At 52.7% G+C, this 235,857-nt stretch overlaps 13 protein-coding genes across 55 annotated transcripts; 6 read left to right on the top strand and 7 right to left on the bottom strand.

Moving 5' to 3' along the window:
- Window positions 1-6,344: 6,344 nt before the first annotated feature.
- SEPTIN2 (septin 2) lies at window positions 6,345-29,687 on the bottom strand. 3 transcript variants are annotated; one of them, XR_012634014.1, is made up of 13 exons: window positions 27,142-27,174; window positions 25,913-26,033; window positions 22,600-22,686; window positions 20,887-21,010; window positions 18,173-18,307; window positions 17,778-17,895; window positions 16,363-16,464; window positions 16,018-16,163; window positions 15,339-15,422; window positions 12,919-12,976; window positions 11,012-11,124; window positions 10,451-10,581; window positions 6,345-6,725 (listed from the first exon to the last, which is right to left on the bottom strand). XR_012634014.1 is itself a non-coding variant. In XM_074911626.1 (13 exons), exons 2-12 carry the CDS (start codon window positions 27,148-27,150, stop codon window positions 11,020-11,022), a joined length of 1,089 nt encoding a protein of 362 aa, XP_074767727.1. In that variant the 5' UTR covers window positions 27,151-27,174; window positions 29,598-29,687; the 3' UTR covers window positions 9,477-10,581; window positions 11,012-11,019. The 3 variants fall into 3 exon arrangements, 2 of the variants coding, with proteins under 2 accessions (XP_074767727.1, XP_074767728.1); XM_074911626.1 differs by lacking the exon at window positions 6,345-6,725 and adding an exon at window positions 29,598-29,687 and having other exon boundaries at window positions 9,477-10,581; XM_074911627.1 differs by lacking the exon at window positions 6,345-6,725 and adding an exon at window positions 29,593-29,613 and having other exon boundaries at window positions 9,477-10,581.
- A 96-nt stretch (window positions 29,688-29,783) lies between these two features.
- Window positions 29,784-70,530, top strand: HDLBP (high density lipoprotein binding protein). Of its 5 annotated transcripts, none has more exons than XM_074912756.1 (28): window positions 29,784-29,900; window positions 48,756-48,823; window positions 49,365-49,477; window positions 50,417-50,571; window positions 51,113-51,328; window positions 52,958-53,164; window positions 53,620-53,835; window positions 54,673-54,879; window positions 55,086-55,193; window positions 55,743-55,847; window positions 56,323-56,401; window positions 57,090-57,229; window positions 57,534-57,638; window positions 57,891-58,004; window positions 58,336-58,422; window positions 58,584-58,715; window positions 59,035-59,253; window positions 60,080-60,301; window positions 60,544-60,762; window positions 61,476-61,614; window positions 62,326-62,480; window positions 63,114-63,218; window positions 63,916-64,050; window positions 64,631-64,774; window positions 64,964-65,149; window positions 66,708-66,824; window positions 67,274-67,402; window positions 68,112-70,530. In XM_074912756.1, exons 3-28 carry the CDS (start codon window positions 49,402-49,404, stop codon window positions 68,196-68,198), a joined length of 3,804 nt encoding a protein of 1,267 aa, XP_074768857.1. In that variant the 5' UTR covers window positions 29,784-29,900; window positions 48,756-48,823; window positions 49,365-49,401; the 3' UTR covers window positions 68,199-70,530. The 5 variants fall into 5 exon arrangements, with proteins under 5 accessions (XP_074768857.1, XP_074768858.1, XP_074768860.1 ...); XM_074912757.1 differs by lacking the exon at window positions 29,784-29,900 and adding an exon at window positions 44,513-44,561; XM_074912759.1 differs by lacking the exon at window positions 29,784-29,900 and adding an exon at window positions 45,643-45,812.
- Window positions 70,531-78,442: 7,912 nt separating this feature from the next.
- PPP1R7 (protein phosphatase 1 regulatory subunit 7) lies at window positions 78,443-95,237 on the bottom strand. Of its 4 annotated transcripts, none has more exons than XM_074912328.1 (11): window positions 95,156-95,237; window positions 94,382-94,459; window positions 94,092-94,214; window positions 89,823-89,878; window positions 88,796-88,861; window positions 88,014-88,144; window positions 86,991-87,153; window positions 83,482-83,598; window positions 82,421-82,525; window positions 81,398-81,484; window positions 78,443-78,844 (listed from the first exon to the last, which is right to left on the bottom strand). In XM_074912328.1, exons 2-11 carry the CDS (start codon window positions 94,422-94,424, stop codon window positions 78,668-78,670), a joined length of 1,068 nt encoding a protein of 355 aa, XP_074768429.1. In that variant the 5' UTR covers window positions 94,425-94,459; window positions 95,156-95,237; the 3' UTR covers window positions 78,443-78,667. The 4 variants fall into 4 exon arrangements, with proteins under 4 accessions (XP_074768429.1, XP_074768431.1, XP_074768432.1 ...); XM_074912330.1 differs by lacking the exon at window positions 94,382-94,459 and adding an exon at window positions 91,304-91,309 and having other exon boundaries at window positions 89,823-89,875; window positions 95,156-95,221; XM_074912331.1 differs by lacking the exon at window positions 94,382-94,459 and having other exon boundaries at window positions 95,156-95,219.
- A 1,118-nt stretch (window positions 95,238-96,355) lies between these two features.
- Window positions 96,356-116,103, top strand: PASK (PAS domain containing serine/threonine kinase). Its single transcript, XM_074912012.1, has 17 exons — window positions 96,356-96,535; window positions 97,585-97,820; window positions 98,788-98,958; window positions 100,252-100,392; window positions 100,951-101,085; window positions 101,779-102,072; window positions 102,418-102,565; window positions 103,999-104,173; window positions 105,340-106,655; window positions 107,361-107,542; window positions 109,341-109,508; window positions 110,290-110,415; window positions 110,953-111,087; window positions 112,588-112,787; window positions 114,201-114,334; window positions 115,337-115,483; window positions 115,683-116,103. The coding sequence occupies exons 1-17, from the start codon at window positions 96,364-96,366 to the stop codon at window positions 115,820-115,822; spliced, it is 4,020 nt and encodes a 1,339-aa protein (XP_074768113.1). The 5' UTR covers window positions 96,356-96,363; the 3' UTR covers window positions 115,823-116,103.
- Window positions 116,104-116,793: 690 nt separating this feature from the next.
- On the top strand, window positions 116,794-119,170 carry MTERF4 (mitochondrial transcription termination factor 4). Its single transcript, XM_074911812.1, has 3 exons — window positions 116,794-117,133; window positions 117,205-117,389; window positions 117,466-119,170. Exons 1-3 carry the CDS (start codon window positions 116,794-116,796, stop codon window positions 117,805-117,807), a joined length of 867 nt encoding a protein of 288 aa, XP_074767913.1. The 3' UTR covers window positions 117,808-119,170.
- On the bottom strand, window positions 118,812-140,367 carry SNED1 (sushi, nidogen and EGF like domains 1). 8 transcript variants are annotated; one of them, XM_074911804.1, is made up of 33 exons: window positions 140,032-140,367; window positions 136,582-136,869; window positions 135,828-135,968; window positions 134,963-135,125; window positions 133,924-134,049; window positions 133,675-133,788; window positions 132,846-132,959; window positions 132,484-132,597; window positions 132,232-132,348; window positions 131,821-131,946; window positions 131,474-131,578; window positions 130,907-131,020; window positions 130,642-130,758; window positions 130,040-130,156; window positions 129,837-129,953; window positions 129,457-129,570; window positions 129,189-129,362; window positions 128,939-129,052; window positions 127,964-128,077; window positions 127,452-127,565; window positions 127,251-127,364; window positions 126,334-126,630; window positions 124,988-125,171; window positions 124,783-124,895; window positions 123,979-124,257; window positions 123,428-123,572; window positions 123,020-123,102; window positions 122,153-122,239; window positions 121,780-121,896; window positions 121,246-121,336; window positions 120,584-120,667; window positions 120,287-120,324; window positions 118,812-119,938 (listed from the first exon to the last, which is right to left on the bottom strand). In XM_074911804.1, exons 1-32 carry the CDS (start codon window positions 140,233-140,235, stop codon window positions 120,288-120,290), a joined length of 4,338 nt encoding a protein of 1,445 aa, XP_074767905.1. In that variant the 5' UTR covers window positions 140,236-140,367; the 3' UTR covers window positions 118,812-119,938; window position 120,287. The 8 variants fall into 8 exon arrangements, with proteins under 8 accessions (XP_074767905.1, XP_074767906.1, XP_074767909.1 ...); XM_074911805.1 differs by having other exon boundaries at window positions 121,246-121,333; XM_074911808.1 differs by having other exon boundaries at window positions 126,334-126,396.
- An 11,804-nt stretch (window positions 140,368-152,171) lies between these two features.
- On the top strand, window positions 152,172-156,879 carry MAB21L4 (mab-21 like 4). Its single transcript, XM_074912458.1, is given in 6 exon segments — window positions 152,172-152,261; window positions 152,263-152,821; window positions 153,912-154,134; window positions 154,915-155,068; window positions 156,256-156,612; window positions 156,787-156,879. Coding segments are annotated over 6 exon segments (1,476 nt in total).
- Window positions 156,880-157,164: 285 nt separating this feature from the next.
- Window positions 157,165-163,561, bottom strand: AGXT (alanine--glyoxylate aminotransferase). The gene is given in 13 exon segments (XM_074912457.1): window positions 157,165-157,630; window positions 158,032-158,232; window positions 158,371-158,466; window positions 158,585-158,654; window positions 158,914-159,009; window positions 159,284-159,368; window positions 159,695-159,765; window positions 159,997-160,097; window positions 160,174-160,238; window positions 160,574-160,766; window positions 160,896-161,154; window positions 162,163-162,733; window positions 163,033-163,561. Coding segments are annotated over 13 exon segments (2,445 nt in total). The 3' UTR covers window positions 157,165-157,522.
- Window positions 162,906-204,757, top strand: KIF1A (kinesin family member 1A). 24 transcript variants are annotated; one of them, XM_074912407.1, is made up of 51 exons: window positions 162,906-163,077; window positions 168,663-168,814; window positions 172,914-172,990; window positions 173,095-173,274; window positions 173,763-173,828; window positions 174,025-174,203; window positions 174,572-174,683; window positions 175,063-175,140; window positions 175,455-175,520; window positions 175,777-175,794; window positions 176,167-176,242; window positions 176,361-176,439; window positions 176,697-176,839; window positions 177,255-177,281; window positions 178,702-178,835; window positions 179,345-179,424; window positions 179,753-179,828; window positions 182,025-182,104; window positions 182,357-182,463; window positions 183,113-183,196; window positions 183,321-183,501; window positions 183,584-183,656; window positions 183,904-183,997; window positions 184,135-184,283; window positions 184,435-184,613; window positions 184,703-184,840; window positions 185,760-186,032; window positions 189,501-189,619; window positions 189,702-189,787; window positions 190,085-190,223; window positions 190,377-190,545; window positions 190,902-190,992; window positions 191,363-191,481; window positions 191,613-191,668; window positions 192,358-192,466; window positions 192,588-192,654; window positions 192,746-192,830; window positions 193,199-193,304; window positions 195,238-195,264; window positions 196,970-196,993; window positions 198,406-198,520; window positions 198,766-198,899; window positions 199,046-199,107; window positions 199,221-199,366; window positions 199,640-199,852; window positions 200,011-200,088; window positions 200,351-200,475; window positions 200,617-200,760; window positions 200,877-201,069; window positions 201,146-201,264; window positions 201,812-204,757. In XM_074912407.1, the coding sequence occupies exons 2-51, from the start codon at window positions 168,709-168,711 to the stop codon at window positions 201,852-201,854; spliced, it is 5,424 nt and encodes a 1,807-aa protein (XP_074768508.1). In that variant the 5' UTR covers window positions 162,906-163,077; window positions 168,663-168,708; the 3' UTR covers window positions 201,855-204,757. The 24 variants fall into 24 exon arrangements, with proteins under 24 accessions (XP_074768508.1, XP_074768504.1, XP_074768501.1 ...); XM_074912403.1 differs by having other exon boundaries at window positions 178,627-178,835; window positions 185,784-186,032; XM_074912400.1 differs by having other exon boundaries at window positions 178,627-178,835.
- A 1,079-nt stretch (window positions 204,758-205,836) lies between these two features.
- On the top strand, window positions 205,837-218,565 carry ILKAP (ILK associated serine/threonine phosphatase). Of its 4 annotated transcripts, none has more exons than XM_074912392.1 (12): window positions 205,837-205,938; window positions 206,694-206,765; window positions 207,169-207,229; window positions 208,274-208,386; window positions 209,280-209,406; window positions 210,413-210,519; window positions 210,985-211,078; window positions 212,933-213,020; window positions 214,335-214,456; window positions 216,194-216,313; window positions 217,836-217,917; window positions 218,135-218,565. In XM_074912392.1, the coding sequence occupies exons 1-12, from the start codon at window positions 205,896-205,898 to the stop codon at window positions 218,273-218,275; spliced, it is 1,170 nt and encodes a 389-aa protein (XP_074768493.1). In that variant the 5' UTR covers window positions 205,837-205,895; the 3' UTR covers window positions 218,276-218,565. The 4 variants fall into 4 exon arrangements, with proteins under 4 accessions (XP_074768493.1, XP_074768492.1, XP_074768495.1 ...); XM_074912391.1 differs by having other exon boundaries at window positions 206,694-206,759; window positions 207,163-207,219; window positions 208,267-208,386; window positions 218,135-218,564; XM_074912394.1 differs by lacking the exon at window positions 207,169-207,229 and having other exon boundaries at window positions 206,694-206,759; window positions 208,267-208,386.
- Window positions 218,566-221,622: 3,057 nt separating this feature from the next.
- On the bottom strand, window positions 221,623-223,428 carry ERFE (erythroferrone). Its single transcript, XM_074912373.1, has 6 exons — window positions 223,054-223,428; window positions 222,697-222,893; window positions 222,498-222,606; window positions 222,338-222,428; window positions 222,164-222,242; window positions 221,623-221,921 (listed from the first exon to the last, which is right to left on the bottom strand). The coding sequence occupies exons 1-6, from the start codon at window positions 223,400-223,402 to the stop codon at window positions 221,823-221,825; spliced, it is 924 nt and encodes a 307-aa protein (XP_074768474.1). The 5' UTR covers window positions 223,403-223,428; the 3' UTR covers window positions 221,623-221,822.
- A 719-nt stretch (window positions 223,429-224,147) lies between these two features.
- KLHL30 (kelch like family member 30) lies at window positions 224,148-228,318 on the bottom strand. Its single transcript, XM_074912486.1, has 8 exons — window positions 228,057-228,318; window positions 226,959-227,799; window positions 226,699-226,867; window positions 226,420-226,506; window positions 226,069-226,224; window positions 225,786-225,974; window positions 225,070-225,215; window positions 224,148-224,594 (listed from the first exon to the last, which is right to left on the bottom strand). Exons 2-8 carry the CDS (start codon window positions 227,730-227,732, stop codon window positions 224,343-224,345), a joined length of 1,773 nt encoding a protein of 590 aa, XP_074768587.1. The 5' UTR covers window positions 227,733-227,799; window positions 228,057-228,318; the 3' UTR covers window positions 224,148-224,342.
- A 278-nt stretch (window positions 228,319-228,596) lies between these two features.
- On the bottom strand, window positions 228,597-231,053 carry ESPNL (espin like). Its single transcript, XM_074912487.1, has 4 exons — window positions 230,744-231,053; window positions 230,266-230,403; window positions 230,006-230,179; window positions 228,597-229,897 (listed from the first exon to the last, which is right to left on the bottom strand). The coding sequence occupies exons 2-4, from the start codon at window positions 230,353-230,355 to the stop codon at window positions 228,671-228,673; spliced, it is 1,491 nt and encodes a 496-aa protein (XP_074768588.1). The 5' UTR covers window positions 230,356-230,403; window positions 230,744-231,053; the 3' UTR covers window positions 228,597-228,670.
- Between the last annotated feature and the right edge of the window lie 4,804 nt (window positions 231,054-235,857).

Raw genomic sequence — 235,857 nt, 5'->3', positions numbered from 1 at the left:
CAATTACTACCTGGAGATATACAACCATTTGCTGTATACATCATTAACCTAAGCCTAGTGTCAGTTAGGACTAACTGCAAGGGCTGATAGCTTTCTCCACATGATGATCACTTTTTTCCTGTCACCTCTGAGGACCTGGTGTCACAGTACCAGCTGTAGAACACCTCAGAGGTCCACCAAGGGAAAAATTCTCATTTCCACAAATGCGTTCACATCTTAGATTGCCTGTCATGGCCATTAATGACTACCCTGGTCCTATTCCTGATCTGAAAGTGTTTCATCCCAGAAGGGCTCAGCCAAGTACTTTGCAGTTTGCAATGTTTGTCTGTGCAGCAGAAGCAGACAGCAGACTAGTTGCCCTGTCTCACCAACCCATCCTCTGGATTGCCTTCCACATTGACTCAGACATCTCAGTAGAGCCCGGGCTACACAGGTTGCCAAATCATTCCTCAAACTGTCTCACTGGTGATAAACAAGTTCTCTACCTAACAGCTCAGAACTGCATCAGACCACTTCTCAGATGGGAAAACCAAGCCTGTTTCAGCAATTACAGCCAGGTGTTCTGTACTCACAGACAACTTGTACCCCAGATGGTAGGAAAACACAAAAGAGAGTGAAATTATGGAATTTGATCAATACACTGACTGTCATAAGTAAAGGGCAAAAGACTCAAGCCAAGGTGAACAGGAATTCCTGGGTAACTGGAGATGCGATTAGCACAAAGAATGAGTAACACAGACATAGCTGTACATACCACTTTCTGGAATTAACTCTCTTACACCCTGTTCACGTACTGTTAACATCGACCTGGAGGCACAGAAGGAATACTGTTTTCAGCAGTAATGAACGAGGTACTTCAAAAACTGGCAGAATGCCCCTTGTTCTACTGGCAGTGATATAACATCAAAAGTACTCATCATTAGCAGCATCTGGTTAAAGCGACTAGAGAAACCAATTTCCATGCCACAGAAATTTGTAAGCTTTGTGGGAGGGTTTCCACTTCCAGTCTTAACTACTTCTGCCTCCCCTACCCCAAACACACTATAGCAGTTCTCACAGGTTTTCAGGTTGCTCCCTTTCGGGGCATTTTTCAGGAGCCCTTCTACACCCATACTACCTAGCAATTACATTGCCCTTTATAAAGCGCAAAGTCCACCAGCCTCAGACTATGACCTGGAGTTAAACCTGCAGTATTAACCAATTCTGTAGAACAAGCATGGGCACTTATGTACACGAAAAAATCCTGCTGTTCTGCTACCAAAAAATTTAGTGGATGCCATCCTTTTTTTGCAATCACCTACTTTGACTTGCATAATCCTATCTGTATTTTTAGTTAGCTCTTGTGGTGAAAGTGGCAATTACAACAAACCAATTAAGCGCAGCATACATTCACACCTGCGCGCACACAGGCACTTGCTCTGCAACTTCTTTCAGTCTGATTAGCGTACTTGTCTCAACACATCCTTCCTACCCAGAAGGTTCAGTCTATAGCCAGCAGCAGTTCTGAATCAACAGCACAAAATCAAGAGCATACTTAAGCTACAAGCTGCAAAGAAATACGGCTGCTGAGCCACAGCACTGGAACAAAAATCCAGGCAAAAACTGCCTCCTGTGCCACCGATTTTCTTAATCTATAGGTAGCCGTAAAAGAACACAGTCCAATCGCATATTGCCCCCATGTGGTAAATCCGTCAAACTGCAGAAGAGTATAAATACCTCTAGGACTCCCCTAAATTTTCTCTAAACTTAATCCTAAAATTTTTCAGTAGATGTTAGTTCTTTGACTGTAACAGCCTAAACATTAAGCAGATATGAAACAGTCTTCTCCACAGGTATGCAATTTATTTCTCTTTTTTACTCAACAAAACCTGCACGGTGGGGTTAACCAAGTATGTCTGAAGCAGCAAGACCTAAAAAAAACACCCATACAACTGGAAATGTCAGAAAGTTCACCCCCATTTTTTTTTTTCTATTTTAAAGTTTATTGAGGTTCATCTAATTTCCCTCTCCATAAAATCAGGCTAGTATCTGTTACCTCAGAGGAGCTGGACAAGGGTTCAATCCAGTCACAACTTGTTCGATACTTCAAAGATCTACATCAAAAACTTCTGTAAGTGTTGGGGGGGGTGGTGGTGGTGGTGGAGAACAAGACACCACCAGACAGAAGCCACCACTCCACCAAAATCTGAAATTCTAACAAGAGAAGATGTGATCTTTTTCACATGCCAATAAACTTCAGTCAATACAGCTACACAAAAGCTCAGTTAATAGGAATGTTTAAAAAAAACTGTATGTTAAATATAAAGGTTAGAAAGGCCTAGTCCTGTTTCATAGACAGGATACTTCAGAAGAAAAAAAGAAATTAAGAATCTATGAACACTAACCACAGATAAGCATGGCAATTATTTTACTATATTTTACTATTTACAGTAACTTAAAGTAGCAGAGTTAGTGTTACTGAAAACATCAGTTTACTTTACTTTCAAAAATTAGGCAACCAAATGGTAAACTGCTGGCAAGGGAGTAAACTGCTAGATTCCCCACTCTGCCCCCAAAACCAAGCAAATTGTTCCAGCTGTTTGTGCCAGGAAAGGGAGCGTGTAAGTCCGCACTGCTGCCGGAAGGCAGAAACAAGCCCAGCCTGGGGCTGCGTACAGCTGTTGGACATATGTACTGCCATTCCCGCAGTGCTGTTTTTCTGTGTTTCGAAGTAGATAAAGTAGGCAGCCTGAGACTATTTGCTGGGCACAAAAGAAAGACTAAAACCAGTTTTCTTGCTCTGGGTACAAACTTCCCAAGGAAAGTGCTAGTAAGCAAGATAACTGGTTCACTGAATACCACCGGAGAGCCAAACCGCGTGTTCTCTTCAGGGGAAAAGGCTCTGGATGTGGAACAAGTACCACTACAGGGACACCTTGACCTGGGTTTTAGACTCTCCCTTACGGAAAAGCTTCTTAAAAGTAGAAATGAATCAAAAACATTAAAACAACGGGAGAATTGCAAATTATGAGGCACAGGAGTGGGCATGTGCTGAACGAAACATTTTACTGTCAGTGCCTTTCCCTTTTTTTAATAAATATGCTGTGGAAGCAGCACAGTATCTGCTTTAATGAGTGTTTTGCATTAGCTCTCAGGGTGTGTTTATTTACTTTCTCCAGAATACACTGGGTTATCTTCACACAACTTGGGAGCTCCCCTGTTTCCTTCATGGGAAACTTTCCCATGAATATTTGGCTTCTGCTTATAAAAATGATGCGATTGCTTCTCTTTGCCCCACCAACTTCAATTTGTTTCTCAATAAAAAACAGGACAGACAGCCTGAGGCACTTTAAGCACAATACCTCAACACAGCAAAGTTGCTAATGGCTGGCATCTTATAACTCAAATATCTCTAACCTTTTGCCATACCTTCCTTTACGTGACTTCTGTGGTGGAGCAGAAATTTGTATCTGGCAAAGTGGACCCCCCCTTGGAATGCAGCCATGCCTTACATCTGATGCGCCAAGCACCGGTTCCATCACCACAGAAGATACACGCAAAGCTGAGGATCCAAGGAGGGCCGAGACTAGAGCATAAACAATTAGCCCCATCAGTCCTACAAAACCATTTATACTGGCTTTCAGAGTGAGCAGTAGCAAGCCCCAGGCTTGGCAGTTAGTAACTCTCCTCATTCTTTTCCTATTAAGGAGCTCAGCCTTTCCCACAGCAATCAAAGCACTGCACTTCTTGCTTTGTGGTACCTGTTTCTTACAACTGAACAGGGTGTCTGCAGGGCCGCCTCTGCTCTAGCCAGAGGTAGTTTCTGAAAAGCTTGTTGTTCTCTGTCTCAGATAGCTGGACACCTCCTCTGTCTCGCTGGATTTACAGGCTCTCATTCCTGTGGGTGGAAGTGAGCTTCATTTGTCTACTGCATTTCAAGCACCGAAACTAAACTTGCAAACATACAGCTACATCAGATCTTGCCTTACTAAATGCTGTAGAAACTCCCCAACACACCTGAAACTCCGACACACCCTTCCATGGCTATGAGCCAGACCCAGGCAATCCTGTCATGTCTGGGCTGCACTGTCAATAGAGCTGGCCATCAAACCACTCCTTAGACAAACCTCTTCCTCCTCACACTGCCTCCATCCCCAGTTTCTGGACTTGACCCAGAACTACACCGAATCTCACTTCACTGCACATGCTCTCACCTGGTTACTGTGACAACAGGCTGATTTCAGCATCACTCAACTCTTCCTATAAAAAAGGACACACGAGCAGGTAACAGCACCTCCCAGTTTTCGGATGATGAAGAGATTCGTTAGAGTACTGTGGTCTGGAACAGTCTGCCTGGGTGCCACACAGAAGCCAGCCCAGTAGGTCACAGCTCCAATAGCAATGGCTGCTCTAGCAGAGGGGAAACACCCCCCTCGCTGGTAAAGCAGACTGCGTCCCCAGCCCTTGGCCTCCAGGCTGTCCGAAAGCACAGGAGGTGCTGCAGCCCAGGGTCACGAAGCGGTGCCTGTGGGAAAAACTCTACAGCAAGTTGAATTATGAAGTGTTTTAATCACCCAAATGAAACCCTTTTCCCCACTGCAGGAATCCTTTAAGGGTTTCTCTCTGGCTTTCTCTCACTATCTGTCAGCAGGAGCCCAGTGTTAAACTCTTTGTGCAGTATCCCATACAGAACATCAGGAAAACAGCAAATACAGAAGATCATATAATTTTGTGGAGGTATTGGTACTGAATTCCAGGACGTCTTTCCGAGCAACAGTTTCAATTCTTCCCAAAGCCTTCGCAGATTTTATTCTTGCACTCCTCAGACTGTTAGTAACCAACAACCTTGTTTGCCCTCTATTTCAGATACTTCCCTACAGCATGCAGCCTTAAAGCATTTCAGGATCTACTACTAAGCATCCAGAAAAATGCAGAAAAAGTGACCCTTTTTGGTTTTCTTTACACAGAGGATCAAGAAACAGGAGTTAGCATATTTTGTTCACCTTTTTCTTTAACCATTAAATCTGTGAAACAAGCTAGCAAAATCCTGATGGAAATCCTCCTTCAGGGCACAGAAGCAAGATAAACCATCAAGAATGCCACGAACTAGTCACGTCCATGCTAGACTCTCAGGAAGAGCTATGCAATGTTTGTCTGGTCAACCACTTGATAAACAGGACTTTGTGTGGTGCAGGATAGTTATCTGAAAACAAGACACTTCCGTGCGCGCACACTGTCTATTCAGATACAAACAACAGAGGACTCAATTGACATTTGAATTTCATGTCTTTCAGAATCTTGTGAGGATATCCTACTCAGTTCTAGCTTTCGTAGAAGATAAACCAATAAAAATCTCCATCCCTTTTTGCACTAGACCTTTTGATACTGCTGCCTGGGATAGTGAGCTAACACTGCATTGTTAAGAGAAAGGCTGAATATAGTCCTCTTTGGCAGAATTTGTTAATGAAATGCCATTCTTTCCTTCTAGCGGCACAAGGCAGCTTTCTTCTCAGTCACTCCGAGGTCATCAGAGTGTTTCTAAAGAGAGACTTAGGTATGACTAATTCATCCACAGGTGCCAACTAAATGGAAAGCCTAGGAGGAAGTGGTGTAAATTTGATCTCCAGCCCAGCCATCCTAATATTCAGAATGATCCAAAACAGGTACACAAGAGGCTCTAAATAATCTCCTTCCTCATTCCTTGATGAAGAGCCAAAGTAGCCAGGGAGTAACCGCCAACTACTCTCTTCAGGAAAGGGAACTCTTCTGCAGATAACCCACTGTCTAACTAGGACAAGTGTTACCCCAAAGGTATGGATGAAATATGAGAAAAATGCTGGAAATTTGCAGGATACCAAATGGAAGAAGGAAATAAAGGGCAGTAGTCTAAAGACAGAAGAGAAAAATCTACTGAATAGCACAGAGACAATGAGAAGAAAATAAATCCTAAGTATTGAAGAATGGTATGGGTGGGTGAAAAGGACTGGAAAAGAAATATTCGTAGAAGTGCAGGCATAAATTGGATGAGAAATTAATTCAGAAAAAATAAAGGTTAAAAAAGATACACATACACAGTTATACAGAAAATCTGCATCCAAATATATTCAGCTGTATTATTCTACTGCATATAAAAACCATATGAGTTTATCTACATAATCATATACTAACAATGCACTGCCATTCCTCCAAAATAAAATGATAGCTTGGGTTTATTAAGCAGATTTAAAGTAAAATAAAACTTGTTCCAGCATGTAAGCACATAAATCAACATGTGGAAAAAATGCATTAGTGTAACATTCCTTCTAGCAGTCAAGGCAAAACAATGTACAAAAGACATGTTCAATTTCATTTAGGTTTATCATGATTTTAATAATATTTATATAAACCACAATAATATTTTTATTATTTATTTTCAAGCCCAATCTTCCTTTTTTTCTAAAGGAATGTATAATAAAAAGGTTTGAGACCACTGGCACTAATCCACGCATTCCTGAATAGAAAGCTTAATATGTTTACCCAGTTTTGTGACATGATTTACATGTCAGTTTTGACATGCTATTTCAGTCCCCATCCACAATTAACATTCTTTTTATGTGCACAGAACTAATAAATCTGGAAGTAAGAAGTTCTTCAGTAATTATTTCATTGTGTAACTCTTAGTTCAATTCATTTCCAGCACTCCTTTCCAGAATTGGATTAGAATTCCATGAAAGTAATCATCTACACCTGACAGAAAGGATGCCATTCTGAAAAAAAAATAAAATACCATCAGTACAAACAAAAAGTCTTGTTTCAAAAAGTAGGTTTGACATATTCAGGATGCTTCCTTACCTCTTCCCTCACTATAGCCTAAAGACGGATCTTCCTTTAATGTACCGGTTCCACACGAAACAGTTCAGATAAATGAAACATGAATATACTTTAAAACCATCTATGAAGGGTCACAACATGCACAAGTTCTACCTCTGTGGAGTGGTCTGACTGCACAATGTGTGCCCCCCAGCAATGCAAAGCAACCCAAAGGAGCAATCCAAAGCGAGCTGTCCACACCAGGGCACTCGTTCCAAATTTTACATACTGCTATAAAATCCTCTGCTATTAACAGTTGGCTCAAGAATCCAAAACCAAGGACACAGCCTGGTACTCTCAATCTGTAACAGCCATAGGGGTCATTGAAGTTATTTCACAGAGAAGATGAACCCTAAATTATTTTGGAATATCTAGAACAAAGATCAAACATCCTTTCGCTCTGTCCAGAGATGAAGTGCGATTCACTGGGGAAAACAACGACCCTTAACACTTAAAGCACCACCTAACAACAAGTAGCTTAATTCTTGGCTAACATAATAATTAAGGGACATGCAAGTTTAGTGAGAGCTGCTGCAAAAGCAAGATGCCATTAGGCAGGACTTTGGCAGCTCTGGGAACACCCACAGGGAAATGCACTGTACCAACGCACTCAAGCATACAATATCAACGACCGTATTTTATGCAGTTTCGTCAATGTCTTCTCTTTCAACCATACCTGCATTTCTCCTTTATATTTAAAACATATCACCACAGACAAATTAATATTGACAGGGTTGATTATAATAAAGAATCATTAAAAAAAAAAGAATGTATTTTAGCATTTTTATTAGTTTTGGCTAATGGCAGTACATAAAACGGAATATAACAGATTTGTGTACCAAAAGCAAGTAATTTTTGCTACTGACTATAAAACTCTGCAAATTCAAAAGTATTTTAACTCCTAAAATAAAAACTATTACAATGCTGTAACAGGATAAGAATTGTGGCCAGTTCAGCAAGCCACCAGACAACAGCTACCTTTTGCCTCCAAGTCTTTCTTCTACCCAAGTCTTTCTCTACCAGTAGCTAAATTTGTCTGAAACAGAATCTGAAAAAGGTAGTCTTTTCACGTCTTACCATAAACCATTAATTAGAAGACCATCACAAGAAAAGTGAAGGGGAAATAGACCTTCAGAGACATCAGGCACACTATGAATGATTGCCCCAAAGACTTGGAAGAAGCAGCAACTAGCTGTTTAAAGTAATTCAATTAAAATGGCAAGTGCCATAAACTTGTTTTTTCCTATTTAAAAAACCCCAACAAAAAACATATGAAAATATTTATCCTGCTAGAATTTGTAAATCAAAAATTATTTGCCTAAGAATCAAACAGAATACTTTATCCTGAACAAATATTTTAATAGATACATGATATTTCAAAGAATAAGACATTGCTTAAAATAATTCCACAGGTAATGACCAAACAGCACTAAATGCATGGACAATCTGCTTTTGTTCCCATGTTAGAAAATACAGGAAAAAAACTATCAAACCAACATACACAGAGAGAGTTACACATACAGCCAGTCCCCCCTCTGCATACATTTTAGATTTCACAGTTTTTCTTCAAGTACGGGTCATAGTACTACTGCAGCTTACCACACCCTACTGAGCTTATGGGTTAAACATGGATGTCCCAGAGTTGCTCTCCTTGGCAGAGCAGACAGCATCTGAAGCATGCTGTGTTATAAAAGTTTAACAGAGAGATACTAGACAAATAACTTAGAAGCAAACAAATGCTGCTTTACCAGAAAAAAAGAAACAGATTTGTGGCAACTGAAGAATAGCACAGGATTTCATGAAGTATTTGATGACTTAAGGTTATAGTGAGTTCTTTTGGTAACTTTATGACAACTGATTCACAAAAATATCAAAATATTTAGAAATAAATAAGATGTTGCGGAGTGTTTTCTGACAATACTGCCACATTGCTTTGTTTTTACACATTCTTTGCAAAAAGCAAGGCAAGAACTTAGAAGTGAATGGTTTTCCATCTAAATTTTATGTGGAAGTATTTGACAAAATGGGACTTACCACCCCTGTGCAACTCAACATACAAAAAGGTTCTCACTTTCACTTGTGTCAAGGTTAGGAAAGGTCAAATGAGTTGTGCAAAACTTTAACAGTAATTGCTTTTGAGAAGAAAACTAGAGCTCCCTAGCAAATGCTATCGTATTTTTAGAAAGATTCAAATACAAAGCAATTCATAAACAGTAATTTCAGGCAGGTAAAAATTTCAGTTGTTTAGCAGGTTTATATTTAATCTAGCCACCTAAATACCACTGGAATTACAAACTAGCTGTAGAAATCCTATTAATTTTTTCAAAGAAACGCTAAAAAAAATTATAAAAATCACAGCTGCACCTGAGCTCAAAGAAGAGAAAAAAGTTGCAATTATATCTATTTATTAGCTGTTCAGATAACAACATTTTGTAACAGATCAGATCGGGAAATCTGATTGCTGGCTTTATCAGAATTAGTAGAAAAACCAACTCCTTAACTTATCAGCTACGACCTATGTAGCTGTTATTACGTACTGCAAATACAATACCAGATGTGATATGCAGTAGAAGTCCAGCCAAGCTAAAAAAGTCTCCTTCACTACCAGTGTTAAGGAAAGTGACCTTGGCCTTAAAAAAAAAAAAAAAAAAAAAAAAAAAAAAAAAAAAAAAAAGTGTAACTTATCAGAGTCACTTTCAAAGTAATACTGCTAACTCCCTCTTGGAGCAAGACCCTAGAATAACATTTGCATTGATCCTGTCAGGCACGGACCACTTTTTTTTTTTTTTTTTTTTTTAAAGAGAAGTGTGCTAGTATATATTTTATACTACAATTAACAGTTTGCAATGCCCTAAAAATAGTATGAAAATACTCATTAGGAATTATAGAATTTCTTAAGCCTTTGGATATAGGAAACTCAGATACATAGAAAACTACTCTTTGGGGTTTACCTCATTTAACAATATCAGCATTATTCAAGTGTATTTGGCTACAGTAATGCTAGAAAATAGTAGGATTGATTTGTGCTGACCTACCAGAAACTCCTGCAATAGAGTAAGAGATTTTAGGCGAACAATAAAGAATGTATGTCCCTCAAAGTTAAATCTGAAGGAAATGATGCCTGTCATGTAAAATACAGTGTGCGTCTTAAAGAGGTATTTCCTCTTATTTCTTTTGCTAAGACACAAGGTGTGCTTGAATTTTAATTGATACTTGCAGAGGCCAAGGAAATCATCTGCACTGAGCAGACAGAAAAAGAGCTGATGGTCTCACAGACACACACCTGTAAACACTGAAAAAAACTAAAATTAACCTTGCAGGGATTCTTAGTGAGGTGACTATTACATGCCACTGAACAAGATATCACTGACAGCTGTTTATTTCTAAATGTAATATGAAGTTAAAAGCAAGGAGCTAATAAGCAAGAATAAAAAAAATATTATCTAACACCATATCAACCTAGAAAAGTTTCAATGTCTATTTTGTATCCCTAATACAATGGGAAACTGAAAATAAGCTCAATATAAGAATTACTAAATGAAAACAAAGTCAAATATATGTGTGTCTAATATATAAAGTACCAACTGACTACATGTTATGAAACACATATCACGAGAGTTACCACAATGCATTTCCATGATAAACTCTAAAGCAAACTCCAAGTCATGTGTTGAGCAAAAGGCATCTTTTCTGGTGTAACACCACCATAATTCAACTCCAGGAGGTCTCCTTTTAATCAGGGTATAAAGTAATCTAAAAACAAGGCAGAAAAATAGAATTTAGTATTAGTTATCTTCTTACAGCTAGAAACCCAAAAGAACTGCACACATTTTAAAAGTTACAATGAAACCATGACTTCATCATGAGTTTGAGAATCACAGTTTTACACAACTTCAAAGATTCCTTCCATGATTCTTCCCAGCATATGGAAGACTTGGAAAAAAAAAAAAAGTGTGTATATATATATATACATATATGTATACAGACATACACAACCACACTAATGTTTAGTTGGCTCCAAACCATTTTACTTCATGAACTGCAGTTAAACCTCAAAAATTAAAATTAAGATTGAAACCTATGCGAACCTATCTGGAAAACACTTTTCCAAAACTTCTTAATCCAACCACAATAATAAGTAGTTAAAAGAAAAACCCTTTAAGTGGCTATTTGAACATCTTACCAAAGACTTTACACATGGTGTCCATGAACTGCACTGCTATCTCCTTCTCCACTTTGCATCTGCATCTGCATCTGCGCCTGCATTCTTGCAATCATCTCCTGCATGCGACGAAGCTGGAAAAGTAGCACAGAAGAATCCTGTAGCCTAATCACACCTCAGAACATGATTCTTTGCTGCCACCACACTATTATTTATATTAAAGAGGGAATATATATCTGCATTATCTTTAACTGATAGGTTAACAGTCTCAAGGTCTTCTCTTACTGCTCTTCTTCATTCCTTAAGAGGTTGGAAATTTACTGACCGAAATAAGCAGGGTTTATTACTGTAATCTGGGATGAGATTTTTAAGCATCCCTAAATGGAAGTCTCTGCTTCCTCCAAAGTTAAACGCATAAATATGATGATGCTGAAGTGATGAACAAACACGTACAGTTACTAAAGCTTATCACCAGAAGAAAAGCAGCTTGTTCATGTCCCTCAAAAATATCTGTCACTAAAAAAACCTGTCAGGAATACTTCCCAAAGCCGTTGCTACTGATGACTAGGTGGAAGCAAGTATTATTACAGGCAAACCATCCAAAGAGACATTAGCATTATTAAAACTTTAGAGTACTGCAACATTTAAACACGGGGTAATCGGGTAACTCAGCTACTAAGATTAATTCGGCCATGTTGCATGCACAATACTTAAATTCTACTTTAAACTCAAACTAAACTGTTAAGCTTAACAATGAAAAGTTAAACCTGCAAAATGTTTACACTGTTCTTTCTTCATATTCCTTAAAATAAAGACTCTTTTCATTTTTACTGCAGTTATCTTTTGGGACTTGGGTAGCCATGAAGACCACCAGTAAGGCTGAGAATCTGCTTGTGCTAGGGCAGACCAAAAAGTCCACCTAACTCAGCCTTCTTCCCAACACTGGCTATTAGCAGATGCATCGAAGAGCCTAACAGCCAGGTACACACATCCAGTTATTTCCTGACATATGCTCAAACTCTAGAAATCTGTCAATCTGACAATCTGAATTTGCTAATCCATGAAATTCTACCTTTGTGTTTAGTGAGCACATTCGTGGAGAGAGTAAAATTCTCAAGTCTCTCAGCATTTTTTAGTTTATCTGCATTCCTGCTATGCACAAAATTCCATGCTAACAAGTTCCACAATTTATAGACTATCTTAAAATATCTTTTTTATTTGAAACCAGCCACCTATTAATCTCATTTAAGTGTGACCTGTTTCTTGTAGATTCCCATTCATCCTGCCATCTGTGATTATGTAAGCCCCTTACTATACCCTTCCCCTCTGTCATCTACTTCTGAAGAACATTAACCTCATCTTCCCTTCTACAGGACCTGTTTCAGATCTCTACTTCAGTCTTTCTGCCCACATTTTACTATTCAGTGTCCTTTTTCTAGTCCTGCCCATATCCTAGTTGGGTTAGGGGGACAATGAAAACAGCGTTAGAGCTATGCATTACGGATTTATCATAGTGGCAGAATGAGAATTTCTGGTTAGTTCTTTATTCCTGACAATTCCTACCACTGTTTCCCCCTTTGCTGCAGAGCTCAACAGACTTTCTCCCAGTCTGCAATTGCTAACTTTAGAACCTTTACTCATGAGAGGACGGCTCTCCTTCCCCACATGATGTGCATTACATCCATTGCTGATCAGTACAATGGAATCAGGCATTTACCAGATTCCATTCGTTCCAATAAATCAGTATACTGAGGCTTCCCTACACCTCTTCACATTATGTTTTGTTACTGAACCTTGAATAACTTTATATTAACAAATTCTGTCTTTTCCTTTACAAATTACCAAGATCATAAAAAAATCATTTGACCTAAAGTAGCAATACAAGAATAAAAATTCCCCCATCACAAGAGTAAGCTCTGTCATCTTACTTCAGCTTCTTTTTCCAGCAGAATCTGGTCTTTATTTACTTCTTCATCTTCTATTTTCCTAAAATAAGATGTATATTGTTTAAAAATGTGCGCACATTCCCGATTTTGAACTTCTACAGAATGCTTTGTTGTGAGAAAAATCAAGGCTCTTAAAACATGTCAGTTTTATAATACAAACAAAATTCATTGAAACACGTTCCCCACACAGCTGCATTTTATGCTTTTAAGTTATTGTAAAGACATCAATTTATCCTTTACTCCTTCATAAAGTTATCTCCAGAACAAATAAATTTCAAAAACCATTCTAGCTATGACTTTAAAACATGAGAGGTATTCGCATGTAGGTATCAATAAAAACTGTTTCTGAACAGTATTCAAGTGTAGCAGTTTACCTGAGCATAACATTATCTTAACTGATTGCAATTTGAGTACCACACAGATACATCAAATTCAGAAATACCGCAAAGACATACTCAATTCTACTTTTTCATTGGTGCAATAAATCAATACAATTAAATCAAAATATGAGTTCAAGGTAATGCTGGACAAGGAGTTAACAAAAATATGGAAACAACATGTAAAATAACTTATGCTCTAAGAAATTCTGTACCTGGAAACCTGGTTACCTCCAGGCAGAACCTTCCTTTGATGCAGCTCTACCCCATCTCTAACTTCATGAACCATGTTTGCTACCAAACATCTAAAAGGCTCATAACCAAAATTGTAAAAGTAACACAATTGCTGTACATGTCTGGAATCCTTCCAGTTGGAGGAATCCTTTATCTTCTGCTCCACTTAAAGACTCTGAAGTTTGCTTATTTTTCTAGTACAGTCACCTTTTTTTTTTTTTTTTTTTTTGGCACATCCAGAAGACTTCTTTTGTATAACACGTTATAGTACAAACATTGATTGCTCCTGTTAAAATTAAGCAAATGCTTTCAATCAGTATCTCGGCAAACTCTTGCTTAATTGGGACTCCCCAGTTTTACACTGAGAAAACAAATATAAGAATATTTTAATGTACTATGTTTTCAAGATTACTGACCACTTTGGTAATAGATTTCTCCTATCCCATGTTGCAACTGGGAAGATCTGCTAACAGATCTAATCACACAAGTGCCATCAAAAATGCAAAGTGAACAAACTGATGCTTGTTAAAAGGATAATGGAGAAACAGATTGTCAAACATTAGTGAATAGAGTCAACAGGCACTAATTGCCAGGCACTGGCAGAGGGGTAGGTGCAAGTTTGAAATAACTTCACACACAAACTACCCTCACTTACAGTAAATCTAGCACCACTTCAGAAATGTGAAAACAAAGATAGATGGGCCACTTAACTCGACAAGATACAAAAGCATGGTTTAGTTTCCGAGAAAGATATGTCAACTGAACAGCAACCTAACTGTCACAGGTCCTTGACAGAGGCAACTTTAAATCTTCTAAAAATTGGTAAACACTGTTTTGACTCTGGATGACATTAGGTTACATTACTTCTAAGACCTCTGTACGTAACTTTTGGGTAACAGGCACCAGAACTTGGCAAAAAATATTTTTGTTTAGCTTGAACTTCAGAAGACAGAACTTAAAAGTCAGGGGAGAAGAGCATGTCATCTTGCCTAAAGCAAAACTGGACTTGTAGGCCAATGCCACATGCAGAGACAAACTATCCTGAAAACTGACTAGGCATGTGACAAAACCTATGTCGACAGCATGATGGAAAAAGCTTTGAAAAATATATCAAACCCACCGAAATGGGCAGTTATTAAACTCCCTAGTAATTAAAATAAGAGACGCAACTGAAAAATCTAAACCATGAAACTCCCAGTTTTCAGCAAGAACTTAGAAACTCAACTTTACAAAATCCTGCTGTTTTAGTTAAAAACGAGGTGTACTGTCTGTCTCTTACTAGGAAAGTTGTGCCCTGCCTACCATAGCTCAAAATACGGTTGAAAGACATTAGCCTGTGACTGCTATGTCAATAAAATTATTTATTTATACCATGTTTAATAAAGCACTGCAGAAGGACTTGTTTCTCTTTTTAAAGACACAGTCCAAATATTCCAGTAGTTAATTCTGAAAATCTCCCTTTTTTAACATAACAGCACTGACCTCATTAGCAGATTTCTTAAGACAACATTTATCATAGACATCTGCCCTACTTATTTAACTCAAACATTCTAATCCACTGTGTTCAAGCCTTAAAACAAAGCAGAGATCTAACTATACCCTTTTAACGGCACAACTGTCTCTTCAGATTGACGTAATACTTTGTCTTACACTCAGTGTAAGCTGGTCAACTGAACTTGGTGCTGACTGGAGCTACAGTGCTGTCCATGATCTACCAAATCCTAGCAATGAAATGGTAAGAGAGAGACCAAAAAATAAATTCAGAAGAGGAAGAAACCCTAAGATGACAACCTGCCACCTCGTTTGAGCCTCTCAGAGCGGAAGTTCTCATAGTGAAGATCCTGGGTCACCTCCTGAAGATCTTGCATATGGGTGCTGGAGGAAGAAAAATAATTAAAAGATAAAATACACCTGTGTCACATCACACCGACCAATACACATTGTACACCCATTTAACATGCTAATTTAAAAGCAAATTTAAGTTAAGTAGGTGCAATAAAACCCTGAGGCAGCCCTGACATAAGCTGTTCTCCTGGGTGAGGTGTTTGATAAAGCGCTGCTGGGCAGAAGCAGAGCAGCAAAGCCTGAAAAAAAAAATCAACCGGTGGACCTTTGAGTCCTGTGCAGATGGATATCTACCTATAGATATATTTAAACAATCGCAAGGTGTGAAGCAACCCATTTATGTTCTTGAGGGATCAATAGTAATACAACAGTGTGTTCAGCAAAAGAATTGGATTATTTTCACAGAATCACCAAGTAACTCAGATTGGAAAGAACCTACTGGGCCTATGTGGTCCAATCCCCACCTAGGCTAGCTGGGTCAAGGTTGCTCATGGCTTTCTCCAGACAAATTCTGAATATCTCCAAGGATTCCACAACTGCTCCAAAGCCCCATTACAGTGTTTGAGTATCTTCCTATTGCTTTTTTTTTTTTAATCTACCATTTAATTGAAATTTTCTAACTTACATTAACATGGTCCTCAGCTTCAGGAAGTCATTATGTTCCGTATTCTCCACTTCGACTACACCCCACGGGTAGAGTCGACCTCTAACTTTTTTACCTTTGGCTTCAATGAGCTGATTGGATCCCACTACACAAAATGGAATGCTGGCCTGAAAGCCAGAAATGCAAAAATTACTAATAATGAACCAGAACAAACAACTCCAAGAACAACTCTTGTTCTGCTTAGCACTGCACATTATGGTAATGAGTTCATAATGCTTTTCATTTGCAGGTGTTAAAAAAAAAAAGTAATTGTTACCACCACCTTCCAGATAGGGAAGCCTGGGCAACCTATGAAGCCAGTCATACCTTCAGGAGTCTGGTCTGCTCCTTAAAATCTTCATCCTCATCTGATTCAGCATCAGGCAGATGATAAATCTTGATGCCATGCTCTTCTATTTCATCCAGAATCTGAGATTTATAATATAAGCAGTTGAGATAATACATACGTAAAGTTAACACTTTTACATCTTAAGGTAAAATTACTCAATCAGTTATACAGAGTCTCTTGAGAAATTTGGGCCTTACTGATTCAAATTACTTGGCAAGTATTTTTTTTTAAACACCATATTTCTTCATGATATTCAACAACTACTTGCCACAGACTTTGAGACAAACAGCAGTGTTCAAATAAACACTGTCCTTTGTGGATTACACTTAAGAAATTAAGCTTTTTTAAACCTCTGCAATTGTTTTTTTTTAAATTATAAAGCATTGACTCAGAAGTCATAATTGCTTTGAACAGCTTAAAACACCCTGCTCTTGCCTCTGAATTACTATTTGGGGGGTAGGGGTGGGAGTGTTTAAAAACCTAACTGAACTGCAGACACAACAAATACTTTTTTCTGTCTCCATGACTGCTAAGAATGGCATCTGCAGCTGGAATCCAATTTGCCATAAACCCAAATTTTACTCTTAAAAAAACCCAAACCCCACCCTTATTTAGGCAGAATTCTAGCACAATACCTATTTCAAACTAAAGTATACTTCTCTGTTTTTATCGCAAGCTAGGTAAGATAACTATAAGGATTTACAGAATAACAAGAAATCATAAAGTTTTAAATATAACAGCTAAGACTGGATCAAGTGTGCCTTCTGCCAAGTTAATTCTAACACTTCTTTCTAAATTTCATAGTTATTATTAACTCATGATGGTTTGTTGCATTTTCCCCCCACCCTCAGCAAATACAGCATCAAGTCCTGGAAGACAGAATGTGTTAAGGGGTCTTGCCAAAGGAAGAAAGTAGTGAAATGTATTAGAATAGGGTGACATAGGGGAAGTAAAACAACCCCAAAATCAGAAAAATCTCTGAAAATCCTATTTTTCAATCATCAGAATTCCGACTGGGTAAAAAAATATATGCACATTGTGGATGCTGATACAGATGTCACCACTTTGGGAGCGATTAAACAGGTAAGGGAGCAATTACCAGTAACGAGTGCATGTAAATGTTTTTCCAAAGTTTCAAAATTGACTCGTAATTGTAAATGCAGCCAATCTGTCATTTCACAGACAAAATTTTAAGGACAATTTCTCAGTTAAATACATAATAAAAGGATTTACAAGATATCAAACTACATATTAAATGGTGTTACATTGTGCACAAGACTACATTTTTCTTGACTAGGACAGAGTAAGGTTGAACGAGAATGTCCCTCTCTTCAGCAACCATGCTGCTATAATCAAAATGCAACATTTTTTGGCAAGCTAGAGGAATACTTACCCTTTTCTTTAGTCTTTCTCGCTCTTTCAGAGAAAGCGTATCAGCTTTTGCAATCACTGGTACAATATTTACTTTATTGTGTATGGCCTTCATAAACTCAACATCCAGAGGCTTAAGGCTAAAATTATAATATGAAAAATTTTAGATCCAAATTACCAAAAAGCTTAAGGCTAAGATTAAAAGATGCAAAACTTATTTTCAATCTAAGTTACCATTTTCACGCCAACAGACATCACTCTCTTTACACAGAGAAAAGAACGCACTCAATTAATTTCAGCTGTTCTAGTACTTCCTTAAGTAATGACAATCTGACTCTGAAAGTTTAAGACAACAGGCACAAACCAACTCCTCAAAGTAAAATCATTTAAAAAATAAAATGACAGAGAAACACCTACCCATGACCAAATGGTGAAATGAAATAGAAGCAGCAATGAACCCGGTTATCTATGATATGCCTTCTGTTCAAACCACTCTCATCATGCAGATATCGCTCAAACTGCTCATCAATGTAAGAGATTATGGTCTTAAAACTGTAAAACAAATACGGATCCAAGAAATCATGCTCATTCTCAAATGGTCAATAATTTTAGTGATGTTTCAAAGGTAATATTAAAATACCAAGACATCTTGCTGATGAACAAAAATTAATTTACTGATGCTGTAAGACTGTAAGAGTAGAAGACCACAGATCTTGAACTTTTAATCAAATTCTAGAATAACAAACTACTACGCATATTTATTTTATCTTTATGTATATATAAAAGCCCACATGTATAACACACAACTTCTACAGCAAATTCCTCTTGGGGTAGTATTTATATTTTGACTAGTATTGATCACACATGCTCAAGATAATCTAAGCTTTTTGTTCCAAATTGATTTAAAATCATAGAATGGTTTTGGTTGGAAGTGACCTTTAAAGTTCATCTAGTTCAACCCCCCTATCATAGGCAGGGACATCCTTCAGTAGGTCAGCCTGCTCAGAGCCCCATCCAACCCGACCACGAGCACTCACAGTGATGGGGCATCCACAACTTCTCTGGGAAACCTGTTCTCACCACCTGTAAAAAACTTCTTCCTTATGTCCAACCTCAATCTACCCTCTTTCAGTTTAAAACCATTGCCCCTTGCCCTGTCACTACAGGCCCTGGTAATAATTCTCTCAATCCATATAAGGAGCTTACGGAAAAGATGGAGAGAAAGGCCTTCGTAAGGTCTCCCTGGAACCTTCTCTGCTCTAGGCTGAACAACTCCAACTCTCTCAGCCTTTCTTCACTGTGGTTCCAGCCCTGGGATCATTTTTGTGGCCTTCCTCTGGACTCACTCTGACAGGTCCATGTCTGTCTTGTGCTGGGGCCCCAGAGTCGGATGAAGGTCTCACAAGAGCTGTGTAGAGGAGGAGAATCACCTCCCTCGACCTGCTGGCCACACTCCTTTTGATGCACCCAAGATACAAATGGCTTTTGGGGATGTAAGTGCACACTGACAGCTTATGTACAATTTTTCATCCACCAGTATCCTCACATTCTTCTCCACGGGGCTGCTCTCAACCCATTCATCTCCCAGTCTGTATCAATACTGATGAATTCCCTAACCCATGCACAGGACCCCGTGCTTGGCCTTGTTGAACTTCATGAGGTCTGGCACGGGCCCAACTCCTCCAGCCCATCCAGGTCCCTCTGGATGGCACATCCCTTCCCTCTAGTGAATCAGCTGCACCACACAGCTTGGTGTCATCTGCAAACTTGCTGGGAGGGCACTCAATCCCACTATGTCATTGATGAAGATAAATAGTATTGGTCCCACTACAGACCCTTTAAGGACACCCCTCATTACTGGTTTCCATTTGGACTTTGAGCCACTGACTGTAAGTCTTTGGACATGGCCATCCAGCCAATTCTTTATCCATCTGTCAGTCTGTCTGTCAAACCCCTCTCTCTCCAATTTCCAGAGAAGAATGTTATGGGGGACCATACGACAGGCCTTACAGAAGTCCAGGTAGATTACATCAGTAGCTCTTCCTTTATCCACGCCATCATAGACAGCCACCAGATTAGTCAGGCATGATTGATTTTTGCTTGATGAAGCCGTATTTGGCCATATCTCATCACTTCCAAGTCTTCTATATGTTTCATCATAACTTCCAGGAGGATCTGTTCCATGATCTTACCAGACAGTGAAGTGAGGCTGACTGGTCAGTAGTTCCTAGGTCCTCCTTTTTAAAAACGGGCACGATGTTTCCCTTTCTCCAGTCACTGGGGCCTTTGACTGCCATGACTTCTCAAATACGATGGGGAGTGGCTAGGCAACTACATCTGCCAGAGATAACCAGATGAGATGGGATGCATCTTATCGGGTCCCATGGACTTATGTATGTTCAAGTTTCTTAGGCGGTCTTGAGCCTGATCTTCAGTTATACCAGGAGGGACTTCCATTTCCCCAGTCCCTGCCTTGAGGTTCAGGGGCTTGAGAGATGTGGGAAGAGGGATTACCATTGAAAACTGTCAGCCACTCATCTCCAGATTATTTCTCAGTAATTAATGTAAATTTCTCAAAAAAAAACAACAAAAAAGATGATGAAAATGCACTTAAAAACAAAGCACAGAATCTGAGAATACTCAAATGTAGACAAGATCTAAAGGTAGATTTTTACTTGCATTAAAGATTAATTACTTCCTCAGAGTATTGTCGAATTTCTTGTGTCCCAGTGGTTCCATTGTTTTCTGACTCCAAAAAGTCAGGGTCACTGTTCACTTAAAGCTGTTCCCAACTTAAAAAGGTTAACTAAGAAAAAAAAAAATCAAAATATTTGTTGCCTCCAAACTTACTTCAAGTTGTGCGGAAGTTACTGATGCCTCTTTACATGTATCTGAATGAACTTATAACACTTAAAACATAACACACCAAAAAAAGGGAATGACTTAAGAGTATAATTGAAATGGAAGCGTTTAAAAGAGCTAGGGTTGCCACTTGGGCCATCCTATTTCGAACTGCATACTGTTATTAATATAACCCCACTTCAGTCACTTATTCCCCCACCACCCCCAGAACAAATATGAAATGGATGTCAGTCTTCATACATAGATCGATATATACTCTGTGTACATACCAGTCTCGACAGTTGATAGCATCCCCGTACCCTGGTGTATCTACAACCGTCAGACGTAGTTTCACACCCCTCTCTTCAATTTCAACCGTTGAGGCTTCGATCTGCACAGTGCGTTCAATCTTCTCTAAAAGACAGTAAACTTGATCTTTCAGAATAGAATTTGTAAGACTATGTCATTTTGAGATAAACTTAAAAGACTAATTGGCAGATGCAACAATACAAATATTATTCCATGGATTACAAATATTATTCCATGGATTTACCTTCTAAAGTCTGATAACTTAACAGCAATACTCGGTACTTAAATTCTTCAGATTTTGTTAGAAGAATGTATGAGATTTCATACTGTTCTTAAATATAATGTAGAAACTAAGGCAAAAAGGAGTGAGAAGAAACTGTAGGCAATAGGCAGTTTGGAGAACAATACTGAATTTAAGTACTGGATTTTTTCCCAAGGTTGAAAGTGGTAAGTAATCATCAGCTAATGTGATAAAGCAAGTAATTCAACAAGTAGCTAACTCTATCTTCTTACAATATTCTCTTTCACTGGATTATTGTATGCCTTGGTTAACAGAATAAAAAAGGGACAAGGGACTGAAGGGACTGGATTGAAAGAAGGCCTGTGGAGGAGGGCTTGAGGATATTAGTGGATGGAAAACTGACTGTGAGCCAGCAATGTGTGCTCACAGCCCAGAAAACCAACCGTGTCCTGGGCTGCATCCAGAGCAGTGTGGGCAGCAGGGCGAGGGGGGGGATTCTCCCCCTCTGCTCTGCTCTCATGAGACTCCCCTGCAGTGTCGTGTCCAGCTCTGGGGGCACCAACATCAGAAGGACACAGACCTGCTTGAGCGGGGCCAGAGGAGACGATGAAGATGATCAGGGGCTGGAGCCCCCCCTGTGAGGACAGGCTGAGAGAGTTGGGGGGTTCAGCTGGAGAAGAGAAGGCTCTGGGGAGACCTTAGAGCCACCTCCCAGGGCTGAAAGGGGCTGCAGGAAAGGGGGGAGGGACTCTTGATCAGGGGGTGCGCGGATAGGACAAGGGGTAACAGTTTTGAACTGAAAGAGGGGAGATTTAGACTAGATATAAGGAAGAAGTTCTCTACTGTGAGGGGGGTGAGGCCCTGGCAGAGGTTGCCCAGAGCAGCTGTGGCTGCCCCCTCCCTGGCAGGGTTCAAGGCCAGGTTGGACGGGGCTTTGGGCAGCCTGGGCTAGTGGAAGGTGTCCCTGCCCGGGGCAGGGGGGTGGGAACTAGATGAGCTTTAAGGCCCCTTCCAACCCAAACCATGCTATGAGTCTATGAAGAAAAGAAGGTGAAGTTCACATTCACTAAATATCAAATCAAAGGAATCAAGTTGCAAGTCCAAGCAGGCATAAACAATGCGTATGTTTAGAATTGCAACAGATTAAATATTAAAGAAAGTTGTTGACTGTTTTGATTATTTATCTTACTGTGACACAATGACATTTTTTTAAGCAAAAGTAGGGATCAACTTTCTAGTTGCCAATATAAATATACCTAAGGACTAAACAGAGAGCCTATAACATCCTGGGTACAGAGGGAACCAATTCTAGCAAATCATTCAAGTATAAGGATATACATTAGGAATCATTAAAGCTAGAAGTCACTACTGGCTGTTACTGAAATCCAAAGATAAAAGCATTCAGCTCCAAAAATCAATGAGAATAGAGAAACTAGAACAAAGGTGTGTTTACCAGCAGCTCCTGGGATTATCCTTTCTGGGTAGAGATCTGTCAAGAAGAGGCTGTTTATTAATGTAGACTTCCCCAATCCAGATTCACCTGTAATTCAATATAAATTCAACATATTTACAGAAAATTTCAACTGTACTGACAGTATCATCTGACTATGCTTTTTTCCACATATAATGTGAATCTTTTACTTTAAAAATTTCCATCTTATAATTTTATGTTAGAAAAGTCTGCACAAAAAGGTTGAGTAACAATTTTTACATCTCAGCTTTGTAATACACTTTCACAGAGTTTTTACTGATGATCTGTAATTAAATCTGCTACTCAGGTGGCGTTCTGATCAATTTAGACTTCAAATTTCCCATTTTGTGTCTCCTGATTTTTTAAGGCATACTTTTCTGCTATCACTCCAGAATGTGGAAGATCAAACACAGTGAGAAGCCAGTGAGAATCCTGCCTAGGCTGTATCACCAATTTAAACAACAAAAAAGGCATTGCTAAACTTCTGCGCAGACAACCATCATTAAGTGTGATTTATTTCTGCTTTTTATGCTAATATGGCAAACAAGAACTCAAGGGAAGAGTAATATGACACACCTACTGAACATACACACAGAGCATTTTTTTCACTGATGAAACTGGGGATTAACAAACTGTACCATAAATATGGGGCTTTTGTTCTAGTGTTACTGACTGAGCCATGAGGAAAGTTCAAAAGCCAACTAATTAGCTGAAGATTAAGATCTAAATTGGAATAAATGTTCACAGTATAAAAAAAGACCAGGAACTCAAAGTGCTCAGTACTTGAATTCACTGAACAAATCCTCTTCTCGAATTTTGGTTTTTATTTCAGGTGTTGATAGAACTAATTAAAAAAATTAGACATTAAAAACGATGGGCCACATGATCCCTCTGAGTAACACAGGCTATTCTGCAATAGGAGTCTGACAGAAATAGCTGAACAAAAAAAGAGATGGAATTAGTTTTTAAATAAAGATTTGACTAGGACCTGCCAGTTTTTAATGTCTTATAGAATGCAAATCTCGATCTTGAGTTTTATCAGTGCAAGCCTTCCCCAGTGAGAGACATGCAGCCAGAGAAACTCAACAGTCACATGGCATCACTCCAGCAAAACCAAAAAAAGTATGGTTTTAACCAGTGGCACGTTCCATACTTTCAGTCTGGATAAATATTACATGTAAAACAAATAAGTTTTCATAGTCACTATCAAGGATTAATGAAAAGAGTAATTATTCTAACTACTGGGCACAGCAGAGTTTAGTGACTCTCAAATGAAAGAACTATTTAGATGAAGTCATAGCTTAATAATGAGAATGAACGTGAAATTTGTTAATAAATACAAGTGGTTAGGCTTTCTTTGGAAGCAACACAGTCAAGCAGAGAAACTGTTATAAACTCTAGCTCATATTTTCACAAGCCGCAATAAAAAATAGCAGAAAAAAACAGTGCAAAGAAGAATAATTATTGATTAGGACTGTCAATGCAGATAGCTTTTAAAGAAACATTCTCCTGACCAGAAATTAAGAAGCATGGCAACTTAATGAAGAATAATAGTTCAATACAGGCATTGTGGTATAGCCCACAAGAAAACATACTTAAACCCCATGCATATTTCAAGAGAAAGAATTCACATTCCAAACTGATGAGATAATCAACAATTTAAAGCGCAGTTTATTTTATCTTACATAGACTGCCTCCCTCCTAGTGTATCTTAAAATATCACTCCAAATTTTCAATGAAATTACTTTTCTCCAAGTTCTCTTCCTGTAGTTTTAATTTATCTCTTAGAATACTGGCAGGTGACAACTGTAAATTTAAATTTTACTCTGAGACATGGGTGAGGTTAATTGCCTTTCTGTTACTCTGACACCATGCCATTTCCCCCCTATTTTCTATTTTACAAGAAGCTAGAAACAACTTAGTCTATATAATTTTACATAGCTTTCTGCCAGAACTGTTTCACATAGCACTATTTGCAATTAATCTCAAAGACATCTGGAAATTAAGTTTAGCTGCAGCAGAGAAAGCACATCTTTTGTTTCTCAGGACTGTTTGATTTTTAGGATCACCAAACAGTAAATTCTTAAGAGTTACAGTAGATAACATAATGTGAAACATCGGCTTTTGGTTTGCCTTTAATCCATTATGATGTTATCCTAAACAAATCCAGTGAAAGATACAGTAAACGACTATGATAAAATTCTCGGAAGACAAAAATAAGGGTCAACTCTGTCCAGCACTGAACTACAAGACAGAAACAGGATAAAAGCAATGCTAGGGCTGTCATTTGGCAAAACTAATGAAAGGTTTGAGGACAGACTCTGTAACTACTGGAATTCAAAACAATTAAGAACTTAAACACCTTCTATCACATACTGCCTCACCTCTCCTGCTCATTTCCACTGTGATCTCTCTTGGACAAATCTAAAACGCAAATGGGATTTACTTCTTGTGACGCCAGGTAATAAACATTCTATTAGGGTACTTCTTACAAAAGCCTATTTTAAAACTCTGAGTTACAGAGCTCAAACACCAAAACTCAGAAGTTAGAGCTCCCAAGCGGTATGACCAGGAGAGATATAGAAGACAGGCAAGCTTGATATTGGAGCCTACTTAATTTGCAAAAATAACACGGACTTCTCAGAAGATCAAGGTATTTCTGCAGACACAGCAGATTTTTCTTTCCATTCCAGATACCAACACAGATTTTCAATGAAATATCAAATAGAATTAAACTTTAAATTATAACTGCTAATAGAAAATCAAGATCAATTTAAAAAGTAACAACTCACATCAAAACCAACTAATCCAATCACCATTATTCTCTTACAGGAGTATTTAGAAGGAGTGGAAAGACCAGAGTTCAGATTCTTTTGAACTACAGAAGCATAAAGAACATTTAGTAGAATAGGCTCCTTAATACTATTCTCTTAATCAAGACATGAAAGCAAACAAAGATCGTATTCAAATGCAAAAAGAGCTTAAAACTGTATTTTAAATGGAATGATTGAATCCTCTAAGACAGAGGAGAAGGAAGGAAGTAATGAACACAGGAGTGCACAACAGAATTTCTTCACTTCACCCACAAACTTATTAACGTATTCAAACGTGATTTGTAGTGTGGAAAACAACTGCTACATGAATTAATAAAGTGTAAAAGAAAGTTAAATGCTACAGTGCAGAAGCGCTTTCTGATGCAAGCTGAAGCCTTACAATAGTGGAAGTAACAATTTTAATTCCAAATTCCCTGTGAGCTAGTACCAATTTTGAGAAAGACTACAAAACATTTCCTTACCAACCACCATCAGAGTAAATTCAAACCCCTTTTTCACAGACTTCCGGTGGACCTGATTGGGAAGGTTTGCAAATCCAACGTAGCCAGGGGTTTCTGGATTGGTAAACTGAGCAGGCTGTTGCTAAAAATAAAACCAAATAAGACAACGATAAGCAACCACTTGAGACATACTTGTTTGTAGAACTGCTTTCTTCGTTATTTCAAGTGGTTTGAAGCTACATGACATACAGAGAGAAAAGTACACTGGTGTTCCTACTACTCAACAGTTTCACAATGCAGAACAGAACTGCGTTCACCTAGAGTTAAAAAAAAAAAAAGTTTCATTTATTCAACTATCCAGCCAAGATCACCTTAAGTAAACCAGAAACAAACCCCTGAACATTTATTTATTGAATTATGAAGTGCATTCACTAATCCCATGCTTTTTCAACAGTATCTTCACAAACATTTAAAATAAAAAAGCTTGTGTCCCGTGTTTACGGATTTAAATAAAAAGGTGACCATTTCTAATCTGGTTTTAGTACATCCAGGTGAAAACCCTGAACCACTAGTGAAATGATAGCCATCTGCTGGATATCCTCTTTAGAGATCTCTTTTAAAGACAAATCACAGGAAGGATTTCCACAACAGTGTTTCAAGTGCTCACTACCATAAACATTGCAGAGAAATCTTTAGAACTATTCGTTTCCCTCTTCAAACACATTACTCAAGTACCCTTTATCACTTATTTCACTCCAATAAGTTAACATGGATGTTTTACCCATTATACCAAATGCAGGGGACCAAGAATTAGATGAATCCCAACATTTCAGTAATATCTTAAGTTTTGTTTATGAAGCATTTTACTGAAGATCAGTTGACTCTATTAGTAAATGAAGAAATTAGATCTAAGAACATCCTTTTCTTAAATGATTCCTGCTCAAAACACAGTAGCAGAAGTCTCAGTGAAAATGCACCAGGAAGCTTGTATGCAACTCCATAACCAAAATTAAGTCCTTCCAAAGAGTATTAGTTAACTGCAGAGGTTTGTGCTCATAAGAAACTAATATATCTTCTACATCACTCAGTCTTTCAATATGAATTCTCTCTTACTTATTACCCATAAATTTAGCACACACATCATCATCAAACACAATGAAAGTTACACATTCTACCCTTGCAGATTAATACTTAAAAACAAAATATCTGTTTCACATTGTTACACTGGAAGACAGAAATGCCATTCTTACCTTGGACATTTTTATGGAAGGTAAGGAACAAATCTGGAAAAATAATGTTCATCAGTTTATTAAAAAACATATGAGGAAAAAACCAAACACACCACCCCCCAACAATGTAATATCCACTGTTGCACATTAAATTAAAAAAGGCTCATTCTTGATTGAATGTTCAGAGTTTGAAACAGTGACAAGTGCTTCACAGAGTACAAGTATTTGACTCTTCAGAATTAACGAGGGCAGAATTTTCAGCAACCATTGTTCCTATTAACATCACAGGGCAGTACATTTAAGCAACATGAATGCAGGGTGCAAAGGCACCAGATGTATGACAAACCATTTTGATGTCTGAAAAAGTCCACATCCTTTCCGGAAGCTAACCAAAGCAAACACACTGCCTAGACATCTTATTAGGTACAGGAAACAGTTTTTTCAAAGCTAAAAAACCCCAACTTGTGTATTAGTTTTTCTTCCTACGCCTCCTTCCCCTCAACATTTCCTTTCATGCTCAAGTGTTCTGTAAAGAGCCAACAGCTTCAAAATGAAACATTTTCTCATTCTCTTTCGTCCGGATGCCTGCAAACTCAGTCATTTTAACTTCTGTTGCCAAGATAAGATTTTCACATGCACTACTTTGAGATAAAAAGTAGACAGCAAAAAGAAATTTTAAAATCTCTCATCTAACACCTCTATGAAAACAAAGTCTCTTGACAAACAAAGATCTGCCAACACAAGATAACTTCTATCACGCTAACTTGTGTGAGTTCAGGAGATCATATAATTTACTATGGCAATATAAAAGTGTCAGCATGTGCTGTATTTTCAAGTGCTGAGTGTTCCAAGTCCCCTTTCTAGTCCCTCCCCTGACTTGCCCTCTAACCAAAAAGGTATCTGTTCCCAGTCACAAAGCCCACATACCATAGTCACCTCTCATCTAGCTCACACTCACTTTACAGATTTGAAAATATGACAATCTGATTCTTTCTGTCTTCCAAGCAGATTTTTGCCAGGGAGTTCAGCTTCATGTGAAATGACACCAAATTCTTCAATGTACAGCACCCTCTATTCTGTTCCTCGGATGGACAGGAGCCCAACCCTTTTTTGTGCTAGGCAGAAGGCAAAGCTGTTTTCAAGTTGGTGATGATTTCCCGCAGCTATGGCATTTGCTTCTCAAAGCTACTGTATATGTGTATATAGACAAGTGCAAGCTCCTTTATGTTTATGAAAATGCAACTTTTTAGCTCACTGTGATTAGTTCACTGTTAACAATTACCAAGCTGCTTCCCCCCAGCCCAATAAGGAAGCGGTCAGTTCTGAGGAAGGCTTTTTGATGGGAGGGACAGATTAACCATTGAAGCAATTTGATGTCACTTCACATGAAGCTAAACTTGCTGACAAAAATCTGGCATCTTGATTACACACATGGAATAAAAACTGGGTAACACGCTTCTCAAGTGAAGTTTCATGCAAAAAATAAAATTCAGTATCTGCAATGTCTGTATTTCAGTCATTAAGGTCACTTACGACCTATTAAGTATTCAACTACTGAAGAGGTTATCTGTGAGGCTTCTATCATTACACAAAACTGCTCCGATGGCAACTCTTCCTTCCAAGACTGTTGCCTGCTGAGTGATATCACTGATCCCTGCTTAACCATCAAACCATCATCATCCGTGAGAGATTTTCAATGCCAAACAATACTAGATCCTGCTAGAACACAGAGGAACATTCTTTTAATTCACGAGGCTTGTCTGTCTCCCAACTATTTCTCAGAGGACAGATAAGAGTGGAGGAAAGTTTCTCACAGCTACCAAGAAACGAAGGAGAGCTGTTTATGCAGATAGATGCAGTTACATTACGTTTTAATATATGGACCAAGCAGAGAAATCTTTCACGTAAGATCTTTCCCACAGCATTCCCTTCGGGGCAGCGTCTGAGTGCTCCCACACAGGCAGGAGCATGCAGTCCCACAGCAGTCCAGATTTTCCTCTGGAGCTGGTCGATCACGTTCCTTAGCCTCTGGTCTCAACAACCCGGATAGAGTTTTCTACAAGAGCTTCTTCTCAAGTGCAAACGGCACTGGAGCGACTATTTCACTCTGGAAAGAGGGAACCGCATCTCCGAGGCCTTCCCGCCGCCGCGTACTTGCGGCGCTCAAGCGGCCACAAGGCCCCGGGCTCGGCGGAGGCAGGCAGGGCGCTGCCCGACCCCTCCGACACCCCCAAGCAGCCCCACAGCCGCCGCCTCCATCGGCCCGCTTCCTCCTCACCAGCGGCTCCCCGGCAGCCCTCCCGGCCGCCCCACCGCCTCCCCCAGCCCCAGCCCCAGCCCGCCGAGCGCGTCCCGCGGGAGCGCCGGCCAAGGGGCTGTCCTTCACCGCCCGTCCAGAGAGGAGCGGCGCAGACGGGCCCCCGGACCCCACCGAGGAAGGCGAAGGGACGGGAACACCCTCCGTGACCGCACCTCACCTCCGCTGCCGGGCCGCGCCTCCCGCGGGCAGCCACCCCAACCGCCGCTCCCGCGCGCGCGCTCCGTGAGGGGGGAAGGGGAGGAGCCGAGGCGCCCCGCCCGCCCCGCCCCCGGAGCGGGATCGGTGGGCGGGGCGGAGGAGCCGCCGCGCATGCGCCCGCCCCGTTCCCATAGCAACCCGCCGGGCAAGGGAGGGACCACCCGTATGTTGGTAGGTCACGCACATCCCTCTTCTTTACCAAGATGGCGGCCGGCCCCTCGGCTTCGTACCCAGCATAGGCTTCGCTGTAGGCCTACTAGAGGTAAAGCCGGTCCCGGCGGCCCATGGCGCCAGCCGCGCGGTAGGGCGGCGGGGGGTGGGGAGCGCCTCCGGTAAGTGGGAGGAGGGTGCGGGCCCGGCTCTGCGGGCGGGCGGGTTCCGCTGCCTCCGACAAGATGGCGGCAGCAGAGAGACGGGCTCCGCGGGCGGAATGTCTAGCGGGCGCCCGGCTCTGCTCTATGGTCTCGGCCCTTCCGATTGGCGCGGGGTGGGCCACGTGCCGCCCCCCTCGCGGCGGCGGGGTGCGGGGGCCGCGCGGAGGGGCGCGCCTCGGTGGGCTGCGCCGCTCCCTCCGCCAGCGGCCGCCCCGCGCTGCGGCGGCGGTGGAGAGCGCTCCGGTGCCAACCAAGGAGCGGACAAAACCCATGAGTCATGCCCCGCTTCCCCTCCCTGCGGCGGCCGCCCTCCGCCCCGCGGGTAACCGGGGGTGTTCCCGGGCCGCCCCCGAGGGCCGGCGGGGCATAGGAGGGCTCGCTCGCCTCCAGCCGTGATAGCACGAATGCGGTGGTCTCTCCTCCCCCCCCCCCCCCCCGCTTTCGGCAGGGCGGCAGATCCCGTCCTGTGTCCCGAGGCGTGGGCTGCTTCGGGCTCTTGAGTTGCACCGCTGGTGGGCCTGAAAACTGAGGCCCCAGTCATGGGCTGCTCTGGAGGCGGGTTTCTGCCACACCCGAGACTCTTCAGGTAGAACTAGCCGCCTCCATGTGAGAGAGGGGAAGTTCAGTCTCTTTACTGAACTGCTTTCTGGTCCTGTATGTGGTTTTATTGCGGGTTATTGATAGAACAGGGTGATCCAACAGTCAAACAGTACTGAAGAGGATTCAGCATAGGGAGTTTGTGATCCTTGGGCCCAGCTTGGCTCTAGCAAAGGTGGCTTGGCACATAAGTAGTGCTTCCCACGCTGGCCTTCCCCACATAGTAGAGAGGATTCCCAAAGGGCAGAAGTAATTTCTTCCCCCAAGATGACAAGCAAGAGAGCAGGTTGTGCTGGGAATGTTAGTAATAGCGACAGTAGCTCACTCATAACTGATGAGACAAGCCAAGGTCCTTGGATCTGAAGGTCTAGTTTAGAGTTTGAATGCAAATTCCCAAGGCTGGGAAGTGAAGATGAGAGGAAGTTAGATCCAAGGAGTTTGAAGGAGGCGCTTCTTTTCCTACACTTGTGTAATTACAGAGAAAATTCTGCACACTGATACGTGTTGTATTGCATTATTGCATGTTTTCTGTTTAGTAAGGCAGGCGAAGCTGCTGCCCAATGATTTAGTCTCCGTTTTTCCTACTGTTGCTATCTAAATGCTACACAATTGTTTTTGGTTAGAAAACAATTTAATAGATAGTATAACAGCTCCCCAATCCCCCCCCCCCCCCCCCCCCCCAACTGGAAAGTGGTGTTTCAGGTATCGTTTCATAGGTAGATTGGATATCCCTCCCTCTGGTACAGGAATATACATCAGAGGCAAGACTGGAAAGGAAGCAATGACGTAATTTGTAGCTGTGTATCTGCTAAAGCTCTGTATCTCCAATTCTGCCTGTTCAGATTTAAGATGTTGGAAAAAAACAGTCGTCTTGTGGATTTTCATGGAGCGGCCTAAATCATAGGCAGGGCCACCCACATACTCAAGCCACAAAGAAACCCCGACCTTTTCCTTCCGAAAACGTCCACAGTAGTATAGTTTTTCACAGATGGAATAACAGGCACAGGAAAAACTCTCACTAGGTGTGGAGGTAACAATATCTGGAGGCCTGTAAATGTAGGGTGGAAGAGACAGCGTAACCATCTAGTCTGAGCTTTGCCACTCTGGCAAGATACAGTAAGCCTAGATCATTCTCAAAAGACGGTTTTCTAGGTGGTTTCTAAGAAGTGGGTTCGACAGATTGCTCTGTGTTTGTCCTATATAAATTGTTTCAGTGTTTCACTCCTGATAGTGTGACACATGCTCCCGTCTCTTCCCTTGTTGCAAGCTGAGCTGGTTTCTTGTTTTCTTTCCCTCCACTCCCCCAGTTCTGCTGGCAAAAGTGGAAAAATTATGATGCTACTACTTGTGTATTAAAGGTTATTATGTTCCCCACTTTTCCTTTGGTCTCACTTCTCTAGACTGGGATGATCAGGGAAGAGATTTCCCCTTGATCTGGAACTGGATCACAATGTTATCATTATGTTATGTAGCATAATGGTAACACTAGTAACTAATTTTTGGTAGGGTAAGTTGTTTTTGGTGAAGTAGCTAGTATTTTTTCCAATTCATGTTAAGCTGCTTCTGAAGGCAGTATTGTCTGTTAGAAGAGAGATCTGTAACCTTGGATTTCATAGCTGTTATCAGAGTGGAGAGCCATCCCAGACAAGACAGCCTGTGCAGTTTACACCTTTTCAAAGGAAATTGGGATGTTGTATCGGTTACAATATCACAGCTGATAGCGCCTTTCCCAAAACAGACTCTTCCCCTTGAATGTAGAAGCATTTTAAGCTGGTATCAATGCGTTTAGGATTGTGCTGCTCTTAGAATTCAGGTAATTCTCACAGGTCACTACCAGTCTGAAGGTCAGAGAAGTCAGCAGTGGCATTGAGACCAGTACAGACTGTTCAAACTGAATGTGGGTGTGTGGTTTAAAACATTAATTCACCATGACTGGGAGGGTATCTAACAATTTGGGTTGTGGATGTCTGTAGAATATCAGATTTGTGTGAAAATGATGTTTCTCTTTAGAAAAAAAAAAAGTCATTCACCAATGGTTCTAACTTTGTTTTGTATTTAAGAATTCTGCATAAGGAAATCCTCAGGCCTATATTGTGCAGAGCTTATAAAATGAACCTTAAAGCAAAATAGCAAGACTGGCAAGTGTCCTCACAGGTGTTTTGAAACTGGCAAGCAGTGAAGACAGGGTCTGGAAACTGCTTTCACGCTTTCCCTGCTGCCAGAAAGAGACAAGTTGCAGATGGGTCAGTCTCATCCCTAGCCGGAGTAGGCACTCAAGCATAGCCTGGCAAGACACCGTAACAAGAAATAGAAGTCTTTTAGTGCCCTGTGGATCAAGCAGAATAATGGCCTCCTCTCTGTAGCGTTACACTTATGGAAATACTGTTGTAATCTTGACAAAGACATGCACCACTGAAGAAGTTGCAACAGGGTTTTTTTAAAGTGGGCTGAGAAATGCATCTTCACCCAGGATGTAACGAGTCTAACTTGTCCAAGGGCACGTTACTGAGAGGCCCAAAGCCTGTAAAACTTTTGCAACGTGGATCTGCGCAAGAATTAAGTAGGTGTTATTTATATTAAAATACAAAAACAGATAAAGAAGAGATAGGAAAGTAAAACTGAGATGCAGGATGAGGCCTCTGTTCCTCTTCATTCTTACCCTAACCTTGACAGAAGAGAGCATGAGGCTGTATTGTGTCGCATGGTGGGGTTTGATGGTGTCGTTTTTCTGGGGCTTTGGTGTAGAAGCTGTTCCAGCGGAGTCTGTGTTACCTGGAGGCTGTGGTATTTATGGTGGGCTGTGAGACTGCATTTGGAGTGGAAGGGAGGGCCCTGGTCAGTAGGGCGTATGGGAGGAGGCATTGTGGAAGAGCTTGGGACACCTAGAGCTGGTCTCCAGATGCCAGGTGATCATGCTAGCCTGGTAATTAAGGCAAGAGTAGTATCTGAGTTCAGGGCTTGTTTCAAGAGCTCTTTTCATTTTAGAAATTCCTAGTTTTAGAAGAACAATTTTGGGTTACAGGCTTATTCTGGATTTGGAATTATACCTGAGGGAATTCAGCATGTGGCTTTATATTTAGCTGTCCTTTAGCTTTAAAAGAAAGACTGTTTATTTTCCTGAAAATCTTCTACTAAAATCTTGTGATTTACATTACCATCTTAAATGGAAAAGTCCTGCATGCCTAATGATTCTAGTGACCTTTTTCCCCAATTTTCCTTTTGTGAACTCCTGTTGCCTCATAGCTGTCATGATGTGACTTCAGTGGAAGAGAATCGGGGAGTCAGGTTGGAAAAAGAGGTATTAATAAACAAGGAGGTAAAGTTCTACCCAAAGCAAGGGGGAAAAGCTTGTTTATTTAGAATATTTTACATGTATAGAGGACTTTGGGTTGCTCGAGGATTTATGTGTTTAATTCTAACAAGGAGAATTAGTCAGGCTGTGGTGAGTGTTCTGGGTTTGTTTTGTTTCATAAGAGATTTATGCATGTTAAAGCTGAAGTGGGGTGGTTTTTTTCCTTCATTTAGGTGTTCTTTGGTGGCTTTACCTACACAAGCTCTGCTTATTTTCCCAGCAGTCTCACAGAATTACAAGTGTCCTTTCAGGCAGCTGCCATATGATAGAGATACTTTTTTCTGAACAACACTTGTGTCTCACAACTGTTCAATTTTGTTGAGTCTTGCAACTGGTAGATCTTTCAAGCCTCGAAGATATCTACTAATATTTTGCAAATTATTACTGGATATATTAGCATGTAAATAACTTAAGTACATTTATACCTCTCTGTGCTGATTTCTTGACTTCAGCTGATTCAGAGAGCTGTTTGTTTTTTATCTAGGTGTACTGCAGCTTTGTTTTGTGTCTGTGTGTTTCTCTGTTTTGGGGAGGGCTGAATCAGTAGCTTCTGCGAAGAAGGCGGGGACGTGAATTTATGTACGTGCTTGCTTATAAGAAAGCCAGTTGGATTCCTGCTTACTTCTCTAAATAAAGCAAAATGGTAGCGGTATTTAGAGGGGGGGGGGGGGGGGGGAGAGAAAAACTTGACATTACGCTTATAGTCCTAGCAATGCTTTCGCCTCAGTGAAGTCCTTTGAATTGCACTTTTGGCAGTGGTTGGACTTGGGAAGAAACCCATGGCCCCGGCAGTCACAATCCTGCGTCCTGGTGCCAGGAGCAGGTTCCAGAGCACAGCCGAAGGGGCAGATGGATGCGTGGAGCAGGGCAGTCTCAGTCCTGCGGCTGCAAGAGGGCTGACCTTGGCAGGAGCTGTCTGTGTTGCTGAGGCAGCAAGGGAAGCATGTCATTCTTTTGTGAGGAGCAGAGGTTGAAGCAAGGAGCTATGTCCAGCTAGAGTCACAAAAGAAAAACAGGGAGAAACCTGAGAGAAAAGACCACAAAAGGCTCTGTTAGAGGAAATCATAATGAGTTTAACTTCAGTGGAAAAACAGCATTGGAAGAAGGGAAGGGATTGGTTCGGTAGCTGTAAGACACCAAGAAATTATGATTCACAGGAAGAGTTTTGCCTTTGAGAGGCTGCAGTAGCGCAGTAATATTCATTTACCAGAATCACCTCCCTTAAATGACACTGTTTAATTTAATTGTAATGCAAAATGGATTTACTTGTTGACAAAATGGAAGCAGTACCAGATTCTCTTACACTCAGCAGCAGTCTCTGGAACAGTTTTCCAGCAAGTTTTGTTGTCTTTAGTAAAGACTTTTCACCGATGAAAGAGAACGATTTGGGAATAGTTTGGGGATGCAACTGATAGAATTATTTAGCATTAACGGAAGAAAACAAGCATGCAAGCAAAAAAACCCCAAACCATCAAACAATTCCACAAGTGACTTGCATATAAACATATGTCATAAATCGGGGTGATTCTGGTAAAAGCATCTATGCGTATAACTTGTGTGTACCTTTTACTTGCACAAGAAATAGCTGTAAATTAAATTTTCTGGAAGCAAGCGCTGATATCGCAACAATTGATAGTCGTGTGCTGTAGGTATGTATTTAGTAGTCCCATATCTCAGCAACTGCTGGATTTTAAGGAGGAAAGACTTAGAGCCTGTCATGTTTTGACTATTACTATTCAGCTTAGAGGTGGCAGGACTCAGCCTTTTCCCTTTGTTGTTAAGCTGATCATTGCTTGTTGGAGTCTCTGTCAAAGCCCATAAAAATGCTGTCTGACCCCAGGCCGGGTGATAAGGTGCATATCTGGACTCTGGTTTTGAAGGAAGGTTACTGCTATCATATTTCACAGTAAATACCATGAGGCAGCTATGGCTAGCTTTCATAAAGCTAACCTCTGGCATATTTTTCATCAGGGGCTGGATAACTGGAATCATCAGGGGTTGGATAATCTTTCATCATTCAAATGCCAGGCTTGGTTTAGGATATTGGCACGTAGCATGGGCATTGCTCCCCTGTCCCTCTTCCCCCACCCCCACTAGTTTTGGTTGACTGGTATTTCAAAGGTTTTGCAGTGGGTTGTCTGAAAAAGCAGCAAAGGCCTTTTTTTAGAGGAATGCTGAAGACCTCGACAGCCGTTGCCCAATTCAGGTGGTACCACCTGCAGTAGTACCACTTGCTGGTTCTCTTCCTGTTGTTTCTGGTACTGTGTTTCTATCCATTCGTTTCTGACACTGAGTATTAAACTGTATATTTCATAAAATAAACCGGATATTTGCCAAAGATGAGTAACAAAGCCTAGGGCAGGCCGTGTGGCAAGAACATGGATGTTGGGCATGGGATGGATACATGGGTCAAATAAAGAAAAAAGAAGAGCATAAGGGTCAGAGTTGATGCAGAGAAGATTCCCCCACTGACAGGGACAGAGGCAAAGCCAGAGACAGCCCCAGTGGGGTGAGAGGGCAGGAGCGTGTGAAATGGACTTACTGCTTGCCCCAGCTGCAGCCTTGTGTGAGAAGTTGGGGGTGTTGTGTGTCTCCAGTGGGCACTGGAGAAAGTGTGGACTGTCTGACCTCCCCTGCCCTTCCCAGAGCAGGGAGCAGGGCTCTGCTCTTTCCATACCAGGCCCTGACTGTTTCCACTGCACAGCAGAAAGTAAGTTTTCTGTTATCTCTGTTGAAGTGATAAAGCTGAACATAAACCTGTGTTGGGACAGTTGAAAGGAAAGCTGAGAACAACTCACAGAGCAGGCAGGGTGAGAGCATGGATGGGAATATGTTATGCTTGGCCTGTTATTGCATATGCTTTTGTTTTCAAAATGAATACTTCAGCAGTTGGTGTAGCCTGCTGGGACTTAGGTCTTACAAGGACCCTTGAAATCTCTGGAGAATAGCAAATTGGAGATATGTCACTGTTGCTTAAAAGTATAGCTGGTTAAATAGCATTGAGGAAATTTAAAATTCTGTGCCTGCTCTTATAAATAGTTTCATGAAATTAAAATACTGAGTTGATGGCTCTGTTGACTGCCACAGAGTTTGGGGTAAAAATGAGAGAAAGCAGCAAGTATTTGGAGAAGTTCAGACATTCTTGGAAATTTAAGAAACATTAACCTCTCTGTTTTATTTGAAAACTCGTATTGCTCAGGGAACTATTTTGTTAATCCAAAAGATAATAACAGTGTGTGAGTGGAGCACTGTACAGTATGAGGTATCAAAGCAAAAAATTTGTACCTAAAATTTGTACCCTTCTACTTCAGCCCAAAAATGAGCAGGGTGGGACTGGAAATAATTCAGTTATGAAAAGAGGTTTTAAGTGTAAAATAATATTATTTGTAACAATTAGTGGAAATAGTTTTACTCTGAGTTCTTGCTATCTCTCTCTCTCTCCTTTCATAGCAGGCTTAGAGTGGCCTTGCAGATTTGGAAGAGAAGACTGTCTGGTTTTTTCACTGTCAGTTTAGATCACCGTGATGTAATTCTGTCTAACACATGAAGAGCCTTTTGCTTGGCCTAGTAGAGATTAGGAATTAGTGCTTGTCTGTGGATATGTTGAGCCCCTGTTGCGTGTGCTATGAATAGGACAAAGGGAAGGTTGTGCTTAAATAGTGAGGGTCCTATCGTTGCCTTTAAAAAGTGTCAGCTGGAATCAGATACTTACTTTAATGTCTTTTCAGAGGAATTGTTACCAAACTGAAGTTTATTTTTTTTTAATTTTAAATTGATCCTTTCCTCTCGAAACAAAGCATTAGCCTCCCTGCAAGTTTAATTATTTTATTATATTGAGTTTTTTGTTTGTCACAATAATGCAAACTTTTCTGGGCCGTATTTTAAAACTGCTTATTGTAACTGAAAGATGGAAATAAAAAAAAATATATATATAAAATTGGAGTCTTGTGAAGCCATGTGACTTGGGGAACTGGAACTCAGGGGAGAAAACATACCAGAGCACAAAAAGTTTATAAAAATGGAGCTCCGGCATTCTCTTAAGTCTTTGTTACCCAATAAACATTAGTAACTGAGGAATCTTTAAAATCTTTCAAGGAGCCATGAACAATCTTGCTTAGGTTTTTCTGTACAATACCTAGAATAAAAATAGCTAAGCAATATTTTTTTAAAAAAAGAAGAAAACCCAACAAAAAACCCCCAAACAAAAAAACAAAACACAAAAACCAAAATGAAACAAACCAGACAAAAATAAATGTCTGTTTACAGTTTCCATGCTTAAATTGTACATTGTCCCCCTGCCCCCCTGAAAAATGCAATTGGGGATGTCTCATTTAGCTTGCCACTTCTTTTTTTTTTTTTTAATTTTCTATATATATTTACCTAATTGAGTCTCTGTCTAAAGAAGTAGTTGTCATCTTTATAAACTGCTGTAAGCAGGTCCTTAAGTTCTGCCCTGCAAAACATCAGCCTAAGAGTACCTGTAGGAGGGTTTTAGGGAGCATGGTGACACGTTCAACCTAAGGGACATGGTCCGCTTTGAATTCTCTAAATATATGGCAGTTAATGTGAAAAAGGGTCGGTTTAGGGCTTGCAAGTCCCTTGCCCTTCCACACTAAGTGATGTGTAGTGCATGAGAGCTTCTGGCAACATCTCTTAAAGAAAAAAAAAAAAAAAATGCCACGTGTTCATCTTATATTGCAGTTGCCAAGGGAGAGGGAACAAGAGACACTGAAAAGGTAAACAAAAGAGCTTCAACCCAGCAGCCAAAGGAGGGCGAAGTGAAAGTTTCCTTCGGAGGAGCAGAAAGGAAATAGTGTGTGCTTTGTTCTGCAGTATCTCCGCAACCCTCGCTTCTTGGGTGACTGGGATATTAGCAGGCACTGGGAAGTAGCTCTCAGCTAATTATTTGTGGAAGATTTTTTTTCTTGAGCAGTGCTGCAGCACTGTTCTGAAAGCACCTGTGTATGATGAGCACACAGCATGGCGGTAATTTAAATTGAAAAGCAAGTTCAGAACAGCATAAAGAGCCAAAATTGAAATGAAAGGTTCTGGCTGCAAGTAAGAAACCTTTTTCACTGTTAGGGTAGTCAGCTATTGGAATAGGTTGCCCAGGAAGTATGTGCAGCTTTGAAAGTTTTAAAGATCTGACTGAAGAAAGCCCTGAAGGCCCTGGCGTGATGAGCAAGAGGTTGGACTAGAGACTCCAGAGACTCAGACCTTCAGCCTGTTGTTGGATGTTTTGAATTTCTGTGATCTCTTTCAGTTCTGCTACTCTGTGCTACTGCCACTTTCCAGACAATATATATCGGGAATCTTTGTTTTCTGAATCTCTTTTCCTCTTCTGGAGTCAAGTTACTGTTTTGCTTTACTGTGAAACTGTAAAGCAACATCGAAAGATACTTTATTTCACTGTCCCTCATGTTTAAAATGTATTCCTCTTCAAAGTGTTTATTGGCTCCCTAAGGCCAAGAACCTGAAATTTGCTTCTACTTTGACAACCTTTTCAATTCCTGAATTTGACTATAACCATTTCTGAAATACAGGTGGGAAATTCACCTCAGTCATTCTTGGTCTGAATGTACTCTGTTTTCATCTCATTCCATTTTATCTTGGTTATTTGAAATCCTAACTTCCTGAAAGCCAAGTTTGAGTTAAATAATCAGATTTCTCTCCTAGTGGAGGTGGAAGAATGGACTCTGACCTGTCCTTTGTGGCTTCCTTTTGCTTTGCTTTTGGATTGATTTTATTTAACTGTCAGTTGACTTTCTCATCTCTGAAATGGCATTTGTTTTGTCATAGCACCTGACATCCAAAGATCACAGCATACTGAACAATCTGAAATGAATGAGTCCACAGGTGTGCGCAGCCAGGGCAACCAAGAGAATTTCACCGGTCAATTCACCAAATCAGCAGTGAAACTAAGAGTAGATTTTGACTGATTTGTCTGCCTTAACCTCCAAATCTAGTTTTCTCATAGTGTCCCCATGTAAAACATGCATATCTACCCCTTAACTAGCAGCTTTTCCCCTCTCTGCAGTCAGAGGACTTGAAGCTACTTGTTCACACTAGGAGTCTGTCCATGCCAGTAAGTTGCTCCTGCTCTTCCTACCTATTTCACTTGCCCCTTTATAGAGAACACCCTGTGATAGTCTAGGAAGGGCAACGTATTTATTTTTTGGTAGCTGATGGTTGCAAAATTTTATTGTCAGGGTGCCCAGGAAATAAGTAAGTCTCCTAACTAACCACTTTGGCCTGAGGGGCCTGCTGAAGTTAGTCATCTTCCTTCAGTGTCTGGTCAGCTCTTCTGCTTGTGCAAGAGAACTGCCCTTGATAAACAATGTAGGTTTATCAGGAGAAAGGCAAGTGATGTTGCATTCCCCTGGGACGCCTTATTTATACCACCTAGGTCCCATGTGAGACAAACACATGCAGTCACTCATCTTACTTCCACCTCCCTTTCTTCTTCCCAACGTGACTAAATGATTGGAGTTGGGATTAGTGTTTATGTTTGGGTAGACTTTTCTGTTTCTATCAGCAGTTCTCTACTTGGATATTTACAGTGGGCCTCTGAAGATGGTGGGGTTGCACTAAGTACAGCAGAGGAGCAGAATTTAGCCTACAGAATAATTTCTTTCTAGTATTGATGTGTGAATGGGGAAGAGAGGTGCCTGACTTGCATGTCCCTGAAAGTTTCCTTCCTCATGGCAAATAAAAAAAAAAAAAAAAAAAAGAAAATCTGGTCTGAGTCACTGAGACATAGGCAATATGAACTCACGTTCAGTCACTTTTTATGATGAAACTTTTTTCATTCTCTTAGCAGAAAGATCTATATAATTTGACCCTTAACTTCTATTAGAGGTTTTCCTGTAGAAATAAAAACAGCCTATTGGAGGATCCCATGGCAAGCCATAGCGATAGCTGTAAAGCTGAGAGGCATATCTTGCTTGCTTTGGCTGAGAAACCCAGTACTCCTTGGCATACAAGTGCCCTGCATCCTGAATCCTCTTCCACTTCTCTTTCTAGCGCAATACAAAGTATTCCCCCAACCCTTTTCAAGCCACTCCTGAGGGATGTGCTGAAATGTATACTTTGAGAGGTAGTACTTGTGTAGTGGTCTCTGACTTCAGCATGTGGGATAAACACCCAGAGTACAAAAAGTGTGCTTATTTGTACAGTTTTAGGAATCTGGAGTTATATTTAACAGGAAATAGTCACAGCACACGCTCTTTGGAGCATACTTGGGTTGCTTTCCAAATAAGGCTTGCAGTTTCTGGCAGGAAAAATAGGGATCTCATAACAACAGAAAATAAGAACAGGCTAGAAGAAATCCTTTGTAAAATCCTAGCTCAGCTAATGGTGAATGTGCCAGGAAAGACCAACCTTTTTGTGGTCTTTGCTCCAGTGATTTAAGGAGCTGAAAGTTTCCTCTCCCTTCCTCAAGAGTCCTGGGGTGGTGTGATTATGAAAAGCTACTTAACTCCTCAACCTTTGCTTTCACACTGGTGAACACATGTCTGTTCAGCATTAGTTTTTCCCTCTGTGTGCGTTTCGTATTTTTGCTCATCCTATGTCTCTGTCTTCCCTTGGATCTGAACTGCCAGTTTGATAACCCATGGAAACTACATATTGCCCAATCCTTCACCCTTTCTGTCACACATTGATGCTCTTTTTGGGAGGCTTCCTTTTTAGTTGTTCTTGCATGTCATGAAACAAGGGTCTGTAGTAATGCTGCCACAATATGGGATGCTAGAAGGACAGTCTTTGTCAGGGGGTTGAGTACTTTCTGCCTCCTTTCCCCTCAGCTACTAAAAATTCCTATGCCTGGCTTATAGAGGAGCCATTTTACGCACATCTTCATGAGAAGCATCTCCATGGCGTGGGGGGGGTGGGGTATGTGATATTGCACTTGTGGGCAAGTAGACAGAACAGGCAGCAACCAGCCCCTGCAGGCCTCTCTCTCTGCCTGTACCTGTCTTACTGAAGGCGCATTACAGGCTGGGACACAGGGTTGGTCAGTGTTGTGTGTGCAGGAGGAGCAGCAGGTTGAAATTGGCCTCTTAGCACCCTCTAAATGTGCTTTTGTCCATGTGCAGGACACTTCAGTACTGACTGAATGTGGGAGGAGAGGTGAGCTCTTGCCCCACTTCTTCCTTCATGGAGGATCTTCCTCTAAGGAGAACAGCCCCTGACAGGTTTCCTTCAGCAGAAATCATTATTTGAGGGTGACATGTGGTGAGATGCTCCAGGCCTTCCAGTAATTTCTGGGCCTGGCAGGCTTCCCTCCCACCACTCGCAGCTGCAAATAAAGGAAGAGCTACAGAAATACACAGGGAAGATTTCCTCTTACAGAGTCCTGGAGAGGAAGCTGTGATAAAAGCCAGAAATCCATAATATCCTAGCAACCCCAGTGGCTGTAGCAACACGGCATAGATAGAGCAGGAGAGGGGCACAGGGTTGTCCCATAGGCACAAGGTGACATGTCCCCGCAGAGGGCCCCTGCTGAACCAGATAACGAGGTGGCGTTGAGGGAGAAGGATGTTGGTGTTTCAGTAAAACGCTCTAGTCTGGGGGTTATGATGCTCCTCTGGTTCCCCAGCACAGGGGATTGCAGTATTTACCCATGTCAGAGTTAATTGGATGCAGCAAAGTTGGAGTGTTGGAAGGAGGTTGCTTGCTTTGCTCTGGGGAGATAAACATGAGGGAGTAGAAGCACCAGAAGAGCATCACAGACCTCGAACTAGGTTCAGAGTGCTGTGCTCCAAGGCCCAGATTACAGCTGCCCCTCTGCTCCCAGCTGCTGCTTGGAAGCCAAAGTGTCCAAAGTCTAGAGGTGCAGCGCTTTGCCCAGGTACCCGAAGCTCCGCTTCTGCACGAGCCACCTCTGTCTCGGTAGGCATCAGCCTGCTCGCGTGTCTTACGGGGTGCTGCTGGCATCCGCAGCCTGGATGGTTTTGGTCAGAGGAGCCTGAGCCAGTTCTTTGAGTGTATATGACGTGGCAGCAGTGGTTGCTGCCTTTCTGTGCAGCAGCCTCGTGCTTGGAGCAGTATCCCTGCATCCTTGTAGAGACTGACAGACTGTTTGAGGAGAGGATGGGGCGGGGAGAGATGGATCATCATGGTGCCTGGGCAGAGTGTCAACTCTTGACGACCGTTCTCCTCCCTTTAACGTACTTCCAATTTCACCCACAAGTGTATTTTTATTTACAGCGATAAATTGTTTGTGTCAAAAAGTTCAAGTGCTCTAATGATGTCCTCCCAGCCTTAGGATTAAAAGAGGAAAACTGGAGAAATCTCCTACTCTTGTTTAATTATAATAAGTAATCATAATTTTACTTAAGGCTAAACCATCCATGTTTCCATAAATACAGCACATAAATATCTCTAAAAATTACTGCATGTAATCAAAAGCAGTTATTCCAAAGACCTCAAATTTGTGCAGTCAGAGCTCCACAAAGCAGGTTCTTGCGTTTAGTTTGCCAGGCTCTGGGAAGAAGCAAGGCGTGAATGAGAAAACCAGTCACTAAGTGCAAGTTATGAATGATGAGGAAAATCAATCCTGTGTAGGAAAATGGGCAGAGACTGAGCTAATGCAAAAGTCAGTTCAAATTGCATGTGTTTTTATACTGATGTGCCTTTTTTTTCCTCAGTTCCCCGAGGGTGCAGGGCTAATAATTAAAAACATCTATATTGCACAAACTTTTAATAAACATCCTCTCTGCAGGAAAGGAGGGTATTGTGCTTGCTGCCTTGCCATTCCCCTCCTTTGCTCTTCCCCATCTCCAAATTAGAGAACGGAATAAGGAGGGGGGGTGATTTTTTTATTTATTTTTTTTTTTTTTAATCTTGCTCTTACCTTGCCCCTTCTCCTGTCTGATACTTCACCATCGGGTGGCTGCTGCTTTGACACAGGTTGCGCAGGAGGAGGAACAACGGGCCCGGGGCTGGAGCCTCGGCGTCCCCCTCTGGTTGTGGGCCAGGGCCGAAGCCCCGGGTGTCCGCTGCTCGCCAGCCGTGGTATTTAAGAGCGGTCAGAGCCCCCGTGAGCCGCTCCAGCTCACTAACCCTGCCTGAAGCCGCCCTCGGGCAAACCAAGGGGGTAGCCCCCAGCTCCGGGGAGCTGGGCTCAGTCCCGGCACCGCCGAGGGGCCCGGGCTGGCGCTGGGGCCAGCCCCCCGTGCAGCAGCTCCCGGCCCGCGGGAGGGAGGCACTTTCTGCACCGGAGTCCGTTAAGGGGGGGCGGCCGGGGGCTCTCCGGCGGGTGTCCGCCCGGGGCGGGGGCAGGCGGCGCACAGCGCCGGTGTCAGCCAGCCGCGGCTCTCCCCCCTCGCCGTGAAGCCCGGCGGGACCGGGCTGGGCGGCGGGAGCCGGGCCGCTGCTGCGCTGCGCTGCGCTCCGCCGCGGCGGGCAGGCGGCGGGGCGCCCCCGGCGGCGCGGGGCACGCGTGGCGGGCCGGCCCCGCCGGGAAGGGGCATGTCCCGCTGACGTGCGGGCCGGGGATTGGCAGCGGCCCGGCCTATATAGGCGCCGGGGCGGGCGCCGCGCCGCTCTCCCAGGAGCGCTCCGGGTCTCCAGCAGGGCGGGCGAGCGGGCACCGGCCGGAGTGAGTCACGGGGGACGGGGGGGCGGCCCCTCCGCCGCGGCGCCGACGTGGAGGCTGGCGGGGGAGGGGGGCACGGCCCGGCCCGGCCTGGCCTGGCACGGCCCGACGGCGCCTCGCTTCTTCCTCCCGGGCACCGACGTGTCGGCGCCGCCGGGAAACTCTGAGCCAACTTCCCGCCGGCCGGGCCGGGCAAAGTCCGGCGGGGGCCGCTCGGGGCAGCCGGCGGCGCGGCCGTGGTCGTGCCGGCACGGGTGTGCCGGCCGGCAGCAGCTGCCGGGCAGCGCCGGCGTGCGGCGCCGTCCCGGGGCTGGGCTGACGGGGGGCCTGGGCCCCGCGAGTGCGTGGGGAGGGGGCGGCCCGGGGCGCGGCGGGGTCCCTCTGGCCGGGAGGGGAGGGGCAGCGGCGTGGGTCGGGGCGGCTCCACATCGTCCCCGGTGCTCGGAGGGTTCGGCGGCGGGCGTTCGTCCAGCGCCGGCTCGGCCCGCAGAGCGCCGACGGCGGGCAACCTTCCCCCGGGGCGCGGGGGCCCAGCGGCTCCGCTCCTGTCGTGACTAGAGGGGCGAGCGCCCGGGCCCCGCGCCACCGGCGGGGGCGAGCGGGTGTCGGAAAGGTGCCAACACCGGCTTCGGAGCAGGCCGTGCCCGCCCAGCGCCGCGTCCGCCTCGCCACCGGCAGCTTTTCGGCGGCCGCGGAGCCGTGTGCGGGGGCTGTCACCGGCCCCTTCCCCCGCCGCCCGCCGGAGCACCTTTCCCCCGCTTGCATGACGCGGCCGCCCCCAGCCGGCAGCCCCGGAGGACCACGCCGAGCTGGGGCTGCCCCCGCCCCGTGCGCCCGGCCCTGTTCCCGGCGGGGCGCGCGCCCCCGCCGCCGCCCTCCCGCCAGCCCCGCGCGGGGGGCGAGTGACAGCGGGGCCCGGCCGGGCCCTTTAAGGGCGCCGCCCCGCCCCGCCGCGCCGCCCCGCCCCGCCCCCGGTGCCGGCAGTGCTGAGGTGGCGCTGGCGGCGCCGCCCGCCCCGGCCCGGCCCGGGCCGCGGGGCCCGTCGGCTCCCCCCGGCTCCCCCGCCCCGCCCCACCTCGGCCCGGCCCCGCAGCGGGGGAAGCGGAGGGGGCGCCTCTCCGCCCGGGCCCGGCGGCGCTGCCCCTGCCGTTGTCTGGGGGAAGGCGGAGCGGTGGCGGTACAGGCCCGGGCGGGCTCCGGGCGCAGCCTGCCCCGGGCGGGAGGCCGCCCCCCGAGGCCCCGCTGCACTTCTCGGTGCGTGGCCGTGGAAGCCCGGTGCCGGTGAGAAGCCGCGCGGGGGCCTGCCCGGCTTGGGGCCGGCCGGGGGGAGGCGGGCGGGTGGCCGATCCCGGGGCCGGGCGCTGGCGAGCGGCCGGGCGGGCGCAGCCCAGCTCTTGGCCGAGGGCGGGACGTGACGGCGGGTCCTGGCCCCAGTGCGAGAGTAGGTCCGGGGCGTCGGTCAGTGTGGGCCGGTGCGGCCAGGGCGCAGGCGCGGTGCCCTCTCGGATGTCCCGCTTCGGGAACCCGTGTGCCGGGAAGGGCCCCTCCGTGCGGCACAGCAGCTGGCCGCCCGCGATCCCTCAGAAACCGGGCGGCCTGGGCCTTCAGTATCCGGGAGAGCCTGTCCGTTCTCGGAAAACGTGGATTTTCATGTAGAGCCACTCGCCTACCAAGAGGTCACCCTGCCCTGCATGGCCCTCAGACAGAGGACACTGGCTGCAACAACCAGCCCGGCCTTGTTGCTGTATGCAATCCCAGCTGCATCTGATCTCAGTTACCTCAATTAACAAAATGCTAATATTTTTATTAAATACAGTTTTAAATAACGCGTAACTGACGCTTCTGTCCACAATTACTGATTGTACTGGCAGCGTAACTTATGACTTCGCTTTTGTTTCTCTTCATACAAATGTTTCCCATGTGGTTAGGTCTGGCCCTTGCCGGAGGTTATTTTTAGGATGATTTTGTTCTCTTTAAGTGTGCTCTAGACTTCTGAAACTTCTTTTGGTGCACAAAGCCAGCGCTACAGACAGTGTATAAACTAGGCAGTTTAAAACCTGTTGACCCAGTCAGCCACACGCTAGCATGACGTAGCTGTAACCTTAGTTTCAAAACCTAAAGTGTGAAGTCAAGGAGGTGGAGGCTCCAAATGTGATGCCTGAGCTGCTGGTTTTGACATTACATTTAAAATACCATTCTGATGGCCGCCTCTGATTTTGGCCAGAGATGAATCCCTGAGGCCTACAATATACTAGGTGTTTGGGGTTACTGGAAATGAAGAGTGTTTGTTCTTAGCTTGCTGTATGGGTGACGAAGCAGAAATTCATATGGATAAGTGCTGCCCTTAGATTTCTCTTTGAATGTTCTCTGAGGTGGAGAACTGCAGGGAAGAGCTGTGCAGCTGGTGTGGACACAGTGAAACCTGCAGCTGTGCCCTGAGGTTGTGGCTCTCAGTCAGGCACTATTTTGGGTGCTGTTTGCTGGCTTCTTCTTCCTCTAAGGAGCAGAGCACGTATGAGAGGAGCCAGGTGGTAGTTTCCTGAGAAGTGAGAGTTACAAGCACATCCATGCTGTTAGCAGGGCTTTAGACCTTGGCAGCTGTTTGTGATGTCTCGGATGCTTCTCGCCCTCCTTCCTTGCTCGCAGCTTGCCCTGAGGTGGTGGCACCCTTGCTATGACTGTGGGCTGGAGAAGCCGGCAGCTGAGCCTGCAGGCCTTGCCAAAATAGTCTGGGAAAGTTGCTGTGCTGCTAGTGCGCTTTTGCACAGCCGTGTACCTTAGACATGTAACCACGTGTTACACCGTGGTGTAACTATGGATGGCAGGAGAACTCAGGTATTTCTCAGAGATCAGATTACTAGCCACCCTTTCACGTATACCAGCAAATGCCTTGCAGAGCTTCTGTCTGCTGCAACAGCTGTGCTTCAGACAGCATGGCTGGCTGGCTGGCCTGGGAGCTGCTGCCTCATAGCAGCAGATCGTCACAGGATTTATTGCTCCATTAGCTCTATTGCTTTGACAGTGCAGGTGGTATTGCCTCGTGCCTGGTAAGCAGCGTGTTGAAGTAGGGGAAAACACTCCGGCCCTCACTGAGGCGCAGATCAGGCCTGTGGGGCCCGGCTGCGTTACTGCACTCCTTGTTCTTCCTTCCTTTCCTTCTGCTGCTGTTGTTCCCTTACCGCGTCACAACGTAAACAGGCCATCAGCCACCACCTCAGCGACACTGTGGTTTTGGGAGCCTTTTCTGGCACGTTGGGAGGTCAGAAATGGCAACTCAGCTGAGTGAAAAGAGTTTGCTGTTCAGGAGGAGGTCTGAGCAGCACTGTGGGGTTTGTGTGGCAGAGAGGCCTCTTGTCTCACGAGCAGTCAAAGGCACTGGATTTTAGGAGAGTGCAAGACCCGCAAGAGCACACATAACTACTGGGGGGGGTGACTCCAGGTGTGGGGAACAATCTGGCAGTGTGTATGGTACCGGCTTTTACATTTTTACTTTTATTCCTAAATGCTTTTTCAGTAAATCTGCAGATCCAGAAGATGTAAAGCTCCCACTAACAGTGTCTTTTTTTTTTCCTGGTTCCATCTCATGTACACATTTAAAACAGTCCATGTAAACCGCCATGGGTTTTGTTCTTCTGACTTCCAGGTTTAGGCCTAGAGGCAGAGTTCAGTGACTGGTGCATGTTCTTACTACAATAAAAAATGAAGAGCTGGACTGACCAACAGCCTTAGTTTGTGAGGATGTCTATGTTGATTCACCCAAGCTCCACTAAAGTACATTCCTAACTTCTGACTGATGGCAGTGTTGTTGGCAGATTTTCAGGTTGTTAGTCTCCTTTGACTAGATGTTGATGCTCTTGCTTGCAACCCTGAAATTTCATGTCTATCTTGCACATCTGTTATTAATTGAATGTATTTTTGCCTGATACTGGCTCTTGTAGCCAGTGTGATGAAAGAGTAGCTACTCCAGGCTTCCTGCTGTGAGGTTTAAGTAGATAGTGGTGTTGCCTTAGCTCTAGTAAAATATGACAGGTAAAGCATAGTGAGATGTGACTCAGTGTGAGAACATTTTGAAGAGGGTGCAAGTTTGAAGCGCAGTACAGGTGGTGCTCTTTTGAAAGTTACAGTAACGGGGGTGTCATGTTTTCCTGTTATCTTGGAGCAGTCATGTAATTTTCATTTTTTATTTTTTCTATAAAGCAAAAGCTGGCAGGCTGACAGACGGGCAGCTTACAGGACGGACTCTCTGGCTACTGACCATTTAGCTGGTAAGTTCTTATTTTGGGAGAGCCACAGATCTTGCTGTTGCTGAACTTGCTTTTCAGAGCGGCTTTCAGAATGTATCCCTAAGTCAGCAGGAGTTCATGCACCTAAATAAGACTTTTTCAGGAAGAGGCAGCATTGTGGGCCCTTTCTGTTTTCTCTCCAGTGTTACACAATGGTCTTGGACTGTGTATCCAGACCTTCGGATACTCATTTAAAAATTGCACACCATTAATAATTGATAGATTAATTAGAGTATGCTTTAACAACTTCTGGTGTCCCCCTTTCCAGTGACCTTCTTAGGTTGCATATCCTCTGCCTTCTTAATGAGGAGCTCTGGTTTTGGTGAGCACTGTGCTGTGAGGAAGCATCCCCCCCTGGGTTCCTGTCTGGTTCAGGAGGAGAACTGGCAGCTAACTGGCACTGTAGGTGCTTTTCAAGAGCCTGACGGGAAAAATGCTCAGTAACACATACTTTGTCTTCCTGGAGTGACTTTTGTGCATCTTGAATGGTGTTAGTAATAGTGCTGCCACCCCTGTCTTCCAGTGGCATACCCGGATTGTGTGTGGGTGGGAAGTCGACAATGAGCTCCGTGGCAGTTTTGACCCAGGAGAGCTTCGCTGAACACCGCAGTGGCCTGGCTCAGCAGCAGGTGAAAGGTGAGAAAACACAGTTGAGTTCCCATGATGTGCCTCTAAATACAGGCTGCACAGACAAGGTTCCTCGCTGTTACCCCAGCTCATTCCACGTGTCTTTGTTCCCCACAAGTGTGCAGACGTTGCATTCTCCATTCCTAGGTCGGTGGCTGCCCAAACTCTGGCTTTCCACCAACAGTAGCGCAGCGGTGATGCTGCACAGTGCAGGTCAGGAGGAGTCAAGCCTCAGATCTTCACAGAGCTCTGTCTAGTGATGCCACCAGCCGTGGGACGGGGCACATGCAGCAGTGGGGCACTGGGTTACAAGAAGGCCCCTTGGAATTGGTGTGCGGGGCTGTTTTTTCCTTCTTTTGCTCAGCCAGGTGGTAGGGACAGGCAGTGTAACTGTATTAACCGACTCACTGACTGGTTTTGGCACCCACCCTCCAGCTGTGAGCTGGCCCACTTGGCACGGCCCATTGCACAACTGAGTCGAATGTAAGGTACAGGCTTTCCCTGGACTCTGCTGTAACTATAGTGCTTCTCTCTGCCTTCCTCCTGGGCATATGTTTGTCGTCTTACCCCTTCTGACCTGCAGCTTTGCTCTGTTCCTTTCACTTCTTTTTGCTCAGCCTGTTCTCCCTTAATTAAGCCCCTCCTGACAAAATTGGCAGTAATGTGCTGTTTGCTGCCACCGTTCACTTGCACGTTCACTTCCTGTGTTTGTAGTGCCAGCTCAGACAAGGCTGGTTGTTCATGGCATCCACTGCAGCCTGTGCTGTGCTGAGGTCAGTTGTGCTCCAGACTTGGCTGCTCCACAAGCATAACTGTAATAGGATTAATAGTAGTGCACAAGTCATTTGCTGTCCGTTGTTAGTGGTGCCTGAATACAGTTGCATTGACGACAAATAGGGGCATTTCTGCAGGGAGAGCATGACATTTACCCTGTTTGCTTCACTCCAGTTACAGCTTTAAACTCTGAAGAAGAGAATGATCCTCCAACCTACAAGGAAGCCTTCCCTCCTCTCCCTGAGAAAACACCATGTTTGGAAGCTGCCCAGGAACCTGCAGGGCCCTGGAGCAAAATCCGACCAATAAAGGCTTCTGTCATCACTCAGGTTGGTGGGAGTGGGTGTCTTATCTCCCTCCTTTTTCTGCCTCCAAAAAGTAGGTGAAGTGAAACTTTTCCTGGAGTATGAAATCCTTAGTGTGTCAAATTGACAGCCTCTTTGCTGTACTTTACCCTGGGGCATGAGGAGGACTGCAACTGAGAACTAGGACTGCTCTGGAGGGGAGGGATGCATTGGAAAACTGTCCAGAAAAAGCTCTGCATCCCTGTTCCACAAATAGCTGGAGCAGGCCTGAAGGGAGGATTACAGAATTCAAGAAGTGAGTGCTAATCCATTAAAAGTATTCCCCCCATAGCACGTGCTTCGGGAAGACACCCAGTCAGTGTAGGACAGGCTGCCTGCTGCAGTCCTCTCGCCCTTTCCCTGATCCCGGCTGGTGTCTCCACTGAAAAGGCTGATGGGTTGCACAAACCTGGGAGCTTAGTGTGCTAGTCGAGTCCTGTATGGCAATGACAGAGGGAGGACTGGCCACCAAAAGCATGCTGACTGCTTGCTGTGCCCTTCTTTTATCCGTCCTATGTCTGAGCAGGTGTTTCATGTGCCACTGGAGGAGAGGAAGTACAAGGACATGAATCAGTTTGGAGAAGGCGAGCAGGCCAAGATCTGCCTTGACATCATGCAGAAGACGGGAGCTCACCTGGAGCTGTCTCTCGCAAAAGACCAGGGCCTTTCAATCATGGTCTCTGGCAAGCTGGAAGCAGTCATGAAGGCTCGGAAGGAGATTGTCGCTCGTCTGCAGACTCAGGTGAGGGCATCTAACTGTTTCTTACTTCATCCTTGCTCTTCTCTTGGACTCTCAAATGCTTTGAGACCTTTGGGTGTGTGTGCTTATAAGGCAAAGAGGTGTTATTAGATGACTAATTCAGCTTTGCCATATATTTTCAAAGCACACAATTGGCAATTTGGAATGGAAATGAGTCTTAAAATAGGGTTCAAAGCTAATTACAGGCCATGGTGTTGCATGAAGGGTGGAGTCTGCAATCTCTGAACACTTGAATTGCAAACAGTGACTTTGTGTGGAGGTGCTGGTGCCAGGGGGGGTGCAGGCCCCTCACACAAAACTAGTAGTGTGTGAGAACAGGACTGTTCAGAGGAGAATGTGGAGGGATGGGAGAAGGAAAAGTAGAGAAGAGGAAGTCCTGCCAAAAACTGAAAGCTTCAGGTCAGGGTTCTTAATTATGTAACTTAAGCCACACTGGTAAGGAGCCATGGCCCCGCTGTTTCCCTTGCTTCTCCTTTCAGTCCTCTCAGTTTTGATATCTTCAGATTCTTGAGTTCATAATCAAGATGGTAGTTCTTGTTGGGATATATCACAGCCAGGTCTCATCGTATGTTTTAAAGTGTAATGTCAAAGGTAGTTAGTGCGGTGGTTATTACTATGTCTGCTTAGTGCTGTTCAACCCATGTGTCATACCCTGCCAGAGGGAAGAGAAAGAGACAAGCCCTGCATAATGTGCATCTGAAAAAATAGTTCAGGTCCTACTGCCACAGATCCATGACCCACTGTCCTCAAATATACCTCCCTACTGCCCTGGCCCCAGGTCTGAAAGGTGTGTCTATTGTTCTGAATTCTCCTATGCTTGGCTGGCTTCAGTACAGGGACATAGAGTTGAAGAGTCACATCAAGTGATCTTTTTTTGACGCTTTTTTTTCCGTTGTAGCTTGAATTTTAAGTGTTAGTAGTTACATATTCACAGGCATCAAGAGCATGGTAGCAATCATAAGCTACAAGGTCAGTAAAAACTTAGTGAGAAGGGAAGAAGTCAGGAATCCCTGTTACAAACCAGCCACTTAATGGTAGACTGAGAGAAGCTCTGGGTACCCTGTTTCCAAGAGGGACCTTCTAGAAGCAGTCCCAGGAGCAGCATGTGCTACATTGAAGGCACCTTTGTACTTAGCAGTAAGCATCTCCTAGCTGTCTGCCTGCTCAAATAGGTTTCTGGTGTTGAATTTCTGTTTCCTAGGAATCAGGCTGTATGTCTTATTCTCTTTAGCCTTGGCAGCAGATGTCAGAGTTCAGATAAACTCCCCCCATGAACCATCATCTGTCTGGTACTGCTGCAGTGTGTTACACTGGAGGATAGATACCTCCTCATCTGTGCCTAAAGGCCTTTGCTAATTTAGAGTACTACTCCTGGGCAAACAGAAGGGTTTTGAGGAAAAAGGTGGGTTTTAGACTTCTGGTATACAGGCACTGTAGGTGAACTGTTCTGGTACAGTATGTCCTCGGGACAGAATGTGCTGGGAAGAAGGCATTGTGTTTGCTCCTCAATGGGACCACTAAGCAGCATCTAACTTGTTTCCCTGGCTCTGTTCCTGTGGATCTGCCAGTGCACACAAGGGTTCTCACAGATGCTTGGTTCTTGTGTTGCAGGCTTCAGCGACAGTTGCCATCCCCAAGGAGCACCACCGTTTTGTCATTGGAAAGAATGGCGAGAAGCTGCAGGACCTGGAGCTCAAAACTGCAACCAAAATCCAGATCCCCCGCCCGGATGACCCCAGCAACCAGATCAAGATCACCGGCACTAAAGAAGGGATTGAGAAGGCCCGACACGAGATCCTGCTTATCTCTGCCGAGCAGGTACTTCAGTACTGTGACGTCTCTGAACAGCCATTTTGCTTCTCCATGGTATATTAGATGTTTGTAGCCACCATGGCCGCAATCAGTGGCTAATATGTTAGTCTGAACGAGACATATACTGTACCACTGGCTGTATGAGCACAGCTGCCAGGTTCTGCAACCTCTAGTTCTTCATTTCGTCCATCTCTGAAGTCAGATCTAAGTGCGTTTCATATTTGAAGTGAACTGTATTAGGTGCCAGCTGAGATAAAGCTGAGATTGCCGTAATACCGTGAATCAGTAACAGCAACAACAGTATCTGTAGATTGAAAGGGATGGAGATCTACAAGCCTGCAAGCTGAAAAGGGTGCTTGGGCCAGAGTGTCAACAAGACAGCACTGGGAACTTAGTGGTGTCTGGCAGAGACTGTAATATGGAGGGTTGTTCCCACTGAGGTCTGTTCTGGGCTCTTCCAGGATAAGCGTGCCGTGGAGAGGCTGGATGTGGAGAAAGTATACCACCCCTTCATTGCTGGCCCTTACAACAAGCTGGTGAGCGAGCTCATGCAGGACACAGGGACGCGCATCAACATTCCTCCACCCAGTGTCAACAAGACAGAGATAGTCTTCACAGGAGAAAAGGAGCAGCTAGCTCAGGCTGTGGCTCGTGTTAAGAAGATCTATGAGGAGAAGGTATGGATGGTCCATAACGCTTCATCTTCCCCACACCTGCTCATAGTTCTTCTCTTCTTTGTTCTACTTTTGTGCACCCCTCTCTTGCATCCTCCTCATGTCAGCTCTGTCTCGGCAGCCCTTGCAGTACATGGCCCTGGATCTTACCATTTCCTCACTCAGCAGAGTGGGACTTGGGGTGATACTACCAGGGAGGTGACAGATTGCTCATTTCTCTGTGTCATGGGAATTAGCAGACCACAAAGAGCTCCCCTGGCTCTTGTTCACACAGGTGCTACTAAGGAAGGAAGTATGAAGTCTGCAGTGGTGGCCAGCTGACAGTATCAAAGTTGCTACCTAAGTAGAAGGTGCTGAAGGGTGAATTTCACTCCAGTTTATTTTCCACAGCCAAGATCACTGTGAATATCCTTGTTGTAGGTTGTTGGGCTGCTTTTCCTTGTGGTTAGGTCTGTATTTGTACCAGTCTGGATTTCAACAGAGCTAATCAGCTTATAGCCTAGTAGCCCACATGGGGTTGCATTACAGTAGTGCCTGGGGGACAGCTGGACGCTGAGCCCTGTTGTGCAAAGGGAGGCGGGTGGTGGGTGTGTGGGTGTGGTCTCTTCTGTGTAGCGTCCCAGGGAGCTGGACACAGAATACTAGTTTTGTACTTCACCTCTGCATTTTTGTGCACAAGGCTTTCTGTAGGCAGGGGCCCAAAGGGTGCTAGGGTGCTGCAGAACTGTTTACCTTTGCTTTGCTCTTTCCTGGGTGCAGAGTTTCGCTGTGCTTTGTGCCTCTTCCTTTCACACTTGTCCTTCCCTTGTGATTGATGCCCAAGTGCCTCTGCCCCTACAGAAAAAGAAGACTACTACCATTGCAGTGGAGGTGAAGAAGTCCCAGCACAAATATGTCATCGGCCCCAAGGGGAATTCCCTGCAGGAGATCTTGGAGAAAACTGGAGTCTCTGTCGAGATCCCACCCACTGACAGTAGCTCGGAGACGGTGATACTGCGAGGCGAGCCCGAAAAGCTTGGGCAAGCATTGACTGAAGTCTATGCAAAGGTACTGAAGGGGTGGACTAGGCCTTCTTTGAAAGTCACATAAAGATGCATCTGTGAGCACTGACAAGTATAGGGGGGTGGTTTCTGTTGAGAGATGCAACTCAAAAGTCAGTATTGAAGATGCAGCATGGGAATTGGAACGGAATTTTTGTGAAGGCCTCTTCCAGTCTGTCCATAAAACAGCTGCTCTTTTTTTCTGTCTCTCAGGCCAACAGTTTTACCGTCTCCTCGGTCTCTGCCCCCTCTTGGCTTCATCGTTTCATTATTGGAAAGAAAGGACAAAACCTGGCCAAAATAACTCAGCAGATGCCAAAGGTATGGATGAGCTGGTTAGCTTAGCACCCTCTGATGCAGAATATGGTTTGGTCCAGAACACTCTTTGTAGAAGAGAGCAATGTATTCTAGTGTGGGTAAAACCAGGGAAGAAATGACACAAATCTTAATACTAAGGAGACCCTCTCTTTTACTGCTGCAAACACTACACATCCTATGTTATTCTCATGGGCTGAGCTCTTCAAAGGAAGCTTTATGTGGTACTACTATGTAGTAGGATACTTGTAAATGCCAACTTCAGCAAGGCTTCTCCCTGGTGAGTTAGATGATATCTAGAGAAAGACTACATGAGTAACTTCTCCAGAGCCCTTTCAGACTTCAGGACAGCACCAAAGCCTTGGGCTCTAGACACTGTGATATGATCAGAATTGCAGGTTCCCTATTTCTGAAACCATGGGAATGATGTTTGTACTTTGTGGGAAGGAAACCATCTCTTAGTCGCAGGGATTGATGGTGTAGGCCTGACTATAGGCATTGACCTGGCTTGTATCTTGGAAAATTCTTACTGGATTCATTGCCCTGTGTCTCAAGGTTCACATCGAATTCACTGAAGGAGAGGATAAAATCACTTTGGAAGGACCTACAGAAGATGTGAATGTGGCTCAGGAACAGATTGAAGTCATGGTGAAGGATCTGGTAAGTTGGCATTACTAGTTCCAGTACATAAGAAGGAAGTGGGGGAAGAAGGGGCAACAGAGCAGAGACGATGAGGTACGTATCGCATCCATATGATGTCTTGACATGCTTAACAGAGCTTGCAGAAGACAAGTTGTGTTGCAGATGGATGAAACCCTTGGTTATGAAGCTTGTGTATAGCATTGTTAAAAAATCAGCAGCAGGTCTTAAATCTTTTGATGAAGAGAAGAAAGGATTCTCTTTCAGTCATAGCTGAAGAGGCATTAAGCTCCCTTTGAAGAGGTCCCTTCAGAGGTTTCACAAGCATGGTGCTCTGAGCTCAGACCAGATGAGTGCTTCTGCTCTGCGTAATGGCAGGAGGAGCACTTGTAGCTGACCACTGAAGAGTCAGTGCCAGTACCAGCAGCAGGCACAAGGCACTTAGGGCAGGAGAAGGGGTGCCCTACCCTGCCTAGCCCTATACAATTCTTTATAGATCAACCGGATGGATTATGCAGAAATCAACGTTGACCACAAATTCCACCGACACCTCATTGGCAAGAATGGAGCTAACAGTAAGTGGGGGACCTTTCTAATCCTTCCTGTGCTCAAATTCTCTGTGTTTAGTAGATCCTATCAGGGGCTCTGCAGCTTGTCCAGTGTTCTGTCTCCATTACGTTTCCTCTGCTCCTCTGGAGTGGTGTTGGCACAAGGAGATAAATGGGCAGTGAGGCCTTAGGATGGCTTTAATGTGTGAAAGTGTCTTGGGAGGTTGAACAGTGGTGGGATTGCTTTGCCATGCCCTGGAGGAATTTTTTTTTTTTCAGTTGGAGAATTGTCTGTTGTTTTGGGGTTTTTTTGAAGTTGCTGGATGTGAATTACATTTTAACCATCAATTGGGGGTGGTGGAAATCTGCTTGGTGAATTTCTCCCCAGAAAATAATTTGGGATTAGAAATGAATTATCATCTTCTGATCTAAATGTGATGCTGTTTGGTGAAGAAATGGATGCCTTGCTTTGGCAAGCAAACAGCTGGCTCTGTAGAGGCCACAGTGTTTACTTGTTCTGGTTCTGTGTGGCACAGATCTGCTCTCACTGAACTCCAGGGTGAAGAGGCACTTTCCCCTGTTTCAACCCCACCTCACTAGCCCCTTCTCAGAGGCTGGTTTACTTCTTAAACAGCCTCTGAGCAGTGATAATTAAGGTGCCTTGCTTCCAAGTCTTGGCCTAGCAGAGTGTGTCACCACAGTCCTTGCCTTGAAGTTAACAGGATCAAGGACCTCTACAAGGTGTCTGTGCGCATTCCTCCGGACAATGAGAAGAGCAACCTGATCAGAATTGAAGGAGACCCACAGGGGGTCCAACAGGCCAAGAAAGAGCTGCTGGAACTCGCTTCCCGTATGGTGAGTAGGATGTGATGCTTGGGAGGGTGCAGGGTTTGGGCTTTTATGTTCCCTTGTAACCTTTTGGTGCAAGTGTGTGCCCGTTGCCCACCAAGCACTTGGATCTCATGACAAGTGCAAGTTCCTCTTCACAGATGTGTTCCTCTGTTCCCTTGGATACTCCTTCTCCGTCAACCTAGAGTGAATTTTGTCTAGAGGAGAAAAGAGGGACAGTGCTGAGAAGTAAACTGTTAGGCAGCAAACTGGTAAATAAAAGTATGTGGCTCTCCTGATGAACACTCAATGTAAACTCTATTCTCACCAGGAAAATGAACGCACCAAGGACCTAATCATTGAGCAGAAATTCCACCGGACCATCATTGGACAGAAGGGCGAGCGGATCCGGGAAATACGGGAGAAATTCCCAGAGGTAAGGCTTTCTAGGAGATGAGGAATCCAGAAGGGACGTTTCCTGCTTGAGTAGAGACACATTGTTGCTGAAGTCGTATCTCTAGTGGCTCTGTATCTAATATGTACGAGAAGATAGTTTTTTGGCCAGGGACTGCTAACGTGGTTACCCTTTCCTGAATGGGATGTGTTGGATCCTCCCCCCACCTTTGCATGTCTGACACAGCAATTCTTGCATTTGCGTGCACTGACTGTAAACGGCCACCTCCTGCAGGTTATCATCAACTTCCCAGACCCTGCGCACAAGAGTGACATCGTCCAACTTAGAGGTCCCAAAAATGAGGTGGAGAAGTGCACCAAGTACATGCAAAAGATGGTTGCAGACCTGGTAAGGGGGACTTCTGTCTGCTGTTCTCTCCTACATGCCTGGATAATCCTAGACTAAAGCAGAGCTGTACAGGCTTGTCTAGGGCTGAAACACCTCAAGGTGAAAGAGCTGTGAACACTGTCCTGGCTGGATGAGGGCAGGGGGGTAATACCTATTATTTAAGGGGCTATAGGGGAAGGTGCTTGACTTTTCTTATTCTTGCAAGTGTGTCATGCAGAGAACTTCCTTGGGTCTAAGCCTATTGTCAGAATCTTGTTTGTCACGTTCCTGGGACAGGGCCTTGCTTGCCATAACACTTTAATCTTCAGTTCTCCCTTCCTTTCCCTCTTAGGTTGAAAACAGCTTTTCTATTTCTGTCCCCATCTTCAAACAATTCCACAAGAACATCATAGGGAAAGGAGGTGCCAACATCAAGAAGGTGAGAGAGTTTGCCTATCTCCAGTGCTCAGTATGGTAATTGTCTGCAGCTAAATCTCTCTCACTGCGCTCTCCTTCTCATTGGTGATGTGAAATACAACTCCAGGGGGGTTTCTGTGACATGGGACACCTCTGAGGTGGTTTTTTTTTTCTTTGTGTCAGATCCGTGAAGAAAGCAACACCAAAATTGATCTCCCAGCAGAGAACAGCAACTCGGAGACAATTGTTATCACAGGCAAGAGAGCAAACTGTGAGGCTGCTCGCCACAGAATTCTTGCCATCCAGAAGGAGCTGGTAAGTGAAACAACTGACCTGTTGCAGATGAGGGACTTGGAAATGTTGCTAGAAGGCATAAATACAGAAGAAGTGCTTGTAGTGGGGGATGGCAGGGAGGAGACAAATGTGAGTGTCAGTCTGTTGTTGACTCGTAAACCTAAGTTTATGGCTGCTCATATGTCAGGAGTAGCCAATCTCAAGCCCCTCTAGTCAGGCATTTCTTGCACACACCTCTGTAAAGATCCTAGCCTAGGTGGGAGGGAGTCAGAGGGTAAGCAGAGTGGGCAAAAACACATTTCTGCAGTTTGACTAACAGCCTGTTACTGACCTCTCTTAGGCCAACATCACAGAGGTGGAGGTATCCATTCCTTCCAAACTGCACAATTCCCTCATTGGCACCAAAGGCCGCTTCATCCGCTCCATCATGGAGGAGTGTGGTGGAGTCCACATCCACTTCCCCACCGAGGGCTCTGGCAGTGACACTGTGACCATCAGGGGCCCAGCCCAGGATGTGGAGAAAGCCAAGAAACAGCTGCTGCACCTGGCAGAGGAGAAGGTGAGCCTTGTCTCACAGGTGAAGGAGCAGATTGTTTTGGCTAGCTGTTTCTTTTGGGGGGTTGAAGTGATCCCCTCTGCCTGCTGGGAAGCCTCTGGCATCAGCCTAATCCTCTTCTGAGAGATTTGAGTACAGTTTCGGATGATTGAAAGAAAACTGTGCTTCTGTCCTTGTGACAATGAGTTCTTTCCCCATGAGTAGAAGAACTAGCTGTAATGCTTCTGTCCCTAGGCTGGGGATGTACTCAAAGGGTTAAGGGTCCCTACTCCTGTGGTTTGAATGCTGTTGGATATCCGCACTTCTCTGAAACAGCTTACTCTGGATATCTCCTTTCCTTTTTTCTTGATCTCTGAATTCCAGTTCTTCATTTCATGGCATATATCCAGAACCTCAGGTTACAAGACCCCTTTCTCTGAGTTGTGACTGACTGGTCATTTTAATAGCAAGAAAAAAACCCTTTCTAATATCAGCATGTGAACATGTTCTCCTTATGGGTTGGTTGCCTCTGCTGCCTGGCTTGCAGCAGTCAGTTAGCAAATGGTTATGCTGCCTTGTGTGAGTGTCAGACCCTTCTCCCTGGGAAGTGTTTTCTGCTCATATTTTCACTGGTTGTGCTGAGTGTAGAGTTAGCTTTTCAGCCCTGAGAACATCTTTCAGGTAGTGTTTTTAATTTAAGACATTGTATACCTTTTTGACTTTGACAGCACACCTTGCTCTTGCAGCCCTGTGTATGTGAATGTAGGTAATGTCCCTACATGCTTAATGTTGATGCTGGTGGGTATTTTCTATGTGTTGACATGTTCCATGGATATCTGACTCCTTTCAGCAAACGAAGAGTTACACCGTGGACCTCCGTGCAAAGCCAGAGTACCACAAATTCCTTATTGGTAAGGGTGGTGGAAACATCCGTAAGGTGCGTGACAACACTGGGGCCCGCATCATCTTCCCAACATCTGAAGACAAAGACCAGGAGCTGATTACTATCATGGGAACTGAGGAGGCTGTCAAAGAGGCACAGAAGGAGTTGGAGGCCCTCATCAAGAACCTGGTAGGAGCTAGCTACTTTTTCAACTTTCTTGCCTATCACTGTAGGAAGGTGTAAGGTGTCAGTGTGGAGGACCTGCTTATCCTAAAGCCATATGCTGCCCTTCATGGGAGCTCAGAAAGATCCCCCTTGCTGTCACTTGTTGGGGTGAGGTTGTAAACTCATTGATGGTTGTAAATTGAGTGCAGCAAACTTGTTCTTATTAGCAGGAGCAGCAGGGTTGACTGGCTGTCATCTGTTGGCAGGATAACGTGGTTGAAGACTCCATGGTGGTTGACCCCAAGCACCACCGCCACTTTGTCATCCGGAGGGGGCAAGTTCTGCGTGAGATTGCAGATGAGTATGGTGGTGTCATGGTCAGCTTCCCGCGTTCTGGCACCCAGAGTGACAAAGTCACCCTCAAGGGAGCCAAGGACTGTGTGGAGGCAGCCAAGAAACGCATCCAGGAGATCATTGAGGACCTGGTATGTCACAGGAGAACTGTTTGCTTGCACTTTGTTGCTTCAGCAGTGCCCTCCTTGAACCTGCTGTACAGCCAAGCTTTATGTGAACAAGTTCCACAGTAGTTCTGGGATTTGAAGCTTTGCTGTCCAACATATAGGGTCTGCAGACTTTAGATCCTGGCCTGGGGAATGGCAACTGGCTCCAAAATGGTGATGCTGTATGAAGGAATTGCCTCCTCTGACTATCTTCTTGGGTTTTAGGGGTGGAAATAGGAGACCCTTTCTTGGTGTGCTTCTAGATATTAAAAGATTGGAACCTTCTTGTGCCTTTCCATGCCTGGCCTTGGGCAGTGGTTGCTCTCTGGGCTTTCCTGTGCTGTTAGTATTGGCTTTTGGAAACAGCCAGCTGTGAAATTTGTTCTTTTCCCTTCTTTCCTTCTTTGTCTTTTTTCTTTTTTCTAATGCTTCCTCCCCTTCAGGGTAATAGAGAGCTTGAGCTTTGGTCTCAGAAGCCTGTAGCATCATGGGTTGTGGAGGCAGCCTTCATTAAGGAATCCTCTGCTAACTTCTCTGAGAGAGGAAGAATTTTAGGAAGTTTTCAGTTCTTCCCCTGTCAGCAGCTGTTATCTTTTCTAACTCCTCTGTGTCCATTATGTATTTCACCATACACAAGCGTCCTGTTTTCTGGTGTGAAAGAAGCTGCATTGCAATAGAGCAACTCTGCTTTCTCACAGGAAGCTCAAGTGACAATCGAGTGCACCATCCCACAAAAGTTCCACCGCTCCATTATGGGCCCCAAAGGATCCCGGATCCAGCAGATCACCCGAGACTATGGTGTTCAGATCAAATTCCCTGATAGGGAGGAGAATCCAGGTACACCCATGGACGTTTGCATGGTGGTTGGGGTGACCGTGTAACTTAAGCTCCGTGTCAGTGGAGATGTTTTACTTAAAATCTATGGAGAACTGACCCCAGGTGTTCCCTGCAGTGTCCTTGGATCTGGGCTTAGCAGCCACCTTGCCCTCTTGGGTAAAACTGCAGACCTGAGTGTTGTGAATGTGTTCTCACTGCAGAGTGCAGGGAGTACAAGGACTTACCCTGGCAAAAAAGGCCCTACAGTCTTAACCAGGGTCTCTCTGGGCTCTGGTGCTGGCTGTGCTGAATTCAGGGGGTCTGTTGAATACTCTGGCCTAGCACCAGCCATCCTGTTGTAACATCCAGTGCTGTGCTGGTGAACTTCCCTGTTGGGGAAGAAACTCCCAGCTTTCCTTGTTGCCTCTGCTAATGTAGAAGTGCAGCCTCTGCTTCCGTAGTGCAACTTCAGGTCCCTTCTGTGCAGGCAAAGGCAGTATCAGTGCTTTGCAGAGAGGTGTGCAGCAGGCTGCTTCCGTGGATGTTCTTGTTCTGCTCCTTCCAGGCTAAGCCCTGGCAGGCTCCCTGTGCTAGGAGTGACCTCCTCCACAGCAGTCTGTAGTGTCTGACTTCTCGTGACAAAGCCCAGGCTGAGCCTGAGGATCTAGAGGGGGAGATAATGAGCAAGGAGGGGGCTCTGTGCATTTAACACCAGACTTTCCGTGTTTCCAGCCCCTGTTGCAGAACCAGCTGTGCAGGAGAATGGTGAGGACGGTGGGGAAGGCAAGGATGGGAAGGATGCAGATCCCAGCTCTCCAAAGAAGTGCGATATCATCATCATCTCTGGCCGCAGGGAGAAGTGTGAGGCAGCAAAGGAGGCGCTGCAGGTATGTGGCTTTCGAAGCCCCCTAGCCCTGTAATGTAGCGGTGCCCTGATGCACGCAGCTCACTGCAGGCTTTAGTGGTGGTAATAAAAAGCTACTCACCCAGTCAAGGTTGCAGTTGAGGTGGTCACTGATGTGAACTGTAGAGGTGGTCTGTACCACTCAGGGGAAGTCCTCTGCTCTGTGGTTTAGCCTGGCAGCTTGAATCGTAGTGCCTGACCTTGCAATTGCTAGAGCTTGTAGGCAGCCCTGAGTTCCTTGCCGTAAAAGCATGACATCCTTGTTTTATGAAGCACAGCTGGAAAGAGGAGTCTGACTGAGGCTGAATCATTCAAGCTTTAGCAGACCTTGCCATGCTCTTTTAGTGATGTTTTCCAAGTCTCTGCTAGATTGAAGCCAAGGATATGGAAACAGTCTCTTCCCAGAGCCAGGGTTTAAGATTGCTTGTTTGAAAAAAATGCTTTAACACCCAACAGGTCATCTTGGTGTTTGTAGTTGATCTCTCTTCCTGAAGAGTTTGTATCCTGACTACAAGGGAATGTACCTCAGTTCAGCAACACATTCTTTTGGGCGAGTCTATGGCAAGCTGAAAGACAGAAGTCTTTCAACCGGTAAACTGTGCTCCCTCCCCTGCAGGCTCTGGTTCCTGTCACCATTGAGGTGGAAGTTCCCTTTGATCTTCACCGTTACATCATTGGCCAGAAAGGAAGTGGGATCCGCAAAATGATGGATGAGTTTGAAGTAAGTTGTTGCCCTTCCTGCATCTCCTCTGTCCTGGAGAATCTGTAGGTGACAATGTTTGCAGTGGTGGCAATCAATTGCAACATACGTAGGAGTCTGTAATAAGAAAGCGAGACCAATGTGATTTAGTCTCTGGCTCAGGGCTTGATGGGTTTTGTGCTGAAGCTGAGTGATCAGTGCTGAGTGTCACATGGCTTGTTTGGTGCCCACAGGGATTCCTCACCAGTGTCAGTTGTTTTGCTCCTAGGCTGGGGAGGCAGCTCTGCTGTGCCTGCCCGTTTGGGAGAATTAACCCGAAGCCCCCAGGGACTCTTGTGGCTGATGTGGGCTGGCTGCAGACAGCGCTAGCGAACGTGTATTTGTTTCCTGGCCTCTCCAAGCCGGTGTAGGGACTGCGGGGGGCTGAAGCCCCACAGCAAAGCAATCTAATAATAGCTGAAGAAGCAGAGTTTTAGTCAAAAAACATATAGACACGGTCCCAGACAACTGGCTCGAGGTGGCCCTGCTTGAGCAGGAGTGTTGGACTGGGAGATCCCTACCAGCCTCAGCCATGGTGTGGTGCTGGCTGGCTGGGTGGGAGCTGCTCTTGGTGGCAGGGGAGATCAGATCATGACTGATGTCAACCTGCAGTGATAGGCATCACAAACGATACAAAATGAGCAGGGATACAAAACAGAAATTGCTGCTTGTTACTCAGGTGAACATCCAGGTCCCTGCTCCTGAGCTGCAGTCGGATATCATCACCATCACTGGGCTGGCTACCAACCTGGACCGTGCCAAGGCCGGGCTTCTGGAAAGAGTGAAGGAGCTGCAGGCTGAACAAGAGGATCGGGTAAGGCCTGTGCCTGTCCTTCTTCCAGCTAAACAAGACTTCAGCCTCTGGGTGTTAGTTTCAGAAGCTGTGCAGACTGCTGGAAACCCTTGCCTTTTAAGAGCACCCTTAGGTGCTCTGCGTGTGTGGACTGCTCCTAAGTGGGTACTCAGGTGTAAGTTGTTTAACATAAACTGACAGGAGAGTTTGGGATTCTGCTTTAGGTAACTGGACTGTCCAGGGCTCTATCACACCTTCCTGTATCCGAGACACTGCAAGGTGGGAACCTCACTGTGCTGGGAGTCTCTCTGTACCTATTCTCACTGAATCCTTATCACAGCTCTGAATAAATAGATGAGGGATGAGTTGGATGGTTGTTTGCTACTTGTAGTTCCTGCTGAACTTGGTAAAAGCACAAGGCCACAGCAGATGGATGTCTTGGGTGCTCTTCTGTAGCCATGTACACTCCAGCATGTCCCTGTAGAATTGGTTCCGTGCATCTCAGAGGCCAGAAGGAAACACTGGGACTTAGATGGACATCACTGGACTAGCCATGGCGTGTTCCCTGCTGTTGTATCTCATTCTGCTTCTCCTGTTCCAGGCCTTGCGAAGCTTCAAGCTGACAGTCACTGTGGATCCCAAGTATCATCCTAAAATCATTGGGCGGAAGGGAGCAGTGATCACCCAGATACGTACAGAGCATGAGGTCAACATCCAGTTTCCTGACAAGGATGATGAAAGCCAGGTGAGAGGTCAGAGGGGCTGCAAGGAGGGCTGCTGGTTGTCTCTGGGCATAGGAAGCACAGCATCTTCTCTAGGGCTCTGAACTCCCTGCGCTGCCTTTGGATAAGGTGGAGGGTAAAAGGGATTAGCAGGGAGAAGGCTTGCTCAGCTGCTATGAGCCTGGTTTCTCACACATTTCCCTGTGCCTCAGGCCCAAGACCAGATCACTATCACTGGCTATGAGAAGAACGCTGAGGCTGCCCGGGATGCCATCATGAAGATTGTTGGTGAGCTGGAGCAGATGGTCTCTGAGGATGTGACTCTGGACCATCGTGTTCATGCACGCATCATTGGTGCACGTGGTAAAGCCATCCGCAAAATCATGGATGAGTTTAAGGTGAGCAGTAGAGTGATGCAGCACAGGTTAGGCTGGGTCTGGGTGACCAGTGGTGCCACTTGCTCCTGTGCTAAAAGCTTGGTAGCAGCTTGGTGCTAGGGGCTGAACTCAGGAGCGTGAGGCTCACATCTTATGGTCTTTGTTCTTGTGCCTGTTGAGCACCATCAGCTGGAACAGGCACAAAAGAAAAGCTGGTGCTGTCCTGGGCAGCTGAGCTATCTGGACACTACACCCACACACCAGCTGAAGTGTCCCCACACGACCTCAGCTGTGAGTCACTTCTTCTGGAAGCCAGGCAGGGGAGGCTGAGCTCTCCCTGTCTTGCTGGAACATAGCCAGAAGAGGAACCTGGAAACGCTTCCTTGGTGCTCTGGGTTAGCCCTGCAAATGGCACTGAGCTCTGGACCTCTGTGCAGCGCTCCCAGTGGGTTTCTTGCAGTGTCCCTTATGGTCATCCAAGTGAGGGGGTGGTTATGGCAGCTATTGCAATAATGGAAATGGACAGCCAGGCCTGTGGCTGGGGGGTTGTGAGAAGAGACTGTGCCCAGACCCCCTCAGCTTGAGCTTAACTCAAGGAAGTCCTCTGTATTTCTTTGTCTCTAGGCCACTGTTGATTCCCTCGATTTTGGGAATCTTGACACATTCTCAGGGCTCCGGATTTGGCAAGATCAGCTGACTCTGGGAAGGGCAGGGACCTTTGTCCCTGACTGTGTGTGGCAGTAGCAGCATGCTTTATTACAGGGGCAGTAGTGAAGGTGAATCCAGAGTGATGAGGCTTTGGAGACTTGCATCTTCCCTGTGAGGGGGGTGAGGCCCTGGCACAGGTTGCCCAGAGCAGCTGTGGCTGCCCCCTCCCTGGCAGGGTTCAAGGCCAGGTTGGACGGGGCTTTGGGCAACCTGGGCTAGTGGAAGGTGTCCCTGCCCGGGGCAGGGAGGGTTGGGACTGGATGGGCTTTAAGGTCCCTTCCAGCCCAAACCATTCTATGGTTCTGTGATGCTGGCTGGGCTCAGTTGTTGAAACAAGCTGTTTGGTTCTGAAATAAGCAGCCTTTGGTTTTGTCTTGTGTGGCTTCCCTGCACCCATCTGGAAGGCAAACTGCGAGAGAGCTCAGTGTATGGGGTACACTAAGCCACCGTAAAGTGATTGTCAGCCAGGATTACTCTGTCTCTGGAGGAGACAGAAAGCTTATTGTATTTCGTGTTAATCGCTTGATGGTGAAAATGCCTGCGGCAGCATGAGGACACTGTCTGGAAGTGCAGCCCTGCTCTGCATCTGCTGCAGGTGCTGCACAGAAGGCAGCAGGCCTCTGAGCAGTGAGAACAGCAGGGACTGCTGGAAGATGGGTTGTTACTGCAAAGCCTGTTCCCAGGGGAACCGGACAGGCTTCAGGGCCAGGTATATTCTAGTGCACACCCCAGTGTCTGAACTATGTTGATTCTAAACAGACTTGCAGCAGTGAACAGATCAGGGCTTTTCTGTGAATCTAACCTAACAACAATTGATGGGGAGTCTGTGGATTTTCAGATGTGCATACGTAAGCCCCATCCTGTGTTGCAGGTGGATATTCGCTTTCCCCAGAGTGGAGCTCCTGACCCCAACTGTGTGACTGTGACAGGACTCCCAGAGAATGTGGAAGAAGCTATCGATCACATCCTGAACTTGGAAGAGGAATATGTAAGTGTTCAGCAAATCTGTGCAGGGGCTTAGCAAGGATTTCCTCTGCTGCAGAGCTGGATGTCTGAAGTATCTCCATGTGGTGTTTTCTACCACTGCATTGGAGAACTTGAGCCCTGTGCCGGCAGCAGTCGGCCCTCGTCTGCATCTGCCCCTCGGGCCAGGTGGGCGCAGAGCCCAGGCTGTGATCTGCAAGGCAGCGCAAGGGCCGGTCCCCCTGCCCGGGGCACGGCAGTGAATGAGAACGCTGGACCACCATCGGGATGTACGTGCTTGCCTTGCTGCGGCTTGCATCGGTTAGGGATCGGTGGCCCTCAGACTAGTGCAGAAACACTGTATTTCGTCGTGGTAGAACAGGCTGGTGACCTTGGACGGGTTGGGGGGAGGTGTGTTAACACCAGTTTGAGGAACTGTCAAGATCCCCCCCCAACTGGGCCATGTCACTGCAGCTTGCGGATGTGGTGGACAACGAGGCGATGCAGGTGTATATGAAGCCCTCTTCACATGAAGAGTCCAAGGCCCCATCCAAGGGCTTTGTGGTGAGAGATGCCCCCTGGGCCACTGTCAACAATGAAAAGGTGAGTGCTGCTTCTGCTACGGGCCTGGGGACATGGGGTGTGTGGCACCCTCTGCCAAGGACTTCCCCTGAGGTCCAGCCCTCCTGTCAGGGCTGGGGAAACAGAGCATGGGGAAACAGAGCATTCTCCTCCCTTAGTAGCAGAGAAAGCAGTGAAGGACCCTTGTGCTCCTTGTGGCCTGTGCAAGCTGAGAGTAGGCCTGGACTCTGCCTCTCCAGCTTCTAAAGCACTGTGCTCTCTTCCTTCCAACCATCGTGCCCACACTGACTGCCCTGCTGTGGAGCTGTTGGGGAATGGAGGACCCTTACCAGAAAGTGTCCTGCCAGGAATGGGGCCCTGGACCTTCTGGCTCTTCAGCTGCAGCAGCACAGAACTGTCTGGGAGCAGTGAGCTGGGACGTGGGGCAGCTCTGTCCTCAGCTGCCCCGGCACAGCTACAGGCCTGGCCTGACCCCGCTGCAGTGGCCGAGTTACTGAGGTTGGACCCTCGGAGCCCTTGATCCAGCTGCCATTCGCGCCTATCTGCGTCCTCCTAAATGTCATCTCTAGATGGCTTGACCATCCACCCTGGGCAGTCCTAAGCACATAGTGATCTTTTCCAGCCCTCGCCCATTGTCTCTGCTCATGAGACCTCAAAAATGCTCAGGGACGCACTGTGCAGGTTCACAGCAGGGCAGGAGCTTAACTTGTTCCCTTTTTGTTTGCTCTAGGCCCCTGATATGAGCAGTTCTGAAGACTTCCCCAGCTTTGGGGCTCAAGTGGCCCCCAAGACTCTTCCCTGGGGACCCAAACGATAATGACCTGGAAGCAGAAACTCCTCCAGCCTGCTGACCTGACACTAACCTGCCACAAATACTTCCTGTCTGAAATCTGACCCAGCGGCTGGAGCACAAGTCAATTGCCCCAAGAGGTCTCCTAATGGTGTCTGGAGTGCTAGACCCTATCCTGCTCCCCTCAGCTATCACCGTGGCTAGGACCCACCCTCATCTCTTGATGGATATTCTTTCCTCCTTTGAAACAAGACTCAGATTCAAACACTAAGTGTGTGTGTTTTTTGTTAGAAACTTCATAATTGACTCAAAGTGGCTAAGATTTGCAGCTTCCCAAGCGCTAGCAGAGTAATCTGCTCTCTTGAGCATGTCTTACTAGGCATTCTCGCCTTCATTAGGAGACCTCCTTTACTGTGGCTAGGAATCTACTTCCTGTCTCATGACCTCAGGAAATAAATTTCCTTGACTTTCTAAAGCCAAAACGTTTGCCCTCTTTCCTTTGTGTTTATCCCAGGCCTTACCTTACCTTTGTAGAGTGCAATCAACTTTTTTTCCTTTTAACTGCCAAAAATTCATTTAATGCTGATAGCTGACTGTGGGGAGAGCTTAAAATAATCTAAAAGGTCAGAAACTTGCTTGTTAAAGGAACAAAACCTTCAGTAGGCTGTGGAGGCAGCAGAGATGGAAGGGACCAGAACAATGTATGGCTACCGTGGTCAGGTAACACCTCTGAGAGCAGCGTCCCTGCGCCACACCGTGCACAGCCCCAAGTCTTCCAGGGTGTGAGGACAGACCCTGCTCCTAGTTCCCTTGTTCCCCCTTCCCCACACCACAGCGCGGGCAGGCAGGGCCAGCCAGCACCACCGCAGGGGACACGTTGGGGTCGGCCAAGGTTGCTGCGGTGGCACGGCCCAGGAGGAGCTGGTGGGAAGCACAGCCTTGAGAAGCTGTAGTCCTCTGCTAACACTGCAGCATCTAGGCATGAGCGGTAGGGACACCTGTTACTGTTGCCTTCTTTCTACCTCAAAAGTCAGTACGATGGTGGCCTCTTGGTGTCAGGGGGTAAGCAGCTGTTCCAGCTCTTGCCCTGGCACCCAGAGCAGAAGTGTGGAGGAGAAGCGAGAGGAGTCTTTTGTCTCCGAGTGGCTGTGGGAGCTCCTCCAGAGGGAAGCTGAGCATGGTGGTGACGAGGCAGGCTGTGAATCAGAGAGCGCCGTAGGGCTGCTTGCTGAGCTCGAACAGGGCTCGGCCTCAAGGCCGTAGGTGCAGCCTTGCCCCAGCCCTTGGCTGCGGAGGTTGTGAGCTAGGCTTCTGCTCTGACAGTGTTGGGGGGCTGATGGCGTGGGGTGCTGAGCCCTCCCCGAGGCCTCCATCGTATGGGCAGTAGAGGGTGATCCATGCTCTGTACTCCAGGCCGCTGGCGCCTAGGCCCTGCCACAGCTTGCTCGAAGGGAGCTGTGTCTAAGCTCCTCCAGCCAGTAAGAGGAAAACCACGTCTTTGTGGAGGGAGGCAGGGAGTGTGGGGTTCCTGTGTTCCCTCCCCCTGCCTCAGTCCTACAGAGGTTGTAGTCTGAGCCATTCCTCTATCCCAGCTGCTTCAGCTCTTGGACAAGCAGGAGTCCCTAGCCTCTCTTCTCTAGTGCTGCTCGTGGAGCAAAGGCCCAAAGCTCTGGCAAGCTGAGCCCGGCGTTCTTGCCTTTCCCTCTGTCCGGCATGCCTGACATGCCCACGCTTCTCCTTCCAGTGCCAGCTCTTCTTGGAAGAGGCTGCTATGCAGAAGTTGAACCAAAACCTCACAGTGCTCTCCTTAAGTTTGAGAAACGGCTGGAGCTGGCCACGGCCCGTTGCTGGGCACCTGTCTGCCCCTGAAGGACAGGGTGGCCTTGCCTCCAGAACAGGAGACAGGGTGGGTTAGACAGAACTAGGGTGACACCCTCCCATCTGTGTCTGTCAGAAAATGGTTATTACCCCTGTAGCTTAGGTCTGTCCTACGTCACCAAGCCTATCGCCCCCCTCTTCCTCTTTATGCCCCATCGTGCTCTCACCAGTTGCACAGCTAGGCTTGAGTTCCATTCGGGGCACCACCATCTGGGCTTGTGCCCCATAGCCCCACCCTCCACTCTAAAGAAGGTCATGAAGTGATTGTACCTAGTACTGTCCCCCTCCACCCTCCTTCCGCAGCAGACTGTGGCATGTGTCCATTTCCTCTCTTTGACGTCTTCCATATTGTACGTTTCCATAGCAATGATCCCTTGGCCTTAACTTTGGAATTTGGAGACTATATGCAAACATGTAAAAAGGCTCATGAGTATGGATGACACTGGAATTTTATAAATTCTAAAATAAAACCTGAAACAGCTTGGAGTGTCACGGATATTATTTCTACCGGTGGGTTGAGGTCCAAGGCTGTCCCCGCTTGGCGGGCTTTGGCCTGGTTTGAGGAATTCCAGATGCACACATGAGCCTGCGCTGCTGCAAGGCCCTGCCTGAGGCGGGACTCACCCAGCAAGAGACTGGGGAGGCAGCGGCCTGCTGGCAGCCGGGAGGTGCTGCTGGGGCCGCTGTGGGTGGAGGGCAGGAGAGGGAGACACCAGCCCACTCCCTCCTCCCTGTCTTCTCCAGAAGCGGGGCCTCTCGCCTCATTCTGTGGCTGGCACCGCTGCACTGCGCCCACCCGCTGGGCCCAGCGTGGCCAGGGGGCTGCGTGCTGCGGTCAGGGCCTGGCCAGCTCACCCGCCCTTGCCGTAACTCTCCCCCTCCCGACAGCACCTCGGCCCTTCCCCTGTGCCTGCTGCTGCCGTCCCAGGAGCCAGCCGTGCTGTGGCTGCCCTGACCAGCCGCGCAGCTGTGGTGGGCGGGCGCTGCCCTGGGGTAGCTCAGTGCAGCCCAGGGATGTGACATGGCCAACGCCTCCAATTCACTCTGCCAGGGCGCTTACGCAGCACTGGTTACCTTGCGGTAACACCGACAGGCTTGGACGAGCACCCAGGGCCGGCTGCGTCCTTCCCTGCTGTCCCCAAATGCCCGTGTGCCAGCCAGGCAGGAAGGCTGTGCTTGCTGCCCTGTGGCTCCGGGCTGGCTTCAGAAGGAGCTGGCCAGCAGCCCTTCAGTCCCGGCACCGTGCCATGGGCCTCGGGGCATGCCACGTGCCCAGCTGCTGGCAAACTGCTCGGTTTTTCAGTCCCTGCCTGCAGCCAGATCCATGACACTGGCCTTGCTTCTTGTCACAGAATCCCAGAATCATCTGGGTTGGAAAAGCCCTTGAAGCTCCTCCAGCCCAACCAGGACCCTCACCCTGACCGTTCCCAACTCCCCCAGATCCCTCAGCGCTGGCTCAGCCCGACTCTCCAACCCCTCCAGGGATGGGGACTGCCCCCCTGCCCTGGGCAGCCCATTCCAACGCCCAACAGCCCCTTCTGCACAGAAATACTGCCTCAGAGCCAGCCTGACCCTGCCCTGGGCAGCTTGAGGCCATTCCCTCGGGGCCTGGCGCTGGGGCCTTGGCTCCAGAGACTCATCCCCCCTCTCTGCCCCCTCCTGGCAGGGAGTTGCAGAGGGCCAGGAGGTCTCCCCTCAGCCTCCTCTTCTCCAGACTGAACCCCCCCAGTTCCCCCAGCCGCTCCCCAGCAGACCTGTGCTCCAGACCCTGCCCCAGCTCCGTTGCCCTTCTCTGGCCACGCTCGAGTCATTCAATGGCCTTTTTGGGGTGAGGGGCCCAAAACTGAACCCACCCATCCAGGGGCGGCCTCACCAGGGCCGAGCCCAGGGGTAAGATCCCTTCCCTGTCCCTGCTGGCCACGTTATTGCTGACACAAGCCAGGATGCCATTGGCCTTCTTGGCCACCTGGGCACACTGCTGGCTCCTGTTCAGCCGGCTGTCAATCAACACCCCCAGGTCCCTCTCTGACTGACATCCAATCCCATCTCTCCAAAAGGACCCAAAGCACAGTCAAAGGGAGCCAGTATTTGCACTAGTAGGAGCTGCTGCAACTCCTCACAGAGCTGCCTTCTTGCTTGCCTGTGCCTCTGCACAAGTTTAAGGCAAAGAACACTTTAAAGGAGGAGGCAGAAGAGTTGCCACAGCCTGCCTTGTTCTCAGCCAGGGCCTCCTTGGCCAGGTACTGTTCATGCTTCACCTTGACCTCCACAGGCTCAGGAATGTTGGGTACCAGCCACACGTCCAATGAAGAAAACCAAGTGCTGGAAGTGAGCGGGGATGCCCAGCTTGGCCACAGCGACAGGTCCTCGCCCCCCGCCTGCACCGTGCCCTGGGCCACCCCGCAAGGCTTGGCAGCTGGTACCTCAAACACAAGGGGGAAGCCCAAACATGTGGTCAGCAGTAAGTCAGGGTCAAGTTGCCATCCCAGCTGCTAAAGGCTCTGTATGTGTGGGAGCAAAGCCCAGCTGTGACTGTCACCATCGCACATTGCTGCCAGCTTGCTCTGATCACAGCTCTGCCCCGGTGAGCAGCAAAACCAGCCCTGGGCCAGCCCCAGCCGGCACCCAGGCACTTTCTCCACTGCAAAAGCATCTCCCTCCATGACAGGAGCTTTTGCTCCAGCCCCGGGTCAGGCCAGGCAAGCGACCCCCCCGCATTACCCCACACAGGGGCACATCCAGCACATGCTCGGCCCTGGGATGAGCGAGGGCCCCAGGCACCGAGGGAAGGGAGTGGACACCCAGGACCTGCCTAAAGGCTGCTGTGCTAAACAAAGCGTTTGCTGTGGCAGCTGCAGAGCAAAGCAAATGCAAAGCTAAGGAAACGAGGAGAGAGGCCAGACGAGTCAGGAGGGGGGCTCCCACCTGCACGTGGTGTTGCTCTGCAGGACAGAGTCCCACAGTACATATGCCAAGGTGAAGTTCATGCAGCCACACAAGCTGCTGTTGTGGATGTATTTGTAGCACACATGGGGTGGGAAATGGGAGGTGAAAGCGATGAGGAAGGCCTGGGAGCAGGGAAATGTGCTGCAGCAGGTGCTGCAGCCAGGGGATGCCTCAGCCCCACCAGTGGGACCCCCTCTGCGCCCTGTGCTCTGAGGTGCCTTCCCTCTGCCATGCCTTGCCCTCAGCCTGACAAAGCAGACACAAGCGGTGCTCGGCCTTAGACTGCAGCTTCCTGCTGACAGAGCTGAGTCCTGCTCTCACCCCTCAGTTAAACCCACGCAGGGTCACACCAAGCCCGGGTGGGTGGTGGATTCCCACCACCTGCGGCTGGAGCTGCACCTCCAAAGCTGCAAAGATGGGCCCACCCCGGGCACCACACTTCCCCTCGTCGTGCAGCACCTTGCAAGCAGCCGAAGGAGTTTTTCCCCCCACTCTGCTTGCAGCCCTCTCGCTGATGATGGCCAGGCAAGCGATGGCCTCCAGGATGGAGAACCAGGTGCCAAGGCCCTGTGCCCACACAGCCACAGGCTGCCGGTACTCGGCGATGAAGCTGTGGTCATCCAGGTGGGTCTCTACCCAGTCACTGAGCAGGGCAGAGGGGTGCCAGGGGACAGGCTGCCATGAAGATGGTGAGGAAGTCAAACCACAGGACTGGGAGGAAGAGCAGGGAGGGACAGGATGAGCGATGGTGAGTGCCAGGTGCTCAGTGTCCCCGAGCCATGGGGCAGGCAGGAGCTAAGGTGGCAGGGGCCACCTGAGAACCTTTGCCACGGAGGGAGGTGTGGAAAGATGGGTGGGAGAGGAAGCACTGGGGCAGCAGGGGCCAATGTGGGGAGGCAGACTGGGCTGGCATAGGCTAACGTTGGGCTGGAGGTCACCCTGGCCTCAAGCTGCCCTCCAGGACCTCGCCATGAACATGCTGCAGCTTTTGGAGAGCTGCCAGTAGGGACGGGTCTTGCAGAGGAGACACATCCAGTCCTGCTCTTCGCTCACACAGATCTGCTGCCTATGGGCAAGGAAGGAGCATCCAGCAGCCTGTCAGGGCTCGGCCTTGCCCACCGCTCCCCACTGGACCCTTCTCCAGCAGTTTTTCACTGAGTGCTGTGGCTGAGCCCTGGGCCAGCCAGCGTCAGAACATTGGGGTTCAGGCACCCCCTGCCCTCCTCCCCACCATCCTAGGTGTGGAGGGTGCCAGACCCCGGGGAAGGGGCAGGCAGTGAGGTTGGAGCGCTTAGAGAGGTGCATCACTGAACATCAGGAAAATGCCCAGCGATGACCAGCACCACCCCCACCACTGTGGCAGGCGAGAGCCATCCCGTGTAGATGGCTGGGGAGCATGAGTCCTGCAGGCGGCCACTGTGGCCACCGAGCCAAGAGCAGCTCCCTTCACACAACACCACCTAACCCTCCCCTCTACCACCTCGGCCAAAGACACGGTGGGGAAAAATTCCCCCTCCCCTTGTGTGTTTTCTCCATAGTTGGCTCCGTCATGGTGAGGAAGGATTTTCCACTACCCTCCCCACGGGGCAACCCAGCTCAAAGGCATGGCCACCAGCATGTGTGACCTCGTGATGAGAAAGCCAGGGACACCCTTGCCAACCCTGACCAGGCCCAGTCCCTGCCCAAGCACGCCGTGCCCAAAACACATGGCAGAAAATGAGCTCCCCCAGCTCTCAGTTTTGGAACTGGAAACACCTCAAGAAGCCAAGGTAGGAGATGGGAAACTCATGCAATGTCTGACACTGGCTCAGACACATGGGAGTTGAATAACGAGCCAGAAAAACACCTTCTGCAGAGGTGGGGGGGCCAGAATGGTGTCACAGCAGCACGAACAGCAACCAGGCAGGGAGGACATCACACATGCAGCGAAAGGAAACAGTTCTCTTCCAGTGCATCCTCCACCTAAAAAAGGAGCCTGGGAATCTCCATGTGCCCTTCATTAATATATTCTGTTATCATGAAGACTGTTACTGATCAGTGGCAAAGATGCTGGTTCAGTTTTGTGCTCCTTTGAGTCAGATGTTTGTGTTTCAGTTGACTTTCTGGCTGCACTCCAGAGATGCTGGAAAAAAGCCACCAGCAGCACCGCCAACAGTGGGGACTGCACGTCAGCCAGGGAAACCAGCTCCCTCGGTGACAGAGTGGAGTAAATGTGTCCCCATTTCTCCAGATCTGCATGGGAGGGCTGGCCCGGTTCATTGCCACCATCACATGACATGCCCATAAGCCACGGTCTTTTACATTGTGGCTCCGAGTTTGTTGCTAAACAACGAGGAAATGGAGTTGGCCTTTCTAATGACGTCATGCTGCTCCTCAGAGATGCTGTGGCTCTTTATCGCTACTTTCAAGACAGGTGGTGTACAGGAGGAAATGCCAGACAGCCCGAGTTTCTCAAATCCCCATGTTCTTCTGGCCAAAAGCAAGGTGAGCAAAGCACCCCTTTGCAGAAGACATTGAGAACGTCCACCAGCAGAGCTCTTCTGGTACAAGAGCTTCTTCTGGGCATCGGTGGGAGAGGAGGAAGACATCTGCTAACTTCAGCTAAAAGCATTAGAAACCCTCAAAGCAAGGAAGTCATTGGAATAAGCTGGGCCTCTTGCACCTACGGGAGGGGCTGGTTAGTGTTAGGATAAAAATGTGCTCGGATTGTGAAGAGATATAAAGGTGCCATGAAGAGCCCAAGCTTCTGAATGTTGCACCACCCAAAATGTCCTCAGCTGGGCTCCTAGAAAAGGCCAAGTCATTCCTGGGAAGGTGGCCCTGTGAAAAACCACCAGGCACCTGACGACCAGTAAGAGTCCCGCAATACGCATCTGGGATCGCAGCAAACATGAATAGTCACACTGGGAGGATGTGCTGAGGGCCTGGAAAACCAGGAGTGTGCTCAGGAATTGGGGCAGAGACCTGCTGAGCTGAGGTGCAGGTGCCAACCTCCACCCAGTTCCCTTCCAGCATCTCAGTCCCCCTGGTCACCTTCAACCAACCCTGTCGAAACTTCCACACTTCTTGGCAAATTCTAGATTCATTTACACCCCTTGCAACTCCTATCAGGTCAAAGGGGTTGCTAGTCAGCACTGAATTGTGCTCAAAGACCTGGTCAGACCCTCCAGGAGGGCTGGAGTGATGCAAGCCTGAGGGAACACAGGTATGTCCTGAAAAGCTCCAAGCTCCAAAAGCTTCCACAGGGCCACACTGTTCTACTGCATACTACTGACCTCCTGCTGAAGAAGAAGGGATTCACCCCACTCTCCCAAAGACTCAAATCCACGTTCCATTAGAATGAATCAAAGTACCACCACCAGCAAACTTTTGAACACCCCTCCCATTTTTTTCTTGTTCTAGTTCTCTGTTGTTTGAGAGGGCAGCAGAGGAACACAGTGCTGATGGGTGGTGGCCCAGCACAACCTTTGAGGCTGATGTGCAGTGACCAGCACATCTCCTGCTGACACAGACACCCCATCGCTATTGGCTCTGGTGCAACCCCTAGCAGAGGGATCTGCTTCCTTAAAAAGCAGCCAGAATTTGAATTTTTTTTTTTGCCAGAGAATTGGCAAACCTATACATCCCTTGAACAGCTTTCATATTTAAAATACACGTTCCATTGCTCTGTTCCTCTGTGAGCGCCGTGGGCCACGTTGGCAATGTCTCCCAGATACCTCACAGGTTCACCCATCTGGCTGGCACATGTGGAAATCTCCCCCGTGCCTGCTGCAAATCCTGCACTAACCTGGCCTGGGCAGCGGCTGTTCCCCCGGACCGAGGGCACGGCTGTTAGACAAACACAGGGCGGACGGCAAGTGCTTCCAGGGGGGTTTCCGGGCACTGGAAGTAAGAAGTTCAATTGCCCAGATCAAACACGGGTGCAGAGGGATGGCAATGCCACATCATCATATTTAGTGGAAGCAGGACATGATCATATTGCTTCCTGAGTGCAAACACCATCCATAATAAAGTGCCACCAAACCCTTAACTTGCTGACCAGAAGCCTTAATATATTTGATATATTAATATCAGCTGCATTAATTTAGTATTAATAACAAGCAAATGACAATGCTAAGACAATGCCAAACACATTGGCCACAGGACAGTCTTAACTAATTCCTAAATACCGCAAGAGGCTGCATTTGCAAAAGTGCTTAAGGACTCCTATCACAAATAAAGACTGCTCCAGTGGGCACTGACAGTTGAAGATGACAGCTGTCACTCAGCAGAGATCAAATACCTAACAACAGGCAGTGGTACAGCAGTCAAACAAGTGGCAGCTTTCACTACATGGTGGTATCTCGCTGTCTCCTCCCACATCAGTACAAAGCCCTTTTGAGCTCCTTACAGAGGGCTCTGACTTGCTCCTCTCCAGACTGGGCTGCCCAGGGCAGGGGGGGAGTCCCCATCCCTGGAGGGGTTGGAGAGTCGGGCTGAGCCAGCGCTGAGGGATCTGGGGCAGTTGGGAACGGTCAGGGTGAGGGTCATGGTTGGGCTGGAGGAGCTACAAGGGCTTTTCCAACTGAGACAATTCTGTGATTTTGTGATTCTGTAACTGCATTAGATTGACGCTGCCAGAACTGCAGCCCACGCATGTGGCACTCCAGGCAGGTGGGCTTTATAATGAGTTTCTACCAAGGGACCTCAACGGCATTTGTAAGATGAAGGACATGCTTGAAGTTGTGCTAAATTGACAGCTCTTTCTAAAGCAGTCCACTCGTTTTCAATAAAAAACCAGGTCTGTTGAGCTTCAGGCAGTGAGTTCAATACAAGCCCCTCAAGGAACTGCGGGGCACAGGCCACACCCAGCACTGCCCCGATTCCCGCGGCAGCCTCGGCTTCAGCCCGGGCTGGAGGAGCAACACGCCTCAGGCTCTGCTGGACTTTGCTCTGACAAATCCTGGGAAATCAAGAGGCAGCTGAAGCCACAACCACCAGTAAAAAATCCTCCAGGTGTGGGCTAGACCCCTCAGCTCCTCAAGCAAAATCCGTTAAGTCTGTATCTCCCTCCTTTTAACCCCTTTTCCAGCTCCCAGCACATTTAAACATGGAAGCCTCACCCAGGCACACACAGCACGCTGCTTGTCCTCAGCCCTCTGTATAAAATCACGGCAGAAAGGCCCCTGGCCCCAGTCCCACAAGCTGATATTCAGCACTGACTCACATCCCATAACCTGGATGGGCATCTCGATAAGGTTCTTCCCCACATCAACACCGTCACCATCTGTTCCCACTTTTCCAGACCACCTGGATCCGAAAGTCATTTTTGCAGGGACATTACTAACCTGAAGGTGTGTCACAGAGTCAACAAGAGTCAGAAAGTGGCTCCAAGCGGCTTCAGCCTATTGCAAACACTTTCTGGCAAAGCCTCCCCCAGAAATAACAGACACAAGCACAAGGAAGGCTCTTGTGTTAAGATTTAATAGTAATAATAATAATAAGAATAATAATAACAACAACATTTCAAAAACAATGAGTGCATTGTACACAAGATCTGGTATTCAGTGCTTTTATTGACCGTTTGCTCTGTGAGTGTCGGTGTACTGAAGACCTGGAGAGTGGTAAGTGGATAAAAAACCCAGTTGGGACATTTCTCCAAGAAGGGCAGGAGGGTGGGGGCAGCAGGAGGTTCAGAATCGAACAAACGTGGCATCAATCTGCCGGACGGTGGGGAGCGCCAGCATGATTTTGCGCCGGTACTGGGGATCCTTCTGCAAGGGGTTTCGCTCCAGATAGACAGTTTCCAAGTTCTTCGCTCCTTTCAGCTCATCCAGGTCGCTCCAGCTCTCAACAAGATTATCATTCATCTGCAGAGCACATACAGACACACTCACACACAAACAGATGCTTCCAGGCTACGCCTGGTTAGCCAGGACCTGGTTAGGCCAGGTGAAGCCACAGCAGCCTGCCCAGTAGGCTCAGGAGTCCCCGGGGGCAGTGACGCTGTGCAGTCCCCGTGCACACACAGACCACCCTGCCTACACCATCCTTCTCCCGCTGGAACCTCCCAGATGTGCTTTCCCATCCCACACTCCAGGCCTCGCTCACCACGGCCAGCCACGCTGTGCTGGGGAGCTGCTCCAGTGCTCCACACCCCCCAGACAGCGAATCCAGTCCAACCAGTCTGCTGGGGAAGAGCCAGCAAGACACAGACACTCTCTTGGTAGTGTCCCAGCCCATACACAGCTCAGTTCAGGGATGGAAATCTTTACACGAAGATTTTCTTCCACTGTGACCTTTGTCTTTCATGACTTCCCCGGAATCATTACAAAAAGGTGTCAAGCTGATGTGAAAAGTGACATTTTCCTCTCCCCTTTACATCACTGCGGCACAAAACCAGCTTCTGCACTCCGGAGAAAGCAGCAAGCTCTGTGGCTCAGGTTCTGCCCCTGGCAGCCCCAGTGCTGCCTTGCTGCGGGCACCGCAGAGGAACTCCGGCGCCCCGGGATGAACGCTGCGCTGCCTGGCAAGGGAGCAAAGTGTGCTCTGGCCAGACACTGCCCAGCCCAGACACCGCAGCCACCCTCTGCTTTTGGATACAGAGGCAGTCACTACAGCAATACCACCTTTATGTAAAAAATAAAAAATAAATCAATGGATCGGCTCTGCCCCCCCTCAACAACTATCCCCCCTCACACTGGGCACCCACAGTAAACAGGAACCTTTGTGCACACTGTTTGCTGAGCGGTGGACTCGCAGATTTATTTTTTCCAGCTAGTTCAGCGAAAGAAAACTGCTTCACCTCTGGAACTGCCAGTGTTCCAGCTGAAGATGGTTTTGTAGCTAAGCCCCTGGACTACGAATCAGAAAAAAACCTCCTAGCTCCTTCATTCTGCTCCAGCTCATCGCAACATCCCTGCGGCCAAGTCACTGGACCTTCGGATGTCCCAGTGCCCCCACCGGGGAGGTGGTGCTGGGAAGCTGTTAGAAGATTCCCACAGTATCTAGGATTTAAAATTCTGCTTCCTTAAGGTGTTAAAGGACTTTGTTATGTGGCTTCAACTCTACAGTCGTGACAAATATAAACAAGTAGATGCAACAAAGAAAATTCTGCCCTGCTCTTTATCAAAAAGTACATGATCTTAGTTTTAAAAACGGTGCTAAAGCAGAAAAAAGCCAGGAAGGCATTTTCCAGGTTCAGCTAACAGATCTTGGCCAATGCTCTGCTTTGACAAAGGACTCTAAATGCACTAGTGTTGTTGCAAAGGAAGTTCAGTGAGGTTAGGATCTTCCCCTTACTTTCTGTGAAACAAGTGGAAACAGCTGTGCAATGCTGCCTTCTGCAAGCAGAGCAACAGCAAAGAGGAAGACTGGAGGAAATTGCAAAGGGTCATGACAGGTCCCACGCCAGCCACACTGCGCTGTCTTATTTTTACGTCTCCAAAGATCTCATATTAAACGAGCTTCTCAGCTCCTGTTATTTAAAGAGTTCCTTACGGAACCAGCACGGCCAGGTAACACCAGTTGCCACCTGCTAAGCCACACTGCAAGATGAGGAAAACAGTCCAAGTAGCCTGAACTCCAAGCTCTAGATTGGTTTCATTTGCAGCTGCTTTTCACTCCTTTTATCTCAGCCTCTGCCCAAGAGTTTAAATAACTGAACTTAAAATGACAGACATTAAGCAGCACAACTCTTCTTCTCAGCCTTGACATGCAGAAATTCTACAAGAGCTAAAGCACATGCCAACTCACAGACATGTGCTGCTTTTTCCCCCAAATCTGAGCAGATTTGTACACAGCTCCCAAATACAGCAGGGTACTGATGTTTCAGGAGGGGGTGTCTCTGCATATTTCCTGATCAGACTTACGAATGACAAAGGGCTTTGCTATTTAGGGTGCCAGAAAGAAACAGAAGTGACCCTAAACAGTTGTTATTTACCTCACAGGAATGGAAGTAAACCACATGATGGTTTTTGTTTTCTTCATATTTGTAAGGACATGAACATATTGACTCTGCTCTAAACAGGTACTGTGCTCTGGTGCAGTGGTGAGACAGTATCAGCTTCCCCCATTACACTGTCATGCTCACTTAAAGAAAGCAGAGATCTGCAAAAATAGAGCACAGTAGGGCTGTTTCATAACCATCACAAGCATGAAGGCAGGGCCTATTTCCTCGCTAGAGACAGGCTTGTTACCACTAAGCAAAGCCCTGCAAAGAATATTTTATGCTCATCTGTTTCCTTAGAGGGAAATCATCATACTCTATCCATGCAGACTGTCAAGATCTTAAAGTTGGTCACCAGAACAAGAAGAGGTTACTCCAAGACACACATGTTCACCACCCTCCCACTGCTCCCATCAGCAGGGATTCCCTCGCCGCTGTACAGACATTTTGGGGAACAGCTCCAGCCTGCTCTTACCCAGAATTCCTGCAGCTCTGTTAGGTGACTGATATTTTCAATCTTCTTGATTCTGTTGGATGCAATGTCCAGCATTGTGAGTTTGTTCTAGACAAGCAAACACAAAAGCATTAGACCAGGTTTCCTTTCATCTTCTCGGTCCCACTTTTTTCAGTTTGGAAACTGTCAGAAGCAAAGACACATTATTGCCAGCTGCTTACAAGCACTGCCTAAATATAGTAAGGAAAACTGTTTTTACTTAAGCTGGGTTACTCACCTCCCAGAAGCCATGTGACAAAAATAAAAGCAATTACTGCCCAGATGGCAACTACCAGCCAAGGGCTCCTAAAAAGTGAGATTTCCTCATAGTACATTAAGAGGAGGAATCCATTAAAAATCAGATCAGAAGTGCCCCCCTCAAGCAGCAAACAAACTTTCTGCAGCAGAAAACCCAACAGTTTTAGAAAAAAGGGTTTTTTCTGCCTTGCAGACAGCCAGTTAAGTTCCAGATTGTCTCTGCTCTCTGATAATGCCATCTACTGTTGGGTGAGAACAAAAATGCTGCAGGCTTCTGTGAAATCAATCCTCCCCAGAAATGCAGAAATGTACACTGACACGAAGGCAAGCCACATGCCACAGCTTGTCTCTCTCACTCCCAGCTCCAGTTGTTGTCCTACTGAAAAGAACTCTTGATTATCTACAAACTACTGTCCGAAAGGCTGGAGCAGAGACAGCCAGCTGTGGCCATCAGGCTTTCCACTGCTGAAGACCAGGCAGGCTGCTGTATTTGTGTATCAGCTTGTGCTTCCCCTTCCCAGGTCTTGAAAAAAAGAGTTCTACTCCAGAAGACCTGGAGGAGCTTCACCCATGCAAGATATTTTAATATAACAAGTGCTTGAATCTTTGTGGTCTTTTCAAGATACTCAGGCCCCTGGCATGTAACTGGAGAAGCTGAGGAACAAAAAACTTCCAGAAAAGCACAACCACTAAGAGGAGCACCTTAGTGCAACAGTTCTGTCACACAGTTAGCAAGAGCCCGCTCACATTGTTCTCCAGTCCCTCGATGACTTCGATGCCATTGTGGCTGAGGTACAACTCACGCAAATTCACCAAGCTCTGCAGCCCCTCAATCTTGGTCAGACGGTTATTCTGAAAGGGAAAGAGCAGTTTAAGCCCACTCTAAACAAGCATTTCTCTGAAGTATGGATGGGAAAGGGAAACAGTCTGTGTGGGTCCACACTGATCTCATGAGCTCAGCAAGTCTGATCTGTGTACCACTGAGGCACAAGGAAGCTCCGTGGTAGCCGGTCTCTAAGTTTAGAATCATCAGACCGAGCTTCCCAACCAAAGTTGTAGCCTGAAAGTTTTCCACTTGGTGTCTTTAGAAGCAACAGGCCTAAGTATTAATAGCATTCATTTTGAAGGTCTTTTCAACAGAATGGTCAAAAGGGAAGTTACAACACTTCAATCCCAGTACACTCTGCTGTACATAACTCTGCACAGCCTGTAGAACTACAGAATAATGATGCATATGGGTACTACAACATGTAGTGAGTATGCCTTTCTTACCAACAGCTGTAAGATATTACAATGCAATAGTACTGTCTTAGGGATGAGGAGACTCAATGAAAGAAATTAGCTGAGTATCTTTTACGCCACCTTTTAAAAAGGAAGAAACCTTCCATAAGGGCATTAAGGACAGGTTTCATTTAGCACAGGCTTGCTCGCATTTCTTCCTTCTGCAGGAAGAAGGCAGCAACACTGAGCCACTGCCATTATAATGACTTCCCTGGCATAACTCATTTGATGTTATTGTAATATATTAGGAAAGAGTATTTCAGGAAGAAAATGGGGGATAAAATTAATTTCCTGTTCTCTCTTCCATAAAAATCAAACATTTGTTTTATCATTTTATCAGTGTCTGTCAATCTCACTTAGTATGGAAGTATGAGAAAAGAAAGCACAGAGAATATCACACTTTCTTCCAGTACAGGAGTACAACTCAAACACTGAGGACCTGCTGATTCAGAACACCTTATAAATTACAAGGTGGTTTGTGTAACCGAGGCTGTTCAGAACGTAAGAGTACAAAGTAGAATCAATACCTGTATACTGAGCACAGTCAAGTTTGTCAGTGCATCCAAATTCTGCAGCTTTGTGATTTTATTCTTTCCAAGGAACAGACTGTCAAGATTAGCCAAGGTGTCAATATTTTCAATTGCCTGCAAGATGACCAAAGGAGACGGTGTTATTGCTGTGATGCAAAACTCCAACCTGTAGATGCGGGTGGCATTTTCCTGCCTTGACACGTGGAGCTGCGCTCCTGAGAAACACAAGTCTGTCAATTCCACACACAACGTGTGCTCAAGGTAGGGCCTCCCTGGCGACCCAAGAGCAGGGCTTTGTGCAGTGAGTCATCTCAGCCCGTGGGACAGCTGGCTTGTGGCACTACTGTTTGATGATTTTCCACAAGGGTCCCATTGCTTTGTCCTAGCTGTTGCCTCCACTGTCCAGGCAGGAAGAACAGAGAATAAAAAGGCTCACGGAGCACTGGAAGTGACATTCCCTGGGCCATGAGGTGTATCCAGGGCGGGAGATATTCATGATGCATGGAAAATCTGTCACTAGTGAATGAAAAGAGAATCTGGGAGGAGAAAATAAAATTTGCAAATTTAGTCCTGACCATCAGTGACTGCATAAACCAGAGGCAAGCTGTTTAGCTTCTCTGCACAACAGTTTCTCTGTCCTAAGCAAGGTTAAATGTCTCATGGGTGTGTGTGTTAAGGTATTTAACTACTGGCTATATATTCACACTGCTGGCAGAACATACACATACCAATTTAAGTGATGTACATGTTTTAAATATACATGCTACTGGCAGAACATACACACTACACTAGCTTAAGTCCTGAGCTCAGCCTTCAGTGAGAAAAAATAAGGATCTCTGTGAGGCATCAGAACACATGAACAGAAGAGAGGGCACGAAAAGGGAAAAAGGGTGGGAAAAAGACTCCTGTAAACAGAAGAAAAGAAAACACAATGTTTTCTTGGAGGGGAAAGCCTCTTAATTCAAAAAAAGGTGCTGTTACAAGAGAAAAAATTTTAAAAATAGACTTCGGATCACAGAAGAACAGTAACATGAATATAGGTACACACAGAGCCGTGCATCTGTGCTCGAGTACCCTGTGTCACGTCAGCTCTTCCACATCCTTCTTGCCTGGCAGAGTTTCAGAGACCAGCAGTGCTGGTGAGACAGGACCCTGAGTCCTAGCACCAATGTGTGTGTGTGTGTGTGTGCCCATGTTCACCTGCATGTGTATAAACAAAGGAAGGAAGATGAACACACACACACACAATTAATTTACAGATACACTCTGGAAAGGAAAGAAGCTTTTCAACCTCTATCCCCCAATTGCCAACAGATTCAACATAAGGTGTTTATCAGCTCAGATTTGGATTCACCCTCCTTCTAGCCTGTGGACTTACCCCTATTTTGACCTTGCAAGAAAATGATAGATTTGTTGCTCACTGGTAGCTTCCCCAGCCCTGAGGAGGAAATACTTTGGACTCTGAGGATACTGAGAAGAAACAGGGGAAAAAAAAGCTACTTAAATCTATAAAAGCGCGATACTTAAGTGAGAGCATGGAACAGATGGACATGAGGGGGGAAAAAAACCTAACGAACAAATAAAGAAGTGCTTGCCTCAGTCCAACTTTGGAAAAAAGCATGAAATGTATCAGCTCAAGCATAAAGTTCTGCTTCCTCACCATTCATACAAAAGGATCAGAACTACAAGTACTTAGTAAGTCATGACGGACTCCAGAGTAAGTGCACTCTGAAGGTTCAGTGTGCAGCAAAGGGACTAAGACAGCATTACTGTGGACAATTTAATGCCCAGGGGATGAGTGTATGAGGCACCTCAGAGTCAAGAATGCTGCCTGGACAGACAGTCCATAGGCCTTCACCCTGAAGGGTTACAGACATGCCCACCTGTAAAGCACAGAGCTAGGCCACCCCACCAACAGAAAACTATCAGAAGGGTTCTAGGTGCCCCCAAATGACATGAGATGTATTTCTTCATGCCTAGCCTAGGCACAAGTTACTTACTCCAGTAAAGCAATCAGAAGTATAGAGCAGTGCTGTTTGAAGAAGCCAGAACAGAATTAACAGATAAACAGAAAAAAAAGCTAAAAATAAAGTCATTTAAGAAGCTTGTGTTACCTATACAGTGATAACTTCAGGGGGTTTTGTTGTTAATATGCTCAGGCTCAACACTGAGCAAACACACATAAAATAAATCTGACCTAATTGTTTAAAAGATATAGGTAGATACATATAAAGATACATAGATAGATATAAAGACATAAAGGCTCGACAACATTGGTGGCAATCTTAAGTATCAATTCAGAAATCTAGCTGGAATTTTTTTTTTTCCAGAAGGTAATGATGCTTAGATATGGAATACAGTACAGTTTTGCTTAACCCAGCTTTTGAAATGTAAGGATCAGTGTATTTAGCAACTCCAAGGTTCCTAATCACTCATCTGATCTGGCTGATGTTCTCACACTCTAGATTTATTCCACTAAGCAATCTAATTTCCAAAGTAGAAATTTCTCTGGATCAAAAAGAATTCGGTCTAGTTTAGCTTTAGGAGCAAAATAAAATTTTTCCAGTTCATAAAAGCAGCACACATTTCTGCCTTAAAAGGCTGTTCATAATAGCTGAAGTTTCCTTCTTTTCTAGAAAGAGAAGCATGCTTCCACAAGGCTTCAAATACAGAGGACAAACAGGTTTTTTCCTAATTTGCTCTTTCAGCATAACAAGTAATTTTTCAGAGATTGTAAACGGGGAGTGCCAACTTAGTTTTCAGATTGAAATGCACTCATCTGTTACAAGTATTTTCTAAAGCACATATAATTGAAAAAGCTTCTAAAAAATTAATAGTTTACTCGGCACGTTGCAAGTCTTTTGTGTCATCTGTTTCACCAGTTCTCTTGCAAACTGCATAAAATGCAGCAAAGCATACCTTAAGGACAGGAGTGACTATTCAGAACTGCTTCCCTTTCACTGGCACAGATTTTAAATCACCTAAATTGAAAAAGTCACAAACTGCACAATAAAAAAAAGTAATCAACAGTACCAGGTTTTTGAGGCATTTCGAGCAAAGCCTCAAGAAAATCTTTTTCCTGAGTGAGACCGAGCAGGTTATCAAGTACACACACAAATCAAACCAGAGTTAAATTTGCACTCAACAGGTTTTATCAACACAGTGCCAGCCTCTAGGAAGGTAAGAGAAAACAGTAATTGCTAGTTTTGATAGGTATGACTCTCTAGCAGGAGGAAACCATCATCTGGAAAAGGGGATGAATGAGTTCAAAAGAGAAATTAATAAATTCAGTAATTTAGTAGCCAGGCTACTACATGCATACAGAATTAAAAGATCCAGCATGCGCAGCAATAAGCAATTACACATTAAATGACTGGAACAATAAGAACAACAAAACTGCAAGTAAAAGACAATGAAGTACACTTTCAGAAAAGGCTAATTCCAAGCTGAAGAGAGAGTTGGAGAGCTCAAAACTCTCCCACTGATATCTTGTAGAACAAGCCTACCCGAATTCGATTGGATCCCAACTCCAACATCTGTAGCATCTGCAAGTTGCTCAAGTTCTCAATTTTGCTGATCTTGTTGTTGACAAGGAAGAGTTTTTTTAGTTGGGTAAGCCGATCTAGTCCTTCAATGTGTCGCAGAACATTAAAGGAGATGTCCAGGATCCTGAAGTAAAACAAAACAAAGGTGTCTTCAGTCCATCAGGCACAGATGATTCTGGAAAATGCACTTGTAAATTGGTGGGGAATCTCACTATCTGCAGAGATCAAGCACTTTGCTAGGCCTGGAAGCTAGAGTCAGAAGTGTCATTTCTTTTTATCAGGAATGACAACAAACGTTACAGTGTGTCAGGGGAAAAAAAACCAAAAAAACAACAAGTCACATGCAGAAGACAGTCACCATTTCACCCAGCCACAGACCTGTCACCGTGGGAGAAAGCCCATCTCCAGTACTGCATATTCCCTGGGAAAGGGACGTGCCTACAAGTTCTGCCTCTGACAGGAAAATGCCAAGGCCTCCCATAAGCATGAAGCAGTTATGGCTGTGGAAGTAGGTCAGCCCTCCTCGCCCCAGTGGGAATAGTTTTGTAATGTATCTCCAGAGTGATCACAGACAAGTGCCAGAAACTGGGAAGAGCACTTCTCCTTTCCTAACACCCTGCAAAAAAAGTCCTAATCTCACCTGAAATCTCTTGTCATTTTTTGCAGGAATAAAACCCTCTTATATGGAGCTCTCGCTGCCAAGAGCGAGGGGTGCCTGAACACTTCCGCACCTGCACCTGTCATTCTTGCTGCCTTCTACAGCACACATCTCATTTCCAGCTGGCTGTCCCTGATGAGCTTCAGGATAATGAAAGTAATTTACTGGGTAGGTGAACTATCAATGGAGAATGGACATTATCCTCCACAGAGCATGCGAATGAATCATGAGAAAGGCCTGGGTGATAAATACTGATGTACAACATGAGTAACTCAGTGAGTGGCAAACCACCCTCAACCTAATTCTGCTTTTTCCCCTGGACTCACTCAAGTTCCACCAGAGATTCCAAGTTCTCGATCTTCCGAATTTGATTGTCATAGAGATCCAGTTCCCGCAAGGTCTGCAATTGCTCCAGGTTCTCAATGCGCTTAATCAAATTCTGACGGAGACATAGAGTCTAATAGTTGGGGAAAAGTTTAAAAACAAACAGGGAAATGGATATGAATGACAGCATGTAATGCCTTTTGGCATACAGCCAATAAGGCTGGGGTTTTTTTTCCTCATTAAGTTTTGTTGGGGTTTTTTTGGGGTTGTTTGTTTGTTTGCTTTTTGTGGGTTTTTTTAAATACAATCTTCTTGGTTTATTCCTACTCTACAGAAGTCAAATTTTTAACCACAAAGATGGTCAGACACTGTAATAGCAGCCCAGAAAGGCTATGTAATCTCCATTCTTGGAAATACTCAAGAGCTTGACTGGAGAAGGCATTAAGCAACACGTTCTAACTGGACCTGCTTTGAGTAGGGGTTTACAAGAGACCTCCAGAGGTCCTTTCCAATCTACATTATTTTATATTAAGCTTGCTGTGCAAGTACAGAATGGATCTCTCAGGATGAGCCCTGATGCACTCTCATCCACTTCCAAAAACAACTTGTAAAACTCCAGGATTTTTATTACTACTAGACAAATGGGTAAATGCTACCTCCTTCAGTTAAACACGAACTCATTAGGATCTCAGACAAAAAGAGACTCCTGTATCTGTCCTCTTAAAGGTTAGATATGCAAAATCTCCAGTTCCAAGAGGCATTCCCTAGTTCTTAGGACTGTTACCTTCACTTTCTTGAGCACCTCAAATCCTTCAATCTTCCCGATTCGGAAATGATTCAAGTCAACATCCTGAAAGAGAAATGGAGGAATTCAGCAGTTGTTTCAAAACACTCTTCAAAGACCAACCTTGTACTCGGTTCTAAGGAAAATTATAGTCTTGCAAAATATGTAGCTCATTAAAACTTCCCTTCAAAGAGCTTGTGAAAATTGAACTGGTACATGATTTTACCAGCACAGGTGAAGCATGTGGCCTCAGCTTGTCAGCTGCAAACACAGTATCTGCAAAACGGCAACAGCCCTTTTCTGAGTCTGAGTATTGTTTTGCCAAAATTAGAAATCTTTTGTGGTAAATTCTGAATTTACAGAAATTGTGCTGTCTAGAACGAATGAAGTGTTGCATAAAATTACCCACTTTTCTAGGGCTTAACTGGAACACACCTTGCTATTTCCAGTTCAAGGACTCAGATGAACAAAAACCACTGACGGTTCAAATAATCTGCTGGTTCTGTGAACATTAACTCTGCACTGGCAATCAGCTGATGCACTTCACATCTGTGCTGTCCAGCTCCATATGTTCCAGTTTTGCAGGTCAGTCAAAGAGAAACAGAGCACCTCACCACCCAAGCTCAAAAACTCTCCAGCTAACAGGCTCACGAGGCTGTCAATGCCAAGGCACGAGGCTGGTGAAGTAGCTGTGCCAGTTACAAATCATGGGTCTGACAGCAGCGATCAGTTCATTAAAGATATTCTCATAAAAAGTCATAGCCCGTCAATAATGCTGGCAGCATAGCTTCACTTTCAGTGCCTCCATGCTTAATTTAAAATTCTAAATTAGTACCAAAATGTTTCAGCTACTGATTGAGAATAAAACACCTCTACTTCTAGTCTAAAGGCTCTGAATCGATTCTGGGGAAGATCACGGTAGCCAGCACTTCCAGAAGAATCAGATCTTCTAACCAGGTTTCAATACTTGCCTTTGCCTCCCTTTTTCTCCCGCTGTATAAAGCCCATGACAAAAATGTGCCTTTACCTCAGCTTCTGGGTCCAGGCTAATTGTCTCCATGTCCACTGGCGTCTCTGCTTCTGCTGCAGGAGAAGCAAATACATTATAAACTTCTGCTACCTGGTAGCTAAAGACAAGGTAACAGTGGCTAGTATCTGGAGAGACAAAGGGAGCAAACGCTCCTCAGAAGAACAAACACAGGAGATGCACAGTTCAGATATTCTGCTGCATTATAACTAGACCTCACCTATCTGGCTTTCATCATGACAGGTAGCTGTGGAAAAAAAGCTTTCTTAACAACAGAATTTCATGCTGAGATGCAAAAGACAGAAAGAACAGCACTTTCCATGGCCTGCCTGTGTGGCTGCTGAATAATGCTGTCTTAAGACTGATCTGAGGAGGATTCCTTTTCTTTACACTTAGGGTTTCATCTCTACATCATCCAAAGTGCCTGTGCTCCTGACAACCTAATACAACATCTCCAAGAAGGAATCTAAACTGTCTAGCAATAGTGTCAGGCATGACCAAGCATCTTGGCCATCCCACCCTTCAGCTTGTCTTCCATAAACACTGCCAGTTTATGTCAATGTTGTGTAGACTTTTGCACGGATCTCCCTTCTTTTGTTTGACTGAACTCACTAATATGCTAGAAAACATTGTTTATCACACTGCATAGATTTTTCTTGGGAAATGCCTTTACAGCCCTGGAAGACAGCCCAACATTTGCTGTGCTTCTATCACAGCACAAGAGGGAGTGAAGTTTACTGGATACATTCATGCTGAATAATTCATGACCAGTTCCAATTTGTTGAAGATTGTGTGCTGGTTGCATCAATTTCCAAAGAAAGGCTAATTCAGCTTTGCAAAAGTCATACAACATGCAACCCACTTCATGTGTGTAGCTTCTGTATGTACTGCCAAAACCCCAAGGAACTTTACAGTCAAATCCCAAAGGCTTTGCATCAATGCCTGTATTACTGTATGCAAGCTCATGCCACCAACCCAGAAATAATGATTATTTTTATAGCCCAGCATGGTTACAACACCCTTGTAGATGCCAAATGTCCCCAATACTTAATGAGTGTTTTTCCTTCTGATGCTTGGCATTGTAAATAGCATTGTATGAAGCAAGGATGAACAGTACAAGCATTACCACTTTTAATACTGCCATCGAACTCCAGGGTTTTGATAGCTCCACACACCACCCTTTACCTTGCTGTATTTGGGCTACTGGTCTTACCTGGGCATTGGAACAGGAAAGAGCATTAACTGAACTCAGAAGTTAGGACTGAAAAGCAATCCTCTGTCCATCATCTTTTAATATTCTTTATAGTATAAATGAGCGGGGAGCATGAATTATATTTTGGGGATGCAAAATGAGCTGGTAGGCTTTGTGACATTGAACTAACATGCCTGCATGTGTCTGTCAGCATTTCAGCAGTGGAAAACTCGTGAATTTTCTTATTTTTCTTCCAGATCAGAAGCACTTCAGCAGGGGAGTGGGATACCCTCCTCTGCTGCTACCATGGCTGCATCTCTTTGACCTATTACTAGGGTGCAAAGGCTGCCAGCACAAAGTGCTCCAAGCCAAACAAGCACCCTAGCTGAATTTACAGCTAACAGGAACACAGCCTGAGTTTGGAACAACAGTTGAGATCACATACAAACCCAAACTATTCCCCTCGTATTAAATTGTACTAGCAGTAAGATGGTGCTCATGGTGAGAAAACTTGTACTTTTGAGTCTTTAAAGTTGTCCAACAGTAAAGCCAGTCACATATTCAGTAAAAAAAAAAATAAAAATTCTTCAGCAAAAATAAAAGTCAAGTAAAAAAAATTCTTCGACCTTGTTTGGCTGGCAGCCTTCTCTAGAAAATCACATGTTTTATCACAGCACCCATTACAGACCATTTATACACAATTGGTTTTGGTAGTGTATTAAATACTCTGTTCTTGGCTCTGTCAAAGGGTAGTTCCTTATATTTTTGCCATATGGCTTTGAGTGACCAGTCCTGGCAGAGCCAGCACGGAAAATAAGCACTCAAGTTCCAAAGGTGCCAAACCAAATCACACAGGATATGTGTATCAAATTCACTGAAATAAAAGCAATTTAAAACTGAACACAGAGGCACTGGCATTTATGCAATAAGGTCAACTCTCAAAGTTTACGTACTCTTTATAAAACACTCTCCATACAGCAGTCTGAGTGAGATGTGGACACTGGTAACACCGATAAATCATTATTGGTAAGAGAATGTTGAAGTTCATTTTTTCTCAAAGAAGGGAAACAAAAATGGTTCTCGCAAATTTACAGTCCTATCAATTATCAGCCAACATTTTATTTATGAACTAAGTGGATGTAAAACACCAAAACTGAGCCTTTTACAGTCACTTTACAAACAGAACCACAATTTCACTTGCATGCGGCAAGTATGAAACAGTGCTTCAGTCCACAGTTTTTTAATGCATCAGGTTTCTCAAGGGGAAAACATTGCTCTGGCAGTGAAGTTACTTAAGTGAATTTTTGTGTAACCCATGCCTGCAAGCTACACAGCTTTGCAGATGTAGGAAGAAAATCTGACATTCAGGAAACCCAAATTCAGAATGTACAGAACAGTAGTTACTGAGTTATGTAAGTTCACAGTACCACAAGCATTTAAAGCAACTAAGAGCCTAACTACACTTTTTAACTGCATATGCATGAAAAATATTATAAATAGATGAGTTATAAGCTTTCTAAACAGAGGCGCTATTCCTCAGAGAATTACCTAAATGATGAATTTGAAATTTCAGCTGCTTGAGCTCTTTCTATTTATGACCTTCTGTGAAAAAATGTGGAAAACTCTTCATTTTCCTTTCAGCCGAGAAACTCAAAGCTGGCTGTGGAAACTAACTCAAATGTTCCAAAATTATTCCTCTGCTTGGTTTCTGCACTAGAAGTTTTCTGAATCCCAACAGTTTGGAAGAAGTAACAATACAGTCATTACGTTAAATCATATCCAGTGTAATTCAGCAACCAAGTCTGAATGTGTTTTTCTTGCTTTCCCTGGAATAAAAAGTACGTCACTTGAAGTATTTTCTCTAATATTATAATTCCTGGGGGAACAACGTACAAAATATAACCTCAAACACACAGCTAAATCACATCAGCTGAACAAACGCTCAGTGTTACATGCATGGAAAGGAAAACTGTGACTGACTGATCTGCATGGCTGCTATTAACGATGCAGTGCAACAATTTGCGAGGCGTTCTCTTACACTTTCACAGATATCTCCACAGCATTTTTTAATTAATAGGGGTTTTTTTTCACTATCAGCAATGATTTAAGACCTAGATAAGAGTTCATTTAGTTAGCACATGAGATTTAAAATTCTCATCATAATTAACTAGTTGGGAGAATACTTTTGCAAATTCTAACGGGCAAGGTTAAGATTAGGAGGGATTTGCAGTAAATGCAGTCAAAAAGGATTAAAATTTGCTGCACAAGATTTGCTGTATTATTTCACTTACATTTCCAGACCAATAATAATCCCATGAACATCTCTAATAAAAGGATGCTATTACCTTTTGGGTTGTTAGCTAGCACCAAAAGCCCAAATCATATTGCCATACAGGGTCTTCAGAAATGGATCTGCTTTGGCAAATTCTATGCAAGCTACTGAAATCAAACCCTTCCAACAAACACAGGCTTTTAAAAGTCAGGATTTCTACCCCATATTCTAATAAAAACAGTAGCAAAAGTTTAAAGTCAAGAGGATTCAAACATATAATTTCGGTATGTCTTAGAATTTTTAAATTAAAAAACCAAAACATACAGCTTCCTTCCATCTATCTAGAAATAGTCATCTTTGCCTTCCAAAGGAATTTGGCAGCTCTTTAGGTAAAATCTACATACACTAAAGCAGAATTATGAAAAGCTGCTTATGTCTACTTCTAATGAACACTTCCAGCATCTTTCCATAGAAAGTTATTATGTTTCCACAAAAAAAGTATGAATAAATACGTTTTGCGTTTTGATACTGATTTCAGAGAGAAATGTGGATGGATAAATAAATAAAAACTCCCAAAGGTCTAGTATCGGTGGTTCCATAAAAAAAGGCAGCTTTATTTTAGCAACGATAACACTATCATTTATTTCTTTTTAAAGGAGATGGTTCTAAGGCAGATTCACATTGTTCACTAACATTGATACAACCATCACATAGCCACAAGGAACACAAAGCACTGATACACGTGCCCTACCGTACACATGGGTAAGGTGACACTTCCTAACGCGATCTTTAGGTTGGAAGGTACCTGCGGAGTTCTCGCCATTCTGCTCATCCCTCAGGCTCTGCTGACTGAGGTCTGTTACTAAGCGAACCGCTTGCTTCTTCCCTTCTTCGTCTCCCGACTCCTCCGATTCAATCCGCTTATCAACTGCACAAGATACATAATAGCAGAATTAGGCTATTTTCAGCAGTGGGATTGGGGGAAGAAGTAGCAAGCAGATATAATAACCAGGATTCACATATACCATTATGCAGTTAGTAGAAATCCTAAGTTAACTAAATGAAAGGTTTAGTCTTAAATAAAAGGCCTCTTACCCCTCGTTTCTACTTTGATTTTGGATGCACTTTTTCCTCCCATCACATCTTCCTAAAACCAACAATCTGGGAAGAAGACTGGAGGAAAAAGGAAATTTCTTATATCAATGAAGTGTAATTCCAAAGATTACGGAAATGGAACTAGAACTATTACATTTTAAAAGCTTTTAGGTAAAAATCAGTATCATGTACAATAGTACCAATGACACAAAGAAGTGAAGGCATAAAAAAAAAAAATATTAAAAGATCTCTGCAGATAAAAGCAACCCTCTCCCCAGCACAACCTGCGAGATCCCTTCACCGTTTACCCAGCTACAAGTCTGGTGGCCACCCTGGCCCTGGGGACCTGAAGCTCCTCACTCCTCCTCGGCCCCCCCTCAGTATTTGCTCTCGTTTCATGGGGCGACTGAGGAAAAGTAACGCCATGCCAGGGGATTTCTTTCTCATTATCTTTATTTTTCATGTCACGGTCATCTCTACAAACCCACTTCTTCCACCTCTCGTGAGTGGAGGCCCCGCGAGACGGGTGGAAGGCATCACGCCAAGCCCCAGGTAACACACCCCCCACCGCCCGGCCGGCCCGCCCCCGCTCCGCGCCAGCCAGGGCCCCGGTGCCCACGGGCAGTCGCCCTCGGGATGGGCACCCGGGGGCTGCCGGGCCGTGGAGGGCCCGCAAGCCCCACCGCACGCAGCTGGTAACCGCCCCACCGAGGAGCGGGCCGCTCCAACCCCCCTGAGCGGCCGCAGCCGTGCCGGACCCCGACGGGCTCTCACCCTCCATCATCTCCTGCGGCCCCTCACCGCTCTCCGCCGCCATATTGCTTCTCCTCCCACCACCCCCTTCCGGAAACCGCCTCGACCGTGACCGCAGCCAATCAGACCCCGTGGTTCGCGACGCGCCGCAGCCAATCGCGTCCGCCGGAGGCGCGCCGAGGGGGCGGGGCAGAGCCCGGCCACGACGGCCAACGCGCGTGCGCGCCGGGCCGCGCCCCGCGGCCTTCTGGGAGCTGTAGTTCCTGCTGGCGGGGCGGGAAGCGGCGGCGGCGCTGGGCGCGGCGGCCCGGCTCCCTCCCCAGCGGTCCGAGGCCGTACGAGCTGCTGCCAGCCTCGCCGTTCCGCCTACAGGCTCTTCGGAGGGCGGTTGTGACCCTGTGGAGGGGCCTTCCACCTACGGAGCGTGGAGCCCGGGGCAGGTCGTCCAGGGCTGCCTGGGCTCGGAGCAGGGCGGCATCGGTGGCGGCGGCGGTGGAAGGAGAGGCCGGAGGGGTGCACAGCCCCCCGGGCGCGGTATCAATTTTGCTTCTTCCCGCGCCGGTGTCCTATTGGCTGCCCTCCATGCCGCTCTCCCACTGCCTTCGTTTATTGGACGATACGGCTGTTGAGCCCTCCCACACTTCCTCGCGCCCGCTAGCTCTGGTCACCGCCCTCAGGAGCGACCGACCGGCCGGGGCCGGGGCCGGGGCCGGGGCCGGGGCCGGGGCCGGGGCCGGGGCCGGGGCCGGGGCCGGGGCCGGGGCCGGGGCCGGGGCCGATCCTCATTGCTGGCGGGGTAGGACTGTGGCCCCGGGAAGGTGGGCGGGGCGGGCAGTACCCTGTGTGGGACGGGGTTGTGCTGTCTCTACGCTGGGAATGACCCCAAATTACCAAAGCTTTTGCTTTTTAAAACGAGCAGTAATGGGGAGAGAGTGATGGCTGGGTGCTTGGTAGTGCTTGCAGAAATATGGTGGAGGTGTTCTGCCCATCGCAGGTGTCCTGTATAATGGTCAATAGAGCCACCTTTGCATTAACAACACAGACCACATGTTGATCAGGGTGTGCCAGAAGGTGTTAACTAGCTTACAGGGCTGTGCTTGGGGTTAGAAGGCATTGTTACCTACCAGCATCCTGAGTGTTAGCGCCTGACTGTAAGGCTGACTGGATTTCTTATGTTTCTGTTACAGGTCGTGGCTCCCTAGGTGTGGTGTAGCAACCAGTGCGTGATTATGGCAGCCAAGGCTTATAGCCCCTCGGAAGGGGGCCTTCTGTCTTCATCAGTAGGCTTAGCCCTTGCTCACTTGAATGACTCTGCTAAGCTAAGTAGATCCTACCCCTGTGCTAGCAAAAGCAGGAAAAGTCAGCTCTCTGAACTCTGCCGGCTTAGAGCTTCTCTGTCTGGTGAGAACAGCATTTTGAGATTGAGTTCATGTGTTGTTAGTGAAGATGATGTGTTTTAGATGGTGTCAGACCTTCCTCCTTCCCTCCCCCAAACCTAGAGGTGATAGCAATAATCATCTGAGCCACAGATTAGGGCAGGCTGTGTTGCTGGATAGGTGCTCTGCACTTGTACTTGTCCCTGGGAAACCCTTATTGCCTGCCATTGGACCACCCTGTCATCTTGTGTTGTTACTTAAAACAGAAAATTTCCAAATGACGAGTAGGATGATATACTGGATTCTGTTAGGAGGGGAAGAACTTTGCAGTTTACAGTGCACCCAGATGCAGGCCTCCCTGTTTTATCACAGTGAGCATATTCATACTGAATGTGGTGCATAAATGCAGGTGTCCTTGTGATGAATTGTTCATAATGCTTCTTCCAGTACTGCTAAACCTTCAAAACTGCTTACTGTTTTGAGAGTGGAATGATGACATTTGGCTGCTGATGCTGCTTCCCAGGGAAACATTTTTTACAGGCAGACCTTTGGAAAACTGTAGTACAATCACTTGGCATTGTGTAACATAAAACGTCAGTGTCGACACAGGTATTTTAGTGTCGTGTCTTGTGAACAGTAAATTAACTGGCTTCTGCCTAATAAGGGCTTGAAAACACTGTTTATATTTAATATTTAATTTATATTTAATAACAGTTTCAATTTTAACTTGAGAGATTTCAAAACTCTCCTGAGATTTTTAAACTCTCTTAAGTGAAAAATAAAAGTTGTCTAGTCTGGTTGAATGTCACAGATGTTGGCAATTTTTTTCTAGCCTATGGACTGAGTTTAATTGTTCCAGGGGCTGTGATTCAAAAGAGATGTTTATTAGAATTGTTTCTGTCTTTAGTTTCATTGATTTTATTTTCTTGTAATTTCTCTAAAAATATAGAAGCATATATTTTGGGATTACTTGGCAGGTTGCTTCAGCTGACAACTAATTTTTTTTATTCATTCCTCTAATACTCCTTGTAGTAGACTGTTATAGCTACATAGCTGATCTTTATCTTCTCACAGGGGAGAAATGGAGCTCTTACTGTTTGTCTTCACTGGCAGCTCATAACATTTGTACTAGCAAAACTGGTAACTTGTGGGCTCAGTGGGATTCTGCCTCTCTCTCCACTTCCATTGGAAGTTCTGCTTCTTGCTTCTTTTTGCATGCCCTCGCTGTGGAGGAATCCAGCCGGCACCTCTCAACTCCTTCACGCAATCCAAACAAAGCCGTCTTCACCGTGGATGTCAACACAACAGAGGTATTTGCAGTAGTAACTGCTAAACTTAGCAGGTTGTAACTAGTATAGGTTGTATGACATCAGACAGGTTAAAATGCCTGTTACTCTCATGTGTATCTGCAGGTAATCAGAGCATCATGAAGGCATTTTATTGTCTGCTTAAGTTCAGTGGTCTTGTAAAGACTGGCAATACATTTATTTCTATTGCAGGTTGTAGTTAGCAAAATATACAAGATGGTATCAGGAGCACGGATGTCTTGAGTCTTTTTTCAAACCAAAAAAGGGAATAAAAAAGAATGCAGCTGTGAAGTGGCATGAGGGAAGAAAAGCAGAATGTGCTTCAAGCTACCTGTCTATTAAGTTCCAACCCTGGGATGTGTTTGTGGTGGAGGTGTCTTTATTTTCCCCAGTAAATAGCCTTTTGCATTGGGAAAGAGAGAATTTCTCTGGCTTTGTCCTGAGAGTAAACACTAATACAAAAATTAAGTACTGAAAACTTTAAGGGTCTGTGCCATTTTTAACTTGAACTGACATTTCAAGTTACCCATCTAAAAGGCATTTAATCCTGCCTTGGTCTCTAACACAGCCTTAAGTATGGCAGTGACTGGTGTGATTACTGTATGCCTTCAGGTGTGGATAAATTTTGTGGTCTGCCCAGGCTTTGCTTACAAATACAGCTTTGTGGTTTTGCCTCCGTGGTTGTAATTGTTTAAGCAACACAAGAGGCTAGAGCCGGTAGGCAGTTAAAAGAAAGCGGCAAACCTAAAAGGAAAGCAATGTCTCAAACCCTCTTAACCAAGAAAATGCGTGGGCAAGGGATGTCCTAGAATAAGAAGCTTTAGTAAACTGGTTTTGAAGAATTCAGAAATTTAAAGAACCACTCCGCTTTCATATAGAGGAATTAGAACAACCTGAGGAGATGATGATCTATTAACAAAGCTTACAGCTTTTAGTCTTTGTTTTGTTGGTTTTTTTTCTGCTTTTCTAGATCCTAGTGGCTAATGACAAAGCCTGCAAGCTGCTTGGGTGCAGTAGTCAGGAACTCATTGGTCAAAAGCTGTCCTGCTTGATATCCAAATCCAGCCAAGAGGTGTGGGAAGCTGTGGGTGAGGAGTTTATAGGAACTGATGAATGTTCATCGCTGGTTTCAGGAACTGTGGTACGTGAAATGTTCAAGGAAATATTCCCCACCACATACAGTGTTTTTTGTAGGCCTTGATTTGGGATTTGAGGTTGGGTTTTTTGGACATTTTTGATATAATTTCCTGATATATTTAAGTCTGGGCATTTGGCAATTATGTAATTTGTAGGACTGTTTGGTTTAAAAGTTTGCAGATGTGGGAATTCAGAGGGGAAAAGATGGTTTGGGAGGCACCTGTGAGAGCCTTGCTGCTGCCAACATGTATAGTCATGATGACTTGACCAAATCAGAACTTAAAGGGTTTTGTTTGTTTTTTTTTTTTTAAATCAATATAATTGCTTAACGTGGAAAAAACTATTATGGAAAAGTTCCTGATTGTCTGGTCTTTTAAAATATTTTAAAATTTATCTTAATTGCATATTATGTGCGTATTGTGAAGTTACAACTCAGGTCAAATACTGTGAAATGTTTGTGACAAAACACCCTAGTTGGTACAAAAGACTGGAAGTGATGTTTTGTCTATAGTGGGGTTGTTTATAAGAGAATTGCATGCGAAATGTCTCAAAATTATTTTCTTATGCTGCTGTTGTGAACTATCACTAGAAAATATTTGGAAAATGAGCTCATATTCTTCCTAGTGTGTTATTTTTGTACTGAAATTGTCAGCACCTCAGAGCTTGATCTTCCTGAATCCTCAGTTGGATACGAGAGAACAAATAAACACCTAAGTTTGATTCAGTAAAATCTAAGATTGAGTTAAATGTCTGATAAAGGCACTAGTTCTAAACTATAGCCATTCTGAGTACTTTATTGGAGTCACTGTGTGATTCATAAACCCATTCTGTCAAGGTCATGTAAAAATGATAAAAGGCTGATCTGAACACTTCAGGATATAAGATTTGAGAAGAATCTCTTACCATAGGAAATTAAACTGCTATTTTTGCAGCTGAAAGTAAGAACTATGTTTACTAATGTGGAGTATTCATTAGCACCATGGGACATCCCTTAAAGAAGGCATCTCTGAAAGGCACTTCTCACTGAATGCAAGGTATTAGATTGGTCTTTAGTCTTCCTGAGGCAGGGAGAGAAGATACAAAAGCAACAACATTTTATGTATGATCAGTGCAGACCTTTTAATCTCTATTTTAAAACTGTCTTTTGTTCAATCAAAAACTAATAAGTAGTCAAGAAACAATGTTTTTCTAACAATGGCAGGGAGATATCATGGCTTGGTATCTTATTGTTTGAAATTCTTGCTAAGTAACCATAGTCTTCCTAAATGATGACTACACCTCTGAATCCTCTGGAAAGGTGGATGTTATAGGCCGTCTCAAAGAGAAGATCCCTGTCTTGGTCTGGCTGAGGCGAATAAGAGACAAGGACAACCAGTGTTGTGTGGTTGTGCTGGAACCGGTGGAGAGACTTTCAGCTTCGGTTTCCTTCAGGGCTGATGTGAGTGTTTTTCTAATGGTCAAATGAGATCGCAGTTTGTGAGAGTTTGTGGGTGAATGAAACGTGTCTAAAAGCCAGTAGGCACGTTACTGTTTGTGAACATGAAGTGTGTACCTAGCACTGCCTGAAAGCAGGCTGCACTTGCAGGACCTGTGCACATTTCATCCATGCAGCTCACCTGGATGTATTTGACAAGTCTCATTAAATACACTGTGTCCCCTCCGGGGATGTCTTAGACTGGAATGGTGATGGTTTGGCAGGGGGTTGGTTATTCATGGCAGGGGTCCCCTTGTGAAGGGATCAGCTTGCTGAGGAAACATTCTGTGAGGAGCACTGGACTCCCCTGCTTCTCCCCTACAGCAAGGGGCAGGCTCTCTGCCTGATCATGTCAGAGAAGTATTGCATTATGCTCTGTTTGTTTTTACTGGGGTAGTTGTATCCATGTAGCGACTGCAGAATGAAACTTCCTGCCATTTGCTTATATATTTGCAGGAACTGTTAAAGGATTGAGTGGACTGTGGCTAAAATTAAAATAGTCCTGTAAATTTTCTTCCCAAGGGAGAGATTACATCATGTGACCTCCTTTTTGCCCATCTCCATGGCTACCCAACATTGGAAGAAGTAGTTGGGCTCCACATGAAGGACCTGATTCCTTCTGTGCAGATCCCTCCTCCAGGCAAAAAAATGCCAAAGGTATAGTATAAGCACCAGCCACGTTCTTCCCATTTGGAACATAGGTGTACCCTACTTTTCCTCCTTATATAACAGAAGAAAGCCTTTTCAGAGGGAAGTGTAAATCCCCTGAAAAAGGGTATGCCTCTTATTTGTGGAGCTGCTGTCTGAATATTTCCTAACTAGGAACAAGACCAAGCTTGATCTCTCACTGTGGTATTTGTCCTAGTGAAAGAAAAGACACTTTTTTCCAATCCTGGCTTTTTAAGAAACAATGCTGTCTCTGTCAGCTCCCTAAAATTCATTCAAATTCTGTAGCCAGTTTCAATCATGTCTGTCTGAGGAGTGAAAGTCTAAAAAAGAATACCCAGATCTTGCATATGCCATGAAAACGTGCAGCTAGGTAGTTGAGAGACCTTGATTAATGCCTCATTGGCTGAACCAAGCTGCAGCATGGACTTTCCTGGTGTTTGTCATCAAGATATTCATACAGGAGTTCAACACTAGTTTCCAAATCCTTAGAAAACCAGATTTTGTGCATTTTGATAGTCACAGGATTGGTTTGTTTTTCTTTTCCTGATCTTTTTTCCCCCGAGAACATTCCTGTGTAGTTTTATGTGAATACTGCAATAAAACCAAAACATTTGGTTGGTTAGTGGTTTTCTGGTTTGTTAGTTGTTTGGTTCTTTTTTTTTTTTTTTTGCTTTAATTTAGAACCTCAAGATCCAGCAAGCTGTAGGCCAGTCCAGAGAGGGTAACATGTTTCCTCTCAGTTTAAAGCTGCAAGTAAATCTTCTGGAGGAGGACCAAGCAACAGTGCAGAAATATGGTGTTCTGGAGACAGAAGAAAGCGGTTCTTTTACAGGCTATCGTTACTCTGCAACAGTTGTGGTTTTCTCCACCATCAGTGGTCTTATTACTGTCCAGTCAGATGGAACCATCTGTGGCATCAAGGATAGTTTTGCTTTAATGCTCTTCGGCTATGAGGAGAAAGAACTGTTGGGAAAGGTAAGGTAGGAGTTTTAATCCCTTCCAAAAGACTGCTATGTCTGGCAGCCTATCCATTGGAATTGTAAAGTCATCTTTTACACTCATCTCTGTCTGTCGCCAAACCTCTGTGTTCCATGTGTTCAGCCAGTGAGCTGTAGTATGATAGACAAATTCCCTTGCTGTAATTGCTGAGTCTTTCAGGGCTGAGGAGCTAGGATGGATAGCAGGTATATATTCTCCATCAGTCATGTGGATCACTTTTGCCAGGCTGTTCATCAGGAACAGGTCCACAAACATGAATTGTTAGCAGTTGCCCCCAACCTGTGACAGCTTAGCTTTATAAGGTTTCGTTCTGTGTTTTAGAACATTACGTTCCTGATCCCCGGTTTCTATAACAACATGGAGAGAAGCAGCGACTGTTCTTTGCCATTACCTCCTCTTGATGACTCCATAGGGACAGAGAGTGAGTGCATGTTTGAAGATACAACTGGCTCTGGCTGCTGCAACAAAGGTAGAATGAATGGAGACAAGAGATTGGCCTGAGAACATGGGAACCTGCTTCGTAAAAGCAATGTACCTCCGTGCAGTTTTTAAATTAGATTTGCACTATAACTAAGGTTGTTCTTCCCTCTGTTGCTAAGAAGATAAAACTGAACAGACAAGTTAGAAATTACACTGGTGACAGAGCATGCTTTGTACTTAACAAGCACTTCCCTTTCCCTCCCTCCCCTGTTAGGATCTCTGACGTTTTAATACATGTAAAATACAGCTTTTGTGACAGTATTGCAACAGAGCTGTAAATACTTAGGACTAATATTTTAAGGGAAAATTCTAATATTCTTCTGAATTGGCTCGTATTGCTGGCTAATATTCAGTGTTGCTGTGTTGTTTCAGTTAGGAGGCATCACATACTCTGATGCAGCTTGCTGCATTTAAAAAGAATTTATCAGAATTTTACTTCTCTGAACACAACAGGAATAGGCAAGCAAAGAAGCCTCATGTCTCCAAATCTGTCTTTCTCCATCTAGCTCTGCCCAAAACCAAGAACACAAGCAAGAGCACATACTTTCATCTGTATCACAAGAGATCTTTTATGCTGGTTTTGTCTCCTTTGTTTTTTTGGGGTATTTTTGGTTTCTTTTTCTCTTGTCTTTGCTTAGAAATGCATATCTGCATTGAAACCAACTCACACTGCTGGAACAAAGAAGAGTTAGTAGACAGGGTGGAATTTCTTAGGTAGTTCTTTGAAGTGATGCCTCTAATCTAGGAGTAAATCAGTTCTTCAGTGAGGAAGCATTGTTGGCACTCAGCCTTTACTAAATGAAAGGATTGTTCTGGATTCTAACCTAGATCTGTTCGCTCATTACCTTCTGCAGCAACAACACTTGGTTGACTTCATCTTTCAAACTCATGCTTTTCTCTCAATCTGTTGTCACTGGGGAAAAAAGGTCTTATTCTTTCTCACGTTTAGGCTCTGTACTTTTTTTTTGTCTTGCAGTTTCAGTGAGTTACATAAATGCAGTCTAAACCTTTTCATTTTTAAGTGTTTGGAATGAGCAGTGTATGTGTTTTGGGCTTCTTTTTGCTGCTGCTACTTGTATGATCACTTTAATTCCACTCTCTGGTCATTGGCCTTTTTTTAGGCCTCTGAACTTCAATCCAAGTAGTTAACCCATTAGGCTAATACCTGCCCAAGAGCTTTGATAGGAAAGCAGATTTTAGCAGCCCTGCAACATTTAGCTTCCTGCATGTGATGATTTCTCAGGCTAAACTGGAGTGCTCATAATTGGACCACGTTGCCTTAATCAAGTCTTTTATACTCATTTCCTTAAGGATGAGACAGATCAAGGCAGTTCCAACATTGTTTTTAATCACTGAAGCCTCTTAACAACTTAACCTTTTATGTTTAGCTTTAGTTATGGTTTTGTTGCTTGTTTGGTACAGACAGCAGCTTCTTGGCTGCATCTTTAGCAAGCTTTCCGTCAAGAGATGAAGAGCAGAAATGGGAACCAAGACAAAAAGATGACAAATTAATACATGATGAGACTAAACAAAACAATGAGATCAGTTCCTTTTCTACTCCCTCACCTCCTGAAGTGGCATCTACACCCTCTAACAGGTAGGCGTTTCACGGACTGCATATTCACTTTGAAAAATGAAGAATCATGGAGACAATCACCAGCAAACACTGTTTTTTCACCTCTGTGATGTATGTGGGAAGGTGTAATAACAGCCTTCTGCGCTTTGCTCTCTGTAGAATCTGAGTGCTATTATTTGCAAGACAGGTTGAGTTTTGCCTGCTTAAATTTTTGTTTAAATCTGTACAACCTAAATGCTTCACCCAGGCTAGGGAAGGCTCTATCTTTGCTAAATCAGAAATAGTGGATGTTTATTTCCTATGGTATCCAACAGCTGGTTTTGCACTTAAAGCCAGGTTACCTGGAATTAATTCTAAATGTTATTTTTCTGGTGCTTGCTGTAACTGTCAGGCCATCCATTAAAATGGGGCACTGTGTTACTAGAGTCCAGCCATCTTTATTTTACCTTTCCAGGTCTTTTTCCTGTCACAAGTTTAGACATCCTGCACAAGTACCTATGTGATGCATGTGGTTTATCTTACTTGAAATTTTAAGCCTTACACATTAACAATTCTAACCCTCAGAAAATATTTACTGTCCTTTTTAATATATAGACAATTACAGCACAGTTCTTGCTGCTTTATAGAGACTGATAGTCTCACTGTTTCCTTGTGCTCTCCTGGATTTATGTCTCTCATATCATACTTGGATTGTAAGTGCTTTGCTGCATGGATTGTTTTTCTATACCTTGCATTTTTACTAATAGAAATGTTTGTAAAATACCTTGTGCTATGGGCTTCAACGAACCATGGTTAAATTGATGGATGGGGGCATCCATCTTCTGTTGGATAGACAAGGGATCTTCTGTTCTCAAGACTGGAAGTATCCTGCCACGTGTATTGGCTTTCTGTTGCTGGATATGATCTATCATATATATTTAGAAATTAAGCTAGAGAAGGAAGTAATCTGTAGGAAAAGAGTGCCATTCGAGTGTACCTGCTCTTCTTTGCTCAAGATGGAATTTGTTAGGATTTTTGGATGCCTCTGCCAGCAGCTTTCTGCCTTTTTCTTTTAAACTTAAACCTGCATCTATTGTTTTATTTTTTAAATAGTGACCGTAGTAACAGAAGAGTGGGTAGTATATAGTATGATGGTTTTCTTGTGCTTTTGTCACCACGATATCACTAAAAATTTTGAATCCTTGCAGGGAAGACAGCATTGCTACCAATGGGCTGTCAGCCCACCATAGAGAGCCTTACCCTGACACTTGGCTTGACAGAATCAGAGCAGTGGAACAGTGTAGAACAGTGGAAATTGCAAGATCAAATAATTCTCAAAACATGGTCTCTGTAAGGCTCCCTCCCGTATCACCTGATACGGAACAGTTGGATTTAGGTCTGAACATGAAGATTCCAGTAAAAAGCCATGATAATGCAGTATCTGGCCCATCTGAGACTCAAAATGCCAGTGAGACTAGTATCTTGCCTAACCAATTACAAGTTCATCAGCAAGACCTCAAGGAAGTAAATTGTCTGCAGATCTGTAGGTTACCGTATGAAATGCTGAAGCATCAGCACTCCACTGATGCCTGGGGACAAGCTTCTTCAGAAAATGTTGCCTGGTTGCACGTTTGTTCTAGGCTAGAAGACAAGCTAGACAGGAAACCCTATGGCCCAATTAAGCCACCTTCTAATGTTACTTGTAACTCGCCTGGAACACCAATAATAGATGAGCCGTGGTCTGGGACACCACCAGACTGCAGACAAGACTTTCAAAGCCACATGGTTACAGGGCAGTTGTCAAAACCAAACCTGATGTGTGATGCAAAACATTCCAGCCTTGAGCACACTGTTGTTGAAAACTGCCTGCTGAATGATGCTTCATCCCTCTTCGCAAACAGAAGAAATGCTACCCATGATACTTGCTTAGGAAATAAAATGGGTTACAGTGCTTCTGCACCAGGGGTTGCCACAGCCTCTGAAGATGTTAAAGAATCAGACACTGAGCTGAATTGTATTTACTCTGGTCTTGAGGTACTGGGTCTGAATATTGGCATGAAGGGGTACTCAGACAATTGTTTAGGTATTACTACAGCTCTTGTAGGATCATCCTCCTCTGATGCAGCAGACTCAGCTTCAGGCAATATGCTAACTCAGAAAAACAGTGTCTTTTCAACTGAGCAAGAAAAGCAGCTGTTGAATGGTGTTGCCATAGAAGGTGGTTCTGGGTGGCTGGCCTCCCAAAGGCATTTAGAAAACTCTGAAGAATCTTCCCAAGCATTTCTTGAGAAGCCTGAAACTGTTGCAGAGACTGTGGGGAACAACGTCAACAGAAACCCTCTGAAAAGCAAAGGTAGTCCTGAAGAAGACGATCAGTTGCAAGGGCAGCAAAACACGGAGATACAGGTAACATCGACCCCAGTGAAAGGAGAAGGAAGACTGAGTCCAGCAGCTCCTCTGACCTTGGAGATTCTGGAAGGCAGCTATGCTGGGAATTGCTGTCACAGAGATGGTTCACAATTAAGTAAGTTAAGTCTATTTCTTCCCTTCCCAAAACTCTGATCAGGATGCTCTTTTTCACCCACATTTTTGCAGAAGGCAAACAATTCTGGTTAGAAGCTCACAGTGGAGAGGAAGCAAGAAACTCTAGCATCTAGAAATATGGTATTTAAGTCTTTATATTAATACCTTAATATATTATAGGTATTAAGTCCTATACCCTTTATCAGAGGGTATAGGAAAAGCAGGTGATATAAAATACAAAGTTATTCAAAACTTAATCCAGACTGAATAGTCAGAAATATTCTCAAAATACAATTAAAAGGTTTGAACCTGATTACTTCTGAACAGAAAACACAAACTCCATTGTAAAACTTGTATTTAAATTGTGTAATGGAATGTGTTTTGTTTGCTCCTTCAGCTGGATTCTGTGGCTTATTCTATAAAATCCCCATTTTTATGTAATTTAGAATAACAGTGTGAAATTAATAATCACAACTGGACAAAAGTTTGCCAGGTGGTGGGAACTATGGATGTAGCCGCCAAGTATCTCTAGAGTAGCTGTGCATTTGTCAGCCCCTCTGATGTTTCCTTACTGACTAGGTGTTCCCAAATGAATAATGGAGGAATTCACTTCAAGAGCTCAGAATTTTGTCCTAAAATGTCTGTGATCTCATTCAACACTAAAGTTTTCATTCTACCCTCTTAACTCCCTAACCTGTTTCTACAGGTATACTCTTTGAAGTGAAACGTGTAGAACTGCAGGACCCTGCCATACTTTTCTGTGTCTGGGTGGTGAAAGACCTCCTACAGAGCCAGAAGGAAGCTGCAGCAAAGACTCAGCTTTTGCTCTCCAGTCTAGCAAGCTCTGCCCAGTCTATTGCAGATCTTTCTACACATAGTCTCAGAGAAGTAAGAAATTCTACCATTGTGTAATACTGAGCATTTCTCTCCTTATTTGACTTTAACTGAAGCTAGAGTTGAAAAGTTTTTTTCAAATTCAAATAATGTCATGAGGTGGTGGGTGGATATTGCTGTTTCTTTTTTTCCCTATTTTTATGTCAAAAGAAATGTAAAAAGGACAAATTGCTATTTGGTGACATTTCTGGTAGTGTGTGTTTGGCTTCGTGTAGCTACCTTTCCAGTCTGAACAACACAAGCACCTAATTCTAAATTTGTTCTTAGGCTGGTATAAGTCCATCTACAATAGAGGTTTGCACCGATGTGGTGAAATTAATTTTTAAATCAATGTAATCACACTGGCACTAATGACACAACATTACTAAAAAAAGGAAATACTAGGCTGAAATCTTTAATTGTTTGGCTGTGTCAGCAAAAGAAGACTGCAGTTTTTGGCTGCCTTTCAAGATGCTGCATGGGGGATAGTGTACAGAGAGCCAACACCGCAGAGCTGAACAGTAGGTGCATCTCAAGGCCGTGAAACCCAAACACAGGACTGCTCAGGTCTGCTTTTTAGTTAGTGATGGGATGTGAAACTGATGGTACTTTGACCAAGGCTGTAGAGGGGAAAATAGTATCTTTGATCACTTGAGATAGGTAGCTGGATTTTATGACGACCTGAACAGAGAAGTACATACAGACTTAGATACCACACATGTATCTAAGTAGTGGTGTCCTTAGTGTACATATGTAGTGGTGACAGTTCCAAACTACAGGGGACTGAGGAGATGCTGTTTGTACTGCAGATTAGACATGTAGTTTTCCCCCACTGCCTCACCTTTCATCAGTGAGCTGAAAGACAAAGTAGATGTGACTGGAAAAACTTGGCTATTGGCAAAACTTGCTATTTGAAATATTTTTCACGAGACCTTTGAGAGCTGAGTAATAAGGTGGCTCTTGTTTTCCTTTTAGAAAATCATCTTCCATGTACATGCACATGTGTCAAAATATAAGCAGTTCTCATCATTTAATGTATAACTCCAAATTTCACTATTCAAAACAAGTGCCTCTGTGAGATTTGTTGTATTTCCTCGTGGCATGGAATACTGTGTATGCCATAAAGATGTCCTGTTACTGGGCATTTTAGATGCTGTCTTTGGTGGAGAAATCTAATAATTGCTGAGACCTCCCCAAGCCCTATCCTCAGAGCAAGAAAAACTTCTGTTGTAATTTCTCGTGCAGTGTTGCAGGCCTTGGCAAGAAGGCATGCGATGTTTCTCTGCTAGGGATTTTACTGGGGTGTTAAAATTTAGGAGGGTATGCCTTGAACTTGTTTGCTCTTTGTGTCTGCTAAGAGACCGATCTACAGAGCTAGAATGTTATCTTACCAGAAAGTTTGGTAAACACTGTTAATATCTTTTATATTCATCATGGAAAAGTTACAACATTGAAAGTGACCTATTTCTTATTCCTCAAAAAAAAATTATCATTTGATGTTAGACCACAATGAATTAATTTTCCTACTTGCACAGAGAATTTTGTGCGAGCATTTAAGGTGCATATGCTTTTGTTTTCTTTATCTTTCTCTGAATTAAGCAGTGTTTGTAGCTGCTGAGAGACGACTGTTGACTTAACTTGCCTCCTATAGTGATGGTTACATCAACATACAGTTCTTGCTATCAAAACCAAAGATCAGTCCTTTTAGCTGTCCTTGCAGATGTGTGCTTTCTTTTCAGTATTTACTTCATTTCATAAACATGACTCTGTGGCTTACTCGTTTTTTTTCTTGCTATTTTTTATCTGTACCTAGGCCATCAGATCAACTTCACTTTTTGAGAATTCCCGAAGAGCTGAAGAGTTTGAAAGATTAGGGGCATGTGAAGGAGAATATGCAAAAAATTACAACACTCTCAGTCTTATTGGGAAAGGATCTTTTGGCTTTGTCTGGACTGCCAGGGGCAAGAAACATCATGAGGAGGTTAAATATTTCTCTTACGTCTCATTGTAATAATTATTTAGGTTGAAAACTGAAAGGTTAAAGTGTTCATATTCTGTCAACACTACACTATTAAAAGCAGCTATTTGGTAGTCTAGGGTTTTCCTTTGTTTAAACAGAAATCTGAAATCACTAACCTCATGGAAACGAGACAGTAAAATGTTTGCATTGAGGTAGTATATGAATGTTACCTAAGACAGCAGGCACAGAATGAACCTGAACATGTAGCTAATTTAACCTGTTGAAAGAAGTATACTTCCTTCATAAACTTAACAGGATTAAAGGTTTAGTCTTCTGTTGCTAAAGAGAATGGCAGACTTCGAAGTCTTTAATGTGCCATGACTCAAGAATGTGGAGTAGAGATGTAGAGGTTATGGGACCCTCCTCTTTATCAGCAGAAGTATTCAGGGTGTTGCGAGGCAAGCTCTGGTATTTCTCCGCATGGATGTTGAGTGCTCATTTCCTTCCACTGTACCCCTAATACCAGAAGTCACCACTGCTGTAACTGGGTTGGTAACAGAGCTGGCCTGTCAAAGCCTTTGGAATTCAGAGCATCAGTAAAAAGAAAATAAATATATTCTATTTCTGTGCATTATTTGGCTTCTAGAACTAAACTAGTTTAAGTATGTTTAAAGATACTATAAGTAGGCTTACTTCTGTCCTTCTAGTGATATGATTCACTAACGTTTCTCCTGGAAAATAACTTACCAGACACTTAAAGCCGTACTTTTGCAGGTGATGCTGAATGCTGTTGTCTGTGTAGGTCATTGTAAAATTCATCTGGAAGGAGAGGGTGCTTGAGGACTGCTGGGTAGATGATCCTGATCTGGGGAGAGTTACTCAAGAAATTGCAGTCCTGTTGAAGCTGCAGCACCCCAGTATCATTAAGGTACAGTGAACTCAGCGTGAATTCAGTTTGAACTGTGTCAGATGGTTCCTTTGCTGTCTTGTGTCCCTCTTCAGGAGTGAGGAAGGGTCATGTATTAAATCTACTTTTTCAGGAAACAAAGGACCCTCCCTATCCTGCATTATTTTGGAGCTTCTGTTACAGCAGACTGTCTCTTGCTTCAACACTTTTACCCCAAACAATTGATGTAAACATAGAACTGAAGGTGTGACTCTGAACAGAAAAAAACGCCTGTATGTTATTTCAAGATGATAGGATGCATATCTTCATTCCTCTTCTTTGCTGGGATTTTTTTTCTCCCAGAAAGAATTCCTCTTGCTTTTAATTCTGCTCTCAGCTTTAATTATGCTCTCTTTTCAAGAAACATTTGTGCTCAGTGAGACTTCAGAGATTATAATATACTATAATATATCTCTGAGGGGAAAGCAGTGTTTGGTTTTTTGTTTTTTGTTTTTTTTGTTTTTTTTTAAAGGCAGTTTGAGGATGAAGCGTGTGATTAAAGAAGTCTGCTATTTATAGGTGCTGGATGTATTTGAAAATGAACACTTCTTCCAGCTGGTGATGGAGAAGCACGGATCTGGTCTGGATCTCTTTACATTCATTGATAATCAGCCCAACTTGGATGAGCCATTAGCAAGCTATATATTCAGACAGGTGAGAGCTGGGAATGTACAGCTGGTTCACGTAGGTAAGATTTGGTTAATGTAAGAACCAGGACCCTATTTCACTCAAAAGAATTACTGGCTAATCAGCAGGCATGCTGAATTGGAGTTATGCTCAATACCTGCAGAACTGTTCCTCATTAATTTGTAGGGATAATTTCTGGCTAATTTACTTTACTTAGAAACCTCTAACAAAGAAAGCTTTACAGGACCTTACTGGATATGAGGATTTCCCATAGAGCCATGGCCTCTTGGCTGTGATTGTAGCAGCACAGCCCCCCTGTCACCAGGATACCCGGTCACGTAGCAGTTACATTTCCTCTGTGGGAGGAGGAAAGCACACAGAAGTTGCCCCAAGCCTCACTCAAAGCCACGCTTTCACTTGGATCAATACTTGGTTTAGTTTGGTTATGGATGTAAAGGGCTGTCCTCTCCTTCTTAAGGAATTTAAAATCAAGAAATTATCTTGGATTTTAACATGGCATAATGCAAAAAAACCCTCAAGGTAGTTTAGTGGGAGTCAGGAGCTTGCCTGAGAGCTGAATTGTCCTTTGTTCACTGAGTTAACCACTACAGTAGTCCCCAGCTAATTCGCCCTCGTGTTTTGGAGTAAACTCTTTGCTCTAAGGTATGCAGGAATTATGCAGCACATGGTAACACACCACTGTGTCCATATGCCCCTGGCGTGGGGTGCTGGTGGAAGATGGTAGCTGAAGTGATGCACCTTCTCTGTCTCCTGTACAGTGTGCATTCACAAACTGCAGTTTATGGTCCCTTTGGACCTCTGGCAGATAAGCCCTCTTCCAAAGCCAACCTCGAGTTTGTACAAGTGCTAGCAGATCTGTAAGGTATTTCTCTGCAGAGGGAGCTTTGTATTAAATAGAAACTTTTCTCCTCAGCCATCTGCTTTTCTTGCTCAAATGTATTGTGGTAGGGATCATGATTGTCTCCAAGGTGATATAATTATGATGCTGTTCTTAATTATGGCTCTACAGCATGAATCGTGCAGAAAGAAGAATGGAATTTAAGAGTGACTACATTATTTATACCAAACTTCACTCTTAAATGCTTTGTCATCCTGCAGTATTGGAGGCACACAGTAATATCCTTCTAGAGAAATCAAAGGACCCTCCAGATGAAACTGGGATAAAAATAGAGTAACCTATAGGATTGTAACAGTAAGCTCTGATGTTTCTAACCAAAAAAGCCAAGCACATCGTGACTATAGCATGTCATCTTCCTGCACGTTTGTGAGAGGAAAGCAAGCAAAGGCTTTTTTTAAGTCTCTCTCCCAAGAGCATTGTAACATCCACTGCAGCACTGCTGACAGGCATGCCTGAGTTCATTTCCAGTTACCAAAATTAGGATCTGTATCTTGCTTGTGTAGTGTCAAAACAAGCCAAAATGTGGCTATCAGAACTCTGTGTTGCCATGCAGATTATCCAGAAGGACGCTTCTGAGTAGTAACACAAGTTCTTTCCTTCTCTTTCAGCTTGTATCAGCTGTCGGCTATCTCCGCTGTAGAAACATCCTTCACAGAGATATCAAGGATGAAAACATTGTCATTGCTGAAGATTTCACAATTAAATTAGTGGACTTTGGTTCAGCTGCCTACCTGGAACCCGGCAAACTGTTTTATACCTTCTGTGGAACAATTGAATACTGCTCACCAGAAGTGCTGTGTGGCAAACCGTATGTCACTCTCTGAAACGTAATTTTTTTGTGTATCGCACCAAAAAAAATGCATGTGCAGGGCTGGAATAGAGAAGTCAAGCTGCTTTTTGCCATTGGAGCTCTGCGGGAGCATCTAACCACGGAAAACTGCAGTGAGATTAGGGCACTGCGGTCACAGAAATTATTTGTAAAGGCTTGAATGCCTACAGAGTTGTTTCTGACTCGGTCTGTTGACAGACTTTCTTATTCCGGTCAGATATTTTGCAAAGCCTTGTATTAATGTCTGTCCTACTGCGAAGCTGAGTTTGAGAACAAGCCCACGATTTTAATTTCCAGCCTGGTAGAAGAGTCTGAATGAGTTGTGTTGTGACCTGAATGTGTCTTTTTCTTAATCTTCCATAATCTGTACATCAGTTTGCTAACCTTCTCTTCATACCTGCGTATGAACACACTGATGTGTCACTGCTGAAAGCTGTTCATTAGAGAGGTGGTATTAGCAAGTGCTGCTGTAGAGCATCTGCTCCTTACCATGTCTGGGTTTTGCAATTCCCCCCTCCCATCTCACTTGTTTCCTTCTTTCCTACTTGCTTCCCTGGATTAATTTTTTGCAGTTTGATCACTGTTCATCTCCCCATTGATTTTTGTGCTCCTCTGGGCTCAAGGATTCTTCCCTTGCAGCTTGTCTTGCTGCTATCTCGGATGTGCTGCCCAAATCTTAGCTTCTTTTCCCTATTCTCTCCTTCGAGTGCTCTTTACCTGGAGGCTGGCAGCCTCCTGGAGGGAAGCCTTACCACGACAGGGTGCTAAACATTCGTTGTATGTACAACTGTGTCACCTTGCTCTCATGTCACAGCTGTTTTCATGGGTCCTTCAGGCAGCTCCTCTTAACGGGGTGGGGGGAGAAAGCTATGCAAGGAGGAGAGGAAATCCCTGCAAGGAAACAAGGTGAAGATGAAGCAGGGCTGCCCCTGGGAATTCAGCCTCTCACTGTGTGAAGAAACTGTCTGTTTTTCTCAGGTGGAATGTAGATAATTAATATTGATTTCCAAATAACTTTTGTTTTGAAAGGGGTGGGAGGGGACAAATGGGATTCCACTGAAGTGTCTAATCTTCCATTTAAATATTTACTTGATAGTTTTGGCTTATGGTGAAGCAGGAAGAGGCCTGAGTTCCTTTGTCACCAGTTTATGCATGTGGAGTCTAGGTGCACGCCCATCAACTGAAATTGGTTGGCTGTTCTCTTGTTTTTCTTTCACAGAGAAGGATAATACAGGCTTCTCAAACATGTGAGAATCTTAACAGAATTCTCAAATTTCCTATGTTAAACAAAAATTGGAAATAAAGGCTATCAACTGCCTTTTTTCTTTCAGTTTCTTTAGCACACAATTATGTATTTGCAGTCTGAGTTTAAGGAAGTTTTTTCCTGTGTAGGTACCACGGCCCTGAGCTGGAGATGTGGTCGCTTGGTGTCACCCTTTACACCCTGGTACTGGGAGAGAATCCCTTCTGTGAGCTGGAGGAGGCTGTGGCAGCTGTCCTGAATCCTCCTCGGCCTGTTTCAAAAGGTGAATTTTTCCCATTTGCTCTTCTAAATGAGCAGATCTCACGGGAAAGTATTTATTCCCCGAAAATGAAGGGGAAGGCTGGAAAAATGCTTCCAAATGTGCTCTGCAATGATTTTAAAAGATACTCAATGAAGCAGAGTTATCTGAGGTATCCTTTTCAGGTAAGTTCTGCAGTTCTTCATGCCCACAATGAATACAGCTATCTGCTGTATGTTTATTAGTTTCAAATTCCAGCTCTCCCATTTATTATGATGACTCAACCTATCAACTTGCCAAGTGAGGCTTATACCTGAGAAAACCAGAACAAATAATGCCCGATGGGAAGGTTTGCTCTAGTAGATGACTTTAAGATCAATAATGGCACTCACGTAACTCTAATGCAAGTTTTATCTCACTTGAACTATTGCCAATCAATGCCATGTCACTTTTGGAATGCATGATCATGTGTTAATTTGTAATTTCTGAATGAATCGTATGTCTTGGCCTCACAGGAGAAATACATTGGCCTTGTTTTCTGTTGGAGGTGTGGAAAACTAATTGCATGTCAGGCTAAAAGAAATCTTCATCAGCAAGTTCCCTGGGGTCCTTAGGAGCACTGTGGTTGTAAGGCTTCAGGGTGCTGCAGTTGACTGGTGAATTCTGGAATCTTTCCCTCACCCCTGCGTGCACCTTTAATCACAGATCAAACACAGAATGACTGCAGGGCAAGACTGGGCTTGGAAACAGTGAGTCAGGGTTGCCTCTGCGGCATTCGTTTCTACTTCTGCCCTCCTTGGTGTTATAACTGCGCTTAGTTTTCTGTTTTCACAACCTGGAAATCTCAGCTCCTTCCCAGAGCTGAGCACATGTGACTAAGCCTGTGGAAGAACTGTACGGCACGAGGGATTAATGGGGAGGATTTGTAATTAAAATCTGCATTCTTTGAATATAAACCATATCTTGCATTCCCAGCATGCCTGAAACACAGCCTGAGCCGTTTCTCTGACTGCTGTCTCTCCCCAGATCTCATGGATTTAATCACTGGGCTGCTGCATCCTGTTCCAGAGCAGCGCATGACTCTGGCAACGTTAGTAGAGAATTGCTGGCTGAAGCAGCCTGTGAACCTGGGTGATTATACCTGGGAAGAGGTCTACAGCTCTGCTGTGACAGGTGAGACCCCTACTGAAGGGCTCCCCCTCCGCGCGGGCCCCCCCACGCACCCAGCAGTGATTTCTGGGAGAAAGCCGAGCTGTGCTCAGCAGGGTGCTGCAGAAGGTAGCCTGCCCATACCCAGATGTGCTCCGTTTGGTCATAGGCCTGTTGCCTGGCAGGACCTACGGCTCACCCCTCCCTGTTTGTCTCTCCCTAGAAGGCAGCAGATCCGGAAAGGGTCCTGGTGAGTGTGCAGGTGGGGACAGGCGCTCAGCTCCCGGCGCAGAGAGCGAGCTGTGCAGGGTCGGCTCTGGGCTCCCTGCCCCTCTGCAGCACGCCTCCCTCCCCGTGGAATGATAGCTCCCCGCTCAAGGAGCAACAGGAATTAATTGTAAGCGCTTCACTCTTGTAGAAAGGTTGCTACTACTTCCCTCTTCTAGAAGGATGAGCAGCGGGCAGGGCAGCCTGGGCACGATTCCTCCAGAACAGCTTCTCGCTAATAAGCATTTAGACTTGTTCTCATACAGGATGTGTTTTAAAGCTGTAAGGAAAAGATTTTAATGTCTTGTTTAAATTGTTCATGACTCAGAATATATTTTTGTTGGCTGTTTTTAGATGTAGTTTCACTGTCTGAAAAGTGAATGAATAAACACCTTTATCTTGGCCGACTGCCCTCTGGGGTGTTGACTGGAGTTCGTGTGCACAAAGGAGCCCTGAAAACAGGCACGGAATTGTAGGCAGGGTGGGACGCCCCCCCCCCCCCCCCCCCCGTTTTTTTTAGTCGGAGTCCTCTCTATATCCAGAAAAAGAGTCTTTGATTTTGGCGAGACAAAGATACTGGGACGAAAAATCAGATTCACTAATGAATCAATCCTGAGACATGGGTAGTAAGATCTTTCCAGGGTGCAGCGTGGCCGGTGTCAGAGTTCTTGGAAGTAAGGGGAAAGGGGGGCGGTTTCATGCCTCCTGCTGGCAGCAGCGCTGGGCAGAAGCAGCAAGGCGGCAGCTGGATAATCGCGTCACCAACCCTCTGGGTTAGAAAAGCCCTTGAAGCTCCTCCAGTCCAACCAACTCCTGCCCGTTCCCGACCCCTCCAGATCCCTCAGCGCTGGGTCAGCCCGAGTCCCCTAAAGCCCCCGAAAATCCTGAGGATCATCTCCTCCAATCCATCTTTCACCTCCTCTCCAGGCTGCGCGCAGCGGCCTTGCGGGGGGCCCTGCCGGCGCCCCAGCACCGGCTGGGGGAAGCGGCCCGGCCCAGGGGCGGGGTGTGCGGGGGGGTGTGCGGGGGGGTCCCTGCGGCTCCTCCTCCCCGCGCCGTGCCGGGCCATGGCCGCGTGGCTGCTGCGCGGCGGCGGGCGGGCGGGCCGGGCCACGGTGGCCCGGGGCCTCCCCGCCGCGCCCGGGCTGTGCCCCCGCCGCGGCTGCGGGGGGGCGGCGGCGCTGCGGGCCATGGGCTTCAGCGAGGAGCAGGCCCGGCGCCTGCTGGCGCTGCAGCCGGAGCTCGGCCCGCAGCGGCGGGAGGCGGCGGCGGCGCAGCTGCTGCTGCTGGGGCTGGGCGCCGAGGCCGCCCTGGGCCTGCTGGAGCGGAGCCCGGCGCTGCTGCGGATGCCGACGGAGCGGCTGCGGGAGCGCGCCGAGGACCTGCGGCGCCTGGGGCTGGACGAAGGTAGGGAGGGCGGCGGGCGGGCGGCGGGCGGGCGGCGGGGGTGCCCGGTGCGCTCACCCTGGTGCCCGCAGGGCAGCTGCGCCGGGCCCTGAGCCGCTGCCCCCAGCTCTTCACCGTGCCCCGGCGGAGGATGGCGGCGGCGGTGCGGCTGCTGCGGGAGCGGTGCCTCTTCACGGCGGAGCAGCTGCGGGAGGTGCTGGGGACCTGCCCCGGGGTGCTGCTGGAGGAGCCGCACCGCCTCCACCACCACTTCCAGGTGAGCGGGGCCGGGGGGGCTCCCCGGCGGCTCCCCGGGGCGGGGGCCGCGGTGGTGACCCCCGCCCCGCCCGCAGTACGCCTACTTCAGGATGGGGCTCCGGCAGAAGGAGATGGTGAAGGCCCGGCTCTTCCACATGCCCTTCGCTGAGCTCAGGAACCGGCACATCTTCCTGGAGCGCCGGGGCTTCTACCAGACCCCGCACAAAGGCCAGACCAAGACCGATAACCCAAAGCTGAAGGACATCCTTCAGCTCCCGGAGAAGGACTTCCTGGGCAGCCTGGCCTGCGCCACCACAGAGGAGTATGAGGTCTTCAAGAAGATGCTGGCTCGAGAGGAGGAAGAGGAGGAGGACAGGGATGCACTATACGAAGAGGACGAGGAAGACTTGGATAGCGAAGGAAGTAAAACAGCCTAGAAGTGAGGAGGTGAGGCTCTAAGGTGCCCGAGCTCCCCCCTGCTGGTGCCCTCCCCAGCCCCACAGCCATCCTGGGGTCTCTGGGCCCCCACCCCACCCCGGCACGGGCCATGGTGGCTGCAGGACCTGCCATCCTGCCAGCTACAGGGGTCCCCAAGGAGGGGCAGCAATAAATCCCCTGGATTTACAACAGTAACCCTCCTTCCTCCTCGTTGAGCAACTACTTTTAAAAATATCCAGTTTCCATAAAGTGTTTTTATTTAAAAAAAAAAAATCAAACCGAAATAACTAATTTATTTCCAAGGCTAGGTTAAAACCTCCTGGCTGCATTACATGGGGCAGGAGGCAGCGGGGTGCCATGCCGGCTTGCAGTGGGACTGTGCTGCCCCTCGCTGCGGGGACGGGCCCCGGGGCAGTGCCCTCCGGGCCCGGGGGCTGCGCTGAAACCGGACCAGCCGCGGGCACGGCTGCTCCACCGCCGCAGGGCCGGGCTGGTGCTTCGGCTATCCAGGCAGGGGTGCAGATGCTCTGAGCACGGCCCCAGCCCTTCCCATCCCTCGTGGATAGTTCTGATTCTGCTCTGGCCCTGGGGAGGCAGGACTCCTCTGCTTGCATGGGGCAGCGGGGCTGGAGCGGGATCCGGCAGCCTTGGAGGGAAACGAGGCATGTCCAGCTGCGACTCCAGTTCTCCTCGGGGAGCAGAGCCGCAGCAGGAGGGGAGCATCACAATGGCCTGCTGGCCCTGGCGTTACGTCCTCCCTGCTGCTCCCAGGCTGCTGCCCGATGCCTCAGCAGCTGCTACTCCAGGCTGAGCACTCTTACCCTGCTCCCGGGAGGAAGAGGGTGGTGCCCGAAACACCAAAATCCCTGGGCCTGTTCTGCTCCAAGAGCATTTTCCAGGCTGCAGCTCGACACAAAGTGCCCTGCACTGCTCGCAGGAGGGGAAGGCTGCCCCTCCAGGATGCCCCCCACACTGCTGGGGAAATAACACTCTATACCATAACTATGATATATCTCTGGTATGTATTAATTTATAATATACACTGTGTACGTTAATACACAAATCTATGTTTAACTAGTGTTGTCATACAAACTCACACAAACTAGGAACATTTCTAAGCTACACTTTTTCCTTGCCTGCCCTGCCACAGGTGGTTGGGCAGCCACTGAATGCTGTTCCTCACCTCTGCAAACAACACAGCACTGGTATCCCAGTGCCAGCTGGTGCCACGGGGAACGCAAACGCTGCGAGCAGCTTGGGGGGTGGCACATGGGGCTCGCTTTCTCACTGAGCCCACGCTGTGCCCTGCCCTGGCTTGGAGGCAGTTAGCATCAGAACAATCACGGTATTACACCTCCGCTGACAAACTTCACCCTACAGATCACTTTTAAGTTCTTTCTAGGTGCTCTGTTGCTTTCTGAGCTGGAAATTTGGTTAAAACCAGGGATTGTTTACAAAGCAAAAAAAAAAAAAGGCAGGCAGTAGAAGCTGCCTCAATTTCTTCCACTAGAGTGGAGGAGACAGGGATGCACCTCCACTGCTGGCGCTCGCCTCGCTGCTCCGGGGAGCTGCTCACCAGTTCTAACTTTTCTACATCGGGAAGGCCTCCTCCAACCAGATTGCTGTGGGCCACATTTCAGGTGATAGCTAAGGCTCTTTTGGTCTGCATTAAACTGTTTTATTGGGGGGTTATAGGTAATTTATAACCTTGGATTATGAAAACAGGTTGGTGCAGATGCTGTTGGCAAGGAGCTGGATGCAGCCCTGCCGCTGCCTGAGCAGAGCTGGGAGCCCTTCTCTCCTGTGGGGCGAGCAGGGCTGGTCCCTGCAGGGGGCAACCAGCCAGCTGCTGCATAGGCTGGTGTGCAGCTCCTCGGGGGCAGAGAGGCGGCTGGAGGCAGGCGAGCCAGAGTGAAGGCAGTGCTGGCCCGGAAGGGAGGAGGGGCTGCTCGGCATGCCGATCTGGCTGCGGGTCTGTAACGGCCTGGAGGAGAAGGAGAGGCTGATGCCAGGCAGGAAGGTTCCCCCGCTGTGTTCAACGCTGTGTTCAACGCAGTGAGCAGATCTGATCTTCCTGGTGTTTTAAAAGCTCTTAGATGTGGAAAGATGAAGCTTCTGCTGCTTTGAACCCTGTGAAGGAACAGGCAAAGAATGAGCTGGTGCACCCCAAAAGCTTCCCACCCTGTGTGCCTCCCAGGGCTCCAGCCTTTGCCTTGCACAGGCAGACAGCAACCGGGCCCAGTGCAGGGATCTCTCGTGAGTGGGGCTGCAGAGCCGCGAGGAAGCTGAGCATCGCCTTCTGCTCCTCCACCGCAGCCAGGAGCCCTCAGCCATCTGCCCAGGCCTGGCCAGCACAGCAGCTGGAGAGCCCTCGCACCCCCTCAACACGGCAGCACGAGCCTGGGCCGCTCTCACCTCCACCCTTCTCCCCAGTGCCCTGTGTGGGGGCACAGGCAGCCACAGGCAGGTAGTACTTACTCTATGGCTTCTTCAGTGTGTGACTGTTGCTTGGTTTTCTGAAAGAGAAGGGAGGAGAGCACGGTCAGCTCCGCAGGCCCTCAGCCATCACTCTCAGGGAGGCTGTGCGGAGCTGCTGCCTGACCCTTGGGGGCCTGCTCCTCATGTTCCATTCTGCACAGGGCGCCTGAACCCCTCTCCCAGTCCACCCCCCTGCCTGGGCACCCCTGTGCACGCTCGGTGACACAGGCTGGCTGTGTCCTCCTGTCCTGGGCCTCAGGAAGGCCAGCGCACTTGGAGCGCTGCTGCTGGCTGTACCTGCTGGTTGTCTTCTCGGAACCGGTGCTCTCGCAGCTCTCCTTGTAACAGATGTCCTGGTGTACCTTGTAGACTCTCCTGTACCTGCACACACACAGCAGAGGGGCAAGTTGTAAGGAATAACAGGGACAGATCTGCTTTTACAAGTGTGATGGGGGAGGCTGGGGGGATCTCCTGCATTTCCTTCCAAGCTGCTGCCTTGGTGGGAATGGGGCTGAACCTGCCATGCCTGCGGGCTGATGCCACAGAGCCAGGCCCTTGTGCCTCCCCCACAGGAAGGCTGGGAGGGGGTGGAGGGCAGAGCAGAGGCCCCCATGCCCTGGCACTGCAGCAGGGCTGGACCCAGCCCTCTGCTTGCAGGTGGAGAGGCAGCTAGGAGCTGGGCTGGCAAGCAGCGGGCAGGGCAGCCGCTGCTGCTTGAGGGTCACAGCACGCCACGTCCAACCTCCCTGCCGTGTAGGTGGGTAACACGGCTACGGGGCTGTCGTTTTAGCAACACCCTGTTCTGAAACGCAGCTGGGGGGGCAGCCCTGGGGCTCTCGAGGGCACATGAGGCCGCTCAGCCTGCACTGGGGAGGGGGCAGCTGCCAACCAGGGTCCGAGACATCCCTGGCTCTGAGCACAAGGGGAAGTGGGGAGCACAACCCGCAGGCAGTACTCACAGGTAGTGGCAGGTACCTCCTTCCCACACGGGGAATGACTTGGTTTCCGAGTACAGCCGCGTGCACGAGTGTGGCACCTTCTTGCAGGCTGCTTGGGGAACAGGAGAGGCGAGCTATCAACAAGCCCATCTCTGGCCCTGCCTGCCTGTGCCCCGTGGCAAGGGGCCAGTGAGGCCCCCCAGCTTCCCTTCTGCTGTCCGGGAGGGCTGGGCTCAGCAGCTGCCCCGCCAGGAGCAGCAAAGTCCCTAGATAACTATGTGCCAGAAACAGAGGGCTGGGCCAGAAGCACGGAGAGTTCTGGGCTCCCAGATCTGCCCAGACTGACAAGAGCAGAGCGCAGCCCCTCTCTCTGCTGTTGGCACAGCACAGCCCTCTCTAGCAGAGCGCGGGCATGGTGGGAGCCCCCTCGGGCAGGAGGAGCTGGATGCTGACAGGGTTTTGCTGGGTGACCTGCATCCCGGGGGCCTGTGGCTGGGCAGACGCCATGCAGCTGCGGGAGGGAGCTTGGCCCTGCGGCAGCAGCGTGGCACTCACCCAGCTCACAGAGCCGGCCTTTGAATCCCGGGCGGCAGTCACAGTGGTAGGACTCGGCCTCCCTGGCGCAGGTGCCTCCGTTCTTGCACGGGTTCACAGAGCAGTTCTGCCCCCCGCCTGTAAAACACGTACGGCCATCAGACCCTGGGGCCGTGGCACCGAGCTGCCCACCCCACCCCGGCGTGCCAGGGTGCTCCTCGGGAGAGCTGTGAGCAGGCAAGCGGGGACAGGGCAGCCAGCAGCAGCCCACATCATGCTCCTGGTGTGCCTCCTGGCAGGGCAGCAACACGAACAGGCTGGTGCCAAGCACCCAGCCTGCCTGCGGGGCCTGGGCTGGGCCCCCGCTGCTGTGTGTCCCCCCCCCAAGACTTACTCTTGCTCTTTGCCTCGTGCAGCTGCAGTGCCAGACTGCCCTGGCTGGACACCTCCACATTCTCCAGCTTCACTGGAGCCTCCAGCTCTGGGTAACAAGAGGGTCAAATGTCACCTCCAGCTAGGGCCAGACCCAAAGGCAGCCCCTCCAATGGGATCCAGCCTGCCTGCAGCATCAGGGGGCTGCTCAGGCCTGAGGCAATGGTTTACCCCTTCCCAGCTGGCACCCCTAGAATTAGGGTGACCACCTTGCCCTTCCCAGAGAGCTGTGGGACACAGAGCCCTGAGGAGGCAGGGATAGAGCCAAGACATGCAGTGAGCCCAGGGCTGCCGTCAGGTGTGCCAGGCCCCTTTCCTGCCCCACAGTGTGGGGGTCCTGGGCCTGGTGGGATACCTTGGGCTGGCACTTGTATTCCTGGTGTTCCAGGGATGGCAAATGGGAGGCTAGTCCTCAACTAGCAAAGGGCTTCTTGCCCAGGCACCTTCCTCGAGTGTGAGGCTGTGCCTGGTGGTGGAGGCTCAGGCTGCTGGGCAGGCAGGGGCTGTGCTGGAGGGCTGCAGGCTCCCTGCCTGGGCTCCTTCCTGCTGCTGCTGGCAGGGGAGAAGGCTAGCCCGTGCCACAGCCAGCACTGCCTCCCATCAGTGAGGGTGCCTCTGGGCTCCCCAACTGGCTGTGCATCACCCCTCTCCCTAGGCAGGGGTCTAGCAAGCAGTTTGTCTGCCCAGGGAGAGGCGAGAGGACTCCGCCCTCCTCTGTGGCTCCCACAGCCCTACAGCAGCCTGCTCAGCTGCCACCCTGTCCTGAGGGGAGGCATAGGAGACAGCAATGGGTGGCAGGAGGGGACCAGAAAAGCAGCAGAACACTTACGTGTCTTCACAGTGATCGATTTGCCCAACACAGTGCCGAACCTGGCGCTGATCCTCCCTCTGCCATCCACCAGCTCGGTGAACCTGGGACAAGGGAAGCCATGAGGGTACAGGGCCACAGCTGCCCCACGTACTAGGGCTGGAGGCAGCTAGGCAAAAACACTCGGTGGTGGCACCAGGCTTGGTGCGAGTCCCGTGGGCTCAGCTGTGGGCAGCGTGGGGGGACCTGCTCGGAGGGCAAGGGCCTGCCTGGCTCAGGACCCCAGTGAGCGGGCAAAAAGGTTGCACCCCAGCAGGAGTATGGTCCAACCCTGTGTGTAGCCAGACACAGGAGCTGGGAAAAGGGCCCAATCCTTGGGCCAAGGGCTAGTGGAAGAGCCAGGGGTGCTGCTGCTGGAGCAGTACCTACCTGGGAGCTGGTGAGGGCTCCTCAGCTGTGTCATGATCTGCTAGCAAGCGGAGTTCGGGCAGGAAGGCTGGGGGCAGCCTGTTGCGCAGGACCCGGGGGTGTCCAGCTTGGCTCCACCGTCTCTCTGGAGTCCCATCCCTCTGCACTGCAGACCAAAGGGTTGGGCTTAGCAGGAGGCAGGCCATGAGTCAGCACAGTAACACAACTCACAGCCAGTCCTCTCATCCCCAGGCTGCCATTTAGCACTCTCTGGGGCTATGTACACACTTTCCACATACCTGGGCCACGAGTGCCAGTCCCCATCAAGCACCACAGAGCTATAACTCTGCATCTGGCCTCTGCAGATGGAGGCAGCACCCTGCAACCCCTACCTCCCTTTGCAGGGGACCCGCATCGTGCTCCCATAGCCTGCTGCAGGCACCTGGTTCTGGGGGAGCAAGTCCCTATGGGTTCATTACTCTGTTGGTCAACTGGCTTCTGCGTTAGCCCATCGCTTCCCTTGTACTGCAGCAAACTGGCAGCACCCCAGCCCTGCTGAGCCAGGCACTCACGGGTGGTGACGTAGAGGTGTATGGGCTCGCTGTGCACTTGGCCTTGCTCCGTGTTCTGCACAGCCGTCACAGACAGGCGGTACCGCTGCCCGGAGAGCAGGTCCCGCACCGTGTAGGACACGAGCTTCCCGTTGGGTACATAGCGGCTCTTCACACTCTGAGCAGTGGTGACGTTGATGATGTACCCCTCCACGGCGCCGGCGGGTGGCTGCTCCCACGCCATGGACACGGAGGTGGCGGTGACGCGGGAGGCAGTCAGGTTTTGCGGGGGGAGAGGCCCTAGGACAGGCAGGAGGCAGGGAGAAAAGGGGTCGGCGCTGGTGTCCTTGAGTGACAACTGCCCTCCTTGCTCACACGCTGCCTTACACGTGTGCCAGGGCCCCAGCTTGCCTGGCTGTGCCCTGGCCAGCCCTCAGCCCGGTTCCAGCCATGCAGCGCCATGTTCCCACCAAGGCGGGCAGAGCCTCGCTTCACCCTGGCACCTAGGTCTGGCCCTCGCTCTCTGGCCGCCATACAGCCAGGGATGAATCAGGCCCGTGTGGGCTCTGCATGGGGCTGAGCTCATGCTGGTCTTGGGCAGCGAACAACATCTGGCAGGCAGGGATGCGCTGCTGCCTCGCCTGCCCTTCCTGAGGGCCGCCTGCACGCCTCCCACCCGCCGGGCTGGCCAGACAGGCTGACGGCTTTCGCACCTTCCCCTCCCTGCAGCTTTCCTGCTGACCACGAGCTGCGGCTGCCCTGGGCCTGCCAAGCCCCCAGGGCCTCCGCAGTGGCAGGGGGGGTGGCAAAGGTGACCACACTCACTTGTCCACACGTGGAAGGGGGCTGTAGCCAGACTCTCTGAGGGGTGGTCTTCTGTTCCCAGGCCGCTCAGCGTCGTGACATGGACAACATACCTCTCTCCTGGCTGCAGGTCCCTGTGGAGGAGGAAGGCAGGGCGGGAAGGGGTAAGCCAGACAGCCTGGGGGGAGGGCCAGCTGGCCCGGTCCCCACCTGCCACCCCACTCACAGGAAGGTGTACTTGGCCACGCTGCTGTTCAGCTCCACGGTGCGGTCTGCCAGGTCCCCCGGCTGGCGGATGGAGACACGCACCCTACTGACAGTGGAGTGCTTGAGCCGGTGGAGAGCCCATTGCACCGTGATGGTGCTGGCTGTCACGTTTGTGATCTCAAAGCCTTCCACCGGACGCGGTCCTGGCCAGAGCAAACGGAGAGGGCTGTGGTCAGCCACACATCATCACAGGTGGCCCCATCCCTTTCCTGTGCCCTCACAAGGGGGGTCCTGCTTGCCCCTCTGGATCGGCTTCATCATCAGGAGCAGCTCAGCACTACCTGCCCTGCTGGACTCAGGCTCTCCCATCCTCACCACCCGTGGCCAGGCAGCCAGCTAGGCCTCGTGCTACCCATGGCATCCCTGAGGCTGTCCTCCTCCAGCCCCAGCCCCCACCAGCTCCAACAGCGCTCCAGGGCCTGGGCTGACCCTAAGCCCGCTGCGTGCCCCAAGGCGACGGTCCTGAGCCTGGTTCTCACTGCCCTTATCCTCTCTCTCAAGATCTCCTGAGATGCAGTGGCCAGGGGTACAGATCCCTGCTGTGCCCAGCACCCAGCCTTCTCTTCCCCTGGGCTTTCACTCAGTCTCAGCCTGCTGAGAGGGATGTGACCTGCAGGCTCTCCCACTGCCATCCCCTTCTCATTAGAGGGCAGGGTTTCTAGGTCTAATCCCCTCCATCCTCACTTTGCACTTGATTTCTACACCTGCCTGCCTGAGAAAGCAGGACCTCAGCTGCTCTGCCTGCCCACATCCCCACAGAAGCATCACTTCCCTCTGTGAAGCAGAGATCCCTGCCAACTTCTGCCCTCTTGGCACATCCCCAGGCCAGGCCCAGTTGGATGGCAGAGCAACTCATCCACAGGACTCACTGTCAGCAAAGATCACCCGGCCCTGCTGCCTGGCTGGGGTGGGGGCTTTGCCAGCTCAGCCGAGCAGCACTGGGGGCTCACACTACCCCAGGCCCAGTAACAAGGAGTAACTGCTGTGGCAGGAGCAGCCTGGCCCTGATGAACAGGATCCAGGAGCAGTCCCACTGCTGGCTCCCTCACCACTGGGCAGAGGCCCAGCAAGCAGCGGCAGGTTCAGTCCCCTTTTACTCACAGCAAAGAGAACAGCAATTCTCTGTGCCGAGTGCTTTCCAAAGGCCCCAGGCTGGGGCTCAGGATCTGCACCACCAAACCCACCAGGGTTCGGCACAGGCCCGGGATGCGGCTGGGGCCGGTGGTGGGGAGGAGACGGCACAAGCCCTGGCGCCTGTGGGGCCACGCGTGCTCCCAACCGCCATCCCCCTGGGACGCTACTCACTAGTGCGCGTGGTGAGCATGATGGGCCTGCTGATATCATTCTTGTTGTTCACGTTGCGTTTGACTGAAAAGACAGAAATATTGTAGGCTCTGCCGGAGGCTAGTGCCCGCAATTGGTGGGCAGAACGACTTCGGTCCACAAAATCTGTCCTGCGGTAAGAGCCGTCGAGGGATACGTACGTCACGGCGTAGCCGTCAATGAGTTGCCTGGCGGCTGCGTCCTCAGGAGGGTGCCAAGAAATCAACACACCAGTGTCCTCCACCCTTTCCACCTTTAATGAGGTTGGTGGCAGCAATTCTTCAGGGTGTGGGCAAAAGCAAAGGGGAGAGGTAACGCCATGAATCTTTAGAGAACAGACCCCAGCAGCAAGAGGCAGAGCGGCAACGACGGAGGACAGGGCCCTTGCTCTCTCCCTCGGCGTGCCTGGCAGGGGCCCCGTGGGCACCAGCCACGGCTGGCCCGGCAGGCCCGGGAAGAGCCAGCACACCAGGAACGCTCCCAGCCACCGTGACCTGGCAGCACCAGCGGCCGAGCGCTTGCCGAGCCTAGGGCACCAGAGAGGTGGGGCGAGGGGCCCCGGGGAGGCTGGTGTGGGTGGTGAGAGGCTTCCCCCAGACGCCTTGGCCTCCCCTCCTAAGGGCATCCGAGGGATCGCCATGGCTGCAGGGGGCCAGGGAAACCTGTCCCCAGCGTCCTCATGCCGAGCCCGGTGCCCGCAGCAAGGGCTCGGCACGTCAGCACCCGCCCGCCGCGTCGGTGGGGCCTGGGCTGTCCCCCAGAGGCGAGGCCCCAGCCCTGCCCGCCTCAAGGAGCGCTGCTGGTCCCAGCCGGTGTCGAGCCCCTCCCGGGCAGCAGCCATCGCCAGGCTGGCGTCGAGCCCCGCGCCACGTCCTGATGCCGCTGTTGAGGGCCTTTACCTTTTTCACAGCTCTTGCCTGTGTAGCTGACTTTGCAGGTGCAGCTGTGGGTGCCGTTGCTGGGCAGGCAATAGCCTCTGCTCCCGCAGGGGCTGGAGAAGCATGGGTCGCTGGCTGCAGGAGAGGCGCCGGGCCCGGCAGCGTTAGTGGCGACGACTGGCCAAGCGGCTGCCCTGTGCCAAACCACCCTGCCCACCTCACCTGTCTCGCAGTGGTAGCCGAAGAAACCCTCCGGGCACATGCAAAGGTAGGAGCCCCCGTAGCTCTTGCACTCCCCTCCATTTTGGCAAGGGCCCGACTCACAAGCATCCACTTCTGGAGGTGGGAGGAGGCCAGCAGTGAGTGGGGGTCCCCAGCACGCCCAACAGTGACAGCAACGACCCCCAGGGGGCAGTGGGATGGACGCGCAGCCTGGGGCTCGGCAAAACCACTCTGGACCCAGAATCCCACCCAAGTGTCACAGTGGCTGCATCCCCTGGCAGGGGGTGGATGCTTTCAAAAGGGGATCCATTGCTGGCAGACACCTTGCTCCTTACTCCCTCCTCACCGGAGCAATTTCAGCTCTGCCCCCAAAACCACAGGCAAGAAGGCACAATAGGCAACGAGCACCTGGGGTGATGGCTCAGGGTCAAGATGCCCAAGACAGTGACCAGCCACCTGGCTTGGTGCCCATGGTCCAGCCTCCCACTGCCCCAGGAAGGCCAAGTCCCTACCTGTCTCGCACTGGGTCCCCACAAAACCCTCGGGACAGTGGCAAGCGAAGGACCCAGGGAGGTCCTGGCAGGTCCCACCATTCTTGCAGGGCTCTGACTGGCACTCGTCGACATCTGGGGAGTGGTGGGAGAGGTGCTGGCTCAGCACAGCGATGGGGCTGGGGGGCTCGGAGGGGCAGCGCTTCTCCCACAGAGCACAGACCCTCCCCAAGTTGCTCGCTACCCCTAAGCCCACCAGCCAGGAACAGCCCCACTCCTGAGGCCATCAAGAACCCACTGCCCCTGCGTGGGGGCTGTGGCAGAAGCTGGCCATGGGGATGCGCCCACAGGGAAACCTGGGGACAGCTGGCAGTGTAGGGCTGTGCCAGACATCCCATCTTTTCCCACCACCACCCTCTGCCAAGGAGCCAGGCTAGAGCTGCCTGCCACAGTCCCATCAGTCCCCGTGCTGCCTGTCACCCCCTTCAACCAGCACCCACACGCAACCACAATTATGTGCACACAGGAGCAGGAGCACAGTGCAGCCAGAAATGTGCTACTGCAAGCTGCTTTTCCCCCTGCACCTCTAGGCCAGTAACTTTGGAGCCATGTAAGGCACTTCCCATCCACATCTCGAGATCTGGGACTTCTCTGCACAGGCTTAACGTGTGTCAGGAGACCCCATTGCCCCGTCAGTGACGGGGGTCCCCACAGAGCACCTGTTAGCAGGGGGACACAAGCAGCACATGTGCCCCTGCAGCCCCTGCCTGCTCCTCCACCCAACCAGGAGCTGCATCTCCCCGCCGGCCCATCCCTCCGCTGGCCAGGGGCTGATCTGAGCGCACAGACAGGAGACTGAAGCCAGCGTACACGAATGCAGGCAGCCCAGCTCCTGGCTGTGGGGTTGGTGCCTGCTGCTGTTCCCTGGGCGCCGGAGGGCGAGGAAGGGTTTGCTACAGCTGCCCATGGCAGCCTTGGAGTACACCCGACTCTTACCCGACTCGCAGTGGTGGCCGGTGTAACCCGGCTCACACAGGCACAGGAACTCTGCGACGTGGTCCTTGCACCGGCCACCGTTCAGGCAGGGCTGGGACCGGCACTCATCAATCTCTGCGGGTATTTGGGCCGGGGAAAGAAGGCAAGAGACATGAGCACCAGGAAGGGGAGGGGGTCACCAGGCCGTGGTTGTGACCACAGCCCACTGGGATGGCACCCCAGGGCTCGGCTGCTCCCCGGCACTCCTCACCATCACATTCGGGGGGGTCGCTCCAGATGCCTGGCAAGCGGCAGACACGGGGGTGGTTGTGCTGACTGAGGGTGTAGCCCAGCTCACACTGGTATTCAGCCAGCGAGCCCACCTTGGTGGAGTTGAAAAAGGCCTGGGCATGCTTCACCTCGCTGGGGACACCACAGTCAACCTCTGGGGAGAAACAGGAGGGGGGGTGGGGGGTGTTGAGCAGTGCCTGCAGAGACACCCCGAGCCCCTGGCTGGCAGGGGAGCACAAGGCCCTTACCGGACTGGCAGTGCTTCCCCACATAGCCCAGCGGGCAGGTGCAAGCGTAGTTCCCACCGAGGTCCTCGCAGGTAGCACCATTCTCACAGGGGCTAAGGAAGCACGGGGAGGGCACTAGAAGAGCAGAGCAAAGAGCTGCAGACCTGGCAGAGCCCACAAACCACAGCCAGCCCGTTTCTCCCTCCAGCAGCATGGCCCTGCCCTCCAGCAGGGTGCAGGGAATTGTCGAAGCACTTCAAATTACAGGGAAGAGGCTTCACCAAGCAAGCAGCGAGGCTTGCTCACTGCCGCTGTGGCTGTTGGCTTCAGCAGCAGCCCCGACACCTCCCCAGGCGGCCCCCCACACTGGAACACCCTGCTTGTGCCCTGCTCGCACCTACCGATCTCGCAGTGCCGGCCGGCGTAGCCTGGGGGACAGTCGCACTTGTACTTGCCGATGTAGTGGAAGCAGGTGCCCCCGTTCTGGCAGGGCCCCGAGGCGCAGGGGTCCGGCTTACCTGGGGGCAGAGCGCAGGCAGAGGCTGAGCAGCGAGCGGGATGGCTGCGGGTCGTCCCCGCCAGGCGGGGGCCGGGGAGGACATACCGATCTCGCAGTGCTTGCCAGTGAAGCGGTAGGGGCAGGTGCAGTGGTACTCGCCGTCTGCCTCCCTGCAGGTGCCCCCGTTGCGACAGGGCCCTGTGCTGCAGAGCCGTGGCTTGGCTGCAGAGAGAGCAGCGAGAGCAGGGTCACCTGCTGCTGCTGGCACCCCAAGAGCCACCGCTCCCCACCAGGGCCCCACCAAACCCCCTGCTGCGGGGAGGCTGAGCGCGCCCGGGCCTCACAGCCCTGAGCTCAGCAGCACCATGAAACCACCTGCACAGATGTGTGCCAGGGCCTTGGGGGGACGTGGACACACGATGCCAGGGGACGGGCAGCTGCTCCTGAGGCCAGAAGCTCAGGCATTTGAAACAATTCCAGCACTGATAGTGCTGTGCAGGAAACACAACTTGGATCGCTGCTGCAACTGTTGGGGGCTGCAAAGGAAGGCATGAAATCCTCCCTCCACCCTGCAGGATGGGATGGGATGACCTGCACCCGCTTCCAGCTGCAGCTCAGTGAGCAGCAACTCATCTCCCACAGGGGTCCAAGCGCTTCTCCCATCCCCTGCAAGGTCCCGGGGCTGGCAGGTTGCTCCATGCAGGTACCTTTCTCACAGTGCTTGCCAAGGAAGCCTCGAGGACACTCGCACGTGTATGAGTCGTCGTGAACCTCACAGGATCCCCCGTTCATGCAGGGCTCCGAGTCACAGGGGGATGGCATTGCTGCAGAGCCAAACACAGAGCATCACTGAGGATGTATGACCAGGGGCATGAGGACTGGTCCCCAGCTGATGACTGTGGGGAGCTGCTCACTCCCCAACCCCATCTTGTGCCCCTGAGTTAGTCCTGCACCCCTGCAGACCAGACTTACTGTGATTGGTGCCGTAGTCAGTGTGGCAGACGCAGAGGTAGCTCCCACCATACTCCATGCAGTACCCGCCGTCCGGGCACTGCGTGTTCATGTTGCACGGCGTGGTAGTGACTTCTGCAAACACACGGCCAGCACTGGCTTCCATCAGCCGGCAGCAGGAGGACACCCAGCCAGCTGCCTGGCCAGAAACAGGCGTCTCCTAACTGCAAGGTCTGATGAGATGGGAGAACTCTCTGTACCCTGCATTGCAGAACATGCGAATGGCAGGGGCCAGCCTGCATGCCCAGCAAGCTTCAGCAAGCATGTGAAGGCTGTGGTTCCCTCCCCACCCAGGGGTCTGGGCTGGAGCCAGGGGCTGGGAGAGGCACAGCTCAAGGGGGAGCAATGGAAACGGAAGTGTTGCTTCCTCACCAGGGAATGACATTTTCAGGCTCAAATTCAATGTATGCCCCTGGTACCATGCTAGGCCCAGACACAGGCAGAGTGTCTCCTGGCTTGCCTGCAGCCTGTCTGGCTCAAGCATCCCGGGGTTGGGGAGGACACAGTGAGTGAGAAGCCCTCACCTACCAAATTCACAGAGGAGACCAAAAAACCCAGGTGGGCATTGGCAGATGGTGACATTCCCCTCCAGACAACTGCCTCCATTGCGACACTCGCATCCCTCCGAGAGCTCTGCAAGAGAGAAGAGGTGAGCTTCCCAGGACCCCTCCTGCTTACAGGTCTGGGACAGCCAAGCAGTCTTGCCGGATGCTGCCCACAGGAGGAGCTCAGGCTGGGAGCAACCACAAGTCCCCCCCACCCAAGAACCCAGGTACAGCCTCGTTCAGTGGGACAGATCCACTGTTCAGCCCAGGAGCCCCCGCAACAGCTCCCCTAAAGATGTCAAACCCCACCAGAGACCCCCCAGTACTCACTGTCTCGACAGTCCTGCCCAGTGTAGCCCTCCTGACATTCACAGACATAGCCCTGCTCCGTCTCCAGGCAGCTGCCTGCGTTCTGGCACGGGTGGGAGAGGCAGGCACCGGGCACGCGCGGCCCACCTGTGGGGAAGGGGAAGGCTGAGCCAGAGCCATGCCAGCCGGGGGCTGGAACACCCTCTGGCCCTGGGGGAGCCGGGCTTCACCACAGAGACTCCACCACGACCGAGCAGCCCGCTGGAAGGAGCTCCCTCCTGGCAGCACCATGACCCCTCGGCACACCCTGCCCCCCAGTTTTCAGGGCTGCCTACAGCTGATGCAGCCCCTTTTTAACCACTTGCCCCTTCCTGCCCAGCTCCCCCCAAACCAGCTCCTGTACCAGACTGGGCAAGGCGCACCTCCACTCACCATACTGGCAGTTGTTGCCATAATAACCTGGGGAGCAGGTGCAGATGTAGCGGCCGGGGCGGATGTAGTTGCACGTCTGCCGGTTCCGGCAGCTCCGGTCCTCGCAGGAAGACAAGTCTTGGCAGGGGAAAAGCAAGTGAGTGAGTGATGAGCAGAGCCTGGCTCCAAGAGAGGAGCCACTATGGCCACTGGGAGCATGGGGGACACATTCCCTGGCCTGGGCCTTCGTGGGACAGAGGCAGGAGCAGGCACCTGTCTCACAGCGCTGTCCAACGAAGGGCTCCAGGCACACACAGGTGTAGTTATCGACCAGATCGACGCAGTGCCCGCCGTTCAGGCATGGGCTGGACTCACACTCGTTCACCTCTGCAAGGGGAGGCCGTGAGGGGCAGTCAGGCCACGCACAGACACTGCCGCTTCACCCACTGCCTCCCATCCTGAACGATGCTCCGGAGGGAGAAGGTGATGGCCAGGGAAAAAATTAAAAAAAAAAAAAAAAAAAAAAAATCAGTGCCACTGGCAACACCAAGTGCTCCCCTCCAGGGGTGAAACAGGGTAGGAAGGCAGTTGTGAAGTGTCACTGTGTCCCCTGTGAGCCAGCTCCTGCCACCCACCTGTCTGGCAGTCCTCCCCTGCGTACCCCGGCTGGCACAAGCACGCTGCTGTCCCGTTCGCCACCTGGCACCTCCCGCCGTTCTGGCACACCCTGCTCTCACATGGTGACTCTTCTGCAGTGGACACCCAAAAAAAAGAAAATGCAGGGGGGTATCAGCCCAGGCTCAGGACCAGCACATGGCATCCTCTGCACACACAGGGCCCGGCAGCTCGGAGCCATCAACACACCCTCCGGCAGGAGATGGCAGCCATGTACCCAGGCACGGCTCTTCCCAAAACCCTTCCTTGGGCAGCTCAGCCCTTTCATCCCCCTGTGCCTCTTGGATGCCAACGCGCTGTGCTGGGCGTTTCTCCCTCCCTCCCTTCCCCGAAAGTGAACTCCCTGCTCGCCTTCTCCACCAGCACAGAGACTTGTTAGGAGCCAAATGCTTTGGCGGCACTTCCACCGGTGGGCGGAGGCCAGTGGTGGGGAAAACCGGCCACCACGGCCCCTGCCTGGGACTGGGAGAGTCCCCGATGGCTTCGAAGGGCTCAGGACCAGAGCATCAACTGCGAAAGCAGGGCCTCTGAGACTTCTGTTTAAGCACAAACCACCAGCTTTTCTCACTAAGGGAGCAGTGGTGGGGAGTGGTGCTGGCGGCTGTGCCAAGCCAAGCCCTCGGCGGAGCAGGCTGCCAGTGGCAGGAAGGGCTCATGGCCAGAGCAAAGTTTCCTCTGCCTGCAGCGAGCTGAAATCCAAGCTGGCTGTCACAAACCACTGGAGCCCAGCAGCTGCTGCAGGAGCCCCAGTCTTGAAGAGCCCTCCAAGCCTGGTGTCTCCGGACTCACCCGTCTCACAGTTGGCACCTCTGAAGCCTGGCAGGCACCTGCAGCTGAAGCTGCCAGCCCCGTTGAGGCAGGTGGCTCCATTCTGACACGGGTGGGAGAGACACTCATCCACATCTGAAACATAGCCCCAGGTGGGGACAGGAGCTCAGGGCAGGGACAGCCGTGGGGACAGCCAGCCTGCCAGCATGCAGCGGTGACTCCAGGAGCAAGACCTGCTCCCCGAGTGTCAGAAACGGGGCCAGCACTCACCAACATGGCACCTCTTCCCGGTAAAGCCGGCCAGGCAGGAGCAGGTGTAGGAGGGGTTCCCTGTGATGCAGTCCTCGATACACTTCCCCCCGTTCAGGCAGGGCCGCAGCATCAGGCAGACGGAGGCTGTAAGGACAGGTGGTGCCTCCCTGTCAGCTCGCACCCCAGCAGGGCTCACCCGCCACCTTCCAGCCACACCAGCTCCAGGGCCTGTCCCTGCGCCCACCCGGCTCCCCAGGGTGCTCAGGGAGCCCACGGAAGCTGCCTGCCTTATGGCAGGGCAGGGTCCACTCCTTGCGGGCTCCTCTAGGACAGGGTGGCAGTTTTATTCCTCCTCTGTGAGGGCGAGAGGCTGCATGGGGTCAGCCTCACTGGCCAGGGGGACATGGACGTGCCCTCGCTTATCACGCGGGGGAGAGGGAAAGGGGGATGGGAGAGCCCGTGTACAGAAAACCCACTGGTAACGCGAGACACACACAGACCATGGGGGGGAAAGCATGGCCGGGAAAGCAAGTATGAGGAACAGAAGGCCAGCGGCTCAGGGGGGCACGTGTCAGGACCCCCATGGTGAGGCATGTGGCCCAGCCCTGGCACCCCAGCCCCGCGGGGGGAGGCTGACCCTCGGAGCCCTCCACACAGCTCGCTCCAGCCTCCTGGGACTTACGGACGTGCGCATCCCCCGAGGGTGCCAGCCCCTCGTGCCCTGCCCTGCCTGGCAGCAGGGTCCCGCCTGTGCGCCCTCACCTCCTCCCCAGCCTCCCTCATGGCTCCCCGCAAGCTCTTTTTGTCTCCGAAGTCTTCCTCCCCTCCCCATTTGCTCTCCCAGCCCCTTCCCAGCCCTGGGGCACCCGTGAGTGCCGTCCCCAGCCACGCAGGTGCTGAGGACAGCCCCACCACGGTTGCCTCCCCACCCTCCCCAAGTCCTTTGAGCCGTCTCCTCCACCCTGTGGAGGTGGGGGTTGAGGCAGGGAAAGACAGGGCTGGAGAACAGTGTGGGGTTGGGTTGGGAGTTAAATAAACCTAACTGCTGTCCTCTTACTTGTATTGCTGCAGCCCCCCACTTGCACCTGGGCATCATCGATTCTGAACACCCAGCGCCCGGGGATACCCACATTTGTCGTCATCTCCACGTCAGCGATGTCATCAGTGCGGGATCCAGGGATGTTGAAGTAGCGCTTTCCATCACCAGCGTTAAAACCTGCCTGGGAGGACAAAGGCAGAGGGTAAAGAGACATCACCAGCGTGAAGGGAAGGCAGTGGGAGCACAAGGGCTCGTCTCTCCTGCCACTCAGCACAGCCAGTGGCAACTCTTGGACCAGCTGTCCCCTTCCACCTGCCAGGGCTCAGCCACACGCTGAGATGACAGCCAGCACAAGGTGAAGTGGTCACCCTGCCCCCTTGGCCCCTCCCCTGGGATTCAAAACCCATCCACTTCCTCTCCACCTGCAGCATCCTGCAGGCTAGCAGGCAGGCAGCCAGGCACGGAACAACTGCTGGTAAATTCACACATTCGAACAGGTACTGGGGTTTTTGCGGGTGTGGGGTTTTTTTTCCCTTAAACACAACAACGCACACAAGGATGAAATAAAAATATGAGCAAAAACTGTGCTGGCTGCGGCAGCTGCTCTTAAAGGCTGAGGTTAGGAAGGAAAAGGGACTAAGAGGCAGCAGCCAAGGCAAAGACCTGTGGTTTCAGGGTAACAAAGCCCCCTGTATGGTCTCAGCTTTGGGAGCCAGAGTACACATGGATATTTAAGAACTTTAAAAAAGAAAAAAAAAAAAAAGAAAACGAAAAAAAAAGCAGGGGGAGGCTTTCCACCTCCAAAAAAACCCAAACAAGGAGCCACGAGCTGGCAGGGTGGAGGCACTACCTGGGCGCCCAGGGGACCACGTTCGCTGCTTACCTGTGCTGCAATGCCGCCGAGCCCAGCAAAGTCCCCCCCACTGCTGGCGTGCATACCCGTGGTCCAGGTGATGGACTCATAGTTGAAGATTGTGAAGGAGAGCTTGCCGTCCGTGATGAGGACGATCTGGAAAGTGTTTACCTGCAGCGGGGAGGGGAAGAAAGCAGTGAGCAGGCAGGAGTGGGGCAGATGAGCCAGACAAAACACAGTCAGAAAATAAAATGATGCAAAGAGCATTTAACAAAGGGATGTTTCTTTGAGCCTCAGTCCTCCTCTGCTAGAAAAGGCAGTTGGGTTTAATTATTTTTAACCCTAAGGTGTTGTGATCCCCCACCCAGCACCCCAGCCAGCAGAACAGCTTGCTTCTCCTCCCAGAGGAATTGGAAAAGTGGGGAGAACTGTGGTTATCAGGTCTCTGGAAGAAAGGCACCAAACCCTGTCCACAACCGGCTCCTCAGCATGGCTGCACGGCAAATGCAAGCAGGCAAACGCTGTCATGCCGCTGCCTGAGAAGGGGGGCGTTGGCAGTTTGCAGCCTCCGTGCAGCACAGAGAGGAGGCTTTGGTTTTGCCACTGCTCTGTCATAGCAAGGCATCGCAACAGAGCCACCAGGGTCAGCTCAGCCCTGCTGAGGGCTCCGTGCTGCACGTGTCAGGAGCACCACCGCCACGGAAGGCACCAAAACTCCAGTAGGAGATTCCTTTTAAAAAAACCCTACCCCTGAACTACTGGCTGTTCTGTCCCAGCTACTCACTGGTGAAAACGAACTGCCCCCGAAGAAGGTCACTCGGTACCAGGTGGCAATGAAGACCCACTGTGCGGAAAACCCTGGGAACTCAGGAAAGTACTGCACGATGTCCCTGCTGGCTCTCTCCAGGATGGGCTGCTCAGTGCTCTCCCGGTAATACACATCACCTGCCCGCCGGTTATCCACATCCGCCCAGAAAGCGGCCACCACGCGCCGGTCCTTGGAGATGGGGAAGGCCACCGGCGTGAACTGGGAGACCTCCTTCAGGAAAGAGATGATCCCGTTGTTGTTCACCTAGAGGGAGGGAGGGAAAGAAACGGGCAGCCACAGTTGACTCCTGCTGCTGGCAGGAATCCATGTTTTATAGGCGCTTTCCATTTCACCTTTCTTTCCCCCCCACCCCTCTGCTTTCCACAAATATTGGAGCGCTTCCCCTTCCTGCCTTTGGAAGCAGAGACGTGCCCCGACGCCCGCAGCCCCCCACCCCGGCCGCTTGCTCACTGGAGTGCGGCTGCAGGGAGGCAGCTGCCTGAACAAACCCAGCCCTGTTCTCTGCGGCGGCCGGGCCAGGGAAGGGGGAACAGCTGAGAAAACTGCGGCAGCCCCGGTGCTTTAAACAAACAGTGCCCAGTGCGCTTGTGCCGATGCTCTTGGCGGGGATGAGAGGCTGTTTTGCTCCCTCCCTGCTCTCTTACAGCTGACACACAGTCTGTGGGGCCGGGGTCTAGGGCTGAGCATCGCTGCTGTGCCCGAGCCAGGCTACCAACAGCCCGGGGTGGGGGGACCCTCGCAGGGCAGCAATCCTGCCGCCAGCATGCACAGTGCTCCAAGTGAGCTCACGGCTCCTCAGGTGATCAAGCCTCACCATCCCATGCAAAGCCCTCGGGGCTGGCTGGGCCTCTGCAAGCCGCTCTCGTTAAAGCCAGAGATGCCAGACACCCAGGACAAGATACTCAAGCGCCGAGCCCTTCCCCAGCACTAATTCACAGAACACTGAGGGATCTGGTGGAGTTGGGAACTGTCAGCATGAGCTTCACGGTTGGGCTGGAGGAACTTCAAGGGCTTTTCCAACCTGATGATTCTGTGAATTGACTGGGGCTATTAGGGCCCTGAGATGCCTGGCTCAGAGATGCATGGCAGAGGCCCTCAGTCCAGGGAAAGAAGCTGGAGATCGTGGATGCTGCTGCCTGGAGTGCTGCCTCCTGGCTTGGGGATACAGCAGGAATGACGAAGGGGAGGAAAACCCCTGCTGGCACTGCTGCCCGAGCAGGCAGTCAGAGGACAGGGATCAAAGGGAAACGCTCTCGCTCTCAGCCCCCAAATTCCTGGGAGGAGATCCTGCCAGCACACTGCCACAGCAGCAACCCCAGTGGGGCAGGCAGCTCCCAGCTGCTGTTTCCCTGCCTGCAAGGGGGACAGGCAGGAGCACACAGCCCCCCAAGCTGAGCTCCCCATCGTGCAACGCCTGGCTCCGGCAGCGCCAGCTAGGCAGGTCCCTGGGCTGCAGGGTGGGAAGAGGGGGACACGGTGCAGACAAGAGGCTCTCAAGCTGAGAGAGCAGCCCTGGCACCCAGCAGGCAGGGGCAGGCAGCAGTGTCACACTCATGTGCCGACAAGGAGCCGGGAGCCGACATCCCAGCAGGAGCCATGCCGAAGCCAGCGTGCCTGTGCCCCAGCTGCCCACACATCCAGCCTGGGGGTGATGGGGGGGGGGGCTGTGATGGCCTCGTGCAGCCCCTGGGGAGGGTCTCCGGCCCCTCAACGTGAACGCGGGGCAGCCCTTGCTGTGACTAAGGGGAAGAGGATTCCTGTTTCCCAAAGCCTCTGTAACCCTGCAGTGTCCATGGAGGAACATTCTTCCCCTGATTAAAGCAAGATGGGAGAAAGCCAGAGCCAAGAAGGGCTTTTTTTGTTGTTGCTGTTTTTTGCAAAGGAGGAGGGGGTGGTTGGCAGCAGCCCTCGAGGACAGAGGTTTCCAGGTGAGCCCAGCCCTGGGACAGTCCCACCGGGACAGCGACTCCCCGGGGAGGACCAGCCCTGCCACACAGACCCCTGTGCTGGGCGCAGGCATGCCAGCCCTGCAGAGCTGGGAGGGTTCAGGGGAGGGGGATGCACCCCCCTCTGACTCCTGCAGCCCCTCCAAACCCCAGAGCTGTGCTGCAGATCCCATACGGGAGGGCTATCATGTCACCCGGCTTCTCCCAGCCTCCCCTATCCTCCCACCGTGGCTCAAGCCTCAACACCAGGTTCGTCACACTTGATGGCAGGGCTGGCACTTTTATCAGGGGAAAAAAAACCAAAACAAAACACACCAGTAAGGACGAAGGACCTTCTGCACTGAGCCAAGGCAGTTCAATGGGACACGAGCCCAGCTCCGAGACAGCACCGAGACAAAGCTCTGCCCTCTCCTCTGCCAGCCCGGTCCAGATCATCAGTCAGCCCAGGGCAAACCGGGGAGAAGGGACCAGGACACCGTTGGGGTTCACTGTGCCAGACAGGAGCCGGCACGGGGCACAGGCCCCACTCCAGGATGCAGGGCAGGCACAGGAGCCAGCACTGCCCAAAAGGCTCTGGGGACAACTGGGCACTCAGGGCTACTCCTCTGCCTGATGGCCACAGCTGTGGGGGACACGATGGGCCAGGTGTGACTCAAGCTCTCTGGCCACAGTGCCCTCCGGGTGGCTCAGGGGCTGCAGGGAAGCACATCAGCTGGGGTCCCACTGGCCCGGCCACCCTGGCAGGCTAAGGGAGGAGAGGAGAGGGAGCAGAATGCGCCGAAGTGGCCAACCAAGCCCGCTGCAGCACAAGCTAAAGGGCAGCCGTGTTTATTCTGCATCGCACCCAGAGCCGGGCCACCACCTCCTCCCTGGCAAGGGCCACCATCCAGCGGCCACAGCAGGCCTGCTCTGAGCTCTCACCCGCCAGCCATGCCCAGCCTCCTGCCGCTGGGACCCCCCAACCCCCAGCACATCCCTGCAGGGGCCAAGGCCACGAGGCGTGGGGATTTCTGGCTCCAGCCAAGGCCAAGGCCGGGGCTCCCCACTGCTGGCGAGAACTTCAGCCCACACCCCCAACACGGCACGGCCAGGACCCTCACTGCACCCCCACAGGCGTCGCGGGGGCCAGCACACTTCACGAGCCTAGGGGGGCCCCACTGGATTTTCCCCCCAACCCTTGACACGCCGTCACCCCCCTGATGCTCAGAGTTAAAAGGGGACCATCCGACGGCCCCCCTGGAAACCCAGACGCACTTGGATCCATTCAAATGGAATAGGAGTTTAAAAAATAACGTGAAATAAAATGAAATAAAATGAAATAAAATGAAATAAAATGAAATAAAATGAAATAAAATGAAATAAAATGAAATAAAATGAAATAAAATGAAATAAAATGAAATAAAATGAAATAAAATGGGAGGCCCCGGGGGAGGCCATCTCCGCCGCCCCCGGTACTCACATAGAGGCCGGTGTGCCCCGCGCCGAAGAAGGGGAAGGGGACGGAGAGGGGCCGCAGCTCGGAGCCGCCGTCGTCCTGCTTCCGCGTGGCGGCGTCGCCCTGCGCGGGCCCGAAGGGGTAGAAATCCGCCAGCGGCACCACGCCGCCCGCCCACAGCCACTCGCCCAGGGCCACCAGCACGGCCCAGCCCGCCAGGCCCCGCATGGCCGCCGGGACCCCGCCGCTCGCCTCTCACGCCGGCACCGGCCACCGCGGCATGGCGGCGCGGCGGGGGAAGGGCGGCGAGTGGCGCGGGGCTGAGCGCTCGGAACCGGGCAGCGGCAGCGGCGGCGGCGGCGGCGGCGGCGGCAACTGCGCGGAGCCGGGAGGCGACGACCGGGAGCCAGGACCAGGCGCCCGCGGCCACCCCGCGCCCCGCCGCCGCGCCCGGCTGCTTCAGGCGGCAGCCCCGCCCCCCGCGGGATTTGCATATGCCCGGGGCCGCCAGCCAATGGGCGCCCGGCGCGCCGGGAGGGCGGTGGCGGGGGGCGTGGCATGCAAAATAAGACGGGGCGGGGGTAGGGGGGCGGCGGGAGGGGGGGGCACTCCCGCAGCGGACCCTCCGCCACCCCGGAGGGACCCCTCGCCCCCCACGAGGGAAAAGCCGCCGCCGCCCAAGGACAGGCGTGGGTGCAGAGCCCCGCTCCGCGGCCAGCCGCCACCCCGCTTCCCCCGCGCTGCCATTCGGCGGCGGGTCCCCTCTGCTCCTTTAAAGCAGAGGACTGGAGGGGGAAAAAAGAGTGGAAGAGAAAAAAATGGTGTTATTTGCTTTTTTTGCTTCCCCCCCTTTTTTTTTTTTTTCAGGTGCTAAAAATATTATCAGGAAATTCTTTTCAGGAATGCCATGCTTTAAGTTATGCTTTAGGCTCAAGGGCCTCTTTGTCTCCACCGGAGAAAAAAACCCCCACCCATACCCACCCTACATTTATCATTTATCAAGAAAGCCCGAGTTCCCCAGAAAACGGGTGGGGCTGCCCCCTGGAACACCCTGCTAAAAACTGCTTGTGGGGTGTGGGGTGGCTGCGCGGAGTGAATGATGGGTGCTGTCTGTGCCCCCCCCAGGCAGGTGCTGGGGGCAGGGATGCAGCTGGACCAGGGGGCTGGGTGTCCCCTTCCCCTCCCACTGCCCCTATTCCTGCTCCCAGGCTGTCCTGGGGTGCACAGGCTCAGCCCGGGGTGGGATGCCAGGGAGAACCCCACCCAGCCCAGTCCAGGGTCCCACATCCAGCCCCATGCAGGGTCCCTGCAAAACTCGGGAGGGCCATTGTCTGCTCCCGGCGCTGGGATGGTGCAGGAATCTGGTCTCCGGCTCCAGAGGTTTTTTCCGTGTTATTCCACACCCCTGCTGAATAAATATCCTCTGCTGTAACGATTGCGAGGTACGTTTGAAAAGAGGCCAAGGAACAAATTATGTAAAGAGCGAAGCGGAGGAGCAAACAACAGCGGGACTGGGTTAGGACCAGCCGCGGACAGTGCTGTGGAAAGTCTGTCTCAGCGGGGGCCCTGCTCTGCCATCGGGGCGAGGGTGCTCCCAAAGCCCGCGCCCACACGCGGGGCTCCCCGAGAGATGGCAGCGCTGGGGGGGCATTGCTTCCTCTCCGTGGAGTGGGGAAACTGAGGCGTGGGGTGAGGAGAAACCAAGAACGGGGCTAGCGGCAGAGGTGACCTCGCAGGCAGCAGGGATGCAGCTCCCAGGGCAAAGCTGTGGGGCTCTGAAACACCCTGGGGGCAGCGTGGCACCCCTGGTCCCCGTCAGTGCCAAGACCTGCCCCCCCTTAGGGTAGCCCCGAAGCCATGCCCTGCGATCTGCCTGAGCCCTCGAGATGCCAGAGCACCTTGGCCGGCCGGCCCCAGCACTCCAGGACCGAACACCCTGCGGGTGGACAGCCCCTGCTGAGCCCCGCTGCCCGGCACACTGAGGTGTCCCTGTCCCTTTAAAAATCTCCTGGAAGAAAATGTTAAAAAGAAAAGGGGGGGGGGGGGGGAAGGCGAAATCCAAAATAAATAAACAGCCATATCCGGATTTCTCCCCCGAGACACTAATAAAGGCTTTATGAGTTTGATATGAATTACCCTCCTCGGCCATTTACAGCTGATCTTCTGGAAGGCATTAGGCTGCTTGCCCCCTCCCGGCCCGGGGGATGCTGCAGGGGGGGACGCTGCGGGGGCACCGCCACCATCTCCCCACAGCCCATCCACGGCTCTGGGGGTGCCAGCTGAGATCGGTTTTGAGGAGCAACTGGGGAGGAGGTGTCTTCTGGCTGTCGCCACCCACCACCTCACACCCAGAGGCTGGGCCCTACACTCCCTTGGTGGGGGTTGTGCCCCTGTCGTGCCACGTGCTCCCCAAAGTCCCATCTCCCAGCCCGTTCCTGCAGTGCCAGGACCTGCTGTGAGGACCATGGGGACATGGTGGCACCAACCTGCCCCCCCACCGCCACAAGCATCCCCTCAGGGGCTATTCCCAGGTTCTGCCTGCAGGTTTTTGCTCTGGAGACAGGCAGGGCAGGCAGGAGGGAGCAGCCCTGCCAGCAGCCATCCCAAGCGTGAGGGAAAGATTTTCTTCCAGGCAGGCTTCTCACGGGAAAGCACCGCAATGCTCCCCCTGCATTGTCCCAATCCAGCTACCCAGGATATTAAATTGAAAGCAGCAAAACGAGCGGGGAAAACAGCTGTGGGCCACGGCCGGCAGCCATTTCCTCTGGGCCAGGAGCTGGAGCCAATGCGAAACTGGGCTCCATGCTGGGGAGGCTGGGAGGAGCACAGGGGGAAGGAGCCCTCGCTCAGCACCATCTGGCCAAGCTCTGGCCACCACCCCTCGCTCGCTCTCCAGGATAAAATGCCCCTTTCCTCTACCCACAACTGTGTTTAGGGTGTCCAGCTTCTCAGTGGCCTTCAAAATGGATCTGGGACCCCCCACGCCCACCCCAGGGAGTGGGTTTGGTGGGGCTGTCATGCTGGGGTGGGGAATGTGCATGTCCCCAGGGCATCCCAGGTGCTCATCCCAGGCTTCTGCTGCCCTTCCTGGCACCCACAACCGACAATGCTCCTCAACAAAACACCTCAGCAACGGGTCCCAGAGCTGTTTGGACCCCGGGCTTCCTCCGGGACTCTGCAGGCAGCTGCCAAGCAGGTTGGAGAGGCGAGTGAGTGCTGTGGGACAAACTCACCCACTGGAAAGCTGCACCCCGGGGAGATGACTGGGAGTGAAGGATGGAGACAGAGGTCCTTCAGCCAAGCCCAGGCCTGTCTCTGCCCAGCATCACAGCACGAGGGTTGCCCCAGATCCACGGGCAGTTGCCCCCTGGTTCCTCCTGTCTGATGCTCACAGCCCCGGGGTTGCCCACTGCCTCCCGCCAAAGGCAGCCCTTTAAAACCACTGGAAAAGAGCACAAAGCCCTACCCACCCCCCTGGTCAGGCCCCGCATGTTTCAGGGGACACGTGCAGAAAGGACCCAGGGAGCTATTAACGATCCAGAGAGCGTTCAGCATGGATGCTTTCGGGCAGAGGGTCCTGCAGGTCAGCACATGGTTTGGATTTGGCTCTCCCCCTCCCTTCCAGCTAATTAGGCCGAGCGCAGAGAGCGTTCCCCACGGATGTCGAACACGTGCGCGGCACAAGCATCACCTCCTGCTGTGGGGAACCTGCCCTGTGAGCCCCCTCCCCAGGGCGGGCAAGGCAACCAGGTAGCCCAGGGAGGTGCATGGGCGTTTGGGGGGAAGCCAAGGTTTTAATGAAAGGGTTTGAACTCGTTATCTGGCCTGGGTTCAAAGAATGCAAGAACGCGAATCACGCGCATAAATGCGGGTGGTGGGAAGGGGCTGGAGGACAGCCAGGAGGATGGAGGTTACTGTAATCCATGGCTTCCACCGCCCCTGCACTGCCCAGGCCTGCGGCGGTGCTCGCCTCTGCCTTCCGGCTCTGTGGGGCTGTGGGAACAGGGGGGACCCCTTCCCCTCTCCCACCCCCTTGCCTCCCCCTACCACACTGGGACCCCCCTGATCTGCATGGCTGAGGCATCTGGTGGCTGAGGGTTGGCTGAGCTACAGCAGCAGGGTTGTCACTCGGTGGCAGTTGTGTCCCCACCCAGCCAGGGGAGCCCCAGACGAGCAGAAGGGAACGGGGCTGGGGGTCTCCAGGTGCTGTCATTTTAAGGCTGTTCCCCTGCCTCCCTGGGCTCCGCTATGGTGCTGGGAGGAAGTGGTGCCACTGGGACACAGGAGAGAAGCTGTGGCAGTTGACACCGGTGCAAACAGGACCGTTTAGGTGGGTACCACAAAGCCAAGCTTTTGAAATGCTGAAGGCACTGCTGGTTCTGGAGTGATGGGGATGCTGCCTGGGCGTACCCTGGCCACCCTGCGGCACCAGAGGCCACCCTGCCAGCTCAGCTTCCACTCCGTCACTCCCCACAGCAGCCCCCAGCCCTGCCACGCAGCTCAGGGGAGGACAGGGATGCAGCACTTCACCCAAGATTTCTCTGGTTCCTGGTGCCGTCCCAGGGCAGAGACTGCCAAAACCAGGACGTGAGGGTGAAACTGGTGCCTGGTGGAGTCCCACCCCTGGCTGGAGCTCCTGGCAGCAGGCAGCTTGAGTTGATGCAAGCAAAAGCTGCCTGCCGCTGCGGTCCCCAAATCACGTTAAGGAAGACCTCAAACCTGCCACAAGCCTGCACCAACAAGCTGAGCAGCCCGCAGGGCCGGGGCCAGCCGTGAGCACCTCCAGCATCACAGAGTGGCGTCAGAAAGCAACACCGGATTTCCCAATCCAGCTGAAAGCTCCTCGCATGTTCTGTTGCTTTGATTATTTGACAGACCATGTTTTTTAAATTATACTTGTATAAATATTTACGCGTTTTTACAAGAACCATGCTTTGAGCAACAGGCCATGGCAGAGGAAGGGCCAGAGGGGAGGGGGCTGTACAATGGATTGCTCCATCCCTGCTTCGCAGGTCAGCTGGGGGTTGAGCACTCGGCGTGGGATGCCGGGCTGCACCCATGCCCAGGACCCTGGGACAATGTGCCCTGGGGGCTGACAGCCCACCTGAATGAAAGGTTGGTGGGATCCTACCCCTTCCCCTCGCTCCCCCAGCTTTCCCCTCCCTGGGGAGCAGAGCCCGGCCAAGCGCTGGTTGCGGCTGGGAGCCCCATGCAGCCTCACATGTGCCCCTGGCCTTGTCCCCAGCCTCATGCCTGGCCCCCTTGCCTGCCCAGGTCTGACAGCCACCTCCCACAGACACCCTGAGATGAGAAAGCCCCTTTGCCACCCCGCCACCAGGCATCAAGGAGGGACATGGCTGCTGGTGGGATGGCCACCACTCCTCTGTCCCCTGCGCCCACTCAGGCACTGCACCTCAGACCAGCCCTCGCACCCCAGGCCAGGTCAGGAGGAGGCGGTGGGTGCCGGGAGCCCCTGCGGGTCTTCTGGAAAAAGAAGGGGTGGGGGGCTCTGGGGGCCACTGTAACCCCTGCATCTGCTCCCCAAAGCCCCTGGGCTGGGGCTGCAGGGACAGTGGCTGCAGAAAAGCCCCCCCACTGTTGTATGAATCCTCCCCGCTGGCCCTGTCCCACTCCCCAGGACTGTTGCTGTGGTTTTCGGGAAGGATGAGGGTGAGCTCCCCCCCTCCCCTCCCCCACCCACAGATGGGATCCACAACTCAGCCTCGTGTTTTCCGCTGAGCTCAGCAGAAATTCACCCAGAAGGTCAGTGACCAGAGAAAGGGACGATCCATCATTAAATAAATTGTTTTCATTTCCCAGGATAAAGGGGAGGAAAGGGGGGGTGGGGGTGGGGGTGTGTTGGAGTGGGACTGGGAAAAAAAAGAGCACAAGGCAGGAAAACTACCCCCTGTGCTCCCTGCTATTAGCAGCCTCAGCTCCTTCCCCATGCTCTTGCAGGGCTTTTACAGCCAAAGCTCTTAATGTGATTATAATAATTATTTCTTTCCTAGCAATTTTTTTTTTTTTGTCAATAAACAGCCTCTTTTGAAATGTTGCTGGGGGAAGCCAAGACTCCAGCTGAGCCCTGGCCCGGAGGAAGGAGCAGGGGCTGGGGGAGCGTGCGAACATGCGCGGGTGCGTGCAGGCGAGCACGTGTGTGCGGGAGCGTGCGGGTGCCTGTGGGGGCACCCTGGGCGGAGGGGGGACTCCACTGGAGTGTGCAAGCACACCCGGGGCTGTGAAAACCCAGTGGTTCCCTGGGGACAAGCAGGCGGGGGGGTTCCTCTCCATCTCTCTCGGTCCAGGTGCCTCATCGAACCCCCCCTCATACCCCTGCTCTCCCACTCCTCTGTGTGGTCCCCCCCAGCCCCAGGGCTGGGCTTTGAAATCTGTTGAAAAGAGACCCTTTTTGCCAAAATAAACAGCCTGTCATGTTAAATTACTCTCCCTTCCTCTCTACCTCCCCTGCCTGCATCCCAGCTCCCCATCGCAGCCTTTTTGCCAGGGGCCATGCTGCTCTGAGCAAACTGCTGGCTCTGGTGGGACGCTCATGGGGTGCAGGGGTGCCGGCACTGGGGCACAGCATCACCTACCTCCCGCATCCCAGTCTTCCTGTCCCCTGCCAGCTCCTCCATCTGCCAGCTCAACTCCCCAGAGCCTTTCTGCTGGGTGTCGATGGCATCTTGCAGGATCTGGGGCCCAGCAGTGACGCTGTGTGTGGCGTCCTACAGAGGGGTAAGCTGGGTGAGGGACACTGGGTCTCGTTGCAGCCCCTCGCTCACCCCTGCTATCTCTAGTGCTCCCACACCCCCAGGTTTTTTCCTCTCTCTTTATTGCCCTTGCTCTTATTTTTGAGTTGTTTTCTCTCTCCTGTTTCTAACAGAGCAAAAATTCATAGAATCATAAAATGTGAAGATGGAAAATGAGTGATTAGCTCATTCAGCCTGGCCCCTCCACCAGTGTCAGGCTTTTCCCCGCCAGCCTCTCACTGACTCGTCCAGGCTGAGCACCGTGCTCCAGCCATGTCTTCCACGGCCCAACTGACCTTCTTGCTAGGAAATTTTCCCCTATGTGTCACCTCCAGTGGAGCTGTGCTACGTTTGAGCCTCTTGCTGGCTCACCTGTCCTGGCACTGCCCCGAACACTCAGCCGTGCCTGGCCATGCTGCTTGCCCACACACACGGCACGGCCCAGGCAGGGATCAGCCTTCCAGTGTTTCGCTGCTCCCTCTGCATGGGATGGAGCTTCTGCTGTCTCCCCACCATGCTGACCTGTGCCATCCCCTCCCCACGCTGGTTCCTCTCCCTCCTGCTGGGTGGTATCTGCCTCGGCCTTCCACAGTGCCCAGCTCAGCTCTCCTGGGCAGCACAGAGGGATGCCGGTGGGCATGGGGGGGGGCCTTATGCCTCATGGTCTCCATGCACAGGTCACAGTGCCGGGCAACCTCCTGCCAGCAGGCAAAGTGCAGGCAGGGGCCAGACCTGCCACACTGAGCTGCCTGCTTGGCCTTGGTGACTGGTCCCCTGCTTCAAGGGGGACTCCCCTCTGCACCCCAACACCCTCCTGCCAAGCTGCCCCGCAGCCTGGAGCATTGGGCAGTATCTGGCAGCACCTCCAGTGGCTCCCACCTCTCCCGGCTGGCTGGCCAGCTGTGTTGCCAGCTGTGCCACCAGCCAGCACCACTCCTTAGCCAGCTCTTCTTTTTCCCACTGTGACTGCAGCAGGGACACTGCCTGCACTGCCTTCACCTGGCAGCAGCAGGGTAGCTGCTCCTCCAGGGCCTCTTGCCTGCAGAGGAGAGGAGGAGAAAGGGGAAGGGGAAGGGGAAGAAAGAAGGGGAAAGATGAATAGGAAAGGAAGAAGGGGAAAGGGGTGTGGGAAAGGAGAAAGAGGAAGGGAGAAGAAGGAAGGGAAAGGGGGAAAGAGGAAGGAGGAAGGGAAAATGGGAAAGAAAAAGGGGAAAGGAGAAAAGGGAAAGGGAAGGGGTAAGGAGACAGGAGAGGGGGAATGAGAAAGGGAAAAGGGGAAGGAAAAAGGAAAGGGGGAAGGAGGAAATGAGGAGAGGGGAAAGGAGAAAAGGAAAAGGGAAAAGGGGAAGGAGGAAGAAGAGGAAGAAAGAAGGGGAAAGAGAAGGGGAAAGAGAAAGGGGAAAGAGGAAAGAATAACATGAAGGAGATAAGAGTAAGGAGGGAGGAAAAGAGGGAAGGAGGAAGGGAAAAAGAGGATGGAGGATGAGGAAAGGGGAAGACCCCAGGCTGTGGGAAGGGGCAGAGGGCAACATTTTGCAGCACTCACCTCTCAGTGGTGGCACCCAGAGATCCGCAGAGTGCAGGTGCCAAAGGCAGTGAGGCACTGGGGGATCACATAGCACACGCTCCTCCTGGTACCAGAACTCTGGCAGCGATGAGAGCAGGATGCCAGGGTCACGCTGTGGGGTCAGTCAGCACCCTACCAAGGAGGGCATAGCTCCGCCACCAGAACCAAGCTGCCCGGGAGGACTGCCTCATCTTCCTACCCCCCAGCCTTACCTTCCCGTAGTACTGCTCCTGCTCACAGCTCAGTTCCCTGTGGCCTCCTCCAGCACCCCTGTCAGGCGCTGGCTGAAGGACTGTCCTGGGTGCTGTCACAGCAGGGACTCTAGGGGTAACAAAGTGATGCTCCTAGGGCACGCAACAGCCCTGCCAGCAGTGAGCCACGCTCCACCACCCCTGGAAAATTGGTGGCCTGCATCTCTTTTCCCCACATCAGGCCCTAGAGTGGTTGTCACTTCTGCCTGGCTTGGGCTCAGTGTCCTCTAGGATGAGCCCAGACCCCTCCGATAAGGAGAGTGAAGCCCCCAGGAGCTCTGCTTTGGCACCAGGGAGTCCTGCTGCTCTCAATTCCTCTCCAGGACACCAGCCAGCTTGTCCTCCCCGAGTGATGGAGGAGGGCAAGACCAAGCTGCACATTCAGCTCTGGGTGGGAGGGTGGTCAGCATGGGGGACTGAGTGCCTCCTGCTCAGGTGAGGTGAAACCAGGAGTGTGGGGCTCGGGTAAGGAGGCACAGAGCTTCTTGTCTGGTGTCAGGGGTTTAAAATGCAGCTGGGGCTCCCCAGCCCTGGGCATCCCCAGCCTTCAGGCAGTGAGGACCCTGGTGCTGGCTCCTGCTCACCTCCATGGCTCGTACTGCAGGTGCACGAGGATTCTTTGCAGGTTGAAGATCTGGCCCTGCTCCCTCTTGGAAGGCAGCCAGGGCTCCCTGGAGCTCAGCTGGTGGAAGGACAGATGGCCATGAGGGACAGACCCCTGTGAGGAGAGTGGGTCCTTAGCCACGTGGGACTGAAGGAGGCATGAGGATGAACTGGAAACAACGCCAGGGAGATGTGGAAACTTTGTCTGGGGTATATAAAAGGACAATAAAAAGCCTGAGCCACAGGAAGTGGGAGGACCGGCCGTGAGCCCCGTGTCTCTCCCCTCCCCAGGCAAGGTTCCAGGGGCCCCACGCTCAGCTGTGACCCTCTTCCCACACGGGTTCCTGCTGCCACAGAGCTCCCGCAGGAGGTTCCCCCTCCCTCTCCTGCTCTGACCAAGGAATGGAGCCTGGAATTACTGAGCCGTGCTGTCCTGTGGAGAGCCCTGCCTTCCATCCACAGACTATAATTATTAAGAGCTCTGGCTCAGGGCCAGTGAAGCCAGGGAACCTGCCCCGGGGAGGGCATGCCATGCATCTCCCTCTTCAGGATTTGTGGGAGATGCTGGAGGACTGAGGGCAGGTGTGAGGGTACAGGCAGAAAGGCTGTGCGGAAACGACAGCCAGCCTCTGCCCCGTTGTGGCCGTTGCTGTCCTAACTCCGTGCAGCCCGGGGCGTGAGCCTGTCCCAGGGAGCCCTCCGGAGGTGGAAGGTGACCAAGACCCCCCTCAGCAGGGGACCAAAGCTCAGCCCTTGTCTCGAGCAGCATCTGCTCCTCCTGGCGGCAGCCGGGCTGAGCGCCGCCGCCTCCGGCGCCACGGCTGGCTCCCAGCGGTTTTGGGCCCGAAAGCGCCGGTTTGCCGGTGCCCCCATGGCGATGCTCCCCCGCGGCCCAGTGCCGTCGCCGGGCAATAGCGCCGCCGGGGCGCGCCGTCGCCATGGCGACCACAGCCGCCGCGCCGGGGAGGGGGCGGCGCTGCCGTGGGAACGGAGGGGCGGGGCCTACGGGGGGGCGGGGCCTACCTGCTGGGGTGGGCGGGGCCATGGAGCAGAGCCAGGCCCGGGGGCTCTGCGCGGCCGAGGGGCGTCGGGAGTGACGGCGATGGGCATGGGCATGGGCATGGGCATGGGCATGGGCATGGGCAAGGGCAAGGGCAAGGGCATGGGCATGGGCATGGGCATGGGCAAGGACAAGGGCATGGGCATGGGCAAGGGCAAGGGCATGGGCATGGGCATGGGCATGAGCAAGGGCAAGGGCATGGGCAAGGGCAAGGGCAAGGGCATGGGCATGGGCATGGGCATGGGCAAGGGCATGGGCAAGGGCAAGGGCATGGGCATGGGCATGGGCATGAGCAAGGGCAAGGGCATGGGCAAGGGCATGGGCAAGGGCATGGGCATGGGCAAGGGCAAGGGCATGGACATGGGCATGGGCAAGGGCAAGGGCATGGGCATGGGCATGGGCATGGACATGAGCAAGGACAAGGGCATGGGCATGGGCAAGGGCATGGGCATGGGCAAGGACAAGGGCATGGGCATGGGCAAGGGCATGGGCATGGGCAAGGGCATGGGCATGGGCATGGGCAAGGGCAAGGGCATGGGCATGGGCAAGGGCATGGGCATGAGCCTGGGCATGGGCATGGGCCTGGGCATGGGCAAGGGCAAGGGCATGGGCATGGGCAAGGGCATGGGCATGAGCCTGGGCATGGGCATGGGCAAGGGCATGGGCAAGGGCAAGGGCATGGGCATGGGCATGGGCATGGGCATGAGCAAGGACAAGGGCATGGGCAAGGGCATGGGCAAGGGCATGGGCAAGGGCATGGGCATGGGCAAGGACAAGGGCATGGGCATGGGCTCTGGGCATGGGCATGGGCATGGGCAAGGGCATGGGCATGGGCATGGGCAAGGGCAAGGGCATGGGCATGAGCCTGGGCATGGGCATGGGCCTGGGCATGGGCAAGGGCAAGGGCATGGGCATGGGCATGGGCAAGGGCATGGGCAAGGGCAAGGGCATGGGCATGGGCATGGGCCTGGGCATGGGCATGGGCAAGGGCAAGGGCATGGGCATGGGCATGGGCATGGGCATGGGCCTGGGCATGGGCAAGGACAAGGGCATGGGCATGGGCAAGGGCATGGGCATGGGTATGGGCATGGGCATGGGCAAGGGCAAAGGATGGGCATGGGCAAGGGCATGGGCAAGGGCAAGGGCATGGGCATGGGCATGGGCATGAGCAAGGGCAAGGGCATGGGCAAGGGCATGGGCAAGGGCATGGGCATGGGCAAGGGCAAGGGCATGGGCAAGGGCATGGGCATGGGCTCTGGGCATGGGCATGGGCATGGGCAAGGGCATGGGCATGGGCAAGGGGATGGGCAAGGGCAAGGGCATGGGCATGGGCAAGGGCATGGGCAAGGGCATGGGCATGGGCATGGGCATGGGCAAGGGCAAGGGCCTGGGCATGGGCATGGGCATGGGCCTGGGCATGGGCAAGGGCATGGGCATGGGCCTGTGAATGGGCATGGGCATGGGCATGGGCATGGGCATGGGCATGGGTCTGGGTCAGATCAAGCCGTGGGCTGGGCCCACAGGGCTGCGCCGAGTGCCTGCAGGGTGTGGGGTCCCGAGTGCAGGGTCCTGGGTGCGGGGTCCCGGGTGTGGGGTCCTGCTTGTGGGGTCCTGCAGCCCTCCCACAGCTACAGCAGCCCGGGCCGGCTCCAGCGTGAGCCTGCTCCCAGCGCCCGCCGCGCAACAGGAGTTCCGAGCAGACCTGCCCCGGGAGGCTGGGCCTGCCGATCTGAGCTGGGCCAGGGTGGGAGGGCCGTGGGTTGCCTTCCTGGCACTGGCTATGAGGGGGTGCTGTCAGCACATGGCCCAGGTGCTGGGAGAGGTGTGGGACATCACAGTGTTGTCCTGGCGTGACCTGCTGGCTGAGCATCCCTTGTCACCCTGCTGGACTGCTGGGGGCCACCCTGTGACTCAGTCCCCCGCCCTGGGGGGACATGGTGCCCCGGGCAGCTCTTCCTGGCGCTCACCCAGCAGTGGTGCATGTCAACGCCCGGCTGTGGCTTCCCTCCACCCACCCTGCACTGGCTCCCAGCCCTGCCCTCCCTGCCCACATATTTTTCTTCCTGCTTGAAGCAAGCTCAGGACAGTGGCAGAGCTGCCATGGCAGCCAGAGCTTCCCACTGGCAGAGCTACCTCGGGGCGATCGTATCCCATGAGAGGCAGCGCCTGGAGCATTTCCAGCAGGCTGAGGACATCCTGCTGACCCTGCTGGAGGGTGTCCATGCCAGGGAGCCCCGCTTCCTTGTGGACTATGCCAGGAACTTGGAAGCCTTCGAATTCACTCTCTGCGCCTCCGAGGATGCTGTCACCATGGAGGTCCCCCTGTGGATTGACGGCAGTGTCCTGCGGCTGCTGCCATGCCAGCCCAGGGATGCCCCAGACGGCAACTGTCCGGGGCTGGGCACCTGCTATCTGGAAGTGACCTCTCCAGAGACTGCCCTGGAGGACTGGACGAGCACCGTGGGTATCATGGAGCAGGGATGTGGTGCGAAGTGCCTGGTTCCAGGTAAAGTCCTCCAGCACCTGAAAGAGCTTCTCGTTTCGGCCATTGTGTGCTGCCAGCGCCGCTTCCTGCTTCAGCCAGGTGTGTACGCCCGCGCGATGCTTCCCCGGCCCGGAGCTGCCTCCAGCAGGGCTGGGGAGCCCAGCCTGGTGGTGGTTCCTGCACACACGGGCTGGGGCATCAGTCCCCAGGAGCATGACCTGCCTGAAGCCTGCGTGACCGAGCCAGTTCCCTGCCATGCACTTAGGACAGGCTTTGCCCCCAGCTAAGGAAGGGGAGATGCAAACCCCTCCCTGCCATGCCACAGGGCCAAGTAATCCTCAGACAACTTCACCCTGGGCTGGTGGCACCCTCCTTGACAGGTAGCAGCTCAATGCAGGGTTCACCCACCCCTGCCATTAGTCCCCAGGGAAGGTTTGCTCAGGGACTTGGCATGCTTGGCTCACCCTAACCACGTTCCTCCCATCTCACCTGGCCTTCGAGTGCCCCCTGCTTCCCAGTGGAGGCTGTTTGCAAGGGCAAACTGCAAGCACGTCAGGGCTGGACCAGGATGTTGGGGCACACACATGGGCCCCAGCTGGGAGCAACGTCCCTGGGAAGGACACGGTGGGTAAGGGAACCTGGGAATGCCCATAGGATCCCAACAGCTTCTTTATGCATTTCTGCCTCCAAAGATGCTTCTTGAAGTAAATCTCAGCCCTGACGGAAAGGTAATGTGAGAGGACCAGCAGGACTGAAAGTCTCTTAATGCAGCCCCAGCAAGCCCACCATTCCCTCCTTCCTCCGTGGCCAAGCCAGAGCCCTTCATCTTCCTCTACCCCCACAGCCTGAGACCTTTCCTGATCCATTTTTTTGGACCACATTTTTTTTCTTGGCACTGTTCAGCCACTCAGCAGCATGGTCCTGTTCAGCCACTCAGGGCTTCCTGCTGTGCCCACACCCACTGGCCTGGCCCTGAGCCTCACTGGAGTGATGTTCCTTCCCAAAAAGCACCTCAGTGGGGTTTGAAGAATGCCTTTCACCAGGGAAGCACAGCCAAACTGCAGCATTGGAAAGGGATGAGTCGAGCAGGGTGGGACGTGCCCATGGGCACATTGCGGCACATACCCTGTTCAGCCTGTGGGACCGGCTGTGGTAACCTCCTAACCACAGCCAAACCCTCTGCATCTAGGTGACCTCAGTGCTGAAAATCTGCAGGAAGATGCCATGGAGCTCTCCCTGCTGATCCGTGGTGGTTGGAAGACCATCCGCTTTGACATCATTCCTGTGGTGAGGAGGCAACAGGAGCCGCTCTGGCTCAAGGGGCGGCAGAGCAACGGGGGCTTCCCTGAAGGCAGCCTCTGGAAGGCCACGGAAGAGGCCCACTTCGTCCCTGCCTCTGCCCATTGCTGGAGGTGAGTGGCTTGGCTGCGTGCCTAACGGGGTGACCCTTCTCTGGGAATCCTCCCTGGCTGGCAGCACTGCTGGGTGTAGGCAGAAAGGGGATGGGAAAGTGGAGGGATGTATCAACGTGTGTGGGAAGTCACCCTCTCATGATGCCCAAACTCTCTGCTCTGTGTTGGGGGAAAAACCTCAGCCAAATTTCAGGCAGCTCAAGGAGAGAGGTGGGGATGCAACTGAGGAGCTGTCCCCAGATTGTTTGCAGGACCTGAACCCAGGTTATGTGGAGGGTGGCAGCTCTCAGATCCCTTCTCAGGCTTTGGGAGTGAGCCTGTGCATCTGGCAGCAGCAGGACGATGAGGTGCCTCCCAGGGCAGGCTGTGGGAGGGAGTGGGGCCAGGGTGACATGCATCCGCCTTCCAGCGCGGCTACCTGGCCCCAAGGAGAGGCCAAGCCTCTGGTTGGACCAGCTTAGGTTTATTTAGGGCACAGTGTGGTTCAGCTGGAGGCTCAGCCCCTCCCTGGGATCCAGTCCAGCCGCCCCTCTGGGGCAGCTTGCAGCCTTCCCTGCTGCACGTAGGGGAACACAATCCCCCTTCTCCTCCCCTCTTGTCCCTCCTGGGAAGGCAGGAGCTGCTCAGCAGCATCCCCATAATGCTGCAAATATCCTGGGTTCCTCTTCTCCAGAGGTGGGTGCAGGAGGAGGGATCCAGGATGCTGCATGCCTGCGGTCATATGGGTGGCCAGAGGAGTCTCCATCCTCCCTCTCACCGGACACCACTTTCTCTCGTCAGATCCTCTACTCACCTCCCAGTCCTGAAGCTGCTCTGGGTAGTGGACACATTGCAGGGACCCCGTCTGGACAGCCTTCGCCTGCTCGATCAGCTACGCAGCCAGGACTGGCAAGAGGAGGGCGGGAAAGGCAGTCTCACCTTCAACCACCTGAAGGTAGGGAGGTTCTGCTGGTGAGACAGCAGCTCTCTGGGCAGGCAGAGCCGAGACTGCTCCCCTGCACAGTGTCCTACCCAAATTGCTGCTGGAAGAAAGTCCCAAGCAACAAACCTAAGTGCCTGCAGTGCTTTGGGATGTACCGGCCCGTGGCTGTGTCTGGGAAGGATGTATGCCACTGGCCGTGGTTAGAGGGGTTTGATCCTTCTTGGCAAATGGCAGGCACTTACTGGATTGAATGAGGAACCTCCAGCCTGAAACACCCTGAGCAATAAGACCTGGGGCTCTGTGCCAACATGTCAGGCATCCCCTGGCACAAGCTGCCTGTGTCTGCAGGGGCCATGCTGGGGATTGCATTGCTGTGCCTGCCATGCCGCCAGCTGTCTGGTGCCCCAGCATGCTGGGAGGCGCCCATACAGGGCTGAGGGTGGCGTTTCCTCTGACAAAACCCTCCTCTCCCCACCCAACCTGGTTTTGACGCTCTGGACCCAGACCAGCTAGTGATGCTGGTTGGGAACGGGGCCGTGCCAGGGACAGTGGCTGGTGGCGCAGTCCAGGTGTGCCCTGCCTTGTGGCGGCTCTTGGGGCTGGTGGTGGAGAAGCAGGCAGAGCTGTCTTCTGCTGAGAGAACAGCTCCAGCTCCAAGTAACCCAGATCCTGTGGGTTTAGCTTTATGTTGCATTCTCTGATGTTTTGGATTTTTTTTAAAAAAAGGGCACAGTATGCATCTGTCCTTAAAAAAAGAGTCTTTTTGCTCCAGCCCACCATATGCATTGCCCGTTACGCTGTGTTGCCAAAAGGTGTCGGTGCCGGGCCGTTTGCCAGTGCAGTGCTGAAGAAGCTGGTGTGGCAGCTGCTGAGGGTTCACCTGCCCTGCCAGCGGCTGATTGAAGCCACAATCAGGGTTTTTTCGACTGCTTAGTGCTTGCAGAAAGTTTGAGTGTGGTTGTTTTGGAGCTGCTGCAGAGCTGGGACCTGCCTCAGAGCTGACACAGGGGGTCTTTGGGGAGTGAAGCAAAAGTTCAAAACAAAGGGGTGGTCGGTCATGGGCTGCACCTGAAGCCGCAGCTCCAAGCCTCTGCACAGCCGTAGGCTGCCGAAGACGCGATGTCTGCATTGGTCAGGGTGTGAAGGCACGGCCTTTGTGGGGAGTGCCCGATCCTGTGCCCTTCTCTCCCTCACTGCAGATGGTGCTGCTGTGGAGCACGGAGCTCTTCCCCTCCGCAGAGGACTGGCAGGACCTGGAGGGCTCTGTCTACAGGCTCTTGGTGATCCTCCTCCGCTGCCTGGCCACCCAGTGCCTGCCCCACTTTCTGCACCCAGAGGAGAACCTCTTCCAAGGAGAGACACTGGACCTCGCCTCCCTCTACCATAAGGTGGAGAGCTTTGCTTGGGACCCCCGGCGCTTCCTCTGCTTCCATTTTGGCCCTCCTGCACGCACTGGGAGCTGGCAGGCAGATCCCAGCACTCGAGCCCTCCTGCATGTCCCCACCAAGGACAGGTCCTACTGGGACACACCCTACTTCGACATCCTGCTCAGCCAGGTAATGCTAGACCCTCCGCTGGTCTCTTGAGGCAGAGCACAGCCTGGCCTGGGCAGCTTAGGATGTGCTGGAATTTGCCCCTCCAGCCCCTGGCAGCCACGGGCATGGGCTGCCCAACCCCACTGTGGAGAGTGGGGAGCCCTCTCCCCTCACTCCCCACCCACCTCCACTTAGTTCCAGGTGTACCGGATCCAGGACGGTGCACGCCACTCGACAATGTCGCAGCTCCTCGCCAAGATCCAGCAAGAAATTCCCCCGCAGAGCTGAGCAGGACCCTGCTGCTGCCCCATCCGGGTGTCTGGAAACTGGGAGGTGTGCAAGGCGAGCTACGGGGCAGGGGAGCAGCACGCTGCCGTGTCACTTTATTGAGGAAAGATGGTACCGAGGAGCGAGCACATGTCTGCTGCAGCTGGGTGGGGATGCATGGCCCTGAGTGCCCTAGTAGAGCCGGGCACTGGGGCGGGTGTTTCGTCCTTAATGTGGGGGGGCTGGACGGCATCCTGTGCTGCTGGGCTCTGGCGCAGGGATGCCGAAGGTGATGGTAGTGGAAAGGGTCTGTGGCTGGGTCCTGCAGCCAGCTTTCCTGTCTGTTTGCAGTGGGGCTGCCATGCCCTGGGGCCAGGGGGAAGGGAGCAGCTGGGAGGCCAGGCCATCAGGGTGAGGAGTGACGCTGCGTGGTGGCCTGGAGAAAGAGCTTTGAGCCACGTCTTGAGTCCGCTGAGCTGTAGCCCTCACCTCCATGTCCCCTGCTCTTCCAGCTTCTCTTTCCCATTGTGTCGCTGGGTGTTGAGTATTCCCTGCCAGCATCCTGAGGTGATGGTGGAGTCCCTCTGCCAGCCAGCTGCCTGCCAGTAGGGCAGGGGGGGAAGCACCGTGCCGCCTCATCTGGACCCCCCTTTCGCTGGGGTGCTCACAGCCTGCTCCGGTGACAGCGATTGAGGGCGTCTCGCAGAGCACGCAGCACACGGTCCACGTTGCCGCTGGTGGAGTTGCAGCCCATGAGGCCGATTCGCAGGACCTGGGAGGAGGAGAAGGGCGAATGTCTCCCTGCAGCCCCCACCTTTGTGGCCATGCCCCAGCAGGCTCCTGTGCGGGGCAGGGGGCACATGAGGAGCAGCTGCACGTGCGGCGGGTTTGCAGGCATGTGCGCAATTCCCCGCTTGCTCCTATTTAGCACGTGTTTCCTCTAAAGACGTGCCACCCCACTAATGATGTGTGCAGTTATTCAATTACACCCGGCAGTTGTGTGTGGTTAGGAGCCGCTATGCATCACTGTGGGCGATGGGATGCATCCAGCTGTGTGTTTGCCATTTGCAGCTGGGGAGCAGTGGTTAATGCTGGGGTGTGCTGTCGATGGATGCTGCAGCAGCGGGGTTGGGGGCCTGGCCATAGGCAGCGGGAGAGGAGGATGCTGCCCACCTTGCCCGCTGAGGGGCCCAGGCCCCCGGCAATCTCAATGGCGTGGTTGTCCATCAGAAAGGCTGTGATCTCCTTCCAGTTGTAGCCCTCAGGCACCCTGACAGTGGTAATGGTGGGAAGTCTTGCCTTCTGAGGAAGAGAGAAACCTGGTTAAGTCTGCAGCTCCTGGCTCTGGCCCTGGCCGCTGGAGAGCCTGGTGGTCTGCCAGGAGAGAGCATCACTGGGGCAGGTGGGAGTTCTTTCTCCAACATCAAAAGCTGCCCAGGCACGTCTCCAGCTGCGCAGAGCCGTGTCCTCACCATGCACCCACACCACGGCAGCGGGTCGCCCTGCACCCACCTCCTCCTTCACAAAGAGCTCAAGCCCCAGGTCGCGCAGCCCCTGGCACAGCAGGGTGCAGTTGGCCCGGTGGCGTTCCCAGGAGCTCTCCAGACCCTGTGGGCAGAGAGGAGGGAGAAGATCCCTGCTGCTGACGGGGACCTGCTGGCACCCACCTCTCCCCCAAGCCCAGCCAGCACTGCCAGTGCCCCACTGCCTGCCTGGCGCCGCTCACCATCTCCGACAGCATGGCCAAGCCCTCCCGCAGGCTGAAGAAGGTGTTGATCGGTGCCGTGTGGTGGTACCTGCAAAACCCAAGGGGCAGCCAGGCGGGTTTGGCCCGGCCTGTGGCAGAGCAGTACTCCAGCTTGTGGCGGGGGGGAACAGGCGCACATTGTCCTCCCTCCTCCCTCCCAGCGCCGAGGGGATGCAAAACCCCCAAGGGCTGCTTTGTGACCAGCCCACAGGGTGATGGGCAGACAAGACCTGAGCCCTGCAGGCCAGGCAGCCCCCGAGGCAGGGGGCACGACTGCGGCCATCAGTCCAAGGACAGCCTACCCTCACCTTCGTGGCTCCCCATCACAGCCCCAGTAGTTTGCCAGCCAGGCCACGTCCAGGTAGAAGGACAGGGGCTTTGTCTTCCTCCTCAGCATCTTCTCCCTGGTGAAGCAGAGTGCTGGGTAGGAGCTGGACCTTGACCCGACCAGCTCTAGGGTAGGGCCAGTCCTATGGGAGGGTCCCTCCAACACGAGCGCAGAGGGTGGCTCTAGCACCCATCGCTGCCCAGGGTTGGGCTGGGCTCTGACCCCACAGATCTGCTGCTGGGTGTGCTCTCCAGAGCAGGGCCCAAGTGGGTGGCTGGCAAAGTGGGGGGGATGACAGCCTCCTCCCAGCCCCACTGCCTTTCCCTGCAGTGGGACAGGGCTGCCCTTACCTGGCTCGCTCGCTGAACGAGATGGGGGCGCTGCCAGGGGGGGCGTTGAGGACTTTCTGAGACCCCGAGTACAGGACGTCAATCTCTGCCCAAGAGGGAAGGTAGCTCCTTGGGGACCGGGGGCTCCAGCAGAGACACGCTGAGAGCCCCCAGCCTGGCTGTGAGTGGCAGGTGAGAAGCACAGGTTGCCACATGCTGCAGGTCCTGCTTGTGTTTGGCAGCTTTGGGGGACACCCTAAGGCTGCTGACGGTCCCCTGAGGGGAACAGGCTCTCTGGCTGCAGCTGGACCAGTTTCTAGTGCTGCTAGCCCAAAACATGGGCAGTGGGGCTGATCCCACTGTCCTCCTTCCCTGGCCTAGGCATGAGCCCCCTTGTCCCCTGAGTGTCCATGATGGCACTGTGGCTCTTACCCTGCTGGTCCATGAAAATGGGGGCTCCCCCGAGCGATGCCACTGCATCCACAAGCAGCAAGCAGCCATGCCTGTGGGAGGATAGAGCTCAGCCTGGTGTCCCTGCCACCCACTCCTGCCACCTCCTCTTGCTCCAGTCCCAGAATCCTGGTCCCCCCAAGGCTGCATGTCTCACTGGCACCAGCTGCTTCCAGCACAACAGAGTCAGAGGAGAGCCCAAGGCATGTAAATCCCCATGCTCCAATCCCTGACAGCGACCTCGGGGTGCCACCAGCCCCAGCGAGTGCCCACTGCACACCCACCTGTGGCACAGCTCGCCCAGCCCCTCCAGCGGCTGCAGCACCCCTGTGGAGGACTCGCCGTGGGTGATGAAGAGCACCGAGGGCTTGTGCCGTGCCAGGCCCTGCATAAAACAGAGGAAGGTGACTGTCCCCAGGGCCTGCTTGCTCCTTCCACCCTGCACTGTGACTGGCACTCACCTCCTCGATGTCCTGAGGAGTGAAGTACTCGCCTGGGGGCTTCAGCAGTTCGTGAACATCAGCTCCTGGGAGGGATTTGGGCAGAGGGAGAGTGAAATTTGGGCACCCTCCCACTGGGCAACCACCTGCTCCGCGGGGGAATCGGTCATGCATGAATGAGAGCGCGGCCACCTGCCAGGGTCTGGCCTCCCCTGGATTTGTCTGGTGAAAAAGCCTTAAACCACCATAAGTGAGGGACATCACCCTGGAAAAACCTGGAGTGCTCTCTGGCTGCGGAAGTCATGTCACTGGCCACTGCCAGCAGGATGGTGACAGCAAGCCAGGGGTCACGTTCTGGCATCCTGCCCACAAGCCTGGTCTCTTGAGCCCCACCAGTGCCATCTGGCTGTCCCCAGCATACCCAACCTCCTGGCGATGTCGACAGCACGTTGTCCCCAGAGGCCATTGACGGCCACCAGCACCGTGTCACTGTGCTCCAGGAGGTTGAGGAGGGCAGCCTCCATGGCGCAGTGCCCGGTGCCGCTGATGGCCAGGGTCAGCCGGTTCTGTGTCTGGAAGGCGTACTGGATGCCCACCTTGATCTCGTCCATCACCTGCAGCGGCAGAGGACCGGCTGGCACCGCTGCTGTCCCCCTCGCCCCAGCAGAGCTGTCCCAGCCCCTCGTGGGGGTCAAGGGAGAGGAGGGGAGGGGAGCGGAGGAGTCTGGGCTGGGGCAGCTCACCTGCAGCACCTCGGGGTGCATGTGGCCCAGGAGCTGCTGTCCACCTGCAGCCAGGATGCGGGGGGGCACGTTGCTGGGCCCCGGCCCGAGCAGCAGTCTCTCCGGCACAGCCAGGGGCCGGAGCAGCCCCTGGGGTGGGGGGACTCGGAGCAGGCTGGTGGTCATGGCACGCCTTGCCGTCCCCAGGAGCCCAGCCTGGAGGAGAGGAGCAGTGGAGGCTGCCCGTGCAGCACCCAGCACCGCAGCACAGTGCATCATCCTGTGCCAGCAGTGTCCACTGTGTCTCAGTGGACCCTGACCCTGGGGCTCGGTGCTCCCCCCACCAGCCTGGACTCTGCCCTTGGCCACCTCCTTGTCTAGTTAATGTGCCACCAGCGCTGTCCCTGCTCTCTCGGCCCCATCATTTTGGGGGGTCCCCTCTTGCTGGTGCTGGAGGGGTTGCTCCGCAGGCACAGCAGCCTCTGGGGCTGGCAAGCACCCACACAGGCCCTATCCCCATGGACACTGTGGTTGATGGTTGCCAACAGCATCCCAGAAGGTGGGATCCCTGCTCCTGGGCACGCAGGACCTGCGCCATGGGATGGTTGTGCTGGCACCAGCCTGGCACAGCCGCCATGGTCATGAGTCCTCCCACAGCACAAAGCTCTGTGGCCAAGGACCTGCCTCGCAGAAGGGTGCCAGGCCAAGGGACAGGCACCTGGAGCAGGCTGGCCATCGGGGTGGGCTGCGCAAGGGCAGAGCCATGAGGTAGGACGCGGCCGCAGCCTCTGCTGCAGCGAGCTGTGCTCTGCGGGCTCAGCCTGGCTCATGGGCGTCGCAGCCTGTCGTGATGCCACAGGCCACAGGTACCTGTTCGATACGCTATGCCTGTCACTCGCCACCTGTGCCCATGGTCCCTCTACCGTGCTGATCCCCCAAGAATGTTCTCTGCCCACTGCCAGCTTCTGGCAGGTCCAGGGACAGGTCCCTGGCTAGAGGAGCCACTCGGTGGGCAAAACTTTGGGCTGGGAATGACGGTTATGGGGTGCAAAGTGCCCCCCTGGCAGAGGTGTCACTGGCAGCTGGTGCGGAAGGTGTTTGGGGCAGGTGCGTGTGGCTGCCACGATGCCAAGTGAGAGACAGCTGGATGCTCATCTCTGAGAGGAGCCGGGAGCCGGCGTGGCTGACGGAAACCACAGTTACCGTGGGCACTGGGGCCTGGTCGTCACCTGCCGAAGCTAGGACCAGAAGTCCTGATGTCCTCAGAGGTCCCGATCCAGCCCCTCACCTTGTGTCCCAGCCATGTGCTCCTCTGGCTGAAGGGACTCCCTGCCACTGGGCTTGCCGCCGGATCCTCGCAGCCTCGCTGAGGCGCTCGGTCCCTAAAACATGGGGAGAAGAGACCCGCTGGAGACCCGCTACCTCTGCGATGGGTGCGTGGATAAGACCTCTCCGCTGCCTGTCCTGCGGGAAGCCGCGGAGAGGCTGGGGCAGGGCGGGGATGTGTGGCCCTGGGCTGGTGTGGAGGGCCGAGGAGGACGCGCTGCTGCAAAGAGCTGGCAGCAAAAGCGTCACCGTCCCCCCGCTCTGGGTCTGAACTCCGCAGAGCAGCCGGACAGCAGCCGGCCATGGCACCCGGGGGCGCTTCAGGCCGGGGGGCGGACGAGCTGCGCACCGCGGTGGGCGCCGGCAGCCGGGGCCGCCGGTGGCGGCGGACCGGGGCTGGGGCCGGCGGGAAGCCTGGGAGGGGCCGGGGTACCGCGCCGGGGGTGCCGGGGACGGGGGTGGCGGTTGCCGAGGCGACGGTTGCCGGCGATGGAGGACGGGGGGGGGGGGCGCCCCTCCCCGCGCCCTTGCGGCTGTTCCGCAGCGCGGACCGGGGGTGGGGGGATGCGGTGACGTCACCGCTCCATCCCCGGCCCGCGCCCTCCCGGTCCCCCCCGCCCCTCCCGCCCCCCTCCCCGCTTGCCCCGGGCGGCGGCGGCGGCCAACCAGCGCGCGGGGCGGCGCGGGGCGGCGCGGGGCGGGCGGGGACCGCAGGGGCGGGGCCGCCGCCATCCGCACCGGCACCGGCACCGCATCGCCCCGCACCGCACCGCGCGGCTCGGCCTCATGCCCGCGCCCCCCGCCCGCGGCTGAGCGCTGCGCCCCGCCGAACCGGGCACGGGCACGGGCACGGGCACGGACACGGACACCGGCACAGGTAGGGGCGGGCGGCACCGCGCGGCCCCACCGCGCTCCCCGGGCGCTGGCCGGGGCGGGGGGTCCCCGGGGCTGCCCACGGTATGGCGGTGCCGCCCCTCCCGGCCCCGGCGGGGCGAGGCGTGGCGGGGAGTGGGACGCGCCTCCCGGGGGGCCCGGCGGGGCGGGGGGCTGCGGCCGGCGGCCATTTTGCGGCCCCCCCCGAGGCGCAGGGGAGGGGGGCGGGGTGGGGGCTGCCCGCGGGGCCCCGGCGCGCAGCCGGCGGGTGCCGCCCCGGCTTCCAGAAGGATCCCGCCGTGGGGGGTGGGGGCGCTTTCCCGGGGACCGAGCGACGCCTCTGCGGCCACAGCCCCGGCCTGGGGTGGGCAGGGGGAGGATGCCGTCCCCACAGCCCGGGGGAGGGGGCACACAGACCGCTTTTCGCCCCAGAGCCGCCCCCGTTCTCCCCTCCGGGGCAGGTGGCTCTGGCGATGAAGCTGGGCCATCTTGCGCCATCACCATTATGCCTCAGAGTCACCGATGGCGGGAGGGAGCGGTGGGCGCCCCAGCTGGGGCTTTCGCCCCGGGGGGGGGTGGCTGGCGAAGGCACTGCAAAGCCGAGCCCCTTGCTTGCCCCACAAGGGCGAGCTGCTGCTGCTGACCTTGTGCTCGAGGGCAGCTGGGCAAGGGCTGCCATGTCACTGCAGGCCAGCGCCGATGGCTTCTGGCTAGAGGAGGGGTTGGTCCCCGGACAGAGAGGCTGGGGCAGAGCCCCACGTTTGGCCACCCTGGCTCCCAGGGAGCAGCACTGCACCTGCCCCATTGTGTTCCTCCTCCTCCTCCTCCTCCCCCATGGGGCAGCGTTCTCCGCCGGACCCCGCAGACCCCTGTGTGCCGGGGTCTCCTGCCTGTTTAGATCCCACGCCTCGGCTGCGAGGCTTGGGGAGGACACGGAAGCAGCTGAGCGTTTCCTCTGCCACTTCACGGCTGTCATGCCCAGTGCCCAGAGCAGCTAAGCAGCCCCTTGGCAGGTGGCCTTGATGGCATGGGGGGCATGGAAGGCAGCAGACCCCCCCCTAGGGTACAGCCGGGGGTGTTGTGGGCTTTGCCGTCCCTACACGCTGATGCTGACCTCCATCTTGTCTGGGAGGTGGCAGCTGGTGCTGGCACAGATGCTGCTGCCACCCCCCTGCCTCCCTGCGTGTGACTAGAGCTGCAGCCCCAAACCCTGGGGGGTGTCAGAACCTGGTGTTACCCCCTGACCCCCAGCTGCCCACCCCTCTCCATGACCAGCCCTGCTGGTAACCCGCCAGAGCCTTTTCCACGCAGCTTTTCCCCATTGTGGGTTTTAGGGTGCAGAAGAGAGGATGGAGAGAGCGGGTGATGGAGTGTGAGGTGACTCGCCTTTGCAGCACAGATAGGGAGCTGGCCAGGAATGAGCAAAATCCCTCATTCATGGCCTTAAATTTGCTACCTGCAAATTTAATCTGCATTAAAGTTCTTGGGGAACCTGCAAATGCTGCCCCGAAGCCATGTCCCCGTTGGGGTGGGCAGGAGGTGAGGCACGGGGCAGGGTGCCCATGATGGCAGTGGGGACACTGGATTTCTGCTGGGAATGGGGAGGCACCTGCCCATGCCCTGGGCTGTCCTCCGAGCTGCTTCCCCACCCGTGGGTGCTGCTCCAGGGAAAACTGCACTGTCACGGCCCCGCACGCTGCGCGGGGCGGGAGGTGAGCGGGGAGCAGCCTCTGGGCTCGGTTTGCAGGCGCTGATGGTGCCGTGTCATCTGGACCAGCCACCCCCAGCGTCCCCCACTGTCCCTGTTGTCCCCAGAAGGAGGGCAGGGCCCTGCGGTCCCGGATGGAGCTGGGGAGCCCCAAAGAGGGGTGCAGGGGAAGGGCTCGTTAAAACAAAGCCTGTGGGTGGCTGAGAGCACCATGCCTTGGGAGGTGCAGGCAGGCAGGGCGGCTGCCCTCGCTGCCGAGATAATGTGGGGATGCAGTGCAGACAAAAGGAGAAACTTGCTTTGGATTTCCCTCTATGCAGGCAGCTCTTCATTTGCCAGGCGCAGGGAATGGGGCATCCTGGCCGTGCAGACCTGCATTAGCATCACACGAACCCCGGTGTCCTGCAGCACCCAGGGGACAGGCAGCACAGCATGTCCCCGCAGCATCCTTAGGGGAAGAGTTTGCTGTGGGTGGCACGTGGGGACAATGCTTCCCGTCCTGCTGGTCACCTCTCAGCAGTAGCAGGAGGGCTGCCATTTGGTAGCCCTCGGATTTAAGAGCTCTTGTTAGCTAATCTCTGCCCAATTAATCTTAGCTGATGCAGTTATTCATCACTCTCTAGGCCTTTCATTCATCACCGAGGGCTGGCAGGTGCACCAGTAGGGATGGGCAGAGCGCAGCAGCCTGGGGGCGGGGGAAGAGATGCCTGGCAGAGTTGGGGGACGGGTCTGGATGTGCCCCCTGGCACCATGGCTCCGGGGACTCTGCGGGGACTCTGCTGTCGTCCTCCGCTGTGTCCCTTGTGCCGGAGGTGGCCCCAGGAGGTGGCAGGGAGAATGCAGGGAGTGTGGTGGCGGGGCTGGCCTGCTCCCAGTGAAAGGCTGATAGCGGCTTATTGAATTTCTCTCGATGGCGGATTAAGCAGACGGTGGCTGACTGTCCCCAGGCAGAGCAAGCTGACCCGCCTGCCCTGGGGTAGGCTGCCTGCCTGTGCCCTGCCTGCCCACAGCCTGCCCGTTGCAGTGCGTCCCGTCTCTCTGGGGGATGCCGAGCGCCTGTGGCCAGAGAAGCTGGTGGTGCTGCCACATTACGTGGGCTGCAGGCTGGATTCCTCCCTGTAGCCAAGCCAGGAAGATTAAGAGTTGGGGTAAGGAGAGCAGGCTTGGGAGGGAGGTGGGAAGAGGGCTGCTGCTGCTGCCCAGGGGGGCACAGCACTGCCTGTGGTCCTTGCACCGCTGTGGCAGAGATGGGAATAGAATGCTGCAGAGGAGCAGGAGGGAGGAGGTGGTGCGTTGCCAACCAGGGAAGATGAAGAAAATGGATGGAGACAGAAAATGGAGCTGAGCTTGCAGCTCTGCAGCCTGGAATACCAGCAGGGAGAGGAGCCTGTGCCACTGGGCTAGGTGAGCCAGATGGCTTTCTGGGAAGATGCTGGGATGTGGGCATCAGGATGGCAGGGCAGGGAGGGTCCTGCTGGCGAGGAGGGGGCTTCTCAGGGCCAGCAAGGGCAGGCTGGAGAGGTGCTGGTGTGGGGTGAGCAGCCACCAATGGAGGGCACGCAGCAAGACAAGGCACCTGAAAAAGTGGGACAAAGAAGAAATGGGAGCTGCTTTGCAGGAAGTGATAGGGCTGAAGGGAGCTGTGATGGGAACAGTGTGGGACTGAGAGGGAACGAGGGCAGAGGCTGAAGCTGCCCATGGTGGGCAGCGGTCAGTCCCAGGGCTGGTGGGTGGCTGACAGGTGGGCTCACCGTTCTGCTGCCCGTGGTTCTTGCCAAGGGCTGTGCCGCAAGGGTGAGAGCCTGGGGACCTGACCCACCTCTTCGTAGCTCTGGGAGCTGGAGAGACTGCAAAGCAGGTGGGGAAGAGAGCTGTCCTGGACGTGGAAGGAGGAGAAGGAAGCATTTGATGCAGGCAGTTAGTTGTTGGGTGCTGCGTGGGGTTTAGCCCAGCAACGGGTCCATTGTCCCTGAGCACCAGCGGTGCCACAGGGTGGAGCAGCTCGAGCCGACGGCCTCATGAGGATGCTGCCGTTCCACCCAGGAATACAGTGCATTGTTTCTTCGGAAAACCACCTTTTTCATTCCTCCTTGGCAAGGAGTCCTGTTTAATTTTTCCTTTCTCCCACATCTGAGAAAGCAGCAGAGTGGGGAAGGCGGAGGCCCTTTGGTATGTGACAGCCTGCTCGATGGCTCAGAGACTCAATGGTGTTAAAAGCCCACTTAAAATAATCCATGCTCAAGAAAGCCTGAGACCAAATGCTTGAACCCTGGAGCTGGTGGTATTTAAGGGTGTGATCGCTGGCTGAGCTCCGGAGCCGTCCCAGTGGCAGTGAGGGGAAGGTTTGGGAACTCCAGTGGGAGATTCGTCCTCCTTCTGCTGTCAGGGACTTTTAAAGCAGACAAGGCATTTCTGAAAGACAGCCCTGAGCTTATAATACTTTCTGGCTGCAAATTTTTCCACTGCACCATGAATATACCTGCCTTTGGGCAGAGCATATGTTGGCTTTCTTCCCGCCCCCTCTGGAAAGGAAAGCTGTCAAACCTCAGTTAATTTTAAAGCCATCCCCTTCTCTTGGGACACTTTCCGTTATGTGGATTTTTTTTTTTTCTTCCTCCTTTTCTACAAATTCAGCTGTATTTTAACTTCCACCATGGGAAAACCCATCTTGTGTTGAGGACCAATCCTTACCGCTCCACTTCCTTTGGGTCCTGGTCCACATAACCAGAGCTGTGCCATTGCTCACTCCTGATCTCCTTCATCCCAGAGCAAGCATCCCACTGGCAAAGACCAGGCTCAGAAAGCCCCAGGGCTTTTGCAAACACCTTTGCAGGATCCTGCAGGCAGAGTTGCCAGAGGAGCTGGTGCCTCCCCATGCTGTGGGGTGATGGGTTCCTCCTCCACTGGCAGGTTCAGTATGGGGAGCCAGGGAGCAGGGCACAGGCAGGAGAGGGGGTGGACATTAGAAAGCAGGAATGGATTTGGTCAGGGCTTATCCTGAAGGACCCAGTGGTCAAGGGAAGGACCCCAGCATCCTTTTCTGACCAATGCTAGTGAGTCTTAACTGGGACTCAGGGAAGGTGGGACTGGCTGCAGAGAGCCCAGACACCAGCCCTGGATGAGTTGCTGCTCTGGGAGATGTTGGAGAGGTTTGTTTCATCTTATGAGGTCTGTGATTAATAATTTATTAGCAAAAGGAGTGGTAAAATGATTGTGAGCTGGGAGCTTCAGCTGAGTGTGATCACTGGCTTGCTGGCTGGTGCTGCTCCTGCTGATGCCGTGCATCTGCTTTTGCTGGGAGCTAAATGAGAGGCAAATACCAGGGGTTGTGTTCAACAGCCACCTCCTTTCTCCACATGAATGCCATTGTTTTCCTCCCCCTCTCCACCCCGTCTGTCTTGCTGCCCAGCCCTGCTCTGCTAGGGCTGTAGTGGAGGCAGGAGGCTTGGGTGATGAGCAGGGGGTTGTGGGCTTGCTGGCAGGTGAGAGGCTACCTGCTCAGTGCCATGGGCACCCCGGGATGGAAAAACCGCTCCTTGAGAGTCATGCCAGTGCTGACAGTGCCTACATGGTCCTGCCCCCTGCTGTGGGTGCCTGCTGAGTGATGATGCGGGGTGGTGGAGGTGCTGGGTGCTGCCCTGGGGTAAAGGCAGGGATATCCCCAGGGCTGAGCAGGGGTTCCTGACCTGAATACAAGGGGGAGAGAGTAGAGGCAAAACGTGAGCAGTTGGAGGGGTGAAACAAAATGTCGTCTTTCGGGCAGAGGCGTTCCTGGGAGGAACGGCCTGTTGCACGGGCTTTCTGCTCATTTTTCCAGCAAGGCAATGAGATGGGGATTGGGATGAGAGCATTCCTAACTCCCTTTTCTTCCCTCCTTGCAGGACAGCCGCTGCTCCCCGCTAGCAGGACCCACCTCCGGCCGGCGCAATGGCGGGAGCATCTGTGAAGGTGGCGGTGCGTGTCCGGCCCTTCAACTCCCGGGAGATGAGCCGGGAATCTAAATGCATTATCCAGATGTCGGGAAGCACCACCAGTGAGTGCCAGTGTCAGGGGCAGAGAGGTTTGGGAAGGCTTTGGGTGCTGCCTGGGGAGGAGGGCATGTGGTCTGACTGCAGCAGCGGGCTGCTGGGATCTTTGGTGTGGCTGCTTGTAGCACCTGGCATCCCTTGGAGGAGGGAATCTGGGGGGAGATGTCACCTTCCCACAGGGAAATGCAGTCCTGTTGTGAAACAGCAGTGGTGGGATCTATGTGGCACCAAGCCCTTGGGTTTTGGTGGTAATGGGGCAGCATCCACCACAGGCAGTGGGGGAGGAGGAATCAGAAGAGCCTGGAAGTGCTGGTGCATGGATGTGGGGTCGAGGATGTCTGACTTGCAGTTGCCTGCTAAAGTATAGAAGCTGTGCACTGATCAGAGAGCGTCAACTGACAGTGCTGCCTATCCAGGTACCGCCCACCATGGTGTGCCGGGGCTCATCCCTGCTCCCGCAGGGCTCGGGGCTGCAACACCCAGGCATGGAGGGGCAGGACTGGGGTTTGACGAGGGAACAATGTGCTCAGACGAGGGGGATGTAGCATGGGGGCTTGGGGCCAACTGTCCCATCAGGAGCCCGTCTGGCATTCGCCCCTCCTTAAATAATGGCTGCTGGAAGTATGGGGTGGGAAATCCCTCCTCTTTGGCTCTGAAAGCCTCCAGATGGGACAGCATCTAAAATAACTCCCTCCCTGCCTGCCTGCCTGGGGCTTTCTGTGTCACTGGTGGCGGTGAGTGAAGCACCAGTGCCACCCATGGGAGGGTGAGGAGGGACCAAAGGCTGCACGGTGGCTCTGTGACCCCGCCAGGTCCCCCGCTCACCCTGGGGAGGAGGGGAGCTGGAATGGCGGGGCTGTGTCCGCCAGTCTCTGGCGTTCGGGGGAGCTCTCCCTGCCTGGCTGTGCGGGGCTGCTCTGTCTGCCGGGGGTGCAGAGCTGCTCCCCTCATGACAAGGAAGCCTCGCTGGTGCAGCAGGAGCTGCAGGAGTGCCTGGGCCTGGGGGCAGGCAGGGGAGATGTCCCTGCTGGCCCTGATGGGTTGGGGGGACCTGCCATACCCCAGGCCCAGTTTGAAGCATCGGGCATCCCCCACCTGCGCCGTGGCTGTGTTTGCTCAGAGCGATCTGCCCATGCTCGTTCTGCCACACCCAGCCCTGCCGCCTGCAACCCCCCAGGCCCCTTGTCCCCCTGCCCGCACTGGGGAGGGGGAGCAGAGCTGTGGGCAGGGGCGGGGGCAGCGTCCCAGCCAGCCCGTTGCTGACTGGGAGGTTTTTCTCCATGAATGGACAAACCATCAGCTAATCCCCTCGGCTGGGGGGGCCAAGGGACAGGCGCCTGTGGGGCTCTGGTGCCTGCTTCTGGTAGCTGGGGGAGGCAGGAGGAGGACAGTAGTGCTGCCTGCCCCACTGCAGAGCAGGACTGTCTCGGTCCCCTGACTTCCCACAGAGAAGCCAAAAATAAATGTGTTTGGGGGATGAGAGCAAGTTTCCTCCTTCCCAGGATTATTTGTAGAGACACCTCCGTGTGCTGGGGCAGGGGATGTTGTTCTTCTGACTAATTCATTAAGCCCCATGGAGGGCAGCAGGGGCTGGGGACCAGGAAGGGGTCAGCCCTTCTCTGCCATCCTTTTCCCCCTAGCGTTACAGCCACTGCCCTTTTGGCTGCCTGAGCTGTGGCCACCCACCTGCTCGCCAGCGCTGCTGCTTGTTCCCGTGGCATCCACCCTCTGCATGGACACCAACACTCCTGGCCCCTGTCCTGGCAGCTCCCACCAGGACGGTGAGGAAGGGACCCTGGCTTTCATCCTGCAAGGCTGTTAATATTCTCTGGCTGGAGCCATGCCTCCGTGGCCTTTCAAATATGGTGATTATTTTCTCTCCTGTGGGTCTTGGGTTTTATTCTGCTTGGTGCTTGCCCACCTGCTACACTCTGCCATGCCACTGGCCCTTCAGGGCGAAGATGAGGATCATCTCCAGATGTTTTCTTCTTCCCCCTATCTGTATGACTGTGTCTTCCCCCACCCCACCCCCATTTTTTAATCCCCTTTGGCCAGAGCATGAATTTTTTGCAGCAGCTTTGCAAAAGCCCTGGAATGCTTCATCACAGGAGAGGAAAAAATCCACTGGTGGCACCCAGCCACGTGGAGGCAAATAAATGGGAACTAAAGGGGCATGGGGAGAGCATTTTGACTTGGGGATGGGAGACCTGCTGCTTGTGGTGTGCTCCCTTCTGCCCCATGTCCTGGTCCCCGGCCTGCCAGGCCAGCTGGGAGCTGCAGCTGGGATGCTTGGAGCTGCTCGGTGCCATCCCTGGCTGCTCCTCTGCCCTGTGCCCAGCGTGGGCTGGCACTGGGGTGCAGAACAGCTGTCTTGTGTGGCCCCATCCTGCCTGCTCCTGCTTTTTCCCCCTTTGGACTAATTTTTTGGGGTGCTCCCATTTGCTCTGGCGAGGGTCACCTCTGCAGAACAGAGACAGACCCGAGCTGAGCACGGGGAGGGGGGCTGGGTGGCGTGGCAGAGCTGCCAGATGAACCCCAAGAGCCATTGGAGATTCTCATCCCTACTTTTGCATGGCCTCTGCACCCCGTTTTCTTTGCAACAGCCACTCACACGCCCTTAACACACCAACCGGGCACCAGCAGGGATGGGCAGCCCCTGTGGTGGCCTGTGCTGCCCAGAAAGGCCTGGTGCTGTTTTGGTCTGGATCTCAGTGGGGACCCTGAGTCCCCATTTGCAACTGTGGCATGGGCAGTTGCTATGGAGATGTCACTTCTCAGCCTTTTCTCCTGAGAGAGCAGCTCTGGCTTTGGTAATTAGTCTGCTCAGGATGCGGGAGGCATCCAGAGCATCTGAGTCACGCTGCTGCCAGTGGGCAGGCAGGCAGGGAGCCAGTGCCCTGTCCCTCTTTGGTGCTGGAGCTGAGTTCCTGCATCCAAGCAGCACCACGCTGCAGTTTAACAGTTGGAGCTGGATCTGGACCCCACTTCCCACCCTCCACCTGCCTGCTTTGCTGCCTTTGCAGGCAGGGATGGATGGGGCTCAGGCCAGAAGTGGCGGATCCCTCCTGGGGGAGAATCCGTCGTGGCAATGGAGGAGGAATTTGGAGCAGAAGGCATCTGTGTCATAACGCCACACACTGGGGCACCTCCGACTTCACAGGGCTCGGGCTGCACCATGTCTGCGTCTGATTGGGAAGGTTCCAGCTTGGATCCTGAGCTAAACGTGAGCCCTGTCTGAGCACCAGCCTCAGGGCAGGGCAGGTTGGGGCTGTGATGGAGATTGCTCGGTGCTGTACAGTTTTGTCATCCCTGGTGGTGGTGGTGAGCAGCTGGGGGCTGTGGGCACGGGAGCTGCGCTGTGCCAGCCCACAAGGTCATTTCAATGTCGCCTAACATGGCTGACAGCTGAATCTCGTGGTTACCCTGCTGGTTTGGGTTTCTTCTGACGCATCTGTTGTTTCAGAAAAAAAATCATCGTAAATGCTCTACAGGGGGAAAAAAAAGGCAGTGAGCGAGAAAAAATGATGCAGTCTCCAATTTCCATGGCAACGTCCTTTTCACCAGGGGATGGGAAAAAGCAGGCTCTTGTTTCCACTGGTGGTGTGACACGAGGCATTAATCACCCTGCTGGGGCTGAGTACCCAAAAGAAAGTGCAGGGGAGGGGTGGCAGGAGCTGGAGGAGGCCAATGGGGCCATGGGTGCTCCCACCCCCCAGCACTGAGGCGTGTGGCTTTGGGCACGGTCCCCCCCAGCTGTGGGGTGAAGGAAGACTGTGACCCACCTGTGCTGGTGCCTGTCTCCTACGGCGTTGGAAGGAGCCTGTGGGAAGAAGCTGTTTGCCCCACAACGTGCCCAGCAGGATGTTTGGGCAAGGCTCTGCCCTGCTCCCTGGGCTGGCGCAGGCTCCACTGCCTGTGGCACCCACCTTCTCTGCTGGGGCCTGGGGGCTTCAGCATCTGTGGAGCTGGAGGGTCCTGGACCCACTTTCCAGGACCATTTCAGACTGAACCTCATCACCCTTTCTCCCCTCACAAGTGGGATGCTGGTGGCAGGGGTACCGTGGGTGGCCGGGTGACCTCATGTTCCTATCTGTTTTCCCCCAGCTATCCTGAACCCAAAGCAGCCCAAAGAGACACCAAAAAGCTTCAGCTTTGACTATTCCTACTGGTCCCACACCACGGTAAGTGGCGGGAGGCCTGAGCCCGCCTGGAGCGCTGGGCTGTGCTGGGGAGAGGCAGAAGGACCTTCTTGCCAAATTTCTTCTTGTCCCCCTCTTTTCTGCAGCCTGCAGACATCAACTATGCATCTCAGAAGCAAGTGTACCGCGACATTGGTGAGGAGATGTTGCAACATGCCTTCGAAGGCTACAATGTCTGCATCTTCGCCTATGGGCAGACGGGGGCTGGGAAATCCTACACCATGATGGGGAAACAGGAGAAGGACCAGCAAGGCATCATCCCACAGGTACCTCCTGGTGAAAAGCTGCCTCTTCCCCTGGTCCCAGCGGGAAGCTCAAAGGAAAAGTGATGAGGGGAGCAGGGCAGGAGCAGGGCTAGGCTTTGCCAAGGTCTACCACAGCCCTGCTGTGGCAGCGAGCTGGCACGGCTCTACCAGGGGGCAGGGTGACAAGGAGAGGGCCATGCCAGACTTCTTGGAGACCGGATGAATTGCGATCTGGCCACATGAAGCCAATGTTTATGAGCAGCAGTAGTCCAAGCGCTGTGCTTGCCAAAAGCTGCTGTGTGCTGGCCGAGCAGGGTGCTGGGGTGCTCTGGGGAGGCTGAGCTCCCCATATCAGCAGGGGGGGTTCTGCCAGCTCCCCAGGAGCCATCCCAGCATGCAGGAGCAATCTTTTTTGGGGTGAGAAGGTAGAAATCCCTGTGGCCTGGGCACCCCAGGCAGGATCATCCTTCTGGTGGAGGGGCTGAGCAGCCTGGTTCTTCTCTCTGCAGCTGTGCGAGGACCTCTTCTCCCGCATCAACGACACGACGAATGACAATATGTCCTACTCCGTGGAGGTAGGCACCCTATTGCCTGCATAGTCTGGCTCCAGCCCCCCACCCAGCTGTCTCAGCCATGCTGGTGTGCAGACCTCTCTTTGGGGGGTCCTGTCCCTCAGTGTGGGGTGGGTGGGCGAGAAGGGCCTGATTCTGCCTATGCGCTGAGCATCCACACCCTGCTGACTGCTAGCCCTGCCCATGCCCTCTGCTCTAGGTGAGCTACATGGAGATATACTGTGAGCGTGTGAGGGACCTCCTGAACCCCAAGAACAAGGGGAACCTGCGGGTGAGGGAGCACCCCCTTATGGGCCCATATGTTGAGGATCTTTCCAAGCTGGCCGTGACCTCCTACAATGACATCCAGGACCTCATGGACTCTGGGAACAAGGCCCGGTGAGTTGGGGAAGCAGGAGATGGCCAGGATTGGGAGAGCTTGCAGATATCTCCAGAAGGTTCTGTTTACCCTCCTTGCTTTGCCAGTCTGACTGCCCTGGAGGTGGCAGTTCCCTTCAGTCTGAGCATTGGGTATCCCCCCCCTCCCCCAACGTATTTTCACCTTACCTCCTTCCTGCTCTCAAAACGCCCTGGTGCCAGCAGGAGAAAGCCTGGACTTTTGCACATCTCCTCCCAGAGTCCTCTCTTGTCCTCCAGACTTGCCTTTCCATCATGTACCCTGTCCTGAAATGAGCCCTGGCCCTGTTGCCAGCAGCTCCAGAGTCCCCTGCAGAGTGTCACACCTTCCTGTCCTCCTCTCCCTGCAGAACAGTGGCTGCCACGAACATGAATGAGACCAGCAGCCGCTCCCACGCTGTGTTCAACATTATCTTCACACAGAAGAGACATGACGCTGAGACGGACATCACCACTGAGAAGGTGAGAGCAGAGCCTGGAGGATGCAGGGGAACCCGCATGGACCTGGGAAGGGCTTCATGTGTTATCAGCAGCACTTGGGACGAGGTGGTGCGGCCTGAGGGAGGGTTGAAACAGGATGGAGATAAATCCCATTTGGGCTCATGGTCCCTCGAGGGACTGGCCCCTGTACAGGATATTAGGCAGCTGGTACCCTGCAGCCCTGCCTGCAAGGGTGTTAGCCTGGCTCCTGGCCACATCCCGACAAGGATAACCCCACAGAGCCCATCTCTGACTTCAGAGCAGTGTCATCTTGCAAGAGGTCTTTGCTCCCTCCTCGGCTCTGTGCCAGGGCCCAGTTTCCTGTGTCTGTTGGGGCCGACAGTCTCGTCTCTGCCTGCAGGTCAGCAAAATCAGCTTGGTGGACCTGGCGGGGAGCGAACGAGCTGACTCCACTGGTGCAAAGGGCACAAGACTAAAGGTGAGACCTGGCACAAGGTCCCCTTCTACCAGCAGGGATGCCCCATCCTGCCCTCTCATTCCCAGCTGTGACATCTCCTTTCCTTGCCTGGTTCTTTGCCCAAAATCTTTGACGGGGTTTTGTTTGAAAGCTGCCCAGTGCCAGTTCCACCGAGGTCTGTGAGTCCCAGTTGGGAGGTCTGGTTACCCAGTAAGACCAGCCCATACTGGGACTGCCCACCCCATACTGGGACTTCCCCATCCTCCTGGTGCACTGGGCTTTAGTGCTGCTCTGAAATCGGGCCTGAGCATCTGGGCTTTTCCTCTCTCCACCAGGAAGGAGCAAACATCAACAAGTCCTTGACCACTCTGGGGAAAGTCATCTCTGCCTTGGCTGAAATGGTAGGTGGCCGGGGTACAGACTAGTGGCAGCACCGCGGGGCAGTGTGCTCACCTCTGAGGGCTGGAGCATTCTGGCTCTGAAGGATGAGCAGATCCATGCCGAGCTGTCCCTGCAGCTGGGATAAGCTGGGCTGGTGACGCTGATATCTCCGTGGGGACTTGTACCTGCTGCTCTCTGCCTGGGGGATGGAGAGCTGTAGTGGGTGCCGTGGAGGGGAGCAGCTCACTTAAACATTCTTTCTGCTTTTTTTTGCAGGATTCGGGGCCAAACAAGGTATGTGCCCTGGATGGGCTGGGGAAGAGGGGGCTGGTTTTTAGCACAGTCAGGTGGGAGTGGGTGGCAGGGTGGTTTGGTTTGAGTCTCTGCCTGGACCCACACCATGCTTCTCCTGGGGGCTGGCAGAGCCCTCAGCATCCTGATCACCCTCCTCACCCTGTGGCTCTCAGGACCTGGCTTTAAACACCTGGCCCAGCCCAGGCATGGCATTTCACAGGCAGGACCTGTGCAGCTGAGCAGAGCTGCCCGAGGTCATGGTGGTGGAGGAAAGCCGTCCTCTGAGTCCCAGTAGCTGAGGACCAGCTGTCACCTTTCCTTTGAAGAGAGCAGGCAGCCTGACAGCCCTTCCTTCTGCTCTCCATCCTTCAGAACAAAAAGAAGAAGAAGACAGATTTCATCCCCTACCGGGACTCAGTGCTGACCTGGCTGCTGCGGGAGAACCTGGGTGAGGACACGGGTGGGAAGTGCAGGCTTGGCGGTGGGCACGGCTGCCAAGTGGAGGGTGATGGCTGGCATGGGAACCAGCATCTGCCTGATGTGGGTGTATCTATCTCTCTGAGCAGGGGGCAACTCCAGGACAGCCATGGTTGCTGCTCTCAGTCCTGCTGACATCAACTACGATGAGACCCTCAGCACCCTCAGGTAGGAAGAAGTGTGTACCCCCATGGCAGGCAAGGAGGGAGGAGTCCCTGAAACCCAGGCACTGCCATGTGCTCTGCTCACCTCTGTGGCAACCCTGGCTGGGGGCGTGCTGTGGGGGGACCCTGCAACCTCAGATGAGGCCAAAGGATTGTCCCGGCACTGGGATCCTCCAAAGGACTGTTTGCTGCACTCCTGCGTGCCCAGCAGCTGTGGGTTTGCCGCCGCTGCCTGCTGCTCAGGGCTCTGCCCTTCCCTAGGTATGCCGACCGTGCCAAGCAGATCCGCTGCAATGCTGTCATCAACGAGGACCCCAACAACAAGCTCATCCGGGAGCTGAAGGATGAGGTGGCACGTCTGCGCGACCTTCTCTACGCCCAGGGCCTCGGGGACATCATTGACAGTAGGTACCGCCCGGTGCGCGCTGGCAGTGGCTCCAGGCAGAGGCGGGCTGAATGCCCTTGCCTGCGGGGCCGGTGTCCCCACGGCTGCCCTGTGTCCTGGTCTGCCGGCCGTGTGGCAGCATCACGCTGCCTGAGCGAGGTCCGGACGCCTCCGGTGATACCCTCCGTGTGCATTCACAACCCCCGGCCCACTCCCGTAAGCAGGAGGAGCTGCTTTATGCCTGGCAGACCTCCCCCTCCACCTCCTGTCTTCAGCATCCCATGCCCAGCAGAGGTGCCAGGAAGATATTCCCAGGGCTGCGCCTGCCTGTGGGCTTTCCTCTGTGTGCTGTCGGATATCCTATTGAGATGAACCCACTCTTGTTCTGTTCTCACCGTCTTACCCCCGCTTCCTGCCCTCTCTCTCTCTCTTAGCCCATCCTGCTGCAGGAGGATCCAAATGTGTGTATTCCCCATCACTGGTACTCTCTGTTGCTTCATGGCTTTTGGGAGGTGTAGGCTGTGCCCAGGGGCACCTGTGCAGCATGGGGAAGGGCTCCCGTAGCCAGCCTCGGCTGGTGGAGAGGCACTTGCCCACAGGCTGGCCATCCCCAGGGAGCTGGCAAAGGGGATGGTGGCAGAGTCATGGTTAGCACCTGGGCTCGGGATAGCACTTGGAGGGACCCACGTCCTCCTCCACCGTACCAAGGGCCAGATCCCCACAGGGACTCCTTCCTCCATGCTGTCACAATGTTTCCTGTCGCTGCTGCTGCTGCTGCTTCTGTTGGCGCTGGGGGTCATTGGGACTGGAGCCCAGCACGGTGCTTGGGTGGGCTGGCATGGGGCTCTCCTGATGCAGCGGTGTGTGGTGATGGCCAGGAGGTTTTTGCCTGCAGATAAGTTCTATTGGCTCATCCCTCGCTGGGCCAGGTGGTGCAGCCAGGCTGTGGCAAGCCCGCTGAGGAGATGGGGGGCCTGGCCCGTCCCCTCCTGGCTTGGCTCCCCTGGATGCGGGCTGATGGAGATAGGTGACTAACGCTGCAGATGCTAACCTGTGCCCTGCCCATCTCTGCCACAGTGTGCTGAGCCTTTTTGGGGCTGGAGGAGCATCTCCAGTACCTGGGTGGGTCCCTTTGCCATGGGGTCCAGTGGCAGGTGATGCTCGAGGTGCCAGCAGGCAAGCGCCGCTGCCTGCAATGGGCATGTTGTGACCCTGCCCTCACTTTGCTCTCTCTCAGCCTGCCCAGCCAAGGTGCTGCTCCAGCGGGCCAGGGGCTCAGGCTCTGCCAGTGAGGGGATCCCACGGCTCCTTCTGCTCCAGCCCCCCGGCCCCTTTGCAGGGCAGAGGGCCACCACCTCACCTCCCCTTCTCTTCTCATTCTCTGCCCACAGATCCAGCTAATCTGGGGCAGTCGGGCAGGGAAAAGCACCTGGGCTGTGTCGGTGGGGGGAGGATGACAGTGGCACACTCTTGGGGAGGACAGCTGATCCCAGGCCTGATGGCTGCAGGATCTGGTGCATCAAAAAAGCATCCCTGGGAGCCCAGGAACGCTCCAGAGCTGTTCCCGCAGCTGATTATGAAAACAGCCCCGTGCTCCTTGCAGGCTGCCTGGGCTGGGGGAGAGATGTGTGTGCCCTTGCCCTGTTACTGCCTGCGCCTGTGCCTTCTTGTAATTCCTGGCTTTCTTCTTGATGCATCCAGCCGCTCTTTTTTTTTTTTCCCAACAGCTTTTCTTGTCTCTATCTTTCTCTCTCTCTTCCTGTCCATGTGTCTTTCCCTGGCCCACCCCTCCTTCCCCACCCATAGATGTGTCGGACTTTGAGAACAATAATGATGCTAGAGGGGCAGAGCTGAGTCACCGCCATGACAATCTCTCCACAGTGACCAACGCCATCGCTGGGATCAGCCCCTCTTCCTCCCTGTCGGCCTTGTCCAGTCGTGCTGCCTCCGTTGCCAGCCTCCATGAGCGCATCATGTTTGCTCCGGGCAGCGAAGAGGCGATTGAAAGGCTCAAGGTGAGAGGCCGATGCCTGGCAGGAAAGAGGGCTTAGCTCAGTGCTCTTGCACTGAGGCTTGTGGAGGAGGTTTGGTATTTTCTGGAAACCCGTGGGTGATGCTCATAGGATGCGAGGCTCAGGCAAGCTCTTGCAGAGTGGACGGACCCAGAGCTCCCAGCGTTCTGGACTGCTGACCAGGGGAGGGTTTGCCATGGCAGAGTCTATCTGGTGCTGCTGTCCTCTCCGCGGGGTGATGCTGCCTTTGCCCTGCGGGACAGGCACTCCTGGCTCGGCGTGGTGCAGGAGTGGGCTGGCAGCAAGGGGATGGAGAGGCTGGTCTTCATGTCCTGTTCTTTGAAGACAGGGATGATGGAAAGATGTGGGTGAAATACCGCTACGGCTCATTTAAACCAGCCTGAAACTGAGGCCAGTGTCCTGCTGCAGCATGCTGGGCAGTGCCTGGCGGAGTGGGCAGATTTGCTGCCCGTAGGACATGCTAACCCCCCCACTAACCCCACGCTTGCCAGGAAACAGAGAAGATCATTGCAGAGCTGAATGAGACGTGGGAGGAGAAGCTGCGGAGGACAGAAGCAATCCGAATGGAGAGGTGGGTGGGATGGGATGGGATGGGTTTGAACAGCGTGGGGTTCCCCAGGCATCTCCCTTCCTCTGCACTTTGCCTACAGCAGTTCAGCTCCTGGGGGCAGCTGGGCAATTTGACCATCCCCAAGGCACCCCAGTGCCCACCATGTTATCCTTCATGGACATGGTCTGCTCTGAGAAACCCTCCTCAGGCACCGAGAGAGCTGAAGCAAGTCCTACAGCTTTGATCTGTGGGTCAAACCCATAGGCTTGGGTCCGCTCCTGGGCTTGTCTAGTGCCAGCTCCAATGGCTCGTGGGGCTTTGACAGGCTCTTCTTTCTCTTGCTTCTCAGGGAAGCGTTGCTGGCTGAAATGGGGGTGGCCATGAGGGAGGATGGAGGCACCTTGGGCGTTTTCTCTCCTAAAAAGGTAGGATCATCTTATTCTCTTCTTCCTGGCAAATGAGGGCTGGTCTGTACCCCTGCAGCTCCCTTCTGACCTGTTCTGTCACTGCCAGCCAGCCCCAAATATTTCACTAGCCTTTTCTTGTCTCTGAAACCCTCAGGGAAAATCCCAGTGTTGACCCTGCTGGGTACGAACATTGGTAGAAACACATGGCTAATGTCCAGCCCCTGTTGCCTAGATGCTGTCCCATTCGGGTCAGGCTTTGCTGACAACTGCTGTGTTGGACTTCAGTGTCAGCTTATAAAAATCCATGCTTTGGGGTATTTGGAATTACTGTCCCTGAAACCAGCAAGCCCTCGCTGAGAAACGGGGGTGCAGAAATATCTCATACTCTTTATTGCTTATAGCATCCTGGACAGTGTTTTCTGAGCAAACGCTGGCCATGCCTCAAAGAGTGTGTGTGCCAGCGAACCCTGCCAAGCAGCAGTTACAGCACCTTGCTGCCCCTCGCTCGTCTGTATAACCGTGATGTTCAGTTTACAGCCCCAGCCCCCAGAAGCCTGCAGGGCAGGGCGGGCTGCGAGGTGCAGGCGCCTGCCGGCAGGACCAGGGTGTGCTGGCTCGGCTCTGCCGCCACACTGAGGGATGCTCTGACAGCTGCCCCAGCAGCTGATGCTGCTTGGCTTGGCCAAACATCTTAGTAGATGTGTGTGTCCCCAGCTGAGGTGGTGACAATCGATGATGAAGGCTTTGGGACCTTCTCCTTGTGTGAGTTGGTGCAGCTCTTAGGACAGATTTCTACATGGTCATCTTTGTTTCTCATTCTTAGCCACTGCTTGTTAGGACCCCAGACCTCTGTGTAGAAAGCGTGGGGGTTTATTCCCCAAAGCAGGTTGGTCTTGGAGGTGGGGCATTGCTGTGGTGGTCTTCATACCTCCTTACTCTTCAGCTATCTGATGGGTGGAATTTCCTCTGACTTCTCCAGTGGCTGGCAAGGAAAGTTAGCATCGCTAGTGTGCAAAACCCGACTTCATTAAGGGCAAAGCAGGGGCAGGACTCTGTTGTCCTGCTGTATGCCATCACTGGAGTGGTTACATCTCCAGGGAGCTCAGTGAAAGGTAGAGCATCTGCCTTCTACTAGCCAGCCTCACAAACCTGGAGAAAAACTGGAAGCTGAAGTCTTAAGATCCCGGGGCTACATGTCTGCTTAGAGGGGCTTGAGGTTAAATACTATAGCCAGCTTATTCCTGCCAGCCACCGTTGAGAAGAACCTGTGTTTCCCTTGAGCTCCAGCTCTCCTGCACTATTTGGAGTGAGTCTCTCCTGTCAGCCAGGTGTCGTAGCACTGTTGCAAGGGGGAAACCTCTGCATGCCGCATGTGGGCTGATAAGACGTTGTTATGGTCTCTGTTCTTATTTGTGGGAAACTCAGAACTTCACCTACTGATGCTCCCGCGACTTTGCGTATTGCCTGAAGACCCAGTCATGGCAGCTTGCGATGGAGTGAGCTAAGATAGCTGCAGCTGGAGAGGCCTGGGGCTGGGGGAGAAACTTCCCTCTCATCGAGAACAAAGTGGTTTGTGACCTAGGGGAAGAAAATGATGGGAGGGAACTGTTAGGAAGGAGACCAGAGAGTAAAATTCAACCTGGAGATAAGGCTACAGGTCTCTACTACTTTTGGTTGAACCTCTGGTCTGGGACCTGCTCTTTTGGGTGCTTCATCTGTCCTTGTATCATCAGTGGAGGAAAACTTCTAGTTCCACTCATACTGAACCAGCCACTGCATGGGACATGGCTCTGCCCCAGCTACGCTGTCCGCAGTGGAGCTGGGGGCTATGGTGAGGCGAGGGCCCGTGGATGGGCAGCGCAGGCAGGCAGGGTCCTGCCCCAGGAGGCACTAAGCTATATCAGGGACTCCCCATGGGCAGTGTTTGGCTCTGTGTTGGGCCTGTTTGCAATATGAATTTTCAAAGGCAGCCAGGGGAACAGTGCCCAGGGCTCAGCCCTTCGAGGAGGAGAGCAAGGGGGCCTGCAGAGACAGGTCATCCTCATCCTGGCTGCTCAGGTCTCTGCAGCCCCCTGGAGATACAGAGGGCAGGAGAGCCTGTCCACATGCTGGGGGCAGCTTGAAGTGCTGCTTCATTCCAACTTCCCTTGGGAACATCCCTTAGCACCTGGGTAGACTGAGCGCACTGGGGTGACTCTTGTTCATCTCTCCCAGACACCCCACTTGGTCAACCTGAACGAGGACCCACTCATGTCCGAGTGTCTTCTCTACTACATCAAGGACGGGATAACAAGGTGAGGGCCAGGTGCTGTGGAGCAGTGGGAGCCTAGCCTGTATCTCGGTGCCTGACTCGCCCTGGGGGGCAGTGGGGTAACAGCTGTCCCCAGGCTGGGCACCGTTTCTGGTTTCCCCAAAGTGCCGTAGCTGTGTGGGAAAAACATATTTGCCTGGCAATCTTGTTGGGGGTGTTGGTCTCCCAGTTCTGGGGGGACGCCCGGGGAATGGCTGCTCTGAGGAAGTATTGAGCTGGGTTTTTTCCTTGGCAGGGTTGGCCGGGAAGATGCAGAGAAGAGGCAGGACATCGTTCTCAGCGGGCACTTCATTAAGGAAGAGCACTGCCTTTTCCGCAGTGACACTAAAACCAGTGGTGAAGGTATTCCTTGTCTCGAGGGGCTCCACCTCTCCGGGGACCTCAGTCCCTCTGCACGTCCCCAGCATCTGCCCCCAGGCAGGGTCCTGCCCTCCTCAGGCTAGCGGGGCTCTCCTGTGTGGCCGGGGCTCTCCTGTGTGGCCGTGCCTTCTCCACACTTCCAGAGCGAGCTACGGCCCTCACCTAGCTGGGAGAGAATCTCGTGCAAGGCGCATGGGAGCTGCCACGGAGAGGCAAGCCAGGGAGATCAGGGCAGGATGGAAGAGCAGACCATAGACAATTCCCCCACCCAAGACACAGAGCAGAGCTCAACCCAAAAACCAGCAGGAACCTGGGGTTGAAAGGGCTTTGGGAGATGAGCCTGGGGAGGCTGGACCTGTGTGCTGGAGGCTCTGATCTCTCACGTCCAGTCTCCAGCTGCATTTAGTCCTTGGGACTGCTCTGATTAACATGAGGCTGACTGAGTCCCATTGGTTGCCCAAGGGTGCTGCTGCTGGGTGCCCTGTTTTCCCCCCACTCCGTGCCTGGGGTGCTAGCTGGGGCAGCTCTCCCTTTTCAAGGCTGCAAGAGCAGTGGAGTGGGAACTGCAGGATTTATCCTGTGCCTCCACCTTACCTTTACTCCCTCTCTCCCCCTCCCGCTGACCCTGCAGTAATAGTGACCCTGGAGCCTTGTGAAGGTGCCGACACCTACGTGAATGGCAAAAAGGTGACGGAGCCCAGCATCCTGCGCTCAGGTTGGCCCCAGAGTCGGCACGCCAGTGCTGCTCTAACCTGCCTCCCTCCATCCCGCTGGGACCCTGCAGGTTGTCCCATGTCAAACCCATGCCCTTTCCCCCTGCTCCCCATACATTCCTGTAGGAAACCGCATCATCATGGGGAAGAGCCACGTTTTCCGCTTCAACCACCCCGAGCAGGCTCGGCAGGAGCGGGAGCGGACCCCGTGTGCCGAGACCCCTGCTGAGCCCGTGGACTGGGCTTTCGCCCAAAGAGAGCTGCTGGAGAAGCAGGGCATTGACATGAAGCAGGAGATGGAGCAGCGGTGAGGGCACAGGGGCTGGGGCCATGGGGAGATGGGTATCCACCTCTGGGTTGGTCATCCTCTCCTTCCCCATTCCTCATAGGCTCCAGGAACTGGAGGACCAATACCGGAGGGAGCGGGAGGAGGCAAATTACCTTCTCGAGCAGCAGAGGCTGGTAGGTCGCCAGGATTTGGCTCCTTCTCAAGGTGCCCAGGCATGGCAGAGTCCTGGCAGGTGTTTGTATGGGGTGTCTGTGTCCTACAAGCAAGGGCAAACCTCTTGTTCTTGAGGTTGTCCCCATAAACATGGATCAAGAGGAGGGAGGAGGCTGGGTTGCTGCGGCAGGGGAGAAGTGCTGTTTGGCAGCATGGAGGAAGGTCGTACCCTGTGGGCTGCATCATCCCTCTCCCTGCTTCCCCCAGGACTATGAGAGCAAACTGGAGGCTTTGCAGAAGCAGATGGACTCGAGGTATTACCCTGAGGCAAACGAAGAAGAAGAAGAACCTGAGGATGAAGGTGAGGGCTGGGTGCCACCACAGGGCTTTGATGTTCTCTGTAGGTGCAAGAAGTGTGGACCGTGGGTCCCTTGGGCACCTCTGCACCCATGTCCTCCCTCCTGGCAGTGGGGTGACTGTCTCTCTGTGTCCCCACAGTGCAGTGGACAGAGCGGGAGTTCGAGCTGGCCCTCTGGGCCTTTAGGAAGTGGAAATGGTACCAGTTCACCTCCCTCCGCGACCTGCTCTGGGGCAATGCCATCTTTCTCAAGGAAGCCAACGCCATCAGTGTGGAGCTGAAGAAGAAGGTGGGTGCCTGGGGCTCCTCTCTGTCTTGCTGCAGTATTCACAGCAGAGAAGAGTGGGCCAGGGAAGTGCTGAGGAGGAGGTTGCTGAAGGCACCCCATGGGGCCTGCTGTCCTCCTGGGTGGCTCACCATCTCGCTCTGCCCCTCTCCAGGTCCAGTTCCAGTTTGTGCTCCTCACAGACACACTGTACTCACCTCTCCCTCCTGACCTGTTGCCTCCCGATGCCGCCAAAGACCGGGAGAAGCGGCCGTTCCCTCGGACCATCGTGGCTGTAGAGGTGCAGGACCAGAAGAACGGAGCGACACATTACTGGACCCTGGAGAAGCTGAGGTGGGCAAATGATGCCCGCACCAGGGTGGGCCCAGCCAGCCTCGGCCCGGTTTCTCACCACTGCCTGCTGCGTTCCCCTCTGCCTGCAGGCAACGCCTGGACCTGATGCGTGAAATGTATGACCGTGCCGCCGAAGTGCCTTCTAGTGTCATTGAGGACTGCGACAACGTGGTGACTGGCGGAGATCCTTTCTACGACCGCTTCCCCTGGTTCAGGCTGGTCGGCAGGTGAGCGCTTCGGCTCCTTCTAAGCATGGCTGGGACCTGCAGGCAGCCCTGCAGGAGAAAGCGCCGTCTGCTCTGCCTTGCGCAGGGCATTCGTCTCCCCGGGGCCGCACCATGGGAGGACGCATTCCCGCCCCAGTGCTGGTCGGGCCCATCTTGCCTGTGATGGTTCTCCTCCACATTGGCTGCCGGGACCCCGAGGGACCTGCGAGCCGCTGGCCACACTCCCGCTGCCTGCCGTGACACTGAGCTGTGAGGCACGGGCTCCTGGCTTGCCACCGGTGGGAGGTGGGGGGCCGCGGCTGCCCAGCATGCTGAGCCTGTGCAGTCGCACCTCTGCCCCGGCTGGCACGCGTCCATGTGCACGCGTTGGTGTCCGAGCATCCGTCTGTACAGTATGTGCCATGCGTCTCCGTGTGCTTCCTGCACGTCAGTTGGAAGGATGCGGTGCTGGCAACGAGGGTGGGCCACCCTGGAGAAGGGGTCTGCCCCGGTGGGCAGGGGGCTGAGCTGCATGGCCCAACCAACCACGCCTGCCACGGAGGCATCCCCCCCGTGCCACAGCACGCGGAGAGATTCCCTTCGGTGGCAGGGTTACGGCAAGCCTCATGCCACCCGCTCTGTCCCTGTGTTGCCTGCAAAGCCAGCGAGGGGAATTCCCACCATTTGTACCAGTTCCTTGGGTTGCTCTTTTCTCCGCCCTTTATAGCCGCTGGCCATTGGTGGCTTCCTTTAGAGATGCACCAGATGGGCACGTCTTTATTTCCCAACACCCCTTGGTTTATGCAGAAAAAAACCCACCCCAAAACCCAACTGAGAAAAGAAAAAAAAGATCCCCCCAAAAAAGCGAAATTCCTATTCTTGTTCTCTGTTTGGAACAGCTGGTGTTAACCTGTCTTCTATCTTGTTGTACTAACCTTAGTTCAGATATCTCTGGCTGCAACAGCTCTCCTCTTTTCAACACATGCATGAGCGAGCGCATGGCTGATCTCACCCCCTCCCCTACCTTCTCGAACCCCGACTCCGACATCACCGAGCCTGCTGACGAGCAGCACCAGGGGCAGGAGGAGGAGGAGGAGGAGGAGGAGGAGGAGGAGGCGGAGGACCTGGAGGAAGACATCTTTCCGGAGTGCCCGCTGTGTGATGGCCGGGATCCATTTTACGACCGCTCCCCCCTGTTCAGTTTAGTAGGAAGGTTGGTGAGGTTTTAGGAGAGCATGCCGGGAAGGAACTAGCTCTTTCGCATGAGGGAACTGCTTTCGGACACGACTCCCACCTCCAGGGCGTCCCAGAGGTGCAGGGGGTAGCCAGCTGGCTGGGATTGTGGCCGAGCCCAGGGCGTCCAGTGGGGCAGCGAGGTGCCCACCGAGGTAGGGCTGTGATGAGCACAGCTGTGGTAGGGGATAGCAGAGGAAGGCAGGCAGTGCCAGCTCCACAAGAGACCCTTCAGGCAAGTCACTCTTCGGGGCGGCCCCTGAGAAGGGGAGCTCTGCCATGTCTCTGGCACTGAAGGAGCCAGGGGAGCTGCACGAGGGTCTTGATCCTGGGCGTCTCTGTCCCAGGGAGGGCCACCTCCCACCTGGCTTGGCATGAACCCCTGTGGTGCCACTGGCTGGGGACACACAGGCACTTCAAAGCCACACGCGCCTCTGGCTTGGCCATCCCAGCTGCATCAGTCAGCGTGAGCTCCCCCGAGCGTGGAGGCTTGGATGTCCCCCGGGGTTTCGGAGGGACAAAGCTGAGAGGAGCGAGGGGAGAGCCAGGCGCAGGGGGGAGAGCCAGGCGCAGGAGGGAGAGGAGGGCTCTGAAAAGCGACATTTTCCCTTGCCACCTGTGCTCAGTGCTTGGCTTTTGGGGCCAACCCTGCCGGCTTGGCACAGAAGATGTTCAGGGAGGTTGCAGGGACCTGGGTGCAGGCTCTAACTCCTCCTTGGCTCCAACCGAGGACAAGAGTTTTGATTTCTCCTACCTGTTGGCCAGGACATCCCCCTGGGCTCCATCAGTCTTGGTCTGGAGAAACCCAGCAGCCGCTGCAAAACCAGCTGTGCCGCCAGACCCAGTTGCAATCTGCCCATCCCCAAAACGGGAGGCAGCGCGTCCAGCTCTGCGCTGGTCCAAGGGCACGTGCGCCTGGAGTTGGTCCCGGAGCCTCTGCCCCAAGCAGCAGCCAGAGGGACTCACTCATGCTGGTGACCCTCTTCCCGCTGGGGCTGCCCCCACGGATGGAGCTGGAGCTCCTCTTCCTCTGTGTGCTAAAGCCAGGCTTGTCCTTGCCAGGCGGAGGGCAGACAGTGAGGTGGGAAGGCGGGGGACCAGCGCAGGCAGTGAGGGCGGGGGTGGGGTAAGAGTCCTGCAGCCTCGGACCGAAAGAGCTGGGTTCTTCCCCTTTATTTTTTAATTTTTTTTCTTTTTATTTAAAAAAACACAAAACAAAAAAAAATCAAAAAAACCCCCAAAACTCTCCGGGGCACCTCAAAAAAACAAACAAGGCCCTGTGGCAGCTGCCCCACTCTGTGCTGGGCGCACGTTCACTGGAGCTTGGCGCCTTCTGACTTCTTTTGAGTCTGACCTGGGTTTGGCTCCCCGCGCAGCAGCTCCACCAGCCACTTTTCTTGTGAAGTGTGCTTGGATTGGTTTATGATTGGATCTTGTCTTTGATGATTTTTTTTTTTTCCTTTCTTTTTTTTTCCTTTTAGGTTTTTTGGTTTTTGTTTTATTTTTTAGTTTTTTTGGTTGTTTTTTTTTAGCTGCTGGCTCTATCTCTCCAAAGCTTTAGCAAAAATTGGGGTTATTTCACTTCCGTCTTCCTTTGGAAAGGCTTTTCTTTGGTCTGAGCATGCCATCTTTGCACCTCACCAATCTTGTGGTTAGTGTCCCTGCCCTCCTTCCTCTAGTGATACACTTGTCCCCCTCCTCCCCGCCTGCCCCCCCCCCACCCCCCCCACCCCCCTGCCCTGCTGTCTTCCTCTTTCCTCCCCTCTCCACCCCCTTGGCTTCAACACCAGCAGTTTCGGGCGGGCGGGTGCACCCAGATCCCCATGCTTTCAAGACCCCCCTGTGGTCGCAGGGCTCTGCCCTGGGCACGTGGTCCCTCTGGGAAGCCCTGACACAGTCCAGCCACTTGTTGCTGGTGGCCTCCAAGAAGAGATGGGGTGAGGCGAGACAGTGATGGGGCATCATCTTTGCTTCCACAACGTGAGTCCTTGGAGATGCCTTGGGTGGAAAAAGCCTCAAGCAGCTCTTGAAGGTCAATGGAAGTCACCAGAGGAGGGGGAACCTCTGGACTGGGGCTTGGGCTGCAAGTGTGGAGCTGGGGCCTCCTGCAAGAGCCCCCTGGGTGCTTTTGGGTGCCATTGGATGTCTGCAAAGATGCCTGTGAGTTTGGGACATCATGAGCAGCACTGCCAGCCTCCTGGAGATGCAACCCCCATGGGCGCCTCCCAAAGCAGAAGTGTCCTGGCCAGCCCCAGCACCATCCTGCCCCACCACACTTGAAATTGGTGCATGTCAAGACTCCAGTGGGCCCCCCGGGGAGGGGTGCCAGGCACCCCGCATCCCCTCTTGCTGGGAGGGGTGCTACCCTGCAGGCAAGGGCAGTTCACACTGCTCGGCAGGGAGCTCAGTGCCAAAGGCTGTGGAGGTGACACCGCTGAGGGCGCAGCAAGCCACCATGGTCAGAGTGCCAGGACCGTCAAACGGTGAGCCAGCTGGTGGCAAGGCTGAGGAAAGCAGCAAGAGGCAAAACGTTTGTGAACCAGGGAGGTGCTGGCAGAGACGTGGTGTGGCCATCGTGTTGAACCCTGGCGCAGCACCTTGCCGTGGGAGTGTCGGCGACCGGGATGCCATGGAGGACGGTGGGGAGGCTCAGACCTGCTGCGCTGGGAGCAGACGGCTCCTTTCTCGCCCACAGGGAGAAGCCAGCTTTGTGATGTGTTTGCGGGCAGTCTGTGACCTTGAAGCCATGTGTGCGAAGGGATGGGGCAGGGGGAGAGGCCACCGATGCTGCCAGCCAGGCTGTGCAGCCTCCCTTCCAGCTGAGCAAAGGCTGCCTGCAGCCACCAGCAGTCCTGCGGCACCGTGGGCAGAGCCAGGGCCAGGACCACCTGGGCAGGTTCATCTCTGGAGGCTTCTGGCCTCTGGTCAGGACCTCCTCTCCCCTCCTTTGCTTCCACCGGTCTCTTACCTCCCTTGTCACCCTTCCTTCCCCCCCTGACTTGCCCCTGTCCCCCCCACGGTGGCTCCACAGCTGCCCCTGAGTCGTGTTGCAGCACCTCCTGCCCTAGTCCTCTGGCTCTCCACCGCAGAGAAGCTCCTCTTCTCTCCCAGCTTCACGGTGGCACCGGCGCAGCCCCCCTCCCCTCCCTGCCCGCCACGGAGGTGACAGCTGGAAGGTATGCGAGCCCCATCTGCTTCGTAGTGCTGCTGTGGCGTGCTGCCCGCCCGCCTGCCTGCGGCACGCTGCCCGCCCGCTGCCCGCTCCCCACCCCTCTCGGCTGGCCCTGGCTGCCTTCTCTTTAGTTTTGCTTTGCAGCGCTGCGGTCGTGCCGTGAGCGGTGACCTGGGATCCCGGCCGCCGCCGGCCGCGCCACCTGCGCCTGGGGACCCACGGGTAGGAGCAGTGACCACTCCCCCCCGTGTTGTGTGTGTCCCCCTCCTCTGGCAGGGCCTTCGTCTACCTGAGCAACCTCCTCTACCCCGTGCCCCTGGTCCACCGCGTGGCCATCGTCAGTGAGAAGGGCGAGGTCAAGGGCTTCCTGCGCGTGGCCGTTCAGGCAATCTCAGGTAGGAGGGGGACCCCCCCCCAAAACATGCCCCTGGCATCCCCTGTGCCCCCCACACCAGCTCACCCCCATCCCTCCTCTAGCGGATGAGGAAGCTCCCGACTATGGCTCCGGAGTGCGGCAGTCGGGGACAGCCAAGATCTCCTTCGATGACCAGCACTTTGAGAAGGTACAGTGGCAGCTGGCTCTTGGTGGGTGCCCGGGGACTGCAGACCCCTGCCTGCCACAGTGAGGCTTCCCCTGGGGACCTCCGGGCTCCCAGAGGTGCAGGCATCACGCTGAAGGGATCATGTTCTCAATCCACAAGGCAGCCCTCTGGCACCCACCGATGCACCCCACTCTTGCCTGTGTCCCAGGGTGGGCTGCAGTGGGATGGGAGGGGAGAGCTGGAGGTGCCCCAGTGCTCAGGGCGCTGGGGGTCCACCTCAGGGACCACCAGCATCCCTGAGCCCCACTTCTGGTGCAGTTCCAGTCAGAGTCGTGCCCAGCTGTGGGGATGTCTCGCTCGGGGACCTCCCAGGAGGAGCTGCGCATCGTGGAAGGCCAAGGGCAGGTCAGCGACATGGGTCCCTCTGCTGACGAAGTCAACAACAACACCTGTGCAGGTGAGAGGGTGCTCAGCAGTTGGGGAGCAACCCCGTGTCTTGGCACCCAGCTTCCTGTGCCCACCTAAGCTTTGAGAGCCTGCTGTCCCAGTGCGGGGCTGCTGGCAGACACCGAGGGGGGTGACCCTCATGAAGACTCTCCCCTCCCTGCAGTGACCCCAGAGGACCTTCTCCTGGACAGCCCGGAGAAACCCATGCCAGATGGGCCGCTGGAGGCGGCTCTGGACCACCTGAAGCTGGGCAGCATCTTCACTTTCCGTGTGACAGTCCTGCAAGCCTCCAGCATCTCTGCAGAATACGCAGACATCTTCTGCCAGTTCAAGTGAGCCCCTTGTGCCCCCCCCCAGCCTCACATCTCCTGCCCTGCTCTGGCCATCACCTTGGAGCTGGTGGTGAATGTCGGGAAGCCCCAGCACCCCCAGCCCAGAGCCCTTCTTGGATGGGGAGGCAAAACCCATGGCTGCAGGATGAGCCCATGTGCTTGTCTGGTACCTTGTTTGGTCACTGGCAGAAGGCAGGGAGAGGCTCTCATTGGCTTCAGGGGGGTCCTGTGACAGTCCAGGGTGTGGGTAGCAGCCCTGGGGGGAGCAGGCTTTTCTGGCCCCTACCCTTTCTCCCCTCCCTGTGCAATCATGTCCCCATCCTGCAGCCTCTGAGCCACCTCCTTTCCCTCCACAGCTTCATCCATCGCCACGACGAGGCCTTTTCAACAGAGCCCTTGAAGAACACAGGACGGGGGCCACCACTGGGCTTCTATCACGTGCAAAACGTGTGTACCCCTTCCCTGCCCAGACCCATCACCCCCACAGCTGCCAGGGTCTCCGCGGAACTGTTGGCCAGATCTTCTCCCCTGGGGAGCAGCTTCCTCCTGGCTTTCCCAGCCTGTCACAGCCACCCAGCTAAGCCAACCTTAGACGAGGTGGATGTGTGGGAGAAAGACCAGAAGCTGCTGCTCTCCACCCAAAAAGGCTGGGATTTCATGGCAGTGGTCTTGGTGGGGAGAGCATTCCCCAGGCCACGTGGAAGGGGATGAGTGAGGGGCACAGGGAATCAGACAGACTTGCACTCTCTCTGGTGTTGTTGCTGGCTGCATCCCTTTCCCAACTAAACTGTGCCTTCAACAGCTCTTTCTCTTCCAGATCGCTGTGGAGGTGACCAAGTCCTTCGTTGAATACATCAAGAGCCAACCGATCGTATTTGAAGTCTTCGGGCACTACCAGCAGCACCCCTTCCCGCCCCTCTGCAAGGACGTCCTGAGGTGGGTACAGCTGGCTTCCTGCTGGGGACCCAGAGAAAGCAGGAGGCAGGTGTGGGAGGGGGTGGCCCTGGGGTGGCGGTGGGGTTTGTGGGTCCCTGTGGATGCTTTAACTGAACAGGGTGTCTCTGCAGTCCACTGAGGCCATCCCGGCGCCACTTCCCTCGTGTGATGCCGCTCTCCAAACCAGGTAGGACCTGGCCTCCTGCCGCTCTGCCTGCCCGTGGTCCCCATGACGAGTGCACAGTCCACTTTCCCAGGGGGACCAATTAGGACCCCAGGGGCACCACAAAATGTATGGTGGGCCAGAGCACCCACAAGCCCTTGGCACCCATTCCCGCAGCACCCAGCTGATGCAAAGCCCTGTTCTCACCTCCTGCGGTGTGGCAGGGAGGAGCCTACCCACCCTTGATGGCTCAGATTTCCTCCCAGCTCCACCATGCCACGGGCTACAGGGTCCCCACTGTGCTCTGGCCGCTGAGACCTGAGTTGCTGGGGTTTTTGGCTGACCATGTGGTTTGCTGTGTGATCCCCATGCTGACACCGGGGGAGCCTCCCTCTGGCCGTCCCTGAGTGATTCCTGGAGCAGTGCTGCATGGTTTAGGATGTGTCCTTGCCAGAGCTGTGGGATCAGGGTGTGCAGCCCCAGGGTGGGTGAGGCTGGCTGCATCCTGACACCCTTCGCTGCTCCGCGTTGGGCATGGGGGAGGGCATGCTGGTGGTCAGGGAGGTCGCGGGATTGGGGCTGTCCCTCTCCGCACTCCATGTGTCTCCCTGCACTTCCTGCCTGCTCTGCCCTTACCCTGCCTGCTGCACGTACCTCACTCCAAACGCCAGTGGTGAGCTCGCTCTTTCAGCTGTCTTACTGACTCTCTGCAGTGCCTGCAACGAAGCTGAGCACCATGACTCGGCCCAGCGCTGGCCCATGCCAGTGCAAGTACGACCTTATGGTCTTCTTCGAGATCTGTGAACTGGAGGCCAACGGCGAGTAAGTCCTGCTGGAAAGGGGAGCAGGAAGGAAAGGGAGGCAGCATGGTGATTTGCCCAGTGCTCGGCACTTCTGGGCAGGCTGATGGGGCTCTGTGTCACGCCACCATCCTCTCTTCCAGCTACATCCCTGCCGTTGTGGACCACCGCGGAGGCATGCCGTGCCATGGGACCTTCCTCCTCCACCAGGTACTCCCTTCCCGAGGTGCCATCCCAGCTCTGGCTCCTGCCGGGAGCTGTGTTAACCACTGTCTCTTCTTTCTGGCGTCGTGGGTCTCAGGGCATCCAGAGGAGAATCACTGTCACCTTGGTGCACGAGACAGGCAGCCTCATCCGCTGGAAGGAAGTGCGGGAGCTGGTTGTGGGTAAGCTGAGCCAGTTTGGGTGGGCTATGAACCACCCCCAGCTTGCCGAGCTCCTGAGCATCCTCTTCTCAGGCTCTTTCTCACCCACGTTCCCACACGGGGCTTTGTGCCTCATCTTCCCTCCCACCCTGCTGCTGGGCGGGTGACACTGGGACGCTGTGTGGGCAGGGTGCCTTGCTCCTGGCCACCGCCTCTGGGAGCTGGTCCAGGACCTCCAGACATGAGTGGCTAAGTGCCAGGCGGCCGCTGCCTGTGACAGGGGTGCTGTTGGCCTGCTTCAGGCAGGTTGGCCTGTCCCTGCCCCTTGTGGGGACCCTCACAGGGCCACTGCCTGTCGACTGAACAGCATCCCTGTGCTGCGCTTGCAGGTCGGATTCGGAACACCCCAGAAGCAGACGAGTCTCTCATTGACCCCAACATCTTGTCCCTGAACATCCTTTCCTCTGGGTACATCCACCCCTCCCAGGACGACCGGTGCGTGCCGTTTCTTCTCTTGCTCTTCCCTCACTGTGGTGAGGGCTGGGAGCAGGGTGTGGGGTGCCCCTCTCTCCCCTGGGGTGCTCTCAGACCCTCTGCAGGGTCCTGCTGACCTGTTGCTGCTTCGGGGGGGCTTTTCTGGAGCTGCAGAGGGTCTTGGGGTTCAGGGCTGCCAGCCCCCTTCCTACTTCTCCTCCCCGAGGCCTTTCTGCCCTTGGCTTTGGCACTACAGGGAATTTGGGTGGGCATCCTGCTCTTCAGTGCTGGTTGTGACCGACAGCGCAGGGAGCTGGTCAGGCTGGTCAGTGCTGGGAGGATGTACTGACCCTGTGGCTGGAGGGGACCTGCCACTAAGGGCTCTTTGTCCCATGTCCCAGCAAACTTGCTGGAAAGACCACTTGATTCCCATGGCCGGTCCCTGTCTGTGTGGGGGTGATGCAGGAAAGCCATCCCCCATCACTTCCAGGTGATTTTGGGGATGCCTGTCCCTTCATGCCTGTCCCAGGGGGCTGGCTGTGTCCCCCCAGGGGTTTGGCAGGGGTGTGGGAGCAGCGGGGCTGGAGGTTTTTTTTATCTCCAAGATCTTCCTGGCTGGGTCCTGCAGTGGTCATGGGGAGCGGTGAGTGTGGTGGGCAGAGCTCCCTCTGCCAAAACCTGAGGGGCTGGAAGAGAGTCCCTGGCCAGAATGTGTGTGTGTGGGCAGCTGTGACAAGACGGGGATAGTCGTTGGCAGCGCCAGGAGCAGTGGCACTTGTCCTGGGCTGTGCGCGTGGCAGTTGCTGGTGTAGGAGTATCCTGGTGGGGAGTGGGGACCGCTTTTCCCCTCATTTTCTTCGGGGTCACCACTGCCCCAAGGTGGCCTGTCCCAAGGCAGGGTGTTTTTGGTGGGGGTGATGGGGGCCTGGATGGGAGATGCGAGCCTGCAGCGCTCCCAGGGCAGCTCCTGGGCACAGTGGAGCCACAGGCACGCAGTACCTGGGCCACAGACCGGAATCATGGGGTCGGATGTTCGTGTGAGCGTCGGACCAGTAGACTTTGGCACAGCCATGGGGACAACAGAGCAAGGCCAGGTAGAGACAGTCAGGCAAGGAGTGCTTGGCCTGGCAGAGCTGTGGTGCTTTTTGCTGGGCTGCTGGGAGCTGGGTGGCTCCTGGGGCTGTGCTCTTGTATGTCGGCTCCTGATACGGCTGTCTGGTCTCGGGTGCAGCCAGATCGGATCTTCAGCATCTCTACTGTAGCCTGGCAGGGGGGATGCACCTCCTGCTCCTGCCCCCCACAGGTCCTGCAGCGCAATAGGACATACCTCAGGGTGGGGGGAGGCTCGGGGTTGGAGAGAAGCAGGGACATGAGGGGCTTGGCTTTTGCAAGAGCCTGCCTCACCTGCATGCTCAGAGGGTCTGTGCCTCAGGGCCAGCCCCGAACTGGGGCCATGGGCCCGCGTGCACACCGTATCTGTCCTGTATCCATCCTGCCGAGCATGCCCAGGGCTGGGCAGGGGGAGGAGGGGGCAGCTGGCTTCCTGTGGGATGCCAAGAAGCCCTTGCTGCAACCCCCTCCCCGCTTCCATCCTGCATGCTCCGGCTCCAGCAACCTGCAAGGACGGGCAGAGGGAGGGCAGTGGGCAGTGCCAGGGCCCACTACATCCTCCTCCCCAGCTGCTTGCACTCCCTGCTTCGCTGCCTTACGCCACATAGCCTCCATCGCCCAGAGCAGCCCTGGCTCCCCTCCCCAGCCTCCCCAGTCCCCCGGAGCTGCTCAGGAGGAGACCAGGGGAGTGGTACAGCTCCCTCCCTGGCACCCATCCATCCCTGCATTGAGTGCCCAGGGAGGAGGTGTGGGGGGCAGCGCCAAGGGTTTCCACTCGCTTCTCTCCGCTGCTGCTGCCCATCCAAGCCCACACTAACCATGTGATTGTTTTGTGTTTTCGCAGGCAGTTTCTTGATTCGGATATGCCTAGGTATTATTTGTTTCCATTGGTTTTTTTTCCACCCCCCTTCCTCTCTCTCTTCTTTCTTTCTCCCCGCTTGCCTCAGTGGGCTCACTTCCACCAGAGGCAGCACTTGGACAACCAGTCCCCCATCCCTCCACACAACCCACCCCTCCTCCCTCCCACCCTGGCACCTCTCGCTCACTTGGCCCCTCTCGCTGTTTGTTTGGGCCGCGCTCTCGCTGGCTGCCGCTCCCCCTCGCACGCCTGCGTCCCCATCGCCTGATTTGGGTTTTCTTCTTGCTTTTTGACTTCGCTGCTCTCCCATCTCTCTGGCATCCGGGGCCAAGTGTGCTGCCCCCTCATCGCCCCAGCTCAGCCCCCAGTGCTGCTTGGAGTAGCTGCAGGGCTGGTGCGGACTGCGGCGGGGGCTTTGGGGTGCCTCCAGCCCTCACCCAGGTGTCTGGCGATGATGGCACGATCAGCCTGCGGGTGTAGGTGCGGCGTACGGGCTGTGTGCGTCTGTACACAGGTGTGGTGGATGTGCATAACCGTACGGGGCACAGACCGTTAATACCCCTGTGTAAAGGGGGGAGCAGCTGTTTGGGGATGGCGGATGTTCAGCAGGGACCACAGGGTGAGCCTGATGTGACACGCGTGGGTGAGAACCGCCCGACCTGGCTGCTCTCACCAGCCCCTAGACCAGCGCGTCACCAAGGCCCTGGAGGAGGGGTCATCCCACCACCAGGGCCTGTGGCAGAAGAGGGGGATGCATCTCTGAAGAACAAGAGGGAATGGCTTTAAATTGCAACAGGGGAGGGTCAGACTGGACATTAGGAAAAGGTTTTTCCCAGAAAGAGTGGTCAGAGAGTGGAACAGGCTGCCCAGGGAGGGGGGGGGAGTCCCCATCCCTGGGTGTGTTTAAGGGTTGTTTGGATGAGCTGTTGGGGGATGTGGGGTAGGGGAGAACTTTGTAGAGTTGGGCTGAGGGTTGGACTCGGTGATCCCGAGGGGCTTTTCCAACCTGAATGATTCTGTGACCTGGGAGACAGAGGATGGGGTCTCCTGAGTCTCCTGGTGGGCTCTGCAGCTCTGTGCCCATGAGGTTGTCCTCTCTATAGCTGGCCCTGCTCAGAGGTGCCCGAGGGCAGAGCTGTCCCTCCAGTGGCACCTGGAGCACAGGTGGACGGATCTGGTGTGGATCCAGCCCTCTGCTGCAGGGGACACGGACTCATGCTGGCCTTGCCCCTGGGCTCTCGGCACAATGATGCTCTCCCTGTGGACCTGGGGATGGGCCAGGAAATTATTTCCCACTGTGTAGGTGGTGGTGGGAGAGCTGGTCCCTGCTCCCGACAAGCACCTGCCTTGGGGGGCTGCGTTGGGTGGGAGCTCCTTGCCCTGGGATGGCAGTGAGGGCAGAGTTAAGGGGATGCAGAGCACACGTGCTCACTTCCCAGCTGCTGGCCTGTGAGAAAGGGGAGGCAGAGGGTGTTCACCCAAGCAGGTAAACCTCTGCTGCCCTCGCCAAGCTCCTTCTGGGCTCTGATTTGGGGTCCAGCTAGGCAGGAGTTCCTCTAGCCAGCAGTGCTCATATGGGGCGAGTCCCCTTGGGAGGGGCCCCCTTCCTCATGGCCCCACTCCTGCGCCACCCCTGTATGGACGATGCTTTCTGACCTTTCGTTTTTCTGTGTGTGTACGTGTGTGTGTTTGTCCTTGGGTCGCCTTCCACTTATAGCATTTCGTTCGGAAATGACACTAGGTATTTCGCGTGCACCTGCTCGGTCTGGTCCCCTCCTGCTTTTCTCTCTTTCTCCTTTGCCTCCTCCCTTTGCTTTTTGCTCTTTCCCCACTACCCTGAGGCTCCTCTTCTCCTCCCTGGGGAGCAGTCTCTTCTCAAGTGACCCATGTCTACAAAGTGATCCTTTGCCTTGGCTCTGTCTCATGTGGGTGTTTTTAATGTATTTTATACACCTTCTGAAAGCGTCGCTCTCCCTCTTCTTCCAATGCGGGGGCAATCACAGCCGAGAGCCTCTCCCCGCTCCTTCTGGCTGCCCCGGCTCTTGTTAAAAGAGCCCCTCAGCTACCTGGATGCTGCTTCGGGGATGTTCTGAAGTGTCCTTGTTGAGACATCGCTAAGCCACAGCTGCCTGAGGATGCTTAGGTGGAATCTGGGGCTGTGGAAGCTCTGGGTGGCTTTGGGGTGTGGGTGTCCCATAACCCCAAGGCTGGCCCAGGAGGGAGCCCAGGAGTGGGGCAGGGGGTGAAAGGGGTTCCCCCATGCTCTTTGAACCGGAGCTGCCTCCCGCTTCCCTCTGCCTCAATTGCTTTGACCTGAAGAGGGCAGTTGCCATTCTTGCTCCGGGCAGCTTCGCCATCCTTACAGCACCCCATAGGCACTGGATGAGTGGGGCTGGGTGTCCCCTGCTCCTTCTCCCAGCATGGGAGCCCTGCAAAACACGGCGAGGGGAGTGAGGAAACCTGGGGGGAATGGGGCTGGCAATCAGGGCAGAGCAGGAGCCTGGGGAGACAGCTCGACAGGGGCCAGCCACCAAATCCTGGTCCCCAGGTCCTGCTGGGGCTCAGGGCTGGCAGACAGGGGCAGGCCTGGGGAAGAGGACGTGGCTGGCGGGGGGCTGCTCTCCCAGGGGCGGGCGGGCAGCAACCCCCAGTGCTGAGCATCCTCCTTCCTTTCCTTTCTGGCCGTTGTCACCTGCAGGGTGACAGCCACTTTTGGTGGGGGCTGGGAGGTGCTGTGTGCCCTGGGCTGGATGGTGGGGACTTGGCCTGGGTGTGCTGGGGGGGGCAGCCCCCCACTCTGAGCACGGGGTGGGGCATGCACCCTCCTTTGCCCTCTGCTTTCCCAGCCTGCCCTGCCTTGCCTGCACCCCAGCTGAGCCCCAACTCCTTTCACGGTCCCTCCTCTCCAGAATCCCGGTCTGTTGGCCGTTTCAAGGGTGCCGCATCCCCCTCCCACCACGCCTTGTCCCCCTTTGTGTTGAGCCTGCGTCCTATGGAGTGGCTGTCCCCATCTGTCCCTGCCGCGTGTGCATGTCTGTGTGTCCTTGGCAGGCTTGCCGCAGCGCTGCAGGGCGGGACAATGGCATCTCCTTGCTCACTTGCCTGGGGGTCTGGGGGGGTTGTTTTACCAGTTCTGCTATTCTTTTTCGGCAGGACTTTCTACCAGTTTGAGACAGCGTGGGATAGTTCCATGCACAACTCGCTGCTGCTCAACCGTGTCACCCCATACCGGGAGAAAATCTACATCACCCTTTCTGCCTACATCGAGGCAAGGAGCTTAGTTGCGGCCATTATAATGCTAACAAAGTCTGGTATTTCCCCCAGTGTTGGGGTGCAGCCAGCGTGAAGCCCTCCTTAGCTGGCGCTGATGCTAATGGGTGCAGGATTCAACCTGGTGCTTGGGGGCCCTGTGGGACCCCAGGAGTGGGAACTGCTGGGCACCAGGGGTGGGAGAGACCCACTGGGCTGCCAAGCCACAGCCCCCCTTGATGCCTCCCCCCTCCCCTGCTGCAGATGGAGAACTGCACTCAGCCTGCCGTCATCACCAAAGACTTCTGCATGGTTTTCTACTCCCGGGATGCCAAGCTTCCTGCCTCCCGCTCCATCCGCAACCTTTTTGGCAGCGGCAGCCTGCGAGCTTCCGAGAGGTACCAGGATGCTCCTGCCTTTCTGGGGGAGCAGAGCCATCATGCATAACTGGAGCCCTCCTGGGGCATTGCAGCAGCCTGGGTGAAATAATGGGGGTGTGGGGATGGGGCAGAGCCGATAATACCTTGTCTCCCTTTGTTCGCAGCAACCGTGTGACAGGAGTCTACGAGCTCAGCCTCTGCCGCGTGGCCGATGCTGGCAGCCCAGGTGGGTGCCGTGCCTCTGCCCGGGTGTTCACCATGAGGCTGGGAGGCACAAGCATGGTGTCTGGGGTCGGGGCTGTGCCTCCATCCCCCCCAGCCATGCATCTGTCCCTGCAGGCATGCAGAGGCGGCGCCGGCGTGTGCTGGACACCTCCGTAGCCTACGTGCGGGGAGAGGAGAACCTGGCTGGCTGGCGGCCTCGCAGCGACAGCCTCATCCTCGACCATCAGTGGGAGCTGGAGAAACTCAGTCTTCTCCAAGAAGTAAGAGTCTGGGCTAGAAACAGGCCGAGGCTGTGCAATTTGCAGCGCAGCCCCTTGTCCTGCCGATGTCGGTGGGATTCCCCACCCTGGGGGTCTCAGCCCTCCTGGTTGCAGGAGGAGGCAGGAGTGGGGCTGTGCTGCCGGTGCTCTCCTGGGCATCACTGCAGACCCAAAGCTAAAGAGCAGATGGGGTTAATGGGGCCTGGGAAGTGAGATCCCCAAAAGGATTCCTGGGGGAAGGGGCCAACCCTGAGCCTGGCTGCCTGTGCCCAGGTGGAGAAGACAAGGCACTACCTACTCCTGCGTGAGAAGCTGGAGATGACCCAGCGCCTGGGCCTGGAGACCCTGTCCCCCTGCTCCAGTGAGGACTCCGAGTCCCGAAGCACCTCCTGTGTCTCCTCCCCGCTCTCTGTCGATGGGGCCCCTGAGGGCCACACCTCTCCCCCCGAAACCCCCAGCGAGAGGCAGAAGGAGCTGGCTGTGAAGGTACCATCCTGCAGTATCCCCAGATCATGGGGATGAAGCTGGGGAGGGGCTCCCACGGGGTGGCAGGGGGTTGTGGCAGGACAAAACCCAAGGGGAGCAGAAGGAGGATGGTGGGGGAAGGTGCCTCCCACCCCACCATCCTCCTCCTCTCTCCGCAGTGCTTGCGCCTGCTCACGCACACCTTCAACAGGGAGTACAGCCACAGCCATGTCTGCATTAGTGCCAGTGAGAGCAAGGTACTGCTGCTGCCCTGGGCTCTGCCGGGCTGGCAGGGGCTGGGAGGGATGCATGGCTGGGGGGGCTGGCTGGGCAGGGGCCAGATGCGTGCCGCGGTGCAAGTGGCCCCTGCTCCTTCCACTCGCCTTGGTGTTCCGGGAGCTGGTGGTTCTCGGGACCGTGCCGGGAGAGGACCCTGCTGGCCAGGGGCCTGGCCTCTCCCTGTCTGAGCAGGCGCCTGTGCCTGGCTTTGGGTAGAAACTTGAGTCCACTCCTCCACAGCTGTCTGAAATGTCTGTGACCCTGATGAGAGACCCCTCCATGTCAGCTCTTGGGGTCACGACTCTCACCCCCTCCTCAACCTGCCCGTCGCTGGTGGAAGGACGCTACAATGCCATGGAGGTCAGGTAAGAAGGTGGCCGGGAGGTTCAGGTGACACCCTAGCATCCCCCAAGCAGAGCAGCTGTACCACTGGGACATAGTCCTGGTTGATGGGTGTTCCCCAGCTGTCAGCTCTTCCTACATGCCAGTTTCTCCTCCCTCCCCAGACCTCCCCAGGTCTCCTCCAGGGCAGAAAGCCCTGAACTGGAGCCTGTGGTAGGAGAACAGAAGAAGTCCCCGGCCTGCCGGCCTGAGGAGGAGAAGGAGCCCCAGCGTTTGCTGGTGCCTGACATCCAGGAGATCCGTGTGAGGTAGGAATGGCTGGGACAGGCATCAAGGGGAGGGCCTTGGGGCTGGAGGGACCATGCCCTACCATTGCCACCTCCTCGTGGTCTGTGTCCCGCCCTGACCTCGTTCCCTTCTGCAGCCCCATCGTCTCCAAAAAGGGCTACTTGCACTTCCTGGAGCCCCACACCAATGGGTGGGTGAAACGCTTTGTGGTGGTCCGGCGCCCGTATGTCTACATCTACAACTCTGACAAGGACGCGGTCGAGAGGGCCATACTCAACCTCTCCAAGGCCCAGGTGGAGTACAGCGAGGACCAGCAGGCCATGCTCAAGGTAAGGGCACCAGGAGCCAGTCCCATTCTGTGCACTGCCTTGGGTGAGGGACTCAGCCCTGTCTCTTCCCTGGCAGACCCCAAACACGTTTGCGGTGTGCACGGAGCACCGGGGCATCCTGCTCCAGGCAAGCAGTGACAAGGACATGCACGACTGGCTCTACGCCTTCAACCCACTCCTGGCTGGGTCCATAAGGTACTGGGGACAGCTGGGGGAAGGGGGGGGTGCAGGGAAGCTGTGGGCGGGGGGTCTGTGGGCAGCTGAGCACACTCCCTGCGCTGTTCCCAGTGCCCTCCCTGCTGCAGCCCCCCAGCCAGGCATGGGCAGCACCCCCACACAGAGCTGTGCCTGGACGTGCTCTCTGCCGGCAAAACTTGGACCACAGTAATCTTGATTTCAGCTCCTTCCCACTTAAATGCTTCAATCTAGGGTCAGATCCTGGCTGGTACAGAGGTGGTGGTGTGCTGAGTTCAAAACAAAATCCATGTCTGCCAGCAGGGACACTGACCGTTCGCTGTTCTTGAGAGAATCTGACAAAGCCCTTGAGGCCATCTCAAGTGGCAGGACTAGGAGAATAGGAGTAAATGCACAGAAATTTGTGTGCTCTGGCTCATTAATCCCGTGTCCCTCTAGCTCTGGCTGTATTCAAGCAGCAGCCTGGAGCCAGGACACTGAACCTGGGGGACCACACCTCTCCTTGTCCACATCTCTGACACCTTTTTACCCTTGTTCTCCAAATCAGATCCAAGCTGTCCAGAAGGAGAACAGCCCAGATGAGAATCTAACCTGTAAAACACCCTCCGCCTCATTCATCTGCCAACAGGATCAAGATAGCTGATTCTGTCTCAAGATTCCCATGTTAACGTCTGATCTCACACCATCTGCTGCCCCAGCTGTTTGCTCCATGGAGGGATCTGTCTCGATTCACACCTTCACGGGGGAAACTCACTTCCGTTCGTAGCTGCAAAAGCCTGGACCTGCCTGGGCAGGATTTCTTGTGTGTGTGCCATCTTCTGCCTGCCCCCCAATGGGTGACCTTCATGTCACACCATTTTTAATGCTCCAGAAAGGTCCCTGTTGGAGGGGAGGGAGCAAGGAAGGCAGTTTTGGCTAAAAGCTGGTCTTTGATCTACAGAGGTGGGAGTGCGGTAAAGCTTGGAGGTGGGATAGCAGGAGGAATTGCCTCCACGTGAAGGGAAAGTGGTAGTTTAGGTATGGGGATTTCCTAGTTTATTGATGTTTCTGCAAAAGACGGCAGGGTAAGATCAGGTGTTGGTAGTTTAAGATGATATTTATAAAGTATTTATTTCTATTTATTTCACAAAAATCCCATAAATTGGGTCCTGGCCCTCAGACAATGCCTCCCCCAGGCAGGGGAGAGCCTTGGTGGTGGGCTGGGGTCCCAGAGCTGCATTCCCCGGGACATCCTTGGCATGTACCCAGCAGCAGCGGAGCTCTCACCCTTGCTCCCCACCCTTCCCCACCCTCTGCTTTGCTCCCCCTGCAGCTTAAACTACTTCTCCCCTGCGTGGTGGCTGGACAGCCCACCATGTCTTCCCAAAGGAGGCAATTCCTTCCTGCTTCATCTACCTCTGGGAGAGGGGAGCCCACCGTCTTGGCTGGCTGGGGCACCTGCATCCACACGGATGGGTCACCTCTCTTCAGAGCTTGGCCCTGCTGGAGGGAAAAGGAGGGCTCTGGGGATGGCTCTGCCTGTCACCTCGTGCGGGGCTGTCCCTTCCACCCAAAAGCACATGGGCCAGCTCTACTATCCTGTCCTGGGAGCTCTGAGGAATTGTACAGAGGGAGTCCCCCCATCTTAGGGCAGAACGTCAAGGGTCGCATCCCTGCGGGAAGTGTGGAGTTTCAGGTGGCTGCTTCCAAAGCCAGATGGGAGAGTTCCCCAGCAGCCAGGGCTAGGAATGACCACCCCAATCAGCAAGATCCTCATTGCTCTTTCCCAAAAGGGCTATCACATCCCTTCTCATCCCGACAGGATGACAGACTTGAAGCAGGTTGGGGTGGCAAGGGAGAGGCTGGCGTGGGGATGTCAGAGTGGAGATGGGGCTTTTCTTTACTGTTGTAGCTGGTGTTTTCTCACTTCTCATCCCTTGCTGCAGAAGCAGGCACCCACCTCCTTCTCACCCTGCCTCCATTGGCACGTTAATCCAGGGAGCTTCCCATGGCAGAGGTGTTTTCACCAAAAAGACCTTCTCCAGCCATCACTGCTTCCCACCTCCCCCAGCAGCAGCTTTTCCTCTCCTTCCGTCTCTCACCAATGGGGGGATGCTTTTTTTCAGGGCTTCCCGAGTGGCTGGCGGCAACTGGCACAGCTCCAGGCAGGAAGGCGAGCATCTTCCTCCGTGCATCTCCCGGGCACTCCCCCAGCTTCGCTGTCACGCCTTCATGGCTGACCTTCCCTCGCACAGCACGGCTGCGCCTTGGCTCTGCCGCACCTCCCCGCGCTGTCTGTGGTGTGTGTGTATGGGTGTGTGTGTGTGTGTCGGATGTGGTGCCGTCTTCTCGTTACGCTCATGTCGTGGGGGCACAGACAGGTAGGGACATGGCAGGCGGGCAGAGGCTTACAGGGTTCCCCTTGCTGTATGTCAGGTGCTGTTAAGCTTGGATTGCAGGTCACGGAAGGGTTTGTGGGATCCTTCCTGAGACTCTGACAGTTCTGCCCCACCGTGCTACAGCTCCTTGGGCATCTCACCCCGTTGATTCAGCCCAAAGCTGTGGCAGGGTTCTTCCTCCCAGCTCTGCTCCCTGGGCAGGTGGCAGCTTGTCCGTCCAGGGCAAGCTTCCTCATCAAACTGGGTTCTTTTCCCCCTGTGATCCATTTTAGAGACCTGGAGGCCAACTCGTGCCATTTATGAAGGCAGAGGTGAGGTGTCTGCCCTGGGGCACAGATGGCCAGAGCTGTGGCTGGAGTGAGGCAGGGGCCTGGGCTGTGACATCCCAGCTCCTGTGCCCTGGCCAAGGACTAGTTAGTACCATCCCAAATTTCAGTGTAAGGGGCTAGGGTTGGAAACACTGGGTGCCTCAGGGGAGAGGGGGGGCTCTTCCAGGGCAGCTTCTGTCAGAGATAGGACCCGTGTCTGCCAGGGACCAGACATGGGTTCACCAGCCATGGCTGGGCAGTGATGCTTGTGCTGCAGGTGAGGGGTGGCCATGGGACGGGCATCCTCCAGCTGGAGCCGAAGCGTGCCTGAGGCCAGCAAACCTGCAGAGCAGATGGCTCAGCTGGGGGCCGCCGCACTCAGAGCTGCTCACTGGACGCCTGCAGCATCCCTGTGGGATGTCCCTATCTCGTGGGCTACCCTTGCTGTCTTACTGGCTCCACTCTTGCCAGCACCCTGTGCTCCCTCCCCGGTCAGGCTCCTGTCCCCTCCACCACCACAGCCTACCCCGGGATGAGGAAAGCAAACCCGATACTTATGCACGACTGTGAGCTCCATCAGAAGGGAAATTTCACAGGGGAACAGTAGTGTGGAGGGCCAGTGAGCACCAGCAGGCAGGCCAGGGGCCTGCAGAGGAGGGAGGCCGCCCTTCATGCCCTCTGGTTCCTGCCTGCGATGGCAGCACTCCCAGGCCCTCCCTGCCCGGTGCCTGGGAGTGGGTGCCTCGGGTCCCGGACGTCCGCGCGCACGTGAGGCTTGTTTGGTTCTGAAATAAATGTGGTATTTAACGCAAATGCTCCCATGCCACTGAGCTCTCCTTCCTGGGGTGGGTGGGCAGGACAGGTGCCCCTAGGCCAGCAGCACAGTGGCCTTGGGGCTGTGGACGAGGCGTGAAATTAATGGTCAGAAATCCAATATAACTGCTAAGCACGAATTCTTTATCAGCAGCGCTGGGGTTGCCCTGGGGATTCTCCATCATAACGATCCCCTGAACTAGGAAGGGACATCAGTTTACACACACACAAATCATACATACTCATTAGATATCCTAAGACACCCCTTTCCAGGAAAATGAGTTCCCGGGATTCGTTTACACAGTCCCAGCCCAGCACGCCCAGTGACAATAGAGTGAGGGGCTTCGGTGGCTGAGGGCAGAAGTATGGGGTCTTCTTCATGGTGTCGGCTCTTTCCGGAGCTCGAGCTGTGAGTAAGGTCCAGGTGTCTTCTTCCTAAATGGGCGAGATCACCCTCCCTAGATGGTATCTCTGGGCCCTTCTGTTCAAGTTCTCCTTAGCTCAGTTTGCCCAAGCGCCCACCGAAGGCTGCTGCCGGTGAGTTACAGGGGGAGCGTTTTACTTTTGTTCAGACAGACAAAGAGGCCGAGGGAAAACAGCTGAGGAGTCGCTGGGGAACAAACACATGCAAAACTTTCCTGCATGGCAGTTCCACCACAACCTCGCTGCGCTGAGCCCTCTCAGGAGGCCGTGCCGCCGCAGGGGACCCTGGGAAGGCCCTGCCGGGGCCCGCCCCCCCACCGCGCCCCCGACAGCGATTGGTGAGCACAGGCGGGCGGTGCTGGGTTCCCGCCCCCCCCCCCCCCGCCGCGGGATTGGTCGGCCCGGTGGCGCAAGGCGCGAGGAAACGCACTGATTGGCAGGGCGGCCCCGCCTTCGGAAGGCGCGGCGCTGCCGCCGGTCGGGGTTGCTTGACGGAGCGCCCCGCCTTCCGCCGGGGCGATTGACAGGCACCTCGCAGCCGCCTTCCGCTTCCGCTCCCGCCCCGCCACTGCTGGGCCACACAGCTACTTCCGGCCCGTCTGCGGCCGCTGATTGGCCTTCCGGGGAGATTGGCAGCCCCGGGGGGCGGGGCGGCGCCTGGGCAGGAGGAAGCGAGCCTCGGCGGCGGGGCTGCCGGCGCGGCGGCGGGATGGATCTGTTCGGGGACCTCCCGGAGCCCGGCTCCTCGGCGGGTGAGGGGGCCGTCACCCCTCGGGCGTCTGCGTAGCCGCTGGCCTTCTGCGCTCTGCCCCGGCGCGGCTCCGGGGCGGGCCTTCACCCAAGCACGGCCTAACAGGCCGCGAGGCCCCGCCGGGCCTGCTTCAGCGCGGCCGTGGGCAGCGAGCCTCTCCGGGGGCAGCCTCCGGCCCCGCGCCCTGCAGGCCCGCCGCTGCAGGCAGCGCACCGGGGCGGCGGTTGCAGCTGAGGGCTCCAGCGCCTGAGGGGCGGGGGTAAAGGGAGGGCGGTGTGTGAGGCGATGTCTTAAAAATCGCTGGAGAAATTACAGCGTTTGGGGGTTTTCTTATGGTTTCCTTTTTCCCTGGGACTCGTTCGGATGCAGAGTATTCCCCATGCGGTTTAGGCTATGCTGAAGCCTCTCCCCTCTGTGCTGCTGCAGGTCGTGGGTCTGAGGAGAGCTGTAATGGTGTTACCTGAAATAATTTGATGCTTTCTGGGCCCCTCCCATCCTGTAACATCTTGATCTGGATGCTGAAGGATGTTAATGCAAGATGAGCGGATTGCTAACAAAAAAAAAAAATAATTAAAAAGCTGTTTTCAAGATAATTCACATTATCCCCAGGCAGGAGCTGCCTAAATTAAAGATGGAAAAAAGGTAGCCAAGGCTCTCCTCAGTTACCTGACCTGTGTTCACCTGTGGGGCAGTCTTTCCAGAAACCAACCCCTGAGTGCTTGTAACAGGTCCTGACTCTGCCCTGGTGTCTTACAGGGAAGGAAGCCCAGAAAGGGCCTCTGCTCTTTGACGATCTTCCACCAGCCAGCAGTGCTGACTCAGGTATGGGTGTTCCATTCCTGCCATTAGTTTCGCTTCCTGTGTTTTCTGCATCAGCATCTCTTGAGATGAAACTTGTATAAACCCTTTCCTTTGTTAGGTAGGATAAAGACAGTTGTGTTATCAGCACTGATGTGCAGAGCAACTGCTTTGTGGTTTTTTTTTTTTGATAACCAGAAAGTTATAGGTGTTCCACACATATAATACATTCCATGTAAATATTCTCTGAAACATGTGTAAGGCCTGAGTTTGCCCCCACCATCCAGTAACAGAAGTTGAAATTTGGCTTGCTTTGTTAAACTGGCATTTTAGAATTTTTGCACCTCGGGAAGGGTCATACACAGAGCATTATTCCCTCCAAGGGACGAAGGTATTTAGTTCTTATTGCATTTTTCTTGTGCTCCAGCAAAAGGAGGCTCTTTACTCTTTGACGATCTTCCACCAGCCAGCAGCAGTGACACAGGTAAGGAGCCGTGTCAGCTCACCAAGCCTCTGCTGACCTGCCCTTCTCAGGAAAACCTGTTGATGTAGCCTGTTGTGTTGGACCCACAGCAATTTAACCTGGCGCCTGGGTTGGCTGACACTGGTTGTGGTGACCTGTTTGTACCCCAGTTATTTAAATAGAGGTTCTGACTTTAGGTCTGTTCCCAGAAGTGTATCCCTCAGATGTCTTTTGGGGACCCCTGTCACCTGTGCCTGACAGCTCTCTGTGTTGGGAGTGAAAGTGCACGTGTGATCACAACACGTGAGGGCAGTGGTGGCCCGGTGCTGCCACTGCCCTGGCTTCTGTTGCTTTTCTGCTGTGGGCACAGGCTGCCGCCTTGTTCCTAGCTGTAAATGTCTTCAAAACCAGACTGTTGGTCTGGCAAGGCTTTCTGTGTGCAGCTTTCTGTGTGCTAGCTCCTGGGAGGAGGTGAGGTAATTCACTATACCATACAAGAATAAATCTCCAGAAGGAAAAAGCTAGGGTTCTGATGTCGTGGGAATCATATTTTGCTTGCCTGTCCTCTGAAATCCCTAACAAATTCAGAGTAATAAAACACACTTCTCTGCATTTATAGACACAAATAATAGTAATTAAAAAAATTAGAAGTGTTCCAACCTGAAATGTTAACTTCTTGAACAGTTAACTGCAAAAGAGGCCGATAGCTAAGAAACAAACTCTGGGTTGGTGTGGAGAGTCAGCAAACTGGTAGCCAAACACTACCTGTGTTTGGCACCTGGAGTGCCTGGGGTAGGGTCACACAATGTAAAGTGACCAAGTTGGCACTCCCTGAATTACACAGCGATGTGTGCCATGGGTTGTAAATGCTGAGTGAACCGGTGTTGTGCATGTTTGTGGTCAGTTAGTATGTCTTGTTCAGTAATAACTCTGGTCACTTAATACTGTATGAGTGTGAGAGCCTGTGCTCCTGGAGGATACTTTGGTTTAAAAGGACTTGCTGCTGAATTTATGCGAGTAAAACAGAACTGAAAGGCTTCAGTCATCTGCATTTTTGTTTTCTTTCAGCCTCCAGTGCTACTGAGCAGGTCTCAGCAGGGAGCCACGGGAAAGGGGAGAAGAGAAAGTCCTTGGAGGAGGAAGAGAAGAATGGCAGGGAAGAACTTGTGGAAAAGAAAGTTTGTAAAGGTTTTCAGACAACTTGAAAACAAATGTACTCAATTTGTACTTTTAACATTGGGCTGAGTAAGTCCAGACCAAAGCTGAGCTTTGGTTCTTCAGTCCACTTGCATTTTCAGCCTTTCGTAAGGAACAAACTGCTGTGGTGGCCTGTGGAAGCCCCTCAAGCTTCCTGGCACTCTTTGCTTTCTTAACCTGGGCCTACTCAGCAGCCCCACTGAGGTGGCAGAAGCTGAGCAGCAAGCACCTTGGCATTTGCAGGCTAAGTTCCTGTGCTGCCAAGAGGATTGGCTGAGAAATCTCTCGAAAGCTAGAGCTGCACCAGTTTCTTGTGTCACATCCACAGATTTCTCCACTGGGTGGCAGCTAAGAAAGCCAGAGAGAAAGGGACTTGCTGTTACATACAGGACTTTAGCGCAGGTGCCTGTGTGTTATGGTGCAGCTTTGGGAATAAGATGTGTTCAGGGTTACAAAGGCACGGATGTGTTCTGGAAACAGCAGACCCTGATGTCCTGTCCTTAGCACCCTCTTTAAGACTGTTTTGTTTAATTTGCCGGTTCAATGCCACGTTCTTCCCCTGCCCCTCTGGCCCTGTTTGGTAGAAGCCCTATCTGCTGCCCAGCCGTCCTGCTTGGCTACAGCTGCCTGCCAGAGTGGGGGCAAATAGCTTTTACAGCTGCTGACCTTGGGGGCCCTGAAAACCCCGTATTACAAAATAAATCTATCCTGTTCAGCAGAAGCTGCCAGGTGTTTCCTTGCTAGATGAGGGCTATCTTTTGCTGCAGTGCCAGGATAGGGTTCAGAAAACTGAAAAGTGGTTGCTGATTTACTGGTTTTCAGCCTGAGCTGAGGAGATGGAGGAGTTTGATTTGTGTGCATGTGTCTGCTTTGTTCCCCTTTAGGGGCAGTGGGCATTCTTGGGTTGAAGGGTTATGTGGCGGAGAGGAAAGGTGAAAGAGAAGACATGCAGGATGCACATGTCATCTTAAACGATATCACTGAGGAATGCCAGCCTCTGCCTTCCCAAATGTAAGTGATCCCCAACTGCCAGAATAAAGCTGTGAATGGCAGCCATCACAGGGGTGCCAGGAAGGAGCTCCAGATTGCTTCAGCTAAGCCCATGATATGATCCTTTTTGCTTCGAGCAGCTGATGCTCTTGACTACGCCTGCATCGTGGTGTGTGGTTTGGACTTGTTATTGGGAGACTTGGGTTGAATCATTGGCTGACTCCCTGGGCAAATCACAGGACTGATACACGTCCCTTTGAGTGATACTCGGGGGATTCGGTCATTGACTTCACAAGGGTTGTGAGGGCCCAATAACTCTGGGTATTGAGACTCTGTTACCCAAATGTAAGCATGGAGGTTTAGAGACCCTCAGTTTAATTATAAGTAATCAGGCTTTGCCTTGGGGTTTTTACAGTATGTAAAACTCTAACTGCAACAATGGAGAATGCTCAAAGAGAAAATAGATGTCAGTACTCTCTCATTTGAAAAGTTTAAATGTCTTAGCAAATTAACACATATAAGTGTGTGTAGGGGGAGTACGTGTATTTAAAGGAATGCTCTTGAGCATCACCCTGATACTGGATTTAGCTTCTGAGCTAATACTGTCCCGAGAGCTTTGTGTGCTGAGGAATCTGAGGGTTTTTGTCTGTGGCATTGTTTCAAGAAGTTTAGGCATGGAAAGAACTGTTGGATTGGTTAGACTGATGTCGTCATAGTGCTGGGGAGTTGCAGTGCCCTTGAGGTGAAAAGTTCAGCTGTTTTTATGGCAAGTTGTGGTCTATAAACTCTTCTGCCCTTCATTTTCTTGAGGGATGGAAAATGACAAGAAAATTCTCAGCTCACTGCTGCACACATAAACCACGTAAATGCTTGTATGTGTGAGCTTAGAGACTTTGTGGCTTGGCGTGCAGTATTTACTCAGTCCGGCTGACACAGGGCAGGGTGTTATGGGGATGAATGTACTCAACCCACCCTCTGGCTAACGGCCTTTCTTAGCCCCCTTCTGCTACTCTTTGTTCCCTCACAGCACACGTGTCTCGTACTTCGCTGTTTTTGATGGCCACGGGGGAGTCCGAGCCTCAAAATTTGCAGCACAGAATCTGCACCAAAACCTGATTAAGAAATTTCCTAAAGGTGAGAGTAGTGGAATAAAGGCTGTAGGACAACCATTACCTTTTCTGCCTTGACATTATGGCAGCGGGTAGGGAAACTGATTTGTTTGGGCATAGTTCTACCGTTCCCATCCCTTATTCCCAGTGGGCTTTTGAGACTGCACTGTCTCACAGGGAAGAGGGCTGGTTGCCTTTTTGGCAAAAGGGTACAAATAGACAGTTGTGAACTGCTAAACAAGTGTGACTTGCGAGTTTTGGCAGTGCCGCTTCAAGCATGAAAATATGGCTGTAGGGGAGAGGGGTATGTCATGTACATGCTGCCAGACAGATTTTTGGTAGTGTGAGCCCAGGATGTGCCCTGGCAGCTCTGCAGCGGGTCTGAGAGGTACACTGTTTGACTGAATGTTGGATGAGTGAAGGGGAGGGATTGGGATAGGTCAGACACATTTTTAACTGGAACTTAGTTGCTCTTTTCCCTGTCTGACAGGTGAGGTGGTCAGCGTGGAGAAAACAGTGAAGAGATGCCTTTTGGACACCTTCAAACACACAGATGAAGAGTTTTTAAAGCAAGCATCCAGCCAGTAAGTGTAAACGTTCCCCATGTGTTTGTATTTCTTAGCTTGCGTCTCACAGGCCTTAGTTCTGAGCAGGGCAGAAGAAACCTTGAGTTGTGCCTGTGCTTTGCCAAAACCCCACACACCTTAGGTGTGCCAGGCTGTAACTGCCAGCTGAGCGCCTGCTGGAGCACAGCATGTGCTGGTCTTACTCGGCGGTAAGCGGTCTCTAGGACCTCTTAGACTAAAATACATGTTTGTGGTAAAGGAAGGAACCAAACCCTGATCGAGAATGCACCTCTGTCCGTACCAGGACATCTTGTTTGCTTTTTTTTTAAAGACTGACCATGTTGGTGAAGTGACTTACCCACACGGCCTGGGATGGGGTCTGCGTTGACAGCAGCAGAGTGTGGCAGGATGTGTCTGTAGCGCAGCACTCTGCAGGCTGCTGTGCACAGCTTGCTTTACAGCTGCCTTCCTCCTGGTGACTATGTGCTTGCCAGGCGGGGGCACATCTCAGAGGTCGTTTTTAATGCCCGGTGTTGAAAGACTTAACTCTCCCAATGGAAGTTTAAATCTTGCTTTCTTCACCTCTTTTGAAAACAGATGTTGATGAAGAATGTCCCTCATCTTAAGCTGGTTTCTAACATTCTTTTAAAACAAAGCTGAAAAGCACAGCAGCTGCTTTCTGTGGGATAAATGCTAGCCTGCCTCCCAGCTGGGCTTTGAGTGTAAGCACCCATACCTTCTCTCAGTCTCTGCTGAACCGACACACCAATTGTATGGACTAGGGAAGATGTAGATTGCCTTTAAAATACAGTTATTTTGTTACCAGTCCTTTACACATTTGTTTGGGGTGGTTTTTGATTTCATTGTGACACCTCTAACACAGATGGAGAGACCTGAGGCATCTGATTCTGAGATTCCCTGCAAACTTTCAATTTTAAGTAAACTGCAGACTGGATCAGTCTCTTAAGCCTAATCAGATCAACAAGTTTGACCAGGCAAAAAGAAGCAGCTCCCTTCAGTCTGTCACAGCAGTATCATTCCCAAGCCAGTCTCCGTGTGGTCAGAAACATGACTTGCTACAAAGGATTGCTAGCGATAGATGTATTGATGACAAAATGAATGATCTTCATTCAGCTGCACCTTCAAAGTTAGAAAAAGCTGGGTGAAATATGTCTAAAAATTAGTCTCAGAGCTACTTTCAATAGAGTGGCATTGTAGCTGGGCTTCGTTGTGGGGAGGATTAGTCTGGCAGCTGTAATCTAAGAAAGGCTTCTCGTTTTACCTAGAGCTCTCAAGATACAAGCTTAACTACAGCAAGTGAAATATCAGGAGAGTGACTGAACAAGTGGTGTTGCTGCTGAGGTGGGGTGGTGGGGACTGAGGTGAGTGGGTAGGGGTACCATGAAAAAAGGAAGGAAAATGAAAGCAAGAGGAAGGCAGCTGCTACAGTCCTGGCTACACCTTTCTTTGGCTGCAAAGAGCGAGCTTCCTGAGGAGCAGTTTGGGGTGCTTGTTTGCTCATGATGCTGTAGCTTCTGCACAGTCATCGGGGCTGAGCCTGTTCCAGACACAGCTGAGCTTTCCTGGAAGCTGAGTGTGAGGAAGGGTTCGTGTGGGGAGCGTGACTGGCAGTATTTGTACCAGTCGGGCATGGGCTGTGCATTTAGAAGGCAGTGCAGCTCCTCTGTCCTCCTCCAGCTTGCTATTTACTACCAACAGTTTCCCTGGCTGCTTGCAGGCAGCTGCTGGGGGTTTGTGCCAGTTGACTGCTGTGTGTTGGCACGTGACACTTCCTTGAGTCTCTGGGAGCACTCTGACTAATTTCTTAAACATTGTTTTCCCCCCTTAGTAATCTCAGCTTTGTTCCCTTAGTAAGCCAGCGTGGAAGGATGGCTCCACAGCTACTTGTGTCCTAGCTGTTGACAATATTCTCTACATAGCCAACCTCGGGGACAGCCGGGTAAGCAGAATGGAGAAGCCCTCTGCTGGTGTCTCAATTCCTCCAAGAGCTTTATTCGCCCTGAAGGGCAGGGTGTTTGTGTGGGATGTCCCAGTTGTCATGAGCTCCCTGTTGTTCCTACAAAGCATCTTGGTTTGGGTGGGTGCAGGGTACTTCTGTGTTGTCTTCCATGGTGTAAAACAGCTCTGTGTGTTAGTTCTCTCTTGGTGGTGCTAAATATCTCACAGTATCTCAAGCAGAATAGAATATTTCAGTTGGAAGGGACCTATCAACAATCATCTAGTCCAACTGCTTGACCACTTCAGGGCTGACCAAAAGTTAAAGTGTATTACTAAGGGCAGAGTTCAAATGTCTCTTAAACACTGACAGGCCTGGGGCATAGACCACCTCTCTAGGAAGCCTGTTGCAGTGTTTGACCACCCTCTCAGTAAAGAAATGCTTCCTAATGTCCAGTCTGAACCTCCCCTGGTGCAGCTTTGAGCCATTCCTACACACCCTGTCCCTGGATGCCAGGGGGAAGAGCTCAGCACCTCGCTCTCCACGTCCCTCCTCAGGAAGCTGCAGAGCCATGAGCTCACCCCTCAGCCTGCTTTTCCCCAGACTAGACAAACCCAGAGTCCTCGGCCGCTCCGCAGAGGACAGGCCTTCCAGCCCTTCGCCAGCTCGGTCGCCCTCCTCTGGGTGCACCCGAGGACCTTCACATCCTTCTGAAACGGTGGGGCCCAGCGCTGGCCCAGCGCTCCAGGAGAGGCCGCGCGGGCGCTGACCCCAGCGGGACAATCCCCTCTCCCGCCGGTGGCCGCGCTGTGCCGGACCCACCCGGGAGGGGGTTTGTCCTCTCGGGCCAGGGCACGCTGCCGGCTCCTGCTGAGCTGCTGCCGACCAGCACCCCCAGACCCCTCTCTGCAGGGCTGCTCTCCAGCTCCTCGCCCCTTTTATCCTTGTGCCCAGTGTTACTCTGTCCCAGGCGCAGAATCCAGCATGTGGACGTGTTAAATTTCACGCTGTGGATTGCCCGATGCGCCGGCCTGTCTAGATCCCTCTGCAAGGCCTCTTGCTCCTCCAGAGTCAACAGCACCTCCCAGTTGGTATCATGAGCAAAACTGCTAAGGGAGCGTTCAACTCCTGCACCCAGATCACTGATAAAAACACTGCACAGCACCGGCCCCAGGACTGGGCCCCGAGGCACGCTGCTGGTGACCGGTCGCCAGCCAGATGTAGCTTCATTCACTACAACTTGCAGCACGCTCTCAAGAAGTTCTTCTTGCTGCACTTTTGTTCTTGTTTACTCATGAGGGTCTTCTGTCAGCACAGGCGATTCTGTGTCGTTATAATGAAGAGAGTGAGAAGCACACAGCCTTAAGCCTCAGTAAGGAGCACAACCCCACACAATATGAGGAACGAATGCGGATACAGAAAGCTGGGGGAAATGTCAGGTAAGTGCCTAAAGGGTGTGAGTGAGCAAATCTAAACCCTGGCCCAACTTTGGGCCTGAGCCCTGAGTTTCTGGAGTTTCCTGAGCCTACTGCTTATGCTAGTGAGAGCCTGGAGAGAATCTGTTGCCGCCCGTGGGTGACGCAGTGGTGCCTGAGGTGTCTGAAGGATTCAGTGGCTTGAGTTGGTTGATGGGGGCTGGTTTTCCAGGGGCTTACAGTGGCGACAGGGTGCTGTGCTGCAAAGACAGGAACCCATATGAAAGCCTGGACATGCTTAAACTTGACCTACAAAGCTGTACTTGATTGTTTAAGAAGTTACCACTTGCTGTACACTGTGGCATTGAATGGAATTCACTTCCTTGCTTGCAGCATCACCTCTCCCTGTCCTGTAAGAGGTGGGATGGTTTGAGAGGGCACAAGAAGCCCTCGATGTCAGTTGGTGTTGATCCCCTGGGGGTTAGCTGATGGGGTCTGCAGTAGGAGGGAGGTTTCTGGAGCCAGAGCAGGATTATCTTAATGTTCCTGTGCATGTAGGTGTGCATGGCTGCTTAGGCAGCTGTGCTAAACACAGCAGTTGTGTCTGATTTTCCTGGCTAGGTTCTCTCCCTTTGAAGGCTGTTTCTTGATATAATGGCATCCTCGCAAGAGAGGACTTGGTGCAGGTGAAGTATTGAGGTGCCTGTGGAGGCAGAATGCCCCCTGAAGTGGGGAGGGGTAGGCTCAGTTCTGTCACTGCCATGTCTGGAGGGCCTTGTTCCCCTTATCTCTGGAGAGCACATGCTGCTTCGTATGCTTAGCACTGATCTATCTTTGCACACAGGAAAGAGATGGAACAGTGTCTATTAGCTCTTTTCAGAACTGGGGAGACATCTCCCCAGCTGCCTGCGAGCCTCTCCCACTGTTTGTAGTTCAGTATTTTGGACCCAAGAGATAAGTCACAAAGTGTGTGAGCATCAGATCTCTTCTCTGTGACGTGCATCACTTCTTGCTTTTATCTCGAGTGGGGCTGGTTGGGCTATGAGACGAATGAGCTTTTGTCTTTCCAGAGTGCACAGAGGAGTCTTTTGGGGGAGAAGATGCCTGACTGTTGGAAAGGTGGAGTGTGGGAAGCTGCTTCTGTTGGGGCAGCACTCGGTTAATTACAAAAGTTTAGCAAATGGAAGTGCTTCCTAACGAGGATCGTAACTCAGATTTCACAGAGCTGGTTGCTGTGATCAGTCGTTATTAAGGACCAAGCGATCAGGAGAAACTGCCATGGTTCTCACTCCTCAGAACTGCCCCCAGTTGAGCCAGTCTGTAGGCGTTGGTGTCCTGACTGGCAGAGCACAGGAGAGGCTGCTGGTTCAGACCTGGTCTTGCCTGCTGCCACTCTGTGTTTCTATTGAAATGCAGTTTGCTTGATACCTTGCCAAAAAATAATCTGTGAATTCAAACCTCCACTTCCAGGAGTTCAGCTCAGCGTATAACTCTTGCTTAGCCCAGCAAGCCAGGGAAGTAGGACTTGGGTTAGGACAGGGAGACAGAAAATAGCCTTGATTTCTCCTCTTGTTTTCCGAAGCTTCACACAAACATGCAGAAAGGGAAGGAGACTTCAAAGGGAAGATTTGAGCTTGCTGGGGAAGTGGGTAGGGATTTGTACGAGGCAGCTGAATGCACCGTGAAGAGTGTCCCTGTCAGGCAGTGCAGTGAGGTATGCATGTGTGGGGATGGCTCTTAATGTTTTCTTCCCTCGTGCAGGGATGGAAGAGTCCTGGGAGTGCTGGAGGTTTCCCGCTCCATCGGGGATGGCCAGTACAAACGCTGTGGTGTTATCTCTGTGCCAGACATCAAACGCTGCCAACTCACGCACAATGACAGGTAAAACGTGCCTGCGCGCAAGGGGGGTGCCTGCATCCTAGCTCTGCTCAGCAGAAGTAGCATGAGCTGCGTGACCCCGTATGTCCTGCTGCTAGGGCCGAGGCACTTCAGACTGATCACCCAGAATTAGAGGATGCTTTTACAGCTGATATCTCTCTGCTCCTGTTCCTTATCGGTATGGTGAGATAATGCTGCTGCCTCACTCTGCCAAAATACTGTGAAGGCTCCTGTTGGAGAAACTGGCCTTGCAGCAGTGGTAACACATACATCAGCCTTACCCAGAGCATAAAATAAGTTTAAGTTCACACACCAGTCTTCAAGTAGTTGGTTAAGGCTTGAAATGAGTTGTTTCTAGCTGTGGTACCCACAAATATCATTGCATTCGGTTCTGATATTTGAAGATTTGTGATACTTTTCTAACATATGATTGGCAATGACAAATTGCTGTGAGCTTTCATGTCAGTATAGCCTTGCAGGCTCTTTGAGGTGAGAATGTAACCCAGTACTGCTGCTTTTTCTGGTATTAGAGTTCCATATCAAGTGATCCACTAATGTATTTCTAAAGATATTCCGAGCATCAGGCTCTGAAACGATGTCTGCTTTGGCAGGCTGGCTATGGGATGGTTTTAGTTTTCCTTGTCCAGTGACTCTGGTTAGGGCTTCTGGTTAACACAATCTCCTGTGGAGGCAGGGAGTGCACAGCAGGCTGTTCCCCACCATCCTCTGGTAGGGAGCTAGGAGGCAGCTCTCCTTGCCTTGGGCTTTGTATCCTCTCAACCTTCTGCAGCCTGTAGCAGTACCTTGTGGCAGAGTATTCTGACTGCAGGGTTAAGCTGCTCACTTTCCTTTTGAATATTTCTATTTAAGTTATTGCATACCTCAGGAACATGGAAGTGTAAAGTATTTAAAGGGATGCACATAAAGTATTGAGTTGGCTGTATTTCATGGGAAAATATGTGAATGTAAAGGACTCAAAGGAAAGAGACAGTTCCTCCAGAAGTAATGGACCTTTCCAGCAGGGCATGGTATATGGTCTTGCCTAGCAGTGCAGAGTCAGTAGGACTGCCAGGATGTCCTGATCTGGGTGTTGCATAGATTGCCTGGCTCTTTGGCCTGTACTTTGAATTGCCTCAGCTCTGTGAATGGTAGGTTCTGGAGGGATTTTCAGAGAATCACAGAATCATCTGGGTTGGAAAAGGCCTTGAAGCTCCTCCAGCCCAACCATGACCCTCCCCCTGACCGTTCCCAACTCCCCCAGATCCCTCAGCGCTGGCTCAGCCCGACTCTCCAACCCCTCCAGGGATGGGGACTCCCCCCCTGCCCTGGGCAGCCCATTCCAACACCCAACAGCCCCTTCTGCACAGAAATACTGCCTCAGAGCCAGTCTAAAGCTTCAGATGAGCTTTAAAGAACCTTCCTTTTGAATTGGAGTGTGGGTGCTCATAAAATAGCTTGGAGGGATTTTGCTGTAGCTGGCGTGCCAAAGATTCAGCCTTGTAACCCGTCTCTGCTTGATTTCCAGGTTCATTCTGATAGCGTGTGATGGCCTCTTTAAAGTCTTTACACCAGAAGAAGCTGTGAACTTTGTTGTGTCCTGCCTGGAGGTGAGGAGAAAGCAGCATGGGGGCTGGGTTTGTCAGTGCAGGGGCACAAAATGGAATGACTCTGACTTGCAGAAATGCATTTCAGCTAGGGTGTCCTCCCTCATACCTGAGGTTGTCCTTATTTGTTTTGCGTCCTCATGCTTGGGAATTCCCATGTGCTTGCACCTACGTGCTTTGCTGGGAGCAATCAGTGTCTCATCTTTCCTCATCCCAACAGGATAAGAACATCCAGATGAGAGAAGGGAAGCTAGAAGCAGATGCTAGATACGAAGCTGCCTGTAACAGACTGGCCAACAAGGCAGTACAGCGGGGGTCGGCGGACAATGTCACCGTCATGGTGGTCCGGATAGAGCACTGAGAGATGAGGTGCGGCAGCAGGATCCCCAGCTTGCGGCAGATGGAAGGGAAGGGAGGAGTCTGTGTGCGAGCATGTGTGGCTGGGGGAGGGAGGGTCCTGCTGATGCTCTTCAGTGTAAATAAAGTTGTTTTTTTTTTCTAATAGTTTTAGGTCACTTGGCTAGCAGTGTTTTCTAAGTGGCTGCCACAGTGGATCAGCCTATGTGGAAATCTCTTGTCCTGTCAATGCCCCGTGAATGTCTTGGCAAACCAAATAAATCCATTTGGCAGAGGTGCTAGCAAGAGCAGGCATCTGTGGGTATGAACTCTGCCAGCTGTTCCAAACGGTGCAGTTCTGCTGTTCGTTTCTTTGAGCTTTGTATGAGGCCCTGGGAGGGTTCTGAGCTCTTAGGGCTCAGTGGACACCCCCAGTGGGGCTGTGCTGGACGGGCTGTGCAGTACCCCGGGCCACAGGCTCGGGGTGCACTGTGGGCTGTCCTCTCAGTGCTGGGAAGGAAAGCTCTTGGTTCTGAAGCTGAGTTGTGAGGTTGCTTGCAGCTGAGTGATACCAGCACTGCTTGCAGAGCAGCAGCATACATTCCCTCTGCTTGCAGAAAACATTGGGGTTCTGTCCTGGTTGTTGGTATGGCAGAAGTGGCTGGAGTTTTCTCCTGATGTTTACTGGGAAAGTGTTTTCACTGAATGTACCTGCCAGACAGCTGAGATGAGGGCAGGCTCTGTGCTTGCCTGTGTGCTATCCGAGGAGCAGGCATCTCAGGTTTTGGGTACTTGTTGCTATTATGCATCTGGTATCTCATGCCATCTCCATTCCTCTACCAGCTGTTACTGCAGAGAGATGGTGTGACGTTTTTCAGAGAAAAACTGGCTTAAGACCAAATGACAGTGTGAAAGCTAAACAGATTGGGCTACCAAAGCACTTGAATTACAGATTATGCAACATTTCAGTCCCGTGGTGAGACAGTGCAGTGAGGGAGATGAGCCAGTGGGTCTGTCCGGTGGTTTCTTGCGCAGCTCCGTACTCTGTATGAGAAGGTGCAGGCCCAGAGAGAGGTTGGGTGAGTCGGTGCAGTGTTTCTTGCTGTTTTATGCATAGTCCTGCACAGGGTTGTGAGGCTTCCCAGGCTCTTTTCTGTCCCCTGGAGCTTTGGGAGATGGTCCCAGATGCTGGGCTGTGTGTTTTCTTGAGCACACAACCACTATCCTGTTATTTGGGACAGGTGGCTTCACTGTCTTTGGTCTGTTTCTGCTATGGCAGAAGTCAGTTAAAGTTCATGGGCTGATGCTAACGCTTAGGCTTAACTCTGCCTAGTTCACACCAACTCTCCGCATCCCCTGCAGAGCACTGAGGAAGGAACTGCACCTCTGTATTTTGGGTAGCACTTGCCTCTGCCAGCTTGTTCTGCTCCCAGCCATTCCTGCACACTGATGTAAGGTTGCCCTGCAGGATGAGCTGGGAGGGAATTGCCCATGTTAGCCACACGCTCTGCTGCCTCTGCTCTTGAAAGCCCAGATTTGGAGAGCCAAGACAGAGTAGCGTGGACTTTCTTCAATCTGTGGCAAAAGAAACGCCAATGGCAGATCTCAGAAGAGCAACTTGCCATCCCTTCTCACCTTCCCGCTTTTCACAGTGTTTGCGTGGGGAAGAGCAATGCTGCGCTGCGAGAGCTGAGCTAGCACCTGTCTCTGTGGTGCTCCCTCCAGGAGAGCCCTCTGAATTCCAGCACAAATGCTGGTGAGAGAAGTATCATCTTGTCCTTTTCCAACCATCTTCTCTCCCTCTCCCTCCTCTTGCAACTCTTCTTTCCTTCCCTTTAGAAAGAGGACTGAAAGAACTCCAGCTAGGAACATAATACACAGCCTTATAGTACAGTTAATAACCGTTTCCATAAAATGGACCATATTGATCAGTTTTCACAGCAGAGGGGAAGAGGAAGCGCTGTGGAGCAGGTTTCACCATGCCTATGAGTAGTCAACAAGTTAGAAAGGCAGGTACAACCCCAGTCAAAAAACTGCTTGCTTGTATTTCCTGGTAGGGTGGGGTCTGCAGGAGGTTTCCTGACAATAAACTCTCCTTGCCTCACTGCTCAGCAGCATCCTGCTGCTGTGGCGACCTCCGGGATCACCACCCCAGGGTGGCCCATGCAGAAGTGCTGTGCATGCAGCTCCCCTCCCCTGGGGCTGACCGAGCTGCTAGCCCCCTCCCAGCCCTTAAATCAGCCCCACAGTAGCTCCAACTTAAAACTGAAACAGGTGTGCTGGGCTCTATATCTCACTTGCAGAGGACACTTACGGGCTTGGCAAGCCCTGTTCTCCAACAGTGAGTGATGTGTAGGAAGGGAGGGTGGCTGATCTGAGGGACATGGCCTTGGTGCACAGACCTGCCTGGCGGCTGGGAGGTGCTGCCTGGGCCAAGCTCCTCAGCTGGGCAGGAGCTGCAGAGGCCTCATCTCTGCCAGGATGTGGCTGCCCACCCCTTCAGCTGGGGGAACAACACAGCCTTCCTTTCAGAGACAAGTTCTCTTTGCCTTGGGGAAGAAAGTCAGCATTAAAACTGCTCAGCCAGAGCCTTCCCCCCCTCCACTGAAGAGCCGAAGCAACAGCTTCTTCACCAGGCTCCTTGAGGAGATGCAGCCTGCGGAGGCCAGGCCGGGCCTGGAGAGCCCTGAGGAGCGAGGCCCAGTGTAGGGAGGCTGCCTCCTGCCTATGAGCAGGGATCCCCGGGGGAAGGTGGGGCTGGGTGCCGTTCGGGCTATCTCGTGGCACTGCTGATGCAGCTTGCCCAGTGCTACGTGCTACTAAGAAATAAAACGTGCGGCTCCCTCACCCCACACCCAGCCTGCCCGGGTACCTCTCCGGCAGCACTCCCTCAGGCACGTAGCCCTGCGCCCGTCCTCGGCTCAGACGGCTGTTGGAGCCAAAGCGAGGAGCGTATCTGTGCTGCCCATGGCCTGGGCCCTGTGCCACAGGCAGGGAACGCCTGGCGTGGAAACCCACGGGACAGGAATTTGCTTTAATCGAATGTGTGGCATTATCGGGACTTTGCTCTGCTTTGAAGATTAGCTGCGAAGGGTGCTGGCTTCTGCCAGCAAACTGTCACTGCTGATATGTTGCAGAGAAGCTAAAGCAAGAGAAATAATCTGGTTTGGGCTGCTGTGAAGCTGGGCAGGGCAATCTGCTGAGAGCGAAAATGGAGGCATGGGGCTTCATCCCAGGCACTGGGGCCGGGCACAGTGGGAGCGGAGTCCTGCAGAGAAAGCAGCTGGCTGCCACCGTTGTCAGCAGCATTTTCCAAGATAAACTTCCAGCCCTAGCCTTTAGATAAAAGTCAACTCCTTTAGGTTGCTTTTTTTTATTATTATTGCTGCACTTTTGTCCAGCTTCAGATGGTTCTGCAGCACGCGCAGTATCAGTCCAGCCTGCAGCTCCCACAGCAGCAAAAGATCTTCCCTGGGCTTGGTGCTGAGCCGGGGAAGTGTGATGGTGGCTGGCAGAGGGGAGGGTCTAGCTCTAGCACAGGTGCAGCTCCCTGTGCAGTGCCCAGCGCCGCTTCACACCCCCAGCAGAATGGCGCTGAAATCAGAGTTGCTTTGAACAGTGAGGGGAGAGCCTGCAGCGTTGTCCACAAAAACAGAAGTGTACTGCCCAGCCTGGAGGGAGAGAGGGCTGAATGGGGCTGGGGCACAGCCCGGCAGGAGAGAGCTGGAGAGCTGGGAAAGGGATGACACAGAGGGCACGAGGGCGGCCCAGCTGTGCTGTGTGTTGCCGTGGCCCGGTAGCCTTCAGCTCTGAGTGTCCTGTGAGACACAGACCGAGGCCCAGCCCTGGAGCTGGGGCAGCAGAAGGCACCTTCCTGCAGGGCACAGTCCGGAGCTGAGCTGGCACCACTAACCTCTAGGTAAAGGATTCCGGTGACAGAGATGGTGAAAAGGTCGCTGCCATTCTCCAGCCGGGACACGGTTTCCAAATTGCTGCCGAAGAGGGAGGGTGGTGCTGGGGAGGGCATGTCCCTCCTTCCCCCCGGTGCTGCTGGCCTCCTTCCTCCCTCGGCCTCGCCCTGCCCTACCTGTTGTGCTGGCAGCGGGACTGCACGCAGATCAGCGCCCGCAGACGGTTCCCCCTGCCCGGCTGCCCCTTCCGCCGCTGCTCCCTGCGCACTGGGACAGAGCAGGGGGTGAGAGCCGGCCTGGCGCTCCCCGGCGGAGCGGGGGGGGGCGAGCCCTCACCGATGCGCAGCGTGGCGGTGAAGGTGTAGTACCCTGCGACGGGGGCCGTGTACTGCCCGCTGGTCAGGTTCAGCCCCGAGCCACGGTGGAACGTCCCCTCCCTCTCCGGCTGGGGACAGGGAAAGGCCGGGGTTAGGCGTGGGTGCCCGGGGGCAGGGAGGTGCCGCGGGCAGGAGGGGGCGGCAGCCCGGGCACTCACGATGTAGTAGAACCGCAGCTCCTGCCGCGCTCTCTGCTCCACAGAGATGTTTTCACGTGTCCGGCAGTGGAAGGCTGCCTCCACGCGATGGTGGGCCCCAGCCTGCGGGGTGCCTGCACGGCTTTCCTCCTCTTCCTCCTCCTCTTCACGCCCTTCCCAGGCCTTCCTGCGCGTTTTCACCTGCCCCTTCGCCATGCCTGATCGGAAAACCCCATCAGGGCTCGGCTTTAGGAAGGAACCTCGGTTTTCCGAGGTGAGACAGCGCTCGGCTGCGCTGCCCAGCCCCGCAGTGCCTCGTCCCTCCTGCCCCGGGGTCCACCCCCCCGCCGCCTGCAGCACCCCCCGGCCGGTGAGTACCTTTCAGCAGGAGCTGCAGCTCGCTCAGCAGCTCTTCCAGCAGGGCGGGGGCAGGGGCAGCGCCCGGCACACCGGCTTGCGAGACAGCCTGCGGTGATTTTCCTGGACTGGCCGGTACCGGGGCCGTGCCAGCCCCCGTCCCACCCCGCACTGTGCCCGTCCTGCCCCGGGCCCGGGGGCCGCTCGCCCGCCCGGGGCTCCCGGCCAGCAGCATCCACGCCTGGCGGGGGTCCACGCCGCTGGTCCCCGGCCCCCCGCGTCCCGCGTCCCTCCCCGTGGCTGTTCCCGGGGAGCCGGGTCCGGCGACGGAGGCGCAGAGCAGCGCCAGGCAGAGCCCCGGTAGCCGCATCCCGCCGCCGCCGCTTCCCGCGGGGCGGCCCCGGCCCCGCCTCGGGCTGTGCGAGGGAGCCGCCGGGCCCGCCCCGCCGCCGCCCGGCCGGGGCCCCCGCGACCCACAGCGCTCCTCGGAGGGCGTGTTTAGTGCTTAAGAGTTAATACAAGCCCTAACACTGAACGGATTAACCCTCAAACAGCGCTACGACGGCCCGGTGGTGGGACTGGCCACCGGGGAAGCATCGCCTTGTGCTCGCCCCATCCCGGAGCATCCCCCGCCAGCGGGTACCAGCAGAGACGGGGCTGTGGCTGCCCGGCTCTGTGCTGGCACCAGGAGCCACTGAGCTGCTGGCTGCTTCACCACAACCCTTGGGTCACCTCCCAGCTGTGCATCCCAGGAGAGAAACCAGGATGAAGCGACCCACTGCAGGCCGCTGTGCCACACAAGGCATCCAAAAGTTGGTTTATCTCTCCTCTCGCTCCGCTCCATGGGGCGCTGCAATAGGTCTGACACTTCACTGTGGGCCAGCGAGGTGCTGGGGAGCTTTGGCTATTGAGAAGATGAGATTTCCCTGGTCCCCCTCATGTTTCCCCATGCTGAGTGTCAACGTGATGGGGAAAGGGACCATGTCACCGGGCAGCAATGACGATCTCTGATGGGGCTGGGCCACACTTTCGGAGGCCTTGAAATACTCTAAAAGCTTTGGGGTTTTGGAGGGGGAAAAAGGCAGTTCTTAAAATAACCCCACCGAACTAAAAGAGAGCGTTAGCCAAAGCATGTTTATAAGGAAAAGCCTTTTCCCCGTGGTGGTGGGAGGAGAACACGCTCCCAACACCCCAGCCAGCCTGGCAGGGGGGTTTCCATGTCCCCCACCACAGAGCTGAACCGGCAGCGGGGAGAGAGGCGAGAGGGGGAGAGCAGCTGCACAGGGTGGCGGGCGACACTGTGGGCTCTCCTACCACCCATGGTCACCCTGGAAAGCCTCTGTCCACTTGGAGGTGTCCATGAAGATGGAGGAGGAGCTGTGGAAGAGCCAGAGGCAGGGCAGGGAGCCCTCCCGTGTCCAGAGGTCCTTGGCACAGTCATACACCTCCATCTCCACCTGATAGTCCCCGTTGATGCCCTTCCAGTGGCCACCGGTGACGAAGAGCCGATCGCCCAGCGGCACCATCCCGCCATTCTCGTGGAGCGTGTGCAGGAGCTGCACCTGCATGAGAGGCAGGATGGAATGTGCAGGGATCCCCTGGGGACCCCACTGCACAGGACATCGACCCACCAGGCGTGTGTGTGTGTGGGGCCATGTCTCACTTTTAGCAGCATCCCCATGTTATGCTGCTATGGGAGCAAGGCTGGGGTCACTGCAGGGAGTGGGGGGGTCTGGGGGGTGGAGGGGACAGGCAGGATTTTGCCCAACTGCACAGTCAGGAGCCCTGCAAACCGTGTAGGAGGATGGTGTTGGAAAAAGGGGGTCCTGTGGGCTTCTGCAGTGTGAACACAGGATTGGGGCATCTTCAGCTCTGCAGGGGTTAACAGAGCCAAGGGATGAGTGGGCAGGAAGGAGAGGTGGTGCTGGCACCCTGGGGCAGTGGGTGCAGGGGTATGGTTGTGGGGTGCTGGCAGGGAGGGAACAGCTGCCACACCTCCCCAGGAGGGTGACTGCGCTTGGCCCCACATCCTGCTACCTTCTGCCAGATGTTGGCCTCCGGGTTGTACATGTGGACCTTCTTGGTGTTGTCCCCAATGAGGTAGATGAGCCCACGAAGGGTGGCACAGCGTGGGGCCGAGAGGTACTTAGGGATGAAGGGGGATGTGATCACACTCCACAGATCTGCAAGGAGCAGCCGTCAGCAGCGCATCCCACCCTTGGCTGTTGATGCAGCTGCCAGTGGCTGAAAAAAGCATTGCTGAGTCTGCAGCTATTTAAGGGGGAGTTTGGAAGGGCAGAGACAGAGTGGCTAGGCAGCACTGCACCTGTGGTCCTCATCCCAGATGAGGCTCTTGCATAAAAAAAAGTGTGGGGGGGATATCATTTGTAGTGGTGGTGTGGGATGAGGGAGACCACTGTGGGCTGCGCAGAGGCTGCCCAAGGCAGTGGTGTTGTCACAGGGGTTTAGTTTCTCCCTAAGGTGGGCAGCTCCCCCCCCACCCCTCTGCTCCCGTGATCCCACTCCGCGGAAGCTCTGGTCTGGTCTGTGCCGGAGTTCTGTGACTGGGGTCTGTGCCACCAGCAGCCATGCTCCTGGCTGGCCCCAGCCCCATGCCACAGCCATTGCTGGACCCTGATAGCACCCGGTCACACCCCACAGGACCATGCCTGGTGGCACAGGATGCTGGGGGGGGGCCCTCAGTCCTGCTCCCCAGGAAGGCTCTGGTGAGGTGCAGCGCGGCCAGCTCTCACCTTGGACAGGGTTGTAGCACTGCAGGGTGAGCGCATTGTACTTGACGGCACATGAGCCCACCAGGTAGAGCTTGCCCAAGCAGCTGGCGGCCGCAAAATTGCTGACATATTTGAGGGCTGGGCTGATGGCACACCAGCTCTTGTTGTAGGGGTCGTAGCGCTCCACCTCCACCGCATCCACCGTCGTCCCTGCAGGGTGGTGGGACACTGCAGCCACCCTGCTGTGCCAGGGCACCCACAGACCCCCACCCCAGAAGCACCCGTGGGGTCTTTGTGGCCTTACCCCCAATGACGTAGATCTCACCATTGAGGACGGCGCTGGTGTGGTTTGTCCGGGCTCTCAGCATGGAGGTGATGGGCTTCCAAGTGCCGTCCCTGGGGCAGAAGCGCCAGGCCTGGGTCGTCGACCATGTGTCGTTCTGGGACCCCCGGGAGCCACCTGGGGAGGGGCGGGTCAGGCGGGCCACCCCCTCCAAGTGCAGCCGTGCCTGGGCATCCCTGGCCAGTGGCTGGATCCACACAGGAAGGGAGCAAGGAGAGGGAGGGTAGCCCCTGGCCCCAGGCACCCCGTGCCCACATCTCTGTCCCCCATCCCTGGGGACCCCCACCCCACCCCAGCAGCCCCAGCACCTACCTGTGACGTACACATCATTGTTCAGAGACACCAGGGAAAAGCCCCATTTGTTGTAATCCGGGAAGTCAGGCAGAGCCATCCATCGCCCTGAAACCCAGTGGAGCCAAACAATGACCCCCCAGCCAGCCCTGCTTCACTCTTGCCTCCCCCTCCTCCCCCCACCCCGTGCCCCTCCTGACACCAGATCATTTAGCAAGAGGTGGCTTTGTGGTAGATGGAGGGTTAGATAACATGCGGGGGGGAGTATGCACTTGCCCCATCCCTGACGTGGGCACTTACTGCTTTTGGGGTTGTAGAAAGCAAAGTTCCTGTGGGTGGCCGGCATCTCCAGCCCCCTGTCCTCATCCTCACCCTCCTCTAGCACGCGGCCACCGACCACCACCAGCACCTCCTCCAGCTTCTGCACTGGGGTCGGGGGGTTCTTCTGGGCACCAGCATTGCCCTGCCCCTGACGGAGAGGCCAGGGCAGGACCATCAGGCTCCCAGCTGAGCCTCCCCCCGTGGCTCAGGGCGTGGGTTTTGGGGCAGAGGGTACCCACCATCGTGCAGGATTGGGTGACGAGGGCCTTGCTGGCATCTGAGTCACGTACAAGGGGCTCAGTGGCAAGCAGGTTCTGCAGGTACTGGTCGGGCAGTGAGACAAGGTGGGCCAGCTCCAGCAGCTCAGGCAAGAACTGGGCTCGGGACCCGGGGTCATGGCGTACCCAGCGCAGCACGGCCTCAGCCAGGCTCTGCTCCTCCTGCACCTGCAGCTGGTCGTTAGAGAGGTAGGTAGCCAACCTCTCCTTGGAGAGCTGGAGGAACTCCTCCTGCTGAGAGACGGCTTCAAAGTTCTCCTGCAAGAAAGACCAGGCCTTGGAGGAGACCTCAGGGCAGCCGTGGCTCTCACCGAACTCACAGATACCTAGACAGTTGGTGGCATCCATCTGCTGCCGGAGGTAGCGGCTGCAGACCTTCTGGATAGTGGGGAAGTGGAGCTGGCTGGCGGTCCGCATCAGCTCCTCCACGTTGCCCTGGTTGATGGTAACCTTCCCTGTGTAGGCGAAGTCAAGCAGCATCTCCAGCGTGCTGGGGTCCACCTCCTTCAGCTCCACCCGCGCTGCAATGCTCTCAGCAAAGTCGCCGGAGAACATGGCGTGGAAGTAGTGGCTGCAGAGGGCCAGGACGCCGCGGTGGCAGGGGAACTCCCGCCCTCCTGCCACCAGCGTCACATCTGCCAGTTTGGGGTTGGCACGCAGCCGCTGCAGCCCTTCCAGCACACCCTGGGCATGCGAAGGCAGGCAGAAGTCGAAGTCGTCCACGTTCCTCACCATGGCGTTGGGGATGGCCGCGGGGCCTTGCCGGTAGGCAGAGCCCGAGTGGAGCGTGGTGAGGGTGTCCCTGTCAGGAAAAAGCGATGACACCTCCCTCCCCCCCCCCCCCTCGGCACAACCGTGCCTTCCCAGCACCCAGTTTACAGGCACCAGCAGGGGCAGAAGCGCTCCCTGGAGCCCCCCCCGCCGGCCCTATTTCCATGGATGTCTGTGGTATCTCCTCCCCATGACCTGAGCTGCCCTGCCGGGGCTGCCACCGATTTCTTGGGGGTGGTTTGGAGGCCGGGTCGAACCCTGCTCCAGGTCGCTCCCTCCCACTCTTACCTGGCCCACGAAGCCCTCCAGCTGGCCTGCTACGAGGGAAGTGGCCACAGTCCCGGCACTGGGGAGGGACGCTCCGGCGTGACACAGGATCCAGCCGGGATGGGGCGGGGGGATACACTATTTTTAGGCAGCACCGGGGCACCGCTCCCTGCTGTTAAAGGCACCGTACGGGCAGAGCTGCTTGCTGCTGCCCATCCCCACCGCCCCGCGGCTTTGCTGCTTTTTGGAAAGCATCCCTCTGTGGCCAGACGGGCACCGCAAGCCTGGGGGAAAAGGCTCCCCCCGCCATCCCCCCTCTCCCCCCCCATCGGTTGCCGGAGGTCCCCACGATGTCTCTCCTCCCCCTGGCTGTGGCTGCTGATGCCGAGGGTTAAATATAGGACGTTATCTCACGCTTCAGCAGCCACAAATAAACGGTGGCAGCCGCTCCGCTGCGGGGAGCCGGGGGCCAAGACACAGATCCTGGGGGGTGGTCGGGGTGCCAGGGCAGACCCCTCCGCCCTAAAGCTTTTTCCATCACCCCGGGAAGCCTCGCCCAGCTCGGACAGAACTGAAAAGGCGTTTATTGCAGCTCGCGGCTTCACGCAGCCCTCTGCCCTCCCCGCCAGCGGGCATCACTCCTCCAGGCTGAAGATCTCGGCTTCCTTCTCCTTCCAGAAGGCGAAGCTGCGGTCGATGTAGCGGCAAATATCCTCCCCCTCTCCCTCGGCCTCCCCCGGCCACCGGGCCGAGCTTCGGGGTGAGCCGAAATACCTCGCTTTGATATCATCAAAGCTGTCCTGCCAGCCCCGGCGGCCGGCGGCAATCTCGTCGGTGACGGCGCGGTGGAAGGCGCGCACCGCCCGCCAGCCGTGCCGGCCCAGCTGCTCGAAGACCTCGAAGCAGAGGAGATGGCGGCCACGGCGCTCCTCGGGGGGCAGCTCCTGCTCCAGGATGCGGAAATAGCCCAGCATGAAGAGCTCCAGCGACAGGTTCTCGTAGTCGGCCGGGCCCCCCCCGGCACTCGTCACGAACTGCTCCGGGGAGAGCGGGGCGCGCCCCGCGGCGGGCGGCGGCGGCGGGGGGCGGCGGGAGGCGGCGTCCCGCCAGCCGCCCAGAAGCCGCTGGATGGTCGCTCTCTGCCGCGCCAGGCGGGCCGCCCCCCCGCCCCCGGTCCTCGCTGCCTCCCGGGGGTCACCGGTGCCCGGCGGGGGGGGCCCGTAGGCGGAGCGTCTCCAGTGGCTGAGGAAGAGCATCACGATCCGCTCCTTCCTCAGGCTGCCCCACTCCGGCCCTGGCCCCGGGGAGCCGCCGCCGCCGTCGGAAAATGCCTCCTCGCAGCTGATGCCCGAGTCGCTAGCGGCCTCCGCCCCGCTCCCCGCGGCCGCCTTCCTCTCCACCGCCCCCCACGCGGGCTCGAAGGCTCCGCGAAGGCTGCGGACGCAGACCCCGCACTGCCGGATCTCCCGCTGAGCCAGGCTGCCCGCCGGCTCCCGGGGCTGCCCGGCGGGGACGGCGGGGACGGCGGCGGCGGGGACGGCCACCCGTGCCCCCTCGGCGTGGGCCAGCAGCGCGGCCAAGCTGCTGACGGCACCGGCCAGGCGGCCGCACCAGAGGGGCAGCGGCTGCCCAGGGGCGGGCGGGGGGCTGCGCACGCTGATGCTGAGCAGCGGGGCGGGCAGGAGGGCGCGCAGCTCCCGCGCCAGGCGCCGCAGCTCTCCCTGGTACGCCTCGCCCCGCCGCCGCAGCCGCAGGCTCTCCACCGCCCGCTCCAGCTGCTGCAGGTCTGCCTCGGTCAGCAGCTCCCCAAAGGGGCCCAGCACGGCCTGGCGAGAGGGCGAGAAACGCCAGGAGCCCGCGTCCTGCGGAGAGGGGCCGTCAGAGTCCTCACGGGCCGGCAGCATGCGTGCGTCTGTGTCTGGGGGCGTCCCCCCCGCCCCCTCGCCCCCCATCCCCGGGACATCCCGTACCTGGCCGCCCGCCGCCTCCTCGTCCGCCAGCCGGGCCCGCAGCCGCCGCACCATCACCTGCCGCTTCCACTCGGGGATGGGGCGGCCCCACTCGTCGTGCGTGGGCACCAGGGAGTCCGCGTCCGCCTCCGCGGGGTCCAGCCCGGGGGGCTCCGCCGTCTCGGCCGCCCCATCCTGCGCGGGCAGAGTCACGGGAGGCTCGGGCCGGGGCGGCAGCCGAGGGGACGAGCCGGGGGCCGCGGGCGGAGCCAGCGACCTACCGGGTAGGCGAAGAAGGACGCCGGGATCCGGGCCCGCTGCGAGGGCTTGCGGAGCTTCGGCTCCGCCGGCACCGCCCTGCCGGGCTTCATTCCCCGCCGGGCCGGGTGGCTGCCGGGGCGAGAGGCGCGGGCCTCCTCCTGGAGGAGGGCAGGCAAGGGGAGGTGGGCCCCCAACACCCCCCACGCGTGACCGGGTGAGGGGTGACGCGCGAGGATGCCCGGCACATCACCCCGACCTTTGCAGGCCCACGGGTGGGCGCTTCCTTCAGAAGACAGGATGGAGCTAGAGGGCCTGCGCTGCCCCCTCTCCCTCCCGGGGAACCCCGCGATGCCCCGCAGCCGAGGACTGAGCCTGGGGCCGTCCCCATCACCACCGGCCCTTCTGTCAGCACCCCATGCCCCCGGCCCTGGGAGGTGTCGGGCTGGCTTCACCCCGGGGATGGGGGTGCTCGCCGCTGAAGCCCCGGTGGGGCCTTACCTGCTGAAAGGGTCTGAGCCGACCACCGCGGACGGGAGGCACCCGGGAGCTCCCCACCGAGTGCAAGGGGTCAGGTCCTGCCCTGCGCTGTGCGGACAACACCCGAAGATGGGTGCAGTTGCACCCCCAAAGTCCCCACGTAGGGAGCAATACACCCTACGGAGCGGGAGGGGAGAGTGGAGAGGTCAGGCAGCCTCGGAGCGGGCAGGGGCCACGGCTGCAGCGCTGGGGCAGGGCAGGGAGCACAGTGAGCATCGCATTAATATTTGACAGGGGCATCGAGTGGCAGCACCGGGGCTTAGTGGGTGGCACCGGTGCAGGTCCTGGAAATAGTGGCTCAGTGGCTTGGCTCCAAGCCTCGCCTCGCTCCTTGGGCTGGAGGAGAATGACTGAGGCTGGTCACGGCACCTGCCCCCCCCCCCCCCCCAGCCAGGCCCAGCTTTGGGGACAGCAGGAGGGTTTGTTTTGCACTGGCTGGCACAGAGGGCAGGTACTGACAGCGGGGAATCTTCAGCGGAGGGACCCGCTGCTCCACTGCCCGGACACCTGTTAGGATATTCAGCCACGTTTGTGTTCCTTCGCTCCGCCACCATCCATTATATATGGCCAGGATGGATTGGTGGGGCTCGGTTACACGTGAGAAATTCCATCGAAGGGCTGGAATAGAATCAAGAAGCAGCAGATCAAAGCCTGTAAACACCGATCGTCTGGTGAGGATCCGTTACAGATTCAGCCTCTTAATCCCTCCCTGGCCCCGGGGCTGGGAGGGGCTGAGCCGACACAACCCTGCAATACAGCCACAGCCCCGGGGTGGTGGTGCTGTGCTGGCAGCAGCGCGGCATCCTGCAGTACTGATGGGGCTGTGGTATGGGACACAGGAACCCGGCCTGGTGCCGGGGGTGCCACGCGTCTCAGGTTAAGCAGACAGATGTTGCAAGCCACGACACCAGTCGCACACCAGTCTGCTCCCGTCTTGTTGCCAGCATGGTGGGCAAGGGCTGTAGCTTTGCCAGCTACTGGGCCAAGGGGGGATTTTGCTGAAAGCCCTGTGAGGTTTGGATCTTCCTCTAGGTATCAGAAAGCCACTGGCAAACACCCTGCTGGAGAAGGACGGAAAGGGCCACTTGGATGACTTCAGGAGAGCAGACACAGGCCCTTTCAGGGTGAGCTTTCTCCTTCCCCTTCCCCTTTCCCTTCCCCTCCCAGAGGCACATCCCCACAGCAGCACGGGAGAATCCAGCAATGGCCCCTCTGCTCCAGTTCCAACACCGACATTCCTCCCTCTCTACCAGTCCCTGGGCCGTATCCCACCCTCTCCCCAGGTTCACAGCCGTTTCCTTCCCTCTCCCCCAGTGTCCAGGGCCGTACCCTTCCCACTCCCCCGGTTCTGCAGCAACGAGCAGCACGGAAGCAGCCAGGCCTGGTCCCGCTCAGCATCCCCGTGGTTTTATTTCAGAGCGACCCCGGGGGGCCCGGCCCCCCTACTCAGAAGCAGGGCCAGGGGAGGTGGCACACGTGGTCCCCTGAGCCTGGCTCTTCCTCCCGGACCCTCCGCAGCCATGACGGGTCTTTGCTGGTCTCTGGCGGGTGTCAGAGCTGGCTGCACCCGTTGCTGTCCCGTGGCCAGGATGGGCTCCAGACACGGTAGTGGGGCGTGAAGGGGCTGCGCTCCCCATGCTCAGTGGATGGTCTCCGGTGCTGAGGACCTCAGGGGTCCCACTGCAGCTGCTGTTGCCACCATGACCATGTGTAGCGATGGAAGTGGCCACAGTGACAGTGGGCCACCCCGCCATGGTCACCCTCCACCTGCGAGCCGGAGGCCCGTGCTCACAGCTCAGTCTGTACCCAGGCATTGCATCTCCCTTGGGGTGTTGGCTGTTCGTCCCACCTTTCCTATTACATGGCAGAGTGGCCACGCCCTGCCCTGTTTTTAAAAATAAAACTTGTTTTACATTTTGTAGGGAGAAAGAGATACCAAGAAATGTGACTCCACATTAGTACCTGATCGAGCTGCAAGTCTCACACCGAGGTATCACTTTGCTGTGCTGGAGAAGGCCTATTGTGAAAGACTTCTTTACAGGTTTGTAAGACCATATGAAATTGCATGTATTTTATAGTCAGGGTTCAGGTTTTAAAGAACACAGGATGTCAGCTTTCAAATACTGTTCAGAAGACATCAGCCCTTTTAAACACCACACTTTTTTTGACAGACTCAATGTTGTTTCTCAGTTTCATTTTATGGCCATAATTCCTGCTGCCTCAAAACCTGCCATTGCTGACAACACTTGCCCGAGTGTGTTTCTGTAAATCTGATGCCAGATTATTATATAGCTTCACACACCCACCTAGGGGATATTACCTACGTTACAGGAATGATCTGAGAAACATCCAGATTAAGGTAAAAAGATATCACCTAATTTTAAATGTCCAAATTCAATGTTCAGTTATGGGATGCCAGACAGACTTGAGCTTTGTTTGGATTCTTAGGAAAGCTGTACAGATTTTTGATATTTTAATGCATCATGAATCTTAAGGAAATACAAATCGAATATATCAGTACTGTGGATGTTAGTGTTTTGGTTTTGGACATATTATGAGTCCTGATTCAGCTAGGATAGGGTTAAGTTTCCCCAGCAGAGAGGGGGAAGGGATCACCAGCCGGGTTATTCATACCATGCTGACGTCAGGTCTGGGCGCAGAAGTGCAGGAACTTTTTTTCCTTTGTGGCTTTGGTGACAGGGAGCACGTGAGCGAGCTGTCTGTAACCATTGAGGTATTTCTCTGTATATCTTTTGTCTTGTTCACTGTTATTACTGTTTACTGTTGTTATCATTGCTACTGTTGTCGTTCAGATTGTTTATCACACTGTTGTATTAAATTTCTCCTTATTTTAATCCGGGGTTTGTGCCTCACTTCCAGCCTGACTGGCTGAGGGTGGGAGAGGGGCAATGGCAACGTGGTCTCTGGTCCCAGCAGGGCTTAAACCACCACAGCCTTTTTGGCACACCAACGTGGGGCACAAGAGGGCTGAAATAAGAATCAAAAAGGGACAGACCCTGAGCAGAGTGTGTTAGAGCAATCTGTTGGGTGTAATTTTTCTGTTTGTATTTGTTTGGTAAGAAAATGTTTGCAATGCTGGCCCACTTGCTTGTGTGGTGGGGCTGGATTAATCCTTATATCCAGTATACGATCCCAGTGCTGGTGTTTATTATCTGTGGAAAATGTATAAAGGGTCTTATGTTGATGTACTGGCTATTGACTGCTTATGTGTTCGTATTGCTTTTGTGGTGGTGGGCCAGTACCTGTTTGCTGCCTGGGCTTTTTTTTAGGGGTCTCACCCCCTCTATGGGTGAGCCAGGGGAAGAGATCCTCTTGGTTTTGGGGAGTTTCAATTATCCTTGGAGCCTGCAGGCCAGTGTGATTGCGTCACTGTGCTTTCTGAATGCCTGCCAGATCTTGTTTTGGGCCATGTGGCACTTCTCTAACAATAGCAGTGCCCAGAAACCTGCCCCGAGGTCAGATAATAATGAGTGGCAAGGGGTGTGGGAAAAGATGGGCAAAGGCCTGAGTCGGTGGGCACCTCCAATGCTTTGGAATTTCACTCCCAAACAAATGCAGAGCCCTGAGAAGCTGATGGAGTGCTTAGAAAGGGTGTGTTACCAAGCTGGCAAAACCCAGGAGACACAACTCGCTGCAATGGGTTGGGGACTTGCCCTTGCCTACCGTGTCCTCTTTAATACCACCCACTGCCCTCAGGGGGGAGAAAGGCCTGCAGGATCTGAGAATGACCTTACTGGTACAGCAGCTGGGCCGGGGGGACAGGCAGAGCCAGTATCAGTCACCTCCACCGGCACAGCAGCTGAGCCAGAGAGCCAGCCAGTATCAGTAGCCCCAATACAGAAAACCAAATATACCAGAAAGTCTGTTCGCAGAGTGGGGGATGGGGGTGAGCCAGGCCCAGCACGGGAACAGGAGGAAGGGCCAGAGGTGATCATCCGATCTCTATCCCCGACTGAGCTGCGAGATATGCGGAGAGATTTCGGCCGCCTGGGAGGCGAGCAGATTTGCACCTGGCTGCTCCGATGCTGGGACAATGGAGCCAGTGCTTTTGAGATGGAGGGGAGAGAGACCAGGCAGCTGGGATCTTTGGCCAAGGATGCTGGCACTGATAGGGAAATAGGGAAGCAGGCTCAAATCCTCAGCCTTTGGAAGCGACTCCTGCTCAGTGTAAGGGAGAGGCACCCCTACAAGGATGATATGTCAGCTAGGCAAATGGACCAGCATTGAGAAGGGAATTCAGAATCTCAGGGAACTGCTGTGTTTGAGATGATCTATGGTGATCTGAATGATGAGCAGTCACCCATGGACCCAGATCAGGCCTCTTGCACACACCTGATGTGGCGAAAGTTCCTGAAGAGCACACCAGAAGCACACTCGAAAGCATTGGCAATAGTGTCCTGGTGGACAGACACCCACACTCTGACAGTGGATGGAGTGGTTGGCAAGCTCCGGCAATATGAGGGAAATCTCCCTTCATCTCAGCATTCCTGGGTCTCAGCTGTGGAGGAACTGTCTCAGAGGGTCCAGAAAATGGAAGAGGACATGTCCTACGTTCCACCTACACGGGCTAATGTCTCAGCCATTAGAAGTAAATGTTTCCCCACCCAAGAGAAAGGCAGCAGAAGGCACACACCATGAGGCACCCTGTGGTTTTTCCTCTGCGACCATGGAGAAAACATGAGGAGGTGGGATGGACAGCCCACTGCTGCCCTAGCTGCACGAGTAGAGCAGCTGAAAGGGAAGACCATCACAAAAGGGGAGTCCTCCAAGAAAAGCGCAGATCCAGAGTCCAGTCAGAAATCCCCCAGACAGAATAGAATGGTCAACATTATGTCTGACCCTCTTGAGGGGACCAATAAATTATTCTTACAAGAAATGAGTGATGCTGAGCAGGATTAGAGGGGCCCTGCCTCCAGCCAGGTGGAGGAAAGGGATAATCGGATTTACTGGACAGTGTGGATCTGATGACCTGGCACGTCAGACCCACAAGAGTATAAGGCTTTGGTGGACACTGGCGCTCAGTGCACCCTGGTGCCATCGAGCTACAGTGGGGT

The sequence above is a fragment of the Athene noctua genome, chromosome 8 (genome assembly GCF_965140245.1).
Source record: "Athene noctua chromosome 8, bAthNoc1.hap1.1, whole genome shotgun sequence".
NCBI lineage: Eukaryota > Metazoa > Chordata > Aves > Strigiformes > Strigidae > Athene > Athene noctua.
The sequence above is the reverse complement of the archived record's forward strand: the minus strand, read 5'-3'. Positions and strand labels throughout refer to the sequence as shown.

Coding starts and splice junctions, on each gene's coding strand:
- SEPTIN2 (XM_074911626.1), bottom strand. Junction 16,465..17,777: donor GAGAAAGACTAAAGAAAAGG/GTAAGTATTCCT, acceptor TATAAATCTCAG/ATTCTGGATGAAATAGAAGA. Junction 15,423..16,017: donor AAGCTGAGGACCATGTTAAT/GTAAGTTAGAAA, acceptor TTCTTCCTCCAG/CACCCATATGCAAGATCTTC.
- HDLBP (XM_074912756.1), top strand. CDS start 49,402: ATGAGCTCCGTGGCAGTTTTGACCCAGGAGAGCTTCGCTGAACACCGC. Junction 54,880..55,085: donor TGACTGAAGTCTATGCAAAG/GTACTGAAGGGG, acceptor TCTGTCTCTCAG/GCCAACAGTTTTACCGTCTC. Junction 64,775..64,963: donor ACAAGGATGATGAAAGCCAG/GTGAGAGGTCAG, acceptor CCTGTGCCTCAG/GCCCAAGACCAGATCACTAT.
- PPP1R7 (XM_074912330.1), bottom strand. CDS start 95,198: ATGGCGGCGGAGAGCGGTGAGGGGCCGCAGGAGATGATGGAGG. Junction 94,215..95,155: donor GCCGCAGGAGATGATGGAGG/GTGAGAGCCCGT, acceptor TATCTTGTGCAG/TTGATAAGCGGATTGAATCG. Junction 78,845..81,397: donor CAGAGCTGCAGGAATTCTGG/GTAAGAGCAGGC, acceptor TGTGCTCTGCAG/ATGAATGATAATCTTGTTGA.
- PASK (XM_074912012.1), top strand. CDS start 96,364: ATGGCAGCCAAGGCTTATAGCCCCTCGGAAGGGGGCCTTCTGTCTTCA. Junction 97,821..98,787: donor TGGATGTCAACACAACAGAG/GTATTTGCAGTA, acceptor CTGCTTTTCTAG/ATCCTAGTGGCTAATGACAA. Junction 109,509..110,289: donor GCAAGAAACATCATGAGGAG/GTTAAATATTTC, acceptor TTGTCTGTGTAG/GTCATTGTAAAATTCATCTG.
- MTERF4 (XM_074911812.1), top strand. CDS start 116,794: ATGGCCGCGTGGCTGCTGCGCGGCGGCGGGCGGGCGGGCCGGGCCACG. Junction 117,134..117,204: donor GCGCCTGGGGCTGGACGAAG/GTAGGGAGGGCG, acceptor TGGTGCCCGCAG/GGCAGCTGCGCCGGGCCCTG. Junction 117,390..117,465: donor GCCTCCACCACCACTTCCAG/GTGAGCGGGGCC, acceptor CCCCGCCCGCAG/TACGCCTACTTCAGGATGGG.
- SNED1 (XM_074911804.1), bottom strand. CDS start 140,235: ATGCGGGGCCTGGCGGGCTGGGCCGTGCTGGTGGCCCTGGGCGAGTGG. Junction 127,566..127,963: donor GGGGACCCAGTGCGAGACAG/GTAGGGACTTGG, acceptor TCCCACCTCCAG/AAGTGGATGCTTGTGAGTCG. Junction 123,103..123,427: donor GAGCCCTCACCAGCTCCCAG/GTAGGTACTGCT, acceptor CCCTTGTCCCAG/GTTCACCGAGCTGGTGGATG.
- KIF1A (XM_074912400.1), top strand. CDS start 168,709: ATGGCGGGAGCATCTGTGAAGGTGGCGGTGCGTGTCCGGCCCTTCAAC. Junction 190,546..190,901: donor GACATCTTCTGCCAGTTCAA/GTGAGCCCCTTG, acceptor TTCCCTCCACAG/CTTCATCCATCGCCACGACG. Junction 201,070..201,145: donor ACCAGCAGGCCATGCTCAAG/GTAAGGGCACCA, acceptor CTTCCCTGGCAG/ACCCCAAACACGTTTGCGGT.
- ILKAP (XM_074912392.1), top strand. CDS start 205,896: ATGGATCTGTTCGGGGACCTCCCGGAGCCCGGCTCCTCGGCGG. Junction 206,766..207,168: donor CAGTGCTGACTCAGGTATGG/GTGTTCCATTCC, acceptor CTCCAGCAAAAG/GAGGCTCTTTACTCTTTGAC. Junction 210,520..210,984: donor GATTAAGAAATTTCCTAAAG/GTGAGAGTAGTG, acceptor CCTGTCTGACAG/GTGAGGTGGTCAGCGTGGAG.
- ERFE (XM_074912373.1), bottom strand. CDS start 223,402: ATGCGGCTACCGGGGCTCTGCCTGGCGCTGCTCTGCGCCTCCGTCGCC. Junction 222,894..223,053: donor GCTGCAGCTCCTGCTGAAAG/GTACTCACCGGC, acceptor TTTTCCGATCAG/GCATGGCGAAGGGGCAGGTG. Junction 222,607..222,696: donor AGCTGCGGTTCTACTACATC/GTGAGTGCCCGG, acceptor CCCTGTCCCCAG/CCGGAGAGGGAGGGGACGTT.
- KLHL30 (XM_074912486.1), bottom strand. CDS start 227,732: ATGGTGAGGAACGTGGACGACTTCGACTTCTGCCTGCCTTCGCATGCC. Junction 226,507..226,698: donor TTTCTACAACCCCAAAAGCA/GTAAGTGCCCAC, acceptor ACTGGGTTTCAG/GGCGATGGATGGCTCTGCCT. Junction 226,225..226,419: donor CAATGATGTGTACGTCACAG/GTAGGTGCTGGG, acceptor GCCCCTCCCCAG/GTGGCTCCCGGGGGTCCCAG.
- ESPNL (XM_074912487.1), bottom strand. CDS start 230,355: ATGAAGCCCGGCAGGGCGGTGCCGGCGGAGCCGAAGCTCCGCAAGCCC. Junction 230,180..230,265: donor CGTCCTTCTTCGCCTACCCG/GTAGGTCGCTGG, acceptor CTGCCCGCGCAG/GATGGGGCGGCCGAGACGGC. Junction 229,898..230,005: donor AGGAGGCGGCGGGCGGCCAG/GTACGGGATGTC, acceptor CCCTCTCCGCAG/GACGCGGGCTCCTGGCGTTT.